The sequence below is a fragment of the Myxocyprinus asiaticus genome, chromosome 45 (assembly GCF_019703515.2).
Source record: "Myxocyprinus asiaticus isolate MX2 ecotype Aquarium Trade chromosome 45, UBuf_Myxa_2, whole genome shotgun sequence".
Taxonomy (NCBI): Eukaryota; Metazoa; Chordata; class Actinopteri; order Cypriniformes; family Catostomidae; genus Myxocyprinus; species Myxocyprinus asiaticus.
In genome coordinates, this window is record NC_059388.1 from 9,396,741 (window position 1) to 9,652,258 (window position 255,518).

At 41.2% G+C, this 255,518-nt stretch overlaps 1 protein-coding gene across 1 annotated transcript; it reads left to right on the forward strand.

Annotated features, from left to right (window-relative positions):
• Positions 1 to 14,097: 14,097 nt before the first annotated feature.
• On the forward strand, positions 14,098 to 229,866 carry LOC127435402 (thyrotropin-releasing hormone-degrading ectoenzyme-like). Its single transcript, XM_051688862.1, has 20 exons — positions 14,098 to 14,226; positions 14,564 to 15,267; positions 19,350 to 19,623; positions 28,061 to 28,187; positions 118,761 to 118,915; positions 129,403 to 129,516; positions 138,491 to 138,628; positions 139,737 to 139,802; positions 167,096 to 167,161; positions 168,869 to 169,056; positions 185,865 to 185,953; positions 188,876 to 189,009; positions 189,228 to 189,283; positions 210,540 to 210,687; positions 212,120 to 212,217; positions 212,426 to 212,533; positions 214,377 to 214,544; positions 226,009 to 226,149; positions 226,413 to 226,494; positions 228,141 to 229,866. Exons 2-20 carry the CDS (start codon positions 14,600 to 14,602, stop codon positions 228,282 to 228,284), a joined length of 2,964 nt encoding a protein of 987 aa, XP_051544822.1. The 5' UTR covers positions 14,098 to 14,226; positions 14,564 to 14,599; the 3' UTR covers positions 228,285 to 229,866.
• The last annotated feature ends 25,652 nt before the right edge of the window (positions 229,867 to 255,518 follow it).

Genomic DNA, 255,518 nt, shown 5'->3' on the forward strand with positions numbered 1-255,518 from the left:
TAAAAATTTTTCCAAATATGTTCAAGGTATTTCACACACACACACATCTCTGCTGGTGTAACAGGTGTGACAGTATTTCACTCATGAACACTGTGTTTTGAACTGAGTGGTTAATTATGATTCAGTGAATGTGCTCATTAAATCTTCCCCACAACACCAATTTGCTTCAAATGCTGAATGTCACTTATGTAGGGCTTTACTGGTTGTTTAGATCAGTGTTAATATCAGAAATAATTAATAATTATTTCTTTAGTTATTAATTAATATTTAAATTAATTAATTTAATCTAACTCATTAAAAACTCATATGGGGCTCCAGTAAATGTAGTGTGCTATGTTTAGGAGCAAGTTTGGTTATTAGCAATAATTAATAATTATCAAAGATAATTGTTAATTGTTAACATCGATGAAACATTAATTAAAATTAACACTAGCTTATTGATCATTCAAATTCAACAATCATCAAAGATAATTATCAATTATCAAAAATCAACAGAATATTAATAGGGATTAACATTGACGGGGAACCACCCTGGAATCAGGGACTAATAACCAGATAGTAAAACAGTCTCAATATTAGATTGTTTTCTTAGGAAAATCGACATCCAAAGAATATCTATTTTCGGGAAAAAAAAAAAACAATGAATGAAGGCTTGAATCCGAGCACTGACATCCCGTCAGCATGACACAGGTGTATGCAAAACAAGCCAAAACACTTCTCTTTTTAATATAACAAAGTTTATTTATGCAGTAATATCAATTAATAATTAATACAATGCAGTCAATAAACTTCTGACTTGCAACTACAAACTAAACAGTGATATGATTAGACATGGAAACTAAAATAATCCTATAACACATAAGGTGTGTGTGTGTGTGACAGTGTGTGTGTAAGGAGGGACGTGCACAAAATGGCGGACGTGACTCTCGTGGAGAGTATGTCACGCAAGACTTCCGGCCAGGGAATATGACTGCGAATGAGGGCGGAGAGAAACCAGTCAATGGCGTCTACCAGTTACCGCGTGTATCTGCTTGTACGATAGCTTAGGGACAAAGCTGGGCTTTAGCATTAAGCTATCTACGAGCCAAAAATGTGTGCCAGAATGTTTGTGAGGGGTCGCGTGCGTGTGTGTGTGTGTGGTTAGTACGAGAGAGAGAGAGAGAGAGAATAAAGTGACGGCCCTAAAGCCGATTTCACGATAGTGGGAGAGAAAGCAGCTGTTAGTTTATCACTCAGAGAGGCGGTGGATGGCTCGTAAACAGTCCTGCGTTCTTTGGCTCTTAATGGATCAAAACAGTTTGCCGGACTCACCTGCGATGGCGAAAATGCACAACAGTCCAATGTGGTTGGACCACAATACAGCAAAACAAATTCATGATAATTAATACCCTGAGTATTAATAATGAGCGGACATGGTGGTCTGTAAACTGTACAAGCAAAAACCTTGAAACACAAGAATAACACACTATAATATTCTATCTCTGCCCAGATGTAAACCTCTTACTTGAATCGCATGAGGACACAGGTAGAATGTGTGTCCCTCCGTCCTTTAACTCCGACCCGGTTCCTTGAGGCTCGTGTGATGATGGGAGGCCGTTTCCTCGCTCTGTTGGCGGGCACGGCTGTTGATTCTCGGTGGACTGGCGGAGAACTTCAGAAATGTCGACTTGACTGAAGATGGAAGAGAAATCTTTAATCTCTTCACTTCTGCAGGCAAACGGATGAAGATGCGGATTGCTCGGCGGTCTCCTTCGGATCCGTTAGAGTGTTCGGTTGAACACAGAGTAATCTCAACTCGTCCAGCGAGATGGAGATTGTATGGCCACAGTTTCAAGTCGGACGTTACTTCCTTGTGCCACAAGGTTGCACCTGAGAGCAGCGATGAGCTACGTCTATACCCGGTGAACAAAGTTGCTGTAATAAAATCCCGGAAGCATTTCAGAGGTATTTCTACTCCTGATGATGTCATGGTTGTGGTGCGTTCTGTCCTGTGCCTCATCCAATAGGAGTTGAGAGTTTGATCCTTTAGTGAGCAAGGCTTCATGGGCTTTGTAGTCTGTTTTGGACTCCCTTTGTTTGATTTTGACACGATTTTTATCAGTAAGATTTACGACTTGGTGTGTGGGGGCTGAGTTAGGTTTTACGCCTGTGTTAGGCCTGCCTTTGTCTTCTATCTGAATACATGAGGCCCAACACTTAAAAACATGTAATTGACCCTCTTTTAACATGTAGATGTGTTCAAATGGGGGGGGGGTTACATTGTGATAGTGTGAATTGGCCTTGTGTTGAATTCCCTGTGATTGCACTTTTTCATATCTAACATATTTGGAAAAGGAAGTGGCTCACTTATGATTTATGCATGTTATACAAAGAAGATCAGAAGTGGAAAATTGAAAATGTATCAAAGCTGAACATTTGCTGCCTGACTTGGCAAAGAAAAAAGTGCTGTTTGCATGGTGCGTGCTATGCGACTGAGAATAAAGGACTTTTTGTTCAGTACAGTGTGGCTTGCCTCTGCATACATAAGACGACACTAGTCAATATCAGTTTAACATGTTAAACTCTGAAGCAAGTTCTTGATACGAACAGTGACATTCACTCTACCTGAAAACAGCCGATCTGTACATGTGTTTTGATTAAACATTTCTCACAAGCCATTAACTTCACATATCTCATGTCAGAAGTGTTTCAGATTTGCAGTTTTAGGTGTTTTGCAGTTTTGCATTGTGTGCTTATGTTGTAGAAATGCCATGATTTTAAAAAAATGCACACAAGGCCACTGTGTACAGGTGAAAAAAGAGCGGGATTGAGCAGCAGTACAGTGTTTGCTGCACTTCATTCTCGGCAGTTGTGCAGAGTATCTGGTTGATAGAGTGACATTTAATGAAGTTTACAGTTTTTACTAAAGTTGCCAGGGTGTCACCAAGTTCTGGTGATGAAGCAATCTGGGGTCAGGACATCACAACATGTACGTTCTGTGTACCTTTGTCACTTAAATGTTTCACATAAACACTGCTTAACAGAAGCAAGAAACTGCAAATTACAATATAGCTGCAAGCAGCGATGATGTGCCCAAGCTAAACTGGTCCATTTCCATCCGGTGGCTTTTGGAAAACAATGCAAGGTGGACACATGCATTTGGTATTTTTAAATTATTCTAAACAATTTGAAGCAATTTGAGTAGATATAAGAGGACTAATTTAAAATCTGTTGTAAAAGCCACACTTCCTGCTGCCAGGTGGTGGCACTATGACCATGACCCAAAATATTCAAATCCATGTGATTAGCCCTCAAGACTAAACATACAGCTGAATTTTCATCAAAATCACACAATGCATACAGAAGATATAAGGCACTTCCTGTTACCCATTTTTTGCCATAAATGTATTGCTTCGCCATGGCGACACATGGCATTCAAAATATCAAACATCTGTTTGCAATTTAGCATCTACAATGTCTTGGCATGATCTCATCAATCCCCTAGGAGTAGTATTTAAAATTTCAGGGCCTGCAATTTCCAGAAAATCTGAATTCAATCCAAAATGGCTGACTTCCTGTTGGCCGGAGGTAATGATTGCTTTTTTGAAAGTTGTCCGGCTTGATGAGAACAATATTTGTACTAAGTCTGGTGACTGTAGGTGAAACTGACCCCACCACTTTAGTCAAAAGGTAGTGCTTTAGAGCCACCCCTCCACACCCATGTGTAAACATTTGCCCAGGCCTAATGGCCAACAACTCTGATGTGTGTGTCAAATTTCATGACATTAAGCATGCCAAGTGCCTCAAAACCACGCATATTACAGAGAAAGGAATGTTAACATTTAATGCGTTGCCATGGCAACACTATTTAAGATATCAAGAATCCCATCATAATTTGCCATCAGCAGTGTCTTGACATTATTGTAAACAATTTGGAAGCAATTCAAGTAAATATAAGAGGGCTATTTCAAAGTCTGTTATAAGTGACACACTTCCTGCCACCAGTTGGTGGTGCTACAACCGTGACCTACAATAGCCACGTTTATGTGATCAGCCCCCAAGACCAAACATGCAGCTCGGTTTTGATCTAAATCGCACAATACACGCGGAAGATATAAGACATTTCCTGTTTCCCTTTTTTGCGATTAATTTATTGCCTCGCTATGGCAACACCGTTCAATTGATCAAAAATCTGTTTGCATTTTAGCATCTTCAATGTCTTGGCATAATGTTGCCCACATTTGGAGCCAGTCACCTGAATACCCTAGTATTCCAAAAATTGCAATTTTTGCAACATGGATGTGTTTATCACACCTATTTAAACACATTGAAGCTCAAAGGAAGTTTTTATAGATTAGATAAGACCTACTGTTAGTGGCAATCAGGGTGTTTGATATCACTATATGACTTTAATAAGAGGTGATATTAAAGGAAATCTACCACTCTAAGATGCACGCTTCACCTGACAATTTACTAAAATAAACACTGAAGGATTGTGTAAATATTATGTGGTTGTGATTAGTGACGGAAATGCTGTTCTTGACAACCGAATTAAATAATATCACTCAATACAATATTTTTTGGGGGGCCTGGGTATCTCAGTGGTAAAGACGCTGGCTACCACCCCTGGAGTTCGCTAGTTTCAATCCCAGGGTGTGCTGAGTGACTCCAGCCAGGTCTCCTAAGCAACCAAATTGACCCAGTTGCTAGAGAGGGTAGAGTCACATGGGGTAACCACCTTGTGATCGCTATAATGTGGTTCGTTCTCGGTGGGGCGCGTAGTGAGTTGAGAGTGGTTGCCGCGGTGGATGACGTGAAGCCAAGGTGGAGACAAGCTATGTCTCTGTGGCAACGCACTTAAGATGCACGGGTTGATGGTCTCAGATGTGGAGGCAACTGGGATTCAGTTTTCTAGATATGACAGATGAGGAAAATTGAATAAAAACAAAATATTTGCATAGCTCCCTGAAGGAGCTTGAGCTTTTAGTAATTATTACAAAGTGGATTGTTCTGATTCTGAAATCTGACTGAATAAGCAACAGCCAAAACTGTTGTGAAATAGTCAATATAAGTCTTTGTGTGTAAAACATCACCTACAGTTAAATTCACCTATTGGCTAATGAACTGTTTGGCAGAATTTCTTACTGTGATTATCAATTTTAATAAATATAAACATTTATTTTAGCCTCTGTGTATTTGTTGCTGCTGGCATTTTATAAAAGTAGTATGCTATTTGAGGTTGTTCATCACAGTGATTTTACTACAGTAAGGGGGTTTACATGGTATAACCACTCTAACACACAACCTGTCATGGCTTTTTGCTTTATTTTATGTAGGTATACAGGTAATACATGTCAGATACTTACATAGCTCAATGAAGATCAATGCACAACATGTAACATGAAAGCACATTGGGCTTACTGATCATTTTAGCTGTTGTTTCACTGAACACCATCAGTTTCACATTCAGCTGATGATATTTAACTGGCTTTTCATCTTTGTTTCATCAAACGTCCATTGACTGACAATTTGAGTCTTGTTCCTTCACTGTGACCCATCTTTGAGCAGATCAGAGTCAAGGATACAAAGACATCCTCACTGGAGAGTGACTATTAGAGCAAACATCACTTGTAGCAGGATTAGAAATGCATCAGAAAAGCTCAAGAGAAGGTGAAAAGGTGCTGATATACTCAGCTGAGCCCAGAAACTGAGATTTTGTCCTACAAGAAGCTCTGTGACATTTAATCTATCGTCTACAGGGGAGGGGAGTCATTGAAAGGGTTTTATCAAAGTATGTCAACACTGGAGAGGACAGTAAAAGACACAGCACAACTGTAATGAATCCCGCCTCTATAGTTCCTCCCACTCACCACCAGAGGGCTCCATCACCTGTGTATTGAATCTAACTCTCTGGACTCCATTTCCCATAATCTCTGTACTTGGCTCTGATTACTTTCTCACCTGTTGCCTATTTATTCAGCTATTTAAGTCTCACTCTCACTCGCTGTCATTTTGAAGTCTTGTTTTCCCTAGGCTGACATTTCTGAGCGTTTTCTTAATTTGTTGAATTACCTGTGTATTATCATGGACCCTGTCTTTGATCTGTTGCTGCCTGTCTACTATTACTGCCTTTTTTTTACCTGGATATAACCTGTGATTGTCTGCCGCCTGCCCTGACCTCTTGCCTGTTTATTGAATACCCCTCTGGACTGCCTTTGATATTACTGCTGCTGGTGATTTACCCCTGCCTGTCTGAATTACTAAGTTTATTGTTATTAAAAGCTGCACTTGGATCTCAACTCTGTTGACTCATCATTACAGAAGACTTCGCCAAAAACTAATCCAGTGGGTTTTTTCAACTAACCACCAAGGTCTCAGCTCCTTTATCAAACCCAGCGGCATACCTGGCATCAGCTAGAACAACTCACCGCACCATGGATATAGCAGCATTTTTCATTCAATTAAGCCAGGCAGACTTATCAATAAGGGAGTACTCCCAATTTTTTTCCACCATTGCCGCCCACACTGGTTTTGATAATGCCGCTTTGAAATCCATATACCGGATCGGACTCACAGCACGCCAGTGGAGGGAATTGCCAGACTCCGGAGACTACATGTGGGAGGTATATGTGAGGCTAGTACTCAAAACACTCGCTTCGGGGGAGCCTCCTCTCTCAATCCCAATCCCGGATTCTAAGTCTTCTATGTCTGAAGCCTTCCCACGCCATGTTACAGCCACGTCTGAGTCTGTGCCACACCATGTCACAGCCACGTCTGAGTCTGTTCCACACCATGTCACATTCAGATCTGAGTCCACTGCACGCCATGTCACATCCACGTATGAGTCTGCTCCATGCCATGTCACAGCAACACCTCAGCCTGTCCCATGCCGTATCACAGCCAAACCTCAAATTGCTCCACGCCTTGTCACAGCCATGTCTGAGTCTGCTCCATGCCATGTCACTGCCACGCCTGAGTCTGCTCGAGCGTTGCCAGCCTCATCCATCCCAGAGCCTGCATTGCCAGCCTCATCCGTCCCAGAGCCTGCGTTGCCAGCCTCGTCCATCCCAGAGCCTGCACTGCCAACTTTGGCCTCCCGGACGAGGAGGAGGAGAAAGGCTTCCGTTTCCATGTATCAGCCTATGTTCATGACCACAGAGGTCATTTACAAGTCTCTGCCCATGTTCATGACCACAGATGTTGATTCCAAGTCTCTGCCCATGTTCATGACCACAGAGGTTGTTTCCGAGTCTCTGCCCATGTTCACGACCACAGAGGTCGTCCCTGAGCCTCAGCCTATCTTCACGACCACAGAGATCATCTCTGAGTCTCTGCCCATGTTCACGACCACAGAGGTTGTTCCCGAGTCTCTGTCCATGCCCACAACCATGGAGGTCATTCCCGAGTCTCTGTCCATATCCACTACCACAGAGGTCTTTCCCGAGTCTCTGTCCATATCCACGACCATGGAGGTTGTTCCAGAGTCTCTGTCCATATCCACGACCACGGAGGTCGTTCCCAAGTCTCTGCCCATATGCATGACCATGGAGGTCGTTCCCGAGTCTCTGTCCATGCCCATGACCACAGAGGTCATTCCCGAGTCTCTGTCCATGCCCACGACCACAGAGGTCACTCCCGAGACTCTGCTCAGGTTCGCAACCCCTGAGGTTATTTCCCAGGCATCCTGGACTCTCAGTCTCAAGCTTACCACGGTTCCGCCTTCTATGGCTTCACCCCTCGAGCCTGCCACGGTTCCGCCTTCTACGGCTTTGCCCCTCGAGCCTGCCATGGCTCCGCCTTCTACGGCTTCACCCCTCGAGCCTGCCATGGCTCCGCCTTCTACGGCTTCGCCCCTCGAGTCTCCCACAGCTCTGCCTTCCATGGCTTCGCCCCTCGAGCTTCCTATGGCTCCGCCTGCCACGGCTCCACCTTTTGCGGCTTCGCCCCTTGAGTCTGCCATGGCTCTGCCTTCTATGGCTCCACTCCTCGAGCCTCCAATGGCTCCGCCTACCACGACTTCACCCTTCGAGTCTGCCACAGCTCCGCCTTCTACAACTTTGCCCCTCGAGCCTTGTTTACTAAAACAAAAGTTCAATGTTCTCTGTAAAGCAACTTTAAAACAATATGTATAATGAAAAGCACAATACAAATATATTTAATTGATACTGAATTAATATCCACATTATTTGTCATCACTTTTTTCCTGTTAAGGGAAGACATGGACATCCTGAAAATACACTAAAAAAAAAGTTGATTCCATGCAGGAAAAAATGCAGGGCAGAGGAAAATCATATTACAATTAATTTCAAATGTCATGAAACATTTGTCTACTGTACATGTCTCATCTAATAATTATGGTCTTCCAGTGTATTCACCCATTGGGCATCACAGCATGAAATAGTAGAAAACATTGTCACTACTCACAGTTCAGGAATAACACTTTTCATTTTTATACTGAGTAATAATGTCACTTCAAAATATGTAAAGCATTCACAAAGGCAGACGATGAATAGAAATGAGCATATACTCTAAAAGTTCCTAAAACACCTGTTGGCACAATTATACTATCGTTTATACAGTATGTAGTTCATGGTGCTCCATTTCTGGATATCTATCACTGCTGAGCCACAACAGTTGATTAGATACTGTTAGTATTCTCTGCAGTTGACTTCTTGTCAAAGTGTAAAGAGCACACAAACAGATTACCTGTTGATGCTCATTGAACCCACCCATGGGTTTGACTTTACTTTGCTTAAATGAGTTCACATTTACTATATAGGCTAGTCAAAAAAGAGTTAATAATGTTGACAAATTATACAGATGTATACAGACGGAAGACAACAATCGAAAAACTGTTTGATTGAACAGTTTTGTTTGTAGGGCTTTACTGGTTGTTTAGATCAGTGTTACTATCAGAAATAATTGATAATTATTTATTTAGTTATTAATTAATATTTAAATTAATTAATTGAATCTAACTCATTAAAACCTCATATGGGGCCCCAGTAAATGTAGTGCGCTATGTTTAGGGGCGGGTTTGGTTATTAGCAATAATTAATAATTATCAAAGATAATTATTAATTATTAAAATCAATAGAACATTGACTAGAATCAATGTTAGCTTTTCTAATCCTTTAAATCAACAATTATCAAAGATAATCGTTAATTGTTAACATCAATGAAACATTAATTAAAATTAACACTAGCTTATTGATCATTCAAATTCAACAATCATCAAAGATAATTATCAATTATCAAAAATCAACAGAATATTAATAAGGATTAACATTGACGGGGCACCACCCTGGAATCAGGGACTAATAACCAGATAGTGTAACAGTCTCAGTATTAGATTGTTTTCTTAGGAAAATCGACATCCGAAGAATATCGATTTTCGGGGAAAAAAACAATGAATGAAGGCTTGAATCCGAGCACTGACATCCCGTCAGGATGACACAGGTGTATGCAAAACAAACCAAAACACTTCTCTTTGTAATATAACAAAGTTTATTTATGCAGTAATATCAATTAATAATTAATACAATGCAGTCAATAAACTTCCGACTTACAACTACAAACTAAACAGTGATATGATTAGATATGTAAACTAAAATAATCCTATAACACATAAGGTGTGTGTGTGAGAGTGTGTGTGTGTGTGTGTGTAAGGAGGGACGTGCACAAAATAGCAGACGTGACTCTTGTGGAGAATATGTCACGCGAGACTTCTGGCCAGGGAATATGGCCGCAAATGTGGGCAGAGAGAAACCAGTCAATGGTAGCTTAGGGACAAAGCTGAGCTTTATCACAAAGCTATCTACTAGCCAAAAATGTGTGCCAGAATGTTTGTGAGGGGTTGCGTGCGTGTGTGTGTGTGTGTGTGGTTAGTACGAGAGAGAGAGAGAATTAAGTGACGGCCCCAAAGCCGATTTCGCGATCGTGGGAGAGAAAGCAGCTGTTAGTTTATCACTCAGAGACGCAGTGGATGGCTCGTAAACCGTTCCATGTTCTTTGATTCTTTAATGGATAAACTCAGTTTGCCGGTCTCACCTGCGATGGTGGAAATGCACAACAGTCCAATGTGGTTGGACCACAATACAGCAAATCAAATTTGTGATAATTAATACCCTGAGTATTAATAATGAGCGGACATGGCGGTCCGTAAACTGTACAAGCAAAAACCTTGGTACACAAGAATAACACACTATAATATTCTATCTCTGCCCAGACGTAAACCTCTTACTTGAATCGCATGAGGATGCTGAATGTGTGTTCATCCGTCCTTTAACTCTGACTCGGTTCCTCGAGGCTCGGGTGATGACGGGAGGCTACTTCCTCGCTCTGTTGGCGGGCGGTGCGGCTGCTGATTCTCGGCGGGCTGGCGGAGAAATTAGCAATGTTGACTTGATTGAAGATGGAAGAGAAATCTTTTCTCTCTTCACTTCTGCAGGCAAACGGATGAAGATGCGGATTGCTCGGCGGTCTCCTTCGGATCCGTTAGAGTGTTCGGTGGAACACAGAGTAATCTCAACTCGTCCAGCGAGATTGTATGGCCACAATTTCAAGCCGGACGTTACTTCCTTGTGCCACGAGGCTGCACCTGAGAGCAGCGATGAGTTGCGTCTACACACGGCGAGCAAAGTTGCTGTAATCAAATCCCGGAAGCATTTCAGAGGTATTTCTACTCCTGATGATGTCATGGTTGTGGTGCGTTCTGTCCTGTGCCTCATCCAATAGGAGTTGAGAGTTCGATCCTTTAGTGAGCAAGGTTTCATGGGATTTGTAGTCTGTTTTGGACTCCCTTTGTTTTATTTTGGCAAGATTTTTATCAGTATAATTTATGACCTGGTATGTGGGGGCCTAAGTTAGGTTTTACGCCTGTGTTAGGCCTGCCTTTGTCTTCTATCTGAATACATGAGGCCCAACATGTTCATAAAACAAATAATTAATAAATGTTAACACTCTTGCACTTTATGTGCATTAGCATTTTTTTTTTATATATGTACCTGGAGTACTGTGTAAATTCCAAGATTCGTAAATTTGGTAATCATTCAGTACCATAGTACAGTATTTATCAAAGTACCATCTTTGTACTATGGAACCACCATAGCATTCTTTTGTAAGGGCACACATTTTTCTTGCAATCCTATTGTAACTTTATTTGAAGTTAAAAAACAAATTGAGATGCATTATTTAAATGTATGTGTTTGACATTTATAATAAATGTTGGTAGAGTTCAGAATAAACCACCTCATGACTGTATGAAAATATTAAATGCTCAAAAATTTATCAAACTTTCAATGTGATTCATCACTCACAGCTAATAGATGTAGTTTAAACTTTAAAAATATGCATCAAAACACTGCGGTGTTTGCTAAAAAATCTAACTGGCCTTGGACAGAATCAACTGTCAATCAAACTTTCAGAATCAGTCATTCACAATACCACAGTCACATTCATGAGTCATATTCTGTATAACTAGAACATTAAGACCAGAAATCTACTCTATGCATGTATGGAAAAGCAGATGTGAAAGCTTGGCCAACGCATTGCAAGTGTGCTAGCTGTAGCACCCCTTGCGTGAAAAAAGCACCATGTACTTGTGTTTGTTCAGACACATTTCAGAATATATAAATGCACAAAATCGAGCTTGCATAGCTTGAAGTGTTTGCATACTTGTGTAGGATGTTTCAGACCTAAGACAACAGTTCATAATGCTCACTTTTTTCTACAAAATAGTAATAATTATTTTATTTATTTTTCTGGTATCTTTAAAATAGCTACAGTGTGTTGTGAGTGTGAGTCAAGCAGGTGTGTGAGGTGAGATTTTCAGTAGCTCTGCAGGTGGGCTCATCCATTACCTGAAAAACTAACAGCTGGTAAAGCTTGTAGACATCAGTGTTCCAGAAGTTACACTGGACAATAACACCTGTCTGCTTACTGGGATGATGAATAACAGCAAAGAGTTCCAGATTTCTTGTACAAGAGACACTGCACTTCAATGGCTCAGTACTGCAGAGTCCAGTTTTATTTCAAGAGGTCTCAAGGAAACTGAGTTTGACACAATGATATTGTCAAATGAGATAACAATAAAGGATGTTCTATAAATGTATTTTAATATTTGATCATATCAGGTGCTGCAAACTGACACTATGTCAATTGTTGCTTGAGACACTAATGCTAGTGTTACTTCTGAACTGCAGGGGGAGATGTGTCTCTGCTCTAATTTAAATTATAAACTGCTCTCTCTCTCTCTCTCTCTCTCTCTCTCTCTCTCTCTCTCTCTCTCTCTCTCTCTCTCTCTCTCTCTCTCTCGCTCTATCTCCCCCCAATTAAATTAATATTAGCTTTACTGGCATGACCCTATATACACACACACACAATAAATAAATAATAATTATAAAATAGAATACAAACAAATGACAAAGTAAAATACAGAGAGCAATGAGAAAGGGAAGATAAAAAGGCAGTTTCAATAGAGCTGTAATATCTTGAGGGGTCAACCTCTCTCCCTCATATATTGACAGGAGGACACATACTGCACTGATACAAGAGTTTGTCTGAATCATTTATGTCCTGGAATTCAGGTAGAATATGAGCTATTTGTGTAAAGTAAGTGTTTCTAATTGTCTCATACTTACTGCAGTGTGAGGAAGTGCAGCTTGTCCTCCACGACCCCCCCCTCTCTCTCTCTCTCTCTCTCTCTTTCTCTGTCTGTCTATGTCTCTGCTTCTAACTCTGTGTCTGTCTCTGTCTCTGTGTGTTTTCTTCCCATTTTTTGCCCTCACGAGAAATGACCCTCTGTGTGAATGCAGTCACGGCTGCCCTCAAGGGCGTTTTACTGACATTTATTATCCAATTAGATCCTTCACTGTCCCTCAAGGCTGATCTATCGTTGTATGTTTTAATTAATCTCCCAGTCAGCTGGAGGGTTCACACACATTTGCTCAGAATGAGACGGGCTTTTGCGTGCAGATGCCACATGGAAATAGTTTTTTTATTTTTTATTTTTTATTTCTTTTTTTATTTTTTTATTTCTTTAATAGCAAACAGGTCTCTGCCTGCATTTTTATTTGATCCAAATATCTGACAATCATTCTAGGACATTCAATCTCTGCCAGATTATTTCATAAGAATAGGTTTTAAATTACATCAGGGGTGCAGAGGATCTTGATGGTATGGGAATCTAAATGCATTTCCTGCCCGTTCTAGTTTAGAGAGTTTAAAAAGTGAAGAAAATCAGTTAGACACACCCTTTCTCCTTTTTTTTTTTCCACCTTCTCACTCTCTCTGCTTCTTTAAAGGTCCCTGCTCTCCTCTCGCTGTGCTGTTTAACCAGCCATGCCAACAGCTGCAAATTGAGAGTATTATTTGCTGAATGGAGCTTTGTTCAAAGAGCCGCTGCTGGTCTACCCTTCATGAAACAGACTCTAAACAATGACAGATATACCGAGAGGGCCGAGTGCTGGTAAATTAGGAGTAACTGCGTGTGGTAAAAGATCGCCAGTGACACAGGCGGTTATCTTCGCAGTGAAAAATAGTGAAATTCATTAAATTCATGCTAATGTTTGTTTCAGCACCATGGACAGCAGCCTTCAGTTTACTGTTGCAGCTCACATTATATTCATTATATGAAGATTTATGAAAGAGAAACATTGGCCATACATACTTAAACACACAATTACACCGCAGTAAATTGCTTCATATTTATATACACATGTATGCAAAAGGATGTGGGCTCTATTTTGCAGTCCCAAAAATATAAGACCTCAGTAAAGTTCATTGAATTAGTCTCTACACATCTATTAAAATGCTCTATTGAAATGCTTGGAGATTTGACATGTACACAAAAGTCTAATTTTCAATTACATATCATTTGTCTGAGTTATATAATTTGACAGTTCACATTCATACAGTTCAGCACTTTTGATTTGTGAAAGAGAAGAGTTGATATCTGTATGCATATTTCACTGTTTAATTAAATGCAACTCAACTAAACACAAGGCAAAATATGAGAGAAAGAGAGAGAGAGAGAGAGAGAGAGAGAGAGAGAGAGAGAGAGAGAGAGAGAGAGAGAGAGAGAGTTCAGCAGGCATGAGGATGGAGGCAGAAGGGGAAAGAGAGCAGAGAACAGACATTCACAGAGACACTCTTGTGACTGATCATGAATCAGGTGTGCTGGAACTAAATCCATCAGACTCAGATGTCAGAGGAGAAATCGTGGATTTGCGGGGATATGCGCGTGCAGTACGTACTCTCTCTGTATTTCACTCGATGAGCTCATTTATTGATCTGTATGTCTCTTATTGTGCATTGCGCGCCAGGTTGGATGCTGAAAACTTAGTCTTTTCGGTCAGAATCTCATAATATAATTTTTGAATGGTTTTGCATGATCTTTGCACGATATCCGTCTGATCATTCATCCTCTGTAGTTTTGAGGTGGAGCGGGTTAATGATACTTTGTTCCCGCATAAAACTAAGATCATATTCTTCATATAACCGGTCACGTATTGTGCGTCTATTTTGAAAATGCTTAAATGTTTCAGTACATTTTATTTGAATGTTAATCCCGTTTCTAATGCAGTGAGGATTCGTACCGTTGGGTATTGAGGGCACGAGCATGAGGAACGGACGGGCTCTGTCCGATCAATGGGCCGACAGCGTGGTGGTCCGGCCCCGCACGACCGAACAGCACATCACGGTGCACAAGAGACTCGTGTTGGGCTTCGCCATCTCCATCCTCACACTCATCATCGTCATGGCCATCGCCATCACGCTCAGCTTGAGCTTCCAGAGATGCGCTGGGGACAGCAGCGGGGTTCAAGCCGCAAACGGCTCCAGTAACAGTAAAGTGAAACAGTCCCGGGACAGGAACAGCAGCAGATACTCAGAGGACGCCCAGCAGCCCTGGAGACATGTGCGCTTACCGGCCACCCTGCGCCCTCGCCACTACGACCTCCAACTGTCCGTGTACATGGAGAACTTCACCTTCTCCGGTGAGGTGAATATTGAGTTTGAATGCGTCCGCGCCACTAAGTTGATCGTGCTGCACACGGACAGGTTGGAGATGGAGAAAGTGCTGGTGTATTCCGACAGTAAGAAAGCTGCAGGCGCCATGAGGATCCAGCGACGCTTCCACTATCAGCCCAAGCAGGTGTATGTGATCGTGCTGCACAGAGAGATGAAGCCCCTCAGAACATACAAGATCAACATCACTTTTCATGCGCCCATTCAACATGAACTCTTGGGATTTTTCCGCAGCTCATACATGTTGCATGGACAGAGAAGGTAATTCAGTTAACGTCTTACTTACAGGAATTTTAGTTTCCAGGGGGGATGGTGGAGGCCTGCAACTCCCCCCCCCCTGCATACAGGGCTCATCAATTATTGCTAAATACGCAATCATGTTTTACCTTTGCTATGCTAACGATAGTTTCTGCCACAATACTATAGTTACAACAGATAGTGTTACTTCTGTAGAATTATAATAAATAATATTGGCTCTTCATAAAACAGTTTAAGAAGCTTTCAGAATCTCTCTGACAAATAAAACGTTAGCATAGTTGTTGCGTTGTTGTTTACTGTAACAACTGTAGTAGTAACCAGTGTTGGGTAACGTTACTTTTAAAAGTAACTCGTTAGAATATTGTGTTACTCCTTAAAAAGCAACTTAATTAATCAAAAAGTTATTTTTTTTTATGGAAAGTAAAGCATTACGTTACTTTTGTGTTATTTCTGCGTTACTTTTTTCACACAGCCACTTTCTCCTCTGCTATGCTATGTATTCCATAAAAATAAGCCATGCATTGCATACAAGAGACTAATGTCTCATGTCAAAACAACATAGTAAAGTGGTTAGCACTGTCGCCTCATAGCAAGAAGGTCTGGGGTTCGAGTCTTGGCTCAGCTGGGCCTTTCTGTGTGGAGTTTGCATGTTCTCACCATGTTCATGTGGGTTTCCTCTGGGTGCTCTGGTTTCTACAAGTCCAAAAACATGCAGCTTAAATGAATTGGTGACTCTAAATTGCCCTGTAGGTGTGAGTAAGAGTCCCTCAGCCACTGGGGGTTGTGTCAGGAAGGGCATTCTGGTGTAAAACCTGTGCCAAGTCAAATATGTGGACCACAGATGGTCTGGTCTGGTGACCCCTAATGGGAGCAGCTGAAAGAAGAACCATTGTCTGACATAAAGCAGCAAAGACCAACCTACATCATATATGTCATCATGTGCTGTGCCCATTGACAATGTCAGAGTCAACTTAAGATGTTTTTTAAAAGTCTGGATAAGATTCAGTGGGGAATGCCTAACAAGGAATGTGTCTGATAATAAAATAATATTTTATATTATGTCATCTCAATGCACGCTTGTTTTGAGTTGATCCACGGTGCGTACATACGCCAAGCAAATGGAATAATTTTTCATGTACCAAAATGTCATAAAAACGGTTTGTTTCATGAATCAAACTAGTTTATTATAAAACAAAAATGTATAATCTTTTTAGAAACTAAGACATTTTCTCTGCATACACAATCAATGCAGAACGTTGCTTGGAGCCACTAATCCAGAGTCAGTTTTTCTAATCCCATTCTCCCAGTTATGGGGAGCTGTAACATGGAGCAGTTCAGCTGCATAAGTCAGTGAATTGAGTGAGTATTTCACCCTGTGTATCATGTCCTGGCCAGTGGAAGACTTGTCTTACAATCCCTCTGCCTAAACACGTTTACTGATTTTTTTTTAATGCAGTGTGTATTAACACATTAATCTATTGCGTTTCAGTCAACCGAATTTTGAACCTCATATTATGCTAAAACACTAAATTTTCCCAGCTTGTATAGCTAATGTGCATGCGCGTTAGCGAGTTGATTGACAGGTGATTTCTGTACCTAAAAGGTGATTGGCTCTTTTACCTGCAAGGTGGGACTTCCTTTCTACATCCATTGACTATTGGGTGCTAGAGATTCTTGGTTGGGCGTTCCAATTTCTCCCATTCATTTAAATAGAAGTGACTTGTCTCTGCTAAATAGTCTCTGGCCTCACACTCTATAGAACTATAATGCCCATCATGCACTACGTCTCCTCCCCGAAGTTTGCACACTTTTACTCCTGATTTCTTGCAATACAAGGAAAGTAGAGTTGTACAAAAGCAACGCATTACTTTATTTAAAAAGTAACTCCGATATTATAGTCTAAAATATAATACAAATATTGCGTTACTTGTTACTCGAAATTAACCTGATTACGTAACATGTTACTTGTAATGCGTTACCCCAACACTGGTCATAACGGTGGTATTTTGTAAAAAAACTATGGTTACCATCCTACATTTTAAGTAGGGTAATGAGAGTCTATCAAAATAACACTTAAGGCCAACTTATATAATTTTTAGATTAGGGTCTTGTGTTTACAACTCCATATTTCACAGTGCTTTCAGATAGAAAGCACAGGATATCTACTACTTGGTCTTATTGTTCCTTTGTCTGCTGACAGGGAAAAATTTTACATGTATATCTTGTTTTTACCACATTTGAGACATGTTTAAGCCTTTGATTTACCCTGAAGGGATCCTTTCATGGCCACACTTCATAAATATTTTGTCCATCAACTAGCTGCCCCTTCTGTCTTTGCAATAATCGGTTAATTGTGCCAAACTTTAGACCTGCTTTCAGTTGTAAACAAAGCATGTTTAACGGCTTGTTATAATGACTTTATCAAACCCATCTGAGTCTTAATTGCACTGAATGAGCTCTTGATATTGTAAGATCCATTAAAGATCAGCTTTGAAATGAATGTGGCATCATCATTTATAGATTGTTGATCAGACAGCATCCTGCAGTAGCTCTCTCAACTACACGGGCTGTAGCAGATCATTCCGTTTAGTGTCATCAGTGCCTGCTGCCTGATCTTATATTTGTCAACAACACATATCACCAGGGATCCGGTAAGATTTGGAAAATGTCTGTGTTTATGTGGTTAAATGTGGGCACAAGAGTGTTGTGTTCAGTTCTCTTCAAACGAAGCTCAGATAATTTGGTCTTCTGGGGATTTAACAAGTTTATCACATATCTTTTTTAGTCACCATTTCCTGATCCATCACCCCATTTGTTTGTCTTATTGCATCTCAGTGACAATATAATGATCTGCTGAAGCAGGGACAGTCCTGTCACAACAGCAGACAACAAACCAACAAACTGAAGCAGCAGCATGTGAATCACAGCAGGGATTTTCACTCTGGCATCCTCTTCCTGTGGAATCACATCCTGCTGGTCTGTTTTCAACAGAAATTGAAATATATTTGATATAAGCCATCAGCACGTACTGCTTTCATCTCAACGGTGACCTTTAAATAGTGTGAAGATATGTAAGAATGTGCAATACCATCAATGGTAAACATAAAGTGGAGGTAGACTTCTTTTATTTATTACTGCATGAATGGCTGCCAATGAAAGTAAAAAGTTGTCAAGAAAGTTCATTAGAGAGCACATTACATCTCCTGCCCTCTGGTGCTCATTCTGTGGGTAGTGGAGGCTGAGATTTGAGGCTTTGATATCCATTAATCCAGCTCACTGGAAATACCTGGAAATGAGCTTGTATGTGTAATGCTGAACAGTAGTGTTATCACTGAAAACACAGTACATACAGTATAGTCAAAGCCTGTGTCTTACTCTTTCCCCTCCCCTGACCTCTTTTCCTGCTCTATAACTTCACGTCTAACAGAACATTTCTACAGTTCTGTGCAGTCAAACACACAAACTCATCATGACATCCTAAATGTATCTGTCTCCAAATTATTAATGATCCACTTAAAATTAGCTGCTTAACCAATCCAACTAGATGTAACTATTTACATTGGACAGCTTGTTATTTTTCTTTATTTTTTTATTTATTTATTTTTTTTTTTTTTTCTTGTCATGTGATTTGGTTCTTGCTGTCTGTTTGTCTTGACTTTGTGATGTCACAGATGGGTTTATTGTTTACAGCTGTGACAGAAGCATCAGAGAGATCCAGATATTTCATTATTTTTGTGTGGTAGTCCTGCAACACTCAGTTTTGGGGGATTTGTTATGTTGTTGATATTTGATGTGTAATAAGTGATCTAGTTGAAGCTGCAACAATTTTGTCTATCTACACATCAAAAAGGTAATTTATGTGTGATATAAATCCACAGTGATGAGTACAGGGATGTTGATTCACCAGTCAGAGCTTAATCTTTATTCAGGAAAGTCATGTGACAAGCAATTTTTGATGAATTTTATATGAGATTACTTTTTCACTTTAAACTTATGGCATACTTAAATTTCTTGGCTTAGTTAGAGAGTTTTCTTTTCATTATTTTCTTTGTCTCTCTTTTTTTTCCCCTGGTATTATTCTGCAGGTATCTTTCTGTGACACAGTTCTCACCGACTCATGCCAGAAAGGCGTTCCCATGTTTCGATGAGCCCATCTATAAAGCCACATTCAAAGTGAATTTGAAACATGAGAGCTCGTATCAGTCCCTGTCCAACATGCCAGTGGAGTCCTCAACATCTTACAAGGACGGGTGGGTGACAAACCATTTCTTCAGGACACCCCGCATGTCCACATATTACCTGGCCTGGGCTGTGTGCAACTTCACCTACATAGAAGCAGTCACGGATAATGGAGTTGTGGTGAGTCTCACAGGAAGCATTCAAAGTTACATGATCAAAAACTTTTAAAACTCAGTTTATGCCAAAACTCAAAGTCATAAAACAGCACACTGAGGTTTAACTTTAATTATAATATAGCTGGCTGATAAGGTGAGATAATTGTTGATTATAAATAAACTTTTACTATTACATTCATTACTGAAAAATATAAATGCAATTAGTTTTAAAAGGAACGTTTTACCCAATATTTGTGAGTGCAATGTATTTTTATGCTTTTTAAAGTTTTGTGTTGTTAGCTTAGCAACATGCTAACATCAAACTTTATTGGAATCAATTGTGAGCCAAGTCTCACGTGTGAAGCAATGTTGATATATGATGGTATGATGGTTATATAATGGATAATATCCACGTATTGTTATAACCAAACCTAAACAAACCTATCCAGGTTTTATATAACAAGGAACATGTTTTATATGAAGTTAGGCCATTAGGTGAGTGTGAAGCAACCAGTAAAGTAAAAAACTAATTTAATATTTCCCTCCAGTTCTGATGTTCTTTGTATCACTTTCATCACATGCACATTCATGTTTTTTTTAACATTAATTCATCACAGTCTGTGCAGCTGACTGATACTGATATTACATTCAGAAAAGTTCTGTGTTTCATATTAGACTGATGCTTCCTCACTCCTGTTTGACCTTGACTAGCCTCCTCCTCATAATATTGTAATGAATCTATCTGCTTCAAATCATCTCTGCCATGCTGACTGTAATGTCTAGAGCATTTAGACTCACAGCACGCACTAGTTTCCCCATCAATCACATTAAAGTGGCAGGGAAGCCCCTCATGTGAGTAATTACTCGTGGTTTATGGTGAACACTCATCTACCACACATACAAGTGTAAATATCACTTCAGATCCTGCTGTTGATAGTTGATTGGGTGCATCAAAATCCCTTTAAGGCAAGCTGGTTCACTCAACGGCCATCTTGGCAATGTCCTCAGGCAGATATTTAACGTATGCAGGTATACATAGGTTACCTAGGGCACATATCTCCACATCTCAGTTTCGCTATTTGTTCATTGGTTGTAGGGCTGCAAAATTAATCGTAGGGTCTTGCGTTTACAACTCCATATTTCACGATAACTGTTTCTGCCTCTCATGTCAAAGATATTAGTGAGCTAGCAAGCTAAAATTACAGCCAGGTAAAGTTGAAAATTATTGTTCGTGTACATTATAGGCTGTGTCTATGGATGACAGATCAAATCAAAAGTTTTTTCAAAGTCTATTTTCACTCCAACTGACCAATCACATTCTCTTCAGAAAATTGCCGCTGACCAATCACTGTTTCACGTTCGAGCACACTCTAAAATTCGGAGCTGCAGATGTTTACAAGCATTGAATGTCTCATATGTGCTCTGATCTGTAGTATATACGATTATTAAAGAATTATATTTTTGAATATTGTAATAATAATAATAATAATAATAATAATAATCTTTTCAAGTGTGAACACAGAGTAACTCTTATATTGGCAGTAATGCATGGACGAAACATGTCTCTTAGGTAAAAAAAAAAATAGGTAAAAAGGAATAATTTACTTGTTTGTAGTTTTAATACCTTGTTCAACATAAAAAATATTTTAGAATTTATATCTAAGCAGTGTGAACAGTGATTCTTGTTTTTTTTTTTGTTTTTTTGTTTTTTTAATCGTGCAGCCCTGTAATATGCAGTGCCAACAAATATTATCTGAACGCTTTGGTATTACCTGGTTTTATGCATTAATTATTCATAAAATGTGGTCTGACCTTCACCTAAGTCCTAATAATAGACAAACACAATCTGCTTAAAATAATGACAAACAAATAATTGTAATGTTTATGTCTTTGCTGAACATGTTGTTTAATTATTCACAGTCCATGCTGGAAAACTATGTGAATGTAACATCGGAGGGCAGGCAAGGCAGGACAGGCATAGGAACAAACAAAGACGATGATGAAGAGTGAAGAACCCAAGTGCAGTTTTATTTACAACATGAAATTAAAATATGAAATCCTAAGGTGAAAGTATCAAAACAAGGTTACATACAAACATGAACAGAAACTTGACCCGTACAGACTTGACTGGAATAAACTATGACTTGACTAAACTATGACTAGACGAAGATTTAGACTGGCTACAACATTACATTTACAATACTTTACCAAGGACACTGGCAAACATGAGGGCTTAAATACAGAGACAGTGGTCAACAAGATAACAAGACAAATCAAACGAGAACCAATGACAAGACATGACTAATGAAAATAATAATAACCAGACAATGATTATAAACCAATGAGAACAAAACACATTAAACATGAGGGTCACATGACCAGAAAAGACAGGATCACATGAGGGGAACAGGAAATTACATGACATGAACAGGAACAAAAACAATAAAGTTAAAGCTAAACTTCAAAATAAAAGACATAAACAAAAGAACATGAATCAAAACATGAACAAAAACATGAATGTGACATGTCCCCCCTCTATGGGTGGCTCCTGATGCCCAACAAAATTAAATATGAGTTCAGTAGGGAGCTATAAGCAAAGGTGGGCCTGGTGGGGGCGATGGTGGACTTGGACCTTGGGGCAGGGGTAGACATGGGCTGTGAAGCAGGGACAACAGGGGACCAGACAGGGCTAGAGACCACGGGGGACCAGAGGGCGCTGCAGACCATGGGGGACCAAAGGCCACTGCAGACCATGGGGGATCCGACGGACAGTCAGTAGACCATGGCAGACCAGGCATGGCAACAGAAGACCTGGACGGAGCGGGCAGAGGCCCCGGAGACCGGCATGGACTAGTAGAACAAGGCAGAGCTGTGACAGGGTGTGTATCATGGCAGGGCGGACAGGGCATGGAGCATGGCTGGGCGAGACAGCGTGCCATGATGGGGACTCAAGGGGCCCAGGGGGTGGAGCCGCTGGATTCAGTGACTCAATGGGCGTAGAAGCAGGAAGCATTGACTCAGGGGGCAGAGCAGCAAAAGGCAGTGACTCAAGGGGCATTAGCAGGGCAGGTGGTCAGATCTGACCTGAGGGTGGACCAAGGAGCCCGAGTGAACGGTTCGGAGGCTGGGATGAATCTGGAGGGCAACCAGGGCCCCAGGACAGATGGCCAGGGGGACAAAACAGATTGGTTGGGCGACCAGGAAAACAGAAGAGACCAGGTGACAGGCTGGATAAACGGGAAAGCAGATCCCTAAATGAAAGGAGTGCTATGGTGGATGGGCTGGATGGCCATCAAAGACTGGACAAACTGGAGAAAGGCCATAGAGGGTAGGACAGACTGGATGGCCACTGGACAAGTGTCAGGCAGGTTGGCAGCCATGAGGGACAGGACAGGCAGGGCGGCAGCCATTGGACAGGGGCCAATGACCTCCTTAACTAGGTGTGCAAGTGACAGGGAAACTGCCTCTGTGGCTGAGAGTGCTGGCAGCAGGGGAGCTGTAGCAGACACAAACTCCTCCAGGGGAGCTGCACAACGTGGGACCCCTCCGGGCGAGCTGCACAAACATAGGAACCTGTCTCCTCCTCCTGCTTCTGCAGGCAGTGGGAAAAACTGATGCAGACTTGGATCCCTCCTGGCAGTCATCAGCAGGTTCGGCCACCTCCAGACAGCCAGCAGCGGGCTCCTCTGCCTCCAGACAAACAGCAGCGGGCTCCTCCATGGTCAAGGTTGTCTTATGGCATGGTGGGTCAAACATGGTGACTTGGCACAGCGGGGTCCTAGGCACTGGCTCTGGGATGGCAGAGGCTTCGGGTGCCTGCTCTGGGATGGCAGAGGCTTCGGGCGCTGGCTCTGGGACAGCAGGGGTTTTGGGCACCGGCTCGTGGTCCATGGCAGGTGTTGGCGCTGGCTCGTGGCAGGTGTGGGCGCTAGCATGTGGACAGTGGCAGGCGTGGGCACTGGCTTAGTATTCACTGTAGGAGTGTCAAGATCCTTAGCCATGCCCACTGTGAAATCTGAGCCACTCCACAAAAGAGTATATTCTATATATTTTAGAAGAATCCACTCTAAAAGCCCTGCAGGATACAGGGAATAGAGTGGCTCACTTAATCCTGCATGGAAAAATAACTTGAGGCATACCTCATCAAAATCCACCAGATCGCTTAGTTCCAGGTAGTCCACAACAAAGTCCTCAAGGGGACGATTCCCCTGATGAAGATGCATCAATTTAACTGCTAGGTTAATCTTGGGTCGAGTATTCTGTAATGTCGAAGGGCAGGCAAGACTCGTGGACTCATAGACTCAAGATGGCGCTGAGTATGACTACTGCGTTGCGAGCTCCGACACAACATTGTAGTGTTTTGTTTGTTTTGTTTACAATTCTTATGTTTTTTGTCTTGGATGCTGTCTGCCTTATTGTCTATGACAGACAAACACTTTTGGACATTGGTTCTGCAATTACACACCGTAAACCGGACTTCAAATTCCTCAATGCCGACCCGCTGTTTACAAACAGGCCAGCGGAGCCCTTTGTCTGGGCAGCGGGAAAAAAAAGGAAAAGGGGAAACAGAGCCAGCGTTCTCATTAGAGTAAGACATCGCGCAAATCGGCCCCTGCTACCCAGTATTCTACTGGCAAATGTTCAGTCTCTGGACAACAAGCTCTGCGAGCTGAGAGCGTGGACCTCTTTCCAATGAGAGACGAGGGACTGCTGCATTATCTGCCTTACAGAAACTTGGATGTCTGTGGAGATTCCAGACTCAGCCATTGAACCCCCGGGGTTCTCCGTGCACTGAGCGGACAGAGCGAAAGACCTCTCAGGTAAAAGCAGAGGTGGTGGTGTATGTTTTATGATCAACAAATCCTGGTGTGATCAGAGGAACGTACATTCTATCAAGTCTTTCTGCTCTCCTGATCTGGAATTTCTCATGCTTCTGTGTCGACCATTCTGGCTACCGAGGGAATTCACAGCGGTCATTATCACTGCTGTGTACATCCCGCCACAAGCCGACAGAGACCGGATTATAAGCAAGCAGGAAACCGCACACCCTGAGGCCGCATTCATTGTGACTGGGGACTTTAACAAAGCAAATCTCAAATCAGTCGCACCAAAATACCACCAACACATCAGTTTTAACACACGAGGGGACCGGGTTTTTGACCATTGCTACTCTCCCTTCTGGGATGGCTACAAATCCCTCCCCCACCCACCATTTGGCAAATCGGACTACTCTTCCGTTCTGCTTCTGCCCGCTTACAGGCAGAAACTGAAACAGGAAGCACCCACCCTCAGAATGATCCAGTGCTGGTCGGACCAATCAGACTCTATGCTACAAGACTGTTTTGATCACGTGGACTGGGAGATGTTCCGGTCCGCCTCAGATGATGACATCGAGCTTTACGCTGATATCATAACGTGTTTCATCAGAAAGTGCGTAGAGGATGTTGTTCCAACCAAAACAATACGGATCTACCCGAACCAGAAACCTTGGATTAATAGCGATGTTTGTGCGGCACTTGATGCGCGGACCTTCACTTTTAATTCTGGGAGGAGCATAAACAAGCCAGTTAGAACATCAGAACAGCAAAATGTCAGTACAGGAACAAGATTGAAGGACAGTTCAACACCACCAACTCTAGAAGCATGTGGCAGGGAATTAACATCATCACGGACTTTAAAGGGAATAAAAACTCCACCGTGAACACCGCTGCCTCTCTCCCGGATGAGCTAAATACTTTTTATGCTCGTTTCAAGGGAAATAACACCACCCTCTCAGAGAGAGCTCTCGCTGCTGAAGCTACAGAGGTTAGTTCACTCTCCATCTCTGTAGCAGATGTAACCCGATCCTTCCGACAGGTGAATATCTGTAAAGCCGTGGGTCCAGACGGCATTCCAGGCCGTGTCATCAGAGTGTGTGCGAACCAACTGGCTGGTGTTTTTATGGACATTTTCAACCTTTCCCTCTCTTTGTCTGTAGTCCCCACATGCTTTAAAACGTCCACCATTGTACCTGTTCCAAAGCAATCCAAAATCACTTGCTTAAATGACTGGCGTCTTGTTGCTCTGACCCCCATCATCAGCAAATGCTTTGAGAGACTAATCAGAGATTACATCTGCTCTGTGCTGCCTCCATCACTGGACCCATTGCAGTTTGCTTACTGCAACAACTGCTCCACTGATGATGCCATTGCATCTACAATACACACTGCTCTCTCCCACCTGGAAAAAAAGAACACTTATGTGAGACTGCTGTTTGTAGACTACAGCTTCAACACCATAGTGCCCTCCAAGCTTTATGTGAAACTCCGGGCTCTGGGCTTAAACAGCTCACTGTGCAGCTGGATCCTGGACTTCCTGTCAAGCTGACGCCAGGTGGTTAGAATGGGCAGTAACATCTCATCACTGACCCTCAACACTGGAGCCCTGCAGGGCTGTGTTCTCAGCCCACTCCTGTATTCTCTGTACACACATGACTGTGTGGCAACACACAGCTCCAATGCCATCATAAAGTTTGCTGATGATACGACAGTGGTAGGTCTGATCACTGACAATGATGAAACAGCCTACAGAGAGGAAGTGCACACTCTGACACACTGGATGGCCAAGTCAGATTCCAGACCTACACTCAATTGAGATGTTGTGGCATGACCTTTTCAAAAATATGAATGAACTAAAACAAATTTGTAGGGAGGAATGGTGCGAAATACCTCCTCAGTGATTTACAAAACTGATCAAAAGCTACAGATGACAGAATCATCGTGAATAATAATCATGATTCAAATGTTGAGCAAAATAACAGTGATTAGCATTTTAACCATTATTTAGCCCTAGCTGATTGTGTTTGTCTATTGGTTTTGAAAATTTGACAGCACATAAAATGTGGCTGTAATTTAAGTGGCTCAGATAAAACATGAGTTGCTCCATTCAGCTAAGTTCTTGGATAATCCCTTACAAAATCTATTTCATTAGCATGGACATAACTGCTAATTGTTGATGCAGGTCTAAGTTTAAGCTCTGAGTTCACTGCCTCAAGTATAACCTTAATAATTCTATTTTAGAATTAAATTTAAATTGTATTGTCTTACATTATATTAATTTACGATCAAGACATTTTTAATGCAACATTTTACAGTATGTGCCCTCCCTACAGACTCGGGAAGAGATGTTTAATTCACAATATCTGTGGAAAAATCTCATTTTCAAAGAGTAGACAGCAAAAGATCGGGTTGTCTGTGGTCTACTCTTCTAAATGATTTGCAGTGTGAGTTTGGATCAAAAGTTTCATTTGTCTTCATCAGTCTATAGATTTCAGTCAGACTGCTGTGTGAATAATGCTGATTCTTCATCATGACATGACTCTGTTTTGCTGAATATGACCTTTTTTTCACCCGTATTGATCACTGTACTCCCTCTAGTGAGCCACATATAAACTACAGGGCTTACAGACTCATGATATATTACAAATTCACAGTTTCCCTTTATAGAGCTAATTTTTACTGCTTGTCATATATTTGTTGAGGTAAAGATCTAAAATAGGCTAACCTTTTTTATTTGATTGGCATAAAGGAGCAGATTCAACTTGGAATATAACATTCTAATACTTCTGTGTTTTAAACAGAAAATGGTCCTGCTGTAATTAAAATGTAAACTTTTTTTTTTTTCTCAGGAAATCAATTTTTTTTTATCAAAGACAAATGTATACAAAGCTGTTTTTTTTTTTTTTTTTTTTTTTTTTTTAAATCATCCCCCTTTCTCCCAATTTGGAATGCCCAATTCCCACTACTTAGTAGGTCCTCGTGGTGGCGCAGTTACTCACCTCACTCCGGGTGATGGAGGACAAGTCTTAGTTGCCTCCACTTCTGAGACAGTCAAGCTGCGCATCTTATCATGTAGCTCGCTGTACATGACACCGAGGAGACTCCCAGCATGTGGAGGCTCATGCTACTCTCCGCGATCCATGCACAAATTACCACGTGCCCCATTGAGAGTGAGAACCCCTAATCACGACCACGAGGATGTTACCCTATGTGACTCTAACCTCCCTAGCAACCGGGCCAATTTGGTTGCTTAGGAGACCTGGCTGGAGTTACTAATCACGCCCTGGATTCGAACTCACGACTCCAGGGGTGGTAGTCAGCATCAATACTCGCTGAGCTACCCAGGCCTACAAAGCTGTTTTAATAAACTACAGGTTCACATTGCTTCTCCAGCTATGAAACCATTTTGTTATACTTGCAAAATTATGTTGGAGAGGAAGTGTACTCAAATCCACACATTAGATAAAGCCATTTTGGAAAGATATTCATGCTGGATTACTTTCAGGCCTTTCAAGTCCAAAATTGTTCTCCCTTGGGTGATTTCAGGTCAGCGATAAACCTGTAACTGTTGCCGTATTAGAGTTCAGTCATCGTCTGACACCTTTTTACTTTTATTCTCTCTCTTCATACATTGTGTTGTTGTAGATTCGTCTATACGCCAGACCTGATGCAATCCAAAGCGGATCGGGAGACTACGCTCTTCACATCACCAAGAGACTCCTTCAGTTCTACCAGGATTACTTCAAAGTCAAATATTCCCTCCCCAAATTAGGTAAGGTGAGCGGTGAAGTGTTTCAGCTTTGAATGGCTTCAGTGATGCATTTGAAATAGCCAATAAATGTTCCTCTCATGGGAAACTGGCTGATTTTTCTTTGTTTGTACTTCAGCCGGTTCTTTGTGACATCTTGCTTTGTGTTGGTGTAAAGGAGAAGTCAAGGTGTGTCAATAGAAACTCAGTTCTTGCATTTATTGATCCTAAAAGCATTTTAGAGCAATTGTGGTTGTGTTTTGTCTTGGGAATTAAAGCACACATGTGTGCAGTTATAGTATATATTTGTTGGTGTATTGATGCGTGTGGGTACTGCATGTATATAGTATGTGTGTTGTGTGTGTGTGTGTGTGTGTGTGTGTGTGTGTGTGTGTGTGTGTGATTGTGGTGTACTGGCTTACATCAGACTCTCACTGGGTCTCTGTCTCACTCCATTGGGTTTCTGTCAGTTCTCCATATTCATATGAATATACCCATCAATCTCTCTGGCCTTTTGTCTTTCACTCTTCTCCCACCTGTTCCGTTTCCCTCAAAATGTGTGTGTTTGAATGTGAGTAGGTGTTTGTTGCATTGTGTATGTGATATCAATCATGTGTGTTCTCTTTGTAAGGGTCTCTTAAAATCATTGCTTTGTTTGTTATTCAGGTTAAGACCTTTCTCTTTTCCTTGTTACTCACACACAATCACAACTCCACACAATGGCACTGGTTCAGAATAACAACAGTTCCCAACTCGAATTTCCCTAATACACTAATTTCCTCTCAGTTTCTCAAGGACTTCTAACGTGCATATTTAGTTTTAAAATTATGTCGATTTAGTGAAGTAAATGTACCAATACTGCTGCTGCTATCTGTGTAGCTATGACATACATGCACAGTAGACTCAGACCTAACACTTAAATACTGGTCATTATGTGCATGTTACAAAATGATTAGTAACTCAACGACAGACAGCATTAAATCATGTGACCCTGTCAGAATACAATTGGCATATTTTAAAACTTCTCAACATTCCCTCATGCTGCTAATGAGTCCTTTTTCTTTACGGATGCTCTATTGATGTCCTGAAGGATCGAATCACTGAATGTTTTCAAACAGGGTCAAACTCTTTAATGAGGCTGGTGATTTTCACATCTTTCATTCCTCTTTCAGCTGAACTGTCACTTGTTAAAAATATTGTCACAGCTGGCTGTTAAAATCTCACATCAAGGGCACTTGTGCTTGTTCAAAGAAATGTTTCATTTTCAAATCATCTACTCAACTGATGGGATGCTTGTGTGATGCATGTATGACGATTTATTGAATTAGTGCAACACTGACCTGAAGATACTTTTGATGTGTTCATCATAACTTTGCATGTGAGCAGTAAATTCAGGATTGAGATGGTTTGAGCGTAACATGCAGCCTCATCTGAGAAACCATGTGGACATAATGAATGCTGCTGTTACGTAAATGAACCATATGTGTGTTGAGGGTGGGAGCAGTTGCATCCCCTCAGGTACAGGGACATTCTGTCATTCTGTTCATGTACAAGAGAAACATTCAGATATATGAAATCAGAGTGTGCAATGAGCAGATCACATACTGGCTCAAGGCCTTGAAAAACACGTCCTTGAGGTTGCACAATTTTACAAAGCTGCTCTTAGTAAAAAATTGCTTTTCTGAAGATGTATTTATTCCATCTTTTGGCCTTGGTTTAATTATTTTTCTATTATATTGTCTTGTTCTCCAGATATTCTGATTATATTGGCATCAGCATTGAAACATTTAAGTCTTCACTTTGTTCAAGAAGGTCACCTCAGTTAGTTTTGAATATAACTGACTTTCTTTGTAACCAAGTTGTGACCTCATTGTAAGCATATCATTATAAGCATAATGTAATGATAAATTTTATGTCTGGACCAGATAACCACAGAATTGAAGCCATTTTCTGATCTGCAGACTTGTTTTGAATGTAACTGACAAATTTAAAAAAAATAATTTATGAGATGTTCTGATCACTATATTAACCGTAAGATACAACATTAGCGCTGAACAAACTTATATGTGTATTGACAATGTAATTACATTGTACTTACATTGTAGTTACACAATCTATGATAGTTGATTTAAGATTTTATTTGTGGGTGGTTTTGTCAAGACTTAGAATAAGCTTTAAGAATAGGATTGTGCTTTTAAGACTTAACAGACACTGGACTGAAATCTAGATGTGAGTAAAAAGCTTGTTATAGCTGTTGAAAATACTCTCATACTTTGTTTTTGTAGTCTGAGAGATTTTGAGTCTTTTGCTTTTTCATTTCTTAGACTTTCTGTCAGTGTGAGAAACAATGCTATAAACCGTAACAGGACTCATTTATCACATTGATCCATTGTTTACCAGCTGGATCTTAAACTGAGTCCAATTAACACAACTTAATCAGAGCCACCATCTACTGTGACTGACAAATGAGAAAGAAGGAGCTGCAACACACTTTCTTTCTTTTACTCTTCTACTTTTTCTTTCACTCTCTCTCTCTCACAGACACACAAAGAGTGTGAAATATGAAACATCAGAATAAAAATATTAATAGAATGGTGCAAACTGTGTAAATGGAAAAGCCCTTATAAAAGCTTCTACCATCCACCAGTTAAGAGCACCACATAGAATGATAACAAGGTAGAATGAAGTCCACGAAGAATCAGAACTGAGTGTGTTGGCGTCTACGTAACCTTCATCAATTTTGTTTTCATTCAGTTTAGATTTTGAGAGTTGTTGTGAGGACATTTTAACTGCTGCAGAACAGAGAAAGAAATAAACAAAACAGTCAACAGTGAGTGTTTCACCTCCACAAATTTGTGTCCATCAGCTTACAGACTGCACTGCATTCTTGTGAGAACTGGATAACTTTTTTTTTACCGTCTGGTCCTTTACCATTCAGTAAATATGTATTTCAAATAAGATGCTTCTCAGAGTGAGATGATAAAATGGACAGCAGTTAAAAATAAACTGAGCGAGTTTTGAACTTTTTGAAAAATGTCTCAAATACAAGTAGACATGCCGTACTATGGTTCAGGATACAGTATGTTTTCTGTTTGTATCTACTAGGGATACCGCGATTATACAGTTTTACTATTAACCATGATTAATTTAACAAATTTAGGTTTAAGAATTTAGACTCCACAGTTAAAAAATTAAATGGTGAAATGGTTTGTTTACATGTGGCAAAAAAATAAAAAAATAAAAATACCATTATCTATAATGTATAAATATTAAATATAAAATAGTTTTTCGTAAGATTTTGTAAGCCTAAATGTGAAAACTCTTGTGCCTGTGTAGGTACTGGAGCTGTTGCTATGGTTATGGACAATGGCCACGTGGTGCTTTTTGGCCAGGTGTCGCGGACTGAATGTGAACTTTCAATTCACTTGAAACTGAAGCTTTAACACAAATTCCAAAATGTAACAGAGGAATTTGATCTACCAGATGCATATCCATCAAAAAAAGCTACTTACTTTGGCTGTTTGGGAGCATTTAAATGACTGAAGACAACAGATGTAAAACATGCAGACAGACATCATAGAAAAATAAACATCCTACAAATGGGACAGGATGCTCCACTAGTCGTCCAACAACAAACTATTAAGTTTAATATTTTTAGCTGTGGTGATTTTAAAGTGATGAATTAAAGATTCCCCTGTTTGTAATGTTTAAGCGTGCTGACAGCATGCGGTGCATTGCGTGTAGTTACTAGCAGCGAGTAAACTTGAAAAGTTGCACTGATGCAGAGGAAAAAACTGTTGAATGCCGTGAACTACATGTTGCGCAGCCCCATTAATCTTACATGTACACTTTTGAAGCACTCCGGTTACAGTGAAGTACATCACTGAGCTTGGGATGCACATAAGCGGTGTCGTGCCCTAGATAGGAGTGTCTCTTATAATATACCTCCTATTTATTTTTTGTGTATTTATCAGTTTTTTTATTGTATGGCTGCCCTTAGTGTCCACATATCCCCCAGAAATACGTTAACTTAGACGATCAATTGTTATATGATATGCATTTTTTGCATCAGTGCTGTTGCATAATAAGAAAATGTACAAATAATCTTAAAACCGGTTAACTGCAAAAAAAAATTTTCTCAGACGGTAATCTAACCGTCAAAAACTCACACTGCGGCATCCCTAGTGTCTACAGTCACTATCAAAATGTGATTTCTATGAAGATGTTATTGAATACATAATGTGTTTGATGAGAAACAAGACAGTGTTTGTGTTTGAAGTAACGTTTAGCATGTGCTTTGAGAGGGATGTGATGTATCTTAGATATTGATCAACAGTAAGTGTTTCTCAGAGAGAGATCAATGGTCAATCAAAGAAGGCAGAGCTGCTCCAGTTTCTTCTATGCCTTGACAGCGCCGTGCGATTGACAGTTATGGATAAATGTAAAACGAAATCCAAGCCTTGTCAAATGTCGACCAGTTGATTTCCCTTTGCTATTGAAAGTGCAGAAAAGAGCAGTAGTATGTCTGATGACGTAATTTAACCAAGTAGGAAGGACTTGATTCCTAACACTAACCATAACCATCTCTTAAAATAGCAAAATTATGGGTTGATAAGATTGAAATTCAAGCCCCTATACAGAGTCAAAATCCTAATCCTAAACATAATCCTAAAATCTAATTGGCTAATTGGAATATTTTTCCAGGACCAACACTGATGTTGATCGAAAAAAAGTCCTTCTTGGCAAAATTACTTTAAGCACAGGTACCCAGAGTTCAGATGTAGCTTATAACCACATGTACTTGACCTTCAGATTCATTTCTAACCACAACATGATGGGAATGATGACATTTATCATAGTGACCTCTGGATCAGCTATGCTTTATAATAGGAAGGAAGGTGATAGTGAGAAGAGCATTCTGGGATGCAGTCTGTTTGAGGTTCAGTTGAGCAGTCTTGTGAGATCAGAGCTGGAGATCAAACTATATATGCAAAATACTTTTTAAGCAAAAAAAAAAAAAAAAAAAAAAAAAAGAGGTTTATATTTTACTGTATAATAGTGCTAGTGGAATGTTTTATGGAATTGCATTGGTTATCCATCTCTAAAACAACATTTTCAACCAGCCAGTGTTTATGGTTGCAAACAACAATAACAATAACAATACAATAATCTTTTTACAGAAAGTCAAGAAGATGTCTTAGAAATATGTACACTCACTTTGTCATAACAGCGTTTATTTTTGAAAATATAAGAGAAATACATTTTCATAAAGAAATTTATGAGGTTGCGGCGTTTCAGCGCTGTCACGTCCATTACGTTTTAGAGCTTAAGGTTATATCGCCTATCACGTTATATCGCTGGTTAGCGTGTACCCCCACACAGCTGCTGGAGGACGTCGCTCGCTCAGGCAGCGCTGAGTGAGGCGTTGTTTTAAATGCAGCATTTTGCAGAATAGTATCATAATGATGCATTGATGGTTATAATAACGATGTCTCAGAGGTCAGTGTCTGCATGTTTCAAAGTGTTTTGGATGGTTTTGCCTCATCATGTAAGTGCCTTTTCCACAGCTGTCATGTCTGTCATGCCATTTTTCCCCATTTATGAAAAAATGACAATGAATAAAAATGAAACATTACATGTTCTCAGGAGTGTCAGCCAGTGGCGTACGGGACACCACAGCAGCCCCCGCAGTGTGTGGGGGGCCCCACCCCTATGGGGGGGCCTCTTCGCAGATTCACTTATCCTTTGATTTTTTTAGAACGGAACTCAATTCTTGAATCTTTGCAGGGACAACAATTCCCTATTAATTGACGTCAGCTTCTATCATCTCTCTCTCTCCAATATTTCATCTCGTTTATGTGCTTCTGTCATCATCAAAAAACTGAGTGTGTTAAACTTCCATATTCTGAATAATATTAATTAAACTTACACTACTTAATATTGTTGAATAACGCACGTTATTATTGTTATATAATGATATAATATGTTGTAATTAATCTATTACTTCTTGCACAGTTCCTTATTGCTCTCTGCTGCTCTGTTAATTTGATAAAGTGCATTGTGTTTATGTACTGTATATTTTATGAAAACAGATAAATCATTGCAGATCTTGCGCAGCTGTTAATTATTTAACACCACTCCATCTTGCCCAGTGTCCTCGATACTGCAACGGCTCTCAAGTTTGTTTCTAATTTTACCTGTAATGGTTGCAACTCCTGAAAGATCATTCTCGAAATTGAAATTGATCAAGACATTTCTCAGGAGCACAATGCCACAAGAAAGACTGTCCAGTTTAGCTCTTCTGAGTATTGAGAATGCCCGTGCTCGCAACATCAACATTAAGGCTGCAGTGAAAGACTTTGCGCATCAAAAATGTATGACTGTCTTTCTTCAGCAGAACACAAATTAAGATTTTTGTGCCAGCACTTTGACGGTCCAAAAGACAAATGTAGGCAGCACAAAAGTAAGCTGTTGCGTGACGTAAGCGCGTCGACAAGTTCACGCAAGAATTCGGAAGCAGTGCTTATTTACAACAGAAGAACGAACGTAACGCAAGAGTTCTGCCATTTCAGACAGCCTCAGAGCCTTGGACGGAAGCGCCAATTTAAAGTTAAAAACGTTTTAATTATTGACTAGTTTCTTACATAAATATATTGATTCCCTTCACGAGACATTCATTGATCAACTGGAGTCACATAGATTACTTTTATGCTTCAGGAGCACCGTGGCCTTCCTTGTGCCCGACTCTCTCTCTCTTTCTCTGCTGGTGGCGTGGCTGCTTATATGCCGCTCTCCCCATGCTCACTGGAATTAGAGACAGGTGTTACACATAATCTAGCTCAGGTGCAAGTGCCCTTACCGCTTTCTCTCTCTCCAGACAGATGCTCGACCATGCCCCCGCTGCCAATTACCTTTTTAAAGATGGGGCAATATCTGATCAACAACTGACTGTAAAGAACAGAACGGATAATATAAGACACATTATTATTACTGTGACATTACCACAGTATACCACATGGGCTATCACATTCTTTGTTGGAATGTGCTAATAATTATATACATTACATAAGGTTTGTTTTGCATTTCAATCCGAGTTAGAATCCATCATCATCTAGATATACAAGCAGGAGCAGTCATTATGTCAGTAGAGAAGTCTTGTGAACATTTTGTGATTGTCATCAGCTCTGTTTCAAATCCTAGTGAGCTGCCTTTCTAGACAGCATTTTAAAGCATCATAGGCCTGTCCCTGATGTTAAGGTTTCAAACAGTAATTTGTAATTAATGAAAAAATAAACAGGCCTACCGAATTTGTTTTGTGCACACACTCTCACTCAGAGACATGCGTGAATGGACGAGTTAGGGGCTGTTCACACCGTGTTTTGCACTTGTCTGCTCTGTTTTCCCATTGTTCTCCTATGTAAACACATGCTGGACAAATGTCTTTGACTGTTGCACCGCATCTTGCTGTTTCTTCAGCATCTCCCGCAGGACTGGCATATTTTTAGGCACTGTGTCATTCAAGTTTAAATTAATTTCAAGTTTCAAAAATGCATGTCGAGTCACCTGCTTTCTGCGTTTAGCTTGTTTTTAGCACAGGTGTCACAAAAAATTTACGTTCTCCACACAGCCTTGGGAACGGGTCGGGTACTGGTTTCATTTTAAGGCCCGTGCAGACCTCAACTCTGGTATAGATAGCGCACAGTGCTCAGAGAAGCGCAGTTGAGACCGAAACTGCATACACTCCATTCTGCTGGCGCTCAGTGCTAATTCAGACAGACATGAAACAATAACTAAAGTGCTTGGGGTGTTCATTGCCAAAGATGTGTTGCCCTACTCCGTTGATGACAATTTGGAATTTCAGTGTATGATTAAACCACTTGAGCCATGTTACAACACCTTTTCTTGTATCCATTTTTACAGCAATGTTATTCCTTCTATAGTGTGATACACAGCTTCTGAATGTTGAATATATGTTGAGTTTTAAATGCACTTTATGTTGATGCATGCAGCATACAAATGCAGGTATTAAGTTTAAATGTTGATTTAGTAATTAGAGATTTTTTTAATGAATATTTCTAATGAAAATAAACCATGGTTTTATGATAAATTTTGTAGTAACCATGACTGCTGTAACCATGGTTTTGTTTGCAAAAACCATGGTTGTGATACAGTTAACCATGGTTTTACTACTAAATATGACTGTTTGAACCATGGTTAATTTTGTGGTTACTATTTTTTTACTAAATCTACCATGGTAAAAATGTTGTTACTGTAGTACAACTGTGGTGATTTTTCCTAAATACAAACATGTTGAAGTGTTTGTTCCCGAATTGAGTAATCTTTGGATTTGGCAGTATTTTTTCTGAACATAGCAAGTATTGAACTATACTGAAACTGTGACCCTAAAATGTTACAAAAATCAAACCTTGAGGAATTTGAACTGTTAAACCCCTAGTGTGAAGTAATGAGTTGTCTTTGACTTGTGTTAGGCTTTGCCTTACCTGTTGCACACTTTGTTTAAAACAGCCTTTAATTTTGAACCAGAACCATTAGGGTAGCACAAAACACTAAAAGCATAAGGAAGGAAGGAAGGGCCACTATAAGTCATTTTCTTTTTGGTAACATAATTCTTTAGTATACTTTTGTTATCTGTATGGACCTTCTTGTGTTTTGAATGGCATGTGAGGTTTTACCTTTAGGACCCTATGAAAACCATTTTATTTATTTTTTTTAACCTTTTCCCAAATTCCATGTTTTTCATTATATTTTTTATTTATTTAGTTTAAAATGTATCATTAAAACAAAAAACAACAACAACAACTGTCTAATCAAATTACAACCCCAATTCTGAAAAAGTTGGGACAGTTTGAAAAATGCTAATGAAATTATATTCACCCTTTGCTGCATTGAAAACACTACAATTAAACATTATATGATGTTTTACCTTGAGAATTTCATTTTTTTTTCTTTGTTTTTTTTATGTACAGTAATTTCAAATCAGATGATTGCAACACACTCCAGTTGGGACAGTCAAGTGTTTACCATTGTGAAACATCACCATTTCTTGTAATAACACTTATTAAGCATTAAGGCACTGAAGACACAAGTTTGTTAAGTTTAAAAAGTGGAATTTTCCCCCATTCATCCATTATGCAGGTCTTCAGCTGCACAACTGTACGGGGTCTTTGTTGCCATATTGTGTGCTTCATAATGCACCACACATTCTCAATTGGAGATGGTCAGCACTGCGGGCAGGCCAATCTAGCACCCGCATTCTCAGCTTTTTCGGCCAGTAAATGGTTTGAAGTTGTCCTGCTGAAAATTCTGGGATGTCCCTGGAAAAGACAGTGCTGGATGACAGTATATGCTGCTCCAAAATTTTTACATATCTGTCTGCATTAATGGTGCCCTCACAGAGTTACCCATGCCATGGGCACTGACACACACCTGGCCCATACAGACACCGGCTTTTGGACCTGATGCTGATAACAGCTTGGATGGTCCTTTTCCTCTTTGGCTCGGAGAACATGACGGCCGTGTTTTTCAAAAACTATTTGAAATGTGGACTCATCGAACCAAAAAACATGGTTCCACTGTTCTACTTTCCATCTAAGATGAGACCAAGCCCAGAGAAGTCGGCAGCGCTTCTAGACAGTGTTGATGTAGAGATTCTGCTTTGCATAGTAAAGTCTTAACTTGCATCTGTGGATGCAGCGGCAAATGGTGTTGACTAACAAAGGTTTACTAAAATAATCCCAAGCCCATGTTCATGATATCCATTACAGATGAATGATGTTTTTTTTAAGACAGTGATGTATGAGGGATCAGAGATCACTTGTATTTGGAAGTGGTTTTCGTCTTGCCCTTTATGCACCAAGATTTGACCATATTCCTTGAATCTTTTAACTATATTATGCACTGTTGTAGTATATTATGGGCAGAAGAACGAACAATTGCTAGGCAAATGACTTGAATCCAGGATCAACACCGGAAATTCCTCAACGTCATAAATTAAAGACTCTGCTCTGCTAATGCCAAACAAACGAGCCAGAGGTCTGAAAAGAGTCCATTAAAAGCTGCTCTGTTGAGTGTCAACCATCTCGAAAACAAAGAGAGTTCTGTGGATGCACCGAGACCTCTCTTCGTACATGTGGTAACATCTCCTGTTTCACATTGCCTTGATATTTTAACTCGTCAAATTGTTATTAGTCTTAAATTGCCCCTGTCTCTACTTTTATGGAGCATGTTGCAATCATCTGATTTGAAATCACTGTACATAAAAACAAAAAACAAAAAAACAATGAAATTCACAAGGTAAAACATAATAATGTTTAGTTGTAGTGCTTTCAATATCGCAAAGGGTGAATATAATTTACAAATAACTCCTTTTTGTCTTTATTAGCATTTTTCATACTGTCCCAACTTTTTGGGAATTGGGGTTGTAATTCATAGAATTTTAATCAACTGAAAAACAGAATAATTACTTTTCAACTTACCATTACATTATTTTATTTATTTGTTTCAAACGAAGTGTGCGCAGCACATTCAGACTGTATATGTATTTACAGTTTTTTTTTCTCGATTGCTAACTGACATTTTCCATAGACACTGTACTGTAATTTTCAGGGTTACTATACAATTTACTCATTTAATTACAGTATACAGTATAGTAACAGAACAGCACTATAGGTGGGAAAACCTTCACCTTTCTATGTAGAGTAATTACTGTTTTACATGATTTAGACCCTCATACTTATAATTATAAAATCTATTTGTAGCCCAGTAGTACTTACATGTACAGTATTTTTGCAGAACTGAGAGGTGGCTGCCTGAGGGAGGTAGACAAAGTCATTTGTCAGGAGATCATGAAACTGCTATGGTAAATATGGTCATTGCCAATAATGCAATTCGGATACGGGAAATTCCGAGTAAAATCATTAAAGATCAACATACCTTCTCAGAAACTGATCAAATTAGCATTTCTACCATTTACTGAATCCTGCGTCAAAACCGATATTAGGATGAAAAGGGCATACAGGGTGCCTTTTGAAAGAAATTAAGAGGATTCATGAATAGATATATTTATGTTTTTTTTTTTTTTTTTTTTACAATCATGTTCACACATTTCTCAATACTGAGAACACATTTTCAAAACTCTTCTTACAGTCAGCACAATATCAGTCTAAGTGGACTAAACTGTGTCTGTGGATTAGTTTTCATCTCTTTAAGGCAAAATCCATTCAGTGACCACATCTATCAAAAATCAAAAACCAGAAAAACTTTATGTAAAAGCAACTTTTTTTGCACTAGTTTGCATACTGTTTTCAGTACTGTTAAATCACAATTTGATATATTTAATAATAATAGTATACTGAAATATATCCTCAATCAAGATAAATAAATAATAAAATAGCTGATTCCCATTTTAGCTGAAGACCTACCCATGTGTTTTGTCTTCTATGCCATTACCATCTCTACAAAAGAACAGGAAGCCAAATCTCCAATGTTCAACAGTGACATCCATTGTGCGAATATTTCAACAAACAAACAGGTATGATATGTTTTCTGCAAGTGAACCTAACTGATCTAAATTACTGTGGAAGATGTACTGTAAATTGAGATTACAGAATTACTTGCATGTATTTTTCTGACTGTGACTTTGTCATTGTCTTTTTATTGTCATTTAGATGGAAGTACTGCTGATTGTAACTAACTTTTATTTTCCATTTTGCGTTTTTTATTTATTTCTTTATTTTTTTATTATTATGCCACATGCACACTGAAGAAAATTGCAGCATTTGAGATTCATTCCATACTGTTACAGTGTTTCCCACAGGATTTTGTGAGACTGTGGTGGGTGGACCTCAGACCCTCCAGGGGGTCTGGGGTCATGCTCCCCTGGAAGAAAATGTTGTACAATATAAATTTTAATGCATCGATCTGGTGCATTTTCAGAGCAAAATTAAGAGGCTAGATCTATGAAGAACTTTGTGCTCTTGTAAACAATTTTGTGCTCTAGTAATAATTTAATCATAAACACATTGGTTGTATAGATATGAATGGTGATGACACGGCAAAAAAGTCACACCCACGAAGCATAAACGAGACAGAGTTTAACAAACCACAAAATCAGTTAGAGCATACATTTGAGCCAAGGCTCGACATTAAGCATTGTCATGTGTTTGTCCTCCGGACAAATAAATTGGTTATTCAAAAAAGTTTTTGTCTGGAGAGAAAAAAGTACATTTAAGTTACATGCTCAAGTAACATGTCATTAACATGGGGGTGGGGTGGGGGGGGGGGGGTGACTGGTGTGAGAGATGCTTTGCCGAAGCAATGGTTCAAAACACAATGTTAGAGAACTTTTATGTTATTCTGACAAGTGTAAAAATATTTCCCTATCTGTCACTCACTCAACATTGTGTCGATGTAGTGACACTAGGGGTCACTCTTGGGATCCCTAAACACCTCTGCTTTTTGAAAAAAGGCCAATGGGAATTGTTGAGTGGAATTTGCATGCCACTCCCCCGGACATACGGGTATAAAAGGAGCTGGCATGCAACCACTCATTCAGATTTTCTCTTCAGAGCCGAGCGATTGCATTTAGTGCACTGAATTCAATTAAACTCAAACTGCTGGATTTTATGGCGCATTTCAGCGGCTTCTCCCCCTCTGCACCCGTGGAGTGCAGAGAAAGCCCCTGGGCGCTTCGGCAGAGCAAACAAAGAGTATATTCTAAAAAAGAGTATATTTTCTATCCTAAAAAAGCGGCACACACGGAACATCTTTTTAAAGATGCCTTTCCATTTGAGTGTTATTCCTGGTTGCGATCGTTATCTCTCCGCTTCTGAGGGCCACGATCGCTGCCTTACGTGTCTGACCACTGCCCACGCGGAGACATCGTTCGTGGATGGGTTTTGTCCTCATTGCGAGAACATGACTATGGCAATGTTGCGGTCGCGGCTTGCCTTCGTAAGAAAGCAAGCCACCCCAGCGGCTCCCCGTCTCGGTCCTTCTACCTATGGGTATGAGGCCACGTCGGCTAGCACTGGGGGCGATTTGGGGATTTCAATGGGAGCACCTCTGCTGGGTAACCCCCACAGACCTCCCATTCCTCAGCATGCTCACTTGCCCTGGATGGGCTCTCGGATGAGACCGCCGGCTCGTCTCAGGGCAAGTTCGACCTCTTATTCGGGGCCCGGGAAGACGATGAGTTATCGAGTGCAGCATTGGAGAGTGGGCTCGTCCATTCTGACGTGGAGGCCTCGGCTGAGCTTCCTCCTTCGGGTATGGTCGCCCAGTCTCAGGCCGACGTGGAGATGACGGACATGCTTTCCCGGGCAACCGCGAGCATCGGACTAGAGTGGAACCCTCCACTCTCCCCTGAACCCTTGCGACTCAATGATTGGTTTCAGCACCACCACCTGGCATGGGCACCCGAAGCTCCCGTCCAGGGCCTGTAGGTTTCCATCGTCTCTGATGGCTAAGGCCTACCCCGTCTGCTCATCGCCAAGTGCGTCCTCCTGCAACAACAGCACCGGCTCCACCGCAGCCCGCCCCCACGACCCGGCCCTGGCGTAGAGCCCACCGCAGGAAGCAGACGCCACCCGTCTCGTGGCCGGCTGCCAAGAACCCAAGGAAGGCTTCAAAGCGCCCCTGAGACGGGCGACCCAGGGATGAGGAGACCCGCTTCTATGGAGCTGGAAGACAGACCACTCCATCCCCCGGTGGAGGGCCAGGAGGAGAATCGTATGTTTAATTTTTCGCCGCACACCCAAGAGGCTGCGGTACCCAAAACTTCAACAAAAGAGTGGTTTTCTTGTTCCCTGGGTCACATGTCAGGTGCGCACGGCCGTCATCACGACCGCCGTCCACCGTCCCATTTTGGCAGGATCGGCGCTCCAGCGGCGGACCCCCCACCCCTGCGCACCCAGCTGTGGCACAAACATGCCCACACCGGGTTGGTTCCGATGGACTGCGGGGACGATATTCCTCCTCTCCCCTCATCAACCAATCTTATAGTGGGCATCAGGAGCCAGGTAAGTGCTACGATATCGCTGGACTCAGCATGGCCATGGGGTTCGAGCCCCCTCGGCATGGCGCCTCGGGCGCCACCCCGCCGCAAGACCCCACCCGCCGGTATGTCCGACGTGATCATTCCCTTGGTCCCCCTTGCCAGGTGTTTGGATGTGTGGCTCGTGCTTTCCAAACTGTCGCGATGGCTGACCCGGTCCGTCCGACTCGGCTACGCGATTCAGTTCGCCAGGCGCCTGCCCAGGTTCAGCAGCATCCGCTTTACTTTGGTGAAGGGCGAGAAAATGCATTCTCAGTATTGAGAAATGTGTGAAAATTATTGTAATAAACTGTAATGAAGCTGGGTTAATCCTCATAAAAAGGAGATGAATGGGGCAGAACATTATTGGATGGCATGTCATTGTGGATGTCCCTGGCCAACGTGGGGGCAATTTACACTGTGCGTTGCCATCAACCACCATGGGGTTCTCCACCATCATGCTTCCCTCAGCCCTTACAACACAGAACATCTCTTAGCTCGGTATGTTGTAATTTGTGAAAACATGCTGCTCTGGTCCGCAATTGGTTCAATGATCATGCCATATTTTCTAAAATTTTTATACCAGCATACTCCCCATTCCTCCCATAGATAAGTTTTTTTCAACATGGCGAAGGAAGGTTTATGACTGAAACCCTTACTGATGTGAAAACCTTCTGCAGGCGATTGAGGAGGCCTGTGGTGACATTGCTATGAAGTCAATCCAAGGCTGGATAAGACACAGCAGAGAATATTATTCCATCTGCCTTGCCAGGGCAAACTATTAGTGTGATTATTATTCCTGCTGCCTTGCCAGGACAAACATTTAGTGTGATGTGGATGAAGTTATGTGGCTTGATCGTGCCCAGAGACAGGATGCTGAGGGTGCTGATGAGTAGCAAGTGTTTATTTATTTATTTTTTTACTGTGATGTTTTTGATAGTATACTGTATTTTGTAGCATACCACTTTCATACTCAATTATCTGTAATTTGAACTTTCTTTTTGAAAGTGCTTTTCATCAACTGTAATATCACTTTGCAGTACTGTAATGGAAATAAGCTTTTCTAAAAGCTCCTTGTTGTATTTCATTGTACCTGCCCCATTCAGTTTATGGTGTATAATAGACATTGACCTGCGAAATGATTCCTGATTCCCAGTTAAAGTTTTTTTTATTTCTTTTTTAAATAGTGTTTTGAATTTATCTCACTGGTGTACTGTAGGCAGTGGAGTAGTCTGTGTATTTGTTAGATTTTATGTGTCATCTGAGGCCAAAGTTTGATTTTGACAGTAGACAATATGTTTTTGAATGAAATATCTGATTTTGAGGTTTGTACAAACTGAATCTGTTTATACAAACAGTTGCTGGTGATACACAGCCCTAGAAAAGATTTTTTAAAACAGGCCATTTTATGTGTATTCTGTTTATTTGTCTTTTTCTCATTTGTCAGTGCCTGTGGTTAGTTATTTTTCACTCTCAGCTTATAAAGCTCTGACAGCCATAGTGTGGCTGTATTTAATGAAAACACACTGACCTTTAGTGTGTTTAATCACAGCTGTGAGCGTGCGCGTGTGTGTGTGTGTGTGTTTGGTTGAGGCATGATGAAAGCCGCAGCAATTTTTTGCTCTTTCTGTAGGGTGGATGTGGGTTCAGTAGTCAAGTTGAGGTCTTGCTTTGTTTGGAGGCCTGAGGTGATATCAAAGACCTTATGTCTTTTCATCTATCAGCTTATATCTTAAATCTATAGCACTCTGTCTGCTCACATTTTGCCCTAACGATTCACACTGCCATCTTTGTTTCCTTATGCTGAGATTAAAACCAGAAGCCGGACCAGAAGAGATTCAGAACAGCAAGAGAGGAACTATGCTGTTTCCTGTTAAAAGATTAAAAGTATTGCTGATAGTTGAGGGAATCCAGACATTAAATCAAACTGATAAAAATAACCTCAAAGGAACATGACTATGATGTTTCTGATAGTTTGTGTTGTTTGGTGTGTAAGATGTCCTGTATCATCTTTTCCCCTGTGTGAGCGTCTTTCCCATGATCTTCAGCTGTTACTAGGACTGACACATTTTGATCATACTGCAGGCCTGTAGCTGTTTATCAGTTACCATCTGACTCAAACTGGCTGTAATTTAGTGTATCATCTTTCCCTGCTAAAGAGACCAGCTTAGACCATTTCCATGGTGGTTCAGGCTGTCCAATTTGGGGGAGCATCCTTTTTTTCTCGTAGGATAGTAAACTCAAACACGGTCGCCAGAACTAAAGTCTTGAATATTAGTTTATGTGTCATAGGCGCACTTTCGTTTACCAGCTGCTGCCTCTTGTCGCTCCCCAGCCATGGCATGTTTTGTCAACATATGCTCCCGCAGCCGACGGAGATAATCCATACTTGGCCCACCAGGAAGATCTGGCTCCGGGGATGTGCAGAAAATCAAATCCACAGGCGTTCGCAGTTCCTGCCCGAACATAAGAGCCACAGGGGTGCATCCAGTCGACTCCTGTACCGCTGTTCGGTACGTCCATAGAATCAAGGCCAGATGTTGGTCCCAGTCTCATTGATTTTTGCAGGTGAATATTTCCAGCTAGGTAGAGAGGATGCGGTTAAACCGCTCCACCAGACCATCGCTTTGAGGATGGAGAGGAGTGGTATGGGTCTTCCGCACCCCCAACTGTCGACAGACCTTTGCAAAAACCTCTGCCTCGAAGTTCCGGCCTTGAATCGCTATGGAGCTCCTTGGAAACACCAAACTGACAGAACATCTCCTCCACTAGCTTCCCCGTCGTAGTGGCAGTGCTTTGATCAGGAATCGCGTACGCCTCGGGCCACTTAGTGAAGTAGTCTATAGCCACGATGACGTAGCAATTCCCAGCCTCTGAGATGGGAAATCGTGCACTTCCCATGGAGGGGGGTACAAATCAAATCAAAATCAAATCAAATCAAATCACTTTATTGTCACACAGCCATATACACAAGTGCAATGGTGTGTGAAATTCTTGGGTGCAGTTCCGATCAACATAGCAGTCATGACAGTGATGAGACTGTACCAATTTACAATAACACCAAATTAACACAACACAATTTAAACATCTGATATACACATAATTACACTTCATTCAGAAGTCTGATCACTTGGGGGAAGAAGTTATCATGAAGTCGGCTGGTGCGGGTCCTGATGCCGCGATACCGCCTACCTGATGGTAGCAGTGAGAACAGCCCATGGCTCGGGTGGCTGGAGTCTCTGATGATCCTCCGAGCTTTTTTCACACACCGCCTTGTATATATTTCCTGGAGGGAGGGAAGCTCACCTCCGATGATGTGTCTGGCAGTTCGCACTAAACTTTGCAGTACTTTGCGGTTGTGGGCGGTGCTATTGCCGTACCAGGCGGAGATGCAGCCAGTCAGGATGCTCTCTACAGTGCAGGTGTAGAACCGTGTGAAGATGTGGCGGTTCATTCCAAACTTCCTCAGCCGTCTCAGGAAGAAGAGGTGCTGATGAGCCTTCTTCACAATGACTTCAGTGTGGATGGACCATGTGAGTTCCTCAGTGATGTGGACACCCAGGAACTTGAAGCTGCTGACTCTCTCCACTGGTGCTCCATTGATGGTGATGGGACTGTGTTCTTTGTCTTTTCTCCTGAAGTCCACCACAAGCTCCTTTGTCTTACTGACGTTGAGGGAGAGGTTGTGCTCCTGACACCAGTGTGTCAGAGTGTGCACCTCCTCTCTGTAGGCTGTTTCATCATTGTCAGTGATCAGACCTACCACCGTCGTGTCATCAGCAAACTTAATGATGGCATTGGAGCTATGTGTTGCCACACAGTCATGTGTGTACAAGGAATACAGTAGTGGGCTGAGAACACAGCCCTGCGGGGCTCCAGTGTTGAGGGTCAGTGATGAGGAGATGTTGCTGCCTATTCTAACCACCTGGCGTCTGCTTGACAGGAAGTCCAGGATCCAACTGCACAGTGAGCTGTTTAAGCCCAGAGCCCGGAGTTTCTCATACAAGGGGATGTGAGTACTAGGGCTGGGCAGTTTCGTGCCACATGTCCTAGCTCACCACAATGATAGTAAGATAAACCATCTCGGTTTCCCCGCCACTATTCTCAAAAGCATATTCAGCTTGATGTACCCTCACAGGGATTAGCCATGGCCGTGCTGTGCTGAAGATGGCCTCCACACGCTGCACCTCCTCAAGTGTCCTCTTTGCTCCACACCGCACACAAGACCACCAGCTGGACCTGTGTGAGGTATGGCTCAGGCGGCGCTGACCCATCACCACCAGGACCTTTCCAGGACCACCTGGGCTCGTATTCACTGCCAGTGTGCTGTCGTTCACCAAAGAGGGCCATCACCACTTCCTAAGGAACTCAATCCCGGCATATTCGTTTCCGTCTGACTGGGCGTCATCCTCCACCAGATCCGAGCGGCCTGGACTCCCTGATGGACTCTGGGCTTGTGCCTCTAGTGAGGCAATCGAGCCACCATGGTGACGAGTGCCCTCTTCTAGGAACCGGGCAGGTCTCGCGCTGGCTCCAGCAATCTCCCTTCAGTCCAGCGCATCACCGCCCTCTTCTGGTGTTCTTGCCTGGGTGTGGCAGATTGCGGTGCAGCACTTCAATGAGTCCACCCAGTTCCCGCACTACCCGTGTCAGATCTCGATCGTCCATCCCACTTCAGACTCCAATTGTAACATCACACAGACTTCAGTATTCAACAAAATCACCTTTATTGCCATCACTTAATTGGGACATTGGCAGAGACTGACACGAATACCTAATAACTATGGCAGATCTACAGTACTACCATCTGAGGACTACAATGTTACAAAATGGTAAGGCACAAACAAGAGACTGTAAATACAGCACACTTCAGTAGTACAGTCAACTATAAACAGTACCCTAAACCCATTTTGCACACTTTTACCAAATGGCTGAGTTATTCAGTCCGAACTCAGTCAGTCTTTACCCGGCCACAATGTATACTGGGTACCCGCCAGCGGCACAGTATTTTTCAGTTACAACTATGTATTTTTTCATGGTTTGACAGCTTGAATGAAACTACATACAGAGAAATTGCATAATAATGGCTAATAATTTAATTTGTGCAGTTACACCAGTTTCATGCACTAAACTGCAAACTCATTAGTGCCACTTTGTTCATTCTTAAAGAAGTAGAAAAACCTTTGTAATGTTTGTTTTTATGGTGACTAGATCCATAACTTAGTTTGGACTGTGCCTTGTCTTACCTGTGACCGGCTTCAGCAAAAGTTATATCACCCTCTTGTGGTCTCCCAAAGCTATTACGACAGATTACATTAAACAGAAGGCAAAGTGAATTGGAAAGCATGCAAATTAGTTAATTACTTTAATTTAAATGTTGGCTAATGTTAATATATCGATGCCTCAAAAACGTATCCATAAAATACCTGCCGATCAATAATTGATGTATCGAAAGTTTATGACATGCCTACTGTAAAAAGTTGGTTATTTTGCCTAAATGCATTGTAAATATTCAAGCTTTAAAATGACACCCATTGTCTGTTGGTAAAGCAAGCAGTTATTTATTAATCTGATTATTTTAACATGAAGCATCAAAGTATGCCACAATAATATTTTTTTTTTGTATTTAAGCGACTCAAAAGCAACCAATATAGTCTATGCCTGAGTTAATGCTCACTGCATTGCAGGCAACATGCATAATGAAGAATATTTACGTCAATACTACATACTTCGATGAACTCATTTATAATGCTTAAATAATTTAATAAATAATTTTGAATCCTCAAATTGCATTGCCTTTGTTTATTTATGAAAATGACCCACAAAATGATGCAACACACCAATGCAGAATGCAAACCACCACATTGGCCACTACATGGAGGCTAGGGTCGTAGGTTCGACACAGAAGTATAAACCGGCCTTTAAACTGTGAATTCAGTGCGAGCGGTACTATAGTCCCTTGTTTTTCATTGTAAGCAAGGAAAATACTTTTTGTGCTGTGCCAACTCCCTCCCCTACTGTTATTATAGACATGAATTCAGCCTCAGTTTGTGCTGGAGATCAGAGTCATTTGTCTTAGAAAGTAATGATGTCATCGAGTTTAGTTGGAAATCCACTGGAACTCCATTCATCTCCTTTGAGACAGCTGACGCCTCGTGCTGATTGGGCATGTTTACAAACAACTGTAAAGCCTCACAGCCAATGAGAGAAAGAAGGAAAGAGACAGAATGACAGAGAGAGAAAAATATAGTGAGAGAGAGAGCTGTGCTTTTTAAAATTGTTTTTTTTATTCATATTTGTTTCAAGTATCTCTTTCTGAGTCTCTTTGACCCATCATAGGCTGCTGGTGTAGTTTAATCTTTCTGTTTATGTTAATTTGTAAAGCTCTGTGGACATGATAGAAGATGATGGTATTGATGCATTTCTGTTCTCTTTAAATGGTCTTAAAGGAATAGTTCACCCAAAAATGGAAATTCTCTCATTATTCACCTACCCTGATGCCATCCCAGATGCGTATGACCGTCTTTCTTCAGCAAAACACAAATAAAGAATTTTAGAAGAAGATAGAGCTCTGTCAGGTCCTTATAATGCAAGTAAACGGGTGCCAGCACTTTGACGGTCCAAAAGTCACATTTAGGCAGCATAAGAGTAATCCCTGCGACTCCAGTCGATCAATGAATGTCTTCTAAAGGAAACCAATACATTTGTGTAAAAAATTAATCTATAATTAAAACGTTATTAACTTTTAAAAAGCACTTTCTGCCAGCAGTTGTCGCATCACGTAGCTGTTGCATGACGTAAGCGTCAGTGAGTTCACTTGAGAATTCGGGAGCAGCGCCTATTTACAACAGAAGAACGAATGCCACGCAAGTGTTTGGCCATTTCAGACAGCATCAGGGCCTTGGACGGAAGCGCCGATTTAAAGTTAAAAATATTTTAATTATCGACTTGTTTCATATATAAACCTATCGATTAATTTCAGAAGACATTTGGGTCATGTGGATTCATTTTATGCTGCCTAAATGTGACTTTTGGACCGTCAAAGGGCTGGCACCTGTGTATTTCCATTATAAGGACCTGACAGAGCTCTGTCTTCTTCTATAATCTTTATTTGTGTTCTGCTGAAGAAAGTAAGTCATACACATCTGGGATGGCATCAGGGTAAGTGAATAATGAGAGAACTTCCATTTTATAAGGATAAAACCCCTCAGACGATGATGTGGGTGAAGTGGGATTGTGGGGGAAAACATCCTGGTTACTTTCGTAACCTCCGTTCCCTGATGGAGGGAACGAGACATTGTGTCAATGTAGTGACACTAGGGGTCACTCTTGGGAGCCCCAAACACCTCTGATCTTTGAGAAATGGCCAATAGGAATTGGCGAGTGGAATTTGCATGCCACTCCCCCGGACATACGAGTATAAAAGGAGCTGGCTTGCAACCACTCATTCAGGTTTTGTGCTGAGGAGCTGAGACAAGGTCCCGGCCATTTCAGTGGGTAGTTCAGTGTTGTGGTTTACTTTTGAGGTTACGAAAGTAAACAGGACATTCCCTATCTGTCACCCACTCGACGTTGTGTCGATATAGTGACACAAGGGGTCCCTGTACAAAATGCCACAACTAGCTGAACTGTGTTATGTGAACTGGCAGTGCGAGACGGGCAGACCATTGTGTGCCTCGTAGCCATCGCACCCAGCCGTCATGTAACCTCCCCCAATGCTCTTACGAGCGTCGTACAGTCCCCTGCACCTCGGGGACAAGTACGCAAGTCGGACTTAACCCAAAAAATGGGGACTGGCTGCCCCAGCCATGGCCTCTTCTCTTTCTTCTCCCCAAAAGGAAAAATCATTCAGCTGTGGGCCATATAGCATCCGCTTCGGGGGGGTGTCACTCCCAAGGAGAAGACACAGAGTCTTGTCGGCAGTGTCTCATGTGGAGAAGTCCCCGTGGTAGGCCCTACCCAGGGGGGAAGGAGCTCTACATACACGGCGACCGGGGGCAGAGGGGCCTCTGCCCAAGGAAGATGCGGGTTCACCAACGGGGGAACCATCTATCGGAATATACATCACACGGGCTTACAAATGGGTAACCAGTGCATGTGGAGCACCTACCCCAGTACAGTGCCAAGTTAGCACACATACTGGGCTGGCAATGAGTTTCTCCGCAAACTCGCCTGCCACAGGGCTAAGGAGGAAGGACATCCAGGGTCCATGACTTCGTGAACACGACTGGGGGTAAAAAGCACATGTCTTTGCCTCCAGGAGGGGAAAGGCGCTATACACAAGCGGTACACCCAGCCAGCTGTCCCGCAACTTACCTGCTCATACCTGACAACACACGGGATGAGACCGGCTCAAGCCGGAGATTGTAAAATCTCACGAAGGTGTTCGGTGTTGCCCAGCCTGCTGCTCTGCAGATGTCTGCTAAAGAGGTGCCATTGTTCAGAGCCCAGGAGGCCGCCACACTCCTATTAGAGTGTGCTCGTAGCCCCAAGGGGGGCGGCACGTCCTGGGCGTGATATGCCAAAGCGATGGTGTCAATGACCCAGTGGGCAATCCTCTATTTGGAGGCAGTGCTCCCTTTCCGCTGTCCTCCAAAGCAGACAAAGAGCTGCTCAGAGCATCTAAAGCTCTGCGTGCGATCCAAATAGATGCGTAAAGCATGCACTGGACACAGCAACGACAAGGCTGGGTCTGCCTCCTCCTGGGGCAGCGCTTGCAGGTTCACCACCTGATCCCTGACAAAAGATTCTCCTCCCGGCCCTCCATTGGGGGATAGAGCGGTCTGTTCACCACCTCCAGTGCAGCGGGTCTCCTCGTCCCTGGGTCACCCGTCTCAGGGGTGCTTCGAAGCCTTCCTCGGGTTCTTGGTGGCGGGCCGTGAGACGGGGGCATCTGTTTCCTGTGGGTGGCTCCACACTGGGGCCGGGCCATGGGGGCGGGCTGCAGCGGAGCCGGTGTTGTTGCCACAGGGGGACGCCCTTGGTGACGAGCAGACGGGGTGCAGGATCTTGATCCACGCCGGGGCAGGATGTGCTGAATAGCCTCTGTCTGCTTCTTAACTGCCGAGAACTGCTGGGCAAAGTCCTCGACGGTGTCGCCGAATAGGCCAGCCTTTGAGATGGAGTTATCAAGGAACCCTCCCTTATCTTGACCAAGTTGAGCCAAAGGTGGCGTTCCTGGACCACGAGGGTGGACATTGCCTGCCCGAGAGTCTGCACCATGACCTTTGTCGCCCAGAGAGCGAGTTCGGTCACCGAACGCAGCTCCTGCATCACTCCTGGGTCAGAACTACCCTCGTGCAGTTCTTTTATCACCTTGGATTGGTGCACTTGCAGGAGAGCCATGGCGTGCAGGGCGGAGGCTGCCTGTCCAGCGGCACCGTAGGCCTTAGTTGCCAGAGACGATGTAAACCTACAGGCCCTGGATGGGAGTCTCGGGCGGTTCCGCCAGGTGGTGGCACTCTGCGGGCACAGGTGCACTGCGGCTGCCTTATCCACCTGGGGAATCGCCGATTACACCCTGGCAGCCCTACCATTGAAGGTAGTGAGAGCAGAGGAGCTGAGAGATCAGGTCCGGGCAGCAAGAGGTACCTGCCACGTCCTCATAAGCTCCTCATGCACCTCCGGGAAGAAAGGGACCGGGGCAGAGCACGGCTGTGAGCGGCACTCTGGGCCCAGGAACCAATCGTCAAGCCATGAGATTTCAGGGGGGAGTGGAGGGTTTCACTCCAGCCAGACGCTCGCAGCCGCCCAGGCAAGCGTGGCCGCTAGCTCCGTGTCGGCCTGCGACTGGGCGACTACACCCGAAAGTGGGAGTCCAGCCGAGTCCTCAGCGTCAGACTGGACGAGCCCACTCTCCGATGCTGCGATCAACAACTCATCCTCTTCACGAGCCCCAAATGAGACTATGAACTCGCCCTGAGACGAGCCGGCGGTCTCTTCCCCGAACTCGACCATGGCGAACGAGTGTGCTGGGGAATGGGAAGTCTGCGGGGGCATACACAGCACAGCGGCTCCCATTGGGGTCCCCAAATCGCCCCCAGTTCTAACTGACATGGCCTCATACCCGTAGGTAGAAGGACCGAGAAAGGCCGAGGCGGGGAGCCGCTGGGGTGGCTTTTCCTCTGATGAAAGAAAGCCGCAACCGCAACGTTGCCATGGTCATGTTCTCACAATGAGGACATGACCCGTCCATGAACGATGTCCCCATGTGGGCAGTGCCCAAACACGTAAGGCAGCGATCATGGCCGTCAGAAGCGGAGAGGTAACGACCACAACCAGGAAAAATACACAAACAGAAAGGCATCTTTAAAAAGATGTTCCCCGTGAGTGCCACTCTTTTAGAGGGAAATATACTCTTTTAGTCTGCTGAAGCACCCAGGGGCATTCTCTGCACTCCACCGGTGCAGAGGGAGAGAAGCCGCTGTAATGTGCCGTAAATCCAGCAGTTTGTAGAGGTGAATGGATCGGTGGAGGAATTCAGCTCATTGAAACACAACCGCTTGGCTACGAAGAGAAAATCTGAATGACTGGTTGCAAGCCAGCTCCTTTTATGTCCAGGGGAGTAGCATGCAAATTCCACTCACCAATTCCCATTGGCCTTTTCTCAAAGATCAGAGGTGTTTGGGGCTCCCAAGAGTGCCCCTAATGTCACTACATTGACACAACGTCGAGTGAGTGACAGATAAGGAACTCAAGAATTCATCTGCCTACAAATAGCACAAAAAAAACAAAAAAAATGTCATAGGGATCAGAGCTGGACTGTTCAAAAAATGTGATGTGATCCTATAATTGGATTGAATATGACAGAGAGAAGAAATTACATGCTGGTCATCACACTGTAGGAAAACACACAACACACACACATACAATAAATGTGACCACTCTCACATATACACTATATCTTGATTGGGCTGGTTTTGTTATTCACTGATTACATTTTCAAACATTTCAGTTTTTCAGTGAAATGTTCTATGTAGACAGCATTTAGTGAGAGGTTTTTCTGTGCATCTGATACAAAAAAAAAATAGTGATTTTCGCATTAGTGCTGTCACGATAACTTGATTTAATTGATTACTCAATACAAAAAATTCACTGATTAATAAATTGCCTAATCGACAAATTGAAAAAAAGGTAGAAGTGATGCAGTCCACGTACGATGGTCCAAACACATAACGACAAGAAGTGTCAGCTGTGAAAAAGCACTTCACTTTAGATTTGAAAAACAATGAAGTTGTCTGTCGACCTAAAAACCATAACATCACTTCAGCAATGCAACAGAACATGGTAAGATCGCATCCAGTTTTCACAGAAAAGATGGACATAGCACGGTAAGAACACTAAGTAGACTGCATACAATTTGCAGTGCTGCCTTCAGATGTGGGAGAGGAGTTGAAGTTTACTTTTAGTAAATTGTGGTTTGAGTTCCGTTCTTTGTAAATTAATTACCATTTAAATGTTAATACGATTGTCCTTCTCATATAAATTAGATTTCATGATAAATACATTTGTAATAGTTTGCAATGCCTCACTTCCAATAATTATTTAATAGTTTGTGGCCATAATCACAGGTAAAACTCAATGTGGGAATCCAGAGAACTTTATTTACTGAACAGAGCCACAGTTCTGTATGCTGTCAGTCAAAGCTCAACATAAGTTTGCCGTTAAATCACGGCTGCGTGAGTCGTGCCCAGCAAACTCGATATGAAACAAGCTTACCTGAGGGAGTAGCGGCTAGTCTTCATGTGTGAAATTATTAACAGGTTTACTCAAGAAGGAAGTAAATGCCCAGATGCTTAATGGCATTTTGCTATATGGGCAGTATGTAGCACAAGCGCAACAATGCCCACACCTGGAGTAGCCAATGTCTTTAGGCTTTAGGTTTTTAGCTTTTATATTTAGGCTGTGAAGGCCATTATGAGTGATGCCTATGTGCTTTTTCAGAACTGGGATGCAGAAGGACTGAGTAGAGACGAATAGGTTGGTGATTTACAACATCACTTAATGTGGACATATAATGACAAACAGTAGAATAATTGTCTTGCTCTTTTGAAATAAAAGGGTTCAGTTCACTATGTAGATGCAGTCTAACATTCACAATGCAAATCTTTCTCCCTATTCCACCCACACCATTAATGGGAATTCATAATAGAAGTTATGGAAGTCTTAAATGTGCAGTTCAAAAACAAATAAATTCAAATTCTATTTTAATCCCAAACTCTACACAAAAATGCACTACTTTTGCACACGTTTAACCATGCTTTCATTCAGAAAGCACAAGCATCAAAGCCTGAAGTCAGTTAACATAAATTTCTCCATGTGTAAACATTTAGTAGCACAATATGTTCCATATGGGATCTGGTTGACTGTGCATGTTATCACAATGCTGGCAATGGCAATGAGTCATTTTATGGTTACTTCTGATTCAGACACTCAAACAAGGAAACAGTAAGACTTACTACAGTTAGTCATGACAACTGTCGGAAAAATTTAGCATGTTAATGTGGGTATGACATATTGATAGGATATTGGTCTTGACTGCCTAGTTCTGCTATGCTGCTGCTGCTGCAGATCAAGTACAGAGACTTGCTACTGCTGGAACATACAGAGATATACAGGGTTAAGCATATGGACATGCTACTACACAATTAGGAAAACACAAGACATGCTGCATCAAGCATGTATGACATGTTGCATCAAGCATGTATGACATGTTGCTGAACAATTAGACATAAATACAATCCCCATGTAGCAGATCTAGACCTGTGAAGCTGGGGAGGAGGAGGGTTTCAGAGAAAACTCCCACAGTGTGCTGCAGTGAAACTGGCTTACTTGCAAACTGAGGAAATTTAAATGTTAGGCAAAAAGAGAGTACACAAGTTGATTTGCTACCCGATTACCCTTCAAAAGGTCCTATTAGCTTACACCATGTAAGCTGATTGGCTTGATATATCACATGTGTGCAAGCTTTTTGGATAACAGATAACAGGTTCTAACAACATATCCTCTTGCACCATTCAGAGTTTCATGTCTGAACTTACTAATTGCAATTTGCTTTAGATAATTAAGGTAACGTACATGGCCTCTATATGACATCACTGCAAGTTGTACCACGTATTGTACGGTGTGTTGTGTATGTACTGTATCACATGTTCTTAACATTTATACTGATGATCTATGAAAATTTAAGATTACATTGTCTAGCCCAACAGTAGTTGTTTTACTGTAACATGATGTAAAGTATTTCTGCAGAACTGAGGGGCATCTGACAATTGTCCGGAAATACACTGGGAGAGTAGGATGCAAGTGCAGTAAGGGCAGTTTAATGAAGGTCAGACAACAGTACAATTCAAATGACAGGCAGAATCCAATAATCAGTACAGGCAGTTGGTCAGGCAATTTGCAAACAGATGTAACAGGGCTAGAGGCAAACTTGTGGTCAGAACAGGTAAAGGTACTTTAGCAAGAGATCAGGCAGACTATGATTTCCCTCGGAGTAGAGATGTGAGGGGGTTGGCGATGGAGCTAAAACCACGAATGAAGCGTCGATAAAAATGAGCAAAGCCTAGGAATCTTTGGAGGTCTTTGATTGTTCGAGGAGTAGGCCATTCGGTTACTGCCGTGATCTTGGATGGATCCATGGAGATCCCACTGGGGCTAATGACATAGCCCAAGAAGGAAACAGTTTGCCTGTGGAATTCACATTTCTCTCCTTTAAATGTAGATTTGGTGCTTCAAGAGGCATTTAAGGACTTGCCAGACATGGTGAACGTGAAACTCAAAGGATGGTGAATATATCAAGGTGTCATCGATGTAGGCTATTACAAATTTTCCCAGCATGTCTCTTAGTACATCATTGATGAGACACTGGAAGACAGAGGGGGCATTAGCGATTCCATAAGGCATCACGCAGTACTCATAGTGACCTGAGGTGGTGCTAAAAGCGGTCTTCAACTCAACGCCTTGTCGAATGCGGACCAGGTTATAAGCACTGTGGAGATCCTCTAAGGCAGAAGGTACTAGGGGCAGAGGATAGCGGTACTTAACTGTGATTGATTGAGGCCCCTGTTGTCGATACATGGTCTGAGTCCACCTCACTTCTCCACAAAGAAGAAGCCAGCGGAAGCAGAAGATGTGGATGGCCGAATATATCCCTGTTGGAGGGCTTCTCGTATATATTCTTCCATATCTCTCTGTTCAGATACTGCTAGAGGGTAAACTTGACCACAAGGGGAATCATTCCAGGAAGAAGCTCTATGGCACAGTCATAGGAATGATGTGGAGGTAGACCAGCGGCCTTAGCCTTAGATAAAACCCTCACCTAGATCTTGATATTCGATGGGAATTTGAAACGTGGTGTGGTGCTCTGGACTTTCTATGGTCGTGGTTCCAATAGTTAACTTGGGTAGTTGGAGGCAATGGACATGACAATACGAGGACCACTGGGTGAGTTGCCATCTGACCAAGAGAGCAATGGATTATGTAGTTCCAACCAAGGATAACCCAGAATGACAGGATGGTTTGGAGAGGTGGTGACCAATAAGGAGATGTGTTCGTAATGAGGAGCACTGACCTGAAACATGAGGGGCTTAGTGCAAAGGGTTATGACACCATCTCCAATAGGTCCTCCATCAATGGCCTGAATACTTCTCGGTTGTGACAATGACTCTGTAGGTATGTTTAATTTCTTCACAGTCTCGTGATCAATGCAGTTATCCGCAGCTCCTGAGTCGATCATCGCTGTTAACACAGAAAATCCCTCAGAGTATCGTAGGGTAACAGGTATCGTAAAACTTCTGTCGACAGTAACTTGAAAGACTCACCGGCTTTGAGCGGGCATTTGGAATGCTGTCCTTGGTTTTTCCAGAGGATTTACCACACCTCTCAATGAGAAAATCTGGTTTACCACAGTAAAAACAATGTTCCCTGCATCTTCTTTCTCTTTCCACTTTATTTAATCGTGCATGTCCTACTTGCATGGGTTCCATGGTTTCTTTAGGAGGTTGCAGTGTTTTCTTGATGATAGGCAAAGGATGATTCAACAGCAGAAGATCAAGACGAATGGACAAATCAATGAGTGAGTCAAGGGAAAGTTGTTCGTCTCTGCATGCCAGCTCGGTTAAGATCTCTTGATTTAAACCTCGATGAAATATGGACTTAAGCGCGGTGTCATTAAAACCACTTCCAGTGGCGATTGTTCTGAACTCCAAGGCGTATTCAGACACACGGCGATTACCTTGAGTGAGGGCTAAGAGTTTCTCCCCCATTTCTCTGCCATCAGGTGAATGATCAAACACATGTTTAAATAGTTCAGTGAAGTGCTGATCCGAGGAAATATGAGGAGCATGTAACAAAAAGCCTTTACACTGAGAAACGTCACCTGAGAATTTGTCGGGCATGGGCATCGGTGGGTTAATAGCGATGGTCCTTGTGGGTGGAGGTAATGCACAGATAGCTTGTGTGATGAGATCAACCTTGGCACTGAGATCAGTGAGGTATTGTTGTTGTTGTTCCATTAACTGTCCATGATGAGTGAAAGCTTGTTTCCACTCCATGTTGTCTGCTGCATCCATGAGAATGGGTGAAGTATTCTGTCAGGAAATACACCAGGAGAGTAGCATGCAAGTGCAGTAAGGGCAGTTTAATGAAGGTCAAGCAACAGTACAATTCAAACGACAGGCAGAATCCGATAATCAGTACAGGCAGGAGGTCAGGCGATTTGCAAACTCGTGGTCAGAACAGGCAAAAGTACAAGGGAAAAAGCAAGGGATCAGGCAGACTATGAAGGCTTGACAACATCAAACACAAGGGAATAGTACGTATACTTTGCGGTGACTAGATGTGACAGGGTTTCTTATAAAGGGTGCAGTGATAAATGTGGTGACGAGGTGCAGGTGAAGCTGATCAGAATTCAGGTAATTGGGATTGAGGTGGTGCATGGGAGTTTGAGTCGGGGGTGGCCATGTTTGGATGCTGCTGTGACTGCTGGGAAACTGGGTTCATGACAACAATGCAGAATAGTACCGATAGATTTTTTTGTGCCAACTCTTACTTAGATTTTACAGTATACTATATTCCCAATATTATGCTAATTTATTCGTATTTTGAAACAACTTGTTAATGTAGAGCAACAGTTTTCTATTTGACAGTGCTTTTCACCCATCATCACTTTACAGTATTGTATAGGCTCCTTCTCTATGGAAATAAACTTTTTGAAAATGACCTTTCAGCGTTTACTTGCTCACTCCACTTGTACATGTAATATGATGTGCTATAATTTGAAAACATAAAGATTGACCTGCAAAATTCTCCCTGGTTGATTTATGTTTTTGTAGCCATTGAATTTAATTGAACTGATCTCACTTGTCTGTTCTGGGCAGTGCAATGGTATTTGCTGGGTTTGTGTGTCATTCGAAGCAAATCTTTAATTTTGACACAAGAGCATGTATTTTTGAGTGAAATATTACATTATTTCAAGTTTGAGGTTTGTGCAAACTGGAGTGTAGTTTTGAGATTGTGTTTAAAATTGTGAGAAAATTGTTAATTGTTTTATGAAATCTGTCTTAACAATCAAGAAAAACTTTATAATGCTACAAAATATAGAATATATACCCCTTAAATATTACACAGGTTAATTCACAGTACTGTTGCATCCTACTGACAAAAATGTCCCTTCTTTTAATGAAACACGAATAAAAAATGAAAACACAGTAAAACAAAAAGATAATTAGAATTTGTGTCTACCATATAACACCTGTGACTCTGTGTGTCGCCATGTTTGTGTGACATCATATGACACCCGCATCTTGGTGAAATCGGAGTTGTGAATGTCCACAGAAGTTCCCAAGTTTATAGTCCGACTTCAAGTGGTGTTCTTTTGCACTTTTCTGAACAGGAACTTTGGTCTGCTGAATTGAACGCAGCAAAACTCCTCTTCTGTTGATGCATTTAGTCCTGCAAGTGCTAGTTTAACCTCTGTAACTACACATCAGCACAGATAATATTGAAGACCAGTTAAAAACACAGATTGCTACAGCCTGTTATCCATGATTAATGAAAATCTGTGGCAACTCCTACACAGCACATTAAACTCTCATGAGCATATGAAAAATTATCTCTTTAGCGTGTTTAATGATTAAAATACAAAACAGTTTATTAATTTAACGCATCAAGAAATGATCACTGCCAATATGAGCGTAAAAATGAAAATCTGTGGTTATTAATGGATCAGGCCGATCAACATGAAGTCTAGGGATGCAAATTTGGGCAAACTGTTTTAACCGACTAAATGCAAGCATTAACTGGTTTACCGATAAGCCATGAATCAAACAAGTGACAAACAGGCATGACAAGGGTCTATACTGGCTGCATAAAAACAGGCTCACATGACAGATGTGCATATTTAGCCATAGTTATTACATCAACATTTGAATGAACAACTGTACATTTCCTTTATTATATTTTGTAACAAAGTCTTTGCCTACCCACAAATTATGCTGCTGGGCAATCCTAATAATTTTTGTTAGAAAAATCAACTTATATTTACACGGGCAGGGGTCAGAATGTTAAGCAGCTGAATGACGGGAAGCCCGCGACTGAAACCCACTGTGAAAGCACTGACGTCCCGCTGCGCATTGCACTCCCGTCTCCCGTGCAACTGGGACTGTAAACATATGCTCTTAGATGTTGAGACTTGCAGATGTTTATTATTTATATAGTACCGCACTACTAGTGCTTCTACTTTAAAGTCCTATTTGCATCGGAACATGTCGTCTTCACGGAAGAAATAGTCCCATAGTGCACGCTTCATATTTCCTTGTCATTCAGACTGAGAGGAAGATAGTGGTTTACATGTTAACAGTGCCGTCATGTGCACATATCATGCCATATGTGATAATCCCATCAAATTAGCTCTCTGTTGTTTCTTTAATTAACCTCTCATTTAATTTCACTGTGTAACAATGTTTATATATATATAAATATATATATATATATATATATATATATATATATATATATATATTTATTTATTTTTTATTTATTTTTTTCTGGGTAGTAAGTGTTATTTCCTAATTGCTTATGCCTCATTATTCCCCACAAACTTTGCTTTTGTGACCAGGACAGTGATATTTTGAAATTTACCAATTTCCAATGAGAAAATGGGTGAATTTGTGTCTTTTCGTTCACATAAAGTCAGAAAAAAACAACAACATATGAATCCAAATTAACATGTATTTATACTAAAGTAATATTCAAAGCTGTGCTGGTCCATAATGGTAACAAGTACCCGTCTCTTCCCCTGGCTCATTCAGTGCACCTCAAAGAGGATTACAACAGCATCAAGACCTTGCTGGACACCTTGAAGTATGATGAGTATGGCTGGGAGGTCATAGGAGACTTCAAAATAGTGGCATTCCTGATGGGTCTCCAAGGTGGTTTTACCAAGTTTCCCTGCTATCTTTGCCTTTGGGACAGCAGGGACACCAAGGCACACTACCAAAGGCGGGACTGGCCACAGCGGACCGAGTTCTCTGTGGGGAGGAACAACGTAAAGTGGGAGCCACTGGTGGACCCCCGGAAGGTGCTAATGCCACCACTGCACATCAAATTGCGCCTTGTGAAACAATTTGTTAGAGCTCTAGATTAGGAGTTGGCAGCCTTCAAGTACCTTCAAGATTTATTCCCTAAACTGTCTGAGGCAAAGGTCAAAGCCAGTGTCTTCATCGGACCACAGATTTTGGATTCATATGTTGGTTTTTTTTTCTGATTTTATGTGAACGAAAAGACACAAATTTGCCCATTATCTCATTGGAAATAGGTAGGGGAATAATAGCCATTTTCTATATTTTTGATGCATAAGCAATTAGGAAATAACACTTACTATCCAGGAAACAAAATTGTGTTACAAAGTGTTTTTAACCAATCATATTTGTCTAACAAATTGTTAATGCCGATCAATCAGTTAACCGGTTAATTGTCTACATGCCTAATGAAGTCAATTAGCCTATATGATGATGTGCCACAATATCAATGACACTACGAGCAGAGATCTGTGAGCGTTTTAGTGTGATTTATTCTGTTGAAAGAAAATTGTACGCAAAAGAGAAAAAAACTGTAAGGGCCAAAGACTAAATAATTGAATTGCTCAGGAACTTGAAGCAGATAATGAGACCGGTTAGAATCTAGAGTAATTACATTAATCATTTATGTGTCATGTGTTGGGTGAAGTTAAAATGAACCTGTTGTGCTGCTGTATCAATATGATTTCAGGAGTCGAGAAGCAGCGATTTTGTAACCACTCAAAAGAACCTCAGAAACTGTACACTGTAAAATCTATTAGTTAACCTTACTTAAAAAAGCATGTAAACCAATTGTCTTAAAAGTAAATTGGAAGTAAATGTACTTTTTTGGCTCAAGTAAAGTGAACTTGAAATAGAGCCAAATAAGTGTATTTACTTGATTTTTAAGGAAATTGGTTTCCTCACTTTTTTTTTTTTTTTACTTTACATTAAAAAAAAAGTCAACTTATTACATTTTACAGTGTAGAAAAATATAGCTGTAATTTAACACTTCTTCAGATCAAAGCTGAAACTGAAGAGCAGATTTATAGTTATATACGTGTGTGAACGTAACATTTAAAGATGTAAAACTAAAGCATTGACATTTTACATTTCTTCCAATATGTTCAGAGAAAGTTTTGAAGAAGCAGAATTAAAGGGGGCCTGGGTAGCTCAGCGAATAAAGACGCTGACTACCACCCCTGGAGTTCGCGAGTTCAAATCCCTGGATGTGCTTAGTGACTCCAGCCAGGTCTCCCAAGCAACCAAATTGTCCCGGTTGCTAGGGAGGTTAGAGTCACAAGGGGTAACCTCCTTGTGGTCACTATAATGCGGTTCGCTCTCGGTGGGGTGTGTGGTGAATTGTGCATGGATGCTGCGGTAGATGGCGTAAAGCCTCCACACGCGCTATGTCTCCGCAGTAATGTGCTCAACAAGCCACATGATAAGATGCGCGGGTTGACAGACTCAGACGTGGAGGCAACTGAGATTCGTCCTCTTCCACCCGGATTGAGGCGAGTCACTACACTACTTTTATTTTGAAGTTTTCTTTAAGACAAAGATTGCAAACCTTACTGAACAATACTCACGCCTGACAGAAATGCATAAAAATGTTTTTTATTTTGTGACTATTTGAGTCTTTGAGGCTTACTTAGTTAAAAGTATAGCAGAAACAGTGCTTAGTCAAAGCATAGGGCTTGTCACATATTGTCAAGAGTAACCTGGGGAACTAATTCAGACACTGTCAAAATAAAGAAACGTCCTGGTTACTTGCATAACCTCCATTCCCTGATGGAGGGAACGAGACATTGTGTCAATTTAGTGACACTAGGGGTCACTCTTGGGAGCCTGAAACACCTCTGGTTGATAGAAGGCCAATGAAAATTGGCGAGTGATATTTGCATGCCACTCCCCCGGACATACGGGTATAAAAGGAGCTGGTATGCAACCACTCATTCAGGTTTTAGGCTGAGGAGCCGAGACAAGGTCCGGCCATTTCAGCGGGTAGTTCAGAGTTGTGGCAGGAGGGACACAATGTCTCGTTCCCTCCATCAGGGATGGGAGGTTACGCAAGTAACCAGGACGTTCCCAATCTGTCACTCACTCAACGTTGTGTCGATGTAGTGACAGTAGGGTTCCCTATACAAAACGCCGCAACTGGCTGAACTGTGTTACGTGAACTGGTGGTGTGTGACGAGCAGACGACTGTGTGCCTCGTAGCCAGCGCACCAGGCTGACACATAACCTCCCCCAACATATTTATGAGTGTCAAACGGCCCTTTGGGGACAAGTCGACTACCCAAAAGATAGAGACAGGCCGTGGCCTCTTTTCCCCTTCTTTTTTCCACTCCCTAAAAAATAAGGGGGATTATCCGACTGGGCCGCCAGGTCTAGTCGGGGGGTGTCCCTCCCAAGGGGAGGACACTGCGGAGACCACACCTTGCCCAAAGAGAGGGGGGGATATTTAAGTGGAAAATATGTCACATGGTCTTGCCGACCATGAGGAGAGTCTCATGGTAGATCCTACCCAATGGGAGATGAGTTACTACAAACATGGAGACTGTGGCAGAGGGGGCTCTTTTTTTCAAGTTTTCCAACAGGGAAATGAATTAGTGGAAGATATACATCGCACGGGGTTACCTTACAGGGAACCGCCACATGCGGAACACCTACCCCAGAACAGTGCTCTTAGTTAACACGTGTACCTGGCCGGCAGCGAGTCTCTCTGAAAACTCGACTGCCACAGGGCTCAGAGGAAGTCAACCAGGGAACATTTTGTGAACACTACTGGGAATTAATGGCACACGTCTTCAGCTCAGAGGAGGTGAAAGGCGCTATGTGCAATCGATACACCCGGCTGGATATCCTGGGCTTATCCGCTTGTATTGCGTGCCACTACCTGGGATGAAACCGGTTCCACTCAGAGGTTGTAGAACCTTGCAAAGGTGTTGGGTGTTGCCCAGTCCGCTGCTCTGCAAATGTTTGTTAGAGAGGCACCCCTGGCCAGGGCTCAGGAGGCCGCTACACCCCTGGTAGAATGGGCTCATAGCCCTACTGGGGGCAGCATGTCCTGGGCGTGACATGCCATAGCTATGGCGTCAATGAGCCAGTGGGCGATCCTCTGCTTGGAGACAGCGCTTCCTTTCTGCTGTGCACCAAAGGAGACAAAGAGCTGCTCAGAGATCCTAAAGCTCTGTGTGCGATCCATATAGATGCGCAAAGCACGCACCGGACACAGCAATGACAGAGCTGCGTCTGCCTCCTCCTGGGGCAGCACTCGCAGGTTCACCACCTGGTCCCTAAAAGGGGTCGTGGGAACCTTGGGCACATAGCCCAGTCGGGGTCTCAAGATCACGTGAGAGTAGCCCGGACCGGACTCCAGGCACGTTTCGCTGACAGAGAACGCTTTCAGGTGGCACTCTTCAAGGAGAGTCAGGAGGGCAGTCTTCAAAGAGAGTACCTTAAGCTCAGCTGACTGCAAAGGCTCAAAGGGGGCTCTCTGTAGACCCTGAAGAACTACAGAGAGGTCCCATGAATGAACAAAGTGCGGTCTGGAGGGGTTCAGTCTCCTGGTGCCTCTCAGAAATCTGATGATCAGGTCGTGCTTCCCTAAGGACTTACCGTCCACTGTGTCGTGGTGTGCTGCAATAGCAGCACTGTACACCTTCAAGGTGGAAGGGGACAGCCGCCCTTCCAACCTCTCCTGCAGGAAGAAAAGCACCGATCCGACTGTGCATCTCTGGGGGTCTTCTGGGGGAAGAACACCACTTAGCAAACAGATGCCACTTAAAGGCATACAGGCGGGGGGGAGGGCTGTTGCGAGGAGCGTGAGGTCCGAGAACCACATCTGGGTGGGCCAGTAGGGTGCTACCAGGACGACCTGCTCCTCGTCCTCCCTGACCTGACCTTGCACAGAGTCTGTGCAAGTAGGCTCACTGGGGGAAATGCATATTTGTGTAGGCCAGGAGGCCAGCTGTGTGCCAGCGCATCATTACCGAGGGGTGCCTCAGTCAGGGCGTACCAGAGCAGGCAGTGGGAGGATTCTTGGGAGGTGAACAGGTCAACCTGTGCCTGTCCAAATCGACTCCAAATCAGCTGGACCACCTGAGGGTGGAGTCTCCACTCTCCCCTGAGGGTAACCTGCCATGACAGCGCATCCGCTGTAGTATTGAGGTCGCCCGGGATGTGAGTGGCTCGCAGCGACATGAAGTGCTGCCGACTCCAGAGGAGGAGATGGCGGGCGAGTTGTGACATACAACGAGAGCGCAGACCGCCTTGGCGGTTGACATATGCTACCATTGCTGTGTTGTCTGTCCGAACTAACACGTGCTTGCCCTGGATCAACGGCCGAAACCTCCGCAGGGCGAGCAGAATTGCCAACAATTCGAGGCAGTTGATGTGCCAACGCAGCCGTGGGCCCGTCCATAAGCCAGCGGCTGCGTGCCCATTGCAAACAGCGCCCCAGCCCGTTTTGGAGGCGTCTGTCATGACCACGACGCGCCTGGAGACCTGCTCTAGGGGAACACCTGCCCGTAGAAATGAGAGGTCAGTCCAAGGGCTGAAAAGACGGTGACAGACCGGCATGATGACCATGCGATGTGTCCCGCGGTGCCATGCCCAACTCGGGACTCGAGTCTGAAGCCAGTGTTGAAGCGGTCTCATATTCATCAACCCGAGCGGGGTGGCCACCGCTGAGGATGCCATATGCCCCAGGAGCCTCTAAAAGAGTTTCAGTGGAACCGCTGTTTTCTGTTTGAACACCTTCAAACAGGCCAGCACCTACTGTGCGCGCTCGTTCGTGAGGCGCTCTGTCAAAGAGTCCAACTCCAAACCGAGAAAAGAGATGCTCTGAACCAGGAGGAGCTTGCTCTTTTCCCAGTTGACTCGAAGCCCTAATTGGCTGAGGTGCGAGAGCACCAAGTCCCTGTGTGCACACAGCATGTCCCGAGAGTGAGCTAGGATTAGCCAATCGTCGAGATAGTTGAGAATGCGAATGCCCACTTCCCTTAATGGGGCAAGAGCTGCCTCTGCGACCTTCGTGAAGATGCGAGGGGACAAGGACATGCCGAAAGGGAGGACCTTGTACTGATATGCCTGACCCTCGAATGCAAACCGCAGGAAGGGTCTGTGTCGAGGAAGAATCGAGACGTGAAAGTACGCGTCCTTCAGGTCTACTGCCGCGAACCAATCTTGATGCCGGACGCTCGCCAGAATGTGTTTTTGCGTCAGCATCTTGAACAGGAGTCTGTGTAAAGCCCGGTTCAGTACTCGCAGTTCCAAGATTGGCCGCAACCCACCGCCTTTTTTCGGTACGATGAAGTAGGTGCTGTAAAACCCCTTCTTCATCTCGGCTGGAGGGACAGGTTCTATCGCACCCTTCCATAGAAGGGTAGCAATCTCCGCGCGCAAGGTAGCAGCGTTTTCGTCCTTCACCAAGGTGAAGTGGATACCGCTGAACCTGGGCGGACGCCTGGCAAACTGAATCGAGTAGCCGAGTCGGACGGTCCGGACCAGCCATCACGACGTATTGGAAAGCGCAAGCCACGCATCTAAGCTCCTTGCAAGAGGGAACAAAGGGACAACGTCGTCAGGCATACCGGCAGGTGGGGCCTCGCGGCGGGGCGGAGCTCGAGGTGCCACACCATGTCGTGGCCGTGCTGAGTCTAGGGACATTGACTTATCTGTCCCCTTGTGACCACCCCCGGAACAGCCTGGGATGGGGGAGGAAGAGGCCTGTCCTCGCAACCCCTGGAGTCTGTCACATCGGGGGTTCTTGGCGGCCGGCTGTGAGACGGGTGGCGTCTGCTTCCTGCGGTGGGCTCCACGCCGGTGCGGGCTGCGGCGGAGCCAGTGCAGTCACCGCAGGGGGACGCCCTTGGTGATGAGCAGATGGTGTGCGGGATCTTGAGCCGCACCGGGGCAGGATATGCCGGATAGCCTTCCTCTGCTGCTTCTGGGGGCAGCAAGGAACCGTGTCTTGTCGGCCTCACCCATCTCGACAAGGATGAGCCAAAGGTGGCGCTCCTGGACCACTAATGTGGACATCGTCCACCCGAGAGACCGCGCCGTGACCTTCGTCGTTCGGAGAGTGACCACCTCCGCCTGGTATCCCCCCCACGGACCTCCCATTCCCCAGCACGCTCACTTGCCCCGGTCGGGCGCTCGGACGAGATATATATATATATATATATATATATATATATATATATATATATATATATATATATATATATATATATAATTATTTATTTTTTTTAATAGATTTCAGCTTAGAGAGGAGTTATGTATAACGTGTTACTAAACTCTGTGTCTCAAGTCTATTACTCAAACACACATGTTGGCTGAGCAAACCAGATACTTCTTCACTGTCTCTGTGTGCACGCCTCCATTCTTCTGCCATCTGTTAGACTCTCACTCATATGTTTCTGTCAAGCACTCTCGACCCTCTCTCTCTCTCTCTCTCTGTCTCTCTCTCTCGGATGTCTTCTCTTCCTCCTCTGTAATTTCCCTCTCCTCTCTCTTTGTGACTCACTTTTTTGTGTTTTTTTTTATCTTCATTCTCCTCTTCAAGCCATCTTGTCTTTGTGAGTGGTGTGATCATCTCTGTTCTCTGTGAAGAGCGTCTGCTGATGTATTTTTTTGTGGTCTTCGCTTTAGATATATCCGCCTGTCAGTTTCCCAGGCTCAGGGTCGCTGAGGGTCTCCGGGGGGGTCATCTGGTCTCACTTCTGAAGCTTTTGACAGCTTTACTGTGGTCAGTGCACAAATGTGAAGAGACTCGAGCATTATTCACATCCTTGCTTAAAGTAAAAAAAAAAAAAACAACAACAACTTCTTAAACAAGCTGGTTTGCTGGTGTTAGCTGATCTGTTGGTTGGTTTTAGAGAGGTCTGGGCACTTTTCAGCTTGTCAGACTGGGAGATCAGCTTAAACCAGCTAAGAGCACAAAACCAGCGTAGGCTGTTATTTTTTTCAGAAGGGATGGAGAGACATAACCACACAGGGCCAGCATGATGAGAGTTCAAACAGCTCAACAGGCTAGTTGACATAAAGGTACTTCTTGTTCCTGTGTGTGTTGCCTGTCTTCTCTTTTTTTAAGTGTTGTTGGTGTTTTGCACTTCTCCTCAACAATAATAGATCTCTCCAGTTCACTCTTGACTCTTCAGGGTATCATCTGATATGAGCTCTGAAAACAGGCTTCTGTCTCAAGCTGACAATGATGCTCATCTATCTGTCCTTCTCTCTCTCTCTCTCTCTCTCTCTGTCTCTTGGTGCATGCTGGGAGTGTTTTGGTGCGGGTGCTCAGGTGGAGAGAACGAATACTGAGTTGTTTTTTTTTTCTGTATTTAATTTATTTTTCCGCTTTAAAATTTCAAATGTAATTTTCTATTAATTGTTTTGTTAGTGAAAAATTCTTTCAGATTTGTTAGTTTTTGGTTATTTTCTGTGATGGTATCAGAATGGTGTCTCTCCCTGCGGGGGGAGCGTCACCTGTATCGCTCCATCACAGAATTAGGTGTGTACCGGTGCTCGGCGTGAGCATGGAAGATGTTCTACTGGCTGTTGGAGAGCAAGTTGGATTTAATAATATTTCCTCAGCTTCTAGAATGAACAAGGCAGTGGTGTTTTTTCTCAAGGAGGAAAGTCTGGTTAACTGTTTGATTAGCAAGGGAATCGCGGTAAGTGGAGATTTTGTTACCGATTCACCGCTAGTTAATCCAACCACTAGAATAACTATTTCCAGTGTACCCCCTTTCATTCATAATGGTGAAATTGAACGGGGCCTGGCTAGATATGGAAAGTTGGCAAGTGAGATAAAAATGATACCATTAAGATGCAAAAGTGAAGCTTTGAAACATGTCATGTCATTCAGGAGGCAAGTGTTTATGTTTTTGAATGGCACAGAGCTGGATATATCGTTTAAAGTGCAGCATGAAGGAAAAGTGTATATGGTTTACGAGAATACTGGCAGCATGAGATGCTTTGAATATGGTGACATCGGGCATACGATAACGGCGTACCCACATAAGGATCAGGTTAGAGAGGAGGTTGCTGGGCCTAGTTCTGCTGCTGTGACAGTGGAGTCTGATAAAAATGAGTCAATTTCAGAGGAATCACAAATTCAGGTCACAGAGCAAAGAAACAATGTTGAATTGATTGAAAAGTGTCACTGATAATCAGAATAAAGATACTGATCAAACGTCGAAACATAGTGAAAATGAAGTAATTGACAATGGAGTGATGATTGATGATGATAGAAGGAATAGTGTTGAAACGGTTCTTGTTGAAAATGTTGAAATGTCACAAGGTGTAGATATGGTTGTTGGAACTGGGCAGGAATAAGTTAGCAATGGTATCAGAGTTGATTAGAATTAAAAAAAGATTAATATAGCTTTTCTGCAAGAGACACATACTGGTATTGATAAATAAATTGAATTGGGTATGAGGTGGGAAGGAAAATCTATTCTAAGTCATGGGACAAACAATAGTGCTGGTAATGCCATTTATTTTCAAACAATAGTGATATAAATATTGTAGCTTCAGAAGAGATTGTAAAAGGCAGAATATTATTAACTCAGACAGAGTTTATGGGTACCAGTTTTGTACTGGTAAATATTTATGCACCGAATGGAGGTCCTGAGCGAATAGAAGTTTTTAAGAAGTTGAAAAAAGCAATTCAAAATTTGATAAAAATAATGTACGTTTTATTATTGGAGGTGATTGGAACTGTACCATTGATTTTTACTATTGATAGAAATGGGAAGGAGCCACATAATGAATCAAGTACAGTGTTGTCAAGAATTTTAACTAAGTTTGATATGATAGACGTATGGAGAAGTAGAAATATAAGAGTAAAACAGTACACATGGCTTAAAGTTTCTCATAGTAGGATAAGTGTGGCAAGGTTAGATATATTTTATTTGGATAAGATGTGGAATAGTAGAGTGATGAATGTTTTTATTTCACCCAGTGGGGTTTCAGACCATCATCTGATTGTTTTTGATTTTAATTTAAAGAAAATTTCAAAACCAATTTACTATTGGCATTTTAATCTTTAAGTTATTGCAAGATGCCTCTTTTTGTGAAAAATGTAAGGTTTTTTGGAAAATTTGGAAATTAAAAAAGAATTCCTTTGAAAATCTGTGTCAATGGTGGGATGTGGGTAAACAAAATATAAAAATGTTCTGTCAAAACTATTTCACATAATACATCAGTGGTGCAAGCAACAGTGAAAAATCTTCAAAGAGACATTGAAAAGCTGGAGAGTGTGCTTTTAAATAACAATGTAACTGAACAGAAAGAACTTTTATACAAAAAGAGGAATGAACTTAGTTTCTTTCTACAAGAGCTAGTAAAGGGAGCATTAATAAGGGCAAGGGTTTGCTCTATTAAGGATATGGATGCTCCTACTACTTTCTTTTTCAACCTTGAAAGAAAAAGTGGCCAGCAAAAGCAAATGTACGACCTTCGTCGTAATGACGGAACTCTTACATCACATCCTGCAGAAATAAAGAAGCTGGCAGCAGATTTTTATAGAGACTTATATGATGCTGAGTGTTGTGATTCTGGGAATGTTTCTGATCTGCTAAATGAATTACCTAAGTTAGGGGATGAGCAGAAAATATCCCTGGACAACCAATTACATTGCTGTAGCTCACAGAGGCAATGCAACAAATGTCTACTGGGCTATCCCCAGGGATTGATGGACTACCTGCAGAGTTTTATAAACAATTTTGGGAGATTCTTGGTTAAGATGTGTATGAAGTACTTTTAGAAAGTAGTGAAAACAAGTCACTTCCTACAAGTTGTCGTCGTGCAATACTATCTTTAATCCCAAAGAAATTGGAGACCAGTTTCTTTGTTTTGTCTGGACTATAAAATATTTTCAAAATGTCTAGCAAACAGACTCAAGTGTTATTTAGAATCATTAATTCAGAAGGACCAGACTTATTGTATTCCTAATCGGTCAATCATGGACAGTCTTTTTTTACTGAGGGATATAATTGATTTTAATCAGCTCAATAATTCTAACCTTGGCTTTTTATCATTGGATCAAGAGAAAGCTTTTGATCAAGTTGATCATGGTTATCTTTTCAATGTCTTGCAACAATTTGGTTTTGGTGACATTTTTATATCATACATTCAATTATTGTATTCTAATGCCTTTGTGATAGTAAAAACTGGTGGTGGTTTAAGTGCACCAATACCAGTATTAAGAGGTATTAGACAAGGCTGCCTGCTTTCTGGGCAATTGTACAGCCTTGTGATTGAACCTTTTTTGTGTAGACTAAGAAGAGATCTGTGTGGAATTTCAATTCCTGGAGTAATAAGTAATTCTAGAGTGTCACTATCAGCCTATGCTGATGACATCACAGTGTTTATTACAAGACAAAATTATGTTACAGTGTTAACAAAGGCTATTGAACAATATGAGGAAGCATCATCAGCAAGAGTAAACTGGGGAAAAAGTGAAGGTTTTATTATCGGGAAGTGGGAGGGTACAGGACCTCCACAATTGCTGAGTGGATTGCTGTGGGGGAGAGAAGGGTTGAAAATTGTAGGTTTTTTTTATGGAATAGACAATTTCAAGCTAAAAATTGGGAGGGACTACTGGACAAGGTGTCTGCCCGACTGTCTAAATGGAAATGGCTATTACCACAACTGTCGTACAGAGGGAGAGTTCTGGTAGTTAATAACCTGGCCGCTTCCACATTGTGGCATCAAACTATTGTTATGGAGCCACCTGATGACATGATTTGTAATATACAAAAGGCATTTGTGGACTTTTTTTTTTTTTGAGTGGAGAGCACTGGATTCGTGCAGCAGCGATTTATCTTCCTGTTCAGGAAGGAGGACAGGGCTTGGTGGACGTAAAGAGCCGCTTTCGCACTTTCAGAATACAAGCGGCACAGAGACTCCTATACCATAAAGACCTGGCTTGGACTCAGACTGTAAAAGGGATTTTACAGAAGGCTGGTGGTTTTGGATTGGACAGACATCTATTTTTAATAAGGCTGGGAGAGGTGAGTCTGTCTGAACTACATTCTTGGAGAACTGTTTTTAAAATGGAAAGAGTGTTGGATGAACCAGGACACTGGGTTACTGAGGAACCTTTAATTTTTATCCCCATTTTGCAGACCAGGCTGTTGTCCTCAGTAAGTGTACGCACATGCTTACTGAGAAATGGAGTTGTAAAGTTGCGAAGGCCATTGGAGAAGTGATGGGCTTGAGGTCTTCACGTCTCACATCAAAGCTGGTAGAAGAAATTTTAAACGTGTTGCCAAGCAGTTACAGGGAGTACACTGGGAGGATACATTTGATGGACATTCAAAGTGAACTGGAATTTCCAAGGATTAAAGTCACCTCTGTCATTGATGAAGAGCAAGAAAGTGGAGTGGCAGATTCAATATTATCATTAGAAACACCTCAGTTGGAGTTTTTTGAGAATACATCAAAGAAAGCAATATATTACACTAAAGTGAAAATTCTGTATAAAGACTCACTTAAAAGACAAAAACTTTCGAAGTGGCCAGAAATGTTGGAGTCAGACCTTCTCATGAGGGACAGGTGTGGAGCCCTGTATAAGCCTCCCATAGAGAAGGGAACTGCTGATTTACAGTGGAGGATTATTCACGGGGCAATAGCTACAGACAGGCATGTGGCACACATGAATCCAGCAGTAGGTGAGGAATGTATGTTTTGTGGGAGGGTTAAAAATTTAGAATATTTGTTTTTAAGATGTGAATGATTAGTAGGCCTTTTTAAGATTCTTAAGAATTGGTTTCAAGCATTTAATGAGGAGTTCTCAGAGAAAAATTTTATTGGAGGGGTGAAGTATAGTTTTTCTTTCAGAAGGAAAGCATGTTTTTTGAACTATTTGATAGGAACAGCAAAACTAGTGATATAAGGGAATATAAGGGACTACAACATTTTAGTACAGATGCTGAAATGATGTTTAGGAGTATGATAGCAGGAAGGCTAAAAGTAGAATTTGGTTATTATACTCTTTTAAAGATGAGATTAAGTTTTCTGAAATTTGGGGAGTTAATGGAATTTTATGTACAATTGATGATGGTCTGTTGGTTTTACTTTTTTATAAGGAATAATATTGGAAAAATATATAATTTGTTTTTTGTTTGATAAGAGGTTGATGATGGTCAATGTTTTTATTTTTATTTTATTTCATTTGTTTTAGATTGCATAAATAAATTATTTTGATAACTTGTGATGTATGATTGTAAATTGTAACAATAAAGTTTGTGTTAAACCTCTCTCTCTCTCTCTATCTCTCTCTCTCTGTCTCTCTCTCTCTTTATCTCCTTTTCTCTTCTTCCTCCATAATTTCCCTCTTCTCTCTCTTTGTGACTCACTTTTATTTTTATCTTCGTTCTCCTCTTCAAGTCATCTTGTCTTTGCGAGTTTTGTAGTCTTCATTTTAGAAATCTCAGCCTGTCAGTTTCCCAGGCTCAGGGTCTCTTAGGCTCTCCGGGGTCATTTGGTCTCCCTCCTGTGGCTTTTGACAGCTTTGTGGTTAGTGCAAAAGTGTGAATGGACCCCAGTGTTTTTACATCCCTGCTAAAAAATTGTTTTAAATAGCTGGTCTGTTGGCTGATTTTAGAGGGTTTTGGGCACTTTTCAGTTGGTTATACTGGGAGACCAGCTTAAACTAGCTAAGATCATCTTAAACCAGATAAGACTAACAAACCAGCATAGGCTATATATATATATATATATATATATATATATATATATATATATATATATATATATATATATATATATATTATTATTATTATTATTATTATTATTATTATTATTTATTATTTTATTTTTTTACAGTACTGTGCAAAAGGTTTAGGTACTTGTGAAAAATGTTGCATAGTGAGGATGTCTTCAAAAATAATGCCATAAATAGTTTGCATTTATCAGTTAACATCATACAAAGTCCAGTAAACATAAAAAAGCTAAATCAATATTTGGTGTGGCCACCTTTGCCTTTAAAACAGCCCCAATTCTCCTAGGTACACCTGGACAGTTTTTCTTGGTTGTTGGCAGATAGGATGTTCCAAGCTTCTTGGAGAATTCGCCACAGTTCTTCTATCTATTTAGGCTGTCTCAATTGCTTCTGTCTCTCCATGTAATCCCAAACTGACTCGATGTTCAGTGGGGGGCTCTGTAGGGGCAGTGCCATCTGTTGCAGAGCACCCTGTTCTTCTATTCTAATCTTTTCTATTTGCAAAAGTAATGTTTGGGAGTCTAACATTTATATTTCCTATTGACACACTAAAGCTGAAGATATAAATAACCATCTTAAGACAAATGTTTTTGTGGATCATCTTAAGTGCCTAAAATGTTTGCACAGTACTGTATACATATATAAAGCCTATGCTGGTTTGTTAGTCTTAGCTGGTTTAAGATGGACCATCAACAGGCAAGTCTTATCTTTTTAACTTTAAACTATAACAAATCCACTGACACAAAGGAAGTCCTTTGTGTGTGTGTGTGTGTGTGTGTGTTGTGTCCTCTCTTATAGTTTTCAGTGTTGATGGTGTTTTGCGCGCCTCTCTCCAGTTCACTCACACAAGCACTGAAAACAGGCTCCTGTCTCAAGCTGACAATGACACTCATCTATCTGTGTGCTTTCTCTCTTCCCTCAGTGTTTGTCTTGAGTGCTTCAGCAAATATTTATCCTCTGACTCCCCAATGTTTTAATTTCTGTCATTATGAATTCTCATGTTGAGTCGTCGGAGAGCTCTTGTCATCATTATACTAACAAGGACATTCTCACACTGTTTGTCAGATCCAAACTGGGTCTGTGTGTGCATATGTTTTTTTTTTTTTTTTTCAGGTCATATTTTCATTATTAGCTGATACATCATTATAAACCTCTTATCTTGGTAATGATTCAAATCACAGGCACTTAACATAAAGCTAGGCCTCTTACCACCATTTCTTCTTTTCTCTGTTGAAAGATCCTAAGATTGCTTTAAGCAATAGCTCCCAAAAATGAAAATGCTGTAATTATTTACTCACCATCATGTCCTTCCAAATCCATATGGCTTTCTCTCTTCTGCAGAACACCAAAGGACATAAAGAATGTCATGACTGCTGATTTCCCTGCAATAGCAATTGATAGTGACTCCAAAGTTTAAATCAAGCATCCAGCACCCAGTCATAAAAGTAGTTAATGCGACTCGTGCATAATATTCCAAGTCTTCTGAAGTAGTGGTCAACGATTAGTTTTTTTTTAGTTTTTTTATGCCCGATGCCGATATCCAGAGAGCAGGGTAACCGATAGGCCAATAAAATGCTAGTCAAATCAAAATAAAATAAAATCACTATTATTGTCACACAACCATATACACAAGTGCAACAATGGGTGAAAGTATTGGGTGCAGTTCCAAGCAACATAGCAGTCATGACAGTGATGAGACATATACCAATTTACAATAAACATCAGATTTACACAACACAATATACATATCTAATATACACATAATTACACAACACAATAATAATATACAATGTACAGTATTCAATACACACAATATAGAATACACATACACATAATATAGAATACACATACAATACAAATAGTAAATCAAGTATATATAAAATATACAGTAGGTTGTATTGTACTGTATTGACATTCAGGCTGTCGGTTGATAGTCAGTTGCCAGTGTGTTGTTCAGAGAGAATATAATTTATGACAGTCCGGTGTGAGATAATAAGATTAATAAAGTGCAGTGCTGATGTATATTGATCGTGAGAGATCAAGAGTTCAAAAGCCTGATTGCTTGGGGGAAGAAGCTCTCATGGAGTCGGCTGGTATGGGTCCTGATGCTGCAATACCACCTGCCAAATGGTAGCAGTGAAAGCAGACCATGCTCAGGTGGCTGGAGTCTCTGATGATCCTCCAAGCTTTTTTCACACACTGCCTGGTATAGATGTCCTGGAGGGAGGGAAGCTCACTTCCGATGATGTGTCTGGCAGTTCGCACCACCCTTTGCAGGGCTTTGCGGTTTAGGGCGGTGCTGTTGCCGTACCAGCCAGTGATTCAGCCAGTCAGGATGCTCTCTACAGTGCTGGTGTAAAACCGTGTGAGGATGTGGTGGTTCATTCCAAACTTCCTCAGCCGTCTCAAGAAGAAGAGGCGCTGAAGAGCCTTCTTCACAACGGCCTCAGTGTGGACGGACCATGTGAGTTCCTCTGTGATATGGACACAGAGGAACTTGAAGCTTCTGACTCTCTCCACTGGTGCTCAATTGATGGTGATGGGGCTGTGTTCTCTTGTCTTTTATCCTGAAGTCCACCACAAGCTCCTTGGTCTTGCTGATGTTGAGGAAGAGGTTGTGCTCCTGACACTAGTGTGTCAGAGTGTTTACCTCCTCTCTGTAGGCTGTTTCATCATTGTCAGTGATCAGACCTACCACCGTCGTATCATCAGCAAACTTAATGATGGCATTGGAGCTGTGTGTTGCCACACAGTCGTGTGTACAAGGAATACAAGAGTGGGCTGAGAACACAGCCCTGTGGGGCTCCAGTGTTGAGGGTCAGTGATGAGGAGATGTTGCTGCCCATTCTAACCACCTGGCTTCTGCTTGACAAGAAGTCCAGGATCCAGCTGCACAGCGAGCTGTTTAAGCCCAGAGCCCAGAGATTCACATAAAGCTTGGAGGGCACTATGGTGTTGAATGCTGAGCTGTAGTCTACAAAAAGCATTCTCACATAAGTGTTCCTTTTTTCCAGGTGGGAGAGAGCAGTGTGTAGTGTAGATGCAATGGCATCATCAGTGGAGCAGTTGTAGTAGTAAGCAAACTGCAGTGAGTCCAGTGAGGCAGGCAGCACAGAGCAGATGTAATCTCTGATTAGTCTCTCAAAGCATTTTCTGATAATGGGGGTCAGAGCAACAGGATGCCAGTCATTTAAGCAAGTGATTTTGGATTGCTTTGGTACAGGTACAATGGTGGACGTTTTAAAGCATGTGGGGACCACAGAAAAGGAGAGGGAAAGGTTGAAAATGTCCGTAAAAACACCAGCAGGTGGTTCACACACGCTCTGATGACATGGCCCGGAATGCCGTCTGGACACGCGGCTTTACGGATATTCACCTGTCGGAAGGATCAAGTTACATCTGCTACAGAAATGGAGAGTGAACTAACCTCTGTAGCTTCGGCCGCGAGAGCTCTCTCCACGAGGGCAGTGTTATTTCCCTCAAAACAAGCATAAAATGTATTTAGCTTATCAGGGAGAGAGGCAGCGGTGTTCATGGCAGAGTTTTTATTCCCTTTAAAGTCCGTGATGATATTAATTCCCTGCCACATGCTTCTAGAGTTGGTGGTGTTAAACTGTCCTTAAATCTTGTCCCTGTACTGGCATTTGGCTGCTCTGATATTTTTGTGGAGGGCATAACTGGCTTGTTTATGCTCCTCTGCATTCCAGAAATTAAAAGTGGAGGTCCACGCATCAAGTGCAGCACGAACATCGCTATTTATCCATGGCTTCAGGTTGGGGTAGATCCATATTGTTTTGGTCGGAACAACGTCCTCTACACACTTTCTGATGAAACACGTTACGCTATTAGCGTAAACCTCGATGTCGTCATCAGAGGTGGACCGGAACATCTCCCAGTCTTGTAGTGTAGAATCTGATTGGTCCGACCAGCACTGGATCATTCTGAGGGTGGTTTCTTCCTGTTTCAGTTTCTGCCTGTAAGCGGGCAGAAGGAGAATGGAAGAGTGGTCGGATTTGCCAAATGGTGGGCGGGGGAGGGATTTGTAGCCGTCCCGGAAGGGAGTGTAGCAATGGTCCAAAACCCGATCCCCTCGTGTGTTGAAACTGATATGTTGGTGGTATTTTGGTGCGATTGTTTTGAGATTAGCTTTGTTAAAGTCCCCGGTCACAATGAACACGGCCTCAGGGTGCGCGGTTTCCTGCTCACTTATACTCTCATACAGTTCCTTGAGTGCCCAGTCTGTGTCGGCTTGTGGCGGGATGTACACAGCTGTGATAATGACTGCTGTGAATTCCCTTGGTAGCCAGAATGGTCAACACAGAAGCATGAGAAATTCCAGATTAGGAGTAGCAGAAAGACTTGATAGAATGTATGTTCCTCTGATCACACCAGGATTTGTTGCCCATAAAACATACACCACCACCTCTGCTTTTACCTGAGAGGTCTTTCGCTCTGTCCGCTCGGTGCACGGAGAACCCCACGGGTTCTATGGCTGAATCTGGAATCTCAGCAGACATCCAAGTTTCTGTATAGCAGATAATGCAGCAGTCCCTCGTCTCTCGTTGGAAAGAGATCCACGCTCTCAGCTCACAGAGCTTGTTGTCCAGAGACTGAACATTTGCCAGTAGAATACTGGGTAGTGGGGGTCGATTTGCATGACGTCTTACTCTGATGAGAACACCGGCTCTATTTCCCCTTTTCCTTTTGCGTTTCCGTGGCTGGGCAGCCCAGACAAAGGGCTCTGCTGGCGTGTTTGTAAACAGCAGGTCAGCATTGAGGAATTGGAAGTCCGGTTTTTGGTGTGCAATTGCAGAACCAATGTCCAAAAGTGTTTGTCTATCGTAGAGGCAGACAACATCCAAGACAAAAAACATAAGAACTGTAAACAAAATAAACAAAAAACTGCAATGTTGTGTCGGAGCTCGCAACACAGCAGCCATACTCGGCGCCATCTTGAGTCCAATCGGCGCCATCTTGAGTCCAATGTCTAATATAACACACAATTTAATATAGTAAATAACATAAACATAAAATTGCAAAAAAATTATAATAATCTTTTATTTAGCACTATATTTACTCAATTTCACACAAAACTTTGTAAAAAAGAATCTAAAAAAATTATATTGTATTTTAAATGGTAGATAGCAGTTTCTTCTAATTTCTGTTTAGTCATCAAATTTTAGTAATTTATTTGCACATAAGAAATTATTAAAATATTAGGAAGAAGGAAATAACAGTACACACAGTAGTCCAGTAACCATGGATGGCATATACACATTAGCAATCGCATTTACTCAAAAAATACTGAATCAAACCAATTGTACATACAGTACATAGTGAATAAGATATTTACTTATAGCACACATGAAGCACTTTTACCTTGAAGTTGCACCAGAGACTATTTAGCAGAGACGGGCCACTACTATTAAAATTAATGGGAGAAATTAGAATGCCCAACTGCAGCCAGCGGTCAATGGATGTAGACAGGAAGTCCCGCCTTACAGATAAAAGAGCCAATCACCCTTTAGATACAGACATCACCTGTCAATCAACTCGAGAACATGCAAGCGCATTAGCTATAAAAGCTGTGAAAATTTCGTTTTTTAGCATAATCTGAGGTAAAGAAGCACCATTTATGATACCAGTGTTGTCAGATTTTACTGCTGATTTGAAATATGTCCTTTGATCGTAATCTTGACCAACCGTTTTGGAGATTTCGGACTTTCTGAAATTTAAGTAGATAGGAGCTGCACTGTCATGACTGGAAATAGCCTCCCGAGAGCATTCCAAACATGGCCGACAGTGAACTGACTTGCTAGAAAGACTTTGGTTGCACACACGTGCTCGTGCGGATCCAGCGAGCAGCAGCAATCTCCTGACAGTTTAAACAGCCTGGATCACCTGCTTGAATTGTGACCACTGACCATCATGATTTGTGAATCAGAGGAACTTTTGATCCTAATCCTGAAGTTTTGATTCTGGCTGATAGAATACACGCTTCAGAAGAATATATTAGATGAGCGCTCAACATGAAGAAAACGTCATGGTTACTGGTGTAACCTCCGTTCCCTGATGGAGGGAACGAGATGTTGGTGTCGATGTAGTGACACTAGGGGTCACTTTTGGGAGCCCGAGACACCTCTGGTCTTTGATAAAAGGCCAATGAAAATTGGTGAGTGGTATTTTCATGCCACTCCCCCGAACATACGGGTATAAAAGGAGCTGGTATGCAACCACTCATTCAGGTTTCATTCACACTTTGTACTGATACGCCTGACCCTCGAACGCGAACCGCAGGAAGGGTCTGTGTCAAGGAAGGATCGAGACGTGAAAGTACGCATCCTTCGGGTCTACCGCCGTGAACCAATCTTGATGCCAGACGCTCGCTAGAATGCGTCTTTGCGTCAGCATCTTGAACGGGAGTCTGTGTAAAGCCCGGTTCAGTACTCGCAGGTCCAAGATTGGCCGCAACCCACCGCCTTTTTTCGGTACAATGAAGTAGGGGCTGTAAAACCCTTTCTTCATCTCGGCTGGAGGGACAGGTTCTATCGCTTCCTTCCGTAGGAGGGTAGCGATCTCCGCGCAAGGTAGCAGCGTTTTCGTCTTTCACCAAGGTGAAGTGGACACCGCTTGACCTGGGTGGATGCCCGGCGAAGTGAATCGCGCAGCCGAGTCGGATGGTCCGGACCAGCCCTCGTGATGGACTGGAAGGCGCAAGCCATGTGTCCAAGTTCCGCGCAAGGGGGACCAAAGGGACAACGTCTTCAGATGTACCGGCAGGTGGGGCCTCGTGGCGGGGCAGAGCTCAAGGTGCCACACCACGTCGTGGCCGTGCTGAGTCCGAGGACATCGAATCATTACCTGGCTCCTTGTGACCACCCCCGGAACAGCCTGGGACGGGGGAGGAAGAGGTCTGTCCTCGTGACCCATGGAGACTGTCACATCGGGGGCAGATTTGTGCCACAGCTGGGTGCTCAGGGCGGGAGACCGCCGCTGGAGCGCCAACCTGCCAAACGGAGTGGTGGACGGTGGTCGTGACGCCAGCCGTACACACCGGATACGTGACCCAGGGAACAAGGAAACCACTCTTGCTGAGCTCTTGAGTACTGCAGCCACTTGGGCATGCAGCGCAATTAAATGCAAAAGGTAACAAAAAGATGAAGATCTGCTTACCAGCTCCAGAGCAGCGGGTTTCGTTGTCCCTGGGTCGCCCGTCTCAAGGGCGCTTTGAAGGCTTTCACGGGTTCTGGGCGGCTGCGAGACGGGTGACGTCTGCTTCCTGCGGTGGGCTCCACGCCGGGGCCAGGCCAAAGGGGCGGGCTGCGGCGGAGCCGGTGCAGTCACCGCAGGGGGACGCCCTTGGCGATGAGTAGATGGGGTGCGGGATCTTGAGCCGCGCCGGGGCAGGATAAGCCGGCTAGCATCCATCGACTGCTCTACCATCGAGAACTGCTGGGCAAAGTCCTCGACGGTGTCGCCGAATAGGCCCGCCTGGGAAATGGGGGCAGCAAGGAATCATGTCTTGTCGGCCTCACCCATCTCGACCAGGTTGAGCCAAAGGTGGCGCTCCTGGACCACTAGTGTGGCCATCATCCGCCCGAGAGACCGCGCCGAGCACAGTTCCTGCATCAATCCCGGGGCGGAACTACCTTTGTGCAGTTCCTTTAGCGCCTTGGCGGACTTGCAGGAGAGCCATGGTGTGCAGGGCGGAGGCGGCTTGTCCAGCGGCACCGTAGGCCTTGGCCGTCAGAGACGACATAAACCTACAGGCCTCAGACGGGGGCCAGGTGGCGGCACTCTGCGGGCATAGGTGCACCGCGAGCGCCTTTATCCACCGGGGGATTGCCGAATAACCCTTGGCCGCCCCACCATCGAGGGTAGTGAGAGCGGGGAAGCTGAAAAGATCGGGACCGGGCAGTAAAAAGTGCCTCCCGCAACCTTGTCAGCTCTTCATGCACTTCCGGGAAGAAAGGAACGGGGCGGGGCGTGGCTTTGAGTGGCGCCGCGAGCCCAGGAACCAATCACCGAGCCGCGATGGTTCAGGGAAGAGCAGTGAAATCCTCTCTAACCGACGCTCGCGGCTGCCCGGGAAAGCATGTCGTCATCTCCGCGTCAGCCTGTGACTGGCGATCGACCCCGAAGGGAGGAGCCCAGCTGAGGTTTCCGACTGGACGAGCCCGCTCTCCGATGCTGCGCTCGAGAGCTCATCACTTTCGCGGGCTCCGAATAAGAGGTCGAACTCGCCGTGAGTCAAGCCGGCGGACTCACCCGGAAGCCCGATCGGGGCAGATGAGCATGCTGGGGAATGGGAGGTCCGCGGGGGGATACCCGGCGGAGGTGGTCCCATTGGGGTCCCCAAATCGCCCTCAGTGCTAGCCGCGCTGGCCTCAAACCCGTGGGTAAAAGGACCGAGGCGGAAGCCTCTGGGGTGGCTCGCTTTCTTACGAAGGCGAGCCGCGACCGCAACGTTGCCATGGACATATTCTCGCAATGAGAACATGACCATCCACGAACACTGTCTCCACGTGAGCAGTGCCCAGACACGAAAGACAGTGATCGTGACCATTAGAAGGTGAGAGATAACAAGCACAACCAGGAATAACACACAATCGGAAAAGCATCTTTAAAAAGACACATCTTTAAAAAGACGTTCCGTGTGTGCGCTGTTTTAGAGAAATATATACTCTTTTAGAGGGGAAAAATGCTCTTTCAGAAAATATACTCTCTAGTTTTTCTGCCGAAGCGCCGAGGAGCGTTCTCTGCAGTGCACCAGTGCAGAGGAGGGAGAAGCTGCTGAAATGCGCCGTCAGATCCAGCAGAGGTGAATGAACAGTAGTATTCAGCTCAGTGAGCATGACCGTTCGGCTCCGAAGAGAAAATCTGAATGAGTGGTTGCATACCAGCTCCTTTTATACCCGTATGTTCGGGGGAGTGGCATGCAAATACCACTCGCCAATTTTCATTGGCCTTTTATCAAAGACCAGAGGTGTCTCGGGCTCCCAAGAGTGACCCCTAGTGTCACTACATCGACACCAACGTCGAGTGAGTGACAGATAAGGAACGCTGGCTTTTAATGAGGTTTGTGAATTACTGTACATCTGTTTAAACTAGATATCTGCATATTTGAAAACGGTATATAATAGAAGTTCTATTGATATTTCCCTTTTATCATTACAAAAGTTACAGGGAAATGCTGATGAGAGGCTGTTAGAGTACGTGCTTTAGAGGTAAATAAATGAGCGCTCCATAGGATGCTGGATCTGCTCAAGTTGTGTGAGTTTGGTTTATTACATCTGTTTAAAAGAGATATGTGCATATTAGCAGATGGTATATATGATATTAGTTTTATTGATATTTGCCTTTTTATCATTAGACAAGACAGTTAAAAGTTACAGGGAACTGTTGAGGAGAGAGAGGGAGAATGAAACAGGCGAGCACTTTAACATTATGAGCACAAATGCATCACAAATGCGTCACAAATGCGTCTGCGGCTCTGATGTGCAAACCTTTTGAATGACACTGTGTTACACATAACAACAAAACGAACCGTGACTGGTCATTCACATGTGTTAGTCGCTTCACATGCAAGCAGGCGATTTTCAGTGCCCTCAAGAAAAAAATCGGCCAAACAGGAAAATGTATCAGCCAATGCAATAATAAAAAATAAAAAAATCAGAATATCAGCCGATTTATCGGCCTCAACAATATATCAGTCGACCACTATTCTTGAGGCATTTGATCACTTTGTATTATGAACAGAGAGGATGAACATCTAAACATCAAATTGGTTCTTTAGTCGAGATGTCATGACTTCTGGCCACAAGACCAACCAATGAGACAGAAAATTATGCTGTAAAAGAAAACTATGCTGTAATGTCTTAAAATGCTTTAAAAATTATTAGTCTTTAAGCCCCCAGTGAGCAAGCCAAAGGCAACTGTGGCAAGGAACCCAAAACTCCATAAGATGTTAGTTAATGGAGGGGGAAATAATCCTTTGGAGAAACCAGGATCAGCTGGGTGAGCCAGTTCCCCTCTAGCTATACAGCATGTATATATAATGAGATATCAGTTATCTATGTGTAATACAATGAATTTTTCTACACTTCTCATTTCACGCTAAGAGTGCCTCTGTCAGCAGCTTCTGTACCCACAGTCCCTCAATTCCTGAAGGATTCTGTGCTCAAACACATGACGAGTGCACAGACCATCCATCCATCCATCCGATTTTCTCAATATCTTACCTTAGAATAATATTTACACCATTAAAAAAGAATTACGACATGCGCACTTGTAAGTGAACTGAAGAGAGGAAGAACTGAAGCTGAGGCAGAAATGGTACATACACAGTGAGAGAGCAGCAGGTCACATCACAGTCAATCAGTCGAGATGTCCAGATGAAAGACTCATCAGAGCTTCACAGAGAGAAACAGCTGATGAGAGAGAGAGACGGGAGAATAAGAATCATTAAGAGATTCAATTGAAGCTGAATCAGAATTCTCCTCCACATACATTATTCTCTGCAGATCATCATTCAAGCTGTGCACACTGTAAGAATCTATCCGTGCATCAAACCCTGTTTCCCCATTCCCCATGAAAGTCTCATGTATCCAAATCCACCTCAAGAGCCCTTTCAGACCAAAACACCTAGAAAATCTTCCAGCTGATCTCAGAGCAGCACGTGAGACTGATTAATATAATGGCTGATCAGTATGCAGTGTTCACTTCATTCTCATTGTGCTGCAGATCCTCTGCTGGCTGTGCTGCCTTCATCCAAATGACTGTGCTTGTGTTTTAGACCTCAGAGAAACATTCATTCAGCACTGAGACACAACAGACATATTGCACATGACACATTAAGTGAATAAAGCCACAGAGAACAACGATCCTACAGGAAATATCAGCCATGCAATAAACCAGGCCGTGTGTTTTACACAAACAGCTTTCTCCTCCCATATGAAAACGCACTAAGTGTCTTTATCCTGATGACATCACTTATCAGCTTCAAGAATTCAACAATAAGGTGTTCATCCATGTCTGAAATGCCTCTTGCCTGAAACACATGAACAAATGTTGGTGTCTACAAATACCATCAATCGTTTGAAGTATCTGCCATATGAATGCTGTAAACAAAGAACAGATTGCCTTATTAAGCGATAAGGTGCAAGGAAAATACAAGAATCTATCATAAATGAAGGGGATTAATCACTTTTCCTGGTTTGTTTATCAAACATTTGTTCTGTTGAATGAAAGTTCAATAGCAACAGAGAGTAAAAATCATGTGTGTGTGTGTGTGTGTGTGTGTGTGTGTGTGTGTGTGTGTGTGTGTGTTTGTGTCCAGATTTGCTTTTTGCAAAGCCTCTGTTTTTGTTTGTGTGTGTGATGCATTTTGAAGGATCACACAAAAGGTGCCAAACAGGTTCAGAATAGTGTCAAAAAAGATTTGAGAGTCTTTCACACACTGCATTGGCGTTCACCTCTCACAAATTATTTTTCCTAAAATTGTTTACTTTCCTTCAAACCAAATGAAATTCAAAACTCTCTGCTTGTCTGAAGGTTTATACACCCCTGATTTTCTGAGTGTGTTTCTGCAACAGTCTTTATCTAACACTGGCCTTTTTTAAATGATTTTTATTGTTACCCAAACAAAATAGGACAACTCAAGACTGATTTATTTTTTTATATCACTTTAAATTAGCCTGTAATTGCCATTTTTATTATTTATCTTCTGCCCTTCTAGTTTTTACTTTTGTTTTTATTTTATATTGTTTAATGTTTTTTTTTTTTTTTCTTATGTAATGAAAAATGTATTTTATGTATTTATGTATTTATACTGTATATTGTGGTGCAACTGGAACTTCAGCTTTGAGTTACAATTTTGGTCAGTATACAGGAAGAAATATTTTTTCTTTGTGTAAAATAATTTAATAATTTAAATACATGGAGTGTAAAAATACACAAAGGCACTTATACTCTTCTGCCCTCAGCCTGCATTTCCATACAGTCCTTTGGCAGAGAGCTAAACAAGGTTCCATTAAAGGTCAATTTCAAACTCTCTATTGTATCTTATAGAGTTGTGACTTCATTGCGCACAACACAATGCTTACAAACAATGTAAAATGAAGAAGACTTAAACCATGTATTCAAATGACCTTTACAGAACATATAATTATACTCCTCAAATTGTGTGCTCAATATCTAACTGGTAACAAAATAAGCTATAATATAACTAGGGCCAGAATACTCCCCGCCTGACATCAAGTGGTGTCACACCAAACCTAAACCTAATAAACAACAATAACAGACTTAGGGGAGTCAAACTTGTCAGGCTACTGCACTAATTTGTGTCCTTGGGAACCAGGACAACCTCTTAATTTACTGTTACCGTTAACCTTTCTTTTCAATCTTTATTTAAACCTTTCTAACCTTGCCATCTACACCTGGGTAAGTAATAGTTACCCATCTAAGTTAAGTCCATCTAGCCAGTCATTTCTTTTCTCTTGGCCATCCTTCAAAAGCACAGTGTCCCTATTCTTAAGGTTGGGTTTAGCTGTGTGCCACTTGGACTGGACAGGATGCCACTACACTCTGCAGAGGTCATGATTTTCAAATTGCCCAGATGGTACTGGTGATTTTCCAACTTTCTGAGTGAGCAACATGGCTGGGGTGAGTATCACAGGTTGTTCTGGATCAGTGGAGGCTGCTGTTAAAGGCAGAGCATTCACAATTGTGCTCACCTCTGCCATGAACGTTACCAAAACTTCATGTGTGAAACTTGCAGGGCTATGTAAAGGGAGCATGGTGTTGAGGTCACACTGTGCATCTACCAATTATATGCTCCCATGATCCTGCCAAATATGAAGCATGTGGGTGGATTGAACTGCCAGCGACATTTGTTATCTTAAGGGTAAGTACCAATTTTTGTGTTGTGACAACCTTGCTTGTCTATTTGTAGATCTTTGCAGCCTCTCACAAAGTTGGTCCCACAATTAGACTTAAGGAGCTTGGTTGGGACTATGATGGCAAAGTGCAAGTGCTGCAGGGCACTTATAAAACAGGATGCACTCATTGACACGATCAGTTCCTGGACTACACATGTGGTCATGCAAGTAAATATGACTGCCTCTGCTTTTAGCCTCTGCTTGACAGCCTCGTGTTCTTCTGACTGTGACCAACCATGGACTGAAGACTTCCAGCCCCGCATAAGTTAAGGGAGGATCTGTGTGTAGTCTGTCAGCCAGCAAATCTGTCATGATCTGTTCCTCTTGTCTGCCTCTTAATTTGCAACAGATGACACAGTTGAAGATGGTGCTGCTGACAGATCTCATTCCTGCGTAGACTCTTTCTGGACAGTGCAAATGATTGTGGCCCTGGCCTACTTTAGCTGCTCTTCCTATGTGTGGTAGACAAAGAAACAGAGGTATCCATCCTCTGGATTTTCAGCACTTGCAGACATTTGAGGGAATCTTTCCACCTCTGCCATCACTCTTGTTTCTCCTTTGGCAGGATAGTGTCCCAGTCATCTGCATCTCCAGAGATGTCCCTCAGGATGGAACGACTCTCTATGCTACCAGGTATGGTGAATCCAAGAGGATTGTACAAGCTGTTGATGTTTGACGGCACTCCACGCTTAGTATAAAACTTCTCGCTGATGGTTACTTGGAACACAGACATGTCTTTGGACAGGTCCCAGCCCAATCCTAAGCTTTATTGAATGGGTGGTAAGCTCTGTCAAAGGTCAAGACCAGTCAATAACGTAAAACTCAAACGCATGTATTGAGACAAATATTATACAAATAATGTGGTCACAATACTTACAGCCTTATTGATGTAATGGAAAATTGTGATTCTTATTAAAATATTTCACAATATTTCATTTGATAATAATTTTGCTCCTATGAAGAATAATTCTATTTTTATTGCCAGGAGAATATAACATAATATGATACAAAGATATACATATAAATTAATTAATTCACATTTGATAATCCTGTTTAAAAACAGAAAAAAATGAGCTTACCTATTGGCACATTAAAAGAAAGCACAGGTTTAGTTTTGCAATTGTTTGAATTGCTGCCTAATGATACTCGCTCACAACTTCTGTGCATATGTATACAAATACTCAGAAATTATAATTATCTCTAATGAAATGTGAATGAATAATTAAATAAATAAATAAAAACTCTCCGATGCATGGGCATGCTGGTAAACACTGAATGTTTCAGGAAAGTGTTTATCATGCGTCTCCATTGCAACGTCCAGCCAGCAAATCAATGTTGTGGTGTTCTAATGTTTCTTTCTTGCATCGTTCTTGTTCTTCTTCCTCTTCTTCTTTTTTATAGCAGTTGGTAAAACAAGCTTTACATGCCTGTCTGCCACAAACTGAATGGTCTTAATGTTGGGAGAAAGAGCTTTGAGGCATTCCGCTCTGGCCTGTTGAAATTTTATGGTTATAGCACCCCTTAGCGGCTTAGAGCTGCAAATTACTAAATGCGGTGATTGCGGAATTACTAAGCCTACTCTGGTTGACTGCCAAATGTATATGTGTGCTGCTGTGGCTGGGTGCCAATATCTGGGGAGTGGAAATCTTCCAAAATATCTCATCCAAAATAAAACAATATCCTCTGGCTTTCAAAACAGAGAGATGAGACATATTACTGGGTTTATTGAGGGTGCAGGAAAATCCAGCTTAAATTGGTACAGTAGCTATGTTTTTGATAGATGGTTTCTAGATGGTCCAAGCTGGTTATGAGCTGGTCCAGGCTGGGAGATCGAGTCTCATTGTGGTCAGAACACACATTTGTCTCTGGTTTGTGTTTGTAAATGAATGTTGAGAGTGAAATATATCTCTCTTTAGCCTAAGACAGACACACAGTGACAACACTGATACGGACACTCGCCTGTTCTCTTCTAGATTCACTGCATTGCATTTGTACAAGGAATGTCTGGAGTTTGTGTATTTTTTAATTAGTCTCAAGATTACGTTTTGCAGGAATCAAGGATGAACTGTAATTTTGTGTATGGAAGAGAAAAGAGAAGTTATAAAATATACTGCTTTTCAACATTTTTATACTAACACGGTTTAGACTAACATGTTTTTGAAAAAGCTGCACATTGTTTTTCATGGTGACTTTCTGGATGTACCCAAAACAAAAAACAAACAAAAAGAAAATGTTTTTTATCCATACAATATATTTCAGGATTAAGCACATTGTGTGTTTTCCTCTATTAAAGTGCCTGACAATGCAGTTTAATATTTTGAACACTTTTTATTTCTTCACTTGTGTAAATATACTTTCTCACTGCCGATCATTTCACACTCATCATTTTAAAGTACATGTTCACTGCTTTGAAAGTTTCTATGTTTCTACTTCTGGTGCTTGTACAGTTTCAGAATAGCTCTGGGTGTCAGCAAAGAGACAAAAAGTCCAATAACAAGCAGCTTCGTCCTTCCTCTTCTTCCAATTACTGCTAAAGATGAATATGAAATGTAGAGTGCTGGAGTGTCAACGGCTCACTGAACCGTTTCATAATAATTCCACCCAGGCTGTAACAGTCTCTCACAGGAGCTGAGTAGAAAAAAAAAAAAAAAAAACTGTTTGTGTCCCTCCGTTCTGCTCCTCTGCTTCTCTGATTTTTAGTTTGTGGCTGAATTTGGCCACTTCTCACTTTTATTGCCTTTCGTCTCTAAAGACCTTTATTCATTCAGCTCCTCAGCTGTGATTTGTGGACAGGCAGAATGGGCGGCAGTAGAGCAGACATCACAAGGGAGAGAGCTGATACTAACTGTACACTCTAGCTGGAGCTGTAATAGTGAAATTGTGATTGATTGTGTTATCAGCTTGTCTTATCAGAGAGAGAAAGAGAGAGGCCGGGAATGTGTTGAATAAAAACGACCAATGCAATGGATAGGACGTTGCCTTACATGAGTAATGCACACCTCAGTTTCTGCCACTTTGAGAATACAAATCCTTACAGTTAAATATAAAGTGATCATTACAAGATGAAGAAAGGCCACAAAAAGAGAAAGCGAAAACACAGCTTGACTATCAGACTACCAGAAACAATGTTAGAACTGTAGCAAATTAGCTTAAAAGGGAATTATTTATAATTAATTATAACTGGTTATAATTAATAATAAATATTTAGATTAGATCTTAGAATTAACTGTAGCAGAATCGATATTACAATTACTTGATCTGTCCGTCCAGCGAGCAGACAATATAATTATTTATCAATTCTTGGAAGATTACTTTCCTGGCCAAGGAACAATAGCCTTCCTACTTATACAGTGCTAGCAGTAGTTTAGCATGTAGCAAGGAGCAAAATTCAGTGACTTTGAATTGTGAGAGGAACACAGAGACAATCAATTGTGAATATAAGGGATTTAATAAATGAAACTATAACTAACATACAAACAAACTAAGCAAAACATACATATATAGAATGAAGGAATAGTAAGAAAAAGAGAGAGAGAAGAGAGAGAGCAAAGAATGGCAGTATTTCAAGGTTTTTAAAACTCTCAGTTAACCACAACCTAAATGAGAATCATCAGAGGCACAATTCACCTTAAAAGGGGTTCAAACTTAAACGCTCATCTAATCAGTTGTAAATGGTTACTTGCATTGGTTTGTTGCTGACTAAGAGTCTTGATGCGGTAGACGAGGTTCTCGATGATTTCTTTAGGAGTGAGTTGAAGAAGTCCACAGGAAATCCACAAAGTTACTTGAAGGTAAACACTGCCAGAAGGTTAAACTCAAGAGAGAGTTTTGGAGGGTGTTGGTCTCAAGAAGAAGAGTTTTGAGCGATGATTTCTTTGCGCTCTGGAGTTTTGATAGTTCATTGCACCCATCGCACCCATTTTGTGGGTGGAGTGGCCAATCAGAGGCATGCATTTTGAGCGGGAGAAACATCCTTTGTCTCCGTTTATGGCCCATTCGCATTTTATTGCTGATCTGGACCGCTAGTGCAGCTTTTAATTCAAAACATAGTAAGAATTGTTCGATGCATTTCACGATCACATGGTGTACATTATTGTGTGAGAAATAAAGGGAAGATCATTTTGATACCAAGAAGGTAACCTCCAGACGATATTAAAGCAGAGATACACTCATACACTTGAATATAGGCATTTAACGTCTAACTAATACAAGAAAAGGGTTTTAACCAAGTTAATATAATAGGGGAATATACATACAACACATGCATATAGCAGATACATTTATAACTGCTTACTATGGCCTAAATAGAGAAAATGTCTTTAGGTGTATGTGTGACGTGTATTGGAATTACTGGAGGCAGACAACTGCTTTGGTGCCTGGCACGGGGGGGTCACCCCCCTTTCTGTGGAATGTGTTTGAAGCTTGATGGAGACACTTCAGAGGAGACCTGTTTTAGCATCCTTTTGATAGTGATAAAGACCATCTGCAATTTAGCTTCCATATAAATGTAAACGTGGAGGCCAGGTCAGTAATTTATATGCAAATGTCAAAAGGCTAAAAGGTTTTTTTTCAAACAAAGTTTTTTTCAAACAAAGTGTAATTAGCCATCACTGATCTTACACAGACGTTACAGAACTAATGACCTTAACATCTGATTTATTTAAATTTTTAGGTAAATATTACATACATACTTTGAATACCCATAGGAAAGAAAACTCACAAATGGGATCTCTTTAAAAACGCACTCAGTAAGTTTTGCGCTGGCCAAAATGGCAGTCGTCTTAGACTGACCCGTTGCAGTGTAAATTCAGCATCATGCAAAAGCAACAGTTTGTTGATTTACTAAAGTACCATTGAGGAAATTCACTATCCACAGTGAGCCAAGAGGAAATTATTCTGTGAGTGATTATCACTTGAGGGTTACTGTTATGAAGTGCCTATGTTTGGCTGGTCATGAGGCAGCCCAGCACCAGCTTTTAATAGACTACTAAAATCACTGAATCTTATGTGAGTGCACATGATCTTAAATAGATTTCTTAAAAGTAATGTTAAATTTTAAGGGGTAACACTTTTTTAGTGAGTGCACCGTTAAACCTCAGGAGACCCGAGTGTGACTGCTAAGTGCATTTTCCATTTTTAATTTGTAACTAGTAGCACCTGATAAACATGCACAAAAAAAAAAAAAAAAAAAAAAAAAAGAATCTTGAGCAAATAGTTTTCCTAAAAATGTATGGCAACATATATGGACAGCGGAACTAAGTTGTAAACATTTTAATAATATTAAGCTATAGAAGGTCAATTTTTTTTTCTTTTTGTTTTTTGTTTTTTTGCTCTGAAAGAAAGCTTCTGGATGAATCCATTGATTCTCAATGTCAGATCAGATGAAATTAGAGACTACAGGTTTCAGTGTAAAAACTTAATTAGGTTTCTTACCAGATGTAGTTTTGTTGGTGTTTCTGCCAAAGACAAACACTGCTGTGATCGGCGCCATGTTGCTTTGTCACATGACTCCATGCATCTAAAGTTTAACCCTTTACTGTCAGCACAGAGTCTCCTAAACTGAGATCAGTCGGTTTAAATTAATTTAAAATATGCGCTGCGTATAGCAAAGCCAAAATACAACGTCCACACATGTACGCAGGGTTGCACAAGGTTAAACTCCTTTAAATATTTTTCATCTATTTTTACAAGGACAAATTATATGAGCTATGCTGTCCACATTGATTTTATGACTCTTTAGTCAGACTGTACATTAACAATTGTCTCATTTGCATCTATTTTTAATAGGGATGCACTGATACAATTTTCTCTCCCAAACCGATTCCGATACCTAACTCTGATACCAATCCCAATCCGATACCAGTGTTGTTGTTTTTTTCGTAATCAGTTTGGAAATATCTCTACTTCACTGTGTGGAACTGATTGGGGTTACTCTTTTATATGTAAAAAAACACATACCTCTAACTATACATTATTTCAATATAAATGTATAAGGACTTATTCACTATAGTTGTAATAGGATATCAGTCCACTTTCCATTTTTTTCAAATTAAACATTGTTGTAATTTGTAAACAAATACTAATACTAATAATGTATATATTTTTTAATTTATTAAATGATATTATACATTATTATTATATTATAAATTTACATTTTAATTATATTTAACAAAAAAGTAATATATTTAATTTGTAATTTCTTAACTTAGAACCATCAGGCTTTTATTTTGACGGACGGAACACTCCAGGAGCGATCCTTGATAAAAAGAATTGGACAGCACTGTTGCTGTTTTTAAATGAATCAGGTTTATTAGACAGGATACAAGTATTTCTAAAGAAGTTCATAGAAAAGTAAAAGAAAGGAAAAAGGGGAAATAGAAGTGAATTTTTATTTTATTTTTTTACTGGTATCAGTACATCCTAGAATCTGTGCAACAAAGTTTTGGTAGGTGGCAATAATGATCCAATTGGTGGTAGCCAGTTGCCATTAAAACTTGAAAAGAAGGAGAAGAAGAAGAAGAATGTGTTGCTCCGGTGCCATTCTCATTGCACGTTATGACCGAAGCCAACTATCGAGCATCTACATCTGAGATGTAGATCATGTGGAGCATTCACATTTTGCACGCCGCTCTGAGGGCTAAAAACAGCAGTGCGTCTTGAATCGTGCGCATGCGCTATGAGTGTGTGTCAACAGAGCAGTGCAAATTCATTGAAACGTGCTGCACATTTATACTATTTAATTTCTTATTAAACACAGAATTTTGCAATTCACAAAATCATTTAATACTTAATGTAGTAAATGTAATTAATGGTGCTTTTATCATTTTTGGAGCTTGACAGTAACCACTTTGACTAAAGGACAAAGTAAAAACAAAGTATACCCGGGCCTTTACACACAGTACCTGATTTGGATCGGCTCTTCGTACCAGGTATTGGATTGGTGCATCCCTAACTTTTAACCCTCCCAAGACATTTTAGGAGAAACATCTGCAGCAAAGTTTATATTTAAACTGAAAGAGCATTGAAATTTGCTATGAGACAACCGAAAGAGTATTATAATTTGCTATGAAAAAGCAAACTCTGAGCAATGAAATATTCTTCTGTGTAATACAATTTCTGTAACAATTTGTCCCAAATGGTTTTCAACTATGTAATATGGAGTTAATTAACAGAGGTTCGGGAGGAGCATGTTAATTTTAATCTGACAAATCACAGCCCACGAGCAGGAGTATATAAGCCGCTGCTTACCTGCTTCCTGTGACAACTCTCCTGACATGAGAGTCTTTCCAGCATTTGGCCCTGCCCATTTCCCACGAACAGACCCAGGCAGACGGATCATCGGATGCAACTTCCCTGCAAAGCATTCGGCTCCACCAGAACAGCTCTTCAATCCAAACAGTCTCGTTATTCAACAGAAGCTGCCACACCAGCTCTTTGTTTTTAGCAGCATTGACGACTACCATGTAAAGTGTTATATAATATATATCTTTTTTTTCTTTTTTTTCTTTTCTTTTTTTTTTTACTATATATATTTATATATCTTTCTATGCTCCATTCGACGAAGCAGTTTATAGCGTGAAGTTGCTGCCGCAAACTGGCTGCTCCTGCACTTTAAAAATGTGAAACAGCTCTCTACGACTGCTCATGTGTTCTCTTATCTAAACTTTCCACCCAGAAAGCAGTGCTAGCTGCCTCCACGAACGGGCGCCGTTCTGGCTTCATGCCATTAGAATTACTTTTTATTTTAAAGTGAAAGAAACAAGGATTAACTATTCAATCCAACCACCATTTCAACCCCCAGCATGTTTAATCAGGTTCTGCCGCACAGATGATGCCTGTCAGCCTCATAACCATGCCACAGCTTGTTTAGGGGGCATGCTTTATTCAGTGATTGTTCGTCATCTTCTAACATGAATATCACGATTGTTTCTCCCTCCAAAGTGCCCTTCAGAGCATGATTTATTTCATTCTGAACACAGGGGCATCATGCAACACAGAATTCCCTTCAATCGACCAATAATCTAATGACAAATTATTTTCAAACCAACGCAGACATTTTAACGCAAGCTCGCTGCCATGCAGCACTCGCTCTGACCATTCCACAGCACACTGCAGATATACACGGCCTCTGTCCGAACAGACACGATCCGAATTCGGTTCCGCAAGAGGCAGATCATGCACCGCGTTCCAACTCATTCATAATCATTCTCAAATCAAATCAAATCACTTTTATTGTCACACAACCACATACACAAGTGCAATAGTGTGTGAAATTCTTGGGTGCAGTTCCGAGCAACATAGTAGTCGTGACAGTGATGAGACATACCAATTTACAATAAACATCAGATTTACAACACAGTTTAAAGTCGAATATACACATAATTACACAATACAATATACAAATAATAACATACCATGTACAGTATACAATACACACAATATAGAATACACATTATACAATAAAAAAGTATATATAGTATATACAGAATGTACAGTAGGTTGTATTATACTGTATTGACATTCAGGCTGTCGGTTGATAGTAAGTTGCCAGTGTGTTGTTAAGAGAGAATATAATATAATAATAATATAATTTATGACAGTCTGGTGTGAGATATAAGAGTAAGAGTAATAAAGTGCAATGCTGATGAATTTTGATCATGGGAGATCAAGAGTTCAAAAGTCTGATTGCTTGGGGGAAGAAGCTATCATGAAGTCGGCTGGTGCGGGTCCTGATGCTGCGATATCGCCTGCCTGATGGTAGCAGTGAGAACAGCCCATGGCTCGGGTGGCTGGAGTCTCTGATGATCCTCCAAGCTTTTTTTCACACACCGCCTGGTATATATGTCCTGGAGGGAGGGAAGCTCACCTCCGATGATGTGTCTGGCAGTTCGCACCACCCTTTGCAGTGCTTTGTGGTTGTGGGCGGTGCTATTGACACCAGTGAGTCAGAATGTGCACCTCCTCTCTGTTTCATCATTGTTAGTGATCAGACCTACCACCATTGTATCATCAGCAAACTTAATGATGGCATTGGAGCTGTGTGTTGCCACACAGTCATGTGTGTACAGGGAATACAGGAGTGGGCTGAGAACACAGCCCTGCGGTGCTTCAGTGTTGAGGGTCAGTGATGAGGAGATGTTGCTGCCTATTCTAACCACCTGGCGTCTGCTTGACAGGAAGTCCAGGATCCAGCTGCACAACGAGCTGTTTAAGCCCAGAGCCTGGAGTTTCTCATCAAGCTTGGAGGGCACTATGGTGTTGAATGCTGAGCTGTAGTCTACAAACAACGTTCTCACATAAGTGTTCCTTTTTTCCAGGTGGGAGAGAGCAGTGTGTATTGTAGATGCAATGGCATCATCAATGGAGTGGTTGTTGCGGTAAGCAAACTGCAATGGGTCTAGTGAGGGAGGCAGCACAGAGCAGATGTAATCTCTGATTAGTCTCTCAAAGCATTTGCTGATGATGGGGGTCAGAGCAACAGGACGCCAGTCATTTAAGCAAGTGATTTTGGATTGCTTTGGAACAGGCACAATGGTGGATGTTTTAAAGCATGTGGGGACTACAGACAAAGAGAGGGAAAGGTTGAAAATGTCCGTAAAAACACAAGCCAGTTGGTTCGCGGCCCGGAATGCCGTCTGGACCCGCGGCTTTGCGGATATTCACCCGTCGGAAGGATCGGGTTACATCCGCTACAGAGACGGAGAGTGAACTCTGTAGCTTTGGCCGCGAGAGCTCTCTCCGTGAGGGCGGTGTTATTTCCCTCAAAATGAGCATAAAAAGTATTTAGCTCATCCGGGAGAGAGGCAGCGGTGTTAACAGCGGAGTTTTTATTCCCTTTAAAGTCCATGATGATGTTAATTCCCTGCCACATGCTTCTTGAGTTGGTGGTGTTAAACTGTCCTTCAGTCTAGTTCCTGTACTGACGTTTTGCTGATCTGATACTGGCTTGTTTATGCTCCTCCGCATTCCCGGAATTAAAAGCGGAAGTCCGCGCATCAAGTGCCACGCGAACATCGCTATTAATCCAAGGTTTCTGGTTCGGATAGATCCGTATTGTTCTGGTTGGAACGACGTCCTCTACGCACTTTCTGATGAAACACGTTACGCTATCAGCGTAAAGCTCGATGTCGTCATCAGAGGCGGACCGGAACATCTCCCAGTCTGTGTGATCAAAACAGTCTTGTAGCATAGAGTCTGATTGGTCTGACCAGCACTGGATCGTTCTGAGGGTAGGTGCTTCCTGTTTCAGTTTCTGCCTGTAAGCGGGCAGAAGCAGAATGGAAGAGTGGTCCGATTTGCCAAATGGTGGGCGGGGGAGGGATTTGTAGCCGTCCCGGAAGGGAGAGTAGCAATGGTCCAAAACCCGGTCCCCTCGTGTGTTAAAACTAATGTGTTGGTGGTATTTTGGTGCGACTGATTTGAAACTGGCTTTATTAAAGTCCCCGGTCACAATGAACATGGCCTCAGGGTGCACGGTTTCCTGCTTGCTTATACTCCCATACAGTTCCTTGAGTGCCCAGTCTGTGTCGGCTTGTGGCGGGATGTACACAGCAGTGATAATGACCGCTGTGAATTCCCTCGGTAGCCAGAATGGTCGACACAGAAGCATGAGAAATTCCAGATCAGGAGAGCAGAAAGACTTGATAGAATGTACGTTCCTCTGATCACACCAGGATTTGTTGATCATAAAACATACACCACCACATCTGCTTTTACCTGAGAGGTCTTTCGCTCTGTCCGCTCAGCGCACGGAGAACCCCGCGGGTTCAATGGCTGAATCTGGAATCTCAGCAGATATCCAAGTTTCTGTTAGGCAGATAATGCAGCAGTCCCTTGTCTCTCGTTGGAAAGAGATCCGCGCTTTCAGCTCGCAGAGCTTGTTATCCAGAGACTGAACATTTGGCAGTAAAATACTGGGTAGCGGGGTCGATTTGTGCGACGTCTTACTCTGATGAGAACGCTGGCTCTATTTCCCCTTTTCCTTCTGCAACGTGTCTTGCTTCCTCTCAGCATTATTGACATATATTGACGTATATTATACAGCAGGGGGCAGTCATACTCCTAAGGAGCGAACGACCACCAGTGTATCCTTCAGTAATGATTGCAAGTCCATTTCTCCTGCATATCTGCATGCATTACAGAGCCAATGCTCTTATTTCTCAGATCATTTTATGTTGTTTTTTTTTACATTGTTTATTAAGATGTACTGTATTTCCCAGCACATATCTCCTGCATTTCTGTATGCAGTGCAGAGCTTCAACTCAAAGCATTCATAGATAATTCACACCTATTGTTATGCGATGCATTTCCTATGCAAGAAGTATATTGTACTACAGGTGACAGTTATATTCCTAAAGAGCACATGGCCTAAAGTGAATCCTTCAATGATGATTGCAAGTCCATGCATATCTGTATGCAGTACAGAGCTAAGCTCTTATTTCTCAGATAATTTTATGCTATTTTGTTCACATTGTTTATGAAGATGTACAGTATTCCCTAGCACATTTTTTCTAAAGTTTCACCTAAATATGATTATTTTGTCTTTTCTACATCAATGCCTGAAATTGCGCTTTCCAAAGGGCCTCACCAATATTACTTCCAGCAGGTCTCTGCGAGAACCCATTTAAATTCCTGTCACTGGATTGTATGCAGGTTTACCTCTCACTTTCTCTATCTAGGTGTCTTTCCAAGACTTCAACATTACCTACCGAGAAGCCAAAGATGGCAACCATTTTAGTTAAGAAAGCACAACTGCGGTGCTTCTGCCTTCGGCTCAAAACATCCCTAAGCAGTACAAATGTGCTGTCCATGTGCCACAACTGCGGTGTCCATCAGACCATGCAAAAAACTCCCACCACACCACAAAGCAGCGCAAATGTGCTGTAGGAGCCGCAACTGCAGTGTCTTTCGGACCATGCGACAAACATCCACCACACCGCAAAGCAGCGCAAATGTGTTTTTCCAGGTACCGCAACTGCGGAACCTTTCAGGCCCTGCCACTAAATCTCCCACAACACCGCAATCATGTTTCCTTTTTCCTCTTATATTTCCTCTTATTAAAACTCAAGGGGCACAGCTCATAAATATATACCCATCACAAACTGCTATTCAGAAAGGTTCTTTACTCGAACGCTATGCAGGCTTTCCCATCAAATTGCAGTGTGGGCTCTCCCGTTCGTACTCAGCACATTGGTCGCGGGCTCTCCCGTTCGAATAGCAGTGTGGGCCCTCCCATTTGACTGCAATGCAGTCTCTCCTGTTCGAATCCCAGGGTGGGATCTCCCATTCGAATGCAGTGTGAGATTTCATGTCATTCATTCCGTGGGCTCTCCCATCTGAAATACAGTATGAGCTCTCCTGTTCGAGTGCAGTGGTGGTGCAGTAATCTTAAGAGCACTTTAGCTTTTCCTGTTAACCGTGGCATTGGCATTTCCTTTGCTCATGGTTGAAATTAGCCTGACACACAATAAGGTGTGCCTAAATGTGATAAACTATGTGTGCCCTATTTGATACTGCAGCCACAGTGCCCCACCAGATAATATGCTGCAGCGCCCGCCCATGCTCAATACTGCCGCAGCATTGCCCGCATACTCTCAATTATGCCACAGCATCACCCCTTTAGCATTTTGATACTGCCACAGCAGTGCCCTGCCATGACAAATGTAATAAAGTTGTATTCTTAACTAACCTTTCGCTTCCCTCAAAGCTGCATATAAACGTAATGGACACGTTTTCCAGAACTTAACTTCTGCTTCCCTTACAGACGTATAGAAAGGTACATATTCTAACTAATATTTGCTCCCCCTACAGGTAAGTTCAAACTAACCTTTGCTTCCCTTACAGGTGTTGATGATTCTAATGAATTATTTTGTGCCCTACTTTATACCACAGCACAAATGTAATAAAGTTGTATTCTTAACTAACCTTTTGCTTCCCTCAAAGCTGCATATGAACGTAACTGACACGTTTTCCATAACTTCCCTTACAGGTGTTGATGATTCTAATGAAGACTTTTGTGCTCTACTCGATACCACAGCAAAAGTGCCCCACCCATACCAATTGTATGTACACAGTTGTTAATATTTTCTCCACAGGCGCTTTCAATGTCTAAGTTCCGTACTTTCATAGAAGTGCATCTACAGCAATGGAAACACAACAGCGCTCCCATAGGAGCTCCTTCACTATATACTCAATCCACTGCTGTTGTAGTGGTTTAAACTCCACTCCCGCAGAAGGCCCACTTTACTCTACTGCCGCAGCAGCTTTTTTACCATGTTTCTGCTGAAGCCTTTTTTTTTTCTTCGCTTCCCAGCAGCTGCAGCTAGCATTACAGGATATAGCGGTCACAACCTCCTCTTCTCAATGCACCATATTTCCCTATCTATGGGTAGTCTATTGAGTGAGGCTACCCCTGCAAACAAGCCCCATTCCTCTTGTTCTTATTTTCCCCATTCGATTGCTTGCTGGGCTTACCCGTTCGAATGCCGTGAGCGCTCTCTCTCTATGGAGTAGTCTACAGTTCGAATTGCAGTATGAGCCCTCCCTTTCGAATGCAGTGCAAACCAACTCTCCTCCTCATTTTCCACGTTCGATTGCTTGCTGGGCTTACCTGTTCGATTGCCACGAGCGCCCTCTCTCTATGGAGCAGTCTCCCGTTCGAATCGCAGTGTGAGCCCTCCCTTTCGAAAGCAGCGTAAACCAACTCTCATTCTCATTCTCCCCGTTTGACTGCTTGCTGGGCTTACCCGTTCAAATGCCATGAGCGCTCTCTCTCTATAGAGCAGTCTCCTGTTCGAATCGCAGTGTGAGCCCTCCCTTTCGAATACAACGCAAGCCAACTAGTGCTCACTCTCCCTGTTCGACTGCTTGCTGGGCTTATCTGTTCGAATGCCGCTAGCGCTCTCGCTCTATAGAGCAGTCTCCCGTTCGAATCGCAGTGTGAGCCCTCCCTTTTGAACGCAGCTCGACCAACTAGTGCTCACTCTCCCTGTTCGACTGCTTGCTGGGCTTACCCGTTCGAATGCCTCAAGTGCTCTTTCTCTATAGAGCAGTCTCTCGTTCGAATCGCAGTGTGAGCCCTCCCTTTCGAACGCAGCATGACCAACTAGTGCTCACTTTCCCTGTTCGACTGCTTGCTGGGCTTACCCGTTCGAATGCCGCAAGTGCTCTTTCTCTATAGAGCAGTCTCCCATTCGAATCGCAGTGTGAGCCCTCCCTTTCTAACACAGCGTGAGCATTCTCCGCGTTCGACTGCTTGCTGGACTTACCCGTTCGAATGCTGTGAGCGCTCTCTCTGTATAGAGCAGTGTATAGAACAACTTGTGTGTACACAATTGTTAATATTTTCTCCACAGGCGCTTTGAATGTCTAAGTTCCATGCTTTCAGAGAAGTGCATCCACAGCAATGGAAACACAGCGGCGCTCCCATAGGAGCTCCTTCACTATGCCCCCAAATACTCAATCCACTGCCGCTGCAGTGGTTTAAACTCCGCTCCCGCAGAAGGCCCGCTTTACTCTACTGCCGCAGCAGCTTTTTTACCATGTTTCTGCTGAAGCCTTTTTTTTCTTCGCTTCTCAGCAGCTGCAGCTAGCATTACAGGATATAGCGGTCACAACCTCCTCTTCTCAAAGCACCATATTTCCCTATCTATGGGTAGTCTATTGAGTGAGGCTACTCCTGCAAACAAGCCCCATTCCTCTTGTTCTTATTTTCCCCATTCGACTGCTTGCTGGGCTTACCCGTTCGAATGCCGTGAGCACTCTCTCTCTATGGAGTAGTCTCACGTTCGAATTGCAGTGTGAGCCCTCCCTTTCGAAAGCAGCATAAACCAACTCTCATTCTCATTCTCCCCGTTTGACTGCTTGCTGGGCTTACCTGTTCAAATGCCGTGAGCGCTCTCTCTCTCTATAGTGCAGTCTCCCGTTTCAATCGCAGTGTGAGCCCTCCCTTTCGAACGTAGCATGACCAACTAGTGCTCACTTTCCCTGTTCGACTTCTTGCTGGGCTTACCCATTCGAATGCCATGAGCGCTATCTCTTTATAGAGCAGTCTCCCATTCGAATCGCAGCATGAGCCCTCCCTTTCGAACACAGCGTGAGCCTTCTCCCCGTTTGACTGCTTGCTGGGCTTACCCGTTCTAATTAATTTATTAAAGATTTATTATGTTAAAAAGATAATATGAAGGATATCATTACCACAATCACAGACTTGTAGCTGTTGAAAACAGCAGGATACAAAAACTTCTCGAAAATCAAGGGATGGCGAATCTTTACTCTACTGCCGCAGCAGCTTTTTTACCATGTTTCTGCTGAAGCCTTTTTTTTTCTTTGCTTCTCAGCAGCTGCAGCTAGCATTACAGGATATAGCGGTCACAACCTCCTCTTCTCAAAGCACCATATTTCCCTATCTATGGGTAGTCTATTGAGTGAGGCTACCCCTGCAAACAAGCCCCATTCCTCTTGTTCTTATTTTCCCCATTCGATTGCTTGCTGGGCTTACCCGTTCGAATGCCGTGAGCACTCTCTCTCTATGGAGTAGTCTCCCGTTCGAATTGCAGTATGAGCCCTCCCCTTCGAATGCAGTGCAAACCAACTCTCCTCCTCATTTTCCACGTTCGATTGCTTGCTGGGCTTACCTGTTCGATTGCCACGAGCGCCCTCTCTCTATGGAGCAGCCTCCCGTTCGAATCGCAGTGTGAGCCCTCCCTTTCGAAAGCAGCGTAAACCAACTCTCCTCCTCATTTTCCACGTTCGATTGCTTGCTGGGCTTACCTGTTCGATTGCCACGAGCGCCCTCTCTCTATGGAGCAGCCTCCCGTTCGAATCGCAGTGTGAGCCCTCCCTTTCGAAAGCAGCGTAAACCAACTCTCATTCTCATTCTCCCCGTTTGACTGCTTGCTGGGCTTACCCGTTCAAATGCCATGAGCGCTCTCTCTCTCTATAGAGCAGTCTCCTGTTCGAATCGCAGTGTGAGCCCTCCCTTTCGAATACAACGCAAGCCAACTAGTGCTCACTCTCCCTGTTCGACTGCTTGCTGGGCTTACCTGTTCGAATGCCGCTAGCACTCTCTCTCTATAGAGCAGTCTCCTGTTCGAATCGCAGTGTGAGCCCTCCCTTTCGAATACAACGCAAGCCAACTAGTGCTCACTCTCCCTGTTCGACTGCTTGCTGGGCTTACCTGTTCGAATGCCACGAGCGCTCTCTCTCTATGGAGCAGTCTCCCATTCGAATCGCAGTGTGAGCCCTCCCTTTCAAAAGCAGCGTTAACCAACTCTCATTCTCATTCTCCCCGTTTGACTGCTTGCTGGGCTTACCTGTTCAAATGCCGTGAGCACTCTCTCTCTCTATAGTGCAGTCTCCTGTTTCAATCGCAGTGTGAGCCCTCCCTTTCGAACGTAGCATGACCAACTAGTGCTCACTTTCCCTGTTTGACTTCTTGCTGGGCTTACCCATTCGAATGCCGTGAGCGCTATCTCTTTATAGAGCAGTCTCCCATTCGAATCGCAGCTTGAGCCCTCCCTTTCAAACACAGTGTGAGCCTTCTCCCCGTTCGACTGCTTGCTGGGCTTACCCGTTCGAATGCTGTGAGCGCTCTCTCTCTATAGAGCAGTATCCTGTTCAAATTGCAGTATGAGGCCTCCCTTTTGAATGCAGCACGACCAACTAGTGCTCACTCTCCCTGTTTGACTGCTTGCTGGGCTTACCCGTTTGAATGCCACGAGTGCTCTTTCTCTATAGAGCAGTCTCCTGTTCGAATCGCAGTGTGAGCCCTCCCTTTCGAACGCAGCATGACTAACTAGTGCTCACTTTCCCTGTTCGACTGCTTGCTGGGCTTACCCATTCAAATGCCTTGAGCGCTCTCTCTTTATAGAGCAGTCTCCCATTCGAATTGCAGTGTGAGCCCTCACTTTCAAACACAGCGTGAGCCTTCTCCCCGTTCAACTGCTTGCTGGGCTTACCCGTTCGAATGCCATGAGCGCTCTCTCTGTATAGAGCAGTCTCCCGTTCGAATCACAGTGTAAGCCCTCCCTTTCGAACGCAGCACGACCAACTAGTGCTCACTCTCCCTGTTCGACTGCTTGCTGGGCTTACCTTTTCGAATGCCGTGAGTGCTCTCTCTCTATAAATCAGTCTCCCATTCGAATCGCAGTGTGAGCCCTCCCTTTCGTACACAGTGTGAGCCAACTCTCATTCTCACCTTCCCCGTTCGACTGTTTGCTGGGCTTACCCATTCAAACGCCATGAGCTAAACCTCTCTCTCTTAGAACAGTGTCCCATTTGAATCGCAGTGTGAGCCCTCCCTTTCTAACACAGCACGAGCCAACTCTCATTTTCACCTTCCCTGTTCGCATACCATGAGCACACCCACTTCTACGACAAGTGGTTATCTCTCGTTCGAATCGCAGCATAGCCCTCTCAACCAGCAATCGTACAAGAATGCACCTTCAAACAAATGCTTAAAGCACTCTCTCTGGACAAATTGTTTGGGGGAAAACAATTCAGAAGCATCTGCCAAGCCAATTTACCAAATAGAATTGTTGCTGGCTTGCTGTCCTAAATACTTCCTGCCATAGTCATGGTACTGTTCTTTTACCTTAATGCCTTTTTGGGGGTAATCAGGACTCGAGTCGAGTCTCAAGCTGTGAGCCCTCCAGTATACGGACAGCAAGCCAAATACATTTACTGCTTCAACACAAGATTACATTAACACACAAACTACTGAAATGGAGTTAATTAACAGAGGTTCAGGAGGAGCATGTTAATTTTAATCTAACAAATCATAGCCCACGAGCAGGAGTATATAAGCCACTGCTTACCTGCTTCCTGTGACAACTCTCCTGACATCCCACCTCCACCCCATTTCCACCTATTCTCTAGATTCATTATCTAAATAAGTAAAGTCCGGGGGGGTAATTAGGACTCGAGTCGAGTCTCGGGCTCCGAGCCCTCCAGTATACGGATAGCAAGCCAAATACATTTACTGCTTCAACACAATATTACATTAACATATGAACATCTGAACTTAAGTATTAAAATGGTATGCTGGTTGTCAATCTTAATTATATTTTTCAGTAAATATTTAATAAAACACAATTGTAATGCAAGTTGATTTTTTGAGGGCACACCAAATGTTAACAAGCCAATGTTCAGTTCTAAAATTTAGATAATTGAGGTAAAGCATTGAATTTCTCTTGTCATCTTCACTAAATGTGTTGAAATGATGTCAGATCTTTCCAGAGAACTGAGCGAAGTGTGTGATATGAGAGCATCTGTTTGACCCTCTCTGAGCTTTTGTCTGCAGGCTCCACTGCAGCTTCATGAAAAGCTGCTGTCTTCAGCCTCACTGCCTGTGTTATGTGTGGGAACACACCACAGGCCGTGTGGTAAACCCAAAAACACTCCCTCTCTACTCATATTCAGTATTATCTGCTCCTGAGGTAAATAAAGGTTATCGTTAAATAAGGGCAGACATTTTACTCTTCACCATGAAGCATTTCAGGACATTGTGTATGAGTGTGTTGTGACATGACGAGTGCCTCTGTAGTTTCAGGGGCCGTGACCTTGTCTTGACTACTTTGTGCTGCTTTGGGAGTTGGTGTCAATTATTTGATTTGATAATTTCTTATAACCCTGTAGTCAAGTGAATTATGAGGCTCGATTAGCCAACTCTGCAGCAATTATGACAAGCAACAAATTGAGTCTCTACACGGAGCTTTCTGCACAAACATCCAATGAAAACTTACAATCAGTGCAAACTGGGCAAAACTGGTCAGATAATTGTAATAATTAATATCCAGGTTCTTCTTGTCTGGGAACATTTAAAATCAACCATTCATGACTTACCTCAGTAGAAACATTAGAGACAAAACAATATAAACATTAAAGAAAACCAAAAATCACTTGCTGCTTTATTGGGACACGTTAAACATTAACCAGATATTCAAACTACAAACATCATTTGGGTGTTTGACACTAAAACATGAAGCAAATTAATTTATTAAAGATTTATTATGTTAAAAAGATAATATGAAGGATATCATTACCACAATCACAGACTTGTAGCTGTTGAAAACAGCAGGATACAAAAACTTCTCGAAAATCAAGGGATGGTGAATCTGTGGGAATTGAAAAAAAAAAAATAAAATAAAAAAAAATTATATGTATATATATATATATATATATTCATTTATATAAATGAATATATATATATATATATATATATATATATATATATATATATATATATATATATATATATAAATAATCATTTAATGATTAACTTAAACAAAAAGACAAACACAAACACATGCCAGGCAGCTGCCCATAACTCTCTCTCTGGAACTGCCACCTCTGGTCGCCTTTATCCCTCTCGAGGGCTTGATTAGCCTGATTAGGGGCCGGGTGTGCAGCACCACAACCCGGACCCGCCCTCCTCCCTGCCACACTCATGACATACATTCCGGCCCCACCTGCCGGCAGGTCATCCCCGCCTCTTCGGACCTGGGAGGGTGACAAGGGGAGGGAAAAAACAACAACCACAAAAAAAACGAGAGGGAAAGGCCAACACGGAGCGACAGCGGGAGAGAGAGAGGAGAGAGAGAGAGAAAAAAAAAAACTTTCATTCAGGTTCTCCGATACACCGTAGCCTGGTCCTTGGCCACTCCTCCACCCTCTAGTGGACGACAGCCATGCCTCCTCGGGCAGATCAGAGGCAGTCCTCCGGCCCCTGGTGGACGGAATGCCCCTCCGTATTTTCGGTGGACGGCTAGGAGGCCCTCCTCCCCTCACGGTCAGCAGCTGTTCCTCCACTCTCAGGCAGCCGGGCTCCTCCGTCCCCCAGTGGATGGCCACGGCTGCTCCATTGGGGTGGATGGTAGTGGTGAGGACTCTTCTACAGCGCATCCCTCCTCCTTCCAGTGTTTCGGCACCAGTGTTACAAGGTAAAAGGGAAAGGAGGAGGCGAGAACTGGCTTAACACCATAAATAATCATTTAATGATTAACTTAAACAAAAAGACAAACAAACATATGCCAGGCAGCTGCCCGTAACTCTCTCTCTCTGGAACTGCCGCCTCCAGTCGCCTTTATCTTTCTTGGGGGCTTGATTAGCCTGATTAGAGGCTGGGTGTGCAGCATCACGACCTGGCCCCGCCCTCCTCCCTGCCACAAACACGTTTCATTTCTGTAAATGATATGGTTGCACTTACAAAAAACTTTTTTAACTTAGAAAAGAAAGTTAATCATACTAATTTAATGCATTGTTTACACAGACCTGATGGAGGCACTACTTCAGACCCCTTAGAGATGAGATGACTTGCTGTTGTTGTTTTGTTTTGTTTTTTATTCTAACTTGTATGCAAAAGAAGACTGTGATTTGTGCAATTTAAGTGAACTGTTTAATGACTTAACTGGTCTTAATGAAAAAGTCTTTAGATTCTGATCTCATCTGGACGAGCACCAGGGTTTGATGGATTACCAGGAGAATTCTACAAAACCTTTTGGGGTGTTATTGGAAAATACTTTTTTAATGTTTAGAAGAAAGCTACAGGTACTTCCTAAAAGCTTTCAAAGAGCAGTTCTTTCTCTTCTTCCAAAGAAAGGAGACTTGTGCTTGCTAAAAAAAACTGTCACTGTTCTCAACTCTGATTACAAGATATTGTCTAAATGCATTGCAATTGCAAAGGTCTTGGGTGTTTTGATTCATGAAGACCAGCCCTACTGTATACCCAAAAGATCTATCTATGATAATTCACTTTTAATAAGAGATCTTTTTGAATTTTCAAACATGTATAATGTTGATGTTGGTCTCATTTCCCTTGACCAAGAATAAGCTTACCTTACAAAAAATATAAACTAGCCACAAACTTGCTGCAAATTTGCCGCTCATTATTTACACATGTAAATTCGCTTTTTGATTCGCTGCAAATGTTTGCCAGAAGTTTGCAGCACTTCACTGGTAGTGACAACAATGGACAATTTGCCGCAAGTTTGCGTGCAAAGCTCATTTGCATATGAAAATGATCAGTGACAAATTTGCGCCAAGTTTGTTGTAAATTTGCCATGAACTCTCAATTTTCATAAGGGTTTTGACCGTGTAGATCACCAGTACATGTTTTGGTTTAGGGGATACATTTTTATCATGGCTAAAAATGTTGTACTATGAAGGTTTGTGTATGATAAAAGTAGGGGTGGTCTAAGTGTACCAGTTAACATAGAAAAAGGAATTAGGCAGGGCTCTCCATTGTCTGGCCAACTGTAAAGCTTTTTGTAAAGATTTACTGTCCTTGCTGAGACATAAATTAACAGGTATAACTATAAGTGGGAGCTTAAGTAAATATATTACTATTTTGTCAGCATATGCTGATGATGTTACTGTTTTAGTTCAACAACCAAATGATGTAAAGTATTTGAAAAAGGCATTAGAAACGTATGAAAGAGCTTTATCAGCTTGACTTAACTGGAACAAAACCAAAGCTGTGTGGTATATTCCTAATAAGATAAATATTCATGTGTTTTTGCCTAAACTTCCTAACAACATTCAGTGGGGCAGGGTTGGTTTTAAATATTTGGGAGTATATCTTGGTCAAGAGGACTATAAAAATAAAAATGGGGAGGGCTTGGTGGAGAAAGTTTGTGCTAGGTTGTTTAGATGGAAATGGTTGCTACCCCAGTTTTCATATATGGGGAGAGTACTGATTGCTAACGACCTACACTGGTGGCCAAAAGTTTGGAATAATGTACAGATTTTGCTGTTTCGGAGAGAAATTGGTATTTTAATTCACCAAAATGGCATTCAACTGATCACAAAGTATAGTCAGGACATTACTGATGTAAAAAACAGCACCTTCACTATTTGAAAAAAGTCATTTTTGATCAAATCTAGACAGGCTCAATTTCCAGCAGCCATCACTCCATCACCTTATCCTTGAGTAATCATGCTAAATTGCCATTATATCAAACACAGTTGAAAGCTATTTGGTTTGTTAAATGAAGCTTAACATTGTCTTTGTGTTTGTTTTTGAGTTGCCACAGTATGCAATAGACTGGCATGTCTTAAGGTCAATATTAGGTCAAAAATGGCAAAACAAAGAAACATCTTTTTCTAGAAACTCATCAGTCAATCATTGCATTGAGGAATGAAGGCTGTACAATGCTTGAAATTGCCAAAAAACTGAAGATTTCATACAAAGGTGTACACTACAGTCTTCAAAGGCAAAGGACAACTGGCTCTAACAAGGACAGAAAGAGATGTGGAAGGCCAGATGTACAACTAAACAAGAGAATTACCACATTGAGCTTTTGTGGAATCAGCTATACTGTAAGGTGCGTGAGAAGTGCCCGACAAGACAGCCACATCTATGGTAAGTGCTACAGGAAGTGTGGAGTGAAATGTCACCTGAGGATCTGGACAAACTGACAGCTGGAATGCCAAGGATCTGCAAAGCTGTCATTGCTGCATGTGGAGGATTTTTTTATGAGAACTCTTTGAAGTAGTTTAAAATGTAAAATTGTAATAGTAATTTTTCACATTATTAATGTCCTGACTATACATTGTGATCAGCTGAATGCCACTTTGGTGAATAGAAGTACCGGTTCCCTATCTGTCACTCACTCGACGTTGTGTTGATGTAGTGACACTAGGGATCACTCTTGGGAGCCCGAAACACCTCTGGTCTTTGAAAAAAGGCCAATGAAAATTGGCGAGTGGTTTGCATACCACTCCCCCGAACATACGGGTATAAAAGGAGCTGGTATGCAACCAATCATTCAGATTTTCTCTTCGGAGCCGAACGTCGATGCTCACTGAGCTGAATTCCCACGGCTGTTCATTCACCTCTGCTGGATCTGATGGTGCATTTCAGCGGCTTCTCCCCCCTCTGCACTGGTGCACTGCAGAGAACGCCCCTGGGCACTTAGGCAGAAATAAGAGTATATTCTAAAAAGAGTATATTTCTCTAAAAGAGCAGCACACACGGAACGTCTTTTTAAAGATGCCCTTCCGTTTGTGTGTTATTCCTGGTTGCGGTCATTATCTCTCGCCTTCTGACGGTCACGATCGCTGTCTTTCGTGTCTGGGCACTGCCCACACGGAGACAGCATTCATGGATGGGTCACGTACTCATTGCGAGAACATGTCCATGGCAATGATGCGGTCGCAGCTTGCCTTCGTAAGAAAGCAAGCCACCCCAGCGGCTCCCCGCCCCGGTCCTTCTACCTACGGGTATCAGGCCAGTGCGGCTAGAACTGGGGGCGATTTGGTGACCCCAATGGGACCACCTCTGCCGGATATCCCCCCACGGACCTCCCATTCCCCAGCATGCTCGTCTGCCCCAATCAGGCTTCCGGATGAGTCTGCCGGCTCATCTCATGGCGAGTTCGACCTCTTGTTCGGAGCCCGCGAAGGTGATGAGCTCTCGAGCACAGCATCGGAGAGCAGGCTCGACCAGTCAGACACGGAAGCCTCAGCTGGGCCCCCCCCCTCGGGTACGGTTGCCCAGTCACAGGCTGACGCGGAGATGATGGACATGCTTTCCTGGGCAGCCGCGAGCGTCGGGCTAGAGTGGAAACCTCCACTCTCCCCTGAACAACAGGTTACCCTGAGGGGAGAGAGGAGACTCCACCCTCAGGTGGTCCAGCTGATTTGCTGTCGATTCGGGCAGGCACAAGTAGACCTGTTCACTTCTCAAGAATCCTCTCACTGCCCGCTCTGGTATGCCCTGACCGAGGCACCTCTCGGTATAGACGCGCTGGCACACAGCTGGCCCCCTGGACTACGCAAATATGCGTTTCCCCCAGTGAGCCTACTTGCACAGACTCTGTGCAAGGTCAGGAAGGACAAGGAGCAGGTTGTCCTGGTAGCACCCTACTGGCCCACCCAGACATGGTTCTCGGACCTCACGCTCCTCGCAACAGCCCACCATCGGCAAATTCCCCTGAGGAAGGACCTTCTTTCTCAGGGACGGGGCACCATCTGGCACTCATGACCAGACCTCTGGAATCTCCATGTCTGGCTCCTGGATGGGACGTGTAAGACTTAAGTGGCCTACCACCCGCAGTGGTAGACATGATCACTCAGGCTACGGCCCCCTCTATGAGGCACCTGTATGCCTTGAAGTTGCGTCTGTTTGCTAAGTGGTGTTCTTCCCGATGCGAAGACCCCCAGAGATGCACAGTTGGATCGGTGCTTTCCTTCCTTCAGGAGAGGTTGGAAGGGCGGCTATTGTGGCACACCACAACACAGTGGATGGTAAGTCCTTAGGGAAGCACGACCTGATCATCAGGCTCCTGAGAGGCGCAAGGAGGTTGAATCCCTTCAGACCGTGCCTCATTCCCTCATGGGACCTCTCTGTAGTTCTTCAGGATCTATGGGGAGCCCCCTTTGAGCCCCTGCAGTCAGCTGAGCTTAAGGCACTCTCTTTAAAGACTGCACTCACTTCCATCAAGAGGGTAGGAGACCTGCAAGCATTCTCTGTCAGCGAAACGTGCCTGGAGTTTGGTCCGGGTTACTCTCACGTGATTCTGAGACCCTGACCAGGATATGTGCCCAAGGTTCCCACGACCCCTTTTAGGGATCAGGTGGTGAACCTGCAAGCACTGCCCCAGGAGGAGGCAGACCCAGCCCTGATGTTGCTGTTTCCGGTGCGAGCTTTATGCATATATTTGGATCGTACGCAGAGCTTTAGAGTCTCTGAGCAGCTCTTTGTCTGCACCTCCCCTGAGCTGAAGACATGCGCTGTTGACTCCCAGTAGTGTTCACAAACTGTGTTCTCTGGATGACTTCCTCCGAGCCCTGTGGCAGACGAGTTTTCGGAGAAACTCGCTGCCGGCTCAGTACATGTGCTAACTAAGCCCTGTACTGGGGTAGGTGCTCCACATGTGTTGGTTCCCCATAGGTAACTCCATGCGACATATATCTTCCACTAATTAGTTTCCCTATTGGTAAACTGCATCTTCCTTGGACAGAGGCCCCTCTGCCCCAGTCACCATGTTTGTAGAAACTCCTCCCCTGTAGGGTAGGACCTACCATGGGACTTCTCCACATGACATACTTCCGACAAAGCTCGGTAATGCCATGTGACGTATTTCCACTCAAAATATGAGTGACAGATAGGGAACGTCCTGGTTTCTTGCGTAATCTCCATTCCCTGATGGAGGGAATGAGACATTGTGTCCCTACTGCCACAACGCTGGACTAGCACCAAACCTGAATGAGTGGTTGCATACCAGCTCCTTTTATACCCGTATGTTCGGGGGAGTGGTATGTAAATACCACTCACCAATTTTCATTGGCCTTTTTTCAAAGACCAGAGGTGTTTCAGGCTCCCAAGAGTGACCCCTAGTGTCACTACATTGACTCAACATCTTGTTCCCTCCATCAGGGAATGGAGGTTGTGCAAGTAACCAGGACGTTTTTTTTTTCCATAAGAGCAAAATCTGTACATTATTCCAAACTTTTGGCTGCCAGTGTAATTGCCTCTAGACTTTAGCACAAGTTTATGGTTTTGGACTCACCAATGATTTAAAAAAATAAAGACAGCTGTCCTCTATCTGCCAGTGAATGAGGGTGAACAAGGGCTGATAGACATTCAGTCTAGGCTGGCTGCTTTTTGTCTTCAGGCTGTACAACACCTTCTATACCACCAACATCATGGGTGGATGGATGTTATGTGTGCTCTTTTATGCAAAACTGGATGTATGGGCTTGGACAAACAGTTATTTACCATGTCCTTAAAGAAAATACCTCTAGGTGGACTTACCTTGTTTTATCCTAATGTTCTGGATTTTTGGCAAATGTTCTCAGTCTTAGGAGAAAAAACCTGGACTATGGCTGTTTGAGGAATCTTTATTTTCCAATCCACTTTTCTCTGGTACTCTATGCTCTGATACCATTTGGTCTAGCTTGATAACTGCTCAGATATCTACAATACGTGATTAGAGAAAAGAATATGAATGGATAGAAGCAGAAGCATTTGCAGGAAAAGTGGGCTTCAAGTCTGTGCGCCTTGCTAAAAAAAGTGCTAGAAGACTTAGAAGAAACACTTCCTTCTTTAGCAAGAGATTTTTTAAAGACTTCTCCAGTTGAAAACAATATGGTTTCTTTTTTCTCCTTGTTTTGATTTATTGATGAAGAAGGACGATTGGCAGGAAGATCCTAGAAAGTTATTATCTTGAATATTCCAGAATTGGGTTTATTCAGCAAATTATCAATGAAGACATGTACAAAGCATGTGTGAAAATCATAAACCATACATTTCTCAAGGATTTGTCAGAAAGCAAATGCACTGTGGTGTTGGGGTAAGACTCTTCCCCAAAAGGTAGCTGGCAGTCTCTGTACAAAAGACCCATTGAAAGGAGAGTGGGAGGCCTCCAGTGGAGAATTGTACATGGGATACTAGCTACAAACAGACACATTGCATGGCTAGTTAGGGAAGGTTGAATGTTCTCGTTTGAAAAATAATAGGCAATTGGAGAATACTTGGGGTCTGAGCTTAATGGGTCACTTTAACTTACCAGTGTGTATTTATGGACCAAAATATTCATTAGAAAATAAGAAAAAAGTAATAGTTCTACATTTTCTTTATGGAAGAGTCAAATTGGCAGTTTGGTGTACTAGAAAAAATAGGGTGGAAAGAAGGGGAGGAATTCATCCTGTCTTGATGGTAAAATGTATGGTAAAAAAAAAAAAAAAATGCTTATTATAGCCTAACATGTAATGTTAACTCTTTTTTCATATCTTTTCTCTCTCTCTCTCTCTCTCTCTCTCTCTCTCTCTCTATATATATATATTATTATTATTATTATTATTATTATTATTTTATCATATATTTAAATGAAGGTATGCATAGATGTAATTAAGAATTGTAGTTTATTAACCTTGTTTTTTATGCTCTGTGTAGTTGTGTGTGTGTGGGTGGGTGTGGGTGTGTGTGTGTGTCTGTTTTGGTTTAATTGTATAAATAAAGGAGAACTGAAAGTCTCTCTCTCTCTCTCTCTCTCTCTCTCTCTCTCTCTATAGAAAAGCATTGGTTTTGTAATTGCAGTATGAGTCTGTATAAAAGCTCAATTAAAAGATCATCAAGTCTTTCAATCATACAGCACATTAGCAGTGGCCAATTAAACCTGCATTGTCTGATTCTTTTAATAGAGCAGCTCTTTTAGTGTCTCTTTTTCTTCATCTCTTGAATGAACTCAAAAGCCTCCTGTCCTTAAAGGTGACACCTTCATCGTTGACAAGTGTGTGTGACTGTACAATCCTATAACAGACTCCTCATTATCAGTAAAGTGTGTAACTGCTGTTCTCTTTTAAAGCTGCCTGACACACTGTTGTCTCCTCCCCGCCACAGCTCTGCAGCTTATCCGTCACCATGATGATTGCAATATCCGTTCCAAAACTCTGCAGCTGCTTTCAGCCTAACTCAATACATGCAAATAAGATGCACACATTCAGCCCGACTGATAATCATGTTACAGCTTTTAAAAAGTTCCTCTTCCTCTTTGACTCATAAAATCTGGAATTAACAGCGCCAAAGGTTTATCTGCTTCTGTTCTCATGGACATTTGAATTATTCCAGTGAAAGGACTGATGGAGGTTTAAAACTGGTGATTTGCCGTCTTCAGTTTTACTGATGCATTGACTTGAGTAAAGCAACTGTTTTAAATATGTTTGGAGAGAAATGTGATTACTGGAACTGTGTGTTCTCGCACTGCTTGGAACTGGTGTCTGGTTTTGGGTTTGAAATTCAATTATCTTTAATTATACCAATTATATGACATAGACAGTATGTCTGATTATGGACTAATCCTCATAACTTGATGTCTGGGATTGGAGCTCTTTGTCTGTAATGCACTATTATCTTGTACAAAACAGATTTTGTTTGGCTTAAGTGATAACATCAAATTATCAAGATGCTTAACATGCAGTGGTAATACAAGAAACAGATGAAATTATTTTAATTTTTGAAACTTCTGTTCCTTTTGTACTGAGAATCACCCTGGCAACAATTGAAATGAACTGGGCCTCACACAAGACACCAAAGTATGTGATGATTTTTATCACACTTCACATAAGGTGTATGTGTGTGTGTGATTATTAATGTCAGATGTCCCCTCCCTCCATTTTCGGGGCACCAGCTAAGGAGTTTCACCTTAACAGTAAAAGAATGATCCAAATGGACTATTCAACACATTGAAATTATGTAAATTGGAAGGAGTTGGTCTTAATAATCTGAAGGATTTGTGAGATTCCCTAACCCTTTAGAGCTCTTCTGTATCATCAACACAAGGAACACACAGTTGTAATAAAATAAGTTTTATTTACAAAAGATAAACAAAAATAACTAACAAAAACTACAAAATGGTACTAATATGCTAAAAGTTCAAATAAATGAATAGGTAAATAAAGTGCATAGGATAGGAAGATGCAAGTGGTTGAACTGGCTGTAGCAATAACAAAGTGTGACTATTATTTTATGAAAGATAAATAACTTTTTCTCTAATAATTAATAAGGTGAAAACCTTATTACAAATTAAACAAAAAATGCAAAGATAATTTGCAAAACATTTGATACACAGGTTATGTAATCTAAAGAGCATTAGAAAATCATAAACTGAGAGTATACATTAATGTCAAGGTCTCTGGAAAGAGGTTAAGTAGTGATATTTACGTTCTCCATGATCAATCGATGAGTTCAGTGATGGCGACGTCTTCCACTGGGGCTCAGGGTCACGTTACAGTGGGGAAGGAGCTGGATTCCATTTCAACAGCGTTGGACACGAAGGAGCTGAGGAATGCTGATCTCCTGGAGGCACCATAACGGTTCTTGCAATCTGGAATATGCAGATATACAGCCTTTATATCGGTGCAAGATTCATCATCTGGAACATGCATGAAACTTGAAGAGAAGGTTTGCTCGCCAGAGCTAAACCTTGTCGCTGTAGTTATCTCCCTGTTATAGGGATTCCAAACCTGCCATTGCAATAGTCTCTTGTAGTGAGACTTGGTACTTGGTCGATCTTCTACTGTCTCTCAGATGGACACTGAGAACATTGGGTGATCTGTTATCCTCTCTCTCTCTGCGAAGCTGAGACATAGCACGTTGGATTGTTTTTTATTCTGTTACATCTCCTACCACTCAGGCCAGAGGTTCAGAACATTGATTATTATTTCGTTATTGCTCCCGAACTTGAACAGCTGAGAACTCAGAACGGAGAAGTGTTATAAAACTGTATTCTGTTAACGACCCTCTGGACGGGGACTCAGAACAAAGGTGTGGTCAACCGGAGGATAGTTTTATACCTTCCTGATGAGGAGGAAATATCAGTTTGGTGCCTTCCTGTTCCCTATCTGTCACACACTCAGTGTTGTGTTGATGTAGTGACACTAGAGGTCGTCCTTGGGAGCCCCAGACACCTCTGATCTTTGAAAAAAGGCCAGTGGGAATTGGCGAGTGGAATTTGCATGCCACTCCCCCGGACATACGGGTATAAAAGGAGCTGGCTTGCAACCACTCATTCAGATTTTTTCTTCCGAGCTGAGCGGTTGTGTTTCAGCGAGCTGAATTCCTCTGCCGATCCATTCACCTCAAAAGCTGTTGGATTTATGGCACATTACAGCGGTTTCTCCCCCTCTTGCACTGGTCGTGTGCAGAGAATGCCCCTGCTTCAGCAGCTAAAAGAGTATATTCTTCCTAATAAAAAAAGTATATTTTCCTACTAAAAGAGTGGCACAGACGGAGCGTCTTTTTAAAGATGCCTTTCCGTCTGTGTATAATTCCTGGTTGCGGTAGCTATCTCTCTGCTTCTGACGGCCACGATCGCTGTCTCATGTGCTTGGGCACTGCCCACGCAGAGACATCGTTTGTGGATGGGTCATGTCCTCATTGCAAGAACATGACCATGGCAATGTTGCGGTTGCGGCTTTCCTTCGTCAGAGGGAAAGCCACCCCAGTGGCTCCCCGCCTCGATCTTTCTACCTACGGGTATGAGGCCATGGTGATTAGCACTGGGGACGATTTGGGGACCTCAATGGGAGCTTCTCCGCTGGGAAACACCCACGGACCTCCCATTCCCCAGTACGCTCGCGTGCCCCAGTTGAGTTCTGGGATGGGACTGCTGGCTCGTCTCAGGGTGAGTTTGCGATCTCATTCGGTGCTCGCGAAGAGGATGAGCTCTCGATCGCAGCATCGGATAGCGGGCTCGTCCACTCTGACACTGAGGACTCGACTGGGCTCCCACCCTCGGGTGTGAGCATCGGGCTGGAGTGGAACCCTCCACTCCCCCCTGAACCCTTGAGGCTCTACGCACCTTTCACTGCCCGGACCTGATTTATGGGCTCCTCCGCTCTCACTACCCTTGACGGTGGGGCTGCCAGGGGTAAGTGCTTCGATGTCCCCAGACTCAGCATGGCCACGAATTCAGGGCTCGAGCCCCCCCAACGTGGCGCCTCAGGCTCCACCCCGCCGTGAGTCCCCCTCCGCCGGTACGTCCAATGCGATTGTTCTCTTGGTCCCCCTCGCACGGAGCTTGGGAGCGTGGCTTGCGCTCCCCGACCTGTTGCGGTGGCTGACCAGGACCGTCCAACTTGGCTATATGATTCAGTTTGCTAGGCGTCCGCCCAGGTTCAATGGCGTCCGCTTTACCTCGGTGATGGGTGAGAACGCCGCTGCCTTGCATGCAGAGATCGCGTCCCTTCTACGGAAAGATGTGATAGAGCCTGTCCCTCCTGCCAAGATGAAGAAGGGGTTTCACAGCCCCTACTTCATCGTACCAAAGAAAGGCGGTGGGTTGCGGCCAATCTTGGACCTGTGAGTACTGAACTGGGCCTTGCACAGACTCCCGTTCAAAATGCATTTTAGCGAGCATCTGGCATCAAGATTGGTTCGCAGCGGTAGACCTGAAGGACACGTACTTCCACGTCTCGGTTTTACCTAGACACAGGCCCTTCCTGCGGTTTACTTTCGAGGGCTGGGCATACCAGTACAAGGTCCTCCCCTTCGGTCTTTCCCTGTCCCCTCGCACCTTCACAAAACTCGCAGAGGCAGCCCTTGCCCTGCTAAGCAGCGGACACGCTGTCACGGCAGGTCACGCTCAGGGGAGAGTGGAGACTCCACCCCCAGGTGGTCCAGTTGATTTGGAGTCGATTCGGTCAAGCGCAGATAGACCTGTTTGCTTCCCAGGAATCCTCCCACTGCCTGCTCTGGTATGCCCTGACTGAGGCTCCCCTCGGAACAGATGCACTGGCACACAGCTGGTCCCGGGGGCTACGCAAGTATGCGTTCCCCCCAGTGAGCCTACTTGCACGGTCGCTTTGAGACCTTTTCTCAAAGATCAGCGGTGTTTGGGGCTCCCAAGGGTGACCCCTTGTGTCACTACATCGACACAACGTCTCATTCCCTCCATCAGGGAACAGAGGTTACGAAAGTAACCAGGACATTTCAGGGTTATGACTGGCTGCTGACATCAGAGGGGGCCCACACAGTGTGGCTCACCCTCCCTTCTCTCTGTGTAACTCATTTGCAAAGTCTAAGGTTCAGAGTTAAAACAGTGTCTTTAAAGTTTTATCTATGCATTGTTCCTTTTCCAAACCTCTTCAAAAACCTCTTGGCATTTTTCTGAAGATATAGAGACCAAACATGATATTGAAAGATTAAATATTATGCATGCATTAATTTATACCACCATAGTTCAACTATTGTGCTAATTGAACAACTGCAATTTACATAAACAGTTCTGTGAACAAATATGAGTGGATGTGTTGCAGTTGGTGTCCATGTTAGTAGTAAAAGTTTGTGTGTAAAGATTTGTAATTGTGGCTTCTTTGTTTCAGCTTTTTCCACATGGTAAGTTAATGCTGCTTCGAGAGGTCTGAAGAATTTTTTTTGGTCCTTCTTGCTGTGGTCTTAGGTCAAACCTTAGGATGGGAGGTTTGAGAGGTTGCAAAGAAACCACTCATGGACCAATGAAGTCTTTTCCAATGTATTTGAAGATCTTTCCTGCCTTGTGAGTGGTGTCTGGCAGTTGTCAAAGCAGCTTATTTGATGGCTGTGCTTGGCATATGTTTGTGTTGGTTTTGCCATGATCCAATCAAAATGGAGCCACTCTTCTTTGCCTTCACACAGTTAGGGAGGGGATCTGCCATAAACTGGCTCCTGGAATGTCATCTGGTCCGACTGTTCACCACACTTTAAAGGCTCTGACATTTTAAAAACCTGTGAAAAGGGTGTTTATATTTAGATTCTCAAGATAGTTTAGATGGTCTCAAGACACTGTGGGCAATCCTGGTGTATTGACCTCTGACCTTCCTCTGTGTGTGCAGATCTGCTGGCCGTGCCGAAGCATCCGTATGCAGCCATGGAGAACTGGGGTCTGAGTGTGTTTGTGGAGCAGAAGATCTTGCTGGATCCTGACGTCTCTTCCTCCTCCTATCAGATGGAGCTCACCATGGTGGTGGTGCATGAGATCTGTCACCAGGTAAAACATCCTTTCTGTTATGAAGACATTCAGACTTCTGATTTATAGCAGCAGTATCATTATGAGATCTTTTAATAATAAATCATAAGGGTCTAATTTTGTTCAATCTTGTCAGTAGATCAGGGTCATTATGAAATCTGCTGTTGTTTGTCACAAGTAGTGGTGGTGATTTTGGTTCATTTTAGTGACTCGATTCTTTTGATTCTGTTTACCAAAAATATTCATTCAGATTCATTCACTGACCAGATCTCCAAGTTACACCTTTGTGCCTGCAGATGCCCCCAAATGACCGTCTTTTAAGTAACTGTACTGAACCAAAAGCAGTCAACAAGTCTAATTATCCTTTATTAATATTCTACTAAGAGTCTTCAGCACTGCAGAGTGTTAAAGCATCATAAGCTTTTCCCCACAAATGACCTCAAAGTATATCTATCATACTGCGAACTACTGAGCACCTTTTATCAAGCTATTAAAAAAAAGACAACAATACTACCCTAAAAAAAATGAGTTTCAATAATGTCTGTATGTCATTGTAATGTGTGGTCATCGCTCACTTTTATTCATAATTCATCTGGCCCCTTTTCTTGTTGAACGAGATTGACGATAGAAATGAATGACATGCAGCTACCCCATCATTAACCCGATCAGCATTCATGATGACTGATTCATTAATGTTGGTCACGAATGAGTTTACCAATACATTCAGTTCGTTCACGTCACAAATGAAATGACCGACTAGACAAATGGAATTTGCATGTCTACAAAAGTACAAAGACACTTTATAAATAGAGTTTAAACACCATAACTCTTTTCACAACAAATGGCAGGTCTTATTTTCCCTATATTTTGTCAAATGCTGGGCTTAATTATTACCAAGGCAAATATCTTTCACTGTGCATCAAAGCACAACATTTCCATCCATAATTCATGTCATTTTTACTTTACGAATTCAGTCATTTTTATACATTCATAAATTGGGGATTATGTTTTGTGTATACCTATAAACTTGTTTTAAGTGCATTTCACCTGTCTCTCCTTGTTTAAGGCGATTGACTCACATGCCGAACTGAATGAAAGACACGGCACATCTCATTCAGTCGTTCAGATCACTAGTATATTCAGTTAATTCATGAACCACCTCTCATTTCGTTCAGACTCAAATGACTGACTAGTTCAGTGAAGTGGCGTATTCGTTCAGCGGGTCGAACCAATTGTACATCATTATGAAATTATGTTAATTAATAGACTTTAACCCCAATAATGCATCATTTTAATGAATTGTAAAGGTGAGAATATTCCATGCATACCCTCATTTTTCAGCAGCTTTTGTTTCCAGCTCTTATGTTGCTGAGAATCTTGTATTTCCATTTCTTTTGTTCTGTTGGATTATTTATGAGCTTGTTGGAGGTGTTCTGCACTCACCAGTATTGTTCTGGTTCAGTAGTCTTCCTCATGTGTTGCTGAATCTCAGCTCTGCTTTGTGTTATAGCTGGTGTTGCATTGATAAAAAGCTCAATCAGTGGGTGAAACAGTGTGAGCAGTCCACTGTAATGGTTCTTTTGCTTTTGATTTTCTTACTCAGATTAATACAGTAGAAAAACTCTCACAGGGAGCATCAAATCATGATATTGTCTGAGAAATTGTAGTAATGTGCATATTTGGTATTTTTAGTACTGAAATTTATGAGGATAGCTCAGATCATGCTGTTCTCATGCTATGTTCCTCATTTGTAAGTCGCTTTGAATAAAGAGTCTGCTAAATGACAATGTAAATGTATAAAAGCCCTGTTTTTTATCAATAATAATTGAAAGAAGGAACAGTGGAGGTTTGGAATAATTATATTTACCAGTGACACTGTTTACAGCCAGATTACTGAAATATGTCCAAATTGTTCTGCAGCACAAATTAGGGATGCACCGATACTGATACTGGTATCAGAATCGGGGTCCGATACTGCGCTCACGTACTTGTACTCGTACTTGTAAAAATGCTCAGATACCAAAAACCGATACCATCTGAAATACGAATGTCATTACGTAAACATTCAGTGCACAGATTAAAATCACGCCATGCCCTAGTGAGATTATTTAACAGCAAAAGCAGTATTTAATGAGATAAATAGATCATTTGCACATGCAGTGTTTTAAATGCGAGTGCTTGTGAATGTGTGGAGCCAGTGTTGTGCTGACATAGAGACACAAACTGCTCATACCTTTAGAGATCTTTGGCTCATACACGGAAAACACTATTATAAGCATTGCATGCTCTGTTTATAGCAGATGATAGCAGACAGAGTGCTAATTCACTTTCTAGCACAAGTCATATTCAGACTACATATTTATTTATTTGCGGTTTAATAATTACTGTGATTCATGTAGCGGCCGGCTTTTCTGGATTGGGAATCTACCATGATTACGTCAGAGCTCCTTGGTCTAACAACACAGAAACACTTCAAAATAAATCAATAGTAACTATTATATTTAAGCAATATCTCACATCTGTGATGCTCTATTATACAGTACTTTAAAACCTCATATGTTGCATTTAGGATTGTGCTGTGAGGTTCTGTATAAAATCACTTCATTTGATAAAAATAATAAAATCTCATGTTGAACATTAATTGTTATACTTTCATTTGATTAAAGTTTTAATTTATTTATTTAAACAGAATTTTGATGATAAAATTGAAATAAACTGCTGATATTGAGTTCAGGAAAAAAAAAAGGTATCGGACTCAGTATCAGTGAGTATTAAAAAAATAAAAAATATTGGTACTCATATTCGTTCTTAAAAAAATAGAATCGGGACATCCCTAGTACAAATACACTGAATTAACTTCAACATCCAGCACTGTAATTTACTAAGTACTGTATACATACTGTACAACATACTGTACTGTTAAAGAAAAAGAAAAAAAATCACTAATCTGCACTTAAGAAATGCATAACCCTGATATTGGCAGTTAGTTTGTAAATATTATAACAGTTTCATAAATATTTCAAAGCTTGATCTTAACAGCGCACAGATTTGTGACATAACAACTGTGAAACTGAACACAAGGGAAAAGAGCTCTCCAAAATGTCACATAACAGCAAATTGTTGGTCAATTTGCCCCCAGCCAGCGATGTGGCTAATATGTCACATTCATTCAATCACTCTTCATTTCTCGTCTCATTTCAGGCTCTCAGAATAAAATTATTGGGCGGCAATTGCATACTCCTCCATATGCAGTTATTCAGCCAATCACACTATGAGTCTATTAGAGGCTGATACAGCTGATGTTGAGTTTTCTTATTTTCTCACAGATTGTCTTGAGGAAAGATGACACTCTGAGTCCTCTGACTGTGAATCAGTTTGAGAGTGAACTTTCATTTCTGATACTTCACATATTGCATTAACCACACAGTTACACATGAAATATGAAGATAAATGGATGAGCTCGTCATTCATGACTAAATGACTCATTACTGTCGGCTGCTCTTGTATTCTCTGCTCATTTATATCAACACTCTCCTCATTTATTAAAAACAGCATCTGTAAACACATATGAAATTGAGGATTTCACACTGTCACTCTGAATGCAGACAAATACATCAGTGTTTTGTCAAATTATAGTATTATGGTTTGTGGCAGCTTCTGATTCCAGTTCACTTAGATCAGATTTACTAATATTCAAATATGAACACGATAAGCAATTACATTTGTTTCTTTTATTAGCTCAGAGAGGTAGTTTGATGACGTCTCAGTTTTTTTGGAACAATCAAGCTGCCTCACTGTTTACATACTTCTAAGTGAGCATCCTGAAATGGAACCTCATAACTAATTTGAAGAATTTTTCAGAGGCAACAGTCTATTAATGGTCACTTAGCTGCTCTAGAGAGTTTTATATCTTAAAGAATATTATTAAAATGATGCTGCTTCTTAAAAAGAAATGTGCTTTATATGTTGCAGTATAGAGGTACAGAGTGAACTCTTCCTCCTGTGTATCTGTTCTTGAAGCAGGTGAGCTTGTCTTGAAGACATTGTTCATGATGCGTAATTGAGCGAGGTCTTTCACTTCCTGCTCTTCATTGACATTCTAAAGTTGTTTATGTTGGGCCTCATGTATTCAGATAGAAGACAAAGGCAGGCCTAACAAAGTCGTAAAACCTAACTCAGGCCCCCACATACCAAGTCGTAAATCTTACTGATAAAAACCATGCCAAAATCAAACAAAGGGAGTCCAAAACAGACTACAAATCCCATGAAGCCTTGCTCACTAAAGGATCGAACTCTAAACTCCTATTGGATGAGGCACACAACAGAACGTCCCTCAACCATGACATCATCAGAAGTATAAATACCTCTGAAATACTTACGGGATTTGCTGCCAGCAACTTTGCTCACCGTGGGTAGACACAGCTCATCGCTGCTCTCAGGTGCAGTCTCGTGGCACAAGGAAGTAACGTCCGACTTGAAACTGTGGCCATACAATCTCCATCTCGCTGGACGAGTTGAGATTACTCTGTGTTCAACCGAACACTCTAACAGATCCGAAGGAGACCGCCGAGCAATCCGCATCTTCATCCGTTTGCCTGCAGAAGTAAAGATTTCTCTTCCATCTTCAATCAAGTCAACATTTCTGATTTCTCCGCCAGCCCACCGAGAATCAGCAAATGTACCACCCGCCGACAGAGTGAGGAAATGGCCTCCCGTCATCACCCGAGCCTCGAGGAACCGAGTCTGAGTTAAAGGACGGATGAACACACATTCTGCATCCTCATGCGATTTAAGTAAGAGGTTTACGTCTGGGCAGAGATAGAATATTATAGTGTGTTATTCTTGTGTTCAAGGTTTTTTTGCTTGTTCAGTTTACGGACCGCCATGTCCACTCATTATTAATACTCAGGGTATTAATTATCACGAATTTGATTTGCTGTATTGTGGTCCAACCAAATTGGACTGTTGTGCATTTTCGCCATCGCGGGTGAGACCGGCAAACTGAGTTTATCCATTAAAGAATCAAAGAACGCGGGACTGTTTACGAGCCATCCACCGCGTCTCTGAGTGAAAAACTAACAGCTGCTTTCTCTCCCACGATCGCGAAATCGGCTTTGGGGGCGTCACTTAATTCTCTCTCTCTCTCTCTCTCTCTCTCGTACTAACCACACACACACACACGCACGCGCGACCCCTCACAAACATTCTGGCACACATTTTTGGCTCGTAGATAGCTTCGTGCTAAAACTCAGCTTTGTCCCTAAGCTATCGTACAAGCGGATACACGCGGTAACTGGTAGACGGCATTGTAGGGCTTTACTGGTTGTTTAGATCAGTGTTACTATCAGAAATAATTAATAATTATTTCTGTAGTTATTAATCAATATTTAAATTAATTAATTGGATCTAACTCATTAAAACCTCATATAGGACTCCAGTAAATGTAGTGTGCTACGTTTAGGAGCAAGTTTGGTTATTAGCAATAATTAATAATTATCAAAGATAATTATTAATTATTAAAATCAATAGAACATTGATGAGAATCAATGTTAGCTTTTTTTTTAATCCTTTAAAATCAACACTTATCAATTGTTAACATCGAAGAAACATTAAAATTAACACTAGCTTATTGATCATTCTAATTCAATCAAAGATAATTATCAATTATCAAAAATCAATAGAATATTAATAAGGATTAACACTGACGGGGCACCACCCTGAAATCAGGGACTAATAACCGAATATTAAAACAGTCTCAATATTAGATTGTTTTCTTAGGAAAATCGACATCCGAAGAATATCGATTTTCGAATAAAAAACAATGAATGAAGGTTTGAATCCGAGCACTGACATCCCGTCAGCACGACACAGGCGTATGCAAAACAAACCAAAACACTTCTCTTTGTAATATAAACAAAGTTTATTTATGCAGTAATATCAATTAATAATTAATACAATGCAGTCAATAAACTTCCGACTTACAACTACAAACTAAACAGTGATATGATTAGATATGGAAATAAAAATAATCCTATAACACAAGGTGTGTGTGTGTCAGTGTGGTTAGTGAGAGAGAGAGAGAGAGAGAGAGATGATTAAGTGACAGCCCGAAAGCTGATTTCGCGATAGCTGGAGATGAAGCAGCCGTGTTCATCACTCAGAGACGCGCTTTTACGAGCGGGGCTCGTAAAAGTCCCTTGTTATTTGACTCTTTAATGGATAAACTCAGTTGCTGTCTCACCCGCGATGGCGAAAATGCACAACAGTCCAATTTGGTTGGACTACAATACAGCAAAACAAATTTGTGATAATTAATACCCTGAGTATTAATAATTAGCGGACATGGCGGTCCGTAAACTGTACAAGCAAAAACCTTGAAACACAAGAATAACACGCTATAATATTCTATCTCTGCCCAGACGTAAACCTCTTACTTGAATCGCATGAGGACACAGGTAGAATGTGTTTTCCTCCGTCCTTTAACTTTGACCCGGTTTCTTGAGGCTCGTGTGATGACTAGAGCCGTTTCCTCGCGCTGTCGGCGGCCGGTACGGCTGTTGATTCTCAGAGGGCGGTACGGCTGTTGATTCTCGGCGGGCTGGCGGAGAACTCAGAAATGTCGACTTGATTGAAGATGGAAGAGAAATCTTTAATCTCTTCACTTCTGTAGGCCAACGGATGAAGATGCGAATTGCTCGGCGGTCTCCTTCGGATCCGTTAGAATGTTTGGTTGAACACAGAGTAATCTCAACTCGTCCAGCGAGATGGAGATTGTATGGCTACAGTTTCAAGTCGGACATTACTTCCTTATGCCACGAGGTTACACCGGAGAGCAGCAAAAAGCTACGTCCGTATTCGGTGAACGAAGTAGCCGGAAGCCACTTTGGAAGCATTTCAGAATTATTTGAAGTCCTGATGATGTCATGTTCGAGGGACGTTCTGTTGTGTGCCTCATCCAATAGGAGTTGAGTGCTCGATCCTTTAGTGGGCAAGGCTTCATGGATCTGTAGTCTGTTTTGGACTCCCTTTGTTTGATTTTGGCGCGATTTTATCAGTAAGATTTACGACTTAGAAGGAGGGGGCTTGAGGAATGTTTTTTATGACTGTTAGGCCTGCCTTTGTCTTCTATCTGAATACATGAGGCCCAACAGCATTGACTGGTTTCTCTCCACCCACATTCACGGCCATATTCCCTGGCCGGAAGTCTCGCATGACATACTCTCCACAAGAGTCACCCCCACCATTTTGTGCACTTCCCTCCTTACACACACACACACACACACTCATGTGTTATAGGATTATTTTGATTTCCATATCTAATCATATCACTGTTTAGTTTGTAGTTGTACGTTGGATGTTTATTGACTCCATTGTATTAAATATTAATTGATATTACTGCATAAATAAACTTGGTTTATATTACAAAGAGAAGTGTTTTGGTTTGTTTTGCATACGCCTGTGTCATGCTGACGGGATGTCAGTGCTTGGTTCAAGCCTTCATTCATTGTTTTTTTCCCGAAAATCAATATTCTTCGGATGTCGATTTTCCTAAGAAAACAATCAAATATTGAGACTGTTATACTATCTGGTTATTAGTCCCTGATTCCAGGGTGGTGCCCTGTCAATGTTAATCCTTATTAATATCCTTATTTTTGATAATTGATAATTATCTTTGATGATTGTTGAATTTGAATGATCAATAAGCTAGTGTTAATTTTAATGAATGTTTCATCGATGTTAACAATTAACGATTATCTTTGATAATTATTAATTATTGCTAATAACCAAACTTGCTCCTAAACATAGCACACTACATTTACTGGAGCCCCATATGAGGTTTTAATGAGTTAGATTAAATTAATTAATTTAAATATTAATTAATAACTAAAGAAATAATTATTAATTATTTCTGATAGTAACACTGATCTAAACAACCAGTAAAGCCCTACATTTAACTGCTTCATCAGGCAAGAACAGCAAAACTCAAGCTGTCAGATCCAGACAGATCTCTTACGATGCATTTTCATGCTGCCATCACAAACCAAGAGCTGTCAGTGTATAATAGCAATGAACAACAACTAGCAACAAAAAGTACTGAAGTTTGTTCCATCTTTAACATCTGCCAGCTGTGTTGTGCTGTTTTTCCTTACAAATTCTCTAAATGTATGTCAGAGGTGTGTGAGCTGTGCTTTAATATCATCTAAAGTCATGTAACAGCATTCATTGTAGCATACAGATCATCTCGATGGGGTTCCACAAGATTACCTTGCACCTTCACCTTTCACTGTCTCTTCTATCAGTGTGGCTGTGTGAATCACAGATGAATATTCTCCATTATACTGTTTGAGAGTGTTTGAGCTGCTGTAATGAGGTCATGTTCCCATCAGATGAAAGAGTTTTGACTCCTACAGAGGTTTGTATGCGCTGACATAGAAATCTAGTGTTCTGTATCTCATAGGTGTAAAAATACCCTACCCTGAACCAGATGGTATTCACAGATTGAAATATTGCATCTTTTCTATTTAATAGCTCTAGTTTTCACACTGTCATCTGCATACAATGGCAGGAGTCGTTTGGACACTTTCTTGTATTCAGATAGGACATTCCATTATAGAAACTAGGAATGTGCCTGAAGCTGAATACTTTATTCGGAAAGGCATGACTTCACAATGAATGATGAATTCTACTAAATAATATAAAAAAAGAAAAAAATGTTAGACTGATTATCCAACGAGCACAAGGATATATAAATAAACATATCTAAAATGAAAACGCAATGCTGAATCTTTGAAGCCAGTATAAAGTTTACTTCACTTCAAGTTTACACTTTATCTCTCAGTTTGATTGAGTATTCCAGTTCAAACAAATAAGGCTGGGCATAGAAATGCATCTATTCTTCGACTAAACTCTTCAGACATGTTTTGTATGTTCTCTTCTCTGGTTTGTGTGCAGCTGTGTTGTGTTCTGTTGTTACTATCATGGTGGTGGACCTGTTTTTAGATAAAACAAGTTTTTGCTTGAAAGCCCCATCTCACGAATGGGTGCAACATTACTACTGCTCTCGTGGATTCTAATGAACACGCAGAAGTCATAATAGAAATAATGTAAATTGTGCCTTAAAATAAGTAATAAAATAATAAATAAGTAAATTATATTTGTATTTAGACCCCCAGTGAGCAACCTAAAGGCGACTGTGGCAAGGAACACAAATCTCTATAAGATGTTTGGCGAAAAATGACCTTCATGGAAACCCGGCTCACTGTGGGGGCCAGACCCCTCTGGTTAAACAGTATGAATATAATGCCAATATTAGTTATTTATGTGTAGTACAAGTCAATATTTAAAATGAGTAAACCAATTAAGTGTTAGGGGTCAGTGTTTAAACACAAAGATTTTCTATGAACTGTAAGATTAATTTGAAGTCCATCCTGAATTAACTGTGGAAATGAACACAGATGCATTGTCCTTTGTTATTTGGCTGATGAAGGCCTAGGTTGTAATTAATTTATTATCTATGTATTCCATTTTAAGAGTGTAGTCCATTCTTTCACCAAGGTGATGCAGGCAGAGATGCACTGCAGTTTGACTGTAAGCTTGTGGCAGATTATTATTATTATTATTAATAATAATAAAAATAATTAATTTTATAATGATTACCAATATTTACATAAAAAAAGGAAAAGGAAAAAAAAAATAAAACAATAAAACTAAAACATACATAAAACAATAGGTCACCCTAAATAATACCTTATACTTTGTTTAGAATTCAGCGTTTGTCGGTCCAAGTTGTGTTAAGGGTTACACACAGGTATCAGACTAATTGCATAGTACATACAGAGCCATGGTTCCTCAATTTTCAGGCTACACAGATCCCATAATAAAAACATTTTTGTATTTGATCCCCAAAAAACAAAACAAAACAACAAAAAAATATCACTTAAATTATTTCCATCATCCTCTCTATTGTATAAAAACTTCATTTGAATTACTACTTTTGTCTCTTAACAGTCATTTTCCCAGTATGTTGAAATGTTTTCAGTAAACTGTGTCAATGAAAAAGTTAATGCTTCCTTGTTGTAAATATTCTCTACAATTGCTTGCCATCCAAATTTTGTTTGGAGGCTTTTCCTTCAGCCAGCTTGTGGAATATTAATTTCTAAAATGTGGGAACCGGCTGAACAGTCAAAGTAATATTTTAATGAAAACTTAAAAAAAAACCCCACAAACACACACACACAGCAGCTGTGTGTGGCTCTCTCTCTCCCGAACTGCCGCATCCGGCTGCATTTATCCCTCTCCTCGTCTGATTAGCCCGACTGGGGGCCGGGCATGCGTAGTCATGGCCTGGCCCCACCCTCCTCCTCGTCACACTCTGATATATACTTGATCTCTCCAATGGTGTTTCTTTTTTATTAATGAATGTTCATTTTTCTTGTGTAATATAAACTTGATCTCTATATCATTTGCTGTGTTTCTCTATTAATGGGTATTCATGTGTTCTCTTGTAGTGGTTTGGAGATCTCGTCACTCCAGTTTGGTGGGAGGACGTTTGGCTGAAGGAGGGATTTGCTCATTTCTTTGAGTACATTGGAACTGATTTCCTCTTTCCAAAGTGGAACATGGTAAGATTATTTTCATATTTCAGATTATCAGCAGTGAGCACTGTAACATCTGGTTTATTTTCATTGTTATTGTTCTTGATTCTTGATTAAGGAGAAAACAAGGATATGTAGCACTGTAGATACTTTGATCAGACTTTTGTGTGACTTGATTTCGGTCAGAAATCTAGGGGTAACCATCGATTACCAATTCAATTTCACAGACCACATCTCAAATACAGCAAGATCATGTAGATTTACACTCTACAACATCAGGAAAATAAGACCCTTCCTCTTTGAACATGCCACACAACTCCATGTTAAGTCACTTGTCATAAGTAGACTGGACTACTGTAATGCTCTCATTGCAGGCCTCCCTGCATGCAAAATTAGGCCCCTGCAAATGATCCAGAATGCAGCAGCACGTCTGGTCTTTATTGAACCAAAGAGAGTGCATGTTCCACCACTCCTTGTCTCTCTTTACTGGCTGCCAGTTGATGCACGTATCAAATTCAAGGCTCTGATGCTGGTATACAGAACAGTCACTGGGTTTGCTCCAGCATACCTAAAATCATTCCTGCAGAGCTACGTTCCCACCAGAAGCCTGCGTATGGCTATTGAGTGGCGCCTTGTTGTACCAACACAAAGAGGCATCAAATCACTTTCCAGGACTTTTGGTTTCACTGTCCCTCATTGTTGGTATGACCTTCCCAACTCCATCCGTGAAGCAGACTCAATGTCTGTCTTCAAAAAATGGCTAAAGACACATCTTGTCCATGAGCACTTGACCATGCACTCATAATATATATATATATATATATATATATATATATATATATATATATTTATTATATATATATGTTGCACTCTAATCTGTCTTGGATACTACTATTCTGATGCAAGTGAAACAGTGTGATACAGCACTTTTCGTACCACTGTCACCTTAAGATGAATCGCTTATGATGTATTATTCCTCTTTTGTAAGTCACTTTGGATAAAAGTGTCTGCCTAATGAATAAATGTAAATGACTGACATTTAGAGTATTTTCAGAATTTTTGTCCCCACTAAAAATCTCTCTTTAGTAGCGCAACTAATGACAACATTAATACAAGAAGTAAATGAAAAACTCGCGTTTGATCCTGCTATCATTATAGAACAAATGTGTCAAATGGAGGCATGCAAATCTGGATCATGATGAGTTTATAAAGAACAAATTGTTACAGCTGTTTTAATGGTTATTATGAGCTCAGCTGTAGTTTTACTTCATGTGCAGAAATCATCTTTATTCATGGAGAAATCTGGTGTTGCACAGCTCTGGATAAATCCTGTTTCATTGCCACATTAACCAGTGCATATGTCATCATGTTTTACTGTGTTTTAATGAAACATACGTCTATATATAGTCATCTCCAGATGTTTAATCTATGAAGAACTGTCAGAAGAGAGTGACTGAGAACGCTGTAAGAACATTGTGATTTTGAAGAGCCACATATAGATACAGTATATTTTCATTTTGATCATGATACAGTCTGAACAACATTACTGTGCTGATATACTCTTACCTGCGTGAGTCACAAAATTTGACTTAGAATTTGTTTAATGGAACGAGAAGTAATATGAGCATATGCCAAGCATTGACAAACTACACTGATAGTGCCACAGAATTACTCCCTCAAAACCATAGAATTGAATGAACATTTATGTGACTGTCTCAACAAAAACTACATCTTAAGCTCCAAAGAGCTGGAATTTATGGCAAGACCAGAACACAATCTAAACCTCTAGAGAAATTTAATGAGTCATACTTCACCTAATCTTCTGCATCCAGATGGGTTCACGTTCGGAGAAACACAAAGCATGCCTTCAGTTCTTAATGTTCAGTCATCTCACAGGAGTCAGTAGGTTCAATGATTGTTCTGCAAGGTTTTTAACAGCCACAAATTATTAGGCCATTTGATCTGACCAGGTGTGCCCTATACTGCCAACTCCAACTCATAATATTCCTGTATTATAAGATGATAACACACAAACACACGTTGGGTTTTCATGTTGTATGAGGACTCTCCATAGACATAATAGTTTTTATACTGTACAAACTTTACATTCTATCCCTTAACCCTACCACTCACAGAAAGCTTTCAGCATTTTTACATTTTCAAAAAACATAATTTAGTATGATTTATAAGCTGTTTTCCTCATGGGGACCGACCGATTGTCCCCACAACATCAACAATTTCAGGTTTTACCCACAACGTAGGGAATACCTGGACACACACACACACACACGCACACACTCTGATGAACAAATGCAGGAAGGATTCATGAACACCAGGATAAAGTCAAGGCTTCAGTCACCATCATCTTAACATTATTAATGTTTTATGTGGATTTCTGGAGCTCACAGTCAGAGTGAGATCAGGACTTTCACCTTTTTCCATCATTTTTTTTATTTTATTTTTTAATATGAAGAATGTGATGTGTAATATTACAATGCACACAGCTCAGTTACTTCCCCAAACTTTCCCAAAAACATTTAAGTGCTCTGTACAAACATATCACTTCTTTGATACTTCTTTGTAAAATCCACTTTAGTTCTGTTACAGAAAAACAGCTTCATGAAATGATCTGAGAACAAACAGCTATTCCTCTAGAGTAGCTTTTGTTTGAGTGTAATGGTGCTATCAATTAGCATAATTACTATTCTAGTCCAGACAAAACACCCTTCTGCTTGAGTGACCCGTAAAGCAGCTGTTTTGAAGGGAAAACACTTGAAGCTGCACTGGTAAAATTAAATAAGTAACAGTTCTCTGACGTTTACTGTCACTGATGGTCTTTACTGTTAATTAGTAGTTGTGCAGATTGAATTCTGTTTGTGTCTTCTGCTCATTATGAGTCAATGACTGTGTTCAGTTTTATATAGCATCCATATTATTTTGAGCCGGTGGTCGTGACTCACACCTGATGTGCCCTCAATTGAAGACAGTGTACAGTGGGCAGAGTGCACCGGGGGCTGTGTATGCTAAAACAGCCTATACAGTAAATGACAGAGATTTAGTGCTTATTGATTACAATGGCAGTTGCTCAGCTGATACATGGAAGGGTGAGTTCACCATCAAAACTTGACTGGTGAAGCTGGTTGAACAAGGAAGTTTTGCTTGTAAAGCTAGCTAAAAGACTGGTGGAAAAACCAGCAAACACAAAAAAATGCTGGTCTTTTCTTCAAGGTATGACTTTATGTACCATATGTTCACAGCTGTTGAATAAGATTATCGTTGATGAAGCACCTTCATTCCACATGTGAGCTGCATGTATGCACTCACATACACATTCACACGCTGACCTTCCTGTCCCATCTGTCCCAATATTTCATACCTCTCTGCTCAAAACACCTTCTTCATGGGGCATCAGTCAAGCAGAGAACATTATTTTGGGAACGTAATTTCAGGAGTGATTAAATCTTTCACGTCTGGCGAGTTTTGATGGAAACTCTCAGCAGCACGCGGATCAGATGGCTGTAACCATTTCCCTGCCACAAGATGGATGTGATTGCTGCTTTTATTTGGGAAGGACTCTAAAACAGGACTAAAAACATGGAAAAATATACTAATGTAGTGTTTCCACTGCAAAAATAAACATCTAACGTGTTGAAATGGTGGGATTTCATGTAATTTAAATATGCTGCAGGTCTCTTCACCTGCTCATCACTTTTGGACTGCTGGTTTTATTTCTCTTTCTCTTGTTCATGATGTCATCCGGAGACTCTTAGAGAAGCTGGTTACCCATTAGGCATTGCTCTGAGCTGCTTTAAAGTGATCGATCAGTTTTTATCTTTGCGTTTGTTTAAGCCCAAATCTGGTGATAAAAATACAGTATATTTCTTTGTTGGATTAATGTCTTTTATAGAATTTTTAATTAAGCTTTCAAAGCTTAAATGAGCAATAATTATTCTTAATGACTCATAAATACACATACACATAATAAAAGTGTAATAAAGCATTCATAGTATCAAACCAAAACTTCATTATAACACCTGGTAGTTTGCTAGCTTTGTCTTTGTTATCCACATTTAACCCTCTGGGGTCTGAGGGTGTTTTGGGCCCTGGAGAAGTTTTGACATGCCTTGACATTTGTGCTTTTTCAGTTGCTTAAAAACATTAATGGCTAAAGTCTGATAACACTGTATTCAGCACAAACTGGGCTACAATAATATGTGAACAACATGTATGTACATGTTTGTATTTTTGAGAAAATAAAGTTTATGCGTGGTTTTTGAAAAAAAAAAAAATATTGAGTCACTGAAATAAGACCATATAACACATACTAAATATTTGTTCACAAGACTTTTGAGAACTGGATCTTGTAGCCTAGAGTTTTTGCTACAAAATGACGTGAAAACCATCCTGATCACTCATTCATACCAAACAATATAGTCAACTTTTGTAAGACACTTTTAGTGTTAGAAATGCCATATGCGAGGAGGCGTGGATGATCATGAATATTGATGTGATTCACACCTGAGGAGACAAAGACCCCTCTACTGAGAGAGAATGAATGTGAGGAGACTTAATGATTGAATGTATTGTTTGTAGCTTATTCACAAAATCTAGTTTAATTTAAAAGAAGTAATCTGACTATACATTTTCTTTACATAAAGACTTTAAATATTTTTACAATTTAAAATAACTGTTTTCTATTTGAATATATTGTAAAATGCAATTTATTCCTGTGATCAAAGCTGAACTTTCAGCATCATTACTGCTGTCTTCAGTGTCACATGATCCTTCAGAAATCATTCTAATATGCTGATTTTCTAATATGGGCATATTTACAGCACATTTTACACATTTACACCCGAACAGATATTTGTAAGCACAAGCTTCGTTGATGATAATGAGGCAGCATAAACACTAGTTAAAATCTAAACATTCATATTATTTTTATATCATATTACAAATCATATTTATATCATACAGCATACAATTTAAATACCTGCTTTAGCCGAAACAACATTTAAATGTAACTAAATCTTGCCTATTAGGACATATTTCAAATTTCAATACTCTGAATCCTGTCTGGCAAGTCTGGAAATAGTCCAACTAGTAAAATATGTTCATGTTTATATAAAATAGCATGTCAACTAATCTACGTAAAACTAAAAGACTTACTCATCCGAAATTGTATTCTCGGCTGGATCAAGTCGATCTTCAAAATGCAAACATTCCTCGTCGGATTCCTGCTCTTCTTCTGAGGAAAATGTGAACTCTTCATCACTATCCAGGAGCTTCCTCACCTGCGTAGTGTGCCATCTTCCAAAGACACAGAAAAGTGAATGAACGATGTTTTTTAAGGCATTGTTGGGGGCGTTTACCATTTGCATTGATCGCCTCAGCACATTACCGTATGAATAGCGCACTCTGCTGGTGGGTGTGATCACATTAGCGATAATTAGCTGAGCCAGGAGAAACTGTACATCGCTTTGTTTCATACAGATTACATTGCAGGAGAATATTTGTTTTAAATTTGAATTGTTTTATTTAAACATAGACATTTTAAGCTTTCTTTAGACACATGTTTGTCTGATAAGTATTCGCAGAGTTTCATTTAATTTTTGTGACGTGTTTCAGAAAGATGATCGTGGAGACAGAGATGGCTGAAAGCACACCCTGTTTATTTTCTTTATTTTACAAAAGCACAAGGTTTTGTTGTTATTGTGAGTGTACGCAAATAAAAGTAGACCCTTTATAGTTTCTAATGATGTCTTACACTTATCTGTATGCCCAAAAATGATGGAGTATTTTAAGTTGTTTCCGCAGTTATGAGGAAAAATCCAGCAGGATGCGCGTCCGTTGACCCCAGAGGGTTAAATAATACGTAGATCAGAATTAGAATGAGCTTTATTGCCAAGTATGCTTACACATACAAGGAATTTGTCTTGGTGACAGAAGCTTCCAGTGCACAAGCAATACAACGACAAGACAGAGATAATAAAACGAAATAGAATAAAAATAAAAAAGTGAATAGAAAATATAAGTATATATAGAAACACACAAAAAGACTATATATATATATATATACGTATGTACAAATACAAATCTGTTATATACAGATGCAAGGGATTTCATTGCAGAAGAGTTAGGCTATGTTGGATGAATATAAATAGACTAAGCTGTGTATTGCACATAATTATTGCTCAATGGGGCAGTTATAACTGTTCATGAGGTGGATAGCCTGAGGGAAAAAACTGTACCTGTGCCTGATGGTTCTGGTGCTCAGTGCTCTGTAGCGCCATCCAGAAGGCAACTGTTAAAAAAGGTAGTGGGCTGGGTGAGTGGGGCCCAGAGTGATTCCAGCCCTTTTCCTCACTCTGGAAGTGTACAGTTCTTGAAGTGAGGGAAAGGGGCAACCAATAACCCTCTCAGCACTCCAAACAGTCCTTTGTAGTCTTCTGATGTCCGATGTCATAGCAGAATCAAACCAGACAGTTATTGAAGTGCAGAGGACAGAATCAGTGACTGCTGAGTAGAACTGTATCAGCAGCGCCTGTGGCAGGTTGAACTTCCTCAACTGGCGAAGGAAGTACAACCTCCGCTGGACCTTTTTCACAATGGAGTCAATATGGGTCTCCCACTTTAGGTCCTGTGAGATGGTAGTGCCCAGGAACCTGAATGACTCCACTGCTGCCACAGTGCTGTTTAAAATGGCGAGCGGGGTCAATGTTGGGGTGTTCCTCCTAAAGTTCACTATCATCTCCACTGTTTTGAGCTAGTTCAGCTCCAGGTTGTTTTGACTGCATCAGTGAGCCAGCAATTCTCTTCTGTATACAGACTCATCGTCATCTTGGATGAGGCAGATGACAGTATTGATGCTTGCAAACTTCAGGAGCTTGACAGAGGGGTCCTTGGCAGTGCAGTCATTGGTATACAGGGAGAAGAGTAGTGGGGAGAGCGTACATGTGCTGGAAGTGAATTTCCCCTGTCCTACTAGTTGCTGCCTGTCTGTCAGAAAGCTGGATCCACTGACAGATAGATGTGGGAACAGAGAGTTGGTGTAATTTAGTCAGGAGAATAGCTTGGATGATGGTGTTGAAAGCTGAACTGAAGTCCACAAAAAGGATCCTTGCATATGTCCCTGGTCTGTCCAGATGTTGCATGATATGATGCAATCCCATGTTGACTGCATCATCCACAGACCTGTTTGCTCGATAAGCAAACTGAAGGGGATCTAGAAAGGGTCCAGTGATGTCCTTCAGATAGCCCAACACCAGTCTCTCAAATTACTTCATGACCACAGACATCAGAGTGATGGGTCTGTAGTCATTAATTCCTGTGATTTTGGGTTTTTTTGGGACAGGAATGATGGTGGAGCATTTGAAGCAGCAGGGAACTTCACACTGCTCCAGTGATATATTGAAGATCTGTGTGAAGATGGGGGCCAGCTGGTCAGCACAGGATTTTAGACAAGGGGGTGAAACACCCTCTGGGCCCTGTGCTTTCCTTGTTTCCGGAAGACATGGTACACCTCCTCTTCACAGATCTTAAGTGCAGGTTCAGTAGTGGGGGGGGGGGTTGTCAATGTTTGTGTGAAGTGAAGGTCAGAGCGGGTGTGGGGTGTGAGACTGAGCCTTTTAAATCTACAGTAAAACACATTCAAGTCGTCTGCCATTTGTTGGTTCCCTACAGTGTTGGGGGATGGTGTCTTGAAGTTAGTAAAGTCTTTTAGGCCTTTCCACACTGATGCAGGGTCGTTAGCTGAAAACTTGTTTTTCAGCTTATCAGAGTAGCTTCTTTTAGCCACTCTGATTTCCATATTCAGTGTGTTCCTGGCCTGATTGTGCAAGATTTTATCCCCACATCTGTAAGAATCTTTTTTGGCCTGACAAAGCTGCCTGAGTTTTGCTGTAAACCATGGTTTGTCATTGTTGTATGTTAAATAATTCCTAGTAGGAATGCACATATCCTCACAGAAACTGATATATGATGTCACAGTATCTGTGAGCTCGTCCAGATTGGTGTCTGCAGCCTCAAATATCCTCCAATCAGTGCAGTCAAAGCAGGCTTGTAGTTCCAGCTCTGCTTCATTGGTCCATCTCTTTACAGTCTTTACGACAGGGTTAGCTGATTATAGTTTCTGCAGATGTAACGCGCTGTCCAGAATGGCTTCACTCAGCGAGGTTTCTGTGAAGCACAATGCAGCAGAGTTTGAAAAGTCCTTGTTTGTATGGGTGAGGAGATGTAGTTCATTTTTTGTTTTGTTAGGAAGAGAGCAGAGATTCGCTAGATGAATACTCAGCAGTGCTGTTCGAAAGCCACGCCATCTTGCTTCCCTCACCTGCAACTCATAGCGCGCTTAAACAACACAGCTGCACCTCCGACTAAAATGTCCAGAAAAAATGTCAGAATAGTCCAAAACTGGGAAAAGATTGTCTGGTATGTGCTGCCGAACATTCAGCAGTTCGTCCCTGGTAAAACTGATTGGAAAAAAAATGACTAAACATAGGATAAACAACAAAAGAATTGGAGAGCTCCACACCGAGGCTGCCATCTGCAGCGCCATCTTGACTAATGAATTATCAATCAAGATGAGCATGTAATAAAATAATTAAATCTTAATTAAGCTTCTTTTTAAAATGCTATTATGAATTTGGTCAGTCAGCACAGGGATTTTGCTGGAAAGCCCATTATGAAGACATTTAGATTATTAACCTGAAGTGCAATGCTTTAATATACATACATGTGATTCATATTTTATCAATTTTTATATACAGTTATTGGCATACTGCCACTTTTAAATGAATAACAGGAAAACAATGTGACTTCAGAAACATATTTCACAGAATTGTGTAGGAGTGTGGTATTACATTGATAGTATGCTATTTTTAGCCTGACATATTTAGAAAGTACAAGTTAAACATTAATATGGTCTTTCTCTCTCTCTCTCTCTCTCTCTCTCTCTCTCTCTCTCTCTCTCACACACACACACACACACACACACACACAGGAGAAGCAGAGGTTTCTCACTGATGTTCTTCATGAGGTGATGTTATTGGATGGTTTGGCGAGTTCTCATCCAATCTCTCAACAAGTGTTTGAAGCCACAGACATCGACAGAGTGTTTGACTGGATCGCATATAAGAAGGCAAGAGCTTCTTTTATCTTCTGTATGGGTTATTTGTATTTTGAAATTAATACAAAACCTGCTAACATAAAGGTGACATTGATGTGAGCTTTTTGATAAATATACTCAAAATTGTACATAAATAAAGGTTCATCCATATTCCACTACACTTTTTTATTATGGACAGCCAGTAGAAGTGAAAATAAATACTTTCCAAAACACCAGTGAACCTAAAATACTGATTTATATTATGACTTCATTTGTGAAACATTATCTTTTATTGAGTCCAGTAAATTAAATAGTGCTGTTATACTCTTCTTAAGACACACGGCAAAAATTGTTAGTTGAGGGGAAGAAACAGTTCCACTGAAAGATTGTGAGGTTTTGTGTCCTCTGGGACTCTAATTTCACAATAAATATTTAATCTCAGACAAACTGAATCTATTTAATGAGCTCTTTCTCACTAGATTGCACTTTAAATAACTCCAGCACCCAAATATATCACATGATAACAAATATGTGAAAGCCATTTAAAGGCATTAAAAAAGTAAAGAAGTAAATCTTTGTCCTCTATCAAAGTCCAGATGCAGAAAAATTATCTTTACCCACAAACTAAAATCCTTCATTCATCAATGGCCTTGTCAGCTGTCAATCAACCCAGAGCTGGTTTGTGATTTGGTGCTTGCAAAGGGACTCAATTCCCTCCCTCTTTGTCTCACAGGTTGTGTGGTTTTCTGAAATCTGTCAGTCACTGTGACACTCAGCATCTCTCATCTCTTCACCCTGACACTCTAAACACTCTGATATCACACATCACATCACATGATTCCCCCAGTGCTAACAGGAAGTGACACAGGAGAGATGGGGATTCTTGGAAGCTGGATGCTGTCAGATGAACATGTCAAAGTCACTTAAAATCAAAATGATACAGAAGAGTCACATAATTATAAAACAACATGCAATAGCACAGAATTATTATGGATGCATTTACAGTAAAGAACTTACAACAGAAATCTTAGGGGCAAGACAGTAGGAACACTGTTTGAAAGTATAGCCACAAGACTTACACAATTTAACAAGACTTAAATGTGAGTCTGTTATTGAATGCGTGTTTATTGTGTGTGTGCAGGGAGCCGCTCTTATCCGTATGCTGGCTAACGTCATGGGACAGCCGCTATTCCAGAGAGGACTCAATGTAAGTCAATAGATGTTTCTCTTATACTTTCTATGACCTATTATTTGAACATGTTATCTCCGATCGGCTTGCTCACATGTGATGTGTTAAGCCAGGGGTGCTCACGCTTCTGTGGCATGAGATCCACTTTTTCATTATGCCATTATAGTAAGATCTAATATGCATTGTAGGCAGTGTTGTCACAATACCAACATTTCAGTAGTCGGTACCTATACCAAAGAAATGTGTCAATTCTCGATTCCAAAACTAACACTAACTAATTTGTTAATTAGGTGAACATTGTTTCAAGTTCTCAAGTAATTATTCAAGACAAGGAAACAGTTTTTGAGTTTTGTATACTGAGTGTTGATATCTTGCGTGCCTGATTGACAACTCATTATAAAAACTTAATGAGCGATAAAACCAACCATATTATAGCCTAGCTTTGCAAACATGCCTTCCTCATTGTTCATTTAAAATGATACTATTTCTCTACTATTTCACTTCCATCCCTGATGTGTATGACTTTCTTTCATCTGCTTAACACAAATGAAGATTTTTTAGAGGAATATTTCAGCTCTGTAGGTTCATTCAGTGCAAATGAATGGTGACCAGATCTTTTAAGCTCCAAAAAGCACGTAAAGGCATCTTAAACGTGATCCATCCTACTCCAGTGGTTTAATCCATGTCTTCAGAAGCAATCTAATTGATTTGGGTGAGAACAAACCAAAATGTAACTCCCTTTTCACTTGATTATCCTAATTTCAAGCTTGATTTCATTTTCTAGCACCATCTAGCATTCTGAACATGAGGCTAAAATCATGACTATGCCTAGAGACTGCTGATGTCAAGATTTATGGTGAAAAAAGGAGTTATATTTTGTATACTACAGATCCGAAATATTCTACTAAAAATCATTGTTTGTGTTATGCAGAAGAAAGAAAGTCATACACATCTGGGATGGCATGAGGGTGAGTAAATGATGAGAGAATTTCCATTTTTGGGTGAACTATTCCTTTAACTCTTACACTCATTTGAAGTAAAGTTCCTTGATGCATGAGATTAATATTTAAGAAAACTATAGATTATTTTTGCTTGACCAACATTTATGCAGAAATACTTAGATAGCCAAGTTTGGAAATAGTGTAACAATGTCACAGGTACTGCATCTCTCCTTGATTTGAGTGGTATCTTTCTAAAATAAAAAATAAAAAATAAAAATAAAAAAACACAATGAAACTACAAACTACTTGATAATTGCACAGATTACTATTTATCAACATTAACTTAAATGATTAAAATCAGGTAAATCAGATTTAACATTATAAAAGGAATATGCACCTAATAAACTTGACATTTAAACATATTACATACATATAAACAACTGGAGGCAATGTCTTGGTTACTGATGTAACCTCTGTTCCCTAATGGAGGGAATGAGATGTTGTGTGGATGTAGTGACACTAGGGGTTCGATCTTGAGAGCGCCAATCACCTTTGCTTGAAATAGAAAAGGCCAATGAGATTTGGTGAGTGGAATTTGCATGCTGCTCTCCGCCCCGGACATACAGGTATAAAAGGAGATGGCATGCACCACTCATTCAGATTTATGCCGAGGAGCCGATAGAGAGTCCTGGCCATGTCAGTGGCCGGTTCAGCACCGCAGCAGGAGGGACACAACGTCTCGTTCCCTCCATCAGGGAACAGAGGTTACATCAGTAACCAAGACGTTCCCTGTCTGTCACTCACTCGACGTTGTGTCAGTGTAGTGACACTAGGGGTTCCTATAGGAAATTGCCGCAGGCGCTGAACCGTGTCACGAGGTACGGAAGAGTGGACACAGGCAAGCTGCTGCGTGCCTCGCAGTGAGCACTCAACCACTTTGTGACCGTCCAGCGAGTTAGGTAAGGCGTCTCCCTAGTCTCGTTAAGGGGGGAGGAGGCACTTATCTAAGGAGGCTACCGGCGGAGCCTTACCTGATTGCTGTTAAGCAATTTCCCGCCGAGCACTTTCTAGATTAAAGCTGGGAAGTGCTCTTCCCTCTCCAGGAGGGGGAGCACTATGGAGACCACATCCTACTGGAGGGAGGTTAACATGTGGAGAATATCTCACATGGACTTACCAATGGGGAAGTTCACATATGAATGATACCACCGGAGGACCCTATCTACAGAGATGGTACGCAGCAACAGTTGCCGAGGCAGAGAAAGCTCTGGCGAGGGAACCTAAGGGGAAACCTGAACAGTGGAAACTCATCATACGGGATTATCAAGGGGGAATCACCATGTATGGAGCACTGAGCCCGAGCACACGGGCTCACCTGAAAACACTGCACACTGGGAGATCAGAACGGAAAATAGAAGAGTACTGTGTGATTGGCAGGAGGAGGAATAGTGGGCCCAGGTGGAGTTGTAGGAAGTGTGGACCGGGCAAGTCCTTTCTGCATGAGAGTTGGAGCAGAATTTAAATGGGGTAGTAAGGAGGGGCTTAATCCAGCAGGAGGTCCGAGAGGGGTGGCAGGGAATGTTGTTTTTTTTTGTTTTGTTTTTTGCTGGCTGGGGGGGCATGGTCTGCGGAACTCCTGGAAGTGAAACGAGAGAGGGAGTCAGCGATAACATTGAAAAACCCAGGAATGTGTCTGGCTGAGATAATGAAGTTGCAGGAAATGCTCTGCCATGTCAGACGTCTCATAAGGGACATGATGGCTAGAGGAGGACCGGCCTTTATTGATTATAGTGAAGACTACAGAATTGTCGCAAAACTACAACATGTTTGCGTGTCCAAAGGGAACCCCATAATGCTGGCCATAACGATGGGATACATTTCAAAGAGAGCAGATGAGGGAGCATAGGAAGCTATATTGAAAAATTTGTCTGGCCATTTCCCTGTGAACCATGATCCTAGAAAATGTCCCCTGAATCCTATGGAGGGAGCCGAGTCCGTGAAAAGGGACATGTCATTCGGAGATTTTATTTTATTTTTTAATTTATTTGGTGAAAAAAGGAAATGCCATTCCAGTGATTTAATACTGTAGCTGTGACCAGAAGAGGAGGTCCGAGTGGCAGCTGTCATCAATTGATATGTAGGAGAGATTATCTACGGAATGGGCTAGTGTGAGGAGGCAGAAAACGAAGGAGCGGCCTTGAGGAATGATGCACATTGCAAAATTAAGGTGGCCTAATAGGGGCAGGAGATCATGTTATGAGACCCAAACTGACCAGAGATTTACGTGCAAATAGACCTGATCCTGTCGAGTTTCTTTAGGCAGGGATATCTGCATGTTTAGAGAATCGAGCATGATGCCGAGAAATTTGAGAGACATGGTGGGGACCGTGTTTTTTTTTTTTTTTTCTCTACTTGAGAGGGGAACACCCAACTTGTGAAAAAGCTCGATAGAACGTCCGAAAATAGGGGTGGGGCAGCAGGGTGATCGATGAGCAGGAAATTGTCTAGCAGGTGTAGTACAAAGGGGAGCTTAATGTGACTGAGAAGGATCCAGTATAGGCCTCTCGATAGAGAATTACCATGTGAGGGCTACCTCTGCACCCGAATGTGAGTCGGACACCAAAGTAAAGTTTTGACTGCCATGGAAATTTAGAGGGGCTAGTCGGCGGGGTGAATGGGCATGACTTTGAAAGCGTCTTTGATATCTGCCTTTTTTTAGCCAGTAAAACCAGCAGACCATGCATGGTCCATGACATGCAGCTCCAGTGAACTGAATTTCGGTATCTGCTGCGAGAAAACCTATCCGGCACTGTGATGTCCAGAGGAACGAATCCTACTGCCTGCTGCTGATTATGCACACCTACATACATTGAGTGGAGCAAAATGAAAACATTGATAACTTTAAAATCAATAAGGCATTTGGCAACATAGTTGAAGAAATAACAAAAGCATTTGGAGGGAGCTATGACTTACCAGCAGGAACAGAAATTAACAGTAGCAAGATTAAATTATTGAGCTTGATTCGGCACAGGTTTTATCCAATGATTGCGAAACCTACTTACTTGCTACTAAATGTAACTTCCCCGACCACGTGCATTAAAAGTGAACAGCATCATACTGAAATGTATTGATACTTAAATTAAAGTAATGTAGTTAGGCTGACATGACTGTTACTTGAAGATCCCCATGGATTAAAACATGGTCTGACCAAAGATGAAAGTGAATTATTTATGAAGACATATGATACAAATGACTGCACTTAATAATGCCTGAATGAGTAATAAAACATAAATATGCTGTGAAAAAGTAATTACCCCCTGTATGTTCTGATCATATAGGCGATATGCATTGTGCTGGTAATGAAATTATATGATGAATAAGAGAATGCAGTGCGGAGCCTACCGCTAGGTGTCAGAGGCACGCCACAACAGTGGTGCTTCCGATGAGAACGTGGAAGTATGTATAGCGTAAGAAAACACTGCATTTTCTGAAGCGGCATTAATGCGCCCTTGAAGGCGCTCGGGTAGGGAACGCCGCTCGAAATGTTGAACCCAATGAAATAAGTTAATTATTTCACTAGGGATCCTTTCACAAGACTTTGGTGAAGACTATATTAAACTGTGATGCCATGCTCCCTCGGAGTGCCCACATCATGAGCTCTGTCTTTCCTAGTGAGAAGGGCATAGGGATGATACCTTGAATGCGCCCACTACATGATTTAGAGCAAAGAGCGACCAACAAAACAGGGATATCTTACTGAATGGAGGTGGGACCCCGTAAAATGAGCACTGTACATCATGACGTGCCTGAATAATGATCTTAATTCCCCGATGGGGAACACTCGGTCATGCAACACGGTGAATGACATGCGAGTGAACACTGACCGAGTTACCCTCATGTGATCATGCTGTGAACGCATGGTTGCCTGCTGTTACTATGGAAGTGAATGCGCTGTTGACATGAAATATTGTCTTTTGATATTGGTGCAGATGTGTTACGATGAACAGACAGCATAGGAAACAGAAGGCCTAGACCCATGACTAAATCTGAATGCATTTGATGGGTATGATAAGAACTCAGCTTATTTCTGATGGAAATCAGTTGCTGCCTGAGCCGATGATTTTGACAGACTTGGTGAGGAGCGCACTCCTTCCACGCCGGGTAGTGCATTCCGATTGAGGTTGCAGTGGCTCAATTGAGGGAGATCTCCTAAGTGAATGAGTTTTGGATGAAGATCGGGTTTGCTGATTGTTTACTCCCAAAGGGTTTGATGTGGGCAGAAGTTGAGATGAAGAGATGGCGTCGTTGGGAAGGGAAGGCAGGCTTCCAGAGATGTTCTGTGCACTGATTCTCCTGTGGCCTGGAGAGGTCGGAACATGTCTATTATGACTCCGAAAGGGCGCGATCCCACTGAAAATCTGGAAATTTGCAGACGTGTGATGCGGCGAGGAGCTGCTGATCCTGGATAAAGGTAAGGAGCAGTGAATAAATCCGTGTCCATAGCTGGATGTTAGCTAGTGGAGACTCGACATCAGACAGTGCTATAGAATGATGTTGCCGTGCTAGCACACTGAAACAGCAATGTGATAGATTGTGAGCAGACTTATAAAGCATTGGCTTACATGTGATTGGCTAGGAGTTACCTAGCTAATGGTGTGATGATGTACAGCTGCTAGTCTTCCCGCTAGAACTACGCTGCGCGTACATTTCCCGTGTACTCTGAAACATAGCAAGCACTTAACACTTTTTACTCACAATTACCAGTCATTAACATATAAAAGGTCCTCACAGCAGGACTTCCATCAGTTGTCACAACCAGCCGAATTTCAACTGTAAATTTTCATCAAACTTCACAGTTCCCTTTACATGTCCGCTGAATTGAGGTATGTGGCTTTTTGTAGACATTAACGGTTTCATGATATTTGTGTCAATTTTTTTCTGTAATACATCTGACAAACTTGAAGTTTAGTGGGAGTTTACTATTCCCACATTTTTCATTATAATTATAATTGTATAATTATAATTGTATTTATTTATCACACATTTGCACATATACAGTGAAATTATTTTTTTCACATATCCCAGTTAAGCTGGGGTCAGAGTGCAGGGTCAGCCATGATACGGCGCCCCTGGAGCAGATTGGGTCAAGGGCCTTGCTCAAGGGCCCAACAGTGGCATCTTGGCAGTCCAGGACCTGTAGGTTTACGTCGTCCCTGATGGCTAGAGCCTACGGTACCGCTGGACAAGCCACCTCCGCCCTACACACCATGGCTCTCCTGCAAGTACATCAAGCCAAGGCGCTAAAAGAACTGCACGAGGGTAGTTCTGACCCGGGATTGATGCAGGAATTGCGCTCGGCGACCGACCTCGCACTCTGGGTGACGAAGGTCATGGCGCGGTCCCTCGGGCAGGCGATGTCCACCCTGGTGGTCCAGGAGCGTCACCTTTGGCTTAACTTGGTCGAGATGGGAGAAGCAGACAAGGCACGGTTCCTTGATGCCCCCATTTCCCAGGTTGGCCTGTTTGGCGACGCCGCCGAGGACTTTGCCCAGCAGTTCTCGGCGGTGAAGAAGCAGATGGAGGTTTTACAACATATCCTGCCCCGGTGCGGCTTAAGACCGTCTGCTCAACACAAAGGGCGTCCTCCTGCAGCAACAACAACAGCTCCACCGCAGCCTGGCTCCGGCGTGGAGCCCTCCGCAGGAAGCAGACAGCACCAGTCTCGCGGCCAGCCACTAAGAACCTGAGGATGGCTTCGAAGCGCCCCCGAGACGGGTGACCCAGGGGCGAGGAGACCCACTTCTCTGGGGCTGGTCGACAGATCACTCCATCCCCTGGTGGAGGGCTGGGAGGAGAATCTTTTGTCGCCGCATGCCCAGGAGGCTGTGGCACCCAAAAGCCTGACAAATGAATGGTTCCGTCGTCTCCTGGGTCACATATCTGGTGCTCACGGCCGTCGTCACAACCATTTTGGCAGGTATGGCGCTCCAGCAGCGGACCCCCTGCCCCTCTGTGCCCAGCTGTGGCACAAACACGCCCACACGGGATTGGTTCCAGTAGACTACGGGGATGAGATTCCTCCTCCCCCCTCCTCGACCAATCTTATGGTGGGCCGCAGAAGCCAGGTAAGTGCTTCGATGTCCCTGGACTCAGCACGGCCACGGGGCTGGAGTCCTCTCGATGTGGCACCTCAAGCTCCGCCCCGCCGCAAGGCCCCACCCGCTGGTACGTCCGACGTGATCATTCCCTTGGTCCCCTTCACCCAGAGTACGAGAACGCCGCTACCTTGCGTGCGGAGATCGCTACCCTTCTTCGCAAGGGCGCGATAGAGCCTGTCCCTCCAGCCGAGATGAAGAAAGGGTTCTACAGCCCTTACTTCATCATACCGAAGAAAGGCGGTGGGTTTCGACCAATCCTGGACCTGCGAGTACTGAACCGGGCTTTGTACAGACTCTCGTTAAAGATGCTGAAGCAAAAACGCATTCTAGTGAGCATCCGGCATCAAGATTGGTTTGCAGCGGTAGACCTGAAGGACGCGTACTTTCACGTCTCGGTCTTACCTCGACACAGACCCTTCCTGCGGTTTGCCTTCGTAGGCCAGGCATACCAGTACATGGTCCTCCCCTTCGGCCTGTCCTTGTCCCCTCACATCTTCACGAAGGTCGCAGAGGCTGCCCTTGCCCCACTAAGGGAAGTGGGCATCCACATCATCAACTATCTCGATGACTGGCTAATCCTAGCTCACTCTCGAGAGTTGCTATGTGCACACAGGGACCTCATGCTCCGGCACCTCAGCCAACTGGGGCTTCAGGTCAACTGGGAAAAGAGCAAGCTCTCCCCGGTTCAGAGCATCTCTTTTCTCGGTCTGGAGTTAGTCTCGATGTCAGTGCACCTCACAAACGAGCACGCACAGTCGGTGCTGAACTGTCTGAAGGCGTTCAGACGGAGAACAGCGGTTCCACTGAAACTTTTTCAGAGGCTCCTGGGGCATATGGCATCCTCAGCAATGGCCACACTGCTCGGGTTGATGCATATGAAACCGCTTCAGCACTGGCTTCAGACTCGAGTCCCGAGATGGGCTTTGTGCCGCAAGACACATTGCTTTTCCATCACGCTGATCTGTCGCCACCTCTTCAGCCCGTAGACCGACCATGCATTTCTATGGGCAGGGGTTCCCCTAGAGCAGGTCTCCAGGTGTGTCGTGGTTACAACAGATGCCTCCATGCTCATGGACTGGCCTGCAGCTCCGTTGGCACATCAACTGCCTAGAGTTGTTGGCAGTACTGCTCGCCCTGAGGAGGTTTCGGCCGTTGATCCAGGGCAAGCACGTGTTGGTCCAGACGGTCAACAAAGCATCGGTAGTGTACATCTGGTACTCCCTGACTGAGGCACCCCTCGGTATAGATGTGCTGGCACACAGCTGGCCCCTGGACTATGCAAATACGTGCTTCCCCCAGTAAGCCTACTTGCACAGACCCTGTGCAAGGTCAGGGAGGACGAGGAGCAGGTCATCCTAGTAGCACCCTACTGGCCCACCCAGACATGGTTCTCGGATCTCACACTCCTTGCGACAGCCCCCCTGGCGAATTCCCCTGAGGAAGGACCTTCTTTCTCAGGGATGGGGCACCATCTGGCACCCGCGACCAGACCTCTGGAATTTCCACATCTGGCCCCTGGACGGGATGCGGAAGACCTAAGTGGCCTACCACCCGTGGTGGTACACACGATCACTCAGGCTAGGGCTCCCTCTATGAGGCACCTATATTACGAGCCCACTCTACCAGGAGTGTGGCGGCCTCCTGGGTCCTGGCCAGTGGCACCTCTTTGGCAGACATCTGCAGAGCTGCGGGCTGGGCAGCACCCAACACCTTTGAGAGGTTCTACAATCTCCGGGTTGAGCTGGTCTCGTCCCGAGTAGTGGCAGGCACGAGCAGATAAGTTCAGGGACAACTGGCCGGGTGTACCGCTTGTGCATAGCGCCTTTCCCCTCCCTTGAGGGGAAGATGTGCACTCTTGACTCCCAGTAGTGTTCACAGACTGTGATCCCTGGATGACTTTCCTCCTTAGCCCTGTGGCAGTTGGATTTATGAAGAAACTCGCTGCCGGCTCAGTAAGTGCGCTAATGAGGCCCTGTACTGAGGTAGGTGCTCCGCATGCAATGGTTCCCCGTAGGCAACCCCATTTGATATTTTCCGCAAAATCGTTTCCCTGTTGGTAAACTGCGTCTTCCTTGCCCCCGGTCACCATGCTTTGTAGAAACTCCTCCCATGTGGAGAGGACCTACCATGGGACCTCTCCACATGACAAACTTCCGACAAGACTTGTGACGTATTCCACTCAAAATACCCCCCCCCCTTTTGGGCGGGGTGTGGTCTCCATGGTGTCTTCCCATTGGGAGGGGCACCCCCCGACGCAGACACTTATGGCTCCCAGTCAGTTAACAAATTCCACTCTTTTTGGGAAGAAAAGAGAGGGAAAAGAGGCCTCGGCTGGGCAAGCCTGTCCCTATAGTTGGGCAGTCGACTTGTTCCTGATGGACCGTTTGACGCTCATAAGAGTGTTAGGGGAGGTTACGTGATGGCCTTTTGTGCTGGCTACGAGGCACACAGCAGTCTGCCCGTCACACACCGCCAGTTCACGCAACACAGTTCAGCTAGTTGTGGTGTTTTGTATAGGGACCCCTAGTGTCACTAAATCAACACAACGTCGAGTGAGTGACAGATAGGGAACGTCCTGGTTACTTTCGTAACCTCCATTCCCTGATGGAGGGAACGAGACGTTGTGTCCCTCTTGCCACAATGCTAAACTACCTGCTGAAATGGCCGGGACCTAGTCTCGGCTCCTCAGCACAAAACCTGAATGAGTGGTTGCATACCAGCTCCTTTTATACCCGTATGTCCGGGGGAGTGGCATGCAAATTCCATTTGCCAATTCTCATTGGCCTTTTTTCAAAAAAGCAGAGGTGTTTGGTGCTCCCAAGAGTGACCCCTAGTGTCACTACATCGACACAATGTCTTGTTCCCTCCATCAGGGAATGGAGGTTACGAAAGTAACCAGGACGATTACTTTAATCAATGAGTGAAAGTGTCAAATAACAGGACATTTACTGAGATTAAGCGAGCAGTATTCAGCTGGTCATGTGATTCTAACATGGCAGTCCCCCTGTGTGGACCTTCTCCATGTAGAATAAAACAGCTTTTATAAGGTTACTGATGACTGGAGTCTTCATTTTAATGTATGTGGTCATGATTTCCTACATATAATGCAAAATTACAATTCATATCTTTAGGAGTTAAACTTTTTTAATGATGACAAAATCACTGAGTGCACCTTTAGGTTTCCCTGTTAAAATCACACCGAACAGAATTAAACATTTTGATGTCAAATTTTTATATTAATTTACTGCAGCATAAAAAAAAATTACTGAGTTAAATGTCGTATTTAAGTAATCGAATGATTTTAAATGAGACCCTCCAATAACAGCTTTTCAGGGGATCTCCTATTGCATTCAATGACTGAAAAACTAATTGATTTAAGAATTAGCGCAGCTACCACCTCGCTACTGAGAAATGTTGTTAAGCTAAAAGCTTCGCTATTTATTTGATCTGCTACATGGGGATTTTATATATTTCTAATTGTGCAGCAGCAACATGTCCTACGTGTTCGATGCAGCATGTCTAATTGTCCAGCAGCAGCAGCATGACCACATGCTAACACAGTATGTCTGTGTATGTTCTAAAAGTAGCAAGCAGCAGCAGCGTAGCAGATCTAGGCCTCGTTTCCCAATAACGATCGATCTTAGCAGTTAAGAGCATTTTCTACGAGCGATTTTACGAACGTTCAATATTTTTTATGTGCTTTTCCCAAAACTGCACTCAATATGTGCTAATTAAGAGAGTCGCTGTACGTGCGACAGTGCTGAAATGTGAATGTTAGTGCTGTTCATCATTGTAACTTCATTATATTTGTTACATTATAACTTTACAATCATTTGTAATTTACCTCACTAATATTTGTTTAAAAATGTTGTCTTAAATATTCGACCTAATTAGCTACATATTTACATATAATTTTACAATAATTTTGAGCAGAACGATCTATTTCTTTTACATAATCTGCTTCCATAATTAGGGGTGCATGTGTAATATTTCATTTTCACACATTTATCTCGATATGAAAGCTTCCAGGATCAGTGAAGACAATGAAGGCCATGTGTATGATCCTGCTGATTACAAGCATTCATTGAATATTACGAGGTTCACCATGTTGTCATGCAGCACAAAATAAGGAAACGTTTAGAAGATGCACTTTAGGGACATTCACCAATAAAGCGGAGGTCTGCTCTTTACTCCCAAAATTGATAACGGTGACAGCAATGCTGCATGTGCAGTGCTACACAACTTGTAGTGCTGGCGAGAGTGCCTTTGGGTGTCAGATAGGAAGAGGAGACAAGGATTATCCAATATATACAGATGATTTTCATGCAGTTATTGACTTTTTTTTCTCCTCTCTCTGAATTTAATTTACACAGTTGTCTGCTACTAATCATCCACACAAATAACTTTATTTGTTTACTAATTCATCCATTTATATAGACTCTTTTATGCAACTATTTTATGCATTTCGTTTATTATTATTATTATTATTATTATTATTATTATTATTATTATTAGACTTTTCTGTTAAAATACAAAGAAATAAAACATAGGTATCCTGATATTAAAGTTTTAGCATAAAGTGTAGCTATGGGTGTTTAAATTGTATTAGGTGTAATTTTGCAATTGTCCTGCAGGTGTCTACATAAGTCTATGTGCTTATGATGCTCTTAGCGCTGTACGAGTACTCCAGAACACTCTTAAATCTAGGAGCATTTTCAAGTGCTACTTAAGTTACAATGCTTTTGGGAAATGGGCAGCAAAACTAGGATGAATCATAAGATGGATTCTACTTAGGCTTACGATGCTTTCGCAAAATTAGTCTTCCAAGACCAAATCCTATCAATATGTCATTCCCCCATTAACATGCTAATCATTCAGAGTTGTCATGACTGAACTGTTTTTTTCATGGTTTCTCTTAATAGTCACACAGTTACACTGCGCATATGTTCACAGGTTTTCTTTCTTTTCTACTAATGCCTTATGAATATGCTTAAAGGCTGTATGCATGAATTACACATTCTGTTTTATAATTACAGTTTTAACAGGATTCTGGCATAGTATCTACAATACTTTTCAATTCAGTTCCTCACTTGTAATTTTTTTTTTTTTCTCAAGCTCTGTCCTCGTTTCATCCTGTAATTAACATTTCCAGGACAGCTGAATGTGTTACGACTAAATCTCACCATTTTAAACATGACTATCTCAACAAATTCTCAAGCTCTCTCAGGTTATTCTGAGTGTCTCATGTGGTTTTGCTTCAAGCTTTTGGGAGATTACACAGCCATCTCAGTTTACATGCGTTTCCTATCTTTAGAGCTGCGACAGCTTGTCATGGTGTCACGTGCTGCTTTCACGCTTGAGGTGAAAGACACACAGTTAAATGTTAATTTTAAGGATACATTTCATATCTATCAGAAAAGTTTCAAAATCATTCTCTAGTAACCTGCTGTTTTTTATGGCTTTGTCAAGCTGTAATAAACGCAGTTTTGTTGTGTAGTTCCTCTAATCTATTGTGTCTCTGTTATAGCTATTCTGATGAATCACATCAGTTGACTCAAACAGCTTCATTAAAGCACATACTGTATGTGTAACATTGTGTACATGTGTATGTCAGTAGGTGGATGTTCAGGGTTGCAGTATCAGCATGAACACTTTGTTGTGCTTTTTGTTTATTTTCACATGACCATCTGCTCCAGAAGAATTGTTTTTGAAGCTCGTCCTGTGTCACATCTATCAGTTCAGTCTGTGTGAGTACAAGGGCACATTTTAGAAGGGATTTTTTGTTGAAGACAGATGGGTGGATGTCTTTTATTACAGACAAATGGGAGTCATAAATGAGTGTGAATGGGTTTGACAGCTGATACAGCTGGCTGGATGTGAGGCCGCTGTGATCAAGCATTTCAGTCTCATTTCTATCAGAAAGACTCACAGACTTGAGTAAAGTTAGGATGACATTTATTTGATGAATATGAAACAGGAATGTAATGTCTCTCTTTTGCGTAAGACCCGTCTGGCAGTCTGAACAGATTGTACTCGGAACTGCCAGATCCTGCCGGAGATAGGAGGCAGGGGCGAGGAGGACGGGACTGAACTGGTGACGGTGGGGTGGTGGAGGTTGCCGTGTTGGCACACTGAAACAGCAGTGTGATAGATTGTAAGCAGACTTATAAAGCGATGGCTGATACATGATTGGCTAGAAGTTACCTAACTAACGGTGCGATGATGTACAGCTGCGAGTCTTCCTGCTAGAATTACGCTGCACTTACATTTACACACACTGATCATCACTTTCAAACACACTTTTACATGTATCATGTAATGAAATATAGGAAATATTAATTCCTGATGGAAATGTGAAATGGTTGACCTATGAGTATCATAAGACAAGTGCACTGTTGCCCTGGAGAAATAAACTTCATCTTCATTCTCTGAATGTGATGTGAAGTTGCAGGAAGCTTCTTCTGTGGATTGAGTGCCTCATATTTGTATTTGTCAGAGCCAAGCAGGTTTCTGTCAGCCCATGAGATCCCTGCACCTTTTGTGGGCCAGTAATTTGTTGTGAACACAGATGAAATAGCCAGATACTGCTCCTTTCAATTTCCCAACAGTCTGAAAGACAGAGAAGAGTGTGTCTGAGATTCATTTTTCCATCTTCCTCTTCTTATACGGTTTCCAACAGTATCCTTTGGTTTGGCTTTTCTGCCTTAATATCACTGTGTTTGGCAGCTTCTGTTTCACTGATCATTTTATGGGAACTCTCTAGTTCTGTTCCAAAACATAGTGAGCTGCTTTGCTTTCTATTGCCTAGGCAGCTCAAACAAACTTTGTCACTGCACTCTCCCAACAGGTTCAGGTGCCAAAGCCAAAGAACAATCACAATCTTTTATTCTTTTTTTGCGCCAGGGGATTAATAACAGTCTTAATTTACCATTTAAAGCAGCATCGTAACTGAAATGAAACTTCAGAAATTACTGATTTTGAATGCTTACATAGGCAGCATCTTAGAGCAGCACACAACTATCTATCTATCTTTGTCTCTCTTTCCCACCGATTGATGGAAAGAGCAGGTAAACACAATACCTTTACCAAACAATCTACCTCCATTGCATCAAACTTACTTTCATCTGAATAAAAATTGTACACACATTTCTCCTTATAACGCTTCTGAGGGAAATCATTTAGGAGGATGAATAATGAATTATTTATGATCTGCTTTGACTGTTGTTGTGAAAGTGCTTTCAGAAAACTTGCGTTTTAGCTTTGAGGCACTAACATATCGAAAATGATCAGTCTTTTTGTTCCCTTTGTATGTCATTTGCATATAAAGTGTCATGAACTGAATCCAAATGTAGTTGTCATTTCTGATTAAGTAATGGTTCCGATTGAATTTTGATTAAGTCCTCTCCTTATTTTATTTCTGTATTTGAAAAGAGCTTTAGGTCTTTAAACAGTAGAACAGCAACACTCTCATTATAATACAAACTTCAGCCAAGCAGGCTGGAAAATATCAACACAAACATAAAATGGCTTTGTGTGCTCCCACACTGCTATGCAAATTTATGCAGATGAGGTGGAGTATTTCATTCTGCCACTGACTCTCCTAAGCATTTCTAACTGCTAAATATACTACTCTAAAATAAAGGTGAAATGTGTCAAATCTGCTCCACTAGCATCCCAAAACGAATAATAATAATAATAATAATAAAAAAGAATATAGTTTTCAAACAGGTTTTCTGAAATCTGCCATTGGTTTTGGGAAACAAGTAGTGCCATCCAAAACTCCTGCCATTGGTCTATGTTGATATGATGAGGGGTTATTAAAAAATGTGATGACTCATCATGTACTATAAACATTTTTGTCCATAAAACTGCACTCTAGAATAAGGATGTCCCTCCTCCTAAAATATAAATACCACATGGCATTAACTAGCATTGGCAAGTAGCATATCACATGTTATCAGTGTGTCTCCAGCTGTGCTAATGTTCATACTTTATTTATGCTCCCAATTGGCTGCGAAGGTACTGGCTGGAGTTTATTCATTTTGAAAGTGTCTTCATTTTTTTTATTCATTGTACAAGCTGTTTTTTTCTGGTCTGTGATGTAAACAAAAAAGCTGTTCATTTGAAAAATGTCTGTTGCTAAGAAGATGCTAAATAAGCACTACAAATACCACAAGTATGCATGTGGGGAGCTTATCTATGTTCCCAGGGACCTATGTTCCCAGGGTCTTATGTTCCAAGGGTCCCAAGTTACCAATATCAGTATTTTGTTAACACACATTAACCCTCCTATTGTGTTTGGGTCAAATTTGACCCGTTTCAAGTTTAAATATTTCATAAATAATATCCAGTTTTTTTTATAGGAACAAGGCTTCAAAACAACAAGCCTAACCTAACTCTAATCACCCCTAACCCTAACTAACCCTAACATAATCTGGGGAACATAGGACACTGGGAACATAGGAATGACTCCTGCGTGTGCACGTGCCTGACAAAATGGAAAACCATTGTGGTCCTTTATCTAGCAATTTGTTAGCATCATTTAAAAAAACAAGAAACATGACGGCTTCAGAATTAATGACTGCGGTATGACTATGGGTAATTTAGCCTGTGTTGTAGAACAAAGCATCCAAGTATCTTTTAAACATAAATCCAAAACTGCCATTTTAAAAACCCATTGGAAAATCCAGAGGGAACCCATGGCTCAAAAATGCTAATTCTCTAATGGGGTTTTGGACCACAACCTGTCAGCTGCCAACTTGAAAATGTACAAGAAAGAAATAAAATTAGATACCGGTGGAATATACCAAGCTAATAAATGATTCATGTACCATATTTGCCTGGTACTCCAAGATGCTTTAAAGAATGCAGTGGTATTTCCATGGTACCATGTAAAATAAATAAATAAAAACATTAAAAAACAAAATACATAAAAATGGCTAATACCATGGTTACTTTTGTTAGTGTCAACTGTACAGCCCACCCTAAAAGACCTATGGCCCACCTTACATCTAAGAGCTGGAGCCGGGCCTGCAATTTATGTTTTAAATTGCAGGGTCACTTTACTATTATGTCTTGTTAAGAAATCTGTTTAATAAGAACATTAAATATTTCTATTGGCATTATAGTTATGCTTATAAAAGAAGGCCAATATAGTGTTATGCTGTATTATGTGTCATGTAAATTTAGAAAAAAAAATAATAATTACTTCACATGCACAGACTTCAGAGACTGCCTATTGAATTCAATGCAATTATTCGACACTTTCCTTTGAAATAGTGTACAATGGCTTTCCAAATATCAAAATGTATTCAGATAATTTATTGACTGACCCTGACCCTTTCATAAGAACATATCATATTTATATTTCCATTATAGTAATACTTATAATAGAAGGCCAATATAATGTTATGCTGTATTATGTATCATGTAAATTTTGACTTCAGAGACAGCCTGTTGATTTCAATACCATTTTTAAACACTTTTTTTAATCTTTTGAAATAGTGTACAATGGCTTTCCAATTATCAAAATATAAAAATAACAGGCCCTTTGTCTCTGATAAAGTGAAATATGTGAGAAAGATATGTTTTTTGATATTCCAGGTTCAATATAAGTTAAGCTCAATTGTAAAGCACTTACAGTGGAAGTGAATGGGACCAATTGTTGGATGGTTTAAAGGAAGAAGTGTGAAGCTTATAATTTTATAAAAGCACTTAGATTAATTCTGTTTAAACTCATGTATTATTTGAGCTTTATACCACGGGTCTGTTAAATGTTTGATTCTGATTGGTTGACAGACGTTCTAAGGTGTGCTATTATTTTTCAAGTAAATGCATGTTTATGAAGTAGTTCCAGGTCTTGACCACATAACGGTCCCATATAACTACCAAATTATTTCAGCTATTTCAAAGAGCCCTACAGGCTACCACAACAAAATAACCAATTAAAACAACGACATTGTTTAAAGTAAATCGGTTAAGAACATCAAACGTCCTGGTTACTTTCGTAACCTCCGTTCCCTGATGCTCACACACATACATCCGCACATGCATGCATGCGCGCGCACACACACACACGCACACACACACACACACACACACACCCCCCCGTACATGCTACCGCAGCAAAATAACCATATAAACAAAGACATCGTTTAAAGTAAATCAGTTAAGAGCATCAAACAATGTCTATAATATACTACATTTATTTCAATTTCGGTTGAAAAGTGCCCTCGCCTCCCCCGCATTTACACACACTCACACACATACATTTGCACGCACACACATCCCCTCTCTTTGACACTCACACAAACTCTCTTGGTAGCAAAGTCAGCGCTCCCCCTCGACTCACTGTGATTGTAAACAATTGTTTAGCAATAGAAAAGCTATATACAAGAATGGCGACACTCGCTGCTGCTGAGACTTAAACTTACACTTTGGCAATTTGAAGTGATGTTATTCCTGATGAGATCCACTTTAAACACAAGCAATTCAACTCACAATCTCTCTCAGTCTCTCTCAGTATCTCTTTTTCTCTCGCTCACACACACACACACACACACACACACACACATGCCGAGAAGCAGCGCATCCTCTGTTGCTAGTTCTAAAGTGATGTTTTCGAACTAGCAACGAAGGCTTGAGCTGTATCAGAGCAAAATACACTTGATCAATACAACAGTTTCTATATTACAGGGCTCCAGACTGCGACTAAAATGGTTGCAAATGCGACCAAAAATAATTGATTGCGACAATAATTTAAAATCTAGTCACCATTGGCGACAGTCGGGATATGTGCGTTCATATCAGTTTCTTCAGATATCATCTTGTGAGTTATTGAATTTATTTTTAGAACGTGCACAACCAGTGTGTCTCAAGCCACTTTTCACCTGTTCAGTTTCTGATGAGCTCGCTGCACTGTACGCAACAACAAACCCAGCATGAGAGAGTCATGAGCATTGACTCTTTTGAACAGGATCTTTTTCATGAATCACCCAAAAAGAACTGAGGGTTTGAACTTTGGAGCTCAGGTTAGCAGTTTGAATCAGATTCACTTTCTCAGCGAATCAGCCAGTCAGTGAGTTCACAACTGGGAGCTCAGACATTTCAAAATAAGAGTCCCATGTGTATTTCGGGCTTCTTTATAATTAAAAGTCCCATGCTGTGTACCATTTTTTTTTCTTCTGGTAATTATATATTGGGATTGGAATAGCACAATAAACTGCATCTGGGATTCCATTCAGTTTGCACTCTTATAGTCTCTGTGTCTGGGCCATTCGGTAACAGGTAAATTGTAAAACAATTTAAAATTATATATACAGTGTGTGTGTGTGTGTGTGTGTGTATATATATATATATATATATATATATATATATATATATATATATATATAAGGACATTAAGGAGACCTTTCTACTGACTCTGAAAAACACCAAAAGAAAGATGCCCAGGGTCCCTGCTCATCTGCGTGAACGTGCCTTAGGCATGCTGCATGGATGCCTGAGGACTGCAGATGTGGCCAGGGCAATAAATTGCAATGTCCGTACTGTGAGACGCCTAAGACAGCGCTACAGGGAGACAGGAAGGACAGCTGATCATCCTCGCAGTGGCAGACCACGTGTAACAACACCTGCACAGGATCGGTACATCTGAATATCACACCTGCGTGACAGGTACAGGATGGCAACAACAACTGCCCGAGTTACACCAGGAACACACAATCCCTCCATCAGTGCTCAGACTGTCTGCAATAGGCTGAGAGAGGCTGGACTGAGGGCTTGTAGCCTGTTGTAAGGCAGGTCCTTACCAGACATCACCAGCAACAATGTTGCCTATGGGCACATACCCACCTTCGCTAGACCAGACAGGACTGGCAAAAAGTGCTCTTCACTGACGAGTCACGGTTTTGTTTCACCAGGGGTGATGGTCGGACTTGCGTTTATCATCGAAGGAATGAGCGTTCTGGAGTGGGATTTTTTTGTAATTAATATTTTTTATTAAATCTTATAATAACAAGATACATACATACATACATATATATATATATATATATATATATAAAAACACACAACATTTAAGCTCCACAACCCCCCTCCCTCAACCCCGCCTCCCCAAAAAACAATCCTGTGGTCATAAGTAAATATATGCATACACATACACACACACATATATATACATACATACATACACATACATATGCATATACACACATAATAATCATACTCACTTAAAAGCTATATTACAGTACTCTCTCCACATTCCACCCGAGAGGTGGATTATATAATATATAAAAATTCCAAATACCTGCCCCATTTCCAGACAAACAAATATAAATCACCCTGTCTTCCCAATGACACCTCCTCATAAGCCGCTACTCTCCCCATCTCTGTGCACCACTCCGGATATGGGAGCACACCAGCTGTCCTCCAACCCCTCAAAATAACCTGCCTGGTGATCATCACACAGGTCTGAACCCAGTTTTCTATATGGCCATCCCCCACATCGATGACCGCCCCATTGCCCAGAACACAAGTCTGGGGCAAAACGAAACCTGAGTGCCCACTACGTCACACACAAAATTCTGAACCTTCGACCAGAATTTCTGGATCTCGACACACCACCAAAAAACATGGGCCATGTCTCCATCCTCCGATTGGCATCTCCAGCAGGTGGGTGTGTCTTTAAGACCAAGCCTATACAGTTTAGAGGGGGTCCAATAAACTCTGTGCAAAATTTTGAATTGTATAAGATGCACCCTTGCATCTCTAGATGCAGACTTACCGTTTTAAAGAATCTTAACCCACACTCCTTCCTCCAATGCCAAGTTGAAATCTTTCTCCCATACTCTCCTGAGAGAAGTTAAGGCTCCATCCCCCAGACTCTGAATTAACAGGGAGAAGTACACTGATGCCTCATGACCTTTTCTAAAAGCCCAAAGGATCTGCCTCCTTGGGGGGTGTGTGCTACTCCAAAAAATAGTACAAAGCAGGTGGCGCAGTTGTAAATACCTATAAAACTGAGGTCTGGGGATCCCAAAATGTTGGACCAAGTTTTCAAACGATCTCAACACTCCACTTTCATATAGGTCACCGAGTGTAGCAACCCCCCTCACAATCAACAACTCTGGCCAGCAGAAAGGGGACTTGCCAATACACAATCTTGTGTTCTGCCATATGCTCGAGGCGTCATTTAAATAAGTGTCCAATTTAAATAATCTGGACACTTTAGTCCATACCGAGTGTAAATGCGATATAACGGGGTGTAACTTAACTTCTCCGATTAGTTTGATAGAGATGCTTTGTAGAACTTGGAAAAGGAATTAATAATTCTGTGGAGGCAAGGCATAGATATAGTAGGTTCAGAGACAAATAATAAAATATCATCTGCGTAAAGCAGAAGCTTATGCACCACACCTCCCGCAACCACCCCTGGAAAATCCTCCTCCTTTCTTATCGTGGCTGCTAATGGTTCCAGGGCAAGACAGAACAATAATGGGGAAAGAGGGCAACCCTGCCGAGTGCCCCTATCCAGAGTAAAATAATATGAAATTAATCCATTTGTTTGTAACGCTGCTACAGGGTGTCTATAAAGTAACTTAATCCAACCAATAAATGTACTCCCGAACCCATACATTTCCAAAATCTTAAAAAGATAATCCCATTCTACCATATCAAATGCCTTTTCATCGTCAAGTGAGATGTCAGCGACCAGAGACTGATCATTCACTACTGACCACATGATATTGATGAGATGCCTGATGTTATCAGAAGAGCTGCGGCCCCGAATAAACCCCACCTGATCTATAAGAGATATCATAACCTTACTTAATCGGTTAGCCAAAATTTTTGACAAAATTTTTACATCTAGTTGGATCAGGGAGATTGGACAGTAACTTTTACTCTCGCTTGGATCTTTGTCCTTTTTAAGAATCAGACTGATCTGGGCTTGTGTCATGGTTGGAGGAAGCTTTCCATTCTTTAATGATTCAGTATAAACTTCTAACAAAAGTGGAGCCAGTTCTGTAGCACAGGATCTAAAAAATTATGCAGCAAAACCATCTGGCCCCGGAGCCTTGCCAGTAGGTACGGACTTAATTACCTCGTCAAGCTCCTCCAATGTTATCTCAGAATCAAGAGGTTTTTTGCTCAGTCTTCAGTTTAGGAAGATCTAATGGTTCCACAAAGTTTCTAATATCTTCATCAGTAGACGAAGACGAGGAACTATAAAGATCAGATAGAACTCTTTAAAGGCATTATTAATATCAATGTCTGAGGTAAAAATTTCACCATCAGCAGATTTCACTGAGGGAATGATAGAAAGAGACTCTCTCTGCTTTATATATCTAGCCAAAAGCTTCCCTGCTTTGTCCCCCGACTCAAAGTATGACTGTCTTGCCCTGAATAACCAAAACTCCACTTTCTGTGACAAAATAGTATTATATCTATATTTCAATCGGGTCAGTTCTCTGAGGCCATCAAATGACATATGGCGCTTCAGCTCTGCCTCTACACTTTTAATATTTCCTTCCAGCTCCACGAGTTCTCGTGCTTTGGATTTTTTGATGAATGAGGCATACTGTATGATCCGACGCCTAAGAACCGCCTTAAGTGCCTCCCAAGCCACGCCCACAGAGGATACCGAGGACCAGTTGGTCTCCATATAAACACTGATTTCAGTCTTTAACATTTGTTGGAAATCAGGATTTTGCAAAAGGGATACATTAAGGCGCCAACTATATGATTTATTTTTCTTTATATGTGGCAACACCTCTAAATTCACCAGGGCGTGATCCGAGACTAAAATGTTTCCAATTGAGCAATCAACAACAGATGAAATGGGGGATTTGGATATCAAAATAAATAAATAAATAAATAAATAAATAAATAATCTATTCTAGAATAAATCTTATTATAGACTGATGAAAAACATTTATAGTCTCTACCAGATGGGTTCAAAAGTCTCCAAATATCTGTAAGACCAAGATTTTTACACATCCTGTGAAGCGTCAATGTTGCTCTAGGGGGCTTACACACTTTTGCTTCACTATGATAAAGGTCCATCAAAAGATTAAAGTATTCTCCCAAAATTATATCATGAGGAGTACCAGCGACTTGCAACATCCCTTCAAGATCTATAAAAAAGCCCTGATCATCAGCGTTAGGCGCATAAATATTAGCCAAAATCAGTCTTTGCCCCTGAATTTCTGCTAAAACAGTAATGACTCTTCCTAATTTATCATTAAACTGTTTGAGACATTTGAATTGTAAATGTTTATTTACCAATATAATGACTCCCTTGCTCTTACTTGAGCCAGCACTAAAGAAAACATGTCCACCCCATATCTTCCCAAATTTTTCAGCTTCCTGTGGGGAAAGATGCATTTCTTGAAGAAACACTATATCATATTTCTTATGTTTAAGAAAAGAAATAACCTTCCTTCTTTTTATGGGGTGCCCCAACCCATTCACATTCCTTGTGGAGAGAGATAGTACACTCACATTAACATTTGACATTTTGATATAATAGAAAAGATAAATTGTGTGCCAAAAACTAAATTATGAAGACCACATTTCAACAATAATGCAACAATAAAACCCAGAACTTCCCCCTGATCAAAACAAACAGAAAAAAGAAAAACGTGTGCATTAACTCTGCGCATGAAAGCGCCAACCGGCGTCAATCCCTTTAAACTCAAAGAGTTCATGTACACCTACGAGAGCCCCCACGTCATCTTTGTTATTGGATTGCTCAATTTAACATCAAATATTTTGTAAAACAAACCCCAGCCAACTAGCAGAATAAACACAAAGAACGTGCAGACTCATTCACAGAACTGTCTCGAAGGTGTGTTCCTTCACAAAACAAATTCCAGCTGATAAAAAGCCATTCATTTCCTCTGACAGACAAACAAATCTTCAGTGAGCCAGCTGATGAGTGCAGCAGATGATGTAATCATTCCAATGTCCAACGAAAATACTCCACAAATCATACTCCAGCCAACAGGAGGCATAAGCATAAGGAACAGACAGATTCATCCATAACTGTCCCAAAGTAGTGTTATTTAACAAAACAAATTCCAACCGCTAGGCGGAACCAGCACGAAAGGAAACGAAACACGCATCCTGGTTCCTCGGATGGTCAAGAGTCAATTCACTCAGAGGCCACATAAAAGTATATCCCATGATTTACACAGTCCGCCAACTTTATAAAAGACATCCATTGTGTGGGCATATAGATATTTTGTGGTCATCCGTAGTGCCTATTCTCAATCTGCCCGGGAACTTCATTGTAAAAGTGATCTTCCGTCAATGCAAAAGTTTCTTTAAGGAAAAGTGTTAATCCACAAAACAAACTCCAGCCGCTCGGCGGAGCCAACGCAAAAAGAAACAAAAATGGCGCCCAGCTTCCTCTGAAAGCCAGAGTATGTACAGTGAGTCAATCCACTCACAAGAAAAACACCCAATGGTTACTCACCCATTGTTTCAATAAAAGACATTGCCTGATTGGGACATGTAAATACTTTGCTGTCGTCCTTGGTGTTTATTCTCAGTTTGGCCGGAAACATCAGAGCAAAAGTGACCTTCCGCTGATGTAAGAGTTTCTTGCATTCCTTAAACCGATCGCGTTTCTCTCATTGAGTTCGCAAAATCCGGGAACAAGAAAATATTGTGATTCTTCCAAGAAAGCTTTCCTTTGCTCCTCACCTGGCACAACACGTGATCTTTATCGGATGATCTCAAAAATTTGGCCAGAATCGATCAGGGCCTTTCTCCCTCAGCAGATCTGTGAGCTGGGACTCTGAGAGCTCGCTCGATTTCCAGCTTGTGGCCTGTTATGTCGAGCAGACTCAGGAAAAGCTCATCTAGGAATTTCACCATATCCCTGCCCTCCTCATGCTTAGGAATTCCAACAATTCGAATGTTATTCCTGCGGCTTCTATTCTCAAGATCTTCAAGCTTTTCAAGAACACGTTCCAAATCAACTTTGGTCGCGGGCAGATTAGGGGCTAATTCCCTCTCTGATGACTCCAAATAATCGACTCATCTCAACATCTGTCACTCTTTTGACTAATTCAGAGAATTTGTTTTCCATCACCGTAATCGATCGACGTATTACAGCGAGATCTTCCAAGTCCGTAAGTACCTTCGTCAACATCACCGACATGTTGGACAGTTGACGCTGGATTCCTTCTCCCACCGCGCCATCCAAATCGAGTCCCCGGTCCACAGGCCTGTCTGGGCTTTCATCTTGAACCTGTAAGTGTCTTTTGATGTCTCCAGAGCCTGAGGATTTTGACTTCTTTGCCATGTTTACCTCAAACAGCAAATGTGTAACTGGTTGTATCGAATTTCACCAGATTATATCATGAAAATAATTTTAAAAAAAAAGCAAAGTACGCAGAGCTGTCTCTCACACATCTGCCCTTCGCATGGCATCACGTGGCTCTCCTGGAGCGGGTTTGATTTGGAGGTGGAGGGTCCGTCATGGGCTGGGGCGGTGTGTCACAGCATCATCGGACTGAGCTTGTTGTCATTGCAGGCAATCTCAACGCTGTGCGTAACAGGGAATACATCCTCCTCCCTCATGTGGTACCCTTCCTGCAGGCTCATCCTGACATGACCCTCCAGCATGACAGTGCCACCAGCCATACTGCTCGTTCAATGCGTGATTTCCTGCAAGACAGGAATGTCAGTGTTCTGCCATGGCCAGCGAAGAGCAGTTGAAATTGAGAGGACGTTTCTATTTTTGCTGAGTTATATATATATATATATATAATTTTTGCATTCATAGTTTTCCAAGTCCACTTTGGGGACCATGGTTCCAAATGCTATATCTTTGTATTGCATTTTACAATCAACACTTTTTTAAACATAGTTTTATGACCGTTCATACTTACTGTCTAAAAGGTAAAATGTCAAAAATGAATAATAACTGAAAAGTGTACACTGCATGCACAATTATTAGGCAAATTGTGGGGATAAATTTTGTTGTTGAACAAACACAATGCTCTCAGTCAATCCAAAATGTTATTGTAACTAAATTAAAAGAAATTCTCCCAACTCAATTGTTTATTCTCAATTTTTAAAGTAAGTGCAACAAATAAGTAACACAAAATGACAATTAAATAACATTTGTGGCCTTTCAAAAATATTCAGTGACCTATATAGCCACCCTTTTTTCAATAACTGCCATGAGCCTTCCATCCATGGAGTCTATCAGTTTCTTGATCTGTTCACAATCAACTTTCGCTGAAGCAACAACCACAGCTTCCCAAATGCTGTTCAAAGAGGTGTATTGTCTTCCCTCACTGTAAATTTAACATTTGAGAAGAACCCACAAGTACTCAATAGGATTTAAGTCAGGTGAGGAAGGGGGCCAAGTCATTATTTGGGCATTTTTGAGGCCCTTGCTGGCTAGCCAAGCAGTGGAGTATTTGGATGCATGTGATGGAGCATTGTCCTGCATAAAAATCATGTCCTTCTTGAAAAATCATGTCCTTCTTGAATGCTGAGGACTTCTTTCTGTACCACTGCTTGAAGGAAGTACTTTCCAGAAACTGGCAGTAGGTTTGTGAGTTGAGTTTCAGTCCATCTTCAACTCAAAATGGTCCAACTACCTCATCCTTAATGATAGCAGCCCATACCAGTACCCCTCCTCCACCTTGCTAGTGCCTTACTCGAAGTGGTGCCCTGTGTCCATTAGTGATCCAGTCACGGGCCCATCCATCTGGTCCATCAAGAGTCACTCTCATTTCATCTGTCCATAAAACCTTTGAGTTTCTGTCTTCAGGTATTTATTTGCCCAATATTGATGCTTCAACTTGTGAATCTTATTCAGTGGTGGTCGTGTTTCAGCCTTCTTGACCTAGGCCATGTTTCTGAGCACTTGACACCTTGTACTTCTGGACACTCCAGGTAGGTTGCATTTCTGGAATATGGTGGCACTGGAGGATAATGTGTTCCTGGTAGATTCACATTTAATTCTCAAGTCTTTTGCAGTTAATTTGTACCTTTTCTTCTCCATGTGTTTTTTGCACCCCAGTTGAATATTCACAACAAAATGTTTGATTGTCCGGTGGTCACGCATCAATAGCTTAGCCATTTCAAGAGTGTTGCATCCGTCTGAAAGGCATTTTAAAATTTTTGACTTTTCAGTGCCAGTTAAATCTCTTTTTTGGCCCATTTTACCTGGGGTAATGAAGCTGCCTAATAATTGTGCACACCTTGATATAAGGTGTTAGTCATTTTCACCACACCCTCCCTCATTACACAAATATATATCACCTGAAAATTATTGAATCCAATAAGCATTCAAGTTTATATGGTTTGGAGTTCGAAAATTTGCATATAAATAATGATAAGATCAGAATACTCACTTGCCTAATAATTGTGCGTGCAGTGTATTTTTTTAGAGCTCATGTTTTGTGTGTTTTGTCAGCAGTGTTATATCATGAGAGTCACTGAGCGTGATCAAAATATATTTTCTTCAAATTTCAAAAGGTTTTCTAAAAATGTATACCATGCATTTGCATTTTTTTTTTTTTTTTTTTTTTTTAGTTATAAGCTCTTACTTTTGGGTATGTCATTTAAGCCCTGCCCAGGGTCCTTCACCTTCATTCCATTCATGTCTGTCTCCAGATGAGGGATTTCATTGGTTTAAATCAAATCCAGCAGGATGGTGATGTAAATCTGGTTTTGCTCCAGATCAAATCCCAGAATCTCTGAGAGCTCAGCAGAGCAGGTAGTGAGATTGAGTTCAGCTGGACGGCTTCATGGTCCCAGTGCAATTTGCTCAAATCTCTCATGATGGCTCTGGTCTACGCTGAAACATATGTCCCATTAGAGTTACAATTCATGAAGCAAAGGCTAAAATAAGTGGCACCTAAAAGGGGAATGCTGTTGTGCATTTGTATCTTACTCTGTGAGACGCTGATGCAGCATTGAGTTGAACATCAGAATCAGCCTCTAATTAGCCTCCTTTCTTGAACTGACAGCCAATCACACCCAAACTGCTGCTGTTCATTTGCATATTGTATATTAGACTTTGAATTGAGAGGATTAGTAATGTTATTGTTCGAGTTTTCAAAAACCTGTTTGTTTCTTTTCCAATGTTTGAGCTAAAAAAAAAAAAAAAAAAAAAAAAAAAAAAAAATGTAATGCATATTTCTTGTTTTTTGCATGATAATGTATTTGCGTCTCTGTCTGTTTGCAGGATTACTTGATGACGCACATGTACGGGAACGCAGCGAGAGATGACCTGTGGAACAAAATGTCTGAGGTGAGATTTGACACATAGATCTTGTGTGATAACTTCTGTGTATAAGACCTCTATCCTCATGAGGGCATCATTACTGGGGTCAGTGAGTGAAATTGTGTGTGTAAAACCTACTTAAATTCCCTCAGTGCACCCCTGAGCACTTAAACATTCAAACACTGTACTGTATATAGGTCAAATGTAATTATATAACCAAACATAAACACCATGAATTAATGCCTATTGACATCAACTCATATCAACACGGAAAGGTTTTGCCTTGCTCAATCATTTTATCGCTGACAGGGAAGTGCTCTCAGAGTTTCTTTTATTTATTGAGATAACAACCTCCGCGGCTTTATCATAGGAGAGAGTATAACAGCCAAGTAGCATGTTACAACATTACTGCCAATATAATGTCTATGGGACCACCGCGGTATGCTGTTTCATGCTAATCTTGTAGGCTCCTCTTGGTAGAAGGGCTCTGGCTCTGTGGCGTGAATCAGTGTAATGACTTCAGGTGGACACATTACAAAGGTTCCACCCTTCACAAAAATGTTTATGTTGTATTAACAGTCAATGCGTTAATCATGATTAGTAAAACAATTACGCATTAAACTTTTTTAATTAATCGCTTGCGTTAATGCACCAATTCTGACAGTTCTACTCTTAAGATTTAAATTTTAAGAGAAAGATGAGGACATAATAAAGCTAAAAGGGAGAGATAAGTCTGAGAAAAAGTGAGAAGAGAGTAAAAAGAAAGTAAACAATTTGTAGTCAACAATCATAATCAGAGTGAAGTTAAGTGTTTGTGTTCAAGTCATCAGCTCACAGCACGGAGATTAGCTTTTTAAAGTCACATAACTCTCAGCAAGTCTCTAAAAGTGTCTTTAATGAGATTACTTTCACTAGCATCTCAAACTAATTATACTTTGAAAAGGAACAGCAGGACATTTAGCAGCTTTCACTATCATATGAAGCGTTTTGTCATTTGCATCACTCTCTTTAATGCCGGCTGATGTGCTTCATTCTCCCTTTCAGAGGAGAAAGGATTTAAAGGTGAATTTATGTGAAGCGGTCTTATAAGGAGCACTGTATCCACTCCATGTATGTTTGTGTGTAAGACACATAAACTAGTGTGATGCCCCATCAACTAATGAATACTTATATGTGCTGTGTCATGACATCCAATTTGCTGCAATAATCTGCCTGTGCTTAACGCCCACAAAGCCCTTTGTCAAACTCACGAACCATCGCTGGAACAGCCTTCACTTCCTTTAATTATTTCTGACACTGCAAAAATACACCAGCTTCTCTAAAGCCATCCTACAGAAAAGATTCATAATGTATTGTAGGAACATTCAGCAGAGCTTCTTCTACTATATTCTCACATAAGCAAACCGTGAGTCATCGATAGATGATTGAAGTCTATCTTTGATGTGTTTTATGTGTGGTTTTGTGCATAATATGCTGGATTTTATAATAGCTGGATGACACAAATCAATCAAATTCACCTCATACAAGCCTAGTTCAGTCTCATATTTCAATATTCACAATTGTCAGGTCATATTCTGTCAAAAAGAGTCTCACTGGACCAACAACACAACTCACTTCCACTGACACTATTCACACACAATCCCTTTACTGTGAGCCATACAGATGGTTGAAATGCTGAAATGCATACAGTGATACATGTGTATGATGTTTTGATGTGTGATGTTTGTGTCACAGGTCATGCAGAGGGAGGGGAAAGATATCAACATCACGTTGCTCATGGACCACTGGACTCTGCAGATGGGATATCCTGTCGTCACCATCAGTAAGAACAACAGCCTTAACAACATCATCTCCATCTCCCAAGAGCACTTTGTCTATGACACAGATGCCAAGAGCCGCCATCCTGAGCTGTTTAACAAAAGGTAGAGTACCACATTTCAAATGTGAAGGTTGTGACATGAAAAGAACACATTATCTGTCATTTGACCATCTGACATGGGGCATGGGGCATATATAATGCTGTCTCTTTCAGAGTCTGACCACTGTGATGGTGAATCATGTATAAAGCCACACTGTCAGTGATTCTCCTCCCAGAATGCACTGATGTTTCCTTTGATCAGTCAAACTCAGACAGTACAGTAGTTCAGCAGCTCAAGAGATGGAAGAAGAAACTATATTGATTAAAAATAAGATTAGACAAAGAGTTGTAAACACAGTTAGGCAGGTTTAAGCTTTTTTTCTTCTTCTTTCAGTAGGAACACTAAGAGTAACACAAACCTGGTCATACAAATGAGATCTCTCGTCATGTTCACTTACACAAGCTCTCAAGCTCATATTAAGTGAGCATTTCATTTTTGATTAGCGACTCATGCTAACCCTTCAGCTTCACCGCCACATTCTGTGTGTCACCCGCCTGCAGCGCCACAGAAAACTGCGTCTGTCACTGGCAGATAGATTAGTTTAATTCTTCGTTAGTGTGAGCTGAATAATTCAACAGCCCCTCTGATCCGTTTTAGAAATCCTCCTGCTTTTGTTTTGGCTCAGACACTGCTAGCATCAGAGAATTGACTCAAGAATTGCATTTTTTTGCTGCTATTTCTCTTAGAGTGTTCATATTGAGCATGTTGCTTAGCAATGTTGTCCTATTTAGACCTTGATGAGTAAAGTTTTTTTAAATGACGCACAATACCAATGACAAATGTGTTCAAATTGAGTACATCAGCAAAAACTCCTCAGCTTGTAGGATGTATTTTGTTATATTCTCATTGTGTATTTTTGACTGAAAGTGGTCCAAAGTTGAATCAGTTACAAAAAATACAACAAGATAATAATGCTAGTGAGAATAAAGCATCAATAACCACAGATTTATCATCTGCAGATGCAGATAATGGTAATAACAGTCCTTGACTTCTTATTTTTATGGGGCTAGGCTAGCTTTTAATATTGACCTATGTGGTGTCTAAAATATGAAACATACAGGTAGACATCTGTTTCTCTGAGTTTTATTTGTTGAGGGCAGACAAAGCCAACTTCATATAGGGCTAGGGGAAATGTAGAATGTTCATGATATAATCGTGGTGATTTTGCTGACGATATAAAATTAAGCAATATGGTGAATATCGCATTTATTTTAATGTGCTTTTTATTTGGCCATTAAGTTTCATAAACTAATCAGTAAACTAATTTTACGGTCCTTCAGGGCTGCACAATTAATCAAAATAAATTCAAAATGGCTAAATGGTCATATGTGATTATTAAACTGCCAAAAGCTGCGAATTAAGACATAAACATGATCTGCGTGCGCTTCAGAATGATCGGGTGACACATTGTTCTGTGCAAGCGTGCGGCTCATGGGCTTGTGTTTTTAGCACATTTCAGAACAAAAACATAATTATCGAGATGTACAGTATATTGTCAATAAACTGAAAAATAGTGAGATGTAATTTCTGTAGCCATATTGCCCAGCCCTACAATCATGTTAAGCTCTCCTCCCACTCGAGCATGTTTTCTGAGAGCTGTGCTCTTCTGCAGAGGCGTTCTGAAGCAAAGCCGCTCCAGTAATTATTATCAGAGCTGTGTTATGAGTAGGGGGTGTCTTTTTCCTGTTTGGCCCATTAGGTGGTGTTTCAGCTGAATCCAGACAAGCTGCCAGAATACGGGGGGGATTTGACTCCTCTGTAAATGCAATGTAACACCTTGCAGCCAAGCAAAATGTGCTGACAGAAACATTGGCAGCAGCAGAAGGTATCAGAGAAGGTCAGTTTGAATGTATTTGACTCTTTCTCTGTGTGTTTCATGCCCACTGAGTCTCATTACCATTTATAGATGAGCCACATTCCAGCTGGAAAAGACCTAACTCAGCTGGACAATTGGAAGACATTGGAAAGTGGCAGCAAAAAATCTAATTGATTTATTCCACATCATTGTGCTTGAAACACTGGCCTTTTTTGTTGCACTGTGGAGCAGTTCCACCAACCAGCTAGCAAACCTACTAAAGGTTTGACCCACAGAGACCTGACAACAAATGCTGCTTTCAGCCCTTGTCGTCCTCCTCCCTGCTGAAATGACCAGCATTGCTAGTCACCAGCTTATGTTGTGTTTTGGGTGCTTGTCCACCAGCATGGGATGCTGGTATGCTAGTGTACCCACCAGGCTTTTAAACTAGCCTTACCAGCTTTATCGATAGGACCATGCTGGTCAACCAGCTTCACCAACTAGGTTTTGCTTGTGAAAATCATGGCTAAGCTGGTCCACCAGCTAGACCAGCACCAAACCAGCACTGGCCAACATAAACCAGCCTTGACCTAAACTTGTCCTTCAGTTTGTAAAAGAGAATGGGGAAAATGTGTTTAGATTAATGCACTTACAGTGGACGTCTAGCAGACAAGTCTTCTGGAAGTGCATTACACTTATGTTTTTAGTTATACAAACTGAGGAATGATAGAAGTAACGTTTTTGTATTTAACCCATAATGTTCCATTGAAATGGGCAAGTGCACTAGTTTGTTATTAGTTTGCAATACAGCAGCTAACATTGTTTTCCTGTCTGTCACTCACTCGACGTTGTGTCGATGTAGTGACACTAGAGGTTTGCTCTTGAGAGCCCTAATCACCTTTTCTTTATTCAGAAAAGGCCAGTGAAAATTGGCGGGTGGAATTTGCATGCCACTCTCCACCCCGGACATACGGGTATAAAAGGAGCTGGTGTGCACCAATCATTCAGACTTGTACTTCGGAGTCGAGCGCATGTGTGTGTTCATACCATCACCTTACTTTCTGCTGCTGGAATTACGGCGGATATCAGCGGTCACCCTCGCATGTTCGAGTGTTGTGATTCCCCTAGGTGCTTCGGCAGCTGAGTCCACAGGTGTAAAAAGAGTATATTCAAAAGAGTATATTTTCTCTAAAAGAGCTCGCACAAACGACTGGCGTCTTTTTAAAGATGTTCTTTCGCCTTTGTGCTACTGGGTGTGGCCGTTATCTCTCCCCACCAGATGGCCACGAAATCTGTCTCGAGTGCTTGGGTCACCAGCTGTGAGAACATGCCCATGATAACGTTGCGGTCGTGGCTCTCTTCCTTCTTCGTGAAGCAGAGAGCCACCACGGCTGCTTCCCGACCCGGTCAGTCCTGGGATGAAACTCAGGCGGCTGGGTTGGTGAGCACTGTGGGTGATCTGGATGTAGATATGGGAGCGTTTCCGCCGGCACAATCCCCATCCTCCAGCATGCTCGTTCTGCCCGGTAGAGTTCACGAGTGATGCAGGCGGTCTGCCTCAAGGTGGATTTCATGTCTCGTTAGGGGCTCGCGACGAGGATGAGTTAACGGTCGCAGCATCAGAGGGTGGGCTTCTGCTTTCAGAAGTGGACGAATCTTCTGAGCTCCCACTTTTGGGCGGTAGAGCTCAGGATGAGGCGGACACTGAGTTGGCAGCCGTGCTTGCCCGGGCCGCCACGAACATCGGGCTTGAGTGGAACCCTCTGCTGCCCTGAGCGTACGTGGCTGGATGATTGGTTTCTGGGCTCCTTCCCGGAAGTGCACGAGGAGCTCATGAAGTCGTGAAAAGCACCTTTCTCTGCCCGTACACGCTTCACGGGCTCGTCCACCCTAACTACCCTTGACGGTGGAGCAGCTAAGAGATATGTCGAGCTTCCCCAGGTAGAGCGCGCTGTAGCGGTGCATTTATGCCCGCAGGGCGCAGCCACCTGGAGGAACCAACCAAGGCTCCCTTCCTAGGTGTGTACGTTTCCTTTGTGACTAGTGGCGAAGGCTTACAATGCCGAGGGTCAGGCCGTCTCCGCCCTGCATGCCATGGCTATCCTGCAGGTCCACCAGGCCAAGGTGTTTAAAGATTTGCACAAGGGTAGGACTGACCCAGGGCTTATGCAGGAACTACGCACCATGACCGACTTCGCTCTATGGGTGACAAAAGTCAAGGCGCGTGCCCTGGGCCGGACAATGTCCACCTTGGTGGTCCAAGAGTGGCACCTGTGGCTCAACCTTGTGGATATTCGTGACGACGAGAAGGCGTCTTTGAGGGGACTCTTTGGCAACACTGTCGAAGACTTCGCCCATCAGTTCTCGATGGTGAAGAAGCAGACAGAGGCCATCAAACACCTGCCATGTCACGACTCGGCCGCCTACAGGCCTCCGAAGTCCCGCGCCCCATCTGCCTCTCGCCAGGTCTGTCCTCCTGTGGTGTCGGCCCTGGCTCCCACACCATCAGAGCCCGTATGCCGGCCTCTGAGAAGAAGATCCTCCCACAGGAAGGCAACACCGCCTGCCCGTCAGCCGGCCACCAAGAACCCCGGACGGGCTTCGAAGCAGCCCTGAGTCAGGCGACCCAGGGATAAGGGTCTGTCATTGACTGGCCTGACCCAGGTGTGTGCACAGGCCCCACTCCTGCCCCACTCCCGCCCCTGGGCCAGCATGAGGTGAGTACCCTCGCAACATCGCCGGGTGCCTTCTGGGCCCCGGCACACAAATTGTCAATAAAAGAGCAGTTTCCTCATTCCCTGGGTCATTCTCCAATGCTCAGGTGACCTCCGCCCGAAGGACCGAGGCATCCTTGCCTCGCACCATGGTGGAGAGCATGCCACTGATCCTGGGCGGCTGTCTGGGGAACTGGATCGCGTAGCCGAGACGGATCGTCCTGATGAGCCATCGCGACGGCCTGGAAAGCGCTAACCAGGCTTCCAGCCTCTGCGTTAATGGCACCAGAGGGATGATTGGTTTTATCACACCCAGGGTGGGTGATTTCCATCAAGGCAGAGCAGACGCCCACCGAGAAGATCGTCCGGGCATTGGAGGATGCGTGCTTTCACGTATTGTTCCTTCCTCGACACAGACCCCTTCTTCAGTTTGCCTTCGAGGGATGAGCATACCAGTACAAGGTCCTCCCATCCGGTCTGTCCCTGTCTCCTTGCATCTTTACCAAAGTCGCAGAGGCTGCCCTGGCCCCACTAAGGGAGAAGGGCATTTGCATCCTCAATTATCTCGATGACTGGCTGATCCTAGCTCACTCTCGAGATCTGTTGTGTGTGCACAGGGACCTTGTGCTTCAGCACCTCGACCGACTGGGGCTTCAGGTCAACTGGGAAAAGAGCAAGCTCTCCCCTGTGCAGAGCATCTCTTTTCTTGTTGGACTTGGTCACCATGATGGCATGCCTTACGAACGAGCATGCACAGTCGGTGCTGGCCTGCCTGAATGACTTCAGGCAGAAGGTAGCAGTGCCACTGAAACAATTTCAGAGGCTCCTGGGGCATATGGCATCCTCGGCGGCAGTCGGGTTGATGCATATGAGACCGCTCCAGCACTGGCTACAGACTCGAGTCCCGAGGTGGGCATGGTGCCACGGCACCCAGCGTGTGACTATCATGCCACGGTGCTGCCAAACTTTCAGTCCTTGGTCAGATCTGGCATTTCTACGGGCAGGAGGTCCCTTAGAGCAGGTCTTGAGGCGTGTCGTGGTCATGATGGATGCCTCAAATTCAGGCTGGGGTGCCATGTGCAACGGGCAGGCAGTATCAGGGCTCTCGACAGGGCCCCACCTGCAATGGCACATCAACTGCCTAGAGTTGCTGGCAGTATCGCTGGCCCTGCGGAGGCTTCAGCCGTTGATTCAGGGCAAGCACGTGTTGGTCCGGACAGACAACACAGTGACCATGGCGTACATAAACCGTCAGGGGTGTATGCTCACGTCACATGTCGCAACTCGCCCGCCATCTCCTCCTTTGGAGTCAGCAGACGTTGAAGTCTCTGCGAGCCACTCACCTCCCGGGCGTCCTCAGCCATGCAGCGGATGTGCTCTCATGGCAGGTAACACTCCACGGAGAGTGGAGTCTCCACCCCCGTGCAGTCCAGCTAATTTGGGAGAGATTCGGGGAGGCACAGGTGGACCTGCTCGCCTCCCGAGAGTCCTCTTATTGCCTCCTTTGGTACTCCCTGTACGAGGCTCCCCTCGGCAGGGATGCCTTGGTGCACAGCTGGCCTCGGGGGCTGCGCAAGTACACATTTCCCCCAGTGAGCCTCGTTGCACAGACATTGTGCAAAGTCAAGGAGGATGGCAACAAGTCCTGATGGTTGCGCCTCACTGGCCCAACCGGACTTGGTTCTCAGACCTGATGCTTCTGGCAGTAGCCCCTCCCTGGTGCATTCCCCTAAGGCAGGACCTTCTCACTCGGGCAGGGCACGCTCCGGCACCTGCGGCCAGAACTCTGGAACCTCCACGTCTGGCTCCTGGACGGGACATGGAAGTCCTAGCAGGCCTTCCGCCAGCGGTGAAAGTCACGATCACTCAGGCCAGAGCCCCCTCCATGAGGTGGCTGTACGCTCTGAAGTGGTGTCTCTTCACAAATTGGTGTTCTTCCCATGGGAAAGATCCACAGAGATGTGCGGTCGGGTCTGTGTTGTCCTTCCTACAGGAGGGGCTGGAGTGATGGCTGTATCCCTCCACCCTGAAGGTGTACATGGCTGCTATAGCAGCGTATCATGATACACTGGATGGGAGACCCTCACGGCAGCACAACCTGATCACCATGTTCCTCAAAGGCGCAAGGAGATTTAATCCCCCTTGGCCGCATCTGATTCCCTCTTGGGATCTCTCTGTGGTCCTACCTGCCCTACAGAGAGCCCCCTTTGAGCCCCTGGAGCAGGCCGAGCTCAGCACTTTGTCACTGAAGATGGCCCTCCTGGTGGTGTTCACTTCTATCAAGAGGGTTGGGGACATGCAGGCGCTCTCTGTCACCAGCAAATGCCTGGAGTTCAGGCCGGCACACTCTCACGTGATCTTGAGACCCAGGCCCGGTTACGTGCCCAAAGTTCCCACCACTCCCTTTCGGGATCAGGTGGTAAACCTGCAAGCGCTCCCTTCAGAAGAGGAAGACCCGGCCTTGTCGTTGCTGTGTCCAGTTCATGCCCTGCACATCTATCTGGACCGCATGCAGAGCTTTAGACACTTGGAGAAGCTCTTTGTCTGTATTGTAGGGCAGCAGAAGGGGGAAGTTGTCTCCAAACAGAGGCTGGCCCATTGGATTGTGGATGCCATTTCTCTGGCTTACCAATCACAAGACCTGCCATGCCCTTTGGGAGTCCGGGCGCAGTCCACTAGAGGTGTTGCGTCCTCCTGGGCACTGGCGAGGGGCGCCTCTCTAATGGACATATGCAGAGCAGGGGGTTGGGCTACACCCAATACCTTTGCAAGGTTCTACAACCTGCGCATAGAACCGGTTTTGACCCGAGTGTTATGGGGTAACAACAGGTAGGCCGGGCAGCCGGTCGGGTGTATTGCTTGTATTTGCGCCTTTCCCCATTTTAAGGTGATAATGTCCGCTATCTTGTCCACAACAGTTCCGCACAACTGGTGAACACTGGATGCCTCTTTAATTTCTTAAGCACTATTCGGTGACAAACTCAGCGGAGGAGTAATGCCGCCAGGCCCAGTACTCGTGGTATGCCCCTTTTCATGTGAGCCCACGTACTTGGGCTCAGTGCTCCATACGTGGTGATTCCCCCTCAGTAATCCCATATGACACATTTCCACTGTTCGGTTTCCCCTCAGGTGAACCATGTGTTTCCACTCGACAGAGCTCTGCCTCGGCCAATGTTGCTGTGTACCCTCTCCGTAGATATGGTCCTCCCCAGTGGCATCATTCCATATGTGAACTTCCCCGTCGGTAAGTCCATGTGAGGTATTCTCCACATATTAACCTCCCTCCGGTAGGATGTGGTCTCCATAGTGCTCTCCCTCCTGGAGAGGGAAGAGCACTTCCCCAGTGCTATTCTAGCAGGTGCTCGGCGGGAAATTGCTTAATACAAAAATCAGGAAGGGCTAGCTGCCTGTAGCCTCCTCAGGTAAGTGCCTCCTCCCACCCCTATCGGGACCAGGGAGACGCCTTACATAACTCACTGGAAGATCACAACATGGTCGAGCGCTTGTTGTGAGGCATGCAGAAGCCTGCCCGTGTCCGCTCTTCCATACCTTGTGACATGGTTCAGTGCCTGCGGTGTTTCGTATAGGAACACTAGTGTCACTACATCAACACAATGTCGAGTGAGTGACAGACAGCGAACGTCTTGGTTACTGATGTAACCTCTGTTCCCTGATGGAGGGAATGAGACGTTGTGTCCCTCCTGCTGCAGCGCTGAACCGATCGCTGACATGGCCGGGACTCTCTCTCGGCTCCTCAGCACAAATCTGAATGAGTGGTGCACGCCATCTCCTTTTATACCCGTATGTCCGGGGCAGAGAGTGGCAAGCAAATTCCACTCACCAATATTCATTGGCCTTTTCTGAATAAAGCAAAGGTGACCGGGGCTCTCAAGAGTGAACCCCTAGTGTCACTACATCGACACAACATCTCGTTCCCTCCATCAGGGAACAGAGGTTACGTCAGTAACCAAGACGTTCCCTTATTTAATTTTAGCATGTTAAACTTGTGTTTCATAATTTTTCATTCAGTATCATGACATATACATATACTGTATATCATGACAGTACATATACTGTATATTAAAGTACCATGAAATTACCATCTGATACCACCACTGTTTTTTCTATGTTCAAATTAATTCTCGTTTCCCAGCTTAATATTCAGAGTCAACAGTAAGTAATCCATTCTTAGGTTGATTTCACCTAAAAAGGGTAACACTGTCACACTATCAGAATAGTAATCTGAAACATTGTGTGAATTGACCCTTCACTAAGCGCTGCCTTAAAAGCATTTCTTACCAATCCTATCTTAGTGGCTGTTGCCATCCGCCATTTCTCTGTCAAGCATTTGTCTTTTCCAACAAGAGTCTATGGGAATAATGTGTGTTTGTGTAGCTTTATGCAGAACTGTAATAGAAATAAAAAAATAAATAAATTTGTTGCCAGGTCACTTGTAATAGTGACTCGAGGTACCTAGAGAGGTACCTCAACGCTGTGTTTTGTTCTTTCTTTAAAAAAAAAAAAAAAAAAAATCTTTAAATCTCGAGAAGACCATGCTATGGATTAAACTGTGTCAGCCCTCATTAACAAATACATATGTATAACATCAGCAAGGACACCTACATTTTCTCCAAGGTAAATTAAAGCTAATAACTTTATTTGTTTTTTTTTTTATAACTTTAATGCACTCAGTTATTTTTTTCCTCATTAAAAAAGTTGAACTCCTAAAGACATGAATTGTAATTTTGCATTATATGTACGAAATAATGACCGCTCACATTAAAATTAAGACTCCAGTCATATCAGTAACCTTATAAAAGCTGTTTTATTCTGCATGGAGATGGTCCGGACAGGGGGGCTGCCATGTTAGAATCACATGACCAGCTGAATACTACTCACATAATCTAAGTAATCATCATGTTATTTGACACTTTCACTCATTGATTAAAGTTATCATGGCTGACTGTGAATACTAAATTTCTACAATGGCATCTGAAACTGAAAATTATTGATGGTAACACTTTAGAATACTGTTCCTTAATTAATAGATAACTATGCAGGATTAATGCAGGACAAATGAGTAGTACTACATTAACACTTAAGTCACTACAATTAACTAATATGGAAACACAATTAACTAATCAGTAAGTAATTACAAACTGAAGACTGTGGTAGTTTACTATTAGCTAATCAATAAATACTGAATTTTATTTGCCTCATGAGAACTAATAACTAACTATGGCTTAATTAAAATAACTACTAATTGTATATGCGTTAATGACAAATAAGGATGTCAGAGATGTTATATAGAAACATCTTTTAAAAATCTAGTTTAAAGGTTTAAAAAATATTCTTTAAAGAAAAACATATTTTTACAATAAATGTTTAAGTCATAGAATATGTTTATCACAGAGTAGATGTATTCCAGTCATTTTTATATTTATCAGTTTTATGGATTTCTGAATAACTTAACAAATCTAGTTGAACAAAATAATCAAAATCGTAAAACTAAATGTCCATCAAGCCTCTAATCCAATCATCATTGGTTGCTGGAGCTGAGGAGGCGGATGGGGCTGAAGCGAGGAAAAGAACGTGCCATGCTTCTTCTGTGTTGATCCGAGCTCACGCCGCTCCGACCGAACACGCACTGTGATGAACACAGACACGCAGTTAAGATATGTTTAGTTCTGTTCAGATCAAAAATAGGCAAAGGACACATGGAAAATATATTTTAGAAGCATTTTAGAGGAATTACACAGACAGATGGAATCGGCCTCGGAGAAGCGTCATTGTCCAGTGACTTTTGGAGATCAGCGCACTTTCTGAAGACATTTATATTCAGCTTGATTTTTTATTTTACGTTGAAAGGTAATGCTTTGAAAGCAGATTGTGGAGTTAATGTTTATACTAATCACTGCATGACAAACTTGTGGAAGGCCTCCAGCACTCCTTCACAGCACATAGCCTGTGTAGTAGGCTGCAACTGTGAGAACCTTTATAAGCATTATATCCTGCTATAGGTTTGACAAAAGATATAGAAAAGCAATAAAATGTTTATTATGCGTTTTATGTTAAATTAATTTTATGTCATAGAAAGATGTTTTGAATGTTTTTACATGTTTATGCAATTGATTTATGTATCTGATTAAATTAATAAATTGCAGAACCAAATACTTTAGTAGGCTATACAATATTAACTAACAAGTAACACCTCGGTTACTTTTAATAGTTTGTAATGTGTTTTCACTTTAGAATACTGTTCAAGATTATTAGTAATTCCTTCAGAAGGATGTGGTAACACTTGAGTCATTACTAGTGGGTTATAATGCTGTTCACTTTAGAATATTGTTCCAAATGGTCAATAACTCCTTTTGAAGGATGTAGTAACACATTAGTCATTACTAGCGGGTTACCGTGATCCTCACTTTTGAATACTGTTCCAAATGGTCAATAACACCTTTAGAAGGATGTAGTAATATGTTAGTCATTACTAGTGGGTTACCGTGATCTTAACTTTATAATACTTTTCCAAATGGTCAATAACACCTTTAGAAGGATGTAGTAACACTTTGGTCATTACTAGCGGGTTACCATTATCTTAACTTTAGAATACTGTTACAAATGGTCAATAACACCTTTAGAATGATGTAGTAACACTTTAGTCATTACTAGCGGGTTACTGTTATGTTGACTTTATAATACTATTCCAGATGGTCATTAACACCTTTAGAAGGAAGTAGTAACACATTAGTCATTACTAGCAGGTTACCGTGATCTTCACTTTATAATACTATTCCAAATGGTCAATAACTCCTTTAGAAGGATGTAGTAACACTTTAGTCATTACCAGCGGGTTACCATGATCTTCACTTTAGAATACTGTTCCAAATGTGTAATAATTACTTCAGAAGGATGTGGTAACAGTAAAGTCATTACAAGGGGGCTACCATGATTTTCAAAGTAATTTTTAATAGCAATCTAACCCCAAAACATACAGTAACAGCGTACTCATTTGTAATGGTTAAGAGAGCTATCCAGGAGAACAATATATTCCTGTGAGGCTAGTAATGATATTCTACCAGGCAATGTAGTAATTTAGAGGGGTTATTCTTTTAAGTTCATTTCTGGTTAAAGAGCACAAGAGGGATACTGTCCTGTTTCTGTAAAGATATACTTTATTTTTGTCACTCAATAGAATATAATCATTTAAATATAGTCATTCCAGTGCTGGAATTGGTGACATCATAAAGACTCTGCCCCCACTCCCTGAAGGGGGAAAAAAATCTGAAAATAAATCACTGTAGGCTACAATTTATATGGCATTTGTGGTAATGTTGGCTGATGAGTCCTTTTGGTCCAGTATTCCTCCTTGTCCCTCCAGTGATAACACCAAGTGCTGACCTTGGCTGTCTTATCTTTATTAAATACAGTATGTAATAATAATAATCATCAGCAGGGCCATGACCTGTTTATTAACAGTTAATTACTTCACAAGTTCACATGTTAATAAATCCATAAGTGAAATTAAGGTAAACAGATTTGACTTGTTGTATACATAGACTCCAGCACGAGTCTTGACTTGAGCTCTGATGTATTTAAAATGACCCCTTAGTATATAGTTTTCTATAGAAGGCATAACAACATTTGCTAGTTACTAATAGCTAACCCCAGTCATAAGTCTGCTATTACTTATTGATTAGGTAGAAAATCTTGTGTATTAGTTAACAGTAGTGATTAATCATTAAAGGCTAAACTTTTGTGCTGCATTAGTTCTTGATTAGTTTAGCATGAATTATGAAACAGTATAGTTATTTAGTAGTTCTTCAGGAGTTATGAAAAATAGTAGTTATTTTTGATTAGCTAATAGCGAACTACTACATTCATCTGTGTGCTATTACTTACTAATTAGTTAATCACAGTTTCTTGTTAGTTAATAATAGTAACTAAAATGTTAATGTTGTGCTACTCATTTGTTCCTGTGTAGTTACCCATTAATGAAGGAACAGTATTCTAAAGTGTTACCCTATTGATTTTAAATGATGCTGCATCCAAGTCGCCAGGTGTCAGTGTAAGTCCAAGATGATACAAAAGATACTGAGTGCACCCCAGTTATTAATTTATGTATTGATTCAGGTCTTAGTAAAGGCGATAGTAAATGAAGAGTACATAGCATCATACTGAGTGTGTTATGAGGCATTATGAGCAGTTCTTTTCACGTACATTAAAGTTATCAGGTGTGTATCAAATGACACTTTTCTCTTTTTAAGTGACTGTAATAATCGATTGCCTCAATTCTGATTCACAATCTCCACAGTTTTAAATCAAATTACTGTGTACTTTAACAATTTCTTTTATATAAAAAATGTCAGATAAATATGCTAAATATAAATATGCCATATAGATTTGAGAATATTTAGCCAAAAAATGTGCAGTTCACGGCTATCTCCCATTCATTCATATGGGAAGTTCTGCAAAGCCTGTCAGAGCAAGCAATGGTAACCAAGGGGGTTGGGACTCTCTGTTTGTTCAACCAATGGATGACCAACAATTTTTTTTTGAATTGGTCTGAAAACACTGATTTTCGCAGTTCTATTTGGTGAAGCTAGTGATGAAGACATAACACATTTCATCTTAAAAACCCTTGTTTTGCCACATTGATTGCATATTTTCTGGGATGCTTCAAGATACATTATAGTTTACACTACAACTGTGGCCATAGTGACCATGACCATCTCTGAAAGTGGTTTGAGATTACAAGATGTTTTGAACTTTGTCACACCTGCTTTTAGCACTGTTGAATTGTGTCTGGATCACCCCAGACAGATGCTGATACACGTGTCTATTTGACGACTGGTCGCAAGGGTTCCTTGCTATGTCTGAAACCAACCATCAACTTCTTTGTCTTGCAAATGTTCAGCTGCAGGTTGCTCTCTGCAGGGCGGTTAGATTACTTCAATATCCACAGCATCCTGCAGAACATCCTTATGTTCTTCTGTCTGGTTCCTTATGGTCTCAGTGCTTTCAAACAGTCGCTGGATGATTGCCTTAATGTCTGATGCAATTCTACAGAGCACAATTGAACACAACAGCTCAAGCTCTACACACACTCCATCATGGAGGACCTTCATGGACACATTTGTTCTTTCCTGTCTGTGCTGCTAATGTTGGGTAAAAGTGTTGTGAGAATCTGAGAGAGAGAGAGAGAGAGAGAGAGAGAGAGAGAGAGATGAATAAGGATGGATGTGGGTTAATCGCAGTGAATTTTAAATGTAGACACATTTCACATACCACAGCTGGTACTTTTTTATAGTGGTGAAATAGTGTTCAAGGCTCAGGCATTTCTTAAATATTTGTTGCAATCTATAAATTGCCTGGTGTTTTACTCTTTAGAAAATTACTTTTTATTTTTATATTTTTTATAAAATAGATAGTTCCAGCTGTAATATAAACACACCTGTGACTTCACATCAATTGAATTATTTATTAATGCACCAATTTGCTTGGCAGCCATAAACAGTCTACAGTTAGGATAATTAACTACAGTATATTACTTGGCAGAAGAATTGTTTATCACTATTTCTGTTGCTCAGACACATTTTTTCCTGGAGGATGATAAAACAGTCAACAGGCCGCAAGCCAATGTTGTAGGAATATGTGGGCTCTCCACAATATAAGCTGTATCTGAATGAGAGATGGCCTTCCAAATTTTAGTCAGTCTAAAAATTGTCTTGGACCGTAGTGAGCAGAAGGCCCAGCAACCACACAGTTTCATGGATTTGCCAAATAGAAAACTTTTGGGGAGAAACAGTGTTGAAATGTTTTTACCACAGTTTACACCTGGTCATAATATGCATCTCAGTGCATCTAGTTTGACCACTTGTGTTGGAATTTTGAGAGAAGTTTGTCTGATTCCATGATGACATGCATCAGTCACGCATTCGTAAATTTTTCACAGAATGATAATAAAGTGCAAAACTTTTGAAGAAGAAAAAGAATACGCCACAAAACAAAGCATTTCCCCCAAATAAATTCTTGTATTTAATCTAAGCATAAACATGACATTTTGAGCCAAATTCTGTGTTATTTAAGTGGAGTACCTGTATTAACTGTGCTTCAGATATGTGGGCTTCTCATCTGTCACTGCATGTTCATATCAGATAAACTGAAGAAGTTCTGTGAAGTTTTTGTTTATGTAAATGTATGCACTCCTTAAAATATTGGTATCGGATGATTATTTCAAAGTCATGCTCGACAGGTAAAGTTTAAAACTAGTTTAAAATTACATGGTGCAGCGGTTGATTGACAGGTGAGTAGGCAGTACTTCACTGCTGTTCGAATGCATTTAAATAGATGAGTGTTTACACTACAAGCCCAGTGTGGTCAGATGCATTTTTGACCACTTTCAAACACCTCCCAATATGGCCGAAGAGGACACATCTCAAACCATATTGGATCCCTTTTACACCTGTCTTTAGCATCATCCCGTTTTAAACGGCTCGCCCAAAACATATCTTAATACTAGGTTTAAACAGGGCCTAAGATGAAGAGCATCAGTGCAGAGGAAAATAAGGTGTAGAGATGCAGACTAAAAACATTTCAGACACCGTAACGGACATAATATGATGACATGCTGCCTTCTTCTTTCTACCCATGTTCACTTTAGACTTCTTTGTCTTTATACAGTCAGAGCATTGAATAATGATCTATCAATCTGTAGTTCTGACTCTCAGATCACTCAATTTATACAGTAGTGAGAGATTCTAGAATCAGAACAGTAGAGGTTCTATTATGATGTCATAAAGAACACACTGTTGAGTTCCCTTGAGTTGCGCTTTACCTGTGACTGAGTAAATAATATAAAACAACGTTGAGAGAGCATTGGGGCACAGTTACTCAGCACACACGTTACCCAACTGCTCTAAAGACTGAAATCGTATTTTTTTTTATTTAAAGTCTGAGCCATAACACAAAGTTCCTAAGAGATGTAAATAACGCTGATGATAAAAGACAGACACTGCCATAAATGAACCTAAATATAAGCCACCAAATTACCAGAAGCCTGTGAAGAACTTTCATTTTCTTTGTTTTCTTCTCTTGTTCATTCTCCCTGATGAAAGCAGATTTATGTAAATGTATCAGTATGTGATTTAGTTTGAACACACACAGATGCATTGTTATTGTTATCAGTGCTCATCTAGCACACCATCTCTCTCTATAGTCCCCTTAGAAACATATTGACTTAAAATAATGCTTCATCTTATGCAGAATGTGTTTACAGCTTTGCTATAGTTTCTCTTTGACCTTGTTCAGACTGGCATCCAAGATTCCTGATTATCCCAGTTTTCTCCAGTGTCTGCTGTTTAGAGCTGATGTCACTGCTGAAATTAAAAGCTGCCCTTGAAAATCTTGTTTTGTTGCTGAGTTCGCAGTTGATGTTTACACACATTCCTCACTGAGGCGACAGTAATATAAATGATTACTGTGAGTGCTGGAACAGAAATGACCAAGACAACTGAGCTATAATTCAAAACAAAGTGGTTTATTATGTACAGGGGTAGCTGAAGTGATGAGTGAGGGAAGGGTCAAGCTATGAAAATATGGAGTATTTACAATATTCACAATGGCGATGGACAAAGGGTTAAAAGGACCTGAGTGGTGCCAAATCAAAGAACAAAACGCCCTCTAAGTTTAATTATCCCAATCTCTCTTAAACTGACTAACAAAAGAAAAAATGTGAAACAAAAACTTCATTTTCCACTTCCAAGACACCCAAACTAACATACTCTTACTAACAATAACACAAAACTTACAAGGGGTGGCACTCACTCCTTACCTGGTGTATCTAATATAAAATCAGTATAACTGTGTGTACACTGTGTGTCACATGAAATACTTACCTGCCTCTTTTTCTCCCAATGTTTAACACGCACACGTCACAATTACAGAATGAGAAACAACAATAACGAGTCTCAAGAATGCGGGAGAAAATAGAACAGTTACAAATGGTTATACAGCAAGATTAACATGTACATAAGAGTAGATATCAAAAGACAGTGTGATATAAACGGAGCCAACAACCGACTGTCCACATTGAGTTACAGACGGATATTTAACTGGTGAAGTGATAGTGCATTGGCGATGTGATATGGGAGTTATATGTGTCAGAGTATGTAATAATTATCATACAGTAAACATGTGACACATACAGTTGTGCATGTGTATCTGTGTCAGTGAGATCTCACTTTTTAAAGTGAGATCGAATAGAAGCATTTCAAGTTATTTGTGTCTTTGTCTCATTTCAGCCTTCAGTGGCAAATTCCCCTGACGCTCACAGTGGGAAACTCCAGTCACATATCAACAGAGACAATCATCTGGCTCTCCAATACAACAGGTGAGAATAATACAGAATGTATTAATTAGCATATGTTAATTACCATTCTTGTAATTCTTAAATATCACCATATTTAATTCTATTCCTCTCCTCTGGAAAAAGAGGCATTCCTCCTTGGAATACAGACACAGCGAGTCTTGTGGAGTGGTGATGGCTTAGTAGGCTAAAGCACATAACTGGTAATAAAAAGGTTGCTGGTTCGATCCCCACAACCACCACCATTGTGTCCTTGAGCAAGGCACTTAACTCCAGGTTGCTCCAGGGGAACTGTCCCTGTAATAAGTGCACTGTAAGTCGCTTTGGATAAAAGCATCTGCCAAATGCATAAATGTAAATGAGTCAAATTTCCAAAGCTGGAATTAAATTTTCTCTGCGATCCATATGGCTCAGAGCACAGAGTTCTCATTTAACAGCCTCTATTTTCTGCAATTCTTCCCTACATACAGCCCTGATCAGGGTACAATGCAGATGACTGGACACAATGACTCTTGATGGAAGCAAATAATGTAACATACAGACTCCATTTATACGCATTAATGCACAGAATTGACTCTTGCAATCTGGTCACTAACGGTTAGATGTGCCCCGATCATGATACACTCAAAATCCATTGAGTCCTCTGAGCACTCTAAAACACTTAGCAAGTGCATTTGTTATCCATGAAAAACCACAAGCTCTGCCTGTAATATTACAGCATATAATTGTAGCAAACAAATAAGATTAAAGACGTCATACATTACTTAATGTCAAGTGTTTTGTTTAAAGTGTGTTACTGTCTAGACAGAACACATCAGTCCAAATGAACTGTAATTGTCAGTGACCTGTCAGTTTAAATTTTCTTAAAGTAGTTCAGTTAAATTCAATGACATGAGAAGCTATACGTCTCTCTGAAATATAATACATTGAGGGCAGCTTCACTAGACGTCAGGACACAGTTTAAACATCCTGTAATGTAAAGATATCACATCTGTCTGTCAATGTCTAGACTGTCATTTCATGTCCTGTGTGTTATGTATTTGTGTACATATAAAGTTGACTCATAACATGCCCAACAACAAAATCAAGGAATTAGGTTAAAATTTATATGAACATAAATGAAGGGAAAGTTTAAAAGGTCCTGTAACATATCACTATTTCTCTTTAAAAATATTATTGTAGCTCAGGGGTGTCTAAACTACGGCCCGAATGCCATCTGCGGCCCGCTGTCTGCCCTGGTGCAGCCTGCAAGAGATTTTGGAAAAAGAATATAATTTGGCCCACCTATTGAGAAATTATATGAAATTCATATTCTGAACACGGGGTGTCACATACAGCCACATTTCACAGTGCATTTGTCTCCACTAATGCGTTGTCTTTAGTCGCCACCAGCTTCATACATTGGAAGAGTTCAACAGGAGTTTGGAATTCTCCAGATATCCATGGATGAAGCGCCATGCAAAGAGAATGATGCGTTTGTTATAGGACTGGTATCGGGTTAAATGCTTTGCTCATGTACTCATTCTCGATAAAATGTCCCGAGACCACTCATCATATAACTGAGTAGAGCTGCCGTTGTGTAGCGTGAATGGCCGCACCAATTTTATTGAGCGTGAGCCAAGCACACTTTCCTAGAATGCCTTCTGCAGTGCCAGGAAGTTTATTAATTGTTGTAAATTGGTTTGTTTTGAGGTTTCATTGAAACAAGAAAAATGATTCACGGATCTCCTATACACTCAAAACAATCGCACATCTCTGCTTGTACTGTGTGCACTCAGCTCGCACTCAACCAAATAAAGGGAGCACAATCATTTTGATCAAATTAAAATCGTGTTTGTAACACGAATAACAACAGATCAGAAAGCATGACTGAATTACTAATATATAGAGAGTAATTCCTTGAATCACGTCATAGCAGAAAATGTAACAGATTCTGATTTTTGTTATGCATCACACCCAAAACTGCTTGTGTTTTGCAGTGACACAGAATAGACATCAAAAAAATAAAAAAGCATAATTCAAGGGCATTGAAATTAACAAGCTCTCTTACCCAGTATAATATTTGTTACATTATGGCATGGTCATAAATCAGTTTTCCATAAAGGGGCCAATAATTGCCCTATGGATATAATTTTCAGGGGACTTTTGGTTTATGAGCAATTTTTTAAACATATAAAAATTTACTGTCATTCCTTTATTTAAACATATTTTAAGTGATAGTGTAATGCTACTTTTAAAGTAGAATTTTAAGAACTATATCAGATGGTATAAATAATCATAAAAAATTAAACCAGGGCATTGTTTGCCCTACACATTGCCCAAACTTTATGGCATTTTTTGCCAATTTTGGGGGCATTTTTGCACTCAAGCCCCCCCTTAATTTCTGACCCTGCATAACTGTTCTATTGCAAGCATTCTTGGTGAGAGATATATCCTTTATTAACACAAAATGTGATAAAAGTGTACATAATATTAAGTATAAATATAACGATGATGCAATAGTGGCATCTAGCCTTTTTTTTATTTTTTATTATTACAACGGTGCGGCCCATGACACCTTATTTCTTTTTGCATGTGGCCACCAGTAGTAAAAGTTTGGACACCTCTGTTGTAGCTCAACAGGTATGGTGCTAGCAACATCAAGATCATGGGTTTGATTCTCAGGGAACACTAAAACTGATACATTTAGACCTTGAATGAAAAAATATTCTATGTAGTCTCTCAATAAATATGGCCATAAAAACTGCATATTTAATAATAACAAAAGAATAAGCAAAATGCAGTTAAAACATTTTTTTTTAGATGGAGTATAGCATGTCAACTTCTCAAAAGTATTTTATGTCAGCTACCCATGTGTGTTTGATGGAATGAAAGTTGAGCCATAGATGATCTGTCAGAAGTGTCATTTAACATATTTTCATATTCTTTTACTTATTTTATTTATAGAGATGCACAGAGTGAGTCACATGGACGAGGAGACATGGTTGCTGGGCAACATCAATCAAACCGGCTACTTTAGAGTAAACTACAACCTCCACAACTGGAGACTTCTAATTCAACAGCTGATGACCAACCCAACGGTACACCAGTAACAATTCCCTGTGCAAGAGATTCCTTCATTCCACCTCTGTCACTCGATCTTCCTCCATTACTCCATATTCTTCCTGTCTTTCCTCTTGGACTCCTCCCATTTTCCTCCAATCTGCTTCCCTTTTCTAATTCTCCTCATCTTCCTCATCTATCCTGCCTGTCTTCATCATGTTTTATAAATGTCTGCTCTACCGCTCTTTCTCTGCAGATCATCTCCGTGGGCAACAGGGCTGGTCTGATCGATGATGTCTTCAATCTGGCGAGGTGAGTTTTTTTTTTTTTTTTTTTTTTTTTTTTACAGATTCCTCTGGAAGCATGTGGAATCATTCAGAAACTATCAAGCCTAAAACTATCAGCAGTCTTATCAGAGATCTGTATCACTTCCCTCAGACTCATTCAGAGAGACTATTCAGCACTACAGTAGCTTTATTTGCATATTGCTTTTTATATTGTTACAGCGGTTGTCACAATGCAGCATTTCAGGTTGTTGGCTTACCAGTGAGCAAGTACACAGTGACAGTGGTGAGGAAAATCACTTGAGTCTTTATTCAGGAAACAGGAGCAGAAAGAATGTCTGTGTAAATTATTTGTAAAAACCATTTGTAATTAAATTCAATGCAACAGTAAAGACCTACATTGAGTCTATCTAGCTCTTACTGTGCTTTTGGATAATAAGAAACTGAGGGGTGTATCAGCTCATTATATCTCTCCAAAACCCTCTCTGTTTCTGCCTTTCCACTGCTGGTTCACTGTGTCAATCCTTCAGAGCTTCATCATTAGCTGGAGTCTCACACAGATCCACTGCTGAATGTGAGAGGAGGGAAAGATAGAGCAGGAGAGTAAGCATACTGGACAGAGAGAACAGAGTCATTCCTAAAGCAATCCTCTCTGATAGAGTGTCCTCTGAGTGGTTGTTATGCCACAGGCTGTCAAGCTGCTGTTAGTCCCTACAGGAACAACTGTTCTCCATCTAAAAAATAACTTAAAATAACGTGTGAAAGTGAATAATTTAGGGCAGATGTATTTTACTATTGCATACTTTAATATAATATAATTGCTATTCAGGTCAGCTGGGTTCTTAAAACATGGACCCAGTAATATGTAAAATGGACCCAGACTAAAGTGGACCAAAAAGAGAGAATGTATTTAGAAATATTTTCATATTTAAAATATTATTTTTCATGTCATTTATCCTTTTTAAAGTCTTAAAGGAAATCATATACCCCTATTTTACTATATGATTTCATAATAAATATAAATAAATGACTTAAGTATGAAGACACATACACTTTAAGAAGTATGGCATTTTGTATGACAATGAAAGCCCTGAAACAGACAATTAATTGTCATAATTGTAAAAGCCCTAAAACAGACAATAATTCATAATAATTGTAAAAGCCCTAAAACAGGAATGCCCAATTCCCAATGTGCTTTTAAGTCCTCGTTGTCGCGCAGTGATTCGCCTCAATCAGGGTGGCGGAGGACGAATCCCAGTTGCCTCCACGTCTGAGACCATCAACCCGCACATCTTATCACGTGGCTTGTTGAGCGCATTGCCACGGAGACATAGCGCGTGTGGAGGCTTCACGCCATCCACCGCGGCATCCACGCTCAACTCATCACGCGCCCCACCGAGAACGAACCACATTATAGTGACCACGAGGAGGTTACCCCTTGTGACTCTACCCTCCCTAGCAACCGGGCCAATTTGGTTGCTTAGGAGACCTGGCTGGATTCACTCAGCACGCCCTGGGATTCGAACTAGTGAACTAGCAAACTCCAGGGGTGGTAGCAGTTGTCATAATCTTAAAAGCCCTAAAACAGACAATTAATCGTCATAATCATAAAAACCTTAGAAAAGCCAGTTAATCGTCATAATGGTAAAAGCCTTAAAACATACAATTAATCGTCATAATCGTAAAAGCACTAGATCAGACAATTGTCATAATCATAAAAGCCATAAAACAGACAGTTAATCGGCTTAAAGCCCTAAAACAGACAATTAATCATCACAACCTTAAAAGCCCTAAAACAGACAATCAATCATCATAATTGTAAAATCCCTAAAACAGACAATCAATCATCATAATTGTAAAAGTCCTAAAACAGACAATTAATCATCATAATTGTAAAAGCCCTAGATCAGACAATTAATCATCATAAACTTTAAAGCCCTAAAACAGACAATTAATCATTATAATCGTGTAAGCCCTAAAACAGACAATTAATCATTATAATCGTGTAAGCCCTAAAACAGATAATTAATCATTATAATTGTAAAAGCCCTAAAACAGACAATTAATTGTCTGTTTTAGGGCTTTTACGATTATAATTATTCATCATAATCGTGAAAGCACTAAAACAGACAATTAATTGTCATAATCGGGAAAGCCCTGAAAAAGACAATCAGTCATCATAATCGTGAAAGCTCTAAAATAGACAATTAATTGTAAAAGCCCTAAAACAGACAATTAATCATCATAATCGCAAAAGCCCTAAAACTGACAATTAATCGTCATAATCGCAAAAGTCCTAAAACAGACAATTAATCATCATAATCGTAAAAGCCTTAGAACAGACAATTAATCGTCATAATCTTTAAAGCCCTAAAACAGACAATTAATCGTCTTAAAAAAGCCATAAAACAGACAATTAATCGTCATAATAGTAAAAGCCCTAAAACAGGAAATTGTCATAAACATAAAAGCCCTAAAACAGACAATTAATCGTCTTAAAAAATCCATAAAACAGACAATTAATCATCATAATAGTAAAAGCCCTAAAACAGGCAATTAATTGTCATAAATGTAAAAGCCCTAAAACAGACAATTAATTGTAATAATCGTGAAAGCCCAAAAACAGACATTTAATCATTGAAATTGTGAAAGCCCAAAAATAGACAATTAATCACTGTGATCATGAAAGCCCTAAAACAGACAATCAATCTTCCTAATCGTAAAAGCCCTAAAACAGACAATTAATCATCATAATTGTAAAAGCCCTAAAATACACAATTAATCGTAATAATCATAAAAGCCCTAAAACAGACAATCAATCTTCATAATCGTAAAAGCCCTAAAACAGACAATTAATCGTAATAATCATGAAAGCCCAAAAACAGACATTTAATAGTTGAAATTGTGAAAGCTCAAAAAAAGACAATTAATCACTGTGATCATGAAAGCCCTAAAACAGACAATCAGTCTTCATAATCGTAAAAGCCCTAAAACAGACAATTAATCATCATAATTGTAAAAGCCCTAAAATACACAATTAATCGTCATAATCATAAAAGCCCTAAAACAGACAATTAATTGTAATAATCGTGAAAACCCAAAAACAGACATTTAATCATGAAATAATCATCATAATCATCATAATCATAATCATGAAAGCCCTAAAACAGACAATTAATCATCGTAATTGTGAAAGCCCTAAAACAGACAATTAATCATCATAATTGTAAAAGCCCTAAAATACACAATTGATCATCATAATCATAAAAGCCCTAAAACAGACAGTTAATCGGCATAATCGTAAAAGCCCTAAAACAGACAGTTAATCGGCATAATCGTAAAAGCCCTAAAACTGACAATGGACTTCTTGCACTAAGCCTCGTGACATACTCCCGCTAGTTTCAGGTTGAATGTGTTTACATGCGCCGTAGTTGCCTAGTTCCTGAAAGCCACTTAAAATGAGTGTTCGAAAGAGGATTTAAAGTACAGATCTTTTCAGAGATAGGAGAAGATATATTCTGAACAATACCGTGCTTAGCTTCTTCAAAATTCAGTGGAAGAACAGTTTTCAGAGCTTTAATTCAGCCCGACCCAATCTGAGAAAGCAATGGCTGGTATATACTCCAGTCCAAGTGCATTTCACCGTTTCTCCTCACACAGAGGTCTGTAGCAGATATTTAACCACATATCAGCTCGAAACGCAAATGACAAAAGGTGGAAGGATACATTTCATGAATGAAATGTGTGTTAATGAGACAGCCAGACTGCTACAGGTTATACATGTTATACATGATTTATTATTCAGAAGCTGAGTTTAGCTACATTTGGAAAGGAAAAAATATTTTTAGAGGCAAATTATAAAATTGAGACATCATGTTAGCGGCAGAAATATAATTTATTGATTTAATCAACTGACAGCCCTAAAAAAGAAATAATCTGCCATCCCATGAATAAATCTCTGCACGTAGGCACTCTGAACGCTGTAACCGAAAACGCCTGAGCCGCAATACTTAGCACGCGGAAGCAGATGTGCGTTAATCGTCATAATCGTAATAGCCCTAAAACAGACAATTAATCGTTATAATCGTGAAAGCCCTAAAAAAGAAAATTAATCATCATAATCGCAATTATATTTTGACAATTCATTGTCAGCCACATTTTATAATCGTGACAGCCTTAATTAGCAGAACTCTTCATCACACTGAATTGACAGGCTCATCTGCCAGCATGGTGTGGCTTTAGTTAAGCTTTAACACTAATGTAGACATTTGTGCCTTTATGGACAAGGGTGCCACACGACACAGTTGTTTTCTGTGCATGACGATTCAGTCCACTGACAACAAATCCACAGGGAAAGTTGAGCTTATTGCTGTCAAGCTGGTCTGAGAATGGAAACCTATTCCCTCTGTGTTGTAGTGTGTCATATTCATTTAGCCCCTTTATTTATCTGGGCCTTATTTACTAAAGAGAGCTGGGTAATTGAAACTTAGGACCAAAGGCAAATCCTTTTATCCCTGAGTTTTTGTTTTAGTCTGATTTATACATATTGCTTTTCTCTGCTGTTGTTTACTGCTAAGATTAATAAAACAGAGTGGACATTAGCAGGTTGTCTCATTAAGACCTTAAAATAGAGCACTCATGTCGTTGAGAAGTAAAAATGCCAACCTGCATATTAAAAATGGTATTCCAATGAATCACACTGTGTAAAACGTCCCTCTGCAAGTGACTTGCATTATAAAGAGTGTTCAAATGACTGTGGATTATGAACTGGCATTGCTGCATATGTGATATTATCCAATTAAATGCCCCTGGAGCTAATTGGAATTACTCAGTTCAATAGCACTGGATCTCGAATTTAAGCCAGCCTTTATTGTTGTTATGAATTACTGGATCAATATAGGGGAAGAAAGCTTATGTAGCCCAACTTTATCCTGAAGATTATACATGCATTATTAAGATTATTGCATTAATAAAGATCATATGTGCATTACTGTTTGGAAAATGTTATGATTGGATTAATTACAAAGTTGTTGTATCTTCCTTACAAATTTCTTTAAAGTTACTGTAAAATTTTCTGCAGCACCAACTCTACAGATTGTTTAAGTTAATCATGAAAAGTCCTGGACACATTTCACCCCAAAATATAAGGATATAAATAAGAAATTAGATTTTTCACAAAGAAAATAAGGCCTATATTTATGACCATTAAGATATATTTCCATTATGACATTGCTTTCATGGCAATTAAGAAAATTTTCCCCCAAATTCTCATTACTGTATATATTTATATAAAAAAATCACATCCTCATTGCTGTGATATAAAAAAATTATATCATGCATTATATGTTCTAAAGTACATATAAGTACTGAAAAAAAAAAAAGGGTGACAGGATGATTTTCATTAATGTATAGCAGTAATGAGAATGAGATTTGAGATGAGATCTTGGGGTGAAATAAAACTCAGAAATGTATTCATGAGTTTCACCATTTTATATTCACATTAGCGTAGCACCACACTCATTTGAATGTTTTAAACACATTATAGTGTTAAAATAGCACCCATGCTCATGTTAGATATTTGCTGTAGTTCTGCTAAACTAGGGTTTATGTGATGTAAATCTAAAATCAGGCAATTAACAGTTGTTGTTAACAGCTCACAGTCAATGCTGTAATCATTAGCTGCTTGTTATGAATTTTCATAGAAATGCTGATCAGTTTCCTATCTGTCACTCACTCGACGTTGTGTCGATGTAGTGACACTAGGGGTCACTCTTTGGAGCCCCAAACACCTCTGCTTTTTTGAAAAAAGGCCAATGAGAATTGGCGAGTGGAATTTGCATGCCACTCCCCCGGACATACGGGTATAAAAGGAGCTGGTATGCATCCACTCATTCAGATTTTCTCTTTGGAGCTGAGCGGTTCTATTCATTGAAGCTGAATTCATCCGCAAAGTTCATTCACCTCATCTGCTGGATTCTACGGCACATTTCAATGAGAACACCCCTGGGCGCTTCAGCAGAAACAACTAAAAGAGTATACTGTAAAAAGAGTATATTTTCTTTCTAAAAGAGCGGCACACACGGAACGTCTTTTTAAAGATGCTTTTCCGTTTGTGTGTTATTCCTGGTTGCGGTCGATATCTCTCCGCTTCTTACTTGTCCTGGCACTGCCCACACGGAGACATCATTAGTGGATGAGTCATGTCCTCATTGCAAGAACATGACCATGGCACTCACCCCGCAAGACACCCCAGCGGCTCCCCGCACCGGTCCTTCTACCTACGGGTTTGAGGCCGTGTCGGTTAGCACTGGGGGCGATTTGGGGACCTCAATGGGACCACCTCCGCCGGGTATCCTCCCACGGACCTCCCATTCCCCAGCACGCTCGCTTGCCCCGATTGGGCTCTTGCACGAGACCGGCAGCTCGTCTCAGCGTGAGTTCGACTTCTCATTCGGAGCTCCAGAAGACGATGAGTTATCGAGCGCAGCATCGGAGAGCAGGCTCGTCCAGTCTGACGTAGAGTCTTCGGCTCAGCTTCCTCCTTCGAGAACGGTTGCCCAGTCTCACGGAGCAGACGGAGGTTTTACAACATATCATGCCCCAGCGCAGCTTAAGACCCCGCAACCTGTCTGCTCGTCACCAAGGGCGTTCTCCTGCAGCAACAACACCGGCTCCACCGCAGCCCACACCCGTGGCCCGGCTCTGACGTGGAGCCCTCCGCAGGAAGCAGACGCCACCTGTCTTGTGGCCGGCCGCTAAGAACCCAAAGAAGGCTTCGAAGCGCCCCTGAGACGGGCGACCAAGGGGCGAGGAGACCCACTTCTCTGGGGCTGGTCGACAGACCACTCCATCCCCGGTGGAGGGCCGGGAGGAGAATCCTTTGTCGCCGCATGCCCAGGAGGCTGTGGCACCCAAAAGCCTGACAAAAGAATGGTTCCCTCATCTCCTGGTTCACATATCCAGTACGCATGGCCGTCGTCACAACCACCGTCCCACTTTGGCAGGTATTGCGCTCCAGCGGCGGACCCCCCGCCCCCGTGCACCCAGCTGTGGCACAAACACGCCCACATGGGATTGGTTCCAGTGGACTACGGGGATGAGATTCCTCCTCCCCCTCCTCTGCCAATCTTATTGTGGGCGGCAGGAGCCAGGAAAGTGCTTCGATGTCCCTGGACTCAGCACGGGGCTCGAGTACCCTCGATGTGGCACCTCGAGCTCCACCCCGCCGCGAGGCCCCACCCGCCGGTACGTCCAACGTGATCATTCCCTTGGTCCCCCTCGCCCGGAGTTTGGGATCATGGCTCGCATTTTCCAACCCGTCGCGATGGCTGACCCGGACCGTCCAACTCGGCTACGTGATTCAGTTCACCAGGCGCCCGCCCAGGTTCAGCAGCGTCCGCTTCACCTCGGTGAAGGGCGAGAACGCCGCTACCTTGCATGCGGAGATTACTACCATTCTGCGCAAGGGCGCGACAGAGCCTGTCCCTCCAGCCGAGATGAAGAAAGGGTTCTACAGCCCTTACTTCATCGTACCAAAGGAAGGCGATGGGTTGCGACCAATCCTGGACCTGCGAGTACTGAAGCGGGCTTTGCACAGACTCCCTTTCAAAATGCTGACACAAAAACGCATTCTAGCGAGCGTCCGGCATCAAGATTGGTTTGCATTGGTAGACCTGAAGGATGCGTACTTTCACGCCTCGGTCTTACCTCGACACAGACCCTTCCTGTGGTTTTCCTTCAAAGGCCAGGTGTACCAGTACAAGGTCCTTCCCTTCGGCCTGTCCCTGTCCCCTCGTGTCTTCACGAAGGTCGCAGAGGCTGCCCTTGCCCCGCTAAGGGAAGTGGGCATCCGCATCCTCAACTACCTCAATGACTGGCTAATCCTAGCTCACACTTGAGAGTTGCTGTGCGCACACAGGGACCTCATGCTCCGGCACCTCAGCTGACTGGGGCTTCGGGTCAACTGGGAAAAGAGCAATCTCTCCTCGGTTCAGGGCATCTCTTTTCTCGGTTTGGAGTTGGACTCGGTCTCGATGACAGCGCACCTCACGAACGAGCATGCACAGTCGGTGCTGAACTGTCTGAAGGTGTTCAGACAGAGAACAGCGGTTCCACTGAAACTTTTTCAGAGGCTCCTGGAGCATATGGCATCCTCAGCAGCGGCCACACCGCTCGAGTTGATGCATATGAGACCGCTTCAGCACTGGCTTCAGACTCGAGTCCCAAGATGGGCATGTCGCCATGGGACACATCGCGTGGCCATCACGCAGATCTGTCGCCGCCACTTCAGCCCTTGGACTGACCTTGCATTTCTACAGGCAGGGGTTCCCCTAGAGCAGGTCTCCAGGCAGGTCGTGGTTACAACAGATGCCTCCAAGACAGGCTAGGGCGCCGTATGCAATGGGCACACAGCTGCTGGCCCGCGGCTGCGTTGGCACATCAACTGCCTAGAGTTGTTGGCAGTACTGCTCGCCCTGCAGAGTTTCGACCATTGATCCAGGGCAAGCACGTGTTGGTCTGGACAGACAACACAGCGACGGTAGCATACATCAACCGTCAAGGCATTCTACGCTCCCGTTGCATGTCACAACTCGCCGGCCGTCTCCTCCTCTGGAGTCAGCAGTGCCTCAAGTCACTACAAGCCACTCACATCCCGGGCGACCTCAACACCGCAGTGGACGCGCTGTCACATCAGGTTACCCTCAGGAGAGAGTGAAGACTCCACCCTCAGGTGGTCCAGCTGATTTGGAGTCGATTCAGTCAAGCACAGGTAGACCTGTTTGCTTCCCGGGAATCCTCCCACTGCCTGCTTTGGTATGACCTGACTGAGGCACTCCTCGGTATAGATGCACTGGCACACAGCTGGCCCCCTGGACTATGCAAATACACATTTCCCCCAGTGAGCCTACTTGCACAACCCTGTGCAAGGTCAGGGAGGACAAGGAGCAGATCATCCTAGTAGCACCCTACTGGCCCACCCAGATGCGGTTCTCGGATCTCACGTTCCTTGTGACAGCCCCCCCTGGTGAATTCCCCTGAGGACGGACCTTCTTTCTCAGGGACGGGGCACCATCTGGCACCCGCGATCAGACCTCTGGAATCTCCACATCTGGCCCCTGGATGGGATGTGGAAGACCTAAGTGGCCTACCACCCGCGGTGGTGGACACGATCACTCAGGCTAGGGCTCCTCTACGAGGCACCTGTATGCCTTGAAGTGGCATATGTTCGCTAAGTGGAGTTCTTCACGACACGAAGACCCCCAGAGATGTGCAGTCGGATCAGAGCTTTCCTTCCTGCAGGAGAGGCTGGAGGGGCGGCTGTCCCCCTCCACTCTGAAGGTGTATGTAGCTGCTATTTTGGCTCATCATGATGGGGAAGCACGACTTGATCATCAGGTTCCTGAGAGGCACAAGGAGGTTGAATCCCTCCAGACTGCGCCTCGTCCCCTTATGGGACCTCTCTGTAGTCCTTCGGAGTCTACAGGGAGCTCCCTTTGAGCCCTTGGAGTCAGTTGAGCTTAAGGCACTCTCTTTGAAGACTGCCCTCCTGACTGCGCTCACTTCCATCAAAAGGGTAGGGGACCTGTAGGCGTTCTCTGTCAGCGAATCGTGCCTGGAGTTTGGTCTGAGTTACTCTCATGTGATCCTGAGACCCTGACTGGACTATGTGCCCAAGGTTCCCACGACTCCTTTTAGGGATCAGGTGGTGAACCTGCAAGTGCTGCCCCAGGAGGAGGCAGATCCAGCCTTGGCGTTGCTGTGTCCGGTGTGAGCTTTACGCATCTATTTGGATTGCACGCAGAGCCTTAGAAGCTCTGAGCAGCTCTTTGTTTGCTTTGGTAGACAGCAGAAAGGAAGCGCTGTCTCCAAACAGAGGATCGCCCACTGGGTCATCGATGCCATCACGATGGCATATCAGGCTCAGGACGTGCCACCCCCTGCAGGGTTACGAGCCCACTCCACCAGGAGTGTGGTGGCCTCTTGGGCCCTGGCAGGTGGCACCTCTTTAGCAGACATCTGCAGAGCAGCGGGCTGGGCAACACCCAACACCTTTGCGAGATTCTAAAATCTCCAGGTTGAGCCGGTATCGTCCTGTGTATTGGCAGGCACGAGCAGGTAATTTCAGGGACAACTGGCCGGGTGTACCGCTTGCGCATAGTGCCTTTCCCCTCCCTTGAGGTGAAGACGTGTGCTCTTGACTCCCAGTCGTGTTCACAGACTGTGATCCCTGGATGAATTTCCTCCTTAGGCCTCTGGCAGCTGGGTTTGCGGAGAAACTTGCTGACCGGCCCAGTACATGCCCTAATGAGCCCCTGTACTGAGGTAGGTGCTCCACATGTGCTGGTTCCCCGAAGGCGACCCCATGTGATATCTTCCGCATAAATTGTTTCCCTGATGGCAAACTACATCTTCCTTTGGCAGAGGCCCTTCTGCCCCCGGTCGCCATGCTCTGTAGAAACTCCACCCCCTTCGGGTAGGACCTACCATGGGACCTCTCCATATGACATACTTCCGACAAGACTCGGTAAGACCATGTGATGTATTCCACTCAAAATACCCCCCCCCCCCCTTTCTGGTCTGGGTGTGGTCTCCGCGGTGTCACCCCCCGACACCCCCGATGCAGACAGTTATGGCTCCCAGTCAGTTAACAAATTCCACTCTTTTTGGGGAGAAAAGAGGCCTCGGCTGGGCTAGCCTGTCCCTATAGTTGGGCAGTCGACTTGTTCCTGATGGACCATTCAACGCTCATAAGAGCATTGGGGGAGGTTACGTGATGGCCTGGTGCGCTGGCTACAAGGCACACAGCAGTCTGCCCATCACACACCACCAGTTCACGTAACACAGTTCAGCTAGTTGTGGCGTTTTGTATAGGGACCCCTAGTGTCACTACATCGACACAACGTCGAGTGAGTGACAGATAGGGAATGTCCTGGTTACTTTCGTAACCTCCAGCGAATGAGACGTTGTGTCCCTCTTGCCACAACGCTGAACTACCCGCAGAAATGGCCGGGACCTGGTTTCCACTCCTCAGCACAAAACCTGAATGAGTGGTTGCATACCAGCTCCTTTTATACCCATATGTCTGGGGGAGTGGCATGCAAATTCTCATTGGCCTTTTTTCAAAAAAGCAGAGGTGTTTGGGGCTCCCAAGAGTGACCCCTAGTGTCACTACATCGACACAACGTCTCATTCCCTCCATCAGGGAACGGAGGTTCCAAAAGTAACCAGGACGTTTCTAAATCAACATCTGCATCCACAGCCAGGGCCGTCCTTGGAGCTTTGGAGGGAGTTCCACGGCAATCGCTTATTTTTTTCAATGTTTTCCTCTGATTGCTGAATTTAGTTACTTAAAATGAGCTAATGTACCAGTTGTTTTTTTTTTTTTTTTTTTTTCACAACTTAATTTCATTGTGTGCAATAAATTTTAATTTGTAAAATTTAAGTTCACTTCAATCCATTTCTGATGGGACAACTTAAAATAATTTTGTTGGCCAAAACCAGATGTAAATGTGATGTCAGGTTCTCAGCATGCACCGCGGCATGAGTAAAAACTGGAAATTAATGTGTTAATATTTGCTTTTTATTGCAGTATTTGTACTGGTGGTGATGTGTTTGTCGTCCCTTTGGGTTTTGTGTCATGTTAATGCATCGATTTCCAAAAATATGATTGAGTGTCACTGTCATTGTGGCCTGTGTGTTGGATGTTAAGGACCCTGCATGCCTGGTTGGAAAGTTTAATTTAAAACTTATTGGCAAGATATGTCATTTATTGCTGAGACTACAAGCTCACAACTTATTACCCTTACAACAAAAGATGTTTGACAGGAAAAAAAAAAAGACAGAAAAAAAGGCCGTTATTCTAAATCAAATCGCTTAATGTTAGCAAGTCATTTACTTGTATTTTTCACCCCGCTGGCCCTCTGTAGTGGTTGTATGAATGATAAATTACCTTTATGTCCTGTACACATGTTTTTCTGAGGTTGCAAATGTGTGTATAATTACACTGCATAGTGTGATAGTGATCAACTTATACACCAACAGCAAGGAAAACGTCAAAGCCTCATGATAGTTTTATGGTAATGTTGTGTTCTTTTGTTTTTAATGATCATTTCCCCTCCATCCCTCGATCAGATAGCTGAATAATAATAATAATAATAATAAAAATGGAAGCCAGAAACTGAATAGCCTCCAGGGACTGATGTGTGAAATACAATGACAGTCATTACGGATTTTTCACGTTATTAATGTCCTTACTATACATTGTAATCAGTTGAATGGCACTTTGGTGAATTAAAGTACCAATTTCCTTTCAAAACAGAAAAATCTATACATTATTCCAAACTTTTCACAGGCAGTATATATATATATATATAGTTTTTTTTTTATTTAATTTAATTTGTTTTATCTGTCACAACATTGTCTGTTGCTAATGCTAATGCATTGCAAATGACTTTCTCTATTAAAACCCTTCTTGGGTAACAGTGGGTGTCTGTGAGAAACTGTGATTAATGTCTCAGTTAAATGTGTGTTTGGTGAGCCTGTCCTCTGAAATTCAGTAAGTCCCTTCAAAGTCTGATACATTTTTGCCTGACCTCTGATACTGATTGCTTATGCACTAAATGAAATTATGATAAATAAAGATTAATTTCCTGCATTATAAGCCAGAGATAGACCCAAAACCACAGCACAGGTGAGGAATGTATTGCAAGATAAATGCAATCTCAACTGGATTTTTACATTTTCTGAAGAAAATGTAATTGTTGCTTGCCTAGCAAAATTCCCCACTACAATGCTAGGGTATTCTGGAGGGGTGCTAGGTGATTACTAGGGCATTCTGGGTGGTTCTGGGTTCTGAATCGTCCCATCAGGTAGCGCTTTCCTCATGAATATAAAAAACATTTATCCTGCCATCCTACATTTTGGGTTGACAGACGGCTTCTTTTTGTGTGCCTGTGTGCTTTGAGAGCGGTAATACGCACCTGTGTGATGGTCAAATACACTTCAAAATGCCTATCTTGGCGAGGTATTTATAGAAACCAGTGGTGTGCAGTGCGTAAACCGGGTACCCCCGATCCCCAATAAGTCCGTTCGTTTTAAGAAAATAATGTCATTCGGTTTCGTTGCCGTAAAATCTACATGGGTTTTAAGATTGCTTGCTCTGTCTATTGCTGGGATATGTCAAACTGTTCCCTGTCAAACTTGGGTATGCAATAGCAGCCGGGGGAATGGAAAGTTTCCACGTTCAATGCATAACCCATTCTCCTTGGAGCTGTGAAGTTGCACACGCCTGACGGCCAGCCCCCAAGGTGTATAAAATAATGTAAAAATAATGCATTTGATTTGTCAGATTTGTCACTCTACTAATACTAATGAAATACAGATCCCTTCAAAATCTCCTGTGAAGGAGGGCACAGTAAAGTAGAGTTACAGTGCTATAATGACTCATTTTAATTGGCTGCTATGGACCGCATACACTCTGTCAAACAGGTGAAAACCTGAAGGATTTCTCTGAAGGGTTTAAAGGGGCTGACTGTACACCAGTGATGGAAACACAGCCAGTTATGTCTAAGTTATCAACCTTATCAATGGGACAAAAAAAGCACATTTGTATCAATACATTTGATATGTGCATGAGGACTTGCAGTGTACAGTGGGTATCCATTCAGTATAGTCATTCTACCGCCACGATCACCGTGTGAATGAGTCATTAGCAGCTCATTGGCAGTTCTAAACCATTAAGGGGCACTATAACCATAGAATTTCAACAGGCTAGAGCTGAATGCCTCAGAGCTCTTTTCCCAATGTAACAACCATGAAGTTGGAAGCGGTAAGGGCAAGTTAAGCTTGTTTTGCCAACCGCCATAAAAAGAAAAAAAGAGGAGAAAGAAGAAGAACAACAAACTTAAAAACACCACAACATTTATTTTCTGGCTAAACGTTGCAATGGAGATGCATGATAAAGAATTTACTGCAGCATCCAGTGTTCACGAGGACATCCACGCATTGGAGAGTTATTTGTTTGCATTTATTCAATCACATTTCATTAGAGAGAATTATCATTTAGTATTTTATACATACACACAGACGTTATGAGCGAGCATCATTAGACCACATATTCAAACAATTGTGACTTCCAAAAACTGTTAAGACTATAAACCTGTGCTTTCTTTTAATGTGTCTTTAGTCTAGCCAATATTTTCTATTTTTAAACAGGATTATCAAATTTGAATTAATTAATTGATATGTATACCATTATGTCATATTATTTTACATTCTCCTGTCAATAAAAACGAAAGAAAAAGTGAACAGAATCAATATACATGGGAGCAGAATATTTATCAAATAAAATATTATAAAATATTTGAAAAAGAATAGCAATTTTCCATTACATGAATTAGGGTGGAAGTATTGCGACCACATTATTTGTATAATATTTGTCTTAATACATACATTTGAGTTTTACACTACACATGTGATAAACAGAAATGCTGTGCAGTTCAAACCTGTAGGTTACAAGCTTATTCATTATCTGTCATAGTATTTTACTAGTAGTTAATTTGTGATATTAACTAATGTTGCCCCAAAGCTTGATAATATTGATTATTTTTTTGGAGTGACTATTTGCTTTCAGATGTAACCCAAATAGTCTATTGGCAACATAGAATTACACAACAAAGTGTGTTGAGAGTGTCGCTCAAATGGCATGGAGTGTAACATCGGTCTATACGACAACGGTTCGGTTCTGCATTTAGCGTATTATATTTCCCATTCTGTTTCTTGACTCCACTCTTAATATTTTCTTTATTAATATTGATAATAAATAAAAAAGAATATAAAGGTAGTTTTACTATAGTAATCTTATAGTAACCATGATTTTTTTTTTTTTTTTTTTTTTTTTTTGGCAGAAAACATAGATTAGATTTGATTATATTAACAATGGTGTTACTACAGTAATATGTTGTTAATATAGTAACCATGTTTAATTTTGTGTTCACAATTATTTTACTACAAAATGCCATGGTGACACTATGGTTATTTTATCTGTAGAGGACGTCAGGACAGATCCATGTTTCAATCAATTTAGTGACACTTTTTATCGAGAAATTTTCTAGAAACTTTTTTTAACAGACATACGTTCACCCAGAGCTTCAGCGATTCACACCTTTACTCGATGGGGGGAGGAGGTGTTTAAATCTTTTGTTTGAGCTAAAACGGTGCAGTGGGGATGGGGATGTTGCATGGCAAGAACATGATTGATTACATTAGCAACATACATTGAAAAAATGTATTTACACTAATAGCAAACAAACTCAGTAGGGCTTTATTATTTCTGGTAGTTTTTTTGTTCATTCAATTACTGATTGATTTTATAATGTTGCATAATATTTGGGAGCAGCGTTTCGATGAGAAAAAGATGTTCAGATTTCATACAGTGTCGTAATCTGGCAAGACCATCATATTGTGAACGTGAAGCTCAAGTTAACATCATATTGTAAACGTGAAGCACAAGTTAACATGGCATTAACATTGCTTGATAATTTGCCAGAGGTGAGTAGTAAGGTGCTACATTTTCTCCGTTAAATTTACTTGGGTAAATTTTGGGGGAAATTTTACTTTTAGAGTAGGTTTAAAAGGGGGTACAATGGGTGGCATTCCTGCCGTTACATTACTGGTTTTAATTTTAATGTGTAATTTATTGAGAGATTATTGAATGGGACTTTTACGACAGCGGCAGTTCACACAGCTGCGTGCGCTGTCACAGAGTGTCACTCAAGCCGAGTCCATCACTGCTGCAGCATCATGCTCTTCTAAGTGAAACACTTTCTTCACTCTGCACAGTAAAAAAAATAAAATAAATAGTTTCATCATGAAGTGCCTTCATTTAACTCCAAATCAAGCAGATATTTCAAGATTAAAAATGCAGCTCCAATTTAAGGCAGCACATTGAGGTAAGTTTTGGCTCTAATGATAATGTGGGCTTTTCTGTGACATGGTGATGGTAATTTTCAGGGTAATTCTGTAAATATGGGCTCTAGTGACATCAGTTTTTAAGTGTATGTTTTTAAATCTGCAGCAATATATCTGTGCGCTTTGTCCTACATCTCAAATGTCATAAGATGTATTTACACATTTGCCCTCGTGGGGATACTGGAAACTATTCCAGATACTTCGGGTGAATTAACTGTATAAATACATGTAAAATCCATGTTAAGTGTAAATGCCTTTTGCTCTGCCGATCGCGTTATTGACAACTTGAGCGCGAACAGACAGCATTTCACAGGCTGCGTACTCTGCGTTTAGGGAGTGGCGGTACTGCTGTACAGAACTAATGATCTAAATTCTTTCGACACTGAAAACTGTAACTACACTGAACTAACAATTATAAGCTATGAAACAGCGAATGTAGGCATTAATAAAACATGATCTTGCTTTGGTTTATATTTCCCTGTGGGACATTGTTCATGTTTTCACTGTAATAATTACTAGAAAGTTTTCCAAACCTCTCTTCTTAGTAACAAATTCATCCAGATCTGACAAGATCCCTTAAAGGGATAGTACACCCAAAAATTGTAATTCTTTCATCATTTACTCACCCTTACACCATCCCAGATTTGTATGACTTCTTTTCTTCTGTAAAACACAAATGAAGATTTTTAGAAGAATGTCTCAGCTCTTTTGGTCCATAAAGTGAAAGTGAATGGGTACCAACATTTTAAAGCTCAAAAAAATCACATAAATCAGCATCAAAATAATCCATAAAACTCCAGTGGTTAAATCCATATCTTCAGAAGCGATGTGATATGAGAATATGTGGATGAGAAACAGATCACTTCCACATTCTTTCACATTCTTCTCTGCATATCACCCCCTGCTTGGCTGGGAGAAGAACTTCTAGAAAAAATGACTTAAATATTGATCTGTTTCTCACCCACACCTATCATATCACTTCTGAAGATATGGATTTAACCACTGTAGTCATATGGATTACTTTTATGGTGCCTGCATTTGCTTTTGGAGCATAACAATTTTGGCACCCATTCACTTGCATTGTACTGACCTACAGAGCTGAAATATTCTTCTAAAAACTTAATGTGTGTTCTTCAGAAGAAAGGAAGTCACTTGAGTACTTGAGTACACTTTTAATTGGATACTTTCTTACTCTTACAATTCTTAGTAATTGTACTTTTACTTGAGTACAGTTTTTGGCTACTCTACCCACCTCTGTAATTTGCACCATTTCACACCAAATAAAAAAAATAAAAAACTAATTTGAACATAAAGATGTATGTTACTGTTGTCATCACCTGATAGCTCAATCTGATAACGCTGTGTGAAAATGTACTGAACATATTGTTTTTGAACCAGATCGAATCTCCTGCATCTGTAAGTTTTTTGTTTAGTGTCATTCTGCCATTCAAGCTAATTATACCACTTATTTTCATCTGTACAAGGATGCCAACATTATGTAGTAAGTTTATTCAGAACTCAGCCCCAGTTAAACCATAACACCCGAGAATGATGTAGAGGGAACCCATACAATAATGTTCCACACTATTGTGAACTACACTCATGCTATTGTAGGTTACTGTATAATGTAATTAAGTTGAATAATAAACTTTATCATGTAATCATGAACGCTGCCACCCTATGCAACTGTATTGTCAATGATTTTACCTTTAAAATACAATCGTGGGTACAAATGTAAGTTAAATATCATGAAAAAAAAAAATATACACAGTATAATATGAACAAATGACCAACAATGATCTTTCAGGACACAGTGTCAGTAGCAGCCACTGCGCAAAATGGCTTTTTGTGAACCTGCTGGCCTGGATGTAATTTACTTTCTACATGTATCTAAACAAACAATAAGATAAATAAAGCTGGTCTCAAACCCGCAATTTGCAGGAAAAGACAATATCAGTTGATGTGAGCGCACAGCCCCTGAGCTATCAGTCCATGTCTGACTTTCAAAGAAGTTCAGTTTTTAACTTCTCCACACCAACCGTTGTAACTTTAAATAATGTTACTTAAAAACAAAAAAATAAGCACACACACACACACACACACACACACACTCACACACACTCACACACACACACACACACACACACACACACACACACACACACACACTGTATATCACTTTCTTCTCTCAATTTCCTCTGGTATTGGTTTTGACTAAAGAAATGTTGTTATCGTGACAACACTGCCTACAATGTATATTTAAATTGTACAGTATATGTAAGCATAAGCGTAGTTCTAGCGGGAGACTCGCAGCTGTACATCATCACGCCGTTATCTAGTTAGCTGCTAGCAAATCATATATCAGTCATTGCTTTAAAAGCCTGCTTTCAATCTACCTCTTTGCAGTTTCAGTGTGCCAACACATCAAACTCCACCTCCCCACCGCCACCAGTCGAGTCCTGTCCTGTACGGGGGTAGGCTCCTCGCCCCATGACTCCTATCTCCGACAGGATCTGATAGTTAAAAGTGTCAAATAGCAATCTCATCATTTGGCTTACGCCAAAAAAGAAAATATATTCTGTGGTTCAATATCATTTCATCAAATAAATTTCATTTCAAATTTACTAAGTCTGCGAGTCTTTCTGATAAAAATGGTTTTACTTACATTTTTTTTTTCTCTTCCAAAGGAACAAAACACAAAAATATACCCTTAACGTTACACTATAGTCACTTTCACACATACAGCCCTTTCCAGAAAATTAACTACAATTTTCAGAGGTCATGTGTGAACACCACCCATTCGAAAATACTGGTAAATTTAGCACTGGATATTTCCCTGAATAAAATATTGGGACCCACATTATATTAGGTGGCCTTAACTACTATGTACTTAAAAATTTGATAAAATGTACTTAATATGTACATACATGTTGTTGCATTGTAATTACATTTAAAGTACCTGCATTTAATTACATTTGTAGTTACACTGTTAAATTTACCCCTAACTCTAATCCAACCCTTACCCCAAAACCTAACTCTAACCCCTTATCCTAACCCTACCCTTACTTCTAAACCTACCCATACCTCAACCTCAGTAGCAGCAAATGTGGGTATTTTGCAGAACAACATGTAGTTACACAGTTAATACATAGTCTTGTATGTATTTAATGTTAGTACATAGTAGTTAAGGCCACCTAAAAACAGAAATTGTAACATTAACTGAAAAGTTCAGTTTTTATGTTATGTGTGAACAGTGTCATAAGATTAATGATTTGAGCATGTACTTGGTCAGGACTCAATGATGTAAGATGGGGATGATTCAGTTACTCTGGAGTCAAAAAATAAATAAAATAAAAACGAATCAAATTGGACAGATAGTAAAATTATTCCATTTAGTCTGAGGATATTCAAAAAATATTTGATATATTAGAGCCGACAATAGATGAAATCTCATAATGTATGATGCTCCACAACTCCACAAGTCATATGGTTAGCAGCCAATAGAAATAGACCATGCATGGCCACAACACTGGACCACAAGTAAATGGAGATGGTAAACAAACACTCAATGTGGTGTAAATATTTAGCGCCACTCAACTCCAACTCACATCGCAGTCTCCGTCTTTCCACCCAAGACCGCACCCAAATGCGCTCGGCCAGTTTCTTTTGAGACATGGAACAGAGAGCAGCAACATCAATGGCAGCACTCCTGTACATCCTTTTTTGTTTACATCTGTCATGCGTCTCCTAGAACGGGGGCGTGTGTTTCCACATAAGTTTGTGAACAGATTGAATTGACAGCCGGAGTGATACTCAGTCGTGAAAGTGGCCGGCCAACAATCATGCCTGCTTCGGTACGGTTATGGACTGTGTTCCATTCTGATGTGCGATTTTTTTGCACCAAACTATGTTCATCTCTAGAAGATGTAATGTGTCTTTTTCCTGAACGGTATGATGGCTGCGTGGTCCCATGCTGTTTATACTTGTGTACTGTTGAGTGTACAGATGAACATGGTACCTTCAGGCATTTGGAAATTGCTCCCAAGGATTAACCAGACTTGTGTAGGTCCAATTTTTTTTTTTTTTTTTTTTTTTTCTGAGGTCTTGGCTGATGTCTTTTGATTTTCCCATGATGTCAAGCAAAGAGTCGCTGAGTTTGAAGGTAGGCCTTAAAATACATCCACAGGTACATCTCCAATTCAGTACACCTCCTATCAGAAGCTAATTGGCTAACTGTCTAAAGGCTTGACATAATTTTCTGGAATTTTCCAAGCTGCTTAAAGGCACAGTTAACTTACTGAATGTAAACTTCTGACCCACTGGAATTGTGATATAGTCAGTTAAAAGTGTAACAATCTGTCTGTAAACAATTGTTGGAAAAATTACTTGTGTCATGCACAAAGTAGATGTCCTAAATGACTTGCCAAAACTATAGTTTGCTAATATTAAATCTGTGGAGTAGTTAAAAAATTTGTTTTAATGATTTCAACCTAAGTGTATGTAAACTTCTGACTTCAACTGTAATAGCGCACCAATCTTCAACAAGCTGCACGATTTGAGGCATCATTCATGTCCATAGCATATACAGTGCAGCGCAAGGCATGCGCTGAAAGTTATTACTCAGGGTGGGGTTTGTTCAAATAGGGATGGCTGCCTTTCTTTGGAAAGTCTCGTCTCTTGTGTTTTTGCTCTAAGGATATAGGCCACCTCTCAGTTTTTCCACTCCCATGGGAGATTTTAGAAAACCGGAAGGGAAAATTGTGAGATAAAGAATGTGGAACAGAAATAAATGGAGGCAGCAGTGACGAGCCGTGTTTGAAAGACTGGGAATAATTGTGTTCTAGGAACACAGTGTCATTTGACCAGAGCACAGGATCCTGCTGAAATACTTCATCCAGCGTTTGTTCTGTACTGCTGTAAATTACAGTGAATGTGGTTTGATCTGTGCTGTTAGTGCTCCAGATCTGATATTTTATGGATTTATGCAAAGTGAACATGACTGCAGCTAAAAAAGTGAGAGTGTTTTGTTTTGTCTTTTAGCACATTTTGACTCGCAATGCAAAGCAGAATGCCTGTAGCTATTCTTAATGAATAATGATAGACAAAACCAATCAAAATGCATAAATATGCAATTTGTACATATTACATTTGAAGCTCTGAATCCATTATGTTTTACCATGTCAATGTCCAGATGGCATTAGAGTAATTCATTGCTTCATCTGATTTCAGTGTTATTTTTACCCTCTCTCTCTCTCTCTCTCTCTCTCTCTCTCTCTCTCTCTCTCTCTCATTCTCTCTTTCTTATGTTTGTCTAGAGCAGGGTATCTGCCTCAAAACGTCCCCCTGCAGATAATCTCATACTTGTCTCAGGAGAGTGAGTTTCTGCCGTGGCACGCTGCTAGTCGAGCTCTTTACCAGCTGGACAAACTCCTGGACCGCACCGAAGACCACAGTCTGTTTAGTGTGAGTCTGATCTCACATCAGTTCAGTATCTGTTTAGTGTGAGTCTGATCTCACATCAGTTCAGTGTCTGTTTAGTGTGAGTCTGATCACACATCAGTTCAGTGTCTGTTTAGTGTGAGTCTGATCTCGCATCAGTTCAGTATCTGTTTAGTGCGAGTCTGATCTCACATCAGTTCAGTGTCTGTTTAGTTTGAGTCTGATCTCACATCAGTTCAGTGTCTGTTTAGTATGAGTCTGATCTCGCATCAGTTCAGTGTCTGTATAGCATGAGTTTGATCTACACACACACACACACACACACACACACACACACACACACACACACACAGTTCAGAACAGTTAAGATGAGTCATTTCAGATCCTTCCCCTGAAATGGACAGCTCTTTAGTGTCAGGAATGAATGCCTGATGATTTTAATAGCATCTTCTCTCTGTATCACTCTCACTTTAATGTGTTTACCGTGTCACACTCAGCAGATGTTTAGACTGTAATGCAAGACAGGAAACAACTGGAGATGATTATTCAGGTTCCTTCAAATCATGTGTCCTTGTGTCTCACTGTCAGTGTGTGTGTGTGTGTGTGTGTGTGTGTGTGTGTGTGTGTGAACAGCGTAGTGTAGATCTGTTTACACACAAACAGTATCAAGACGAATCGTCCAGCAGAGGTTAATCTATTGGTAAAAAAGCATCGCATCAGTCAATGGCTTTGTAATAGCTTGATAAGCACTCAACACCTGACCGGACGTATCACCCACTAGGATGTGGAAAACAGCATCATCTCTATGTGTTTACATGCTCATAAGTGTGTGTGTTTTACAAATTCCATTTGCAGCCTAGTGGGTCTAATTATAATCATTCACTCATCTCAGTAAAGAGAGAGAGCATGAAGGAGAGAAGTCACGTTAAATTAGCCATGACATCACCTGCTGTGACATTTCCCTGGACCATATGCCAACTCAAACACATTTTCATATCTTTATACTGTATCCAATACAAAACTGTCTGTTTGATCAATGGCAGATTATAGGGATTATATTCGGAAAGCTGTTTTCTGAATAACGTTTATTTTTGCAATTAATTTGGTGGTGCTAGTGGCGCAGAAATTACACACTACATTTTTAAACTTAGAATATAGTTTTACTACTGTACCTATAAGACTTTATATATTTAAATGAGCTCTGTTATAATTGGATAGTCCACACTGCTGTTCATCAAGGCCGACCAGGCTACTTAATACTGAATGTAAATGTTTTATACATTAATGTGCTCATAGTGACATCGTAACCATGGCGATTTCTGAATTAACTGTTTTTACAGCATAATTTCTTTCAGTGGTCTGGGTGGACTGTGTAAAGAGATGTGTTGTTAAATTTAGAGAGTGTTGTTTTGTTTTGTTTTATTTTTGTTAAACTTTGTTTCATTTCTATCATCAGGACTATGTGCTAAAACAGGTGGCACCAAAGTATCACAAGATGGGCTGGCCATCCACTTCCTCTGACAGCTCCTTCGTCCTGGTTGCTTATCAGACCGAGTGAGTCTATCTTTAATCCCATGTGTATCTTGAATTATATATTACTTTTATAATATAATATGTAGCCTAACAGATGACACTGAATTGTAAAGTGTAAGTCAGATATTTTCAACTTCAGAGATAACAGTGACCTCAGTAGACCTGTATTTAATTTATCATTTTCGTCCTGCTTTACATCCTTGTGGCATGTTTCCTGTTTCCTCCTCAGAGAGCTGCAGAGAGAGCTGATCATGCTGGCCTGCAGTTTTGGAAACAAACACTGTCACCGGCAAGCTGTGTCTCTCATTTCAGACTGGATTTCCAGCAACAAGAACAGGTCAGGAAGTTTACACACACACATACACACACACACATGTTGGTGCAGCTATCATTATGAGGACTCTCCATAGACATAATGATTTTTATACTGTACAAACTATAGATTCTATCTCCTAACCCTACCCCTAAACCTAACTCTCACAGAAACCTTTTTGCATTTTTACATTTTCAATAAAACATCGTTTAGTATGTTTTTAAAGTGATTTAAATTATGGGGACACTAGAAATGTCCTCATAAACCACATTTATAGCATAATACCCTTGTAATTACCAGTTTGTAACCTAAAAAAAGTCATTGTAAACCACTTAAACCTGCCCCCACACACACACTCCATTCGCAGCTCATATTCACTTATCTCTCAGTACAAATGTATTGTGCGTTTGACAAAATCAAAAGAAAAGCTCACTCTGGCCATCAGTGCTGTTGGCTCTTGGTATGCTGTCAGAATAATGGATGAATTTTACTTTTTCATGTGCATTTTCTAAGACTGAGCAAAAGCCAAATCAATGTCCATTTGTTGCATTCTTATTATTTTTCAGCACCCACTCTTAAAGTTCAATGACTTATATACAGAATGACTTATTTCTTCATGTAAGAATATTACATGCATCACTTCTTGACTCTTTTGGGATGGCTGAGAATTTGTTTCTCTCTGTTGTAGCTCTACTGTAGACTGTTATTATTTTGTGAACTGTAACCAGATGATATCACAGGCCCATTGAGATCTCTTACCTATATATCTCTTGACCTATATATCTGAGACATGCTGTCTGACTATATATTACAAGGCGCTTCTTAATTCATTATGTGAGCTGCTGTAGAGGTCTGCAGTGATGATCTGCCTCAAATTATACACTTACATTCTGACCTTGAAAAGTTAATGTTTAAAGGTCTCAGATTATATTAGCTCAGAGTTATCATGACATTTTTTTTTGCTGTTACAGAAAGTTGAAGAAGTTGATGAACAATCTGTATCCAAAGGGTGAAAAGATGGTTTGTGATTTCACATGTCAGAAGACCACTTATAAAGGATCAATTAATTCAGTTTGAATTTAAAGCCTTGAGAATCACACAGGACAATTCAAATACAGCTTTCCATACATATACTCTCACTACTGTGATCATGGCATATAATATTGAGAATTTTAGGATGCTTTCAAGAAGAAATAGCAAAAGAAAGAGTCTTGCACGTGCATAAAAATGCAAACATATAGAAATACTCACACACTCTAATCATTGGTTCTTCTGGAGGTTGAGACGTAGACTTGTGATTGCTATCATTGATCAATAACAGATTGTGTTGTAACATGTTAAATAAGCTCACTCAGTCACAAAAATCCTAAAAACCACACTGACACCGAGTGGCACATTGCCACACAACAAAACAAGATTGCTCTAATTATAATCAATGAAGCTGTCCTTACTGCAAATGCACACTGCTGCTACATTTGCAGTTTAGACAGCTTTGTTGATCATGATGGCAGTGATCTAATTTTGTCATGCTGTGCTGCTCACTTTCAGTGTGAATTAAGTATAAAGTTTATCCATCCTCAAATGAAATCTATAAAACAATATGAGGAATCCAAATTACCTGCAAACATTCCCTAATATTTATGTGTCTATATGTTAATCAGTGTGTCTTCATATCAGAGTATTCCCTTGATTCTAAAAATTAACCTCTGCATATATTTGACAAAAATACAAATTCATGGCCTGTTTTTGGCTCCATTAATTCAGTTGTTTCGATGAGTGTGAATGTTTGTGTTAATGTTTTTTGCCTGCAGATATTATCCAGCTTCTTCTTTTATATACATTTTACTGTCAATGTTCTGTCCTCCAGGATTCCACCCAACATGCGGGACATTGTGTACTGCACAGGTGTGTCTCTGATGGACGAGGACGTGTGGGAGTTTATATGGATGAAGTTCCACTCCTCCACTGTTGTCTCTGAGAAGAAGGTTCTTCTGGAAGCCTTGACCTGCAGTGACAACATATTCCTGCTCAACAGGTAAGTTGACACTATTTCAGCTCATTGAAAAGTCTGAAATGGCATGATGAACAAACAACAAACAAATCCAAATAACAAACTACTGTAAGCTTAACACATTGATCAATCAGTCTGGGGTGAAGGTTGATGAGCAATACATACAGATTGATCTTAGTGTGACATTAGAGTGCAGCTCCCAGTTTCCCAAATAATTCCCCATAAATCATGATGAACACCTTTGACGTTTGTGTACCATCTACCACCTTTTGTGTCTGTAATTCACTTTTTTAGCGAATTAGAAATACAGATCCTGGATTTAAACCCAGTTCTCCCATTAGCGGCACAGCTTAAGGTGTCTGGAACAAATGTGCTAACCACTAAGGCATGGCAACAACTATAACTCACTTGTTTGTTTGTAGTCGTCCTCATGAAGGAATTTAATCATTCCTCATCCTGTTCTTCATACTGTCACTCACACCAGTAGAGATCCACTCACTCCTCTGATGGGCCTGTAAAGACAATAGCTGCTGAAGGAGCTTTTCTCTAAAGTCTCCATGGTGCTCTAAATCCTCTCAAGCTCAATAGCAGGATGAAAAGGGTGACTGATTACATCCTGTCCAGCTCAGACAAGGAGATCCCAGAGCCCACACATATTCTGAAGCAGTTTTCTCAGGACACACTAGGGTTCCCTTTATTCCCTTTTATTTTGCTGTTTTATGGTTGCACTGAGAGAGAAACATAGCCATTTAAGAGAACCAGACTGATTCCTGTGGGAGAGATTCAGTGTAGTTCTGTTGAGAGGGTTGAACAGATACACAAGATGTAGAACAACAAATATATGCACATATATGCTCTGCATCCAGTCTTCTTAATTTTCATGATAAAATCCTATTCATCATATTACAGTAGTCAGTGAGGGACCTTTTCATCTTGTGGTAATTGCCTTTCTTAAAGGTAATCGATGTGTCTTACATGCTCTCAGTGATCCATGACTTGACTGTAATATACAATATACTTACATACCTCATCTCATAATCAGAGAACCTGCAACATGAATACAAAATGCACATAATAGAGAGCAAACTCTTCTTGCAGGACCATCCTGATTCTGATGGTGGGGAATGTGGTTTTGTTCCTGGATCAACATCCTTGTTTCTCACTACCTTACTGACAAGGTTGTGAGCATCAGCAGCCAGTTCTCTATACCTAACAACCACAGATAATTTCTTCCAACGTCCCATCCTTTGTTTTTCTCTTTCTCTCCTCTCTCCGAGACTGAGGTCTCCAAAGTCCTACCACCTGTCCATTTGACCCTATCCCCTCCCATCTTATGCAAGCTGCCTCCCCATCGATGTTACCCACACTCACACACATTATCAATGCATCTCTCACAACAGGAATCGTTCCCAATACATTCAAGCAGGCTCGAGTAACCCCACTGCTTAAAAAAACCAACACATAACCCCACAGTAGTCAACAACTACAGACCAGTCTCTCTCCTACCCTTCCTGTCTAAAACTCTTGAGAGGGTTGTATTCAACAAGTTATCTGCTTTTATCTCACATAACAACCTACTCAACAGACATCAGTCTGGCTTCAAAAAAGAACACTCAACAGAGACTGTCCTCTTGTCAGTAGCTGAAACCCTGCTGAAACTCCAAATCATCCGTCCTCATCCTCCTTGACTTGTCTGCTGCCTTCGACACAGTGACCCACAATATCCTCCTGTCAATCCTCTCGACTTGGGCATCACAGGAACTGCACTTGGATGTTTGAGTCATATCTCACTGTCAGATCGTTCAAGTTCTCTTGGAGAGGAGAGGTGTCCAAGACACACCAGCTGACCACTAGGGTTCCTCAAGGATCAGTGCTCCTCTTCTCGATGTACACATCACTTTGACCTTTCTTTGAGGCACATGGCTTTTCCTACCACTGCTATGCAGATGATACACAGCTATACCTGTTGTTCTAGCCTGATGACCCTACTGTCTCAGCTCTTATCTCTGCCTGCGTTCCGGACATTTTGGCCTGGATGAAGGAACGACACCTTCAGCTCAACCTTGCCAAGATAGGACTCTTCGTGATCCCAGCCAACCCATATGTTGACCACAATCTCACTATTCATCTTAGTCCAACTACATTAACACCAACCAGAACAGCCCGGAACCTGGGAGTGGTGGTAGATGACCAGCTTAATTTCACTGCACACATCTGATTAACCATCCGGTCTTGCAGATTTACACTTTACAACATCAGGAAAATCAGACCTTTCCTGTCTGAATATGCTACACAGCTCCTGGTCCAAGCTCTGGTCATTTCAAGACTGGACTACTGCAATGCTCTGTTGGCTGGCCTTCCAGTTAACACAATTAAGCCACTGCAGATGGTCCAGAATGCAGCAGTGCATCTGGTCTTCAATCAGCCAAAACGGGCTCATGTCACCCCACTCTTGATTTCACTCCACTGGCTACCTGTACCCACATCAAATTCAAGGATTTTACTATGGCTTTCAGAACAGCCAATGGAACCGCACCCTCTAACTTCAATTCACTTCTTCAGGTCTATGCTCCATCTCGCTCTCTGCAGTCTATGAATGAGTGAAGCCTGGTGGTCCCATCACAAAGAGGCTCAAAGTCTATTTCACGATCATTCACTTTCTCTGCTCCTCTGTGGTGGAATGAATTCATCTGTTCTGCTAGCACTTAACAAACCCACACAAATTGCATTTACTACTGCACTTATCCTGCACTTAGTGTACAGAATAAATCCTTCTTCTGTGCTAGCATCTTTACCGCTCCAGCCACTGTGATAACTTGACAGTCCTATGCTGCAGATGTTGTTAAACTTTGTATAACAAATTGCTTGCTATGTGTCGCATTTGTAAGTAATTTTGGATAAAAGTGTCTGCTAAATGACTAAATGTAAATGTCCTGGAAAAATACTTCTATAAACCTTCCTATCAGATATTAGGGATAAGGTCAAAAGTGGGGTTAGAATCAGGACTGGTGTTAGGAGCTTGTACGCCAGTCTTATAAACCTTTAATTTATCTCTTATTTTAGGGGTTATTCATGGTTTGGTTTTACTTTGCAAAATCATGGTCACCTTCTGATGGTAGCTGGTTTTATATTAATTCTAACTGGTCAAAAATGATAATGTATGGTCATTAGCAGGCTTAAGTAGGTTTAGTTGGTTGATTAGCTGGACCACCATCTGCTGAGGTCAAGGTCAACCTAGTCAGAACTAGACCATGTTGCCTATGATAGTTCAAATTTGACTAATTATGATTTAAAACATCTTGAACGGGTTCAGTGTGACCACTCTAGATAGGTACGCTATGGTATGCTTTTTTCAGCAGGGAATGTTTGAACACTGCAAAGAAAAGACCAAAATGTGTTTTGCCCAACAATCCAAAAATACTTCAAGTTCTTACCATGTGAGCAAGTGATGGGCGACTAGAGCAGCAATAGTGATGTGGTGGTGTGGAAGTGGCAGACTTTATTGTTATAAAAACACTAGCAGTATCAACACTCATGTGTTAAAGAGACACTAGCGGCAGCTGCAACAATGCATGTCAATATCATTCTGTGATAACTACGCTGACTACAGTGCAATGTGTGTGAACAACTGGATGGATATCAGCTAGCTGTTGACTCCCCTTTGAGAGTTTTTAATTTTATTAATTATTTCTAAATCATTTTTTTTTTTTTTTTTGGTTATCTCTGTTCAATGTGCAGGTAGCGTCTGATGAAGCACTGCATCTGCTGTATGACTCATATTTAAGTTTACTAGACTTGAAACCCCACAGGCTGATTCATGATGATTCACACATCTTGACCAGAGAGTATTTAGTGTTGCTTTTATATGCCTCAAATATCTCTCATTAATGACAAGTAAGTTCATTTAGGAAACTCTACATGGCACAGCTGATAGGTCGAACAGGTGCAACTCGTCATACACATCCAATCAGAAGCTTTTCCCTTGTGTTAAAATATATAAAGCTGCTACTCACCTCACGCAATACACCAGGAAAGGGCTACAGCAGCACAGTATGTGTAGCGTTATCATCTTGTGTGGTCCCGAACAGGTTTCACATGCTGACTTTCTAGGTTCCAAGTCCAGAATCCTGGAGGATTCGTTATCAGGAAAATATCTCAGCCAACCGAACTCAAGCTCTGACTTCGCCTGAGACAACGAGTGCCTATAACTAAGCCAAAGCAAGATGAAAACACCAATGCTGCATCAGTACCATTCATCCTCCAGCTATAATGTACTGTAAAATCTTGATGCATCTTCAAATAACTATCCAGTAGTTGTAGCAAAATGGCAATGAATCAATCCATAGATTGTAGCACTCGAAAATCACCACACGCAGCTTCTACGGCTGGCCATGTTGCTGCCTGTCTTTCCCATCGGGCAAGACTTCACTCAGCGTTTTATTCTGGCTTCAGCATCAGCAGTTTATGCAGCAGCAATATCTCATAGTCAGACAAGCAGGTAACATCATCCATTTAGCCTTCGCTTGTGAGTTTTCCTGTACTAATAATCCCCACCATGTGTTCTTTAATGCACGCCGTAATATTTACACTGGTGGCCAAAAGTTTGGAAAAATGCTGTTTCGGAAGGAAATTGGTATTTCAATTCACCAATGTGGCATTCAACTGATCACAAAGTATAGTCAGGACATTACTGATGTAAAAAAAACAGCACCATCACTATTTGAAATTTATTTGATCAAATCTAGACAGGCCCCATTTCCAGCAGTCATCACTCCAACACCTTATCCTTGAGTAATCATGCTAAATTGCTTATTTGATACTAGAAAATCACTTGCCATTATAGCAAACACAGCTGAAAGCTATTTGGTTCGTTAAATGAAGTTTAACATTGTCTTTGTGTTTGTTTTTGAGTTGCCACAGTATGCAAAAGACTGGCATGTCTTAAGGTCAGTATTAGGTCAAAAATGGCAAAAAAGAAAAATCTGTCTCTAGAAACTCATCAGTCAATCATTGCTTTGAGGAATGAAGGCTATACAATGCTTGAAATTGCCAAAAAACTGAAGATTTCATACAAAGGTGTACACTACAGTCTTCAAAGACAAAGGACAACTGGTTCTAACAAGGACAGAAAGAGATGCGGAAGACCAGATGTGCAACTAAACAAGAGAATAAGTACATCAGAGTCTCTAGTTTGAGAAACAGACACATGTCCTCAGCTGACAGCTTCATTGAATTCTACCCGCTCAACACCAGTTTCATGTACAACAGTAAAGAGAAGACTCAGGGTTGCAGGCCTTATGGGAAGAATTGCAATGAAAAAGCCACTTTTGAAACAGAAAATCAAAAAGAAAAGGTTAGAGTGGGCAAAGAAACAGACATTGGACAACAGATAATTGGAAAAGAGTGTTATGGATCTTAACCCCATTGAGCTTCTGTGGGATCAGATAGACTGTAAGGTGTGTGAAAAGTGCCCAACAAGACAGCCACATCTATGGCAAGTGCTACAGGAAGCGTGGGGTGAAATGTCACCTGAGTATCTGGACAAACTCACAGCTAGAATGTCAAGGATCTGCAAAGCTCTCATTGCTGCACGTGGAGGATTTTTTGATGAGAACTCTTTGAAATATTTTTTTTTATTATTTGTAATAGTAATTGTTCACATTATTAATGTTCTGACTATACATTGTGATCAGATGAATGCCACTTTGGTGAATAAAAGTACCAATTTCTTTCCATAAGAGCAAAATCTGTACATTATTCCAAACTTTTGGCCGCCAGTGTAAGTTTAAATTTCAGTCACACTAGATGCATTGGAGGACAATTTTCAAACTTTTGAGGCATAAGCAATTAGGAAATAACACTTACTACCCAGGAACAAATATTGTGTTACATAGTGTAATTATAATTGTGTTTCTGCACTACGTGATTTACAAACAAGTGGTCATTTTATCTGATTTTAAATGATAATCAAATTGTCTAAAATTTTTATTTCTTTCCATAGGGGAATTTGTGAAGGGTAAATACTTTAAGATATACTTAAATGCAATAAAGAAAGTGATCACTTTATACATGAAGTAATTTTTGTACATTTTAAAAATTATACATGGAATATATATTTTTTTCCACAAAAAAAATAAAAAATAAAAATAAGTAAATAAACATACAGAAAAGTTGATTTGTTTTTGTTTTTTTAAACCAAACACTTGTTACACATTTGTCTGATATAATTTATCGTGATAAATGATTCATTTTAATACATTTATAATAACATAAATACTGTAAATGGAGACTTGTTTTTGTTGATTCTTCTTAATTGTATTCATAGGGCATTGTTTCATATAATACAAGCAACAGACGATTCACTAGAATCAGAATCGATTAGTTTTAACTGAATTGCTGTGAACATTTATAATATACCCTTTATGTAATGCATATGTAAAATTTACTAGTGTCTCATTCAAGAAGGTACCTCTGATGCTGCATCAAAATCTGACGCTATGGGAGCAGCCCCAGGGGGTGTTGAATTTGAAACACTATACCATCACACCAGTTTGAAAGGCTGATGACACTTGGCACTCTGCCCATGCTGATGTCATCATGGGCATATAGGCCGGAGCCGCATATAGATTTTTTCTCTTTCAGGGCAGTTTAGACATCTCTTGTGCTTTGGAACCCTAAACCAACATTTTGCTGTTGATCTGCACCCGGTCAGTGAGAACAAGTTATATTCTTCTTCCTGCTGTGTTCCAGCAAAAGAAGCTCCGTTTCTAAAGCACTTCCATGTTTGCAGTATGTAACATTGCACTCATAAAAGAGCATATTTGAAGCAACCTAAAAGAGTATGCTTGCTTAAACTTGCCTTTTACAGGCGGCCAGTGTTTCTCAAGCGTTTTTCACCTTGTGAGCGATACATCTCTGTGTCCGACAGGCAAGAGCACCGTCTTTTATGGAGCTGAGCTCTGACCGAAGCAGCCATCATGGGGTCTGATTGTGTACATTGTGAAAGCATAAAGCTCAGGACACATTGCGCTCATGGCTTGTTTTCTTTGAAGAAGTGGAAGTTGATCCCTCTCCGTCCTGCTTCACTTCTTTTGTGTCTCCCGAGGGACCACACAAAGGGCGATTGTTACATCCCAGGGTGTAATTATTATTGTTAATTGTATGATACATGGGCAGTGATAATTGTACTGCTTACTGTGTATGTGTTGTCTGTATTGTGGCAGTGTTTTGTGGTGTTTTGCTCTCTCTCTCTCTCTCTCTCTCTCTCTCTCTCTCTTCTCTTTCCTTCTCACTCGCTCTCCTCATTGCAAAGGTTAATGGACACCAGCTAACAATGGTTACTCTTGATTGCTGACTTGCTCTGATTGGTTGGATGGAGAGCTTGAGGATAAAGCTGGAGAGTTAACTCACTTCGAGGAGGCCTTTTGTCTCCAGGCTGCTGAGACTGTTTTCTCCTGCCCCAGACAATTAGCAATTGTGCTATTGTTGTTGTATTATACTAAGTGTTTCCTCAACTTATTGTAGTTGTTACCAGTTGTTATTGTACAACCTGTTATTGTACAACCTGTTGCTTATTGAAGTAACGTTGGTAAGTGTTAATGCTTTGTTTTACATTTTAAGATATTGATACTCATAGAGAATCCTTAGTTCACTGTTTATTTATTTTATTTTTTTGTTCTTTCTGGAAGCAGTAGGGAGGAGGATGCCATTTTTGTTACCGACCATGTTTTCTCCTATGTTTGGTTTAGAGAGGGAGTAAGGAAAGAGTTTTGTTATTTTAATTTTATTTGTAAAGGTTAGAAAGTACTCCCTAAAAAAAAGTCAGAAGACGTTTATGTTTGTTGTTTTGGTCTGGTCCCCTCCTGAAGCCTTTTGAAGCTTCCTTTTTCATGTGTGAACTTATAAATAAATAAGATTTTTGATTGATTTGAGATTTGAGTGATCTTTGTGACAGCACTTGGACAGGAGAGGATACCTCTTTAGCTGCCTGTTAAGTTTATTTTTATAAATTTATTTCCTTGTTACCCCCTTCCCAACCCTAGATGGGTAGGGACGTAACAGCGATATAGAGAATGGAGATTTTAAGGAGGATTTCATCTCAGCACAAGTTTTGCATCCTGACATTGAGCTGCATGACCAACTGGTCATGACATAGCATGTGCCGTACTCTGCGAGAACTTATGCCTCAGGTGGCCTTCACATCCTTGGACCACGCTGGGCTTAGAGGATATTCACAGCTTCCCCCAGATGATTTTCGAGAAGAGGCAGTAGCTGCACATACTGTATATAACCCTCCTTTCACACACTGGTGTAGAAATCTAAGGAAGTGCATTCATCCAAGCCATGTAGGCACATAGTTACACTGTTGTGGAAGGCCTACAATTCAGCAAGTCAGGCTGGTGCGGTTCAGGCTGGTGCAGCTCCACACACCATGGCGTGTCCTGACCCTGAATCCCTCCAAGGGCTGCGCTGTGCCAAAGATGTGGCACTCTGGTCTACCAAAACCATTGCCCAGGACATTGGTAGATCTATGGGTAGCCTGGTGTCCGCTGAATGCCACATCTGGGTAAATTTGTCAGATATGAGCGACAGGTATAAATCCGTTTTGCTTGATGTCCCAGTGTTTTAGCTGGGCCTCTTTGGTGATGCTATTGATGCTTTCACTGAAAGGTTCAAAATGGCTAAGAAGCAATCGCTGGCTTATAGACATCCAGCCGAGATGGGGTAGTTCTGTAAACCAGATGGTTTGGGACAGTGTCTAGATTCTGTCTTATGTCTGCCATCTGGACTGGTTTGTATCAATCGACCTGAAAGACAATAACATTCATGTGCAGATTGCCCCTCATCACAGGCCATTTTCGAGATTTGCCTTTGAGGGGACTGCATTCCAGTTCTAGGTCCTACCCATTCATTTGTCCATGGCTTCTCGCACATTCAGGAAATTTTATTGATGTGAGACTTGTTTCGCTGAAGCTGAGCAGTGTCCGCATATTTAATTACTTCAATGACTGGCTGTTACTAGCTCAATCAGAGGTGCAGGCGTGCAAGCACAGATATCTGTTGCTCACACATTTGGAGCAGTTGGAACTTAGGGTCAACTGGAAAAAGAACGTCTCGGCGCCTAGTATGCAGGTTTCCATCCTAGGAATGACACTCGACTCGGTAGCCATGTTGGCTCACATGACAGATGAATGTATTAAGTCCATTCTCCTGCACTTGAAGAGTTTCATGCTGGGGAATAACTTGCTATTGCCAGTGATATGCACATGCTCAGAGAAACAGAGGTTCTGCGTGACTTATTTAACCCGGAACTCGAACGCAACACAAAGCAGAGAAGGAGAAGGGCAACAACAATACATGTGCGTTTCATTCAGAAGTGATCATCCCTATGCTCTATTCCCTTCGAAGACTTTACCATCCACTGGGAGAGCTTTGGAGGGCTGGAATGTGTGGGGCTCAAAAATTATTTATTCTAAACTCACTTTTCAATTGATTTTTATTGGAAATTCTGTTTGAAACAATCTTAGAGCATGGCAATCAGGATTGTTCTCTGTTCGAAGTGCCCTTCGGAGACAGATTTATCTTTTTTGTAATGCAGGGACAATTGGCGAACATTAGATATTTTCATTTTTGGATGGATTAGCAGTCTGTAAATCATTCACACCTGTGACACATTTATGTGCATCTAATTGCTATTCTTTTGTCCATTGACTAATCTGTCTGCCATTGTAACACTCATACATGTAAACATACACTCACTGAGCACTTTATTAGGAATACTACACTAATAGTGGGTAGGGTCTCCCTTTGCTCTCAAAACAGCCTCAGTTCTTCGTGGCATGGATTCCACCAGATGTTGGAAACATTTCTTTAAGATTCCAGTCCATATTGACATGATTGCATCATGCGGTTTCTGCAGATTTGTCAGCTGAATCTCCTCCTCTCTTCTGTTCTACCACATCCCAAAAGTGTTCTAGTGGATTCAGATCCGGTAACTGGGAAGGCAACTGAAGAACAGTGAACACATTGTCATGTTCATGAAACCAGTTTGAGACGACTTTTGCTTTGTGACATGGTGCATTATCAGGCTGGAAGTAGCCATTAGAAGATGGGTAAATTGTGGCCATGAAGGGATGCGCATGGTCAGCAACAATATTCAAATAGGCTGTGGCATTCAATTGATGATTGATTGGTATTAACGTGCCTAAAGTGTGTCAAGAAAACATTCCCTACACCATTACACCACCGTCATCAGTCTGGACTGCTGACACAAGGCAGGTTGGGTCCATGGATTCATGTTGTTGCCACCAAATTCTGACCCCACCATCTTTTTCCCTTAGCAGAAATCAAGATTCATCAGACCAGGCTATGTTTTTCCAGTCTTTAACTGTCCAGTTTTGGTGAGCCTGTTATGGTCTTCTGCTGTTGTAGCCCATCCGCCTCAAGGTTGTGCATTCTGGGATGCTTTTCTGCTCACTACAATTGTACAGAGTGGTGATCTGAGTTACTGTAGCCTTTCTGTCAGCTCGAACCTGTCTGGCCATTCTCCGTTGACCTCTCATAAACAAGGCGCTTCCGTTCATTTCTGTGGACCATTCTGAGTAAACTCTGGAGACTGTTGTGCATGAAAATCCCAGGAGATCAGCAGTTACAGAAATACTCAAACCAGCCTGTCTGGCACCAACAATCATGCCATGGTTGAAATCACTGAGATCACATTTTTCTTTATTCTGATGGTTGATGTGAACATTAACTGAAATGCCTGACCCATATTTGCTTGATTTTATGCACTGCACTGCTGCCACATGATTAGCTGTGTACAAAAAGTAGTTGTACAGGTGTTCCTATCAAAGTGCTCTGTGAGTGTATATCACCCAACATCCATATTTGCTGTAGGAATAAATATCTGTCTTTAATACAATTTCATGCATACTATGGCCAAATTTAGCATGCTAGCATTGGCATTAGTGCAATGAATACAAATTACACATAATCTACTGCATACTAATATATATATATATATATATATATATATATATATATATATATATATCTCAGTCTCAAATCTTCCTGGCAAGGAAGCATGTCATTTATTTTCAGATTATACCTCAGTGTTTCATTCTTCATTGTTATTGGCTGACACACGTTCCAAGAGTGCTTATTCATTTCCTATAACTGCATGACTATAAGGTAGTTCCAGGTTTGTAGACCGCATTACAGTTGCATTTCACATTTTTTTTTATTTTTCCAAAAATTAACGTTTTCTGCTTCTTGTCATGGAAACATTGGCAATTAATTTTCAGTAATTCAGTGGTCCATCATCAATTATTCTTTATTTATATCCAGATCCTCCCCCACAGAACTTTGATTGTTTGTTTATTACATATTTTAGTTAATTTGATTGTGCCTTCAGCTACCAATAAGATTGTACTGTATATATTATATAAAACATATTTTAATATTTCTTATTTGTTTTTTTTGTTAATAGACTACTGAATCTGTCCCTGACCTCCGACCTGGTGCCGGATCAAGATGTGATTGATGTCATCATACATGTGGCCCGCAATCCAATCGGAAGACATTTAGCATGGATGTATTTCAGAGAGAAGTGGGACATATTGAATTCCAGGTAAATCTAGCAGATAGAGCCTCTTCATTCATCTATCTGTTTATTTGTGACTTTTACCTTCAATCCCTGATATGAATTTCACATTTGCTTTCACACTATCATTAGATATTTAATGGTGAATCTGATTTACTTGTTTGTGTGTGGAGAAGCAGAGAGCATTATGAGAAATATTTATTGGTGTTTGTCTGCTGGGCTCATTAGAATGGTGTGGTGTGATATATAAACACCAGTGTATTTAATAACTGCATCTCTCTCATTCACAGGTATGGTGAAGCCTTATTTATGAACTCCAAATTAATCAGCGGTGTGACAGAGTTTCTCAACACTGAGGCCGAGATGACTGAGGTGAGTCTGGGCTTATACACACCCTGAGACAAGCTGCAGTCCAAATCAATCAAACTAAACTGATAATAAACAAGATGACTCTTCATGAAACATTACTGCTTCTAAAAAACTTTGATCCAACGAAATATTTAGATGGAGAAACTGTGCAAAAGTAGACTTTGCAGATTGCAGAGTTGTGCGACAGACTTTTTCATGCCGTTATTTCCTCATTGTAACTGCTTAACCTGATTACAGGATATGTGACGAATATTCACTTACTTAAATTAATTCAGCTTCAGTCCCAGAGGGTTCAGTCTGCTGATGCTTCTCACTGCAGCACAGCAGTTTCTCATATAGCTGACTACTTCTTCACAATTTATCATTCCCACAGAGATAATACAAACCCCCTCAGTGTTGCATTACCATACTGTCATTGACAATTAACTGCTTCTGGAGCATTTCATCAGTTTATGTGGAGCAGAACCATATAGACAACAAACAGATTTGTTGTACAATCAGCAGTACATTTAACAGTGTTGGTGCATTATCATGGTGTACGTGTTAATTCATGTACATCTCATGACCCATGGAATTATGAATTGTTTTCGTAACTTTTTATTTGATCAATTGAGGTTTAAAAGATTTTTATAGGGATAGTTCACTCAAAAAAAATGAAAACTCTTTCATCATTTACTCACCCACCTTATCCCAAATGTGTATGACTTTCTTTCTTCTGATGAAAACTGAGATAAAAAAAAAAAAGAAAAAATCTCGGCTCTGTAGATCCACACTATGCAAGTGAATGGTGGCCAGAATTTTGAAGTTCCAAAAAGGAAGCATGAAGTTAAATCTATATCTTGAAAAGTGATATGATATGTGTGGGTGAGAAACGGATCAATATTCAAGTCCTTTTTTACTAAAATTTCTACTTTCACTTTCTTCTTCTTTTGTTTTTGGTGATTCACATTCTTCGTGCATATCGCCACCTACTGGGCAGGTATGAGAATTTATAGTAAAAAAAGTACTCAACCACACATATCATATCGCTTCTGAAGATATAGATTTTACCACTGGAGTCGTGTGGATTATTTTATGCTGTCTGTATGTGCTTTTTGGACCTTCAAAATTATGGCCACCATTCACTTGCATTGTATTGACCTACAGAGCTGATATTCTTCTAAAAATCTTTGTGTTCAGAAGAAGAAAGGAAGTCATACACATCTGGGATAGCATGAGGGTGAGTAAATGATGAGAGAATTTTCTTTTTTGGGGGAACTATCCCTTTAATGCCTGTGATTGGTGCTGGAGGTTTGCAGGGCTTTTTTAGACAGTTATTCCCTTCTAGAAAAACAACAATTCCACAGATAATACTGTTTACTTCAAATGCAAGCCCGTACCTTATTATCATAAGCACTGTTGTTATCTGTTAAATTACATGTTGGGCATTTGCATGTAAATGCATTGTATATTCTGTTACTGTTTAACTGTCTGATATGAGGGTACTGGGTACTTGTGATCCACTTCCACACACAAACACACAACTCTTTACATCAGATGTATTGGACACACTAAATTCAAGGATTATGTTAAATTATGTTCTGGGGAATATCTCGAATTCGAAGAGCTCTGTTAATAATTTATGTGTTGTTGTTTGTTGTTCTTCTCAGCTGAAAGAGTTTATCCTGACCAGTGGAGGAAGGGGAGCACCTGCGTTCACTCGAGCTGTTGAGATTGTTCAAGCTAATGTAAAATGGCACATGCTGTACGAGCAACAGTTTTACCAATGGCTGCGGAAAGCTCCTGACGGTTAACGCAACATCAAGCATGGAAAACTTTATAAGCATGGAAGCTCAATCAGACATTAAGAGGCCAGTGATCTTTGACAGTGAAACCTGAGCATTATTAAAAAAAAAAAAAATCATACATTTCTAGACTGTGAGAATCTGAAAAAAGTTACATTATATTTCCCAGCAGAGAATCCCAGAGAACAACAGTGCCGCCCTGCTGCCCATCACCTTTAATGATCTCACTGTATTCACTCTCTAAAGGCTGCTGCTGTCCTGAGAGCAAAGACTCTTAAAATCTCAATTTAAGTGATAGGCTCCTCTTTGCTTATCTTGCACAATTCAACTTTTTGTTATTGACTCTTATATTTTGTATATAATATAAAATGTGGCCATATCTACCATCATCAAACAATCAATTAAAGATGACTGCAGGGAAAGAGTTTATCTGTCATTTGAGATGACAGGCACTATGTGGAAGAAGAATGAACCCAGTTATAATGGACAAACACATTCTTGATGTGACTGATCAAAGGTTAATAATAGTAATTGAAGAATTCTTAAAGTTGCCTATATCTCTGCTTTCTAAGGTCAATAAGGGATTGCTATAATAGTGAGAGATGAAGATTATATGTTGAAGGCAACGTGTATATACATGCATGTTATACAATGTGTATATGTATTTATACAGTTATATAACATATATGGGTCAATGACAAATAAGGATGGTCAGAGCTTAATCTTACATAATAAAAAGAAAAAAAGAAAAGAAAACAAAAATCATTTTCAACAAACATGTTAATGACTCTAAAATGTTTGCTATGTCCATCAAGTATGAGGCAATTTAACTTCCCTTATATCTTGATTACACTTGAGTGTACACATTTTTACCGATATTTAAAGTTTTCAAACATGTTTTATTTTTATTTTATTTTTTATTTTTTTTAGGTAAATAACTAACCTAGCTATAAAATATTACATTATATTATACTTCACATATAAGAGACATAAGCTGAGTTCGGAACGTCATTCTACCGTACTACTCATATTATTTATGCCATATAGTTATGACAGGAATAGTAAGAGGAATATGGTTTTATACCATTTTGACCTTGATAGACAGTCATATGGTTCATTTCCTGTTTTATGGATGTCTTGTCACATGACAAAAACATGGCTTCCTTCATGTTGTTACACCAAACCATCTTTGATTTGGCTGATATTAATAAGATAAAAAATAATCTTTATGATTATTCCAAATTACTTTTTTCCCCCTTCATAAATATCTCAGGATGGTTACACCACTAGACATGTTTGACTTTAAGCCCCACAAAAATGTCAAAATTAATTTTAAATTGAAAACACTTTTATCATAGAATATATGTATTCATTGTGTGTATGAAATGCATTTTTAATGTCTTTTAAATAAATAAATTGATTTGGACACAAACAAAATAAATAAATAAAATGAGCATCACATCATTATCCCATATTCTGTACACTTTTCCAACTCTTCTGCCAAAACCTACTACTTCCAAAGTAGTTTTCATTTGTATTTACATTTAAATATATGTTGGTTCAGATCCTTTGTCAAACCAGTAACCTAAATACCCTTAAAGTTCATTTGTATCTGTTTTTTTTTTTTTTTTTTTTTTTTTGCATATTAGCAATGTCTATTTGCAGAGATGTACTATGTTAATATGAAAATGAAAAAAAAAAAAAAAAAAACCAGTGCCTTTTCTACCTCAATCAATCTTAGATTAGAATAACTGGCAGTGCCTTAAATAAAGCTGTCATAAACATTCACATGATTTGGTGTCTGATTTTTTTAAACTTGACATATACTGTATGTTTTATATGCCTGATGCTCTAAAATAAGACCCATAGGCTATGTAAGCAACCATGAATGGGTTTAAATAAGTTTGAACCTAGAAACATCTCGGTTACATGAAGCATAACCCTGGTTCCCTGAGAGGGAATGAGACGCTGCATAATGGCTATGGGGACACATCCTGTGGTCTGAAGCCTTTGTACAGTCACACCAATTTATTGGCTGATGGCGCTTAGCAACACCCCCAGGGAGCTACTTCATGAGCTCCATAAATGCGCTCGCTTCGTGCCATCTTGTCAGATTTTCTGCAGGAAGGCACGAGCCTATGCAGCTACTAGAGAGTATGGCAAGTTTACACAGCATCTCGTTCCCTCTCAGGGAACCAGGGTTACACATCACGTAACCAAGGTGTTCCCTATTGAGGTCACTCGAGCTGTGTAATCGCTATGGGGAAAGATGTACATTCACACTATGCGAACAGAAGCTGCCAACTGTCCATGCCCGTGTGGCAAGCGTTTAGCGGTGCACATGCGAGCAAAAGTGTCTGAATAAACAGGAAATTATGAGCTTACTCCTGTTCCGACAGAGAGAACGTGGGAAGCAGGAGTCAAACCCTCATCCAAATGATAAAATCTCACAAATTTATGCGAAGAGGATCACCCCGCCGCCATACAAATGTCTTCCAATGACAGTCCATGAGGATGCAATGCTCCTCATATAATGGGCACGAATACCCGAAGGCGAAGGTAAACCGCGCACTTAATAAGCACTCGAAATTGCATCGACGAACAATAAGACAGTCTCTGCTTGGACACCGAAACACCTCTGTTGTGTCCACCAAAGCACACAAACAACTGCTCCGACTTACGCCACTGACGAGTGTGGTCAACATAAACTCGCAGTGCCCTAACTGGGCAAACCATATGTAATCTTTCATGCTCCTCCGACTCAAATGGGGGAGGATAGAAAGACTGAAAATTGATAGTCTGCGAGTGAAAGGATGTAGACATGACCTTGGGCAAATAGCCCAAGCGAGGTCTTAACACCACCCTTGAATTCCCTGGCGCAAAATCCATACATAAGGGATTGAACGGCAGGGCATGCAAATCACCAACCCTTTTAAACAATGCCAATGCCACCAGCAGGGCCGCATTAAGAGTCATACATTTATCAGTAACTGTTGCCATACATTTATCATCAACGCATCGATGCCCAGCAGTGCCAGGGGCGAGAGGGAAAACCAGAGGTGACTATGTGACATCTCGCTTGAGGCGAACAAGACTACTTCCACTCTGCCATACCTTTTCCAGATTTGTTTCAAAATCTGAGGGTGTAATGTCCATTCTCTGGGTATCAAACCCTGTCTGGACTGAAGATCTGACCCCAAATTCAATCGGCCCGGGACATGTACGGCTCGTAGAAACAGCACATTTTCCCGTGCCTACAAAGAATGCACCATGCCAGCCTCAGCATGGCATGAGAACGCACCCCTCCCTGGTGATTGATGTTGGACACCACTGTCCTGTTGTCCGACCAGATAAGGACATGGCTGTCCTGAATCTACAGACGGAAGTATTCTAATGCCAGCAGCACCTTAAACATTCCCAGACAGTTTATGTGCCAATATCACCGCTGGCCTGTCCAAAACCCGTAGGCTGGACGGCCCTCAGCGAATCTGAGAAAGCACATGTGCATCAATGCAATCTGACTATGGAAGTAAGCATCCTTCAAATCTATTGTCACAAACCAGTCCCCCAATTGCACTTGTGATATTATTTGTTTTTGCGTTAGCATTCTGAATTGACATTTCATCAGCTTGGAATTCAAGCGCCTCAAATCCAGAATGGGATGCAAGCCGCCGTCCTTTTTTCGGGATCAGGAAATAATGGCTGTAAAAACGGCACTCTGTCTGAAAAGGGGGAATTAACTCTATTATCCCTTTTTCTAAGAGAGAGTGAATTTCCTGACTCAAAAACAGGGCTTCTCAAACAGAAAACTTTGTTGGAAGAACCCTGTTGAACACAGGCGGGTTTCACCTGAACTGAATTATATAACCATGCTTTATCGTTCGAAGCATCCATTTGAAATGCCCTTCAACTGCTGCCAAGCTGACAGACAGGCAGACAGAGGGATTAATACATGGCTTTGGCCTGCAGCGTGACCTGTGACCACTAGATGGCGCACTTGGCTTATTCTTGGCGGCTACCTCTGAACCAGCGGCACAGCGGGGGGGGGGAGCTCTCTCCTTTAACACTGAGGCTGGCTGAGGAGGTTTTAATGATGTTTTTGCCTTTATTGTATTCAGGCATGGAATATGGGCACCCTGAGATGCCTTTGCAGCAGGGATGCTGATAGAATAAACCCTTTCCCTGGTATCTTGAATGGGGAAAATTGTATGAACATTGGGGGAGATGTTTATTTGAGAGAGCTGGTTTGTCACAATGGCCCAAGCATTGTGTATGGGGAACAACATATGCTGCTTATGCTCACTGTGTGTTTTGTATACAAATTCTGTTATGCGTGTCTCAAAACCTTTGGTCATGGAGACAGAGGCTGCATTCTGGAATCAGTTTTTTTATTTATTTTTTGCTCCCCGGCAAGCTGCGGGGGGAAACTGTGCCCTATTCTAACTGTCGGACATTCAAGGCGCATACAACAGTGAACTCATCCCGATATTAACCGAAGGGCAGATAGGAGAGAAACGGATACATTAATATGGTCCAATCTTGCTCACTGAATGGCTCATTTCCTTCGCTACATAGCAAGCCCGTAAGCTCGTGTGTAGATCCATTTTTATCGTACATTGAGTTATATTACGCGTGCCCCGAGACACTTAGTCATAGAGGCAGAGGCAAAACTCAAGCTGAAAATATCCAATGATCCAACGATTGCCAGTGTAATTTACGGGGGCTAAATTAGTGTACTGAAGAAACGGGTTAGACACTAAACCGGTCCTAGCATTTAATGGGTGAACAACGTGTAGTGCCCGGATTGCACGAAACATCCTCGCGGAACAAAGCATCACCTTGAACAATTCGTTCCCCAGCTCAAACCGCGGTGGGAACACGAGGGAAATTCTTAATGGAGCCGGTATTAGATCAAAGTCATTCTCTTATGCGATGCGCTTGGTTGGGCTGCAAAACCATCATGTGTAGATCCAACAGATGACTGAAAGGAGCGACATCTATGCCAGCATCTAAAAATCGAGCAGAGATAGCAGTGCGTGTCTCTTGTCTCGCTGGAACGCCCACGTGATCCACGAACGGGTGAAAGATAAAGAAAACGAGTTAAAATACCTCCTGATAGAATCCCAAAAGAATAATGGCACCGACAAAGCACTCGCGCGTTGGTTCGCCATCACTCCGCTAGGGAATATTATCTTATTCTAGCCCCTCGCTTTGTAGCTGGCCTCACCGGTCTTTGCTTGATCCTCTCCGACATGAGCAGTGCACTTCGATCGGGGAGGGGAGAGAGAAAAAGGCAGAGGCCAATCCTCTATTACCTTATTTATGTGCATTCTCTCAGAATGACACAGAAAAAGACAATAAGGACAAGGGGCAAATAATTTCTTACCTTTCGAGGCATGCTTTGTTCGTCAGAAAATGGGCACCGAGCTAGGCTTCAGAGCATGTCTGATGAGGCTCGCGCTTTTGCTCAGGGGGAGTGCAACAAACACGAGGAAGAAACCGCCATCCGTTCACACTTCAACTTCTCAGACACAGAGCCGAAAAACCACAAACGGCTCCCGCACACTGAGCTCCAAAGCTAAAAAGGCTGATTTCACTGGTGTATGATGATCTTATCTGGTGTAAGCTGGTCTCCCAAACTAACCAGCTAATAAACTACCCCAAAAACCCCTCTAAATCCAACCAACTGAACTGCCTGACCTGGCTGGAAAAACAGCTAAGTCCAGCCAACCAGGTATTGACCTGTTTCAGTGACGTCACTTTTTCCTAGCAGCGGCCATTTTTGTGACCATCAGTGGGAGGAATGGTGTTTAATGAAAAAAAACAAAAAAAAAAAACAAAACACCTGTTAAATGATATCAAGAAAAACATCAAAACATTGCTTTTGAGAAAAGTGTATAGCCTACGGTTCCGAAATCAGCACAAACATTGCCAAACTTGACTTTTGCGGATATTTAAATATATTTTATCCATGATTCATCTCTGTACGCAGGCGAGTCTGATGTCTGACGGGCAAGTACACACACCTACCTGTACTCTGCAGTAAACATCTCTTATTCAGAAGTTACAAATGTCTCAAATTGTTTTCTGGTCTGATTTGGACACAACATTACAAATATTCTGTGATGATCCTATCTGCATGAATGTAAGAGCTGCTTTTAACTCATAAAGAATACACATTGTGTTCCTGTAGTTTAACTACTACTGCATTTTACATATGTTTTCATGCATTTAAAAATGCTTTTCTGAAGCATAGTTAATTTAAAAGTTAATTTAGTTTTAAGTTGAATTTAAAATATACAGTATTTTCCATATCAGGTTGCTGTGTATTGACTAATATGTTTACATAGTTGTCTGGTAGTGTGAATTAAACATTTTTAAAAGCTTTGCGGTGCAATCGGTTACGTAACAAGGAAGAACCAATGGCATTTGGCGTTAATGACATCAAACCTGTAGCGGAGTGTCTAAAGGCACTATTTTTAAATCAGATACAGGAGCGAATGACATCAACGGTCGAGGGGGAATATTTTAGTAAATAGTGACTTAAATATTGGTCTGTTACTCACAGAACGCTATGGTATGGCTTTATAAGACTTTAAAGTTCCACATGAGTCGTATTGAGCACATTTATGTTACTTTTATGTAGCTTTCGTTTTTGGTATTAGCATTCCAAAGAGCTGTTCTGACATTCTGTCTGGAATCTCTTCCTAATGTGCTTTGGAAGAAATATAATAATACTGGGCTGTGATGACATAATGGTGAGTAAATGATGTCAAATGCAGTTTTTAGCTGAACATTTTGCCCCACAACAAAAAATAGAAAAAATAAATAAAAATAAATCTAATTGTTGGGGCCTGGGTAGCTCAGCGAGTATTGGCGTTGATTACCACCCCTGGAGTCACGAGTTTGAATCCAGGGTGTGCTGAGTGACTCCAGCCAGGTCTCCTAAGCAACCAAATTGGCCCGGTTGCTAAGGAGGGTAGAGTCAAATGGGGTAACCTCCTCGTGGTCACGATTAGTGGTTCTTGCTCTCAATGGGGTGCGTGGCAAGTTGTGCATGGATTGCGGAGAGTAGCATGAGCCTCCACATGCGGAGTCTCTGCGGTGTCATGCACGATAAAATGTGCAGATTGACAGTCTCAGAAGTAGAGGCAACTGAGACTTGTCCTGCGCCACCCGGATTGAGGTGAGTAACCGCGCCACCACGAGGACCTACTAAGTAGTGGGAATTGGGCATTCCAAATTGGGAGAAAAAGGGGGATAAAAAAGAATCTAATTGTTGATTTCCTGGTGAATTATTGCACTGCCATTTACTGATGCGAGCTCCATTAACCACAATCAATTGTTGACACCATGGAGATATGTATATATGTACATGAGAGTATATCCGCTGGCGGCCAAAATTTGGAATAATGTACAGATTTAGCTGTTTCGGAAGGAAATTGGTACTTCAGTTCACCAAAGTGGGATTCATCTGATCACAAAGTATACTCAGGACATTACTGATGTAAAAAAACAGCACCATCACCATTTGAAACAAGTCATTTTTGATCAAATCTAGACAGGCCCCATTTCCAGCAGTCATCACTCCAACAACTTATCCTTGAGTAATCATGCTAAATTGCTAATTTGGTACTAGAAAATCACTTGCCATTATATCAAACACTGCTGAAAGCTATTTTTGCGTTTGTTTTTGAGTTGCCACAGTATGCAATAGACCGGCATGTCTGAAGGTCAATATTAGGTCAAAAATGGCAAAAAAGAAACCGCTTTCTCTAGAAACTCATCAGTCAATCATTGTTTTGAGGAATGAAGGCTATACAATGCTTGAAATTGCCCAAAAAAAAAAAAAAAAAAAAAAAAACATACAAAGGTGTACACTACAGTCTTCAAAGACAAAGGACAACTGGATCTAACAAGGACAGAAAGAGATGTGAAAAGCCAGATGTACAACTAAACAAGAGGATAAGTACATCAGAGTCTCTAGTTTGAGAAATAGAAACCTCACATGTCCACAGCTGACAGCTTCATTGAATTATACCCGCTGAACACCAGTTTCATGTACAACAGTAAAGAGAAGTCTCAGGGATGCTGGCCTTATGAGAAGAATTGCTAAGAAAAAGCCACTTTTGAAACAGAGAAACAAAAACAAAATGTTAGAGTGGGTAAAGAAACACAGATATTGGACAACAGATTGTTGGAAATGAGTGTTATGGATCTTGGTAAGGTGCATGAGAAGTACCCGACAAGACAGCCACATCTATAGCAAGTGCTAAAGGAAGAGTGGGGTGAAATGTCACCTGAGTATCTGGACAAACTGACAGCTAGAATGCCAAGGATCTGCAAAGCTGTCATTGCTGCACACGGAGGACTTTTTGATGAGAACTCTTTGAAGTAGTTTAAGTTCTGAACATTTTTTTTTTTTTTTTCAAATTGTAATAGTAATTTTTCACGTTATTAATGTCCTGACTATACATTGTGATCAGTTGAATGCCACTTTGGTGAATAAAAGTACCAATTTCTTTCCATAAGAACAAAATCTGTACATTATTACACCAAAGTATTTATATATATACTTTATATGGTATCAGCAATTGCTTGTGGTTAATGGAGCTCGCTTCAGATCATGGCAGGAATTTGACAATTAGAATTGCTTTTTAAATTAATTTAAAATCACAGTGATGTATGGTTTCTATTTAAACTCAAATTGCTTAGCAACCTTTGAGATCCAGGTAGGCCTGTCTAGAAACATTTAAGAGAGACAGAGCTAGTTGTCACATAGAGAAGCTGTCACAAACTTCAGTAACAGTTAACCCTTTTTTTCCCCCTGGGCAACGTGTTTCAACTGTGTTCAGTAGCTGGGTTGTCCCCAAGTGTATAAGCTACAGAATGTGCCCACTGCCCATACAAAATAAACTTACCCTGAGTAATATCAACTCATAAAAAGTGGGTCAACTAGCCCTTGTCGGAAATCTGCATGACTATATCCTTGGTGTTCTTATACTTTGGAAATAAATTCCTAGGTGCTCATATATGACAGATAAATAACTGTTTTATAACTGAACTGGTTTGCACTTCACTTTTAAATTGGCATTGGCCTTACTTAAAAAAAAAAAAAAAAAAAAATCATACTTAATTCATTTTATTTTTAATTAATTACAAATTAACTTTGCAGCCTCAATGTATTGCAAATGTCAAAGTACAACTGAAAAGCTCTGTACAATCAGCATAAAAAGTCTCATTAAAATTGAAGTTAATTATTATTATTATTATTTATGATTTACCATAAATATGATGTTCAAAAGCAAGTAATGTCAATTTACAAGATGAAATACCTTAGTAGATGACGTAAAATATATAATATGTAAAATTATAATAATATAAGGATGGGCCCTCGGACATGGCAGCAGTGATCGGTCATGAAATTGATGATTGATGGTGATCATGCATGATGTGACTTCTCACTTAATTCGAAATTCAGTGACAATTACCTGACAACTAAACACAAACATTTCAAAGAGGGAGCTTATTTTTCATTTTGAGATTGATTACGTTGTGATTTTCAGGGGTACATTGATTGTCAGAGATGACTCATAGCAACCAAACTGATATATGATGCTGCAATGCTATCTTTATGATAATCAAAAGAGAGTATAATTAACCGTGTTTTGAACACCTGTCTCTGCAAAACATTTGCTAAACATGTTTTATCATTTAATGTAAGAACTTTGACTCATTAATGGATATTATTCAATAAAAGTGGTCACTGACTGTAAACCTCCCTGCCCTGGGTGCCGACATGTTTGCATGATGTAACACACCTGCATCTCGATGAAATGGGAGTTGAAGATTTCTGCACGAGTTTCCAAGTTAAAAGTCCGAAATGAAGTGTCATTCCGTTGCACTTTCCCCAGTTGAAAGGTGGAAATTCCGACTCTCCGATTGAATGGAACGCTTCATGAATCATCACAAAAACAACATTACGGAGCATCGCGGCTTTCCCCACAGGAGCGAACACTTGGGGAGGTACACACAAACACACACACACACACACACAAACACACACACATACACACACACATACACACACACACACACACCAGGCATGTGGCAGTGGACTGCAAGTGTTTCAAACAGCTAGACAGAGTGCAGCTAAATGGAACCGAATGCAGCATCTTCAAAACTGAACTTCAACTTAACACGCATATTAAAAACGCAATGGTTATGGCATCTCCTGTTAAGCCAACAACGATTTGAAAATAGATGGTTCAGTCACTAAAAACTGGTGCGTGCTTACTAAGATGACTATGGTAATATGAAGGAAGAACAGACTGATGCGCGTTGTGCACATTATTTCATTAAGTTGTACAACAAATCTTCACATAATGACAAAATATGATGCATTATATTTTGATTATGCACTATTTTGCACATTTTGTAACATATTATTTTATATCAGCCTATAATATTGAATAGACGATACACTGGAACAACAAGATGCAATGTAGCAGCCAAAGATGTTTGTCAGATATGTTATTATAAATACAGTTATGTACATGGCATTGCCCCTTTGAGTTCTTGATGAGTAATTAGTCAGAGTACTCGAGTAGACAAAATGACCAAAATGCCCATCCCTAAATAATATATAATGTAAATAATTTATAGGATAAAGCACTGGTAAATACGATTATCAGCCAATCTCTAATGCTAGTATAAATTTATGGTGTTTACCTGTTTACCCAGCAGCTATTACAAAAAAATATTATTATATTGTAATTTTAATTTGAGGGACAGAGGGGGACAGTTTTGTCATAGTTATGTCATAAAAGTGTTTGAAACCAGCATAGAAATGAAGCTTTGACTAATAACTTTATAATTACTGAGATATAGCCTTGGTGATGACTTTCTCTTGTGAATACTAGCCCTGGTTTCCCCTACACAAGATACTACAGATAGACACTACAAGGATTAAACACTGTTGCCAGAACCAAGATAAAAAGCAGCCCATCCACACAAACTGGAGACTGGAGAATTTGTTCTGATCCATAAGGAACATCAAGTGCTATGACACAAACTACAGAGCATCCCTTTATGACAAGTTTACCCTGTATAAAACTGACACTTATGCTTTCAAAGTGACTGTGACATGTTCTCTTCTTTTAAAGATTACTGAAGTTTGGCACTGGGTCAAAAACAAAAACAAAAAGTTTATTGTAAGAGGTAGTAGATCAAGAAAGAAACAGGGAAGAAATTTACTAATCTTTCTATTTCTGCCACTGGTATATACGGCAGACATAGTAAGAGTAATATGCCATTTCGAACTCAGCCGTGGTTATTTTGTAAAGAAAGTAAAGAAATTAAAGAAGATCCATCTACTATATAGCATGTTCATGATGCAGTGGAAGGTGTGGTAGTAGCTTGAAGCTGAAAGCTTGTAGCCACAACAAACGAGCAACATTAAACATGGATCGTTAAAAAAAGGCAACCCTCTAGGGCAGAGGTGCCCAAACTTTTTCCTACGAAGGGCCAAAAATCAATCTTGATTGAGGGCCGTGGGCCAAAATAGAACATTGCATTATAACAAACTCAGGGCCTGGAATTAGTTTCACCCCCTTTCACAGCTCATATCAGAGGCACTGCATAATGTGCATTGTTACTGAAACTTATTTTTTTTTTTTCTCATTCACATATTTCCAAATATTTTGCCTATTAAATTAACAGCCTACAAAACAAATGCATTGACACAGTAGATGTAGATGACAGCATTTCTCCGGATTTGGAATGAGGAGCTTATAAAAAAAAACTTAGCAACTCCAAGCCAATTTAATAAAACAATGAACATTAGTCAGAGATATGAAGTGGTTAATGTCCTGTAAAATTATTATTGTATCATTAATAATGTTGTATTTATCATCAAGGCTATTTAACACATCCAGATATAATTTTTGTTAATATTATTATTAACTACATAGTAGCATTTGATAATTTTATCACATGATCATGACACTTAACTGATGCAGAGTGTGAGAAGCAGAGTGCCCGTCTGTGTTTATGGTGCGGACATCCTCCACTGACTTGGCAATATCTGCACAACGGACGGCACAAAATAATGTTCAGCGAAAATTCAAATGAAGAATGCGATGGATATATTAATTTGGAGCTATATCTGATTGCAGGGGGATTTTTTTGCCCAGAGCCTCCTTTAATTTCCGACCCTGGATGGAACTAGAGATGGAGATGAGAGATGTAACAGGTGTTTAAGCGTCTCACTTCATCATGCAGCTGGTACATTACACAAAGTATTTTTTATGTTTCTGCCTTTCTTGCAAATGTGCTGCATTATGAATAATGAGGGAGCACCAAGATATGAAAGGCGTTCGCCGTCATGCGCTTGCAATGTTAAAAGCTTTGTTGATTATAAACAGGAACTATATAGTTTTATCGCGTCGCTTGCTTACTGAGACGTGGTATAACACAATTTGCCTGTGGAATTAATAGGTTTAGAAAGGTTTATACATCTGTAACCTCTTAAGTTCAGTATCTATGCGACAAAGAACTTTTTCACTTCGCACGCTCACACTTCTGACACTGCTGACAGCTGCAAAAGAGAGAGAGAGGGAGATACAGAGTGGATTTATTTGCGCAGCTTCTGGAATTATAGTTTGATACAAAAACAAGTTTATTGATTTGATTTGCTCATCTGTATCTATTAGTTTACTAATATAGAGATTAATTTGCAGTTGAATTATTTCAACTGTGCGCAATAGCCACAATCCTGTGCCAAATTTCAGGCTCTGCAAACTGATTTATATTAAAATATTTAAGTTGCCCTGGTTCCCCTCATTTATAATTTCATTATATAAAAAAAAATAAATAAAAACATAACTGCAATCTGCTAAATGAATGTTTTTTCACTAATCATATACTTTAAGGCAGAGCAAATCAAATGTCATCGCAGGCCAACTTTGGCTAGTTTGGGCATCTCTTCTCTAGGGAATCACCCGTTGTAAAACATAATAATAATAATAAAAACGAGAAGAGTCTGTAAGCAAAAAGGGAAAGCGACAGATTCTGTAATAAAACACAAGTCAACATTGGCTTGGCTTTTCAGAGGTGGTAACAACTCCAAGATCTGAAAGTAGGGCTGCTCGATTATGGCAAAAATTATAATCACGATTGTTTTGGTCAATATTGAGATCACTGGCACTGATCATTGGCTTTGGAAACATCATGCATTTATTGAACTTAAAAATAATAAAAAAAAAACATCTTTTTAACAGTGGATTTCCTTGAACTTGAAATGTAAACTGCACTGGGTAGGGGAGGAGGCTGTTGTCCTATGATAATTATTTTATGTTATGTATGGTAGTCAAATAAAGAAAAGCCTCCATAGCCACCATTTACAACAGGGGTGCTCACACTTCTATGGAATGAGAACTTTTCTACTTTTTCATCATGTTATTGCAGCAAGATCTACCATGTACAATAAAGGCTATACATTATCACAATACCAAAATGTCAGTAGTTGTTAGTGAAAATTGATGATTCTTAATACCAGCTTCAAAACCACAACAAATAATAACACTAACTAATATAATTATGGTTATGTTAATTATGGAAGAATGGTTTCAAGTTCTTAATTATTAATTATTTCAAGTCTATATCAAGACTAGTAAAGAGTCAGTAACAAAATAACAATAAAAAACAGCAAGGAATAGGAATAGATTAAAAATAATATAAAAAATATATAAATTAAGAACATTTAGTGTTTTTTAACAGCTTTAAAAGTTTTTGACAGCAGTAGGCTATCAAGCATTCAAGTAAACATTCAGAATGAAATGCAACATAAAACTACCACTGGTCTTTACTGTATGATTATAATACATTAATACTTTTTAAAACTACTAAAGTTGCCCAGTGAAGAGCAGTGAGTGTTTTCTAATTTTTTCTGTTATGGTTGTTTGATTACTATCTTAATGACACACTAGACGGCAGCAAGTCTATTAGCTTACATTTACACTTACAAGTACGACATTTTAATAAAAATCCGCTTTTTTCTCCGCTGTTTATGTTCACTTTAGACATCACTCTCTGTGTTTACATGAATACCTCACCAAGACGGGCATTTTGGTGGAATTTTGAAATGTATTTGACCATTCAGATGCGCATTAGCGCGAGCATGTTCAACACACACACATATGCCGCCTGTCAATCAAACAGGGCGCAGTTGTTACTAGATCACTTGCGAATTATACAAATTATGTGCTCTGGATTATTTTCAACAGCAGAATAAGAATATTAACTTTCTAATAAGTAACACAGGCCTATAGGCTATCACAAATAAAACCAGTTATTTTTTCATTATTGACGTTTTAATAAGTCTGCTTGTCCGGTCGGGCAAGTAAAATTCTCTTTCACTTTCCCCTTCAAAAATCCAATTGTCCCGGACAAGCATTAATGTTGAGCCCTGATTAAATATTGTATTCAACATTCTCTGATAACAATGTTTTCTTCTGCAGTATAGCTCCTAAAGTAAATGTACATTGTTTTAAAGGAGGATTTGATATTATTTTGATTAGTCAAGGCAAACAAATCTAATCAAAAATGTGTTTTGTTCCAGTGTATAATGGGCTAAGACTCTCTCACCTTTCTGTTCACTTCGATCCATCTTTAACTCACAAAAAACAACTTTCTCTTCTTAATAGAGCTGCGTATCGCCAATTAATCTAGCTGCAGCAAACACACGAGTGACGAGCGTCCCCGCGCCAGAGTGTGCATCATCCGGGAGAAGATTCAGTCTCTTCCCTGGTCACTTCATGCAACTCATAAACATGGCACTGACCACACAGAGAAAGGCCAGATTCGAAGTTTATTTTCATAACCCGCTTCCTTATTATTTGAACTTCAATAAAGGATGCTTTAAAGATATAATGCCAGGGTGTTTCATTGCGAAATGGAATGCGGCACAATAATCATTTTATCTCGATTATCTTGTTTTCATAATCGTTGGAAGCCAAAATCATAATTGAAAATAAAATTTGATTAATCGCCCAGCCCTATCTGAAAGGATTTAAAACTGGCCCAGAGATGTCTTTTTTCTTGCTCGACAGGTAAGATTTTTTTGGACCGATAGTTAGCCAAGTATCTCTCTTACATTAGCATGGTAGTTCATTAGATAGCATTAGCCACTCTAATGGGGCACTTTATTATGAATTGTGGTACTGCAGTGCTTGATTTAATTTTTGAGGAAGGACAGCGGAAAAAGTTAATTTTATGGGTCCGCAAACTAAGCTACATATACATCTATCTGATTAGCCAACTAGCGACCATTTCCAACTAAACAGGTTATCTCTTGAGTATTTCGTTTAACTTTATAGCGAATGTTTTATGGTCAGTAGGATAACCTGCTGTGGCAGCGGGGGCGTGGTCAAGCATCTCTCCGGAGAGAGAGAAAGCGGTAAGGGCGCTTACACCTGAGTTAAATTATGTCTAACACCTGTCTCTAATTTCAGTGAGCACGGGGAGAGCAGCATAAATAGAGCCACACAGCAGTTAGAAGGGAGAGAGAGCCTGGGCACGGACTGTGAAGCCGAGAGTTATTAGTATTACAAAGTTGAGAGTGTATTTTGTAAACTAGTTTGTGGATGTTTTTGTTTGACTGTGTTATCCAACAACAAAAAGCCCTGAGAGTGTGTATGTGCTGCAGTGATGAAAATAAAAGTGCCTACCTGAACCAGGAAATCTGCTTCTCTCCTCCTCCTTCCACTGAGAAGTGCTACACCTGCCTTTATGTTTTTTGTAGTTATCAGAAAGGGTACACAAGTACGCCTCAAACCATCAGATTCATCTGCGCAGAAGAGCAGAGCTGAAGCCAAACTCACATAATTACCAACATAATGTTCCTCTGCAAGTAATTTGCAGTTTTACGCTTCAATTGCTAGAGGGCCAAAAATTACATAGTGAAGCTTTACAGTTTTTCTCAATCGCTTTGGCTCAGTTCTTGAATGATAATCTTTTTTTTTTTTAAACATTAAGTTAAAATCTCTGAACAGTTAGTCTCTTGTTCACACCAGATTTGAATTTCTTATTCATTTAAACAAATTGCACATGTTTTGGTGCAAAGAGTAAGTACAATTCTCTACAATTTGCACAATAACTAAATGCACATGGCTTGCTGATCAAAACTGATTTTTGTTGAAAAAAACAATTTTTGTTGATTCTCAGTGAAATTGTCATACTCCACAACTTATAAACATTCTTTCATTGGGAGAGCCATTGCATGCAAAATGATTCATTAAGTGTCTGCTAACTCTCTGGCCAGACCAAGAAGAGTGACATGATGTCCACCAAAAAGAAGGGAACTTGTAGTGTTACATACTGTGAGGAGGTAATTTGTTTTGTTTTTTTTTAATTTTCTTTTTTTTGTTTTTGTTTTTTGCATGGATGTCATTTTGTGGCAATTTTCTGTTTACTATATATGACTTTACATGTAAGAAATGTGTAAAAATGGACATGCAAATTTGAATTTTCTGTTTACATATAACACATTGCTACAAAATTTAATTTACCATATACATACAAATGTGCATATCCTTTTTCAACAAAAAAGTAATACAAAAATGAAATTTGTATATAACAAACATTTGACTGCCATGGTTAAAAAACAGGTAAAAATTTTGACCAGTATGGCTCACACAATGACAAAAAAACTTTCCATATTGGTGGCATTGGCCAATTTACTGACACAGTTACTAGGCTTTGAAGCATGAATTAAATGTTTTGGGTGAGTTACTACATTCTGCAGACATGCAATAGAGTTGTGATGTCGCATAAAATAGCTGCAAAAATTGCACTTACAGTTTAGGCTGTTTCAAAAAATGTGCCAAAGCGATTGAGAAAATCTGTAATACCTACATTATGCTATATGCATCAACATAAAGTGCATTTCAAACTCAACTCTCTCTCTATATATATAACATTCAGAAGCTGTAGGCCTACATCACTATAGAAGGAATAACCTAGATATTAATGGATATGAGAAGGGATGTTGTAACGAGTGTTTTAATCATAAACTGAAATTCCAAATCTTACTCAACAAAGAAGGGCAATATATCTTTAGCAATGAACTAGGGTTGTCATGATACCATAATCATATCTTACAACACTATACCAGCTAAAGTATCACAATACCAAGTAGTAACATGATACCACACGATAGTGTGTTAATTCATAACACAGTTTGTCATAGCAAAGGTGGTTTTTAAAAACTAGCCATTCCACTTGTTTCTCCAGAAGTGGTGAAAATAACTGATGAATGAATTGGGATAAGGGTCAAATGAAGTACCAAATACATTCTTAGTTTGATGTAAAAAAAGTTTATACAAAATCTTCGCCGCATCAAAACAGCCAGTTCAAACAGCAATGGCTTTAAACTTTTATTCCATTATTTCTGTGATTATTTGATTGCTGGTAACATAAAAATATAGATATTGTAACGCTGAAAAGACTGTTTTGAGCAACTGTTTCATTACAGACATTTTTCACAGACTGTGGTGACGCGTTTCCAACTTAGCAGCGTAAATCTAGCAAAAACATTATTCTTTGTCTTATATTACCCTGGAATTAGTTTTAAAAATGAATTACCTCAGCTGTGAGGGGGTTTTGATTACAGCTGCTGAGAGAGTGACAGTAAATTTGGCATCTTCTCCCATCTGACTGTCTTTATCCACTGCTCTCTATTTTTGTTTCTTTTCTTTTTCTTTTTTTTTTTTTTTTTCTGGAAAGTCATTCAAATGTAATAGTGGACTTTTTCTTTTGCTTTTGGAGCAAATGGGTTAAGTGAAAAGATAAATAGACAGACGGACGGACGGACGGACGGACAGACAGATGGGTTTTTGGCCCGGTGTCTCCAGAATTTCGGTTTCGGCCAAAATGTTCATTTCTGTGTGTCACTTAAAAATGTCACAGTTAATTTAACAGTAAGAATTTAGAATCTACAGTTAAAAACTGTCAAATGTTGTATTTATGTTGTATGTATGGTGAATATATTATATGTAATGTATAAATACATAATATAAAATATTTTTTGTAACACTTAACAATAAGGTTCCATTAGTTAACATTAGTTAATGCATTAAGTATCATGAACTAACAATGAACAATGTATTTTTTTACAGCATTTATTAATCTTTGTTAATGTTAGTTAATAAAAATAGTATTGTTCATTGTTAGTTTATGTTAGTTCATATTGCATTAATTAATGTTAACATATTTAACTTTTGATTTAAAAAAATGTATTAATATATATTGAAATTTACATTAACCAAGATTAATAAGTGTTGTAAAAGTACTGTTTATTATTAGTTCATGTTAACTAATGTTGTTAACTAATGTTAACATATGACTATCGTCCTGTAGCACTGACCTCAATTGTGATGAAGTGCTTTGAAAGACTGGTCAGAGACTTCATCACCTCCTCACTACCTGACACCCTGGATCCCTTACAGTTCGCTTACTGTCCAAATTGCTCAACGGACGATGCCATCACACATCTCCTCCACACAGTCCTAGATCATCTGGACAAGAGGAAGGGAAATTATGTTAAAATGCTGTTTGTTGATTACAGTTCAGCTTTTAATACTATAATTCCCTCAAAACTCACCACCAAGTTGGAGGACCTAAGATTTATTCCATCTCTGCGTCAGTGGATCTCCAACTTCCTGACTGACAGGCCACAAACAGTAAGGGTGGGCAGACATGTCTCACCCCCCACCCACAGCACTGGAGCCCTCCAGTGTTGTCTTCTAAGCCCCCTGCTGTACTTATTGTACACTTATGACTGTGTGGCCACTTCCAACTCCACCACCATTGTCAAGTTTGCTGACGACACTGTTGTGGTGGGCCTGATCTCTGATAACGACGAGAGGGCCTATCTGCAGGAGATCAAAGGCCTGGAGGATTGTCAGCAAGACAAAGGAGCTGATAGTGGACTTCAACACAAAGCAGGCGAGGAACTACCACCCCATTATGATCAACGGGGCCACAGTGGAGAGAATGGACAGTTTCCGTTATCTTGGCATTCACATCTCACACGATCTGTCATGGACCTGCCACGTTAACACCATGGTGAAGAAGGCCCGTCAGCGTCTTTACCACCTTAGGTGCTTAAAGGACTTTAAACTGCCCTCTATGGTGCTAAAAAACTTTTACACCTGCACCATTGAGAGCATCCTGACAGGAAACATCACAGCCTGGTTTGGAAACTGCACATATCAAGATACACTGGCTCTACAAAGAGTGGTGCAATCAGCTGAGCACATCACCCACATCAAACTCCCTGACCTGCAGTCCATCTACAGCAAATGATGCTGTACCAAAGCCAGGAAGATCATGAAAGACCTCAGCCATCCTAATAATGGACTCTTCTCTTTGTTGCGGTCAGGGAAACGCTTCCGCTCCCTGATGGCCAAAATGGAGAGAATGAGAAGGAGCTTCTTTCCCCAGGCCATCCGTGTCCTGAACCAAGGATCACACCAGGAATAGGTTCACTATTCAACACCACACACTTGAATCAATATTACACTCTGCATTATCATATTATTATATTATCATTATTATACATGTACAACTTCACCTCTATAACATCAGCCTGTTGCAGGTCAACATTACTGCATAATTGCACTTTACATTGCACAGTGTACATATTGCCAGTCAAACTGTTGCTGCTACCACCTCTACATCTGTCATTATGCACTATTTCATATTCATATGCATACTTTGTACATACAGTTTATATTTCTTCTTTCTCCTATTTTATTATGTATTTTATTGTGTTGTAAATTGTGTTTTTTAATTGTGTTTTTTTTACTTCTATTTCTACTCCTTATCTATCTATCTATCTATCTGTCTATCTATCGATCTATCTATCCATCCATCTATATATATAATTTTATCGTAAACTGTGGGGAGAAAATTTGTACCAAGAATTTCACTACATGTCGTACTGTGTATGGTTATGTATGTGACGAATAAATCTTGAAAATTGAAACTTGAACCTTATTGTAAAGTGTTACCAGATTTATTTATTTTTTGGCCTAAATGTGTAAATATCTTGTGCTTGTGTCCATATGTATATCTATGGTTCCACGTAAAAATTGGAGCTACACACAATCTTAAAAATAGTGGTGCACTGATCAGAAAATTTGAGGCTGGTACCGATCTTTTCTTAAAGTTCCCTTTGCCACACTTTTGAAAGTTATATGCTGCAGTTATATGTTTATAACCCACACAGTAAAATTATAGTAACACTTTACAAAAAGGTTCCATTTGTTAACATTATTTAACAACATTACTATAGTTAACATGAACTAATGAGCTTAATGTTAGTTACAACATATACTATTACTTTTTTTTAAATCAAAAGTTGTATTAGTTAACATTAGTTAATTCACTATGAACTAACATGAACTAACAATGGACAATTGTATTTTTATTAACTAACATTATGGTTAATAAATGCTGTAAAAAATATACTGTTCATTGTTTGTTCATGATACCTAATGCATTAACTAATGTTAAAGAAATGAAACCTTTTTATTAAGTGTTACCAAAATTACATTAAAATTACATTAATTGTGAATTGCTAACATTTATTTGTATTTAAAACAGTTATTAATTGTTCTGTTGTCAATATCAAAAGGTCATTGTGACATACTAGCAACCAAAAACCACGAGAGCATCACACACAGCAGAGATACTTTCAAAAATAAGCTCTAAAACTGCTCCAGTGAGAAATAGCGCTGGGATGAGTGACTGATGAGATATTGAGAGCACCTGGAGAGCACACATGTTTGATTGACACTGAGAGCGCTCGTTAAAGAGAGTGAAGCTGAAAGTGCTCATGATGGCTACAGTTAAAAACTGTCAAATGTTGTATTTATGTTGTATGTATGGTGAATATATTATATGTAATGTATAAATACATAATATAAAATATTTTATATGTGATATAAAATACATATAAAATATGTGGAGCAACAGTCTCTATTGCTCCACACAACGTCTGATTGTCATGACTCATGCAAATACAAATCTGAGTACACGTGATGTAACATGTTTATTTGTTGCTGAATTCATTTTTATACTCGTTAGCAGCCTCTTTATCCTCTTCCTGCTCACTGTGCAACCAGAATAACTACCGTAATGACTCTAGGAAATGGGCTTAATATTCATACATGTGTAATTCTTACACATTTTAAAAAACAAATCTGCATATTCATGTGAATTACATCATGTCTGAAAGTTTAAATTAGTGAATGCTTAGAACTGCCAACAATTCACCCTCCAGAGGCCACTCTGCCATGCATCAAGGGCTGAGCAAGTACTCATTCATTAGAGGACCAGTGTGTATGTGTGATTCCCTGCGTGCTGCAAAAAATATTGGCCCTGATTCTAGGCACGATCATGGATTTAAAATGAATATTGGCTGATTTTGATCAGTGGACGATCGATCAGTGCACCCCTACTTAAAAAAAAATGACAGAGGAATTTGATCTGACTAACCGAAACATGACTTAAATCGGCTGTCTGGGATCATTTGAATTATTGAGGATTATTGAAGATGACAGATATCTAATATGTGATCAAAACATGGAGTCAGAAGTAATATAAAGGTAAAAAACGTCCTACAAATAGGACAGGATGTTCGACAAGTCGTCCAACAATCAACTAGTGAGTTGAAAATCTGTAGCTTTGGTGCTTATAAAGGGATGAATTAAGAGATTCACCTTCAGAGCATTTAAGCCTGCTGACAGCATGCTGTGCTTTGGCGTGTAGTAACTATAAGTGTGGTAAACTTGAGAAATTGCATCTCAATTAATCCTCTTTCTTTAAAGCATCTCTTGTGTACAAATTCACCACATTCAACAATAAATGACATTTTTCTGTCACTATAGGACATTAAATCACCTGCTATAAGCTATATTCCTGTTATTAAGCATAGTCCACAGGTTTATTTGTGAGGTGTTCTGATGTGGAGAGATAAAAGGACTATTTTTATAGTTCATTTTTACTATCTGTTTTCCCATTTTAAGGTTGTGCTTAGTATCTACACTATATATCCTCAAGAAATGTGTCCACTAACGTTCAATTGTGATATGATATTACTTTCTTTCCCTCAGTGCTGTTGCATAAGAAAATGTATAAATAAACGTAAAACCAGTTAAACACATTCTTTTTTTCTCATATGTTATTCTTTCCATCAAAAATTCACACAGTGGCATGCCTAAAGCCATGTCTGTGCCCTTGAGCAAGGCACCCATCTACCCATCTAATAATGTCATTATTATTGTCAAAATCTCTAAGAATGAGAAGTTTCTTCAAGATTATTTGACCTATTTGGTGGAATGGGTAAAGAGCTTGCCTCATTCACAGCTCACATTCACATTTTTTTTAAAAACTACATCTGTTTATATGATAAAGCTCCAGGTAGAACCCATCTCCATGTACAGGCACCAGTGGCTCATTGGTATGAGTGCTTCAAGTAGAGTAGAAGGTTCAGGGTTTGATGCTGGCCAGAGCTGGGTCTGCACCAGAGCTGGTGAATGTACACAAAAAATCACACAGTGGTATGCCTGAAGCCGTGTCATCACTGTGCCCTTGAGAAAGGCACCCATCTGCCAATGCATTGTTTTCATGGTAATGTGTCATTATAATTGTCAAAATCTCTAAGAATGAAAAGATTCTTTGACCTATTGGTGTAAATAGCTTGCCTCATTCACAGAATTTATTTTTTTAACTACATCTGTTTATATGATAAAGCTCCAGGTAGAACCCATTTTCATGTGCAGGCACCAGTGGCTCACTGGTATGAGTGCTGCAATTGGAGCAGGAGGCCCAAGGTTTGATCCTGGCCAAAGCTGGGTCTGCACTGAATCTGGTGAATGTACACTGAAATACAAGATGGGGGGGATACCTGAGTGGTGTCCCCCCCTGTCTTTCCAGAGAATTGACCACAGAGGTTATGCATCAGGCTTGGGTGTTTGATTTATTTTTTTGTAAATATGTACACACTGTTATACCTTTTACAGTATCGAATAAGAACCCTCTAATCTGGAAACAAAAACAATGATGCTCTTATTGGGATTCAATGCACACATTCTTCAGTCACAAGCCTGTTGTCTTCACTACTGAGCTACCAAGTTGACAGTGGTTTAGTGGGCCTCCTTGTCTGATGTACTATTTTTCCAAAGATGACCTATCTCATCTGATAACAAAAACACAATTGTACTTGTTGGGATTTGAAATTCAGCTCTTTCAATCAGGAGTCTGTTGCCTTCACTACTGAGCTACCAAGTTCACATATTGATGCTAGTTTTGTGGGCCTCCTTGTCTGTCGTACTGTTAACCTCAGCTCCTTCAGTCACTAGTCCTTTGATTTCACTACTGAGCTACCATGTCCACACAACATCGGTGGTACTGTATGGCTCCTTGTCTGTTGCATTTTGAAGATAAACCAACTTGTCTGAAAACAAGAGAAAAATCAATCTTGCTGGGCTTTGAAAGAAAGCTATTTCATTCATAGACCTGTTGATTTCCATACTGAGCTACCAAGTTCACACATTGATGCTGGTTTGTGGGCCTCCTTGTCTGATGTACTGTTATTCCAAAGACAAACCATCTCATCTGAAAACAAGAGCATCATTGATCTTTGAACCTAGGCTCCTTCACTAACTAGTCCTTTTGACTTCACTACTGAGGTAACAGGTTCACACAGCATCAGTGGTACTGTATGGCTCATTGTCCGTTGTAATTCTGAAGAGAAACCAACTTGCCTGAAAACAAGAGAAACATCAGTCTTGTTGGGCTTTGAATGAAAGCTAATTCATTCATATTCCTGTTGACTTCCATACTGAGCTGCCAAGTTCACACACTGACACTGGTTTTGTGGGCCTCCTTGTCTGATGTAATGTTATTCCAAAGGTGAATCATCTCATCTGAAAACAAGAGCATCATTGTTCTTATTGAGATTTGAACAACAGTTCCTTCAATCACAAGTTGTTGCCTTGCCTACTGAGCTGCCAGGTTCACACAGCAAAAGAGGTACTGTATGGCACCTTGTCTGATGTAATGTTTTTCCAAAGGTGATCCATCTCGTCTGAAAACAAGAACATCATTGCTGTTGTTGGGATTTGAACCTCAGCACCTTCAATCACTTGTCTTTTGCCTTCACTACTGCACTACCTGGTTCACACAGTGTCAGAAGTACTGTATGACTCCTTGTTTATTGTAATTCTGAGGATAAATCAACACATCTGATAATAACAGTCTTGTTGGGCTTTGAACAAAAGGTAGTTCATTCACAAACCTGTTGCCTCCTATACTGAGCTAGCAAGTTCCCACATTGACACTGGTTTTGTGGGCCTACTTGTCCGATGTACTGTTATTCCAAAGATGAACCATCTAATCTGACACACACACACACAAAAAAAAAAAAAAAAAAACATAACTGCTTTCATTGGGATTTGAACCACAGCTCTTTCATCTATTAGTCAGTTGCCTTCCCTACTGAGCTAACAGGTTCACACAGCATTACAGGTTCTGTGGGCCTACTTGTCTGATGTAATTCAGAAGATGAGCCAACTAGTCTGAAAAAAAATGGCAAGATTGGTCTTGTTGGAACTCAAACTGTCAGTATTTCAGCCACAAGGTCATTGTCTTCCACACTGAGCTGCCAGGTTTGTACACTGACATGGGTTGTGTTGGCCTCCTGAAATTAAGGGAAATGTTGGTTTGGTTGCAACTTGAACCAGAATTCCTTTAGTCATAGGTTTGTTGTCTTCCACACTGAGCTGTGGGATTCACGGAGTGGTACAGGTCCTGGAGGACTCCTTGTCTGGTGTAATTCTGAAAAAGAACCAACTAGTCTGAAAACAAGCTCAACATTGGTCTACAAACCAAAGATTCTTCAATCACACATTTGTTGCATTCCACACTGAGCTACCAAATTCACACATCACCATGGGTTCTGTAGGTCTTCTTGTCTGATGTAATTCTGAAGATGAAATAACTCTTCTGAAAACAGAAGCAGTATTGGTCTTTGAACATGTACTCCTTCAATCAGTAAGCTATTGCCTTCCACACTGAACTACAAAGTTCTCACATCAACACATGTTCTAGGGGTCTCCCTTCAACTTGTCTGAAAACAAGAGCAATGCTGGTCTTGTTGGGATTTGAACCAAAGACCCTTCAGTCACAAATCCATTGCCTTCCATACTGAACTACAAAACTTGCACATCAAAATTGGTTCTTTGGGCCTCCTTGTCTGATGTAATTTGGAAGATTAACCAATTCATCTGAAAACAAGAGCAACTTTGATCTCATTGAGGGTTCGAACCAGAGCTCCTTCAATCACAAATCTGTTAAAAAGCCATACTGAGTTACCAAGTTTGCGCATTGACACAGGTTCCCTAGGCCTCCTTGTCTGATGTAATTCCAAAGATGAATAAAAACAAGAGCAGCATTGGTCTTGTTGGGATTCAAATGGACTTTCCGTCAGTGGCAAGTCTGTTGAATTTCATACTGAGCTACCAGGTTTGCACATCAATGGGTTTTTTGTAGGCCTCATTGACTGATGTAATTCTGAAGATTAACCAATTAATCTGAAAACAAGAGCAAAGTTTGTATTTTTGGGATTAGAACCAGAGCTCCCTTAGTTGCAACTATGTTGCATTACTGCGTTACTGGATAACATTGCATGAGTCATGACAATCATACCATTCATAAATATAACTGCATACCAAATCACAAAACACCTACATGATGAACAGCTATATTCTTGTATGGATTATGAAACTAGTTGAATAAGATATATAATGTGCATGAGTAAGGGGTTAAGAAACATTGCCTCTATTTCAATCAATGATATGGCATTATTCCTTGTGTCAAACCATTTAGATAAAGCATTGTTCATTGGTGTAATAGTCATTGTTCAAAGTATTGTGTAACATTTTAGTAATACAGAATAAAAAAGAAATAAATAAATAAAAAGTTTAAAAAAGACATCAAAGGTAATAAAGACATGATTTATCACATCAGAAAACAATCTGGTCCTTTACACACATACTGATCATTAATCCCTTAAATACATAATGATCATTAAAAAAAAATTAAAATAAATAAAACTTAAGACCAATCCATGTCACTAAAAATTTGGCACGCCCATAAACGAGAACACACCAGCTGTCATTTCTCATCCAGTCAGTATTTAATTGAGTTAACAGTATCTAAGTATGCACAATGTACTTTATAACGACACACAACAACATGCATACACATATATATAAATATATACACATATATGATACACCATTTTGTAAGCTCACAATCCAATCCAAAAATACAGGTACATTTATATATGTGACTTAACGCACATATGGATGACTAGCCATTTGTTTTATTTAAAATATATGTGAATGTGCTTTTGCATCTTTAATAACTTTTGAGACTGTTAGATCTCGAAAGTTATTAAATGTTAATCTGCAGAGTTGATTAACAAGTATAAGTGGTTTGATCGGTTAACACACTAACTGTAAGAATGGTGTTTGTGATGGTACTGTGTTGTGTGAGACCGATCCAGCTATTCAAATCTAGAAGCTGTCCCATTAAAACCACTTGTTGCACACATGCATCTAGGTGCCGGTTATTGTTATTGATGGCCACATTATATTTTCTTAAAATGCTAAAAAAAAAAAAAAAAAAAAAAAAAGACTGTCACTTGGCATGTCTTATCCTGCACAACAGAGGTAGTATAGATCAGGGGAAGGTAAAGGTAAAGGGTAAAGGGTCCACATTGTGTTCCTTTTGAGATACAATGTTCCGCATTGATTTAGTTCTTGTATCTTCTAAGCCCAGAAATATTTGTTCTCATTCTAATGCATGATGCACAATTTTCGAAAGTGAATTTGTGACTAGTGGGAATATTCTTTATTTTAATTTCCATGTATTATCATTTTAAAATTATATTTTCCGAAGGGGGTTTGCTGTGTAGTGATTTAATTACGCACAGAATCTGAATGTGTAATTGACAATCACACCGCCATTCCTGACCGAGAGGTATCTGACTAGAATGACTACTCGAATCAGTAACCCCTGTTGCACACAGCACGTCAAAGCAGTGTGTGAGTATCAAGGAAGCAGTACATCAGGACAAATTAAGCAAACAATGCTTGTGGTTATACACTGATA

Coding starts and splice junctions, on each gene's coding strand:
- LOC127435402 (XM_051688862.1), top strand. CDS start 14,600: ATGAGGAACGGACGGGCTCTGTCCGATCAATGGGCCGACAGCGTGGTG. Junction 129,517..138,490: donor TCTTTCCAAAGTGGAACATG/GTAAGATTATTT, acceptor ACACACACACAG/GAGAAGCAGAGGTTTCTCAC. Junction 169,057..185,864: donor CCTGAGCTGTTTAACAAAAG/GTAGAGTACCAC, acceptor GTCTCATTTCAG/CCTTCAGTGGCAAATTCCCC.